This window comes from Lissotriton helveticus, chromosome 6, assembly GCF_964261635.1.
Source record: "Lissotriton helveticus chromosome 6, aLisHel1.1, whole genome shotgun sequence".
Classification (NCBI taxonomy): Eukaryota; Metazoa; Chordata; class Amphibia; order Caudata; family Salamandridae; genus Lissotriton; species Lissotriton helveticus.
Genome location: NC_136067.1, coordinates 2,121,396,506 through 2,121,684,863, shown reverse-complemented (window position 1 = coordinate 2,121,684,863; position 288,358 = coordinate 2,121,396,506). Strand labels below are relative to the sequence as shown.

General features: G+C 46.4%; 1 protein-coding gene across 1 annotated transcript; it reads left to right on the top strand.

Moving 5' to 3' along the window:
• Window positions 1–98,572: 98,572 nt before the first annotated feature.
• Window positions 98,573–252,912, top strand: LOC144763082 (NACHT, LRR and PYD domains-containing protein 3-like). The gene is made up of 6 exons (XM_078648383.1): window positions 98,573–98,656; window positions 129,833–130,134; window positions 151,097–151,141; window positions 198,698–200,387; window positions 245,713–245,841; window positions 252,825–252,912. Exons 2-6 carry the CDS (start codon window positions 129,852–129,854, stop codon window positions 252,910–252,912), a joined length of 2,235 nt encoding a protein of 744 aa, XP_078504509.1. The 5' UTR covers window positions 98,573–98,656; window positions 129,833–129,851.
• The last annotated feature ends 35,446 nt before the right edge of the window (window positions 252,913–288,358 follow it).

Genomic DNA, 288,358 nt, shown 5'->3' with positions numbered 1-288,358 from the left:
AAGGCGAGAACCAAGCAGATGTCTTGAACACAAAGAGCACATCATGCTGAAATGATTCGGGGGTGGTCCCATCCTCCTAGGACCACCCCAAGCAAAGTTATGAGCAAAAATACAATCCCAACCAAAGGCCCTGCAAAGCATTGTGGGACGATATTCTAGAGTGCAGTGAATATTATAGTATCCAATATAAAAACATTCCTCAAGGGGCAGGCTCTCCAGCTCAGCTGAGAGTGAATACTATAATATTCGCGAAACTTCCTGAATCTCGCCCCATAATGCTTTGCTGGGCCTTTGGTTGGCATTGTAATTTTTCCCATAACTTTGCTTGGGGTGGTCCTAGGAGGATGGGACCACCACCGGATCGTTCACCATGATATGCTCTTTGTGTTCAAGGCATCGCCTTGCCCTCCCCTAGGTTAGGGGAGACCCCAATATCATCACCTCTCTCATTGCCTGGTATTTTTCAAAGTTCACTTTTGTGAATTGGTTATATGCTTTTTAGTATGTAAAGGTAATGTTGTTTAATCAAAGGGTTGTGGGTGCAGTAACTAACTCCACTACATAGAGGAGTCGGAATTATTGCATGAATTCTGTGTTTTCAATGAAAGGCGTAGTTACCAAAACTCTGCAACCTCCGCTAGCGGAGCGGAGTTCATTGCCCATGGTTACACATGAGGATATTTCCTTGGCCGAGTGGGCTCGAGTAATATGCCTCATTCATCGAAAGTGGAGGCCTCTTTAAGAATTGTGTCTCTAATGGCTGTTGAGTCCCAGTTTGCGGATTCGGGAGCCCTTGCCCCAGGTATATGGGCAAATTCCACTGAGTGCAGTTCCTCTGAGGTTAGATGCTTGAGGGATGATATGTGTTGAAATACTTTTAATAGGTTCCCTCTATTCAAAATGTCCACCGGTCCACTAGAGACGTAGTGAGGCGTGAATATTAAGCCGACTGTGGGGGTTTCTGCCTTTGTTTGCCGGACCCCTTTGATACTGAAATGTGAGGGTTCTCCTGGGTGCCCAGCTTCCTTAAGTTCCCATAACACTGGGGTCCTGGGCAGTTGATTTTGGCCGGTCCTCCCTTGTGTTTAAAGTGGGGTGCTGCGGCTGTGCCCCCATGTAACCTTTTTTTCCACAGTTGCTTTCATGTGCTGGGATATGCTAGAATTTCTTGTGAGGTCACAATTGTTACAAGTCCCCCTCAGCACGTTTTCTTATGCCTGATCATTGTCTCTCATGGATTCTTTACAGTCTAGCCTCGGCGTGGCTAAACTGGCATCTATCACATTGTTGTCCAGACTGATGTGATGCTCTGCAGCGTTAGATATACCAGTAGTGTTAGAAGCTTGTCCTTCTTGAATATCGATGAGAGATGTAACTTGTATCATGTGATGCTCTGCAGCGTTAGATATACCAGTAGTGTTAGAAGCTTGTCCTTGCATATCGATGAGAGATGTAACTTGTAACATGTGATGCTCTGCAGTGTTAGATAGACCAGTAGTGTTAGAAGCCTGTCCTTGCATATCGATGAGAGATGTAACTTGTAACATGTGATGCTCTGCAGCGTTAGATATACCAGTAGTGTTAGAAGCCTGTCCTTGCATATCGATGAGAGATGTAACTTGTAACGTGATGCTCTGCAATGTTAGATATACCAGTAGTGTTAGAAGCCTGTCCTTGCATCTCGATGAGAGATGTAACTTGTAACGTGATGCTCTGCAATGTTAGATATACCAGTAGTGTTAGAAGCCTGTCCTTGCATATCGATGAGAGATGTAACTTGTAACATGTGATGCTCTGCAGTGTTAGATATACCAGTAGTGTCAGAAGCCTGTCCTTCTTGCATATCGATGAGAGATGTAACTTGTAACATGTGATGCTCTCCAGCGTTAGATATACCAGTAGTGTTAGAAGCCTGTCCTTGCATATCGATGAGAGATGTAACTTGTAACATGTGATGCTCTCCAGCGTTAGATATACCAGTAGTGTCAGAAGCCTGTCCTTCTTGCATATCGATGAGAGATGTAACTTGTAACATGTGATGCTCTGCAGTGTTAGATATACCAGTAGTGTTAGAAGCCTGTCCTTCTTGCATATCGATGAGAGATGTAACTTGTAACATGTGATGCTCTGCAGTGTTAGATATACCAGTAGTGTTAGAAGCCTGTCCTTCTTGCATATCGATGAGAGATGTAACTTGTAACATGTGATGCTCTGCAGTGTTAGATATACCAGTAGTGTTAGAAGCCTCTCCTTCTTGCATATCGATGAGAGATGTAACTTGTAACATGTGATGCTCTCCAGCGTTAGATATACCAGTAGTGTTAGAAGCCTGTCCTTGCATATCGATGAGAGATGTAACTTGTAACGTGTGATGCTCTCCAGCGTTAGATATACCAGTAGTGTTAGAAGCCTGTCCTTCTTGCATATCGATGAGAGATGTAACTTGTAACATGTGATGCTCTGCAGTGTTAGATATACCAGTAGTGTTCGAAGCCTGTCCTTGCATATCGATGAGAGATGTAACTTGTAACATGTGATGCTCTGCAGCGTTAGATATACCAGTAGTGTCAGAAGCCTGTCCTTGCATATCGATGAGAGATGTAACTTGTAACATGTGATGCTCTGCAGTGTTACATATACCAGTAGTGTTAGAAGCCTGTCCTTCTTGCATATCGATGAGAGATGTAACTTGTAACATGTGATGCTCTGCAGCGTTAGATATACCAGTAGTGTTAGAAGCCTGTCCTTCTTGCATATCGATGAGAGATGTAACTTGTAACATGTGATGCTCTGCAGTGTTAGATATACCAGTAGTGTTAGAAGCCTGTCCTTCTTGCATATCGATGAGAGATGTAACTTGTAACATGTGATGCTCTGCAGCATTAGATATACCAGTAGTGTTAGAAGCCTGTCCTTCTTGCATATCGATGAGAGATGTAACTTGTAACATGTGATGCTCTGCAGTGTTAGATATACCAGTAGTGTTAGAAGCCTGTCCTTCTTGCATATCGATGAGAGATGTAACTTGTAACATGTGATGCTCTGCAGTGTTAGATATACCAGTAGTGTTAGAAGCCTCTCCTTCTTGCATATCGATGAGAGATGTAACTTGTAACATGTGATGCTCTCCAGCGTTAGATATACCAGTAGTGTTAGAAGCCTGTCCTTGCATATCGATGAGAGATGTAACTTGTAACATGTGATGCTCTCCAGCGTTAGATATACCAGTAGTGTCAGAAGCCTGTCCTTCTTGCATATCGATGAGAGATGTAACTTGTAACATGTGATGCTCTGCAGTGTTAGATATACCAGTAGTGTTAGAAGCCTGTCCTTCTTGCATATCGATGAGAGATGTAACTTGTAACATGTGATGCTCTCCAGCGTTAGATATACCAGTAGTGTTAGAAGCCTGTCCTTCTTGCAAATCGATGAGAGATGTAACTTGTAACATGTGATGCTCTGCTGTGTTAGATATACCAGTAGTGTTAGAAGCCTGTCCTTCTTGTATATCGATGAGAGATGTAACTTGTAACATGTGATGCTCTGCAGCGTTAGATATACCAGTAGTGTTAGAAGCCTGTCCTTCTTGCATATCGATGAGAGATGTAACTTGTAACATGTGATGCTCTGCAGCGTTAGATATACCAGTAGTGTTAGAAGCCTGTCCTTCTTGCATATCGATGAGAGATGTAACTTGTAACATGTGATGCTCTGCAGTGTTAGATATACCAGTAGTGTTAGAAGCCTGTCCTTCTTGCATATCGATGAGAGATGTAACTTGTAACATGTGATGCTCTGCAGTGTTAGATATACCAGTAGTGTTAGAAGCCTGTCCTTCTTGCATATCGATGAGAGATGTAACTTGTAACATGGGATGCTCTGCAGCGTTAGATATACCAGTAGTGTTGGAAGCCTGTCCTTGCATATCGATGAGAGATGTAACTTGTAACATGTGATGCTCTGCAGCGTTAGATATACCAGTAGTGTCAGAAGCCTGTCCTTCTTGCATATCGATGAGAGATGTAACTTGTAACATGTGATGCTCTGCAGTGTTAGATATACCAGTAGTGTTAGAAGCCTGTCCTTCTTGCATATCGATGAGAGATGTAACTTGTAACATGTGATGCTCTGCCGTGTTAGATATACCAGTAGTGTTAGAAGCCTGTCCTTGCATATCGATGAGAGATGTAACTTGTATCATGTGATGCTCTGCAGTGTTAGATATACCAGTAGTGTTAGAAGCCTGTCCTTCTTGCATATCGATGAGAGATGTAACTTGTAACATGTGATGCTCTGCAGCGTTAGATATACCAGTAGTGTTAGAAGCCTGTCCTTGCATATCGATGAGAGATGTAACTTGTAACATGTGATGCTCTCCAGCGTTAGATATACCAGTAGTGTTAGAAGCCTGTCCTTCTTGCATATCGATGAGAGATGTAACTTGTAACATGTGATGCTCTGCAGCGTTAGATATACCAGTAGTGTTAGAAGCCTGTCCTTGCATATCGATGAGAGATGTAACTTGTAACATGTGATGCTCTGCAGTGTTAGATATACCAGTAGTGTTAGAAGCCTGTCCTTGCAAATCGATGAGAGATGTAACTTGTAACATGTGATGCTCTGCAGTGTTAGATATACCAGTAGTGTTAGAAGCCTGTCCTTCTTGCATATCGATGAGAGATGTAACTTGTAACATGTGATGCTCTGCAGTGTTAGATATACCAGTAGTGTCAGAAGCCTGTCCTTCTTGCATATCGATGAGAGATGTAACTTGTAACATGTGATGCTCTTCAGCGTTAGATATACCAGTAGTGTTAGAAGCCTGTCCTTCTTGCACATCGATGAGAGATGTAACTTGTAACATGTGATGCTCCGCAGTGTTAGATATACCAGTAGTGTTAGAAGCCTGTCCTTCTTGCATATCGATGAGAGATGTAACTTGTAACATGTGATGCTCTGCAGTGTTAGATATACCAGTAGTGTTAGAAGCCTGTCCTTCTTGCATATCGATGAGAGATGTAACTTGTAACATGTGATGCTCTGCAGTGTTAGATATACCAGTAGTGTTGGAAGCCTGTCCTTGCATATCGATGAGAGATGTAACTTGTAACATGTGATGCTCTGCAGCGTTAGATATACCAGTAGTGTTAGAAGCCTGTCCTTCTTGCATATCGATGAGAGATGTAACTTGTAACATGTGATGCTCTGCAGTGTTAGATATACCAGTAGTGTTAGAAGCCTGTCCTTGCATATCGATGAGAGATGTAACTTGTGATGCTCTGCAGCGTTAGATAGACCAGTAGTGTTATAAGCCTGTCCTTCTTACATATCGATGAGAGATGTAACTTGTAACATGTGATGCTCTGCAGTGTTAGATATACCAGTAGTGTTAGAAGCCTGTCCTTCTTGCATATCGATGAGAGATGTAACTTGTAACATGTGATGCTCTGCAGTGTTAGATATACCAGTAGTGTTAGAAGCCTGTCCTTCTTGCATATCGATGAGAGATGTAACTTGTAACATGTGATGCTCTGCCGTGTTAGATATACCAGTAGTGTTAGAAGCCTGTCCTTCTTGCATATCGATGAGAGATGTAACTTGTAACATGTGATGCTCTGCAGTGTTAGATATACCAGTAGTGTTAGAAGCCTGTCCTTCTTGCATATCGATGAGAGATGTAACTTGTAACATGTGATGCTCTGCAGTGTTAGATATACCAGTAGTGTTAGAAGCCTGTCCTTCTTGCATATCGATGAGAGATGTAACTTGTAACATGTGATGCTCTGCAGCGTTAGATATACCAGTAGTGTCAGAAGCCTGTCCTTGCATATCGATGAGAGATGTAACTTGTAACATGTGATGCTCTGCAGCGTTAGATATACCAGTAGTGTTAGAAGCCTGTCCTTCTTGCATATCGATGAGAGATGTAACTTGTAACATGTGATGCTCTGCAGCGTTAGATATACCAGTAGTGTTAGAAGCCTGTCCTTCTTGCATATCGATGAGAGATGTAACTTGTAACATGCGACGCTCTGCAATGTTACATATACCAGTAGTGTTAGAAGCCTGTCCTTGCATATCGATGAGAGATGTAACTTGTAACATGTGATACTCTGCAGTGTTAGATATACCAGTAGTGTTAGAAGCCTGTTCTCCTTGCATATCGATGAGAGATGTAACTTGTAACATGTGATGCTCTGCAGTGTTAGATATACCAGTAGTGTTCGAAGCCTGTCCTTCTTGCATATCGATGAGAGATGTAACTTGTAACATGTGATGCTCTGCAGCGTTAGATATACCAGTAGTGTTCGAAGCCTGTCCTTCTTGCATATCGATGAGAGATGTAACTTGTAACATGTGATGCTCTGCAGTGTTAGATATACCAGTATTGTCAGAAGCCTGTCCTTCTTGCATATCGATGAGAGATGTAACTTGTAACATGTGATGCTCTGCAGCGTTAGATATACCAGTAGTGTTAGAAGCCTGTCCTTCTTGCATATCGATGAGAGATGTAACTTGTAACATGTGATGCTCTGCAGCGTTAGATATACCAGTAGTGTTAGAAGCCTGTCCTTCTTGCATATCGATGAGAGATGTAACTTGTAACATGTGATGCTCTGCAGCGTTAGATATACCAGTAGTGTTAGAAGCCTGTCCTTCTTGCATATCGATGAGAGATGTAACTTGTAACATGTGATGCTCTCCAGCGTTAGATATACCAGTAGTGTTAGAAGCCTGTCCTTCTTGCATATCGATGAGAGATGTAACTTGTAACATGTGATGCTCTGCAGCGTTAGATATACCAGTAGTGTTAGAAGCCTGTCCTTCTTGCATATCGATGAGAGATGTAACTTGTAACATGTGATGCTCTGCAGCGTTAGATATACCAGTAGTGTTAGAAGCCTGGCCTTCTTGCATATCGATGAGAGATGTAACTTGTAACATGTGATGCTCTGCAGTGTTAGATATACCAGTAGTGTTAGAAGCCTGGCCTTCTTGCATATCGATGAGAGATGTAACTTGTAACATGTGATGCTCTGCAGCGTTAGATATACCAGTAGTGTCAGAAGCCTGGCCTTGCATATCGATGAGAGATGTAACTTGTAACATGTGATGCTCTGCAGCGTTAGATATACCAGTAGTGTTAGAAGCCTGTCCTTCTTGCATATCGATGAGAGATGTAACTTGTAACATGTGATGCTCTGCAGTGTTAGATATACCAGTAGTGTTAGAAGCCTGTCCTTGCATATCGATGAGAGATGTAACTTGTAACATGTGATGCTCTGCAGCGTTAGATATACCAGTAGTGTTAGAAGCCTGTCCTTCTTGCATATCGATGAGAGATGTAACTTGTAACATGTGATGCTCTGCAGCGTTAGATATACCAGTAGTGTTAGAAGCCTGTCCTTCTTGCATATCGATGAGAGATGTAACTTGTAACATGTGATGCTCTGCAGCGTTAGATATACCAGTAGTGTTAGAAGCCTGTCCTTCTTGCATATCGATGAGAGATGTAACTTGTAACATGTGATGCTCTCCAGCGTTAGATATACCAGTAGTGTTAGAAGCCTGTCCTTCTTGCATATCGATGAGAGATGTAACTTGTAACATGTGATGCTCTGCAGCGTTAGATATACCAGTAGTGTTAGAAGCCTGTCCTTCTTGCATATCGATGAGAGATGTAACTTGTAACATGTGATGCTCTGCAGCGTTAGATATACCAGTAGTGTTAGAAGCCTGGCCTTCTTGCATATCGATGAGAGATGTAACTTGTAACATGTGATGCTCTGCAGTGTTAGATATACCAGTAGTGTTAGAAGCCTGGCCTTCTTGCATATCGATGAGAGATGTAACTTGTAACATGTGATGCTCTGCAGCGTTAGATATACCAGTAGTGTCAGAAGCCTGGCCTTGCATATCGATGAGAGATGTAACTTGTAACATGTGATGCTCTGCAGCGTTAGATATACCAGTAGTGTTAGAAGCCTGTCCTTCTTGCATATCGATGAGAGATGTAACTTGTAACATGTGATGCTCTGCAGCGTTAGATATACCAGTAGTGTTAGAAGCCTGTCCTTGCATATCGATGAGAGATGTAACTTGTAACATGTGATGCTCTGCAGTGTTAGATATACCAGTAGTGTTAGAAGCCTGTCCTTCTTGCATATCGATGAGAGATGTAACTTGTAACATGTGATGCTCTGCAGTGTTAGATATACCAGTAGTGTCAGAAGCCTGTCCTTCTTGCATATCGATGAGAGATGTAACTTGTAACATGTGATGCTCTGCAGTGTTAGATATACCAGTAGTGTTAGAAGCCTGTCCTTGCATATCGATGAGAGATGTAACTTGTAACATGTGATGCTCTGCAGCGTTAGATATACCAGTAGTGTTCGAAGCCTGTCCTTCTTGCATATCGATGAGAGATGTAACTTGTAACATGTGATGCTCTGCAGTGTTAGATATACCAGTAGTGTTAGAAGCCTGTCCTTGCATATCGATGAGAGATGTAACTTGTAACATGTGATGCTCTGCAGCGTTAGATATACCAGTAGTGTTCGAAGCCTGTCCTTCTTGCATATCGATGAGAGATGTAAATTGTAACATGTGATGCTCTGCAGTGTTAGATATACCAGTAGTGTTAGAAGCCTGTCCTTGCATATCGATGAGAGATGTAACTTGTAACATGTGATGCTCTGCAGCGTTAGATATACCAGTAGTGTTAGAAGCCTGTCCTTGCATATCGATGAGAGATGTAACTTGTAACATGTGATGCTCTGCATCGTTAGATATACCAGTAGTGTTCGAAGCCTGTCCTTCTTGCATATCGATGAGAGATGTAACTTGTAACATGTGATGCTCTGCAGCGTTAGATATACCAGTAGTGTTAGAAGCCTGTCCTTCTTGTATATCGATGAGAGATGTAACTTGTAACATGTGATGCTCTGCAGCGTTAGATATACCAGTAGTCTCGGAAGCCTGTCCTTCTTACATATCGATGAGAGATGTAACTTGTAACATGTGATGCTCTGCCGTGTTAGATATACCAGTAGTGTCAGAAGCCTGTCCTTCTTGCATATCGATGAGAGATGTAACTTGTAACATGTGATGCTCTGCAGCGTTAGATATACCAGTAGTCTCGGAAGCCTGTCCTTCTTACATATCGATGAGAGATGTAACTTGTAACATATGATGCTCCGTAGTGTTAGATATACCAGTAATGTTAGAAGCCTGTCCTACTTGCATATCGATGAGAGGTGTAACTTCTAACATGTGATGCTTTGCAGCGTTAGATATACCAGTAGTGTTAGAAGCCTGGCCTTCTTGCATATCGATGAGAGATGTAACTTGTAACATGTGATACTCTGCAGTGTTAGATATACCAGTAGTGTTAGAAGCCTGTCCTTCTTGCATATCGATGAGAGATGTAACTTGTAACATGTGATGCTCTGCAGTGTTAGATATACCAGTAGTGTTAGAAGCCTGTCCTTGCATATCGATGAGAGATGTAACTTGTAACATGTGATGCTCTGCAGTGTTAGATATACCAGTAGTGTTAGAAGCCTGTCCTTCTTGCATATCGATGAGAGATGTAACTTGTAACTTGTGACGCTCTGCAGTGTTACATATACCAGTAGTGTCAGAAGCCTGTCCTTCTTGCATATCGATGAGAGATGTAACTTGTAACATGTGATGCTCTGCAGTGTTAGATATACCAGTAGTGTTCGAAGCCTGTCCTTGCATATCGATGAGAGATGTAACTTGTAACATGTGATGCTCTGCAGCGTTAGATATACCAGTAGTGTTGGAAGCCTGTCCTTCTTGCATATCGATGAGAGATGTAACTTGTAACATGTGATGCTCTGCAGTGTTAGATATACCAGTAGTGTTAGAAGCCTGTCCTGCTTGCATATCGATGAGAGGTGTAACTTGTAACATGTGATGCTCTGCAGTGTTAGATATACCAGTAGTGTTAGAAGCCTGGCCTTCTTGCATATCGATGAGAGATGTAACTTGTAACATGTGATGCTCTGCAGCGTTAGATATACCAGTAGTGTTAGAAGCCTGTCCTTCCTGCATATAGATATGAGATATGTAACTTGTAACATGTGATGCTCTGCAGCGTTAGATATACCAGTAGTGTTAGAAGCCTGTCCTTGCATATCGATGAGAGATGTAACTTGTAACATGTGATGCTCTGCAGCGTTAGATATACCAGTAGTGTCAGAAGCCTGTCCTTCTTGCATATCGATGAGAGATGTAACTTGTAACATGTGATGCTCTGCAGCGTTAGATATACCAGTAGTGTCAGAAGCCTGTCCTTCTTGCATATCGATGAGAGATGTAACTTGTAACATGTGATGCTCTGCAGTGTTAGATATACCAGTAGTGTTAGAAGCCTGGCCTTCTTGCATATCGATGAGAGATGTAACTTGTAACATGTGATGCTCTGCAGCGTTAGATATACCAGTAGTGTCAGAAGCCTGTCCTTCTTGCATATCGATGAGAGATGTAACTTGTAACATGTGATGCTCTGCAGTGTTAGATATACCAGTAGTGTTAGAAGCCTGTCCTTCTTGCATATCGATGAGAGATGTAACTTGTAACATGTGATGCTCTGCAGCGTTAGATATACCAGTAGTGTTAGAAGCCTGTCCTTCTTGCATATCGATGAGAGATGTAACTTGTAACATGTGATGCTCTGCAGCGTTAGATATACCAGTAGTGTTAGAAGCCTGTCCTTCCTGCATATAGATATGAGATATGTAACTTGTAACATGTGATGCTCTGCAGCGTTAGATATACCAGTAGTGTTAGAAGCCTGTCCTTGCATATCGATGAGAGATGTAACTTGTAACATGTGATGCTCTGCAGTGTTAGATATACCAGTAGTGTTAGAAGCCTGTCCTTCTTGCATATCGATGAGAGATGTAACTTGTAACATGTGATGCTCTGCAGTGTTAGATATACCAGTAGTGTCAGAAGCCTGTCCTTCTTGTATATCGATGAGAGATGTAACTTGTAACATGTGATGCTCTGCAGCATTAGATATACCAGTAGTGTTGGAAGCCTGTCCTTCTTGCATATCGATGAGAGATGTAACTTGTAACATGTGATGCTCTGCAGTGTTAGATATACCAGTAGTGTCAGAAGCCTGTCCTTCTTGTATATCGATGAGAGATGTAACTTGTAACATGTGATGCTCTGCAGCGTTAGATATACCAGTAGTGTCAGAAGCCTGTCCTTCTTGTATATCGATGAGAGATGTAACTTGTAACATGTGATGCTCTGCAGCGTTAGATATACCAGTAGTGTCAGAAGCTAGTGTCAGAAGCCTGTCCTTGTTGTATATCGATGAGAGATGTAACTTGTAACATGTGATGCTCTGCAGTGTTAGATATACCAGTAGTGTTAGAAGCCTGTCCTTGCATATCGATGAGAGATGTAACTTGTAACATGTGATGCTCTGCAGCGTTAGATATACCAGTAGTGTCAGAAGCCTGTCCTTCTTGTATATCGATGAGAGACGTAACTTGTAACATGTGATGCTCTGCAGCGTTAGATATACCAGTAGTGTTAGAAGCCTGTCCTTGCATATCGATGAGAGATGTAACTTGTAACATGTGATGCTCTGCAGCGTTAGATATACCAGTAGTGTTCGAAGCCTGTCCTTCTTGCATATCGATTGGAGATTTAACTTGTAACATGTGATGCTCCACAGTGTTAGATATACCAGTAGTGTTAGAAGCCTGTCCTTGCATATCGATGAGAGATGTAACTTGTAACATGTGATGCTCTGCAGCGTTATATATACCAGTAGTGTTAGAAGCCTGTCCTTGCATATCGATGAGAGATGTAACTTGTAACATGTGATGCTCTGCAGCGTTAGATATACCAGTAGTGTCAGAAGCCTGTCCTTGCATATCGATGAGAGATGTAACTTGTAACATGTGATGCTCTGCAGTGTTAGATATAACAGTAGTGTTAGAAGCCTGTCCTTGCATATCGATGAGAGATGTAACTTGTAACATGTGATGCTCTGCAGTGTTAGATATACCAGTAGTGTTAGAAGCCTGTCCTTCTTGCATATCGATGAGAGATGTAACTTGTAACATGTGATGCTCTGCAGCGTTAGATATACCAGTAGTGTTAAAAGCCTGTCCTTCTTGCATATCGATGAGAGATGTAACTTGTAACATGTGATGCTCTGCAGCGTTAGATATACCAGTAGTGTTAGAAGCCTGTCCTTGCATATCGATGAGAGATGTAACTTGTAACATGTGATGCTCTGCAGTGTTAGATATACCAGTAGTGTTAGAAGCCTGTCCTTGCATATCGATGAGAGATGTAACTTGTAACATGTGATGCTCTGCAGTGTTAGATATACCAGTAGTGTTAGAAGCCTGTCCTTCTTGCATATCGATGAGAGATGTAACTTGTAACGTGTGATGCTCTGCAGCCTTAGATATACCAGTAGTGTCAGAAGCCTGTCCTTGCATATCGATGAGAGATGTAACTTGTAACATGTGATGCTCTGCAGTGTTAGATATACCAGTAGTGTTAGAAGCCTGTCCTTCTTGCATATCGATGAGAGGTGTAACTTGTAACATGTGATGCTCTGCAGCGTTAGATATACCAGTAGTGTTAGAAGCCTGTCCTTGCATATCGATGAGAGATGTAACTTGTAACATGTGATGCTCTGCAGCGTTAGATATACCAGTAGTGTTAGAAGCCTGTCCTTGCATATCGATGGGATATTTAACTTGTAACATGTGATGCTCTGCAGCGTTAGATATACCAGTAGTGTTAGAAGCCTGTCCTTGCATATCGATGGGATATTTAACTTGTAACGTGATGCTCTGCAATGTTAGATATACCAGTAGTGTCAGAAGCCTGTCCTTCTTGTATATCGATGAGAGATGTAACTTGTAACATGTGATGCTCTGCAGCGTTAGATATACCAGTAGTGTTAGAAGCCTGTCCTTCTTGCATATCGATGAGAGATGTAACTTGTAACATGCGACGCTCTGCAATGTTACATATACCAGTAGTGTTAGAAGCCTGTCCTTGCATATCGATGAGAGATGTAACTTGTAACATGTGATGCTCTGCAGCGTTAGATATACCAGTAGTGTCAGAAGCCTGTCCTTCTTGTATATCGATGAGAGACGTAACTTGTAACATGTGATGCTCTGCAGCGTTAGATATACCAGTAGTGTTAGAAGCCTGTCCTTGCATATCGATAAGAGATGTAACTTGTAACATGTGATGCTCTGCAGCGTTAGATATACCAGTAGTGTTCGAAGCCTGTCCTTCTTGCATATCGATTGGAGATTTAACTTGTAACATGTGATGCTCCACAGTGTTAGATATACCAGTAGTGTTAGAAGCCTGTCCTTGCATATCGATGAGAGATGTAACTTGTAACATGTGATGCTCTGCAGCGTTATATATACCAGTAGTGTTAGAAGCCTGTCCTTGCATATCGATGAGAGATGTAACTTGTAACATGTGATGCTCTGCAGCGTTAGATATACCAGTAGTGTCAGAAGCCTGTCCTTGCATATCGATGAGAGATGTAACTTGTAACATGTGATGCTCTGCAGTGTTAGATATAACAGTAGTGTTAGAAGCCTGTCCTTGCATATCGATGAGAGATGTAACTTGTAACATGTGATGCTCTGCAGTGTTAGATATACCAGTAGTGTTAGAAGCCTGTCCTTCTTGCATATCGATGAGAGATGTAACTTGTAACATGTGATGCTCTGCAGCGTTAGATATACCAGTAGAGTTAGAAGCCTGTCCTTCTTGCATATCGATGAGAGATGTAACTTGTAACATGTGATGCTCTGCAGTGTTAGATATACCAGTAGTGTCAGAAGCCTGTCCTTCTTGCATATCGATGAGAGATGTAACTTGTAACATGTGATGCTCTGCAGCGTTAGATATACCAGTAGTGTTAAAAGCCTGTCCTTCTTGCATATCGATGAGAGATGTAACTTGTAACATGTGATGCTCTGCAGCGTTAGATATACCAGTAGTGTTAGAAGCCTGTCCTTGCATATCGATGAGAGATGTAACTTGTAACATGTGATGCTCTGCAGTGTTAGATATACCAGTAGTGTTAGAAGCCTGTCCTTGCATATCGATGAGAGATGTAACTTGTAACATGTGATGCTCTGCAGTGTTAGATATACCAGTAGTGTTAGAAGCCTGTCCTTCTTGCATATCGATGAGAGATGTAACTTGTAACGTGTGATGCTCTGCAGCCTTAGATATACCAGTAGTGTCAGAAGCCTGTCCTTGCATATCGATGAGAGATGTAACTTGTAACATGTGATGCTCTGCAGTGTTAGATATACCAGTAGTGTTAGAAGCCTGTCCTTCTTGCATATCGATGAGAGGTGTAACTTGTAACATGTGATGCTCTGCAGCGTTAGATATACCAGTAGTGTTAGAAGCCTGTCCTTGCATATCGATGAGAGATGTAACTTGTAACATGTGATGCTCTGCAGCGTTAGATATACCAGTAGTGTTAGAAGCCTGTCCTTGCATATCGATGGGATATTTAACTTGTAACATGTGATGCTCTGCAGCGTTAGATATACCAGTAGTGTTAGAAGCCTGTCCTTGCATATCGATGGGATATTTAACTTGTAACGTGATGCTCTGCAATGTTAGATATACCAGTAGTGTCAGAAGCCTGTCCTTCTTGTATATCGATGAGAGATGTAACTTGTAACATGTGATGCTCTGCAGCGTTAGATATACCAGTAGTGTTAGAAGCCTGTCCTTCTTGCATATCGATGAGAGATGTAACTTGTAACATGCGACGCTCTGCAATGTTACATATACCAGTAGTGTTAGAAGCCTGTCCTTGCATATCGATGAGAGATGTAACTTGTAACATGTGATACTCTGCAGTGTTAGATATACCAGTAGTGTTAGAAGCCTGTCCTTCTTGCATATCGATGAGAGATGTAACTTGTAACATGTGATGCTCTGCAGTGTTAGATATACCAGTAGTGTCAGAAGCCTGTCCTTCTTGCATATCGATGAGAGATGTAACTTGTAACATGTGATGCTCTGCAGTGTTAGATATACCATTAGTGTTAGAAGCCTGTCCTTGCATATCGATGAGAGATGTAACTTGTAACATGTGATGCTCTGCAGTGTTAGAGAGACCAGTAGTGTTAGAAGCCTGTCCTTCTTGCATATCGATGAGAGATGTAACTTGTAACATGTGATGCTCTGCAGTGTTAGCTATACCAGTAGTGTTGGAAGCCTGTCCTTGCATATCGATGAGAGATGTAACTTGTAACATGTGATGCTCTGCAGCGTTAGATATACCAGTAGTGTTAGAAGCCTGTCCTTCTTGCATATCGATGAGAGATGTAACTTGTAACATGTGATGCTCTGCAGTGTTAGATATACCAGTAGTGTCAGAAGCCTGTCCTTCTTGCATATCGATGAGAGGTGTAACTTGTAACATGTGATGCTCTGCAGTGTTAGATATACCAGTAGTGTTAGAAGCCTGTCCTTCTTGCATATCGATGAGAGATGTAACTTGTAACATGTGATGCTCTGCAGTGTTAGATATACCAGTAGTGTCAGAAGCCTGTCCTTCTTGCATATCGATGAGAGATGTAACTTGTAACATGTGATGCTCTGCAGCGTTAGATATACCGGTAGTGTCAGAAGCCTGTCCTTCTTGCATATCGATGAGAGACATAACTTGTAACATGTGATGCTCTGCAGTGTTAGATATACCAGTAGTGTTAGAAGCCTGTCCTTGCATATCGATGAGAGATGTAACTTGTAACATGTGATGCTCTGCAGTGTTAGATATACCAGTAGTGTTAGAAGCCTGTCCTTGCATATCGATGAGAGATGTAACTTGTAACATGTGATGCTCTGCAGTGTTAGATATACCAGTAGTGTTAGAAGCCTGTCCTTCTTGTATATCGATGAGAGATGTAACTTGTAACATGTGATGCTCTGCAGCGTTAGATATACCAGTAGTGTCAGAAGCCTGTCCTTGCATATCGATGAGAGATGTAACTTGTAACATGTGATGCTCTGCAGCGTTAGATATACCAGTAGTGTTAGAAGCCTGTCCTTCTTGCATATCGATGAGAGATGTAGCTTGTACCATGTGATGCTCTGCAGCTTTAGATATACCAGTAGTGTTCGAAGCCTGTCCTTCTTGCATATCGATGAGAGATGTAACTTGTAACATGTGATGCTCTGCAGCGTTAGATATACCAGTAGTGTTAGAAGCCTGTCCTTGCATATCGATGAGAGATGTAACTTGTAACATGTGATGCTCTGCAGCGTTAGATATACCAGTAGTGTTAGAAGCCTGTCCTTCTTGCATATCGATGAGAGATGTAACTTGTAACATGTGATGCTCTGCAGCGTTAGATATACCAGTAGTGTTGGAAGCCTGTCCTTCTTGCATATCGATGAGAGATGTAACTTGTAACATGTGATGCTCTGCAGTGTTAGATATACCAGTAGTGTTAGAAGCCTGTCCTTGCATCTCGATGAGAGATGTAACTTGTAACATGTGATGCTCTGCAGCGTTAGATATACCAGTAGTGTTAGAAGCCTGTCCTTCTTGCATATCGATGAGAGATGTAACTTGTAACATGTGATGCTCTGCAGCGTTAGATATACCAGTAGTGTTGGAAGCCTGTCCTTCTTGCATATCGATGAGAGATGTAACTTGTAACATGTGATGCTCTGCAGTGTTAGATATACCAGTAGTGTTAGAAGCCTGTCCTTGCATCTCGATGAGAGATGTAACTTGTAACATGTGATGCTCTGCAGCGTTAGATATACCAGTAGTGTTAGAAGCCTCTCCTTCTTGTATATCGATGAGAGATGTAACTTGTAACATGTGATGCTCTGCAGTGTTAGATATACCAGTCGTGTTGGAAGCCTGTCCTTCTTGTATATCGATGAGAGATGTAACTTGTAACATGTGATGCTCTGCAGTGTTAGATATACCAGTGGTGTTGGAAGCCTGTCCTTCTTGCATATCGATGAGAGATGTAACTTGTAACATGTGATGCTCTGCAGTGTTACATATACCAGTAGTGTTAGAAGCCTGTCCTTCTTGCATATCGATGAGAGATGTAACTTGTAACATGTGATGCTCTGCAGCGTTAGATATACCAGTAGTGTTGGAAGCCTGTCCTTCTTGCATATCGATGAGAGATGTAACTTGTAACATGTGATGCTCTGCAGTGTTAGATATACCAGAAGTGTTGGAAGCCTGTCCTTCTTGCATATCGATGAGAGATGTAACTTGTAACATGTGATACTCTGCAGTGTTAGATATACCAGTAGTGTTAGAAGCCTGTCCTTCTTGCATATCGATGAGATGTAACTTGTAACATGTGATGCTCTGCAGCGTTAGATATACCAGTAGTGTTGGAAGCCTGTCCTTGCATATCGATGAGAGATGTAACTTGTAACATGTGATGCTCTGCAGTGTTAGATATACCAGTAGTGTTAGAAGCCTGTCCTTCTTGCATATCGATGAGAGATGTAACTTGTAACATGTGATGCTCTGCAGTGTTAGATATACCAGTAGTGTTAGAAGCCTGTCCTTCTTGCATATCGATGAGAGATGTAACTTGTAACATGTGATGCTCTGCAGTGTTAGATATACCAGTAGTGTCAGAAGCCTGTCCTTCTTGCATATCGATGAGAGATGTAACTTGTAACATGTGATGCTCTGCAGTGTTAGATATACCAGTAGTGTTAGAAGCCTGTCCTTCTTGCATATCGATGAGAGATGTAACTTGTAACATGTGATGCTCTGCAGTGTTAGATATACCAGTAGTGTTAGAAGCCTGTCCTTCTTGTATATCGATGAGAGATGTAACTTGTAACATGTGATGCTCTGCAGTGTTAGATATACCAGTAGTGTTAGAAGCCTGTCCTTCTTGCATATCGATGAGAGATGTAACTTGTAACATGTGATGCTCTGCAGTGTTAGATATACCAGTAGTGTCAGAAGCCTGTCCTTCTTGCATATCGATGAGAGATGTAACTTGTAACATGTGATGCTCTGCAGTGTTAGATATACCAGTAGTGTTGGAAGCCTGTCCTTCTTGCATATCGATGAGAGATGTAACTTGTAACATGTGATACTCTGCAGTGTTAGATATACCGGTAGTGTCAGAAGCCTGTCCTTCTTGCATATCGATGAGAGATGTAACTTGTAACATGTGATGCTCTGCAGCGTTAGATATACCAGTAGTGTTAGAAGCCTGTCCTTCTTGCATATCGATGAGAGATGTAACTTGTAACATGTGATGCTCTGCAGTGTTAGATATACCAGTAGTGTTAGAAGCCTGTCCTTCTTGCATATCGATGAGAGATGTAACTTGTAACATGTGATGCTCTGCAGTGTTAGATATACCAGTAGTGTCAGAAGCCTGTCCTTGCATATCGATGAGAGATGTAACTTGTAACATGTGATGCTCTGCAGCGTTAGATATACCAGTAGTGTCAGAAGCCTGTCCTTCTTGTATATCGATGAGAGATGTAACTTGTAACATGTGATGCTCTGCAGCGTTAGATATACCAGTAGTGTTAGAAGCCTGTCCTTCTTGCATATCGATGAGAGATGTAACTTGTAACATGTGACGCTCTGCAATGTTACATATACCAGTAGTGTTAGAAGCCTGTCCTTGCATATCGATGAGAGATGTAACTTGTAACATGTGATGCTCTGCAGTGTTAGATATACCAGTAGTGTCAGAAGCCTGTCCTTGCATATCGATGAGAGATGTAACTTGTAACATGTGATGCTCTGCAGCGTTAGATATACCAGTAGTGTTAGAAGCCTGTCCTTCTTGCATATCGATGAGAGATGTAACTTGTAACATGCGACGCTCTGCAATGTTACATATACCAGTAGTGTTAGAAGCCTGTCCTTGCATATCGATGAGAGATGTAACTTGTAACATGTGATGCTCTGCAGTGTTAGATATACCAGTAGTGTTAGAAGCCTGTCCTTCTTGCATATCGATGAGAGATGTAACTTGTAACATGTGATGCTCTGCAGTGTTAGATATACCAGTAGTGTTAGAAGCCTGTCCTTCTTGCATATCGATGAGAGATGTAACTTGTAACATGTGATGCTCTGCAGCGTTAGATATACCAGTAGTGTTAGAAGCCTGTCCTTGCATATCGATGGGATATTTAACTTGTAACATGTGATGCTCTGCAGCGTTAGATATACCAGTAGTGTTGGAAGCCTGTCCTTCTTGAATCTCGATGAGATGTAACTTGTAACATGTGATGCTCCGCAGCGTTAGATATACCAGTAGTGTCAGAAGCCTGTCCTTCTTGCATATCGATGAGAGACGTAACTTGTAACATGTGATGCTCCGCAGCGTTAGATATACCAGTAGTGTTAGAAGCCTGTCCTTCTTGTATATCGATGAGAGACGTAACTTGTAACATGTGATGCTCTGCAGCGTTAGATATACCAGTAGTGTTAGAAGCCTGTCCTTCTTGTATATCGATGAGAGATGTAACTTGTAACATGTGATGCTCTGCAGTGTTAGATATACCAGTAGTGTTAGAAGCCTGTCCTTCTTGTATATCGATGAGAGATGTAACTTGTAACATGTGATGCTCTGCAGCGTTAGATATACCAGTAGTGTTAGAAGCCTGTCCTTCTTGTATATCGATGAGAGATGTAACTTGTAACATGTGATGCTCTGCAGCGTTAGATATACCAGTAGTGTCAGAAGCCTGTCCTTCTTGCATATCGATGAGAGACGTAACTTGTAACATGTGATGCTCTGCAGCGTTAGATATACCAGTAGTGTTAGAAGCCTGTCCTTCTTGCATATCGATGAGAGATGTAACTTGTAACATGTGATGCTCTGCAGTGTTAGATATACCAGTAGTGTTAGAAGCCTGTCCTTCTTGCATATCGATGAGAGATGTAACTTGTAACATGTGATGCTCTGCCGTGTTAGATATACCAGTAGAGTTAGAAGCCTGTCCTTGCATATCGATGAGAGATGTAACTTGTAACATGTGATGCTCTGCAGCGTTAGATATACCAGTAGTGTTCGAAGCCTGTCCTTCTTGCATATCCGTGAGAGATGTAACTTGTAACATGTGATGCTCTGCAGCGTTAGATATACCAGTAGTGTTCGAAGCCTGTCCTTCTTGCATATCGATGAGAGATGTAACTTGTAACATGTGATGCTCTGCAGTGTTAGATATACCAGTAGTGTTCGAAGCCTGTCCTTGCATATCGATGAGAGATGTAACTTGTAACATGTGATGCTCTGCAGTGTTAGATATACCAGTAGTGTTAGCAGCCTGTCCTTGCATATCGATGAGAGATGTAACTTGTAACATGTGATGCTCTGCAGCGTTAGATATACCAGTAGTGTTAGAAGCCTGTCCTTCTTGCATATCGATGAGAGATGTAACTTGTAACATGTGATGCTCTGCAGTGTTAGATATACCAGTAGTGTTCGAAGCCTGTCCTTCTTGCATATCGATGGGAGATTTAACTTGTAACATGTGATGCTCTGCAGCGTTAGATATACCAGTAGTGTTCGAAGCCTGTCCTTCTTGCATATCGATGGGAGATTTAACTTGTAACATGTGATGCTCTGCAGTGTTAGATATACCAGTAGTGTTAGAAGCCTGTCCTTCTTGCATATCGATGAGAGATGTAACTTGTAACATGTGATGCTCTGCAGCGTTAGATATACCAGTAGTGTCAGAAGCCTGTCCTTCTTGCATATCGATGAGAGATGTAACTTGTAACATGTGATGCTCTGCTGTGTTAGATATACCAGTAGTGTCAGAAGCCTGTCCTTGCATATCGATCAGAGATGTAACTTGTAACATGTGATGCTCCGTTGTGTTAGATATACCAGTAGTGTTAGAAGCCTGTCCTTCTTGCATATCGATGAGAGATGTAACTTGTAACATGTGATGCTCTGCTGTGTTAGATATACCAGTAGTGTCAGAAGCCTGTCCTTGCATATCGATGAGAGATGTAACTTGTAACATGTGATGCTCTGCAGCGTTAGATATACCAGTAGTGTTAGAAGCCTGTCCTTCTTGCATATCGATGAGAGATGTAACTTGTAACATGTGATGCTCTGCAGTGTTAGATATACCAGTAGTGTTAGAAGCCTGTCCTTCTTGCATATCGATGAGAGATGTAACTTGTAACATGTGATGCTCTGCAGTGTTAGATATACCAGTAGTGTTGGAAGCCTGTCCTTCTTGCATATCGATGAGAGATGTAACTTGTAACATGTGATGCTCCGTTGTGTTAGAGAGACCAGTAGTGTTAGAAGCCTGTCCTTCTTGCATATCGATGAGAAATGTAACTTGTAACATGTGATGCTCTGCAGTGTTAGATATACCAGTAGTGTTGGAAGCCTGTCCTTCTTGCATATCGATGAGAGATGTAACTTGTAACATGTGATGCTCTGCTGTGTTAGATATACCAGTAGTGTCAGAAGCCTGTCCTTCTTGCATATCGATGAGAGATGTAACTTGTAACATGTGATGCTCTTCAGTGTTAGATATACCAGTAGTGTTAGAAGCCTGTCCTTCTTGCATATCGATGAGAGATGTAACTTGTAACATGTGATGCTCTGCAGTGTTAGATATACCAGTAGTGTTGGAAGCCTGTCCTTCTTGCATATCGATGAGAGATGTAACTTGTAACATGTGATGCTCTGCAGTGTTAGATATACCAGTAGTGTCAGAAGCCTGTCCTTCTTGCATATCGATGAGAGATGTAACTTGTAACATGTGATGCTCTGCAGTGTTAGATATACCAGTAGTGTTGGAAGCCTGTCCTTCTTGCATATCGATGAGAGATGTAACTTGTAACATGTGATACTCTGCAGTGTTAGATATACCGGTAGTGTCAGAAGCCTGTCCTTCTTGCATATCGATGAGAGATGTAACTTGTAACATGTGATGCTCTGCAGCGTTAGATATACCAGTAGTGTTAGAAGCCAGTCCTTCTTGCATATCGATGAGAGATGTAACTTGTAACATGTGATGCTCTGCAGTGTTAGATATACCAGTAGTGTTAGAAGCCTGTCCTTCTTGCATATCGATGAGAGATGTAACTTGTAACATGTGATGCTCTGCAGTGTTAGATATACCAGTAGTGTCAGAAGCCTGTCCTTGCATATCGATGAGAGATGTAACTTGTAACATGTGATGCTCTGCAGCGTTAGATATACCAGTAGTGTTCGAAGCCTGTCCTTCTTGCATATCGATGAGAGATGTAACTTGTAACATGTGATGCTCTGCAGCGTTAGATATACCAGTAGTGTCAGAAGCCTGTCCTTCTTGTATATCGATGAGAGATGTAACTTGTAACATGTGATGCTCTGCAGCGTTAGATATACCAGTAGTGTTAGAAGCCTGTCCTTCTTGCATATCGATGAGAGATGTAACTTGTAACATGTGACGCTCTGCAATGTTACATATACCAGTAGTGTTAGAAGCCTGTCCTTGCATATCGATGAGAGATGTAACTTGTAACATGTGATGCTCTGCAGTGTTAGATATACCAGTAGTGTCAGAAGCCTGTCCTTGCATATCGATGAGAGATGTAACTTGTAACATGTGATGCTCTGCAGCGTTAGATATACCAGTAGTGTTAGAAGCCTGTCCTTCTTGCATATCGATGAGAGATGTAACTTGTAACATGCGACGCTCTGCAATGTTACATATACCAGTAGTGTTAGAAGCCTGTCCTTGCATATCGATGAGAGATGTAACTTGTAACATGTGATGCTCTGCAGTGTTAGATATACCAGTAGTGTTAGAAGCCTGTCCTTCTTGCATATCGATGAGAGATGTAACTTGTAACATGTGATGCTCTGCAGCGTTAGATATACCAGTAGTGTTAGAAGCCTGTCCTTGCATATCGATGGGATATTTAACTTGTAACATGTGATGCTCTGCAGCGTTAGATATACCAGTAGTGTTGGAAGCCTGTCCTTCTTGAATCTCGATGAGATGTAACTTGTAACATGTGATGCTCCGCAGCGTTAGATATACCAGTAGTGTCAGAAGCCTGTCCTTCTTGCATATCGATGAGAGACGTAACTTGTAACATGTGATGCTCCGCAGCGTTAGATATACCAGTAGTGTTAGAAGCCTGTCCTTCTTGTATATCGATGAGAGATGTAACTTGTAACATGTGATGCTCTGCAGTGTTAGATATACCAGTAGTGTTAGAAGCCTGTCCTTCTTGTATATCGATGAGAGATGTAACTTGTAACATGTGATGCTCTGCAGCGTTAGATATACCAGTAGTGTTAGAAGCCTGTCCTTCTTGTATATCGATGAGAGATGTAACTTGTAACATGTGATGCTCTGCAGCGTTAGATATACCAGTAGTGTCAGAAGCCTGTCCTTCTTGCATATCGATGAGAGACGTAACTTGTAACATGTGATGCTCTGCAGCGTTAGATATACCAGTAGTGTTAGAAGCCTGTCCTTCTTGCATATCGATGAGAGATGTAACTTGTAACATGTGATGCTCTGCAGTGTTAGATATACCAGTAGTGTTAGAAGCCTGTCCTTCTTGCATATCGATGAGAGATGTAACTTGTAACATGTGATGCTCTGCCGTGTTAGATATACCAGTAGAGTTAGAAGCCTGTCCTTGCATATCGATGAGAGATGTAACTTGTAACATGTGATGCTCTGCAGCGTTAGATATACCAGTAGTGTTCGAAGCCTGTCCTTCTTGCATATCCGTGAGAGATGTAACTTGTAACATGTGATGCTCTGCAGCGTTAGATATACCAGTAGTGTTCGAAGCCTGTCCTTCTTGCATATCGATGAGAGATGTAACTTGTAACATGTGATGCTCTGCAGTGTTAGATATACCAGTAGTGTTCGAAGCCTGTCCTTGCATATCGATGAGAGATGTAACTTGTAACATGTGATGCTCTGCAGTGTTAGATATACCAGTAGTGTTAGCAGCCTGTCCTTGCATATCGATGAGAGATGTAACTTGTAACATGTGATGCTCTGCAGCGTTAGATATACCAGTAGTGTTAGAAGCCTGTCCTTCTTGCATATCGATGAGAGATGTAACTTGTAACATGTGATGCTCTGCAGTGTTAGATATACCAGTAGTGTTCGAAGCCTGTCCTTCTTGCATATCGATGGGAGATTTAACTTGTAACATGTGATGCTCTGCAGCGTTAGATATACCAGTAGTGTTCGAAGCCTGTCCTTCTTGCATATCGATGGGAGATTTAACTTGTAACATGTGATGCTCTGCAGTGTTAGATATACCAGTAGTGTTAGAAGCCTGTCCTTCTTGCATATCGATGAGAGATGTAACTTGTAACATGTGATGCTCTGCAGCGTTAGATATACCAGTAGTGTCAGAAGCCTGTCCTTCTTGCATATCGATGAGAGATGTAACTTGTAACATGTGATGCTCTGCTGTGTTAGATATACCAGTAGTGTCAGAAGCCTGTCCTTGCATATCGATCAGAGATGTAACTTGTAACATGTGATGCTCCGTTGTGTTAGATATACCAGTAGTGTTAGAAGCCTGTCCTTCTTGCATATCGATGAGAGATGTAACTTGTAACATGTGATGCTCTGCTGTGTTAGATATACCAGTAGTGTCAGAAGCCTGTCCTTGCATATCGATGAGAGATGTAACTTGTAACATGTGATGCTCTGCAGCGTTAGATATACCAGTAGTGTTAGAAGCCTGTCCTTCTTGCATATCGATGAGAGATGTAACTTGTAACATGTGATGCTCTGCAGTGTTAGATATACCAGTAGTGTTAGAAGCCTGTCCTTCTTGCATATCGATGAGAGATGTAACTTGTAACATGTGATGCTCTGCAGTGTTAGATATACCAGTAGTGTTGGAAGCCTGTCCTTCTTGCATATCGATGAGAGATGTAACTTGTAACATGTGATGCTCCGTTGTGTTAGAGAGACCAGTAGTGTTAGAAGCCTGTCCTTCTTGCATATCGATGAGAAATGTAACTTGTAACATGTGATGCTCTGCAGTGTTAGATATACCAGTAGTGTTGGAAGCCTGTCCTTCTTGCATATCGATGAGAGATGTAACTTGTAACATGTGATGCTCTGCTGTGTTAGATATACCAGTAGTGTCAGAAGCCTGTCCTTCTTGCATATCGATGAGAGATGTAACTTGTAACATGTGATGCTCTTCAGTGTTAGATATACCAGTAGTGTTAGAAGCCTGTCCTTCTTGCATATCGATGAGAGATGTAACTTGTAACATGTGATGCTCTGCAGTGTTAGATATACCAGTAGTGTTCGAAGCCTGTCCTTCTTGCATATCGATGAGAGATGTAACTTGTAACATGTGATGCTCTGCAGTGTTGGATATACCAGTAGTGTCAGAAGCCTGTCCTTGCATATCGATGAGAGATGTAACTTGTAACATGTGATGCTCTGCAGTGTTAGATATACCAGTAGTGTTAGAAGCCTGTTCTTCTTGCATATCGATGAGAGATGTAACTTGTAACATGTGATGCTCTGCAGCGTTAGATATACCAGTAGTGTTCGAAGCCTGTCCTTCTTGCATATCGATGAGAGATGTAACTTGTAACATGTGATGCTCTGCAGTGTTAGATATACCAGTAGTGTTAGAAGCCTGTCCTTCTTGCATATCGATGAGAGATGTAACTTGTAACATGTGATGCTCTGCAGTGTTAGATATACCAGTAGTGTTAGAAGCCTGTCCTTGCATATCGATGAGAGATGTAACTTGTATCATGTGATGCTCTGCAGCGTTAGATATACCAGTAGTGTTAGAAGCCTGTCCTTCTTGCATATCGATGAGAGATGTAACTTGTAACATGTGATGCTCTGCAGTGTTAGATATACCAGTAGTGTTAGAAGCCTGTCCTTGCATATCGATGAGAGATGTAACTTGTAACATGTGATGCTCTGCAGTGTTAGATATACCAGTAGTGTTAGAAGCCTGTCCTTGCATATCGATGAGAGATGTAACTTGTAACATGTGATGCTCTGCAGTGTTAGATATACCAGTAGTGTTAGAAGCCTGTCCTTCTTGCATATCGATGAGAGATGTAACTTGTAACATGTGATGCTCTGCAGTGTTAGATATACCAGTAGTGTTAGAAGCCTGTCCTTGCATATCGATGAGAGATGTAACTTGTAACATGTGATGCTCTGCAGTGTTAGATATACCAGTAGTGTCAGAAACCTGTCCTTGCATATCGATGAGAGATGTAACTTGTAACATGTGATGCTCTGCAGCGTTAGATATACCAGTAGTGTTAGAAGCCTGTCCTTCTTGCATATCGATGAGAGATGTAACTTGTAACATGTGATGCTCTGCAGTGTTAGATATACCAGTAGAGTTAGAAGCCTGTCCTTCTTGCATATCGATGAGAGATGTAACTTGTAACATGTGATGCTCTGCAGTGTTAGATATACCAGTAGTGTTCGAAGCCTGTCCTTCTTGCATATCGATGAGAGATGTAACTTGTAACATGTGATGCTCTGCAGTGTTGGATATACCAGTAGTGTCAGAAGCCTGTCCTTGCATATCGATGAGAGATGTAACTTGTAACATGTGATGCTCTGCTGTGTTAGATATACCAGTAGTGTCAGAAGCCTGTCCTTCTTGCATATCGATGAGAGATGTAACTTGTAACATGTGATGCTCTGCAGTGTTAGATATACCAGTAGTGTTAGAAGCCTGTCCTTCTTGCATATCGATGAGAGATGTAACTTGTAACATGTGATGCTCTGCAGTGTTAGATATACCAGTAGTGTTAGAAGCCTGTCCTTGCATATCGATGAGAGATGTAACTTGTATCATGTGATGCTCTGCAGCGTTAGATATACCAGTAGTGTTAGAAGCCTGTCCTTCTTGCATATCGATGAGAGATGTAACTTGTAACATGTGATGCTCTGCAGTGTTAGATATACCAGTAGTGTTAGAAGCCTGTCCTTGCATATCGATGAGAGATGTAACTTGTAACATGTGATGCTCTGCAGTGTTAGATATACCAGTAGTGTTAGAAGCCTGTCCTTCTTGCATATCGATGAGAGATGTAACTTGTAACATGTGATGCTCTGCAGTGTTAGATATACCAGTAGTGTTAGAAGCCTGTCCTTGCATATCGATGAGAGATGTAACTTGTAACATGTGATGCTCTGCAGTGTTAGATATACCAGTAGTGTTAGAAGCCTGTTCTCCTTGCATATCGATGAGAGATGTAACTTGTAACATGTGATGCTCTGCAGCGTTAGATATACCAGTAGTGTTAGAAGCCTGTCCTTCTTGCATATCGATGAGAGACGTAACTTGTAACATGTGATGCTCTGCAGTGTTAGATATACCAGTAGAGTTAGAAGCCTGTCCTTGCATATCGATGAGAGATGTACCTTGTAACATGTGATGTTCTGCAGCGTTAGATATACCAGTAGTGTTAGAAGCCTGTCCTTCTTGCATATCGATGAGAGATGTAACTTGTAACATGTGATGCTCTGCAGCGTTAGATATACCAGTAGTGTTAGAAGCCTGTTCTCCTTGCATATCGATGAGAGATGTAACTTGTAACATGTGATGCTCTGCAGTGTTAGATATACCAGTAGTGTTAGAAGCCTGTCCTTGCATATCGATGAGAGATGTAACTTGTAACATGTGATGCTCTGCAGTGTTAGATATACCAGTAGAGTTAGAAGCCTGTCCTTCTTGCATATCGATCAGAGATGTAACTTGTAACATGTGATGCTCCGCAGTGTTAGATATACCAGTAGTGTTAGAAGTCTGTCCTTCTTGCATATCGATGAGAGATGTAACTTGTAACATGTGATGCTCTGCAGTGTTAGATATACCAGTAGTGTTAGAAGCCTGTCCTTCTTGCATATGGATGAGAGATGTAACTTGTAACATGTGATGCTCTGCAGTGTTAGATATACCAGTAGTGTTAGAAGCCTGTCCTTGCATATCGATGAGAGATGTAACTTTTAACATGTGATGCTCTGCAGCGTTAGATATACCAGTAGTGTTAGAAGCCTGTCCTTCTTGCATATCGATGAGAGATGTAACTTGTAACATGTGATGCTCTGCAGTGTTAGATATACCAGTAGTGTTCGAAGCCTGTCCTTCTTGCATATCGATGGGAGATTTAACTTGTAACATGTGATGCTCTGCAGCGTTAGATATACCAGTAGTGTTCGAAGCCTGTCCTTCTTGCATATCGATCAGAGATGTAACTTGTAACATGTGATGCTCTGCAGTGTTAGATATACCAGTAGTGTTGGAAGCCTGTCCTTGCATATCGATGAGAGATGTAACTTGTATCATGTGATGCTCTCCAGCGTTAGATATACCAGTAGTGTTAGAAGCCTGTCCTTCTTGCATATCGATGAGAGATGTAACTTGTAACATGTGATGCTCTGCAGTGTTAGATATACCAGTAGTGTTAGAAGCCTGTCCTTCTTGCATATCGATGAGAGATGTAACTTGTAACATGTGATGCTCTGCAGCGTTAGATATACCAGTAGTGTTGGAAGCCTGTCCTTGCATATCGATGAGAGATGTAACTTGTAACATGTGATGCTCTGCAGCGTTAGATATACCAGTAGTGTTAGAAGCCTGTCCTTCTTGCATATCGATGAGAGATGTAACTTGTAACATGTGATGCTCTGCAGTGTTAGATATACCAGTAGTGTCAGAAGCCTGTCCTTCTTGCATATCGATGAGAGATGTAACTTGTATCATGTGATGCTCTGCAGCGTTAGATATACCAGTAGTGTTGGAAGCCTGTCCTTCTTGCATATCGATGAGAGATGTAACTTGTAACATGTGATGCTCTGCAGCGTTAGATATACCAGTAGTGTTAGAAGCCTGTCCTTGCATATCGATGAGAGATGTAACTTGTAACATGTGATGCTCTGCAGCGTTAGATATACCAGTAGTGTTAGAAGCCTGTCCTTGCATATCGATGAGAGATGTAACTTGTAACATGTGATGCTCTGCAGCGTTAGATATACCAGTAGTGTTAGAAGCCTGTCCTTGCATATCGATGAGAGATGTAACTTGTAACATGTGATGCTCTGCAGCGTTAGATATACCAGTAGTGTTAGAAGCCTGTCCTTCTTGCATATCGATGAGAGATGTAACTTGTAACATGTGATGCTCTGCAGTGTTAGATATACCAGTAGTGTCAGAAGCCTGTCCTTGCATATCGATGAGAGATGTAACTTGTAACATGTGATGCTCTGCAGCGTTAGATATACCAGTAGTGTTAGAAGCCTGTCCTTCTTGCATATCGATGAGAGATGTAACTTGTAACATGTGATGCTCTGCAGTGTTAGATATACCAGTAGTGTTAGAAGCCTGTCCTTCTTGCATATCGATGAGAGATGTAACTTGTAACATGTGATGCTCTGCAGCGTTAGATATACCAGTAGTGTCAGAAGCCTGTCCTTCTTGCATATCGATGAGAGATTTAACTTGTAACATGTGATGCTCTGCAGTGTTAGATATACCAGTAGTGTTAGAAGCCTGTCCTTCTTGCATATCGATGAGAGATGTAACTTGTAACATGTGATGCTCTGCAGTGTTAGATATACCAGTAGTGTTAGAAGCCTGTCCTTGCATATCGATGAGAGATGTAACTTGTAACATGTGATGCTCTGCAGTGTTAGATATACCAGTAGTGTTAGAAGCCTGTCCTTGCATATCGATGAGAGATGTAACTTGTAACATGTGATGCTCTGCAGCGTTAGATATACCAGTAGTGTTAGAAGCCTGTCCTTCTTGCATATCGATGAGAGATGTAACTTGTCTTGAGACTGTGGGTGGTTATTCGAGGATTAGTAGCTGGTGAATTGAGGGGGAACTTTTCTAACTCAGACACTGTTTGAGTGCCTCCCTCTTTTGGAATCTTTACAGCACGAGAGCAAACCTTGTTCACCGTGGAATTAACAACAGGTAGACTTTCATAAACAAGGAGACGATTTAATTGTTTTTAATAGTCTCTATCAAGTATCAATGTCTTCAGGATGGGGAAACAATGACCTATTAATTGCCCACTTCAGGCTATTCAAGGACTGAAGATTTATCTCTGTATTCTCCCAACTGTGGCTCTTCGGTCACCAAATGGGCCCATGCACTTCAGTAATATCATGTTTATCATTTTTATTGTGTGGGAGCCCAGTCGGACATCTGGTCGGATATGGGCGTGGTACAGCGCTTTTGCATGGTCAGTCAGTCAGTCAAAACACTTTATTTCGATTAATTAAAATCATAAAAAGACATAAACATAAATACATATATACAACCCTTTCAAAGATTCACTGAATATATGTACAATAAATATGCGAGAGTAAAAACAATCATTATACAATTTCATAAAAAATATATCATATATATAGTGACCAATATCCATCATGAATATATATACAACCATTTCATAAGTTCACTAGATATGTATACTTAGAATAATAAGATAAAAACAGTCAATGTACAATTTCATTGCGTGATATACTATAACCAGCGACAAATATTCACGTAGGGCATTATAACTCAAGACATAATTCATTTTGTTTAGTTATCCCTATCTTAGATTTCCTCCGCACTGCAGCCACCAGAAAGGTAGCAACACAGAACATGTCACGACTATTACTTAGTTTCTGTAAGTACGCCAGGGCTGGTCTCACTTGTGTGAAGCCTGCCTCTTTCAAAATTGATAGCAAAGATTTGCCTCGCATTTCACGGTAAAACTCACAGAACATAATAAAATGGATTGTGTCCTGCGTGGAAAAATTGTCACATTTACAGGGTAGAACATTCTCTGGTTTCCCCCAAGTCGGATAATCACCCAAAGTAAAATGGATTAAATTAAAATGAAATTTTGTCCGGAGCAGTCGATGAAAAGGACGAGTAACTATTTTCAGGTAAGGCTCAAGTGAGGGGCAAGTTAATAACAGAAAGTTGGCTCTGACAGTTACCTTCTTAAGTTCCAACTCCTCACGTTCCACACCTAGGATATTCAAGAAATGTAGCTTTGTCCACTCTACATCTTCCTTTCTGATACATTCTGGGGTAATGTAGATCTCAGGTCTCCCTAATTTTGTAAACATGGCTTTCACATATGAGAGCCATGGAATCCTATTTACCCCAACCAAAGATATACAATCCAGTAGGATCCGGTGGTTCAGGGTGATTTCCTGATTCAGCCAGGTCTTAACCCAACACATCAGGGGGGGCCATTCTTAACAAATCTGTCACATACCCCAGTCCTAACTCAGTGTGCACTGAGTAGGTAGGGGTAGATTGGGGCATCCCTAAAAGAGACCTCAGAAACCTATTTTCACCCATTTGAATCTTTTCCTGTGAGGTATAACCCCAAATGGATGACCCATATGTCGCTATAGCAAGACATTTAGATTGATATATTTGCAAAAGATCCTCTATAGGTTTTGCCCCCAATCTTTTAGCAAAACCCAGGAGTGCAGAGGTAGATCGAACTAAGGCATTACTCTTAAGGTTTTGTTGTGGCCCCCAAGTCTCCCTTTGATCAAAAAGTACCCCTAAATATGTGAAAACCAGTACCCTGGATAAGACTGCTTCCCCACAATAAAAAGTTTTTATCTTTTGATTCCTACAATTTTTCCCCACCACCATAACATGTGACTTTTTAGTGTTCACTTTCAAATCCAGTGACTCCATAAAATCTCCAAAGGAGTCTAATAATCTTTGTAGCCCAAGCCCAGTCCCTGCTAAAAGAACCGCATCGTCCGCATATAGGAGAACCGGGATCACCGTTTTCCCTATATGCGGCACATCCAATGTGGCCCCTTCTAAAGACCCCTCCAGAGCATTTATATACAGAGTAAACAGGAGGGGAGCCAGAATACAACCTTGTCTGACTCCCCTCCTAGAACTAAAGTGGCTCATGCGTCTTCCTTCTTGAGTAACCCTAACTGTCGCTAATAAATCATTATGTAAAACCGCTAAAAAATTGACCAAGGGTGGGTCAACACCAATATTCAATATAATCGTCCACAGTTTAGCTCGATTGACTAAATCCAATGCCGAGGAAAGGTCCATAAACCCCGGATAGAGGGACCCTTCCTTTGCCACAGTATATTTGCTTATCAAGAGCTGTAGGTTTAAACATTGGTCTACGGTACTTCTTTTTTCCCTAAACCCATTTTGGAGATTGGAGAGGACCCCCCTGCCGTCTAACCATTCCCTGAGCCTATCCATAATGACTCTCCCCAAGATCTTAACGGATGAGTCTATCAGGGAAATAGCATGAGGGGTCCCCTCTTGCCCCTTTTTTAAAAACTGGGATGACAACTGATGTTGACCAGGAATCAGGAACCCTATTTTGGCTCGAGGCATTGAACACATTTGTTTAGATCTTTGCCTGAAATTGCGGGAAGTGGCCATAAAAGTCAGCCGGGACCCCGTCAGGTCCTTGGGCTTTATTTTTAGACATATCACGTATTGCCTTTTCTAACTCAACTTCATTAAAGGGAATTAGGACATCAGGTATGTTAGAGGTAAATTCAGACTCTAGTAGGTTATGCTCCTCCAGCTCATAGATCCCCCTGAAATGCACAAGCCATTTTTGGTAAGGAATAACACAGTCGGGATATGAGGCAAGATGGCATCTGACTAGCGGCACTCGAGACCGCTCCTAATGCCTTAACCCAGAAAGATAGGTGAAAATGGTGTACTAAAGATCACATACCCCATGGAAGAGGCTCTCGAGGACGGTGATTTCTGGATTGCAGCAGAGGGCTTGGTTTTTGGACTCCTCGCGACTGCAGCGGCGGTGCTCGCAGAGATTCGAGACAGGCGAGTCGGAAGGAACTTGGGCGAAGCCAGCGTAGTAAGCGGAGCCGGCAGAGTGCTTCGCGGAGCCGACAGTGATCGCAGGGTGAAGTCTGCAACCGCAGCGGCGGTGCTCACAGAGACCTGGGACCGGCGTGTCAGAAGGAACTTGGGCGGAGCCAGCATAGTGAGCGGAGCCAGCGGAGTACCTCGCGAAGCCGGCAGCGACTACAGGGCGAGGTCTGCCGAAGCTGTGGTCGGGGTGACCGAGGATCTTGCCGAGGGTCGACAGAAGGGCGCCTTGGGAAGAGAAACCGCTCGCGGATCGCACGGAGACAGAGACGGGCCAGTGAGCAGCCGGTGCAGCTCTAGATCACCTAGTTGCTTGCGAACAGGCAGCATGGCGCCAAAAAATACGCGAGGAGGAAAAGGAAAAGCTCCGGATGCGGAGCAAGGCGCTTCAAAACAGACAGTGCCCCAGAAGGATACTGCCAAAGGTAAAGATAAGAATAAAGATTCTGAAGATACCCCAGGTGAGAGCGGGGGTGTCGTAAATGATACTGGGACACGAAGTAACATTAGAAAGAGAGGAGGGGCAGTAAATCCTGGGACCCCAGCAAGCTCTATCACTGAGAATAATGCAGCTAATACTGTTAATGCGGGGGCGAGCTCAAAAACTATAACAGGTTACTTCTCTCCGGTGGCTCAGAATAATGCGATCACTACTTCTGACATAATTAATGTGGCTCATATAACTGAGAAAACTGCACAAGCCGTGGAGAAAAAAAAGGAGAAAATTGTGGCTATACATAAGGCAAACACGCAGGAAAACCCTTTGATAGCAAGCAATGCACAGGAAGTCAATCTTGAAACTCAGTGGGGGGAGATGATGGAAACCCACGAGCTTAACAAAGAAAATAGTGAGCCAGAACCGATAGCACCTGTAGTACCTGCAGATCTAACGCAATGTCAAGAGAACTTGTTAGAAGCAGGAGCTGTGGCAAATGAGGGAGAGAATCTAACGGGAGTCAGTCTCGGCTCTAGTCCAGGAGGAAATAGCAGAGCCTCTCCCAATGAGAGGGACACAGTCATCAGGAGAAAAAGACTGTCGAGACGGCAAAGAGACACACAATCTCAGGAGAAAACTTCCAGTGGTCAGCGACGTATTAGTGGTGGCAACGCGACCACCTTAAAATGGGATTACTCCGCTACCCAGGGTACCTATCCGGAACATATGCCGCAAGGCGCCACGCCGGGGTCTGAAGTCGAAACCCCCCCTTGGCAGCAGATATTAGACTCAATAAAGCAACTGCAAGAAGCAACAAAGATTGAGGGAAAGAAAAATCGACTGGCAACCAAGAACCTGCAATGCTCAGTTAAAAAAATTGCTAAGATCTGTGCAGACACCAAAACAAGGGTATCTCACCTTGAAGACCGCACTAGTACCCTAGAAGACCAGCAAGTAAAAGACGTGACTAAAGTAAAGGGCCACGAGCAGCAATTAACTGACATCCAATGGAAATTGGAAGATTTAGAAAATCGCCAGCGGCGGAATAATCTCAGGATCTTGGGCATAGAGGAAGGGAAAGAAGGAGACGACGTGAGAGCTTATGTATTGAAGCTGCTGAAGGGTGCTTTTCCGGAGCTGAGTCATTGGGATTGGGACAAGGAAGTTCAACAAGTGCATAGATTCCCAATGTCTATGAAGAAAAACTTTGTCCCAGCTCAGGGTGGAAATCAGAAACAACAGAGACCCCGAGCTATCCTGATATTCGTTGGGAATTTTCTATTGAGAGAGGAAATCTACGCCAAAGCTAGACCAAATGCAAAACGTTCATTTGACAATCAGTCCTTTTTTACAACTCCGGACTATTGTCACACGACAGTTGAGAGGCGGTGGAGATTGAGAGAACTATTGGAACCATGTCATCAAATGGGACTACAAGCATATCTTATGAATCCGGCTAGGCTGAAGATTATATATAAGACCACGGTCAGAGTTTTCACCTCCGAAATACAAGCAAAGGCGTATATAGATACTCTAAAAGCAGGGGGCCTAGCAACCACTATAACATGACCCTTTCTAGGGCAGGTAGAATAAAAAAAAGGGGGATAAAAAAGACATATATAGATAGGGTCACTTATGTGTGTAGCAGAGAGATATGGGTACAGTGGGGGATTATAACTTGAAGAAAAAAAATAAACAATAGATAGCACATTAGAATGGTACACCAGAAATGTATGCAGAAGGGTGTAGGGCAGAAGGGGACAGGTAGTCAGACACCATCATAGAGACTTTAGGTCTGCTTGCCTCAGTAGGAGGGGGAGGGAGGGACAGTGGGGGGTACAGGAGGGTGGCGGGAACGGGGGGATCCGAAGGAAGAAATACGGGGTTAAAAAATCATCATCAAGAAGACATATAGAAGAAGGAGGAAGAGGGAAGGGAAAAAAAGAAAATGGGGTAAAAAAATTATTTTTTTATGCGGATAGTTACAATTAACATTTGTGGACTGAATGATGCCAAAAAGCGAAGAGAACTGAAGGAATATTTAAGGTCAATATATGCAGATATTGTATGCATACAAGAGACCCATGTTGAGATATCCCGCAAAATTTTGTTAGAACAGCTTGGGTACCAGCTATTGGTGCACAGACATAATATCGACTACATAATATCGTTTGGACATAATATCGACTCCAAAATATCGTTTGGAGAAAATATCGACAGGACAGAATATAGACAGCCAAAATATCGTTTTTAAGGTAAGTGAAGTAATATCGTTTTTAAGGTAAGTGAAGTAATATCGTTTTTATTTTTAGGGTTCAGGGTCAGTTTTGGGTTTTTGGGTAAAGGGGTATTTTTAGGGTTCAGGGTCAGTTTTGGGTTTTTGGGTGAAGGGGTATTTTTAGGGTTCAGGGTCAGTTTTCAGTTTTTGGGCAAAGGGGTATTTTTAGGGTTCAGGGTCAGTTTTCAGTTTTTGGGTAAAGGGGTATTTTTAGGGTTCAGGGTCAGTTTTCAGTTTTTGGGTAAAGGGGTATTTTTAGGGTTCAGGGTCAGTTTTAAGTTTTTGGGTAAAGGGGTATTTTTAGGGTTCAGGGTCAGTTTTCAGTTTTTGGGTATTATTTTATTATATTTTATTACTATATATATATGTTTAATAAATATGAAATAAAAAAATATTTATTTAACTTTTATTAATTATTTAATTATTATAAGTTAATTTAAGTAATTTTAAGTATATTTTAGTAATTAATTATTAATATTAATTTAATTTAACACTGTTTTTAGTAAATACGATATTTTTAACAACTATATTTTTGTAAACGATATTTTTAACTCGATATTTTTGAACTTACCTGTTTGTAGATAGAAACTCGATATTTTGACTGTCGATATTTTCTCAACGATATTTTTGATGGTCGATATTCTGTCGGTCGATATTCTTTCAGTGATCCCCAGCTATTATCATGTACATCGCAAGGGAGTAGGACACGCGGGGTGGCAATATTGGCACGGGGCAGGATGGCGATAGTAAAAAAACAAAAGGCAGACCCATATGGATGATGGGTTATGATTGAATGTAATGTATACGGACTTAGTTTTGCCCTTTGTTCTATTTATGCACCCACAGTAGACGACCCAGAGACCCTAGACCACGTCAATGTAGAATTGTCAAACTGGCCCATACCCATCATAGTTTGTGGTGACTTGAATATCAATGGGCTTAATGGACTGTGGAAAAATGACCCGGCCAGGTTTCTGGGCCGAAAAAAGAGAAGCCATAGGGCTTTAATACAAATGATGCAGAACAACGGGCTTATTGACGTATGGGAGCAGCAAAACACTGGTGGAGGGGGGAGTACATATTATTCAATGCCACATAAATCTCTAGCTAGACTGGACTATTTTCTGACCTCACCTGCATTGATACCTATTATTAAAATTAGAAGGCTACCGCGGGTGATGTCAGATCATAATCCTTTGGTCCTAGATATTTCTATTGCAAATCTTCAAAAAGAAAAATGTAATTGGACCTTTGAGAGAGCTCTGCTACACGATCCTAAGTATGTGGCTCAGATGGGCTCCTGGCTAAAAGAATTTTTTAGAATAAATAGAGGCTCTGCCTCTCCTGCAATAATTTGGGACACTATGAAGGCTGGTATAGGAGGGGAAACCATCAGCTTTTCGATAAGGAGAAATAGGACAGAGAAAGAGGAAATAGAGAGAAAGTTAAGAACAATAGCTGTCACTGAAGAGGAACTAACGGAAGCAATCAGGGTTAAGCATGATGTAACAGGGATACTACAAAAATTGAGCACAGCAAAAGCAGCAGTAGGTGAGGTACTCGCAGTCAAAGCTGCTGGAAAGTATACGGCATGGAAGCAGGACCAATACGAGTTCAGTGAGCAGATCGGCCATATATTAGCTATCGGAATGCTCCAGGATGCTACTAAAGAGGAAATCTCACAAATTGTCTCCGAGGCAGGGCTCTCAGCTACAACACCAAGGGGGATCTGTTCAATCTTTCAAGATTTTTATCAGAATCTATATAATTCTGACAATAACGCCGATATTGGGGAGATAGAAAGATACTTAGAAAGCGCACAAGTTGAGAAGTTTACAGCAGCAGATAAAGCAGGGTTGGAAACGGATTTCACGATGGAGGAAATACAAACAGCAATCAAAGATCTACCTGCTGGAAAAGGTGTGGGCCCTGATCTCATCCCGTTGGAATTTTACAAAATTTTCCTACCAAATCTTGCAGAGGATATTTATCAGCTTATGGTGTTAACACAGAAAGGAGCAGCACCTCCAGAGTCTTGGGGTGAGGCCACTATGGTGGTATTCTTGAAAAAGAACAAACCTCCAACAGATCCCGGGTCCTCTAGGCCCATAAGCTTGATGAATAGCGATACGAAGATTTTCTCCAAGATTCTAGCCAATAGAGTAAGTTTAATCATCGGCAAAATTATATCCCCTAGACAACATGGGTTCATCCTGGGCAGGGGTACGGCAGATCACATCAGAAGAGTGTGTACCATGTTTGATGGGACGGCTGCCTCACGAGACCCTATGGCCCTAATATTGCTAGATGCTGAGAAAGCATTTGATAGGGTCTTGTGGGGCTTCCTTTGGGCGGCATTAGCAAAAGTAAATATCGGCGATGTTTGCATCAAGGCTCTAAGTGTCTTATATGTGAACCCGACGATAAGACTCAGGATAATGGGAGAACAGAGTGGGACTATAAATATCGGACGAGGAACTAGGCAAGGATGCCCCTGCTCTCCGTTGCACTTCGCTTTTTATATAGATGCCTTTATCAGAAAGATAGAGCTAAATAAGAACATCATACCAATTGTGCTGAATGGATTCGAAACTAAAATTTTAGGCTATGCCGACGATCTAGCTATAACATCTGCGGATCCGGTTAGGGCGCTTTTGGAAATAGAAAGAGAAGCTAATTTATACGGGGCACTGTCGGGCTATAAATTAAATCAGAGTAAAACTCAAATTGTAATTAATAAAAAGATAACGATGGTAGATCAAAGAGTAACGGATTCTACAGTGTAATTAGGTGTAACAATAACTTCAGATCTTTCTAAGATAGTTGAAAGGAGCCTGGGACCGCTGATTAAAAAGACTAAGAAGGATCTAGACAGATTAAATAATCTGCACTTAACAATAATTGGACGGTGCAATTTAATAAAAATGACATTTTTGCCTAAGGTATTATACTTGTTTCGAACTATCCCATTGAAATTTAATAATAAATGGCTTGGGGAAATAGAGGGAGTTACAAATCGCTTTATCTGGGTCAAGGGCAGAACACGGCGAGCACTGAAATTCCTGTCTCTGCCAAGGGAAAGAGGAGGCCTTGCGGCTCCCGATTTCAAGGCCTACTATTGGGCAACTGTTCTACAATGTATTAGAGGGCTAGTTGGCGGGAGTATGGAGGACCAGTGGAGAAGGGGGGGAAGTGTCCCCGACACATATTAGTTATTAATCAAGGGCTCCAGCAAGTGGCTTCTTACATTTAATGAAGCCAGTTACTACAAAAAAGTTAAGTTCAAGACCCTTGGACCAGTAGTATCAATCTGGTCCGCCCTCAGGAAGAAAATAAAAATGGGGAGAATGAACTATTATACACTTCTGTATAAGAATCAACTTCTACCGGTGATATTCCACGACCAAGTAATGAAAAGATGGGATACATTGGGAGTGAAAATTATTGGGGACCTCATAGACATGACAGGCCTAATGACATTCGAGCACTTACAGCAGCTACATAATATAGACCGTAGAGACTTCTTTAAGTATCTACAAATAAGATCAGTGTTGGCAAAAAAACAGGGAGGGGAAATCAACTATAAGAGGGAGGAAATTATGGAATTTTTAAGAGATCAGAAGGGCTGTTCGATATCCCATATCTATGGGGGAATTAATCCAGCTTAAGGAGGATGATTGTGGAAGGGCCGTACAAAAATGGAATACTAAGTTAAATCTATCTGGTAATGAGGTCGAAAAATCGTTCCAGTTGTTAAACTCAGTGCTAAGAGTAACCAATCTACAAGCTCAGCAATACAAGACCCTATTTGAGCTCTATTATACACCACACAGAATTGCTCAATGGGGCGGAACAATGGGGGTTGTCTGCCCTAGATGCCAAGCAACACAGGCAGACACCATACACATGTTTGCGGCCTGCCCAGCCCTGGACCCATTTAAAAGCTCAATAGAGAAGTTCCTTGATAGAGAACTAGGGATCAACATTAGTATAACGAATTAAGTTATGGTTCTAGGGCTTACCAGGGACGACGTAGAATTTATATACCTAGCAATGACTCTAAGTCGGTTATGTATCGCAACAATGTGGAAAGATCCAAACCCGCCAACATTCCAACAATGGCTATCACGGTTGCTAGCTATATATGTATTGGAAAAAGCAATGTATGATAAAAATGGTCGGATGGCAAAACAACTGGGGAAAAGAATATGGGCCCGTGTAACCGAATGGAAACAAAGGCTAGAAAATGGCTAGAAATCTATAATTATTACCTGCTCTTCTCTCCTCTTGTCTCTCTCTGACTCTTCTCTCTTCCTCTTCTCTTTATTGTAGCTCAATGTAAATGGATAATATATTCAGTTTGTTGTTTTAGCATGAGGAGATATACTGTATAATTTTCTCATATGTATTCTTTTTCCCATTTATATAAGATTGTGATATATGAATTGGCGGTAATAATTGAATAATGAAATGTCCTATGTCTGATGATGATGAATAAAAAAAAAAAAAAAAGGAATAACACAGTCTACTGCTGTGTTATTGTCCCCCGAGAAAAAAGGATGATTAATGATCGCCAAAAATGTTCTACTATTACGTAGCACCTCTACTGAAAGGAGGTTATTCCATGCCTCTTCCTTTATATCTTTTTTGCGCTTAACAGTTGCGATTTTATACTCTTTCCTCAGGGCAGTTATTAATCCCCTGTTTCTAGGCTTATGTTTCAGCACCTTATGGAGGGCACTATGGGCTTTAGAACAGTTTTTATCAAACCACCCTTCATTCTTGGAGGTTGTTTTACCATTTTTAGTTCTCAGATCATTTGCGAACTGGTTGCAAATAGAAGCATAGGCGTCAATAACCGTCGAGCTTCCAGCAGTCTTGTCCAAACATATCGCTAGGTTTACATCTGCTTTACTAAAAAATTCCTCATAAAACATTTCAGGGACCACCTTCGACCATTTGAGCCTCCTACCCTGGTCTTTAACGGCCAGATGCCTTACGTCCTTCATGATCCCATCCCTATCTCCCGCTCCTTCCTCAAATTGTGCCTCTAAGGTAACAGGGTTATGATCACTAAAGGCAGAAAATACTGCCTTATATGATATAGTCCTTGATAACACCGATGGGGACACAAAAATAAAGTCAATCACAGTGCCTGACTCTGTGCCCTTAAAGGTAACAATCCTTGCCCCCATCTCAGTCACCTCTGGCTCTAAAAGACTCATGGAAGCTAAGAGCTCCTCCATGGCATTTCCATGACAATTATGCTCAAAATGGGGTACCACCACCCCCGGTGGGCCGAGATCACCCTCAATTTGACAGTTCTGACCACATAGATGAATATTAAAATCTCCCATTAAGACAATATCAAAAACCGAATTGTGTTTTGATCTATATTTTGACAGAAACCTATCTAAGGAGATTAAGTGCTGATTAGGTAACACACTCTCCTTAGCATTATAGAAGTTAATCAGTAGGGTTTTAGCCAAATTTGGCATCACCCATTCAACAATTAAGAAGTTTTTCGAGCCTGTCTCCACCAAGGTAATTAAGCCTTTTAATCTTAAAGAAAAAAGGAGGATTAACCCTCCTTTTGCTCTGCCCATCAACCCCGGGGTGGCAGGAGCGACAAAACTGGTAAAACCATTAAAATAAAAAATTTCTGAAGAATCCCATGTTTCCTGGAAGGCAATAATATCAAAATCGTTTAAGTAGTCCACCCATATAGAATCATTCCTTTTACCCCTGAGACCCGCAATATTCCAACTCAACATTCTAGTTATTTTTGCTTGTTTTGCTGGAGGTGGACAGGCTTGAGACTGCAACCTACTGTCCATTAGTCAATCAATTTCCTCCAGATCTGATAATGGGGAAAAATGATTACACAAGGGTATTTCTATACTACATTGGTCTCTGGGGTAAGACATGACAGAAGATAATGTAGTTGTTGATTCTGCAGTGAGTGTCAATGCCCCTCCTGTTTTAGATCTTAAATTAGGAGTCGGGCCACTAGAGAGGACCTCGTATGTCGATAGGTACCTGTCTTTTTTAACCCTGGGGCGCCCAATTCCGGGGTGATAGAAAAACCCAAGTGGTACTGGTCTAATTCCAGGGGAAACTATCTCAGAGGCATCCCAGAACAATCTATCTGCTATGTTAGGTCTATTAAAATTGACAACCACACAGTCTCCGGCGATATTTTTAGGTCGATGCCCTACCCAGCTCACTCTTCTGGCCATGATAACATTTGATTCTATATCACGGCCACCACTGCTATATTGTACACAACATTTTTAGACAGCGTTAAAAGATCCTGAGTAGATTCAACCATATTTTTATCTAGGGTGGGAACCCCTGTAAATACAGCAACTAAGGGGGCAGCATCAGGGGGCAGTTCTAAATGCACAGTAGTGGGTGACCCCTGATTACTGGCATGTCCCATAGGTTTGCCATCTACTTTTTCCCTTGTAATATCTCGAGGACCTACCCCCCTCGATTCATCTGTAATGGGACCAGCACCTGGGTTGGGAACCGAATTATTACTCATACCCCGACCCCAATTTCTCGCCACAATGCCCGATTGATCCTGGCCCATGGGTGGTCTTGGGTTATCCCCTTGCCCTTTAGGTTCCCCTTTCATAGTTCTACCCAGTATCTGGGCCTGGGTATCACGAGCCTGCAACCCCCTGTACTCAGTGATAAAAATATCAATTTGGTCACATTTCTTTTGCATTCCTTCCACACAAATATTTAGAGTATCAATAATGTCTTTGGCCAGGCCCACTAATACGGGCTCCAGCCGAGATGTAAACATTTTTTCAACTAGGTCTTCCAGGTTTTTTGTGGAATTTGAATCACTCCATTGTGGCATGGATACGGGTTTTGGGGGCTTCATACATTTCTTAATGTTCCTGCGTTTCCCCCTTTTTTGATCGTTCACGGATCCCTGGGGATCACCTTCAACCACAGGCAGTTCAGCTACAGATTCATTCTCCATTTGCCCATCGCCGGGTTTAGTCACTTCCTTAGGGGTTATTATGACCACCTCAGGTTCTAACGGTATATGAGGCATGGGTATGATGCTGGTATTAACAACTTCCTGATCAGTGACAGGAGTGTACAAGCCAAGTGCTTTCTCTGCGAATGCAATTTCTTTGCTCAAGACGCCCACCGCAGATGTTAAGTACGATATGATGGATTCTGACTGTATTGAAACTTTAGCTTTCTTGCCTTCCTGTTCACCATTACTTGGTTGTTTTCGCGTACCCATATTGCACTGTAAAGGGAGTGGCCCGACCCGGCATCTCTGGGACCTGATGGCAACAGATGGTCCCGCCCTTGTCCCAGGCTTCTCCCGGCGCCGCCCGCGCGCGCCCGCGACGCGGGAGGAGCTGCTCGCTTTTAGGCGCCTCCGGGCGAGGAAGTGTGTGGTGGCAGGCGGCGTCCCCGTCAGGCAGGGGACGCTGGGAGTTGTAGTCCCTGCTTTCTCCCCTCTTGGCGGCCGTGAAAACCAACTGCGGCAGCGGGGGAGATCAACGATGTCTGCGGGACCCCTGGGCAGCAGCTTCAGCGGTAGGTGTTAAAAATTGCCCCCAAACGAGCTAGAGCCCCCGCTCCACCACAGGAGCTACTCGCTTTTAGATGCCTCTGGGCGCGGAAGTGGGTGGTGGTAGGTGGCGTCCCCGTCAGGCAGGGGACGTTGGGAGTTGTAGTCCCTGCTTTCTCCCCTCTCGGCGGCCGTGAAAATCAACTGCAGCAGCGGGGGATATCAACGAGGTCTGCGGGACCCCTGGGCAGCTGCTTCAGCAGTAGGTGTTAAAGATTGCCCCCAAACGAGCTAGAGACCCCGCTCCACCGCAGGAGCTGCTCGCTTTTAGACGCCTCCGGGCACGGAAGTGGGTGGTGGTAGGCGGCGTCCCCGTCAGGCAGGGGACGCTGGGAGTTGTGGTCCCTGCTTTCTCCCCTCTCGGCGGCCGTGAAAACCAACTGCAGCAGCGGGGGATATCAAAGATGTCTGCGGGACCCCTGAGCAGCAGCTTCAGCGGTAGGTGTTAAAGATTGCCCCCAAACGAGCTAGAGACCCCGCTCCACCGCAGGAGCTGCTCGCTTTTAGGCAGCTCCGGGCGCGGAAGTGGGTGGTGGCAGGCGGCGTCCCCGTCAGGCAGGGGACACTGGGAGTTGTAGTCCCTGCATTCTCCCCTCTCGGCGCGCGTGAAAACCAACTGCGGCAGCGGGGGAGATCAACGATGTCTGCGGGACCCCTGAGCAGCAGCTTCAGCGGTAGGTGTTAAAGATTGCCCCCAAACGAGCTGGAAACGATATGAAAGTTTATCATAACTAAGCCTCCCAGTTTTCAGTTTTTACAGATTTTTACCGATAAATACAGACAGAAAATAATGTGAGTCATCTGTATATATTTTTAAAAGCTAAAAATACAGAAAATTGTTCTTTAAATGAGTGACGTTCCATGCGGTCTGTTGAGAATTCCAAGATAAGCAGATAGACAGCATAGGAGTTTAGAAAAAAGGTTAACATAGCATTATATACAGGCATATGTTAAAATATATTTGTAGTAAATTGCTAATATTTACTTGTGGGTGTAGTATTTTAGTATTAAATCTGTTTTATTGACAGAACACAATCAGTGGAACATGAGCAGAACGCCTAAAACCCACTGGGATGGCTAGCTGCAATTTGGGTATACCAGCAGGGCAACGAACAAAGCGAAACTTCTTAGAGATTAAACACAGCAAGCCGCCAATAACCCATCTGGGCCGGCCGCGTCCACAAAGGTAGAAATAGTAACAGTTAGGCGGTGCCAAGGACAAGCAGGCAGATCAGTGAAAAAGCAATGAGTCCATGGTATCGGGAATGCGACCTGCTGAAGTCCGTAGGCTCTAATAAGTGTTTCATATTTGAACAATAAACATAACCTAGAAATAGAACACAGTAAAAAAAAAAATGTAAACCCATCCCAGCCCCACCCCTCTGGTCACTGAGCATAAAAGAAAATCAAGACACGCGCGTCATTCCGTGGGCCCTATGTGCTACAGAGAGTCATCATCTCCGGAGAGGGAAAAATCTGACACTTATGGGGTGGTTGCAGTGGCATCTGGAACTAAGTTCAGGATACAGAGGTATTGCGGGCAGGTAAATTCTCAAAATTCAGTGGAGAGAATAGTTAGAAAAGAGGCCCAAGTTTTGGCATAATCTTTACCCTTCCCTCCTGCCACCATGGAATGTCTCTCCATCGCTAGAAGATTCCATAGTAGGTGTAGCTAGTTTGTGTGATCGGGTACTTTGTCTGATTTCCACCTTGTCAGTATTACCCTATGAGCAGAGTTCAGTGCAAGTGCCATCTGTCGAGCGCAAGGGAAAGGTTATCGCAATGGGGAGGCCTAAGTGTGTAAGCATGAAGCCGGGGCATGGAAGTGTTGAAGGCCAGGTCTGTGTCATCTAGGATCTGTTTCCAGTAGCGGGTTAGTTTGGGGCAATGGCAAAGTAAGTGAAGAAGAGTCCCGGGAATACCGCACCCCCTCCACAGAGGCCGTTACATTGGGATTGACATTTGGCTAGCTTTTTGAGGTGTAGTACCATAGGTAGCGATTTTAAAAGCTGTCTCAGTGTGGCTCACGGAGTACGTAGTGTGGCGTGACCGGTAGAAAATGTCTTCCCACTCCTTATCTGACAATTCACGCCCTAGCTCAGTTTCCCAGCGTTTCTGACTGGCAGTGCGGGACCGTGAGAGGGCTGAGGTAAGGAAGGAGTAGATTTCGGAGATATGGCTTTTATCATCTTTTTTTTGTAAGTATCCATTTCTCAAATGGCTTAATTGGCCGGAAAGCTAGGTGACGCGTCCCAGGTTCTGAAATCCAATGTATCATCTGGGAGTGTAAATAATATCAGTGGCCGGTAATTTTTAGCCCGATTGTAGGTTCTTAAAGGGGATAAGGCCCTGAAGGTAAAATAAGTGCCCCAATCGTTTATTCCCCGCCTCCACCCACCTCGCTACAGCCTTGGCGGACATTCCCGATGGGAAGGCGGGATTTGAGAAAAGCAGGGTCAGGGGAGAAGGGAATGAGGTCAGGTTGGCTCTCTGAGAGACTCTGTCCCAAGCTAGCATTGTAGATTGTGTGACTGGTGAGGAGTAGAGTCCCCAAGCGCGGGCCGACCTTAGTAACCAGGCATGATGTGGTTGCCCGTGACCGTCTGATCCATGAATACCCAATATTTTTCTGTCATGGGACAGTTCCATTCCACTAAAAACCCTAAGAGTGAAGCATGGAAATATCGAGTGATATTAGGGAAGGCTAGTCTCCCATACTTTTTGGGTTGTTGGAGTTGGGTTTTGTGTAATCGTGGTGGGATCAGGACCCAAATTAAGCCCTCGATTGCCGCCTGTATTTGTCGTAGGGTGTGTGGCGGGGGTTCCAGTGGCAGAGTTTGGAACAAGTATATGGCGCCTGGTAGGGCAATCATTTTAATCGCGGATAATCTCCCAAACCACCTCAGGGGTAGGCGACGCCAGAGGTAGATGTCCGCGCGGATTCGGGATAGCGCAGAGTAGTTCACCTCTGCTGTTTTCGCTAGACTCTTGTGGAGAGTCAAGCCAAGGTACGTGAGCCCTCCGGATACTCAGACACAGGGAAACTGAAGCCGGAGAGCCTCTTCCATGTGTTGGCTAGTGGAAATATTGAGTACTTTGGATTTCTGTGTGTTTTCAAGCCAGAAAACTGATTGAATGTCTGAAGGTCCTGCATGATGGCCGGTAGAGCGGATAGGGGGTGTGCAATTGAAAAGATAATGTTGTCTGTGTATAAGCTAATGAGGTGATGGTCTAAACCAAAGGGGATGCCCTGTGCTTGGGGGTTAGCTCAAATTCGCTGAGCCAAGGGCTCCATATATAGAGCAAAAAGTAGGGGGGAAAGGGGGCACCCCTGTCGCGTTCCACGTGTCACTCCAAATTGCTCAGAGAGTAAGCCAATGACTCGAACAGCCGCCTGGAGGGCGCTGTAGATGCTCGCAATCCAGCATCGGAATCAGGGTCCCATCCCAGAGCGTTCTAGAGTGACGAATAGATACGGCCAGTGCACATGGTAGAAAGCCTTTTCGGCATCGATCGCCAGGAGAAAGGCCTCCCTTGGACCGCTGTACCTTATCGATTAGATGGCAAAGGCGTTTAGTATTGTCTCCACATTGCCGTCCTGGAATGAAACCAGACTGAACTGGGTCGACTAGGCCCGGCATGTGGGGGTTCAACCTATGTGCTAAAATACTGGAAAACAGCTTTGCCTCTATGTTCAACAAGGAGATCGGCTGGTAGGAATTACAAAGTTCAGGGTCCTTACCCAGCTTGAGGATAACCGATATAGATGCCTGTAGCATAGAGGGGGTGAGGGATCCCGAGTCCGCGAATGAGTTAAACAGGCGGGTGAGTAGAGGAGTGAGTTCAGCACAGTAGGTTTTGTAAAAAAAGGCACTGAAGCCATCCGGCCTGGGGGCCTTCTGGAGCTTCAGCCGGGTGACCGCAGAGATAACTTCCTCAATGCGAATAGGAGCATCCAGGACGGCAGCTTTGCTCTCGGGCAGAGGTGTCACTGCAGCATCTCTCAGGTATTCGGTAGGATCGGGCAGCAGGGAGGGATCAGCCACATAGCGGGAGTGGTAAAAGGAACGGAAGGATGAAACTATTTGGGCGTCACCAGTTAGGAGAAGAGCGGACCCATCACGCAGCGATTTAACCGAGTGTGCTTCTTGATGGCTCTGGGAACAATGCGCTAATATCCAGCCCCCTTTATTGGAGCCAACAACATATTTATGTTTCAGGTGGATCACAGCATGTTCAGCCTGGTCGAGGTCCAAACGGCAGAGCTGAAGGCGCTCCTTTTCTAGCTGCCGCCAAATGCGGGGAGCACCCGTGCGTATATGTATGGTCTCTAATTCTTTAACGGTGGCCTCCAGTTCCACGCGTTTCTCCCGTCTGGTCTTATTCTCATAGGCGGCTTTAGCAATGAGGGCACCTCGCGCTACTAGCTTAAGTGCCTCCCATACCTAAGAGAGTGGTGTGTCAGCCCTGTCATTAGTTGCTATACAATCAGTAATGCATCGCCTGACTCGGTAACCACATCTGGGGACCTGAGCAAGGAATCTCGCAGGCGACAGCGTGGTTTGAAAGCAGGACGCGCAGTGGGGATCCGCAAAGCTAGGGTAATGTGTGCGTGGTTAGAGAGGACCTGAGCTTCAATATTAGAGTCCGTAACCAGGGCCCAAGCAGCTGGAGTAACTAGGAAGTGGTCGAGACGAGCATAAGTTTTGTGAGCGGCCAAGTAATATGAAAAATTAATCTCGTTAGGGTATACAGCATCAAGCATCTCTAATCCCCACCTCTCACAACCACTCCCTTCCCTTCACTGATAGGACGCCGACGCCGCCAATGCATGAGCCAGAACGATCCTGTTTGCCGTTCATCACGAGATTAAGGTCACCCCCTACTACTACCGAAGGGTCTGGAGAATGCAACACCTCAGCACAGGCCTCCAACAAAAACTTCTCTGGTCGATCATGAGGGTAATACATGGAAGCAATAGTGCAGGAGGAGGAACCGACATGGAGTCGCAGCGCTAAAAGGGGTCCCTTGATTTCTGTGACTGGCCCTATCATTGAGACTGACTATTTTAAGATCCAGAAGGGAAGGAAGGGGCCAGCAGAGCTATGTGGGAGGATGCGCAGGCCAGCGATAAAAGAAAAGAAGGGCAAAAGAGGGCCACGTACGCGCAGCCGCCATGCATGGTACTGATAAAAGGACTGATAAAAGCACTCACTGAGTAGAGAACCCACCCACACCCACGAAAAAAAGGCAAAAAATATCAAAATTGAAACATGACGAGAGTCTGGAAAATCCAGGGGGTCAGGACCCTGATGAAGAGTCTTCAAGCTCAGTACCAGGAAGCCTATGAGTTGCAGGGAAGAGTCTAGGGAGTCTGAAGGGATGGACCACTCCGGGCTCCTCCGGCTCCTCAACTCATCCACCATTCCCTTGGTGTAAGTGGAGGTGACTCACAGGTGCACAGGCTATCTTGGGACTGCGTAAGGTGTGAGAGGACCGTGTTGCGCTCTTTCGCCATCTCTTCCGGGCCTGGTTTGCCATCGGGGAAGTTTACTCCTGACATGCTTGAAGGGACTGTCTTTTGGCACCTTATTCGGCTCAGCAGCAATTCCCAGGAGGTCCGAACCTTCTGTGAGGGAACGTATCTGCCTTAACTTCCATTGATGCTTGAAGATGAGGCGAAAGGGATGGCCCCAAGAGTACGGAATCCCTTTGTCCTGGAGATGGGATATGACGAAGCGGAAATCCCTCCACTTAGCAAGAGTCAGTGCGGCCAGGTCTTGTGCCCCTGGAACTGAATCAGCTGGGCGGCTCTCACCATCCGTAGGATCTGCTCCTTCAGCTGAAAGTCATGCACACAGACTAGCACATTGGGCAGGGGGGCTTTCCCACCTCTGGGGAGGCCCACACGGTGGATGCGGTCCACCTGGATTTTTTGCAGACAATCTTCACCTAGTATTTGCTGGAAGAGGGACATGACATAGTCTCGCAAGTCCTCGCCCTCCAGGGCACCGCACGCATGGGGATGTTATTCCTCCTGGACCGGTTTTCAAGATCCTCCGTGTGGGCCCGACTGTCTCGATTTTGGTCCCACAGTCGAAGAACATACTGTTGTTGGTGAAGATCATCCTCCCTCGCCAGCTAAGCTCCTCCAGTGCAGCTACCCTCTCTCCCACCTCATCAACATCCCGTCGTCCCTCTTTGAGAACGGATGTGAGCTCCCTTTTCAGCTCCAAGAAGTCTTCCTTAATGGCAGAGAACAGTTCCAGCATGAAGGTCTTTGTGACCAGGCTATCAGCCTTTTAAACGGGGTCAGCGTGTCTTTGGTCTTTAAATGTTCTTTGGGAAGTGTGGCAGGGTGGATGGAACAGCACGGAGACCAGGTCTTGGGACATATGGTTTTATTTTGCCAAAGGTCTTTTTCTTTCTCACAGTAATTCTTTCTCGGGCCAAGAACGCGGGATCCGTTGTTGTTAACTCTTCAGGCGACCTTCTAGCGTATCTGTTTAGAGGTGAGAGGTCTCTGGATGAATACCCTCCGTGCGGCTCTCCTCCGCGGGACATACGAGAGAGGAAAGAAAGACCACTGTCAGTTTCGGTACTAGTAGTATTGTTATCCCACTAAAGGAACCGGGGTAGTGAGGAAACACCAGTGCTCGAGTGTATATACAAAAACTTATATACACAACAATCGGGTGGTGTAAGTGAGGGAAGTGCGGGTAACGTGGGGAGGGGGAATTGACGCCAGTGACACTATTTACAAAGTTTACAAAACGCTACCAGCGCTTAACTCTGGAGCGTCGGCTACAGTCTCTCCCCGCCTCCCCAACCAGCCTGACACACGGCGACGGACCTGGCTGGCCACACTCCTCCTCGTAGAGTGTGGCTGGGCGATGCACAGAAACGTTGGCCTCCAGGCACAGGAACACCCTTCTTCGGTCCTCCGATACCTCCCGTTCTCGTCTCGGTCTCGTTCGCTCCTTCTTCTCGATTCACCAGCTCTCCCTTGCAAACCAGCCGCTCGTCAGTGACGTCACACCCTGGCGTGTTCTCTTCCGTCTTTTTCACCAATCCTGTGAGTCCTACATCATCCTCAGGCATGTCCATGTAGTCCAGGTTCTCATAGTTAAAGGAGCCACCCTCGTTTTCCTTGCTGTGCAGATTCCATAACTCCTCTCCGTCTGTTGTCCAATCATTCTGAAGGAAAGGTAAAGAGGGATGCGCACTTGAGTTAGCGTCCCACCAATCGCTCTTACTAACATTCCCCTCGACTGGCCTAGACTCTCCGCTACATTCCTCCATCCCCGGTTTCTCCCGATCGGGGAGAGGTATGTTCCTAGACAAGAAATCTGCATTGCTGTTCTCTCTACCTTTCTTATGTCTGATGACAAAGGAGTCGGGCTGCAAATATAGGACCTACCTCAGGATTCTCGCATTTTGTGCCTTATTCCTGTACATCCACTGAAGTGGGGCGTGATCGGTGTATAGTACAAAAGGTTTCTCTTCCAGATAGTACTTCAACTTCTCTATGGCCCACCGTATGGCCAAACATTCCCTCTCTATCGTAGGGTACTTCGCCTCTCTAGGATGTAGCTTCCGGCTTATGAAAAGGATGAGATGTTCCTGGTTATCTTTTCCCTTTTGTGAGAGTACCGCCCCTATGCCCGCGTCTGATGCATCTGTGGCCAGGACAAAAGTCTCGCTAAAATTCGGAGCCACTAGAACGGGGCTGGTTGTTATGGCAGATTTTAGTTTATCGAAAGCCTGTCTGGCTTCTACCGGGGGTTGCTGAAGACGTGTAGGATGTACCTCTTTCTTAAGTAGGTCAGTAAGAGGACTGGCCAATTCGGCGAAATTGGGCAAAAAGCGTCTGTAGTACCCTACTAACCCCAAAAAGGCTCTTAGGTTTCTTTTTGTGGAGGGGAAAAGGGTGCCTACAATGGCTTTTATTTTCTCCTCTTGTGGTGCGATGACTCCATCCCCAAGCATAAAGCCCAGGTATTTTACCTTGGAGAAAGCGGCTCTTGATTTTTTTGCGTTGACGTGTACGCCGGCTTTTCTTAGAGCCGAGAGGACAGTTTGAAGGTGTACCAAGTGCTCCGGCAATGAGTTACTAAAAATCACTATATCGTCCAGATAGACTGAACAGAATGACGTACAAGAGTGTAAAACCTCATTCATCAATCTCTGAAATGTTGCTGGAGCACCATGAAGTCCGAATGGCAGGACATTAAATTCGAAGAGGCCATCATCGGTAGAAAAAGCTGTTTTACACCGATGCTCTTCCCTGAGCGGTACCTGCCAATATCCTTTTGTTAGGTCTAACGTGGTGATAAAACTAGCTTCCCCTATTCTCTCAATCAGTTCATCCACTCTTGGAATGGGAAAGGCATGGCCGTCCGCTGGGTGTCTCCTGGAGTTCTGGACTTTTTTGGTTCTGTCCAGAGGTGTCAGGGATAACACCCGAAGACCCCGGAGTTCTACCTGTCTCGGTGCAAAAATAAACAGAAACACGGGCTTCTCGATGGTGGCGTCAAAGACCAAAGGTTTATTACTGCAGGGACACAGAAGTCACAGAAACTGCACACGGGCAGTATCCAGGAGCCTGTTCAATCTGTACAAAGAGGGTTGCTCCTTATATACTGAATATTGGGCTTCAGGCAAATTCTTTACATGTTAGCACATTCCAAAACCTTTGTATCTTAAACAATAAATATTTGGCGTTGCACAGGAATCGTCAACAATATCTGATGTCAAAACATTACGAACGAGGGGTTCCCACTATTCCATCATAATCCCATGTCAACTTTTCATTCAAGACCCGGACCGCCTCATCGTAAATTTCGTTACCTCCCCCTAATAAAGGCCCAGAAGGAAAGGAGCAGAGCCAGGTGCAGAAGATAGAAAAACAGGATAAGAGATGTTTGTGGGTCGTAAATGGGCACGGTTACCAGCTTCGGCCGCCTAATCATGATCAGGTTAACGGACACGAGAACCAGTATAGCAGGACTGGCCTCAGGCTGGGGAGGCAGCTCTTGCCGAGTCATGCTGCCACAGCGTTGCTGGCCTAAGGTGCACGTGTCACTAGCAAGGTGAATCGCCGGCTAAAGCCTACGTGTCCTTAAATGAAAGAGGTCATTGCGTGTCCATTGACTATGTGAGGGCAAGGAATACAAAATGGCTTCCTTGTTCTAAGATGGATGCCACAGGTAGATCAGAAATGTGTTTGTAACAGGAGTGCTCTTGCTCGTAGCATAGCGAAAACATCAGGATATACTAAATGGATCATTTGCGGTTCACTGATACCAAAATTATGTATTTGCGACAATGTTACTAACACGGGTTCAAATCGTCACGGAACCTCAGACCCTCCTTTTGCCCTTACATAGGCAATTACTCAGTCTATGTCAGAATCTAACTCTATGCTCATTAGGTCAGTGACATGTTGTTGCATCATCATCCTGTCTCGTGCCTTTTCTCCAAATACAGGTGGTTTTCTGAAACAGGTTGCAGCACAGAGACTACACAAAGCGGGACCACATTGGATAATAAGGCAGCACGAGAACAGAAATACTAGGATGACACCAATGACCATCAGAACCTTCCATCCCCATGCTGTTACCAGAGTCCAAAACCACTCCATGAAGGACCAGTTTCCCTTGTCTACGTGTATAGAGTCGGAAATCTTGTGTAGCTTAGAGATCGCTTCATAGACAGTTGGAGCATTATTGGGAATAAAAACACAGCAGCTCGATTGGATCATTCTGCATACCCCACCTCGATCTGCAAGTATTACGTCTAGAACCATACGGTTCTGCAACGTCATGAGACGATCCGCCTGAAGCTCAGCTGTTAAGTTACTAAGGGCACCAGCAGTTTCTCTAATAGTAGATTCAACTACCCGTGTTAGTTGACGTAGATTTCTACTATTGGCCATAGGCCCCCAAAACGGAAGGAAACCTTTGAAGAAGTCTCCAGCTTCCTGACCAGCGGTATCTTCCTTGCTGAAGACACCTCTTGCTACTCTGGTCTTGTGATAATCTGAGGAAGCAGTGTACGTCGGAGGTAACAATCGAGCAATATAACATGAACCTGAGAAGTCAGCAGGCAGCCATGTATACGCTCTGTCTTGACAGATGAAGTAAGTACCCCTAGCAGTAAGGAAGGCAGGGGAGGAGTTAGACGGAAATACGTAAGTCTCAACGCACTCACTCCTCCCTAGCTGAGCTCTCAGATTTCTTCCATTTCCTTGTAAACAGACCTGACCTCGGTGAGGCACGACCCAGACTGAAGTGGAGCTTTTACGCTTGCTTTCTCCCAAACTAAGGCGATACTCTGTAGAGTTCCAACTCAAATACACCCGTAATTCATCTCTAGGGTATGATGGAGTATTATTGACGTCTTTAATCATGTCAATAATTCCCTGGACTAAAGCTTTGTTGGCTGAGTTGTATTTAGTGGACCGTGGTGGACGCGGAGGATAGGTCTCAAGGGCATAGGAAAAAATGGTCTGAAAGGCCTGAAATGATCCATTATAGCTAAAAGGCAAGACTAGATAGGGAATGCCTTTATCCATAGTGTGAGGTATCAAGCCACACACCCAGCAGTCTGTAGTATTAACTACCAGTTGGTGTTGATGCAAGAGCTGTACAAATGTATTGTTAATAAATTCTGAGCGTCGAGCTTGTTCGTGTTCAGGAAATGAGTGAAAAGAATGCATAGAAGAAACCGTAGAAGTAGTAGGATCAAGGGGAGGTACTGTAGTTACCGGCATAAAAATCAAATGTACACCAAAGATGATTCCACCCACCAACGTTATCAAAACAATTAAAAATGTAACTGCACATTGCATTAGAAAGCATTTGCTGTGAAGTATTCTGTACAGTCTATTTCTGCGCACATAAATTACGTTCTTTCGTTGCAGCTCAGGAAGCTCCATCTTCTACAATCCGCTCGTGACCACTGATGATGTGTGCGTAGATGAAAATGCCTCTATCAGCCCTGGGAGTTCCCAGAACTAACAGAAAGATCGACCTTGTGTCTGACCCCCGCAGATTCAACTAGGCACACAGCCACGACCCTACGGCTACCCAGACGGCAAGGCAAAATTTAAAACAACAAAATAATAGTAAACTTCCTGGCTGGAGGCAATGTATCAGAAAATTCAAATGTGAAAATAGGCAGTTTCCTGCTTTATTTGTCCATATTGCGAGGTCGCAAATTGTATCTCAGTTTTGCAGGAGCTGTCTGATCTGGAAACAATGTATTTTCAGCCGACGTTGCAATGTTCACGTTTGCAGATGGCAAATGTTCTTTTGGTGCAGATGGCAAATGTTCAGGGTTCAAAAGAGCAGTTTCAGGAGAAGATCCAGAGTTTGATGTATCAGTGATCAGTTCTGCATCACTGAAAGGGATGAAACTGGGGACTTGTTCTGTTTCAGAGGTACCGATTCCTTTTTTCACCCAGTTATCATAAGGAAGCGGCAGCGGCACCCGTTTGGCGTGTGTTGCATGAATCCAATTTTTCCGGCCAGCCACACGAATAGCAGTCCTCGTTGCCAACAAGACCTGGAATGGTCCGACAAATCTGGGTTGGAGATTCCTTGTCCGACCAAAATTCCTAATGACCACCTGGTCACCTGGTTTCAGCTGATGACCTGGACTCTCCGGTGGCTTTGGCAATGCATCGAAAACCTGTTGGTGAATAAGGCTCAATTTAGCAGTCAAGTCGAAAAGGTAATCAATTAACATTGGGTATTCCAGCTGCTTAAATTCTTTCGGTCTAGGTACCCCCCAAACATTTGCAGGACGACCAAAAATTATTTCATATGGACTAAGCCCTACTCTAGAATGTACAGTTGCTCTTGTTGATAACAAAGCCAAAGGCAATGCATCCGGCCAGGACAAACCCGTGGACGCTTGTATCTTAGCAAGTTTCAGTTTAAGGGTGCCATTGTAACCCTCAACTAAACCCGCGGACTGGGGATGATTCGCACTGTGAAACTTTTGTCTAATCCCTAGGCCGGCACACACACTCTGCATAACTTTCCCTACGAACTCACTTCCGTTATCTGACCATACAATCCGAGGCATTCCGAATCTGGGGAAGTATTCTTTAAGAAGGATCTTGGCAGTAGACAAAGCAGTATTGTCCTTCAGTGGGTATGCTTCGATCCATCTGGAGAACGCACAAACTACCACTAGGACGTACTTTAGATTATTACAACGATCCATGTGAATGAAGTCTAGCTGGATCACTTCGAAGGGGCAGGAAGGAGGAGCGAAATGACCAGCAGGTGTGGGGATTCCCTTGCCAGGATTATGCATCAGGCATACCATGCAATTTCTCACCACTCTCTCTGCACACTTACTAATCCCATCATTCTTCCAAACTGTAGCCAACATCTTACAAATCCCTTTAGAGCTGATGTGTGCTGCTCCATGTGCCATCGTTACTACTGCAAGCACATACGCATCAGGCAACATCCAACGCTGTTGTTCCGACAAGTCAATCCAACACCCACTCGAGTCCAATTTACCCGTGCTCTCTTTCCATGCAAGCTTTTCCTCCTCAGTCGCCTCTTTCTGAATTTCTTTCACGCTTTCCACTGTGTCCTCACACATTCCAGACTCAGAAATCCATCTTGCAGACGTTGCAACATACATTCTACTCATCATATTTCTAGCTGTCTGTTTTGCAGTCTCATCAGCAAAAGCATTCCCACGACCAACATCATCCGTGATTGCTTTATGAGCACTGCATTTCACAATCGCAACTTCAGTCGGCAAGGTTAGAGATTCCAACAAGTCATTAACTAGCTGACCATGTTGGATCTTAGTCCCATGGGACGTAATGAAACCTCTCTCTTTCCACAAACGGCCAAAACTATGGGCCACGCCGAACGCGTACTGACTATCTGTGAACACATTCACTCTCTTTCCCTTAGCTAAAACGCACGCTCTTGTTAGCGCGATCAATTCTGCAGCCTGGGCAGAATTCTGACTCACTCTCGCAGTCTCCACAATCGTACTCAAGGTCGTTACTGCATAAGCAGCAGTCACGTCACCATTCTCCAATTTGAAGCAAGACCCATCAACATACAACGTGCCATCTGGATCTGATAACGGAGTGTCTTTTAAATCGATTCGTCCTTTTGTTTCTTCCTCAGTTCTGAAACAACAGTCGTGTGGTTCGGAATCACTCGTCTCTTGACTAGTCGGCAACAATGTTGCTGGATTCAATACATTGCATCTTTTGATCTGAATATGACTCGCTAGCAATGTCAGTTCGTAACCTGATAATCTAGCACTGGTAAGGTGCTGCGTCTTGGTTCGGTTCATGAGTGTATCCACAGCATGAGGAACCATAACCACTAGCATGTTGTTCATTACTAAACCAGCAGATTGTCGAATGGAGGCTGCAGCTGCGGCTGTAGCTCTCAAGCAACTAGGCAACGCTCTAGCTACTGGATCTAATGTTGATGAAAAATACGCACAAGGGCGTTGTTTATCACCAAATTTCTGAGTCAAAAAACTCAACGCACAACCTTCTCTCTCATGGACATAGAGCGTGAATGGCTTACTGTAATCGGGTGTACCCAATACAGGAGCTGAACACAGTGCGTTTCGTAACTCAGAAAAACTCTCCTGACATTCGGCAGACCATGGCACTGGACTCGAAACATTTTTCCCAGTCAAAGCTACCAATGGTTTTGCCAAAAGAGAAAAATTTGGGATCCATTGCCTACAATATGAGGTAATACCTAAAAAGGCACGTACTTCTCTCTGCGTGCTAGGAACATTCATCTGTGTAATTGCTTTTATTCTCTCTGGGGTCAACTTCCTTCTCTCCTTTGACAAGAGATGACCTAAGTAGGTCACTTCTTGGCAACAGTATTGCATTTTTGAAGGTGACACCTTGTGATTCAAGTTTGATAAGTGATGCAATAAGGAAATTGTAGCTGTTTTGCAAGTTTCCTTGTCATCGGCAGCCACTAGAAGATCATCAACATATTGTACTAAAGCAGAACCAGGAGGAAGTACAAAGGAATCTAACTGGCTTTTTAATGCTTGACTGTAAATGGATGGGCTTTCACAATAACCTTGTGGAGCGCGTTTAAACCTGAAGCTTCGTCCTCCTAGAGAGAAACCGAAGATATCTCTGCTTTCCTCGGCTATCGGAATGCTGAAAAAGGCATTCTTCAAGTCGATAACCGAAAACCATGCTGCTGTAGCAGGAATCAACGTTAACAATGCAGTAATGTCTGGAACCACAGGAAACTGTGGAATCACAATTTCATTAACCTCTCTAAGATCAATTACAAACCTATATACTGGAGGTTTTGTTGGGTCAGTTCGTTTCAGAATGGGCAGTACAGGACTATTACAGACATTACCTCTAGTCTCTTCTACAACGTCTTTCTTGATCAGATCTTGTACTATCAGTAGGAGCGCACGCTCACCTTCACTAGAGATTCTGTATTGTGGAATTCGTGGAAATTTTACATTCGCTTTCAAAGTTACTACATATGGTGGGATTTCTAAAAGACCTACATCATTAGGACCAGTCGCCCAAAGAGTATCAGGGAGTGAACGCAGCTCTGGTGGGAGTGCATCCATCGACAAGTACATTGGAGAGATGATTCTTTTACCCAACGTAAGCTGTACTCCTTCTGGAGAACAGTACAATGTCGCATATAGGCGTTTTAACAAGTCTAAACCAAGCAGATTTTCATTACAGCCTGTCGTCAAAATCAGGGGTGCTTTCAATTGTCGGGGTCCAACAGAAATAGACAAAGGACCAGAAACAGGGTTGTGAACAGGGGCGCCTGAGAAACCTACTGAAACGTTTGTTGAGCCAGACAAAGGTGCGCCAGGGAGTTTCGCATGTATGATAGAACTTTTTGCTGCACCAGTATCCAACAGAAACGGTTCGACTATACCTGATGTTGCTACTGCGACATAAGGCCCACTCTGGTCTACTGGAACTGATACTACTCCCTCTCTTTGTCCATGGCTGTCCTAGTACTCCCTTGGCTGAACTTCCTCACTAGCTTCATAGTAATCTTCAACATGATATTGTTGAGACCTATTTTGTTGGGCAGATTGTCCATTTCGTTGGTCGAAATAATTAGAAGGGCGATCACTCGTCTGTGGAGGCATAGCACCTCGTCCTCGACCTCTAGAGTTTTGCATAGAACTACCACGACCTCTCTGAGCTGCCGCAGCATTATTTTGTGCCCGTACCGGACACTCAGTCTTATAATGGCCTTCCATTTTGCAATAAGCACACTGATTCCATTGGTATTGTGGCCTCTGAGAATTATACTCCGTTCTTTGATATGACCCTTGCTGTGTATTGGTCTGATTGGTGCGAGGCGGATATGCTTGCTGTAAAAGAACTTTAGTTTTTAAATCTTTCGTCTTTTTATCTGATTTTTCTTTTTCCTCTTTGTCCCTATTTTCATAGTACTGGGCAGTCGCAAGTATTTGCGCAGTCGTAGAGACAGCCCACGCACTTTCAGAATTTTTTAATTTACCACTAAGTTCTGGCAACAGATTGTGCACAAATTTATCAACAAATAATCTCTGGCCTCCTTCTGTGCTCATATCCTGACCACTATGATCCACGAAAGTCTCCTCGAATCTTGTGAAAAAGTCGGAGACGCTTTCGTCTTTCTTCTGTTTGCACGCGGACAATTTGTCCCAGTTAACGCGTAATGCTGGCATTAGGGTTTTCATTAAATCGATTATTCTACCGGGCAAATTAGCAATTAAGGGTTCAGGTTTAGAACCACCTATTTGTTGACCATCCGCTGCAATTATAGCTGCCCAATCACCACCTAGGGCAACTGGATGATTCTCTTTACGAATTTTAGCCCAAATTGGTTGCGGTACTACATTACCAAATAGCAGATCTATGTCAGCTAGATTTAATACACAAGCGTCAACTGTCTGAGCCAATTCTTTGTAGTACCCTGCAGGATTTTTACGCGGATCTGGCAAGGCCTGTTTCACTGCTAATACTTCAGCTCGTTTCCATGGAATATGTATCCATACTCTCTGGAATTGGGCTGGAGCGGCTGCAATACCAAGGTTTACATTAGCTTGCACAGCTTCACGCCAAATTGGTGGAACCTCCCTCATTGGATATTGACGACTTTGTTTCGTACTACGTTTCTCTAACTCCCTCGGTGAACGAAGGGATGGGTCATTCCTATAACTTAAAATCAGTTCCATCGCTTCTTTTATATTTTGACCAACTATCATACCTGCAGCAAACTCTTTCTGAACATTAATTAATTCTCCTAGATTTGATTCAGGGTCATCCTCTTCCAATTCCTCACGTAGAAGGAAGCACATTTCATCGAACACATATCGTTGTGTCGGTTCATTCCATTGCATAAATGTATCTAATACATTTTGTACATTATATCTTCCAACTTTCGAAACCCATCTAAGAGCAGTGGAATCTAGTATTCCTCTTTCTTCAGTACTGGGAAGCTGACTACGTCTCTGCACAGAGTCAGAGGTAGGAGTCTTAATCAGAGTTTTATAGAAGGGAGATAGAATATTGGAGACAGAATCAGTGATTCTCCGACGAACAGAAAGTGGAGTCATAATATTAGCAGAAGCAGTAAATAGAGTAGCAGTTGGAACAGATAGATCAGGAACAGTAGGAGTAGCGGGCAAAACAGCCTGTGAACTAGCAGGTGTGAGCGATACAGGTATAGGTAAAGAAGCCGGCAACCCTGGAAGAGGGGGTGCCGAAGGAACATTAATATTGACCACAGGAGGTACAGGAACTTGATTCAGAGGAGCAGGAACACCAGGTTGTCCAGCAACCGGTAATTGAATATTCGGTATAGGTGGAGCCGTAGCACCCTGTGCATACGGTGGGGGTGATCGTAACAAGTAAGACAACAGGGGATCCTTTTCAGGGTCCTCTACTATCTTAGCTGTGCTCGATGGCAAAGCAGGATAGCACTTGTCTATCGCTAAATTACACTCTCTATTGGCCACCTCCATTGCCTTCTCAGACTCGTTGAGTTGCAGCTGCTTAGCAGACTGTTCTAAAGTCAACTCTTGCTCTTTCTGTTCTTTCTTCAACTTTTTAATTTCTCTCTGTTTAGATTCTTTTCGCCAATAACGGAAAGAATCAAACATTGCCGGCCGGGCTTTCTTCTTGAATAATTTCGTTTCTAAATTATCAAGAACTTGAGGTTCGAAACTACCATGCAGTGGCCAACTAAGGACACCATCTTTCTCTGTGTAGTGGATCCATACCTCGTTATAAGAGATAGGGCCCACACCAAATTTGCAATATAGATCATAAAGGGGAGTTCCAATCGGAGGAACCGAACACGAGTCCTCCAACTGGGAATCACTGTTGCAACTAAAACAAGACAACATACAATTTTTCCGACTTACCATTTTATAATCCGGAACACAAAACAGAAAAAACACAAACCAAAAGAAAGGTGCGCACTCGAACCAAGAACTTAGGCCTACCAGAACAGACAAACGTATCGATACCCGAACTGAACTGAATGATTATCGTAACCAGAATAACAAGTGATAATCTTATGAAACCGAACCGAAACTGAAAACTAAAAGGATTATCCAAACAGGAGCAACCCTTACGAAGTAACCAACTATCAACCACTTAATACTTAACTGAGGCACTGAAGACGTCACCAAGGAGAAACCCGTCACGTCTCGCCGTACTAAGGACTGCACCTCGGGTCCAAGACAGGGCGACGGTCAAGGCAACGGACCACTGTAGCCATCCGAACGGGAACCCTCGTGGAAGAGAACGTCGGGCCACTTTTGTGATATGCCGGGATCGATGAAGTGGGGCGCCTCCCTCTGAAATCTTCACACGAAGCTTCTCGAACTCTTCAGGCTTTTGGACCGGTACCGAATGACGTCGCCCCACTGTGGGCGCCAATTGGAGTTCTGGACTTTTTTGGTTCTGTCCAGAGGTGTCAGGGATAACACCCGAAGACCCCGGAGTTCTACCTGTCTCGGTGCAAAAATAAACAGAAACACGGGCTTCTCGATGGTGGCGTCAAAGACCAAAGGTTTATTACTGCAGGGACACAGAAGTCACAGAAACTGCACACGGGCAGTATCCAGGAGCCTGTTCAATCTGTACAAAGAGGGTTGCTCCTTATATACTGAATATTGGGCTTCAGGCAGATTCTTTACATGTTAGCACATTCCAAAACCTTTGTATCTTAAACAATAAATATTTGGCGTTGCACAGGAATCGTCAACAATATCTGATGTCAAAACATTACGAACGAGGGGTTCCCACTATTCCATCATAATCCCATGTCAACTTTTCATTCAAGACCCGGACCGCCTCATCGTAAATTTCGTTACCTCCCCTAATAAAGGCCCAGAAGGAAAGGAGCAGAGCCAGGTGCAGAAGATAGAAAAACAGGATAAGAGATGTTTGTGGGTCGTAAATGGGCACGGTTACCAGCTTCGGCCGCCTAATCATGATCAGGCTAACGGACACGAGAACCAGTATAGCAGGACTAGCCTCAGGCTGGGGAGGCAGCTCTTGCCGAGTCATGCTGCCACAGCGTTGCTGGCCTAAGGTGCACGTGTCACTAGCAAGGTGAATCGCCGGCTAAAGCCTACATGTCCTTAAATGAAAGAGGTCATTGCGTGTCCATTGACTATGTGAGGGCAAGGAATACAAAATGGCTTCCTTGTTCTAAGATGGATGCCACAGGTAGATCAGAAATGTGTTTGTAACAGGAGTGCTCTTGCTCGTAGCATAGCGAAAACATCAGGATATACTAAATGGATCATTTGCGGTTCACTGATACCAAAATTATGTATTTGCGACAATGTTACTAACACGGGTTCAAATCGTCACGGAACCTCACTCCCCAGGAGGGAGTCGGTAGCTGCAAAGTAGATGTGGACAGCCGATGCAAGCCCTGGCGAGGAAAGTGACAAGATAGTGGCCGCCCGATAGGTCGTGTCCGGGGCCCGGCCCGCCACCTCAGGTGGTGGACGACACCCGGTTCACAGGACCTACAGATAGTGGTAGGGGCGACAGTCAATGCCTATAAGGTGTTCTGTTGCTCTCAGGGGCCACGTTGCTTCACCGGTGCTGGGGCTCTCGCCAGAGTTGGACTTGCGGCTTCTGCCTCGGCCGCAGGACCTTCAGGGCGCTTCGCCGAGGAATCAGGCAGGCGGGCTCAGGCGATCCAAATACTGCCTCACCAAGGTACCAGGATAAGCAGGAGTCGATGCCCTTCAATGTCAGGAAAGTTCTATGTCGGCGAATGGGGCGAATACAAAGTGGATGATTTGGCAGGGCCGGAGGAGAAGAGTCTGGCGTCCTACCGTGCCGCCATCTTGGACAAGCCCCTTGTGTGTAGTATTTTGCTATATTTGACTGCTGGATTTGCTAAAATGTGACAGGTATCAAATAACGTGTGCATGTTTATCAGTTAACTAAATGTGGAAATGTACCAATTTTAACTACATTTACTTGCAAACCAATAAATTTGGATGAATACTAATAGGAAGGCCAAAAAATAAATATGGATAAATACAGGCAGAAATGTTTTTTAAAAAAACCATAAAACTAGGAGCCCTAATTATAACAGAGTTGGAAATAGGAAAAGGGCTTTGTCATGATGCGCGGCGACCAGGAGTTAACTTTGTAAACAGCACACATCACTGGATGTGTTATCCAATCACCTGCCTCAATCCAAGTATGCAGGTACAGGGTTGCTAAAATTGATGCAATGTCTCTCTCACGTTGTGTTGCTGGTTTAAAAGTTGTACTGCGCTTAAATATGAAACCAAAACAATCTTTTCGTATGCACTGGTTTCTGATTCTTTTGGATCATGTACAAGCTTTATAAAACCTCTTAATAAAATAAACAATTTATTTTTTAGAAAAGATCAGGAAGGAAGGAATTTTTGTCACATTCACATCATTGCAAGACACCGAGGGTAGTACTAGACCATTTATTCACATTGGAAGAAACTAAGGGGGTCTATCAACCAGGGGCTAACATTTTATGAGACTGAAAGGTGGGGTACACATTGCTGACATTTCTGATCCCTCTCCATGGCTTCTAAATATAAATCATCTGTTTGATTCTCCTCACTAACCCCCTCCCTCCCCTCCAAGGGTGGCCAGAGAGTGTATCCTTTTGGAACAAGGCTCGAGGAGAGATGAGACCAGCTTTGTCTTTCCCTATTCAGGCAAACAGTTTTATTTATTTGTTTTTTTCTATTAAGCGGACATAGTCTGAAAGGACATTGGAGCGCTTTAGAAAGGTGATTAACTCTATACACTGTATAGTATAAGATAGTTTACAGTGTTCAACCATCTAGGATTGCAGTTGGTACTTTCAGCAAATATTTATTTTATTACAGATCAGTATGCTAAAAAAAATACATGGTGCAAAAGGAGAAAGAATACAATTGTTGCCTACATGTGATATAGTAGATTATAATCACTGCTCTAAGCAGAGGCCTTTTATTCGCAGGTTGTTCAGCAAACTGTCCTGCAATGTCTGTACAAATGGTGGCACCTCCTGTCCCACATGAAACCATAAACCGGATACACACACACTTCAGGCTGCAAATACCTAAGGCCAGTAGCATCTGACTTCCATCTGACCCCAAACCTCCACTTGCCTCTCTTGGGTAGTATTGTTTAATGATATAAACAAAATGCCAACGATATACAGCAAGAACATAACATCCTAGATAACAAACTGCACCAATGAGCCCAAAACTGTGGATATGAGCCCTAGACGTCCTTGCAGAGCAAATCTCATAACTGAGTAAATAGGCAGCACCAGGTCCTATCACGAGGTAGCCAGAATAGCCCTTAAACCTACAGCAGACTGGGTGTAGGTAAAGAAATGTAGCTGTTGCTTTCTGTCCATTTGCTGCTTTCTGGAGATTGCATATTGTCACCTCTGTAGGAAAGGGGCAAATTGTCCTGGAACCTTTTGTTGACTAATCCTTTGGCACCTTTGATGACTGCCACTGTTTATGTTCCTTTGTTCCACATTGTGCTCAGTTACTTCATCCCCCTATAGCTGTTGTCCTGTAGTTCCTATAAACATATATCGGATCTGCACGTTCAGACAACATACACTGTGGGATTGGTGTCCAGCATATTCCAGACACCCCCACCGGGTATGTTAACCTGCATACCAGCTAGCTCACAGTGTCACTATAAACCCTTCTTACCAAAGAAAGAATAGTTTTTAGCAACTATTGAACATAACAACTCTGTCCCATCAGGGATCGTGAAAACAGTGCAGTACTTTTCGCTCAGTTAGACGCGCTCACTTTTGTTTCAGAGTAATGCACAGAATAAACAGTGGGGACCTTTTTCAATAAGCATTTATTGAACCAGCGTCATTCTGCTGTAAAATAGGTGTGCTGAAACAACCATAAGACAAACAGATCTAAATGATTATAAGCACCAATAGAGTAAAAGGATGGTAGATTCCTACCATTGTGCTAGAACAATGAATACAGACCAAAATATAAAATACATGACAGTAATAAATTCCTACTCCTACAATGCAACACTATCTTGATCTACCTACGTGTACCTAACATTTATGTAGGTGTAGAGCCAAGAATCCCCCTAGGATAAAGCCAACCCCATTACCTGAAATGAGAGACTGTGTGACCCTGTCTTGGTCTGAAGATGAACACACTGCGAGGGATGTCACACCACTGCGATCTGGAGTGTCTGCCTGCAGGAACCTCAGTGACTCGCGTCAATGTGTCAGTATGAAAGTCCTTCTTCGCCTCCCCCTGCCTCAGGAAAGATATGGTGTTTATATGCCCAAAGTGATACCCTCAGGGGATCTACCTTGCTGTGTCATGTCGGACTAGGATGACAGAAGGAATAACCCTTATACATAGTTATTATGCAGGAGATGGTAGTCTTGCTGAGATTCCATGAACCCTCATGCATAATGGATAAGGCTAGTTTTTCCGAAAAAAAAACCACGTCCTGTAAGCAGTACCGTAACTAGGTATAATGTCACTACCAAGAACCGTTATGTCGTGTAATGGCCGGGAAGATATAAGTAAAAGGTTCGGTAATTACCTGAGCCTATATTGGGGTATCTGTATGAAACATAACACTGTGAGCAGGTGTGGGTTTTTTAAACAATGCCTTGTCTCAGTAAGTGGTAAGTGCATGCATATGGTTTTACCTCTATGTGGAACTTCTGATGTTATATTGGCCGTGTCCTTCTAATAAATGCCTTGTCACTTTCTTTACATTCATACGGTTACTTCCTTAAGAACACTGTTGCATTCTGCACATTCATACAGATTTTCCCAAAGGAGACTTTTTAATGTCGTTTTAACTCTCCCTTGCTAATAAATGCCTTGTCAATTCAGTGTAGTCTTAAGTGGGGACGTTTCATATTGTGTTGGCTCTCCATTTCTTATGAATGCACTCTCACGATCAATACATTTATATAGTTTCTCTTCAATGTGATAGTGAAAGTCATATTACATTTTGTTTTGTAGCAAATCCCTTGTTGCATTCCGCGCATTAACATGGTTACTCCCTAGTGTAAATCTGTTGATGCTGTATTAGCTTATTCTTCCTATTTAAGACTCTATCACATTCTGTATGTACATAGCATTTCTCTCCATGTGGATTTTCTAATGTCATTTTAGATCGCCATTTGTCATGAATGTTTTGTGAAAGTCAATACATTGATATGGTTTCTCGCCTGTGTGAACTTTCCGATGTTAAATTACATTTTTCTTTCTAAAAAATCCCATGTCACATTCTGTACATTGATATGGTTTCTCTTCAGTGTGGAATTTCGGATCTTGTTTTTAGCTCTCTATTTGTTAAAAATGCTTTGTCACACTCCGTACATTCATTCGGTTTTTCCCAAATAGATTTTCTGATGTCGCTTCAGATCTCCATTTATTAACAATGCTTTGCCTCACTCTGTACATTGATATTGTTTCTCCCCAATGTCGCTTTTATGTTGTTTTAACACTCCATTTGTACTTAATGCTTTGCCACACTCTGCATATTGATATGATTTCTCCTCAGTATGGATTTTCTGATGTCGTTTTAGCTTTCCATTTGTACTTAATGTTTGCCACACTCTGTACATTGATATGGTTTCTCCCCAGTGGGGATTTTCTGATGTCGCTTTAGCTCTAGATGTCTTATAAATGCTTTGTTGCATTCTGTACATTCATTCGGTTTTTCCCCAGTGTGGATTTTCTGTTGTTGTGTTAGCTCTCCATTTGTTATAAATGCTTTGTCGCACTCTGTACACTGATATGGTTTCTCCCCTGTGTGGCATTACCTCCTCGTCAGTTATTCCTCGCCACATGACTAACGAAGTGAGCTTCAGCTCCACACCAGAACCCTCCAAAGCAAAGGTTAGCCTCCCATCCCTTCCCAATATGGCCGACACACACACCACATGACCACTATAAGAGGCGGGCCGGCCCAACCCCAAAGCATGTTTTTTATGTTCTGCGCAAGTCCCTCCGGATGCGTTAGGTAAGTGGTGCCTGCTTTAGCAGATATGTGGGTTTCGGGTGGCGGTCCTGCTCTAGCGGACCCTAGGGCCTTGAAATCTGTTTTACCCCCTTTTTTTCTCCAGGATGTTCTTGTTGAGCCGGTTAGGCTCTGCTCTAGCGGGCCATGGGTTTACTGTGGGGCGAGGGGGGCCGGGCTTGCATCGCTATTGCTCAATGTGCCCAGCTTTCGCCGCCCGCCTTCATTCAAGTGACTTTGCAGTGGGCAGCGGCTTTACATGCCCGCCTGCCCTTCGTGGCGTTGTGGGCGGCGGCTTAGTCTCCTTTCTCCCTTTTTGTGTGGGGGGTGCGACCGTCTGCTGGTTACGGGTCCCTCTTCTCCGAAGCGTCCTCGCTTGGACCCCGCTCTGATTTCTGACACTGAGGGGGAAGAGGAGGATCTCCGGGGGCGCTATATCCAGGGTCAAGAATTGCGGGATGTGCTCCTGCACATTAAACAGAACTTGGCTTTTCCAGCTGCGGCTGCGGAGAAACTCTCGGAGGCTGCACGTCCAGAGGGTCTGCAAGGTCCTTTCTGCCCACGGTTTCCTGATCAACTTGCGGAAGTCTCACTTGGATCCCACCCAGGACTTGGTTTTCATTGGGGGCCCTTTGGACATGCTCTTGAGGAAGTGGTTCTTAACTCTGCAACGTCTTGTGGCGGGATCTGAGAGCTCTTCTGGGGAGGGACTCTGCTCCTGTGAGTCTGTGGTTGAGAGTTCAGGGGTTAATGTCTGCCACCATCAATGTACTCCCCTGGGCTCGCCTGCACCTGTACCCCTTGGTGAATCACCTGCTGTCTCTGTGGGACCCCTGCTCCGAGAACTACGAGATTCCGGTTCTGGTGTTTCTCCAGATCCGGTCCGACCTGGGCTGGTGGCTTGTGGCTTCCCATCTATCAGAGGGTCTCCCCTTTCTGGTCTCCCCGTCCCGGGTGGTCACGACCCATGACAGTCACCTCGGCTGGGGGCGACTTTGGGTTCGCTCTCGTGAGGTGTCCTTACCTTCCTTCTCCCCGGCGGTGGATGTCTCCCTGTCCTTACTGTATGTCTGTCGTACGGTGGAGATTTACTTGTCCCGCGCGTCCCCTGTCTGTCAGTGTGACAGTTTGTTTATGACCTTTGGTCCGGTGCGTTCTGGTCACAAGCCTTCTGTTTCTACTCTGAGTCGCTGGGTGAAGCAGGCTATCCTGCTGGCTTACAATTCACAGGGTTCTGATCTACCTGTGGTGGTCCAGGGTCGTTCCACCAAGAGCGTCTCTGAGTCTTCGGCCTCTTTTAAGGGTGTGTCCATTGAGGAAATATGCCAGGCTGCAACGTGGTCATCTCCCCACATGTTTATGGAACACTATTGGGTGGTCCTGGGGGGCTCCCTTGCTGAGGATTTTGCGGGAGCTGTTCCGAGTGCTGGTTCTGCCTCCTCTTGATTCGTCCCTTGTTTGGACTATCTTGTGATTCTGTTGTTTCTTTTCACAATGGATTAAACGTTGTTTTGGTTACCTGTTTCCGCCTTTGTGGTGGTTTCTTGTGTACCCTGATGCCTTCCTGGCTTGGGTATGTGCTCACTTAATTAGTCATGTGGCGAGGAAGACTGACGAGGAGGTAATGCCCAGATTACTTACCGGTAATCTTCATTACTCCGAGTTAGTCTTCCTCGCCACATGAGTTCCCGTCCCTCCCTCCCTGTCTGCTTCATGGTGAGGCTTGGTAGTTTCAGGCTTTGGGGTTGGGTCGGCCCGCCTCTTAAAGTCGTCATGAGGTGTGTTAGTCAGCCATATTGGGAAGTGATGGGAGGCATGGGAGGCTAACTTTTGCTTTGGAGGGTTCTGGTGTGGAGCTGAAGCTCACTTTGTTAGTCATGTGGCGAGGAAGACTAACTCGGAGTAATGAAGATTATCGGTAAGTAATTGGGGCATTTCTAATGTCGCATTAACCTTCGCTTAGTAATAAATCCCGTGTCACATTCTGTACATCCATATGGTTTCTCCCCTGTGTGGATTTTCTGATGTAGTTTTAGCTCTCCATTTGTTCTAAATGTTTTGCAATACTCTGTACATTGATACGGTTTCTCCCCAGTGTGGATTTTCTGATGTAGTTTTAGCTCTCTATTAGTCATAAATGCCTTGCCACACTGTGAACATGGATACGGTTTCTCCCTAGTGTGGATTTTCTGATGTTGTGTAAGCTGTACATTTGCTATAAATGCCATGTCACAATCAGTACAGCCATATGGTTTCTCCCCAGAGTGGATTTGTTGATGCTTCCTTAGATACCTCTTCCTTCCGAACACTTTATTACATTCTGTACATTTATATGGTTTCTCCTCTGTGGGGATACTCTGATTCTGCATTAGGTCTTTCATTGTAAAAAATCTTTTCCGCAGTCAGTCCATCAAATAGGGTTTTTCTCCAGTATGAAGGTTTTGATGCCGTCCTTGCTCTTTCTCCCCCTAATAAATGTGTTGTCATCTTCTACATATTCACACGGTTTCTCTTATTTGTTTTCTTTCCTATACTAGGTTAGTTCTTCCTTCATAATAAGCATCTCATCAGACTTGCTCAGTTTGTTCAGTGTGTTATGTCTTCTATGTACATCAGCTGATCCCTAAGTGCCAAGTGCAGACCTCATTGGACAGTACGGGTTTTCAGCTGTAGAAAAATACTTTGGCACGGCATTAGCCTTCATGGGAAGTGATCTCGAGGCATACGGTTTTTACATCACTTCCTAAACAAGTGATGTTTACTGCCTTCACCTTTTCCGATCATTTTTGCATTTGTTTCACCTGTAAAAGCAAAAGATTTAAAAATAAAAACACACTGGAGTCCATAACAAACATCTATTGGCATGTAATTGTTCATAAAGACAAATGTGCTGAAGAAATTCTAGATTACACTTTCAATGTGAAGATGTAGTAGGCAGAGCAAGGACATACGATCCTTCAATGATCTCCTTCTATCGAGGAGTGCGGTCTAAAATAGCAACCAAGACACCAGAGAAGGTTCCTTGTTCATTGAGTGAGACCCTCCCTATGACACGCTACAATGTTAAATACATAGCAACACTATTTTTCACTATTTCAAAACACTTTATTCGGTTTTAAATTTAAAACCATAAAAGATACATAATTAAAAACATATAAAAATAGATCGACAGGAGTATACCAAGCATGTAAAACCTCCCAGCAAGACACAGATTAAAATGTACAAATTAATATAATGTACAAGATTCTTCAGGGCACACACAGCAAATACGTTTTCTTGTTTTTAAAAGGCAAATGCGTCATACATGATCAATTTAATCGGGCCAACTGTTTCTAATCCTAACAACGGCTTTTAAAAATCCAACCACAAATAAAATACATTCTGGGTGAAGCAGCTGTAGATAAAGGAGAGCAGGCGGACTTGGGAAAAATTCAGTTTTTTAAAAAGAGGAAGTAAAAAATATATCGACGAGGTCCCACAGAAAAATTACAGAAAAACACAAAGTGAAGCAAATCCTGCGGAGACTTAAAGTCGCAGCCGCAGGGTGCTAACACTTGGCCCCTGTGACTACCTTTAGGAACTGCTAATAACAAATGTAAATAGTCTAACCGGAATCTTGTCAATAGAAAATGTTCATGAGTAGAAATGGGGTACGTAAGGACGGTTTTTAACAGTAAATGACTACGGACACTCTGTTTACCTAGTTCTTGGTCTTCTCTACTTGTAGACCTTAGTAGGAAAAAAGAATTCTTTATACAGGCAACATCTTGTTTAGTAATCCGGTCAGGTTTATAAAAGAGATCCTGCCGCCCCAGCTCGCAGCAATTTTTTATGTACCTTACCCAAGGGATGCATAATCTATGATCTAGATTCATTGTTTCAGAAAACATCTGATGGGTAAGAACCAACTCCTTGTTTAACCAGCAATTTATGTTATGTTATGTTATGTTATGTTTTTTTTTGTATAGCGCGCGGCGACTCAAAAAGAGTATCCCGGCTCTTTCACAGCGAGACCTACATGAGAATAACATAACACGACAATAAAAACAGAGAGGGAATAAAATAAAAAGGGGAAAGAAAGGCCTATAGAGTAAACAACCAAGTCTTGAGACCTTTCCTAAAAGCCAGCAGGCTAGTGGCGCCCCGAAGTGTCAGCGACAAGGAGTTCCACAGCTGGGGGGCACGCAACCCAAAGGAGCGACCCCCAATGCGGGCTCTTTGAACGCGCGGCACCACAGCCAAAAACTGTGACTCCGATCTAAGCGCCCGGGCCGGATGGTAAAAGGACAGTCTCCTTTGGAGGTACTTTGCGCCTCCAGAGTGCAGGGCCTTATAGGCCAAAGTCAGCGTCTTGAAAATAATACGCTTGCGGATAGGCAGCCAGAGTAGGGCCTGCAAGAGGCCCGCCACCCTTGCTCGCCTATTTAAGCCATAAATGGCTCTTGCCGCCGCGTTCTGCGTCACCTGGAGGCGCTGTAGCAGATACTCCGGCAGGCCCAGGTAGAGGACGTTGGCATAGTCCAGCCTGGACCCGATCAGAGCCTGCACAGTCAGTTTCCGATGCTCTTCCGACAACAGGGGTAGAAACTTTCTTAGTACCTTCAGGAGACCGAAGCTGGTGCCCGTCACTCCCAGAATCTGGGCTCTCATCGACAAGCCCTTGTCCATCTTAACCCCCAGATTCTTGGCAACTAAAGATGGGGAGGAAGGTGGAAACATATTGATAGGCCACCAGCCATGCCAGTCAGGGTCAGACGCACACCCAAAGAAGAGCACCTCAGACTTCTCGGGATTGCACTTGAGGCCACTCAAATGAAACCATCTGAAAACAGCCCCAAGGCAATCCCGGATGCTCTCCCCGTTTAGCCATAAAAGTATGGGATTTAGGGCCAATACATCACTTACAACTTGCACTCCCAGTTCCTCATGTACCACCGCATTTGAAGTACTGTTAGGCACCCCTAGCAAACATTTTTTTTAAAAAAGCATTCTCCACTGTTTGCAGTGCACCCAAGGCAACATGACCCCAAATTTCACTGCCATAGCTAGCTATTGCTACACTTTTGGCCTGGTACAATTTCAGCAATGCCGCCACTGGTCTTTTACCCATTTTAGAGGCAAAATCAAATATGGCAGTATCTGCCCTGGTAACCTCCCCCCTTTTTCTCTGGAGGAGAGGGCCCCATTTATGGGTGTCATCAAACAACACCCCCAAGTAACAGAAGGATCGAGTTATTGGGACTTTTGCATTACCCACTCTAAAAGGATACTGGATCTTGGGACGGGTGCCGACCTGCATGATAAAAGATTTTTCATTATTGATGTTCAGGTCCCCCTCTGACATAAAACACTGGAAAGCCTCTAGTAGGATCTGTAAACCCCTAGCTGTTCTTGCAATAAGAACAGCATCGTCAGCAAATCCCGTTTCCCTACGCAAGGGAAATCGGTCCCAGTGTTAACAAGATAATTCTCCAGGTCATTGATATACAAATTAAAGAGAAAGGGGGCCAGAATACATCCCTGGCGCACCCCTCTCTTGATGTTAAATTTGCTGGATACCTGGAGATCCTGGGCATATCTAATATTCGCCATAGTATTACAGTGTAGATCTTCCAGAAAATTAACCAAGTTATCCTCAACCCCCATGGCCCTCCACAGCTTCCCCCGATTAACACAATCGAAGGCTGAGGAGAGGTCTATGAAGGGCATGTAGATTGTACCCTGACGCGCCATCGTGTACTTTCCTATGATTAGATAGAGGTTTAAACACTGGGCTAGTGTGGAGCGGCCAGGGCGGAAGCCATATTGTATGTCTGCCATGATCTTGTCACCCTGAAAGTCTTTCCAAGATTACCCCACCTACCACTTTCACCAATGAATCCAGAAGGGAGATCGGTCTGTAGCATGAAGTGCTATTACGATCTCCCTTCTTGAAAACTGGGACAATCGAAGATACTCCCCAGGATTCTGGGCACCCAGTCCTGGCCGCAGTGTTGATTACAGATTGCAGAACGGGGCACCACAGGCTGGGATTAGATTTGTATAAGTCCGGGGGAATACCATCCGGCCCAGGCGCTTTATTACATGTAAGACCTGCAATACCCTTTTCCACCTCGGCTAGCTCAAATATTAAAGACACATTACCGATAATTGTGGGGTGTGACAGGTCCGTGGCCTGTGAGATACTGAAAATATCCATAAAATGGGAAACCCATTGATTTTCCGTTATGTTGGTTGTTACTTCGGCACCTGGAGAATTCTCAAACAATGGTTGGTTAATTATACCCCAAAATTTAGCGCTATTCCCCAAGGTGCTTGCCTCCAGCAGGTCCCTCCACACCCCTTCTTTAATTACCCTTTTACGGGCAGCCAGGGCTTTTTTATACTCGTGGCGGCAAACACTAATTAAGGGGCCGATTAGGATCGCGGTTTTCTAGCATCCTCCGGACCGCCAGCCATATTAGGACGGGGTGAACAGATGCCTTTCCGCGGCGGATTCTCCGCCGTGGAAAGGCATACTGTGATTTCTTCGGGGGCCCGTTGCGGGACCCCAGGGTGAGTGGGTGGGTAGGGGGTGCACATGGGGGGTACCCATGGTACCCCCCTGCATTTGCGTGCACGAAGCGGCAGGCACCACGCGGTGCCTGCCGCTTTGTGCATGCAAATGCACTGTTGTCATTTTTTACATTGCGGCGGGTACTGCTTCAAGCAGCACCCGCCGCAATGTAAAAAATACAAAATACAGGATGTGACCGCCATGGTGGCGGTCACATCCTAATTGACATGGAGGGACCGCCGCTGCCCATGCGGACGGCCCATCATACTCAGTGGTGGCGGACGGACGCAAGTCCGTCCGCCATCATATTCGACCCCTAAGTCTTTATTTAGCTAGACCATTTTTAATGCTTCCTTTAGATTCCTCCCTGCCCAAAGAACAGTTTGAATCAAACCATCTTGGGGCTGTGAGTTTAGGATTCGTAACTGGGACACTCAAGATGTCTCCTATCTTAGAGATAATGGAGGCAAACGAATTAAGAATAACATTTGGTTCAGTACCTGGTGTCACACAAGAAATTAGCTCTACAGAGCATGACTCCTGCACCTTGCTTTCGAATAAATCTGGAGCAACCTGGCGCCATCTCAGGCGACGGCGCCCATCCATCACACTTACTTGAGCTGGCACAGGCACCCTAGCTTGTGTGGCCAACGGCCTACCACCAATTGACACACACACCGGATTGTGGTAGCTGAATGCGCTCTCCATTATTTCATACCCCTGAAATAGATCAATGATACCAGAGGAGAACAAAATATAATCCACAAAGGAGCCACTCCTTCCGCCTTTAAAAGAGGGAATATTTTGCGTGCTCAGGGGGGACACGAGAGAAATAGATGGAACCAAATCAAAATCGTCTAAAAGATTATTTAACTCAGCCCCCTGGTAAGTATGTTCAAAATGAAAACCCCTCATTCTTGCACAACCCAATTCTGATGTAACAGTTGTTAAAGGGTTACCACAAGGGTGGACATTAAAATCTCCCATAACCATTAATTTCTGTAATGGCAAGCCTCTAGCTTCCCTCAAAGTAAAACCCAACAGGGCAATCAGTCTTCTATATCGGGTTGTATCTGGGGAGTTATAAACGTTAACAATTCCAAGGCTTTCAGTTCCCTTCCCCAAGACAATTACTAGGGAATTTGGCCTGGATGATGGTATGAGATGAATCCTGCTAGGTACTGCTAAAGAGATGAAATTAGCCAATCTGCCCTTGGCTCTACCACTCAAGGGTGGGGATGCAGGAACATAAAAGACCTTATAGCCCTCCAAATATAAATCATTGGCCACCAGCCAAGTTTCTTGAAGACAAATCTGGGATGACTCCGGGTGGCCCCCAGCCCTGGGCACCGCTCCCAAGCCAACAGACCACGCACGCAACCTGGGCTTCATCCTTGACTCCTCCCTCTCGATGACCAGACAAGTCAACGCCATCTCCTCATCATGCTTTCACACCCTCCGCATGCTTCGCAAGATCTTCCGATGGATCCCGACAGAAACCAGGAAGACGGTCACCCAGGCCCTCGTCACCAGCCGACTGGACTACGGAAACACCCTCTACGCCAGAACCACAGCCAAGCTACAGAAAAGACTCCAACGCATCCAGAACGCCTCCGCCCGAATCATCCTGGACATCCCCCGACGCAGCCACATCTCCGGCAACCTGAGGGACCTGCACTGGCTTCCCGTCAACAAGAGGATCACGTTCAGGCTCCTCACCCACGCACACAAGTCTCTCCACAACCTGGGCCCCAAGTACCTCAACGACCGCCTGACCTTCTACACGCCCACCCGCCAGCTACGGTCTACCAGCCTCGCCCTCACCGCCGTACCACGCATCCGAAGAGCCACCGCCGGAGGCAGATCCTTCTCCTACCTGGCGGCCAAGACATGGAACTCCCTCCCCATCTACCTTCGGCTGACCCAGGACCACCTCGCCTTCAGGAGACAACTCAAGACCTGGCTGTTCGAGCAGTAGCGAACCCCTTCCCCCAAGCGCCTTGAGACCCTTCCGGGTGAGTAGTGCGCTATACAAATATTATGATTGATTGATTGAGAGAATTGTATAACAAATTGTAGGAACAGGGGGTCCCTAACTTTACTGGATAAACCAGCAACATTCCACGATAGGATGTTGTAAATACCATTATGTGGGAGTGAAATGTTACATAGCAACACAATGCCTCTTTCTTTTTTTTTTCTTTCTTTAGCTTTTATTTTAACAATCAGTCGAACAGTGAGCAAGATACATAACAGAGTTGCAAAAAGAAAAAAGAAAGAAAGATCAAAGTAACAGAAAAACATCACATGATATATAATGCTTCCTAGAGAGCAAATGACTGCACCTAAAATAAACGAGTCATATTAAACCCATTTAGATATCGGATCCCATATTTTTTGTCCTTGTTTCCTTTTTTTTGTCCCTTTAAGTTTTTACATTGCCATTTCTAATTGTTATATAGAGAGCAATTTAGATTGCCATTGATGAAAGACTGGGGGCTCAGTATCAATCCACCGAGAAGTAATACAAAAGCGAAAGACTGACATGCAAATAAACAAGAAGGCTTCTGCGGCTGTTGATCTAATTCCGATGTGGTCCGTTTGAATGCCTAAAATAACTAATTCAGGAGTTAAATTTACAACAATCCCTAAACTATTATTTATAAAAGATACTATGTCAGCAATAAAGCGGGAACGTTTCATACATTTGAAAAACATGTGAGTAGAATCAGCACCAATCTCATCACAACGGTTACATCTGTCTCCATTGCCTGCTTTCCATTTCGCTATTTTGATAGGGTAATAATAAAGGTCAAAAATTGACATATAGTGTTGACTTTGAAGTGAGCTATTAAAAAGAATCTTGATTGATAATTCGATAGATCTTCCCATGTTCGAGTTTCCTTTGCCATTTGCTCTCTACTAGCAAAAGATCATCTTCAATTTGATTAATAGCAGTAACATAAACCAGGCCTATTTTTTAAACTTTCCTGCTGATTTCTAGAATAGAATTTGTACTCATACAGCTATGATCTAGAAGGCCTTTAGATTCTAAAAAGCTCCGAATCTGAAGATATTTAAAAAAGTCATTTTTAGATAAACCATATCTAATTTGGAGATCCAAGAATGAGGCAAATTGAGTATCTTGGTATAAGTCTCCTAGTACTTAAATTCCAGAATGATACCATCTTTTAATAGTTTGATCATAGAAAACATATGATTATTTAGAACGGGAGAATAATAATGGATTTCATTTAAACATACAATTTTATTCTTTATTTGCCACCGGACGGCAAATGCCACTATGACAATTTTAAATTTACGTTTTTTATAATAACTAGGTTCTTTGATTTTTACCAAACATTGGGTTACTTCTTCACCTAACAGTAATTCGTAGACTGACGGATATACTGATTCTTCAATGATGGCATCCCTAAAAAGTAATGTACCCATATGTCTTAAAAAGATAGGCCAGTAGTACAACCGGAAATTAGGGACTCCCCAACCGCCTTTTATTCTTGGCAAAATACACAATTTTAAGGCGCGCCTGGAACGATGATAGCCCCAGAGGAACCTAGATACCATTCTATCGATTTTAGAAAAATAAAATGAAGAAAATAAAAGAGGTATTGTTCGAAATAAATATAAAAACATTGGAAAGATTAGCATTTTGATAATATTGACACGGCCATAAAGAGAGAAGTGTAGATTATTTAACCTTTCTAGAACCTTATTAGAAGATTTTAAGACGAGCTCAACGTTCAGACGTATGATATCATCAATCCTAGAGGATATAGTTATCCCGAGATATTGGGCTCCTGGAACAATAGCTATTTCATTAGGTCGTCCCCATTCAGAGTGAATCAGTTGAGTTTTGGTTATATTTAATTTATAGCCGGATAGTGCTCCAAATTCTTCGGCTAAACAGATTATTTTTGGAAGTGCCCACCTTATATCTGTGGTCGTAATAGCGACATCGTCTGCATAGGCGAATACTTTAAAATGATTCTTACCGATTATCACAGGAGTAATGTCAGCTGCAACAGATAATTTACGAAGATAAGGTTCTAGATATAGGGCAAACAATAGGGGGGAGCAAGGACAGCCTTGCCTTGTCCCCCTCGTTATCGGAAATCCTTCAGAGTGAGAATCTGTTATCCTAATAACAGCTTTTGGATGAAAGTAAAGAGCTTTTACTGCGTTAATATATGAATGTGGGAATCCCATCCAAACCAGTACCGACCATAAGAACCCCCAGGTGACCCTGTTGAATGCTTTTTCTGCGTCCAACAGGGCCACTGCAACAGGAGATTCCGAGGCCTGTGCCCAATCCAACAGAGCTAATATTTTTTTAACGTGGTCAGTAGTGTCTCTTTTAAAAATGAAACCATGTTGTCTGATAGAAACAAGTGATGGCATTAATGTATTTACGGCCAAATTCATCAACGTAAAATCAGCTCGCAAAGGGCCAGATTCTGAGAATCTGGCCCTTTGCGAGCGCAATTTTTGCATTTGGGATTTATCATCCCAAATGCAAAAATCGCTATTATAGAATTTACAATTTTGCGAGGAATTGCATTTAAGGAATCTCTATTTCAGATTCCTTAAATGCAATTCATAAAACATTAAAAAATTGCGAATTCGCAATTTTGGGCCGCTATTTACCGCGAAGTCAAACCTCGTGGTAAATAGCGGAAACTTAGAAAAATGCACTTAAGTGCATTTTTCTAAGTTGTATGTTACACACACACATGTCCTTGGGACATGTGTGTGCGTAACACCAGCGTCCAATATCATAAAAATGCGAATCGCTAATAGCGATTCGCACATTGATATGTCTTCCCATTCATTCCTATGGGCCTCTAGGCCCATAGGAATGAATGGGGAGTTATTCCTTATTTGCGATTAGTAATTAGCTAATCGCAAATAATGAAGCTGTAGGAATCGCAAAATAAATTGCGATTTGTACATGAATCCCGTTTTGCGAGTCTGTAATAGCGATTCCTTAATAATCGCTATTACAGACTCGCAAAACGGGACTTTGATGAATCTAGGGGTTAATCTGTTAGCCAGAATCTTAGAAAAGATTTTGCTGTCAGCCGTTATGAGAGAAATAGGTCTGTATGAACCTAACTCTTCACTGTTTTTGCCTTTCTTTTTAAAGATGACTATTGTGGCAAGTGACCATGAGGCTGGTGGGTGGCCCGCAAATACAAATTGAAAGATCTTAATCAGCTCTGGCTTCAAGACTTTCATAAAGACACGATAAAACTCTAAAGGAACTTGATCCGGTCCCATTGCTTTACCGGCAGCTAAACCAACAATAGCTGTTTCAATTTCTTCCCAAGTAATTGGGGCACTGAGTAGCTCTTTCTGTTCTATCGACAATTCAGTTTTATGAATCTCTTCAAAATATTGTTTTATATCTGAATCTAGTGGTTGATCAGCTTGATAGTATAATGTTTTGTAGAATTCATTAAATGCTACCAGTATATCCTCCTTGGAGGTTTTCACTTCTCCAGCGAGATCAAGAATTTTAAAGATCTCATTAGTCATTGCACGCTGACGAAGTCTTTGGGCCAGGACTTTCCGTGTTTGTTCATTCAGCTCGTAGCTTTCTGTCTGATATTGAAAGAACCGTAAAGCTACCTGGTCAGCAATATGAGAGTAAACTAAACTACGTTTAATAGATAAATCAATTTGAGATTCTTCTATATGTTTATTTATTTTAATATTTTCAGCTAATCGTATTTCCGCTTTTAAGACCATATCGCAATCTTTTTTGAATTTATCACGATTATTTTTCTGTTGAAAATTTGAATACTTTAGCGTTTCTCCTCTTATAATAGATTTAAATGTATCCCAGACTATTGGGACTGATGCAGTCTCATTATTAATCTGGAAAAATTCTTGGATGATACTAGTCATGAAAAGTATATAATCTTGTTGTGATAACAGGTTCCTCTGAAACGACCAAGTTGATTGCGGACATGACCCAATAAATGGCATGTTGAGATTTAAAAGAACAGGATTATGATCTGATAGCAGTTTAGGAAGAACTTCTATTTTTATTTTTTCAGAGAAGAACTGAGATAGAAAAAATAATCAAGGCGGACAAATTTACTGTGTGGGGCAGAGAAAAAACTATAACCAGGAACCGCGGAATATAAAATATGCCAAGCATCCAAAAGGCCATTATCTATTACCAGGGACCTCAAAGCCTTAAACGTCTGTGGTTTGAGACCTATATATCTTTCGTTCTGTCTAATATTAAAGCTAGCTTCCATATGAATATTTAAATCACCACTAAAGATAATAGGAATATTACATAATGCAAGCTCCTGATTTAAAGAATTAAACAGCTCAGAATCGTCCAGATTAGGGCCATAGACAGAATAAATCATAATCTTGTTCTGAGATACTAGAATTTCGGCCGAGGCCCACCTGCCCCACTTATCAGCTGATGTCTTAAGGGCGATACCTAAATTCCGCTGCATAAGTATAGCAACTCCTTGTTTAATTCCTGTCTGTTTAGAACAAATTAATAACTCTAGTCCTAGATTCTTTAAAAGATCTCTTTTTTCCCAAGAAACATGCGTTTCTTGAAGACAAAGAATGTCAATTTGTAACAAATATATCATTTTGGCCAAAATTCCTCTTTTTTTACCATCATTAAGACCGTTAACATTAAAGGTACAAATTCTAATTTCCCTACCCATCAGAAAAAATAAAGGTTAAACATCGGCCAATTATCACAAAGGTCCTGCCACTTCTTATTCCTGCCATGTGTTAGTTTATTCAATAAGGATCTCCTTGCTTTACTATAATCAAAGCCTTTGATAAAATTAGACTATCTAGAGAGAAAAAAGCGTACCAAGTTGGTGCCATAATGTACAAATCTTGCTCAGTTCCGACTGCTGTTGATTTACACCCCCACCACGATCCCCACACACCATCCCCACCCCCCCTGCTTCCCCACCCACACCCCCAACCCACCTTATGAGGCACAGGGACAGACAGTCCCTGGGAACACCGAGTGCCTTCCCCCCACCTCCCAGACAACTTGAAGAAAGAAAAAGAAGAAAGAAAAAGAAAAAAAAAAGGGAACATTATACAACCTAAACCAGCCAACTAACAGTTTAAATATCAGCATACTAAATTACACTGAAAAATAGAGTTATAGATTCCTTGCATATGATCATAAAGATGCTAGATATTCTTTAGCAACAATTTCCGAAACAAAAAATCTCGTTTGACCTTTCACTGTAACTTTAAGTTTGGCTGGATTCTGAAGATAGACAATAGCACCCTTTTCTTGAAATCCAGCGATCAGTTGCCTAAGATGCCATCGTTTGGACACAGTTGCCTGACAAAAATCGGGTCTAACAAAAAAACTGCATCCTTTAGCGGAACGTTTTTTAAAAGGTGTAGCTAAATCAAAGACAGCTTCTCTAGCCAAAAAGTTGTTAAATCTGACCAAAATCGCTCGCGGGCAATCTCCTTCTTTTGATTTTGATTTAATAGAAAAAGGAAAACGATGAGCCCGTTCGATTATCACGGGCCAGTCCCAGGAAGTAAGTTCAGGAAATGCTGTAGAAAAGAGTTCACAAACAAATTTCCGAAAATCTGATCCACCTAGATTTTCTGGTACCCCTAAAACTCGCAAATTATTCCTCCGCGATTGATTTTCAAGCTCAGTGAGTTTAAAGCTGATGTCATCTCGTTGTGCTTTGACTTGCGAAAGTTTGTTTTTTTGAGCAGCAACTTCATCTTCTAGGGTGGATATTCTAGTTTCAGCCTCTAAGACCCTTGCCGACATATCAGTGCATATTTTGATGACACGTCGAACAGCATTTTTTACTTTTTGACAAGTAGATTGGGCACGTGCAATCTCAGTTTTAGTATCAGACCGATGTGCGAGCATAGTTTGGTATATCATAGACAGAGTCACCTCCGGACCAGAATTAGAATCAGTTCTTTCGGAAAATGCTTGTTCATTTGTGGAGCAAGATTGTCCCGGTTGATGGTCCTACAAACTGCTAGATTTATTCCTAGAAGCCGGTGATTTTCTCAACCGGTTTTTCTTGACCGTAATAGTTGAAGCAAGCGAGATCTCATAGGTCCCTTCATCTTCTTCTTCCAAACTGCTGTCTTCTACCGGATAATCAGCCCAGTCCTTCTCCAAGCTCTCATCAGATGTTAAATCAGACATGGAGAAGAATTTCTCGTTAGCCTCCTGTATGATATCTTGGTTAGAGATTTCATTAAGTTCACTAGGTTCGCTAGGCTCTAGCGTTGGATTAGTTAAATTCCCCTCAGATATAGTAAAGTTTTTGGAGGGAATTTCAGTTCCAACAGCTCCATTAAGCTAGACAGGCACTACATGTCCCAGAATGCTATTTGTTAATGAATCAGATTCTGGCCTGGACTCTGGTTCCAAAATTTGAACTGGGGCTGATTAAGGTTCTAGCATAGTTTCAGTTCCAAATTCATTACCCCCGGTCACCACAATGTCTTGAAGAGGCCCAACTGGACCTTCTGAGCCCTCTGGAACTGACAGTGATACGCTATTCACGCAGCCGATCTGAGAAGGGCATTCCAGATCCGGATGAGAATGAACCCACGAGATTACTGGTGAGCGCTGCACCAAAGCATTTCTAGCTGCTTGTTTTTCACATAAAACAGGCAAAGTTTGTGCTAAATTCTTGCTGGAATGCTCTGTTCCCTTTTTTGTTGATAAAGCGGCTGCCAACTCACCGGTTTTTGAAACACCCCGCGCTGAGCCAGCAACTGCCATTTCTTCGGCTCCATCTCCGTCGGTTGTTGCAGATTTCAATTTGCCGCTTCTAGTGTTAGGGAGCCTCACCTGAGCGTTGGCCTTGGCATTCTTAGGCGGCATTGCAGCTGAACAGCAAAAAACGCCCAGAATGAATGTCCAAGCCACCAAGGTAGAAAATGCCAGGATCGATATACGTGCCGGGGGAACTGCCGGGAGCAATACAGGAGGAACAGCTGCATCGGCTGTTAATCAGTCACAGAGACCAATGCTGGAGACGCGGAGAAAATGTTAATCGGCAGCCGGCAGAGATGAAGTGCCATGAATCATGCAGTCGGTAAGAGTAACGGTGAAATAATCCAGCGAAGAAGAATTGTTTGCATTAGGCATACAGCAGCCTGTTTTTAAAATAGACGTGAAAGTCGCGATTACCGATGGTTAAATGTTTACGGCCATTCCTTTCTTTTCTTTTCTGCACCACTGCCATTCCTTTCCTTTCTCCAAGTCGGGAGTAGAGGAGAGAGCAACTCACACCACTAACCTAGCGGACGCCATCTTGCCTCCACAATGCCTCTTTCTTACCCAGGGAATGCTTCCTATTCTCACACAGGTTTAACAAAAATACAAAATGGAGCCTTTTCCAGTCAACGGACCATACAAGACAAAGCATCACAATAACGGCAGGAAACATAAGCAACTGCTGCAAGTCTGGCATAGGCTGGACAGGTAATATGAGTATCTTCAACATAGTGTAACTCCAGAGATCCGAGACTCTGACCATACCTAGTCAAGGAACAGGCGGTTTAGAACCATTTTACGTCAATGTAATAGAAAGAGGCCCTGTTACTCCAAGAGACGGGGTTCCATGTAAGACTTAATCGTCCCAAATAAATTCTCATGGAAAACTAGATTCTATCACCTCTATTGTTCATCACTTCTTACACCATCACACACTCATGTACACCAGTCATCAAATGTACCACCAAAACAATCCTTGATTATCAAGATTAATATCGAACAATATATATATATATTTTTTTTTTCTCACAAAGTTCAAGTATAATCAATCTAAAACCAGATAAAAAAAATAATTTGGCGATATGTCAAAAAACACACAGTAGCAAGTGAGACCACATATAAGACACACACATTTGTCATAAAAAATGTTAATTTGCAGGAATCAATTAGATTAATCACACTGTCTGAGGTTTTTCTTAACGGGAAACTTTGATCCTCAAATTTAACAAAAGTAGGTGTTGATGGGTTTCGGTGGATAAAACAGGATAAGACCATCTTCTTCAGGACAACAAGAATATCCCTCCTAACGAATAATACAGTATTTGCTGCATAAAGAACATAGGACATATATCAGATAAAACTACATTAGCATAAATCTTAAACAATCTGTGTAAAAAGAAAATACACTTTTCAGTTGACTTAAAAGAGGGGTCTGGTAGACAATTTTATTCTACCAAACAAAAAAAAGTTCAAAGCCGGAAGGTCCTAGGGAAATTTTTAAGACCACACAGGATTTAATCCCCAACACTTAATCACTAAACAGTACGAAATCCTTGAGTCTATTACAAAAATCAGAAAGTGTGGCAAACCACTACTAGATAGTTTGTAAACAAAAACATAAATAATACAGAACCAATGACTTTGCGCCACAGAACTAACTGTGGGCACTTCCCTTTTCAGGACGAAATCCCTCACTCACCAGAGGTGACATGCTTCATCATATGGGATTCTCCTCCCAGAGGAAAAACCTAGTTCCGCTGGGGGCTACAACCCCCTCTCTGAGAGGGAGGAGCTCAGGGATGTTTTGAATAGCCGGTAGGATAGTCTAAATCCACATATGAAGAGACAGCTGTGTGAATGAGGGTGCAGCGCAAAGAAACAAAAAATGTGGGGATAGTGAAGTTAAATCTAGCTAAGGAGCGTAAAAATTATACTTTATTTAGATACGTCCCCTGCCAGGATAAAAAAACAGTGCACCAGCGGTATGGATTTAAACCACGACGGTGAGATAGAAAGTAATGGTCAACATGTTTCAGCCATAAACCTATACGCAGGCGAGGCTTTCGTCAGGACCTATGATACTGGTGCTTAATAAGTGTGAGTGATACAACAAAAAAGGATACAAGGACCAAAACTCTTCTTAATCTGTCTGTTGCATAGGGAAGAGTTACCCACCACTGCTGGGTAAGCAACCGCACCTCTACCTGGCGACAGCTCAGGAAAGGAGCACCGTTCTCTCCGTCTGTACGCCGGCACGAATTGAGCCTGTGACCGGAGGTTACCATCTTATTCTTCTGTTTCATAAATTGGGACCAGACAATGCATTCTTTTAGAAAGAGTTTTATGAAAAAAACGTATCTTGTATGATAAATTATCATAGTGGTCCCATCAAGACTACGTTATAGAGGCCAACACCAAACATCACTTCACTGCACTTTTACCCCTTCATTCTATTATCCCAATAGGATCAACTCGCCTATTATCCTCTAAGGTGAGGCACGCTCAAATCTGTCAGAACTGTTCTTAAACATTTTGAGATGAACTCCCCTTCCTGATTAAAACAAAGATAAAAAGAGGAATAGAGTTACTCACGATGGGAACTAAAACCCATCAGGGCTATACTCGTGATTCTGATTAGATACAACCTATATGTACTACCTAGACATATCTATTATCCACAGAGATCTGTTTCTTGTCAAATATATTCACAACATGTAGCGGTAGATAAAATCACTATTGAGGTACTCTCTACACTTCCTAAATAGCTCTTACATAGAGTAGATTCCTTTGTAACACCAAGATCGGAGTAACAGAACAAAGAAGGTTTAAAATATTGCTTTTTTTAAAAGAAAAAATAGCTGCGTTGATTTTTCCGATCTTTGTTTTATGTAGGAATCTACCCGATGAAAGAGCCATTTATGAAGGGTAGAGAACACATCAATATATTTAACAAGAAACAGATCACTGTTTATGTGACTGCTTCTATATCAGATTATACCAGATGATGTCCATTTGAATCTATTCTTTATGAAGTGATTCACTTTTTAGAATGCACGCAATAAAATGCATTTATAACTGCAATCCTGTATGTAATTAAATTGAGGACTACAGCTATGTTTGTGAACCCATTTAGTCTGTGTGTCTTGGTAGTATGTCTTTCTAGTTTGCTTTCAGTGCTGGTTTGTCATGCTTAAATACATATTTACGTATTATATTACTAATTGAATCTGCGCCTTGCAGTCTATTTTTCCAATACTATCTACCTACCCCTGCGTGTGTTGATATACCGGTGTACTTGCTCATCCATATATGTATCTACTGGTCTATCAATCTATTTATCTACTGTCCCTCTATCTTTGAAACTATACCAATTTTTTGACTTCTATCAATCTTTGCAAATCTATCATTCTATCTATCAATGTACCTATCTTTTCAAGTGTATCTATCTCTATCTACACCCGCTCCGTCACCAGACATGCCCCTCCAGGCATTGCTTCACCCGCTCCTTCTCCAGACATGCCCCTGCAGGCATGGCTTCACCCGCTCCGTCACCAGACATGCCCCAGCAGGCAGGGCTTCACCCGCACCTTCTCCAGACGTGCCCCAGCAGGCACAGCTTCACCTGCTGCTTCTCGAGACATGCCCCTGCAGGCAGGGCTTCACCCGCTCCTTCTCCAGACATGCCCCAGCAGGCACGGCTTCACCCGCTCCTTCTCCAGACATGCCCCAGCAGGCACGGCTTCACCCGCTCCTTCTCCAGACATGCCCCAGCGGGCAGGGCTTCACCCGCTCCTTCTCCAGACATGCTCCAGCAGGCAGGGCTTCACCCGCTCCTTCTCCAGACATGCCCCTGCAGGCAGGGCTTCACCCGCTCCTTCTCCAGACATGCCCCTGCAGGCAGGGCTTCACCCGCTCCTTCTCCAGACATGCCCCAGCAGGCACGGCTTCACCCGCTCCTTCTCCAGACATGCCCCAGCAGGCACGGCTTCACCCGCTCCTTCTCCAGACATGCCCCAGCAGGCAGGGCTTCACCCGCTCCTTCTCCAGACATGCCCCAGCAGGCACGGCTTCACCCGCTCCTTCTCCAGACATGCCCCAGCAGGCATGGCTTCACCCGCACCTTCTCCAGACGTGCCCCAGCAGGCATGGTTCCATGATGAAATATCGATTACTAAAACATCGACCTACAAAAATATCGCCACAAATTCATCGTCTACAAAAATATCGTCACCATATACTTAAACAAGGATTTACACAAATATCGATATTTTTTTATCGACTACATAAATATCGACTACTACATTATCGACAATCTTTAAAATAACATTACCTTCTACACTAATATCAACAACACTAATATCGACTACCTTTCTACTTGTATTAATATACAAAAAATATTGTCATTTCCTTTATAACCTGAAAACTGAAAACTGACCCTGAAACCTAAAAATAACCCCTTTACCCAAAAACTGAAAACTGACCCTGAACCCTAAAAATACCCCTTTACCCAAAAACTGAAAACTGACCCTGAACCCTAAAAATACCCCTTTACCCAAAAACTGACCCGAACCCTAAAAATACCCCTTTACCCAAAAACTGAAAACTGACCCTGAACCGAAAAAATACCCCTTTAAAAAAACTGAAAACTGACCCTGAACCCTAAAAATACCCCTTTTCCCAAAAACACAAAACTGACCCTGAACCCTAAAAATACCCCTTTACCCAAAAACCCAAAACTGACCCTGAACCCTAAAAATACCCCTTAAAAAAACCAAACATATTACATTTTTACCATTCTATACATATTATTTACACTACTTTTTTATCATTTTCTCGATATTATATTGAACGATATTTCTCTAAACGATGTTCTATACAACGATATTTTATTTTGACGATATTTTTGTCATTATACAAAATCGATATTTACAACAACGATATTTCCTTCTACGATATTTTTTAAAGTCGATATTCTTACCTCGATATTTATGCTAGTCGATATTATCCCGTCGATATTCCTGCTTTATACCGCAGGCATGGCTTCACCCGCTCCTTCTCGAGGCATGCCCCAGCAGGCAGGGCTTCACCCCCACCTTCTCCAGGAATGAACCAGCAGGCAGGGCTACACCCGCTCCTTCTCCAGACATGCCCCTGCCGGCATGGCTTCACCCGCTCCTTCTCCAGACATGCCCCAGCAGGCAGGGCTTCACCCGCTCATTCTCCAGGCATGCCCCAGCAGGCAGGGCTTCACCGGCTCCTTCTCCAGACATGCCCCTGCAGGCATGGCTTCACCCGCTCCTTCTCCAGACATGCCCCATCAGGCACGGCTTCACCTGCTCCTTCACCAGACATGCCCCAGCAGACATTGGTTCCCCCGCTCCTTCTCCAGACATGCCCCTGCAGGCAGGGCTTCACCCACTCCTTCTCCAGGCATGCCCCTGCAGGCATGGCCTCAGACGCTCCTTCTCCAGGCATGCCCGAGCAGGCAGGGCTTCACCCGCTCCTTCTCCAGGCATGCCCCTGCAGGCACGGCTTCGCCCACTCCTTCTCTAGGCATGCCCGAGCAGGCAGGGCTTCTCTCGCTCCTTCTCCAGGCATGCCCCACCAGGCAGGGCTTCACCCGCTCCTTCTCCAGGCATGCCCCAGCAGGCAGGGCTTCACCCGGTCCTTCTCCAGACATGCCCCAGCAGGCATGGCTTCAGCCGCTCCTTCTCCAGGCATGCCCGAGCAGGCAGGGCTTCTCTCGCTCCTTCTCCAGGCATGACCCAGCAGGCAGGGCTTCACCCGCTCCTTCTCCAGACATGCCCCAGCAGGCAGGGCTTCACCCGCTCCTTCTCCAGACATGCCCCCTGCAGGCAGGGCTTCACGCACTCCTTCGCCAGACATGCCCCATGCAGGCAGGGTTTCACCCCCACCTTCTCCAGGCATGTCCCAGCAGGCAGGGCTTCACCCGCTCCTTCTCCAGACATGCCCCTGCAGGCAGGGCTTCACCCACTCCTTCGCCAGACATGCCCCTGCAGGCAGGGCTTCACCTGCTCCTTCTCCAGACATGCCCCTGCAGGCACGGCTTCACCCGCTCCTTCTCCAGACATGCCCCTGCAGGCACGTCTTCACCCGCTCCTTCTCCAGACATGCCCCAGCAGGCATGGCTTCACCCGCTCCTTCTCCAGACATGCCCCAGCAGGCATGGCTTCACCCGCTCCTTCTCCAGACATGCCCCTACAGGCATGGCTTCACCCGCTCCTTTTCCAGACATGCGCCTGCAGGCATGGCTTCACCCGCTCCTTCTCCAGGCATGCCCCAGCAGGCCCAGCTTCACCCGCTCCTTCTGCAGACATGCCCCAGCAGGCATGGCTTCACCTGCTCCTTTTCCAGACATGCCCCTGCAGGCATGGCTTCACCCGCTCTTTCTCCAGACATGCCCCAGCAGGCACGGCTTCACCCACTCCTTCGCAGACATGCCCCAGCAGGCACGGCTTCACCCGCTCCTTCTCCAGACATGCCCCTGCAGACAGGGCTTCACCCGCTCCTTCTCCAGACATGCACCAGCAGGCAGGGCTTCACCCGCTCCTTCTCCAGACATGCCCCAGCAGCCACGGCTTCACCCGCTCCTTCTCCAGACATGCCCCAGCAGGCATGGCTTCACCCGCTCCTTCGCCAGACGTGCCCCAGCAGGCAGGGCTTTACCCACTCCTTCTCCAGACATGCCCCAGCAGGCACTGCTTCACCCGCTCCTTCTCCAGACATGCCCCAGCAGGCACAGCTTCACCCGCTCCTTCTCCAGACATGCCCCAGCAGGCAGGGCTTCACCTGCTCCTACTCCAGACATGCCCCTGCAGGCATGGCTTCACCCGTTCCTTCTCCAGACATGCCCCTGCAGGCATGGCTTCACCCGCTCCTTCTCCAGGCATGACCGAGCAGCCACGGCTTCACCCGCTCCTTTACCAGACATGACCCTGCAGGCAGGGCTTCACCCGCTCCTTCTCCAGACATGCCCCAGCAGGCAGGGCTTCACCTGCTCCTTCTCCAGGCATGCCCCTGCAGGCAGGGCTTCTCTCGCTCCTTCTCCAGGAATGCCCCTGCAGGCATGGCTTCACCCGCTCCTTCTCCAGGCATGCCCCAGCAGGCCCAGCTTCACCCGCTCCTTCTCCAGACATGCCCCAGCAGGCATGGCTTCACCCGCTCCTTCTCCAGACATGCCCCAGCAGGCCCAGCTTCACCCGATCCTTCTCCAGACATGCCCCAGCAGGCAGGGCTTCACCCATTCCTTCTCCAGACATGCCCCAGCAGGCACGACTTCACCCGCTTCTTCTCCAGACATGCCCCAGCAGGCACGACTTCACCCGCTCCTTCTCCAGACATGCCCCAGCAGGCACGACTTCACCCGCTCCTTCTCCAGACATGCCCCAGCAGGCACGACTTCACCCGCTCCTTCTCCAGACATGCCCCTGCAGGCAGGGCTTCTCTCGCTCCCTCTCCAGGCATGCCCCTGCAGGCAGGGCTTCACCCTGTCCTTCTTCAGACATGCCCCAGCAGGCATGGCTTCAGCCGCTTCTTCTCCAGGCATGCCCGAGCAGGCAGGGCTTCTCTCGCTCCTTCTCCAGGCATGCCCCAGCAGGCAGGGCTTCACCCGCTCCTTCTCAAGACATGCCCCAGCAGGCAGGGCTTCACCAGCTCCTTCTCCAGACATGCCCCTGCAGGCAGGGCTTCACGCACTCCTTCACCAGACATGCCCCTGCAGGCAAGGCTTCACCCCCACCTTCTCCAGGCATGCCCCAGCAGGCAGGACTTCACCCGCTCCTTCTCCAGACATGCCCCTGCAGGCAGGGCTTCAACAGCTCCTTCTCCAGACATGCCCCTGCAGGCAGGGCTTCACCCGCTCCTTCTCAAGACATGCCCCAGCAGGCATGGCTTCACCCACTCCTTCGCCAGACATGCCCCTGAAGGCAGGGCTTCACCGGCTCCTTCTCCAGACATGCCCCTGCAGGCCCAGCTTCACCCGCTCCTTCTCCAGACATGCCCCTGCAGGCACGACTTCGCCCACTCCTTCTCTAGGCATGCCCGAGCAGGCAGGGCTTCTCTCGCTCCTTCTCCAGGCATGCCCCAGCAGGCATGGCTTCACCCGCTCCTTCTCCAGACATGCCCCTGCAGGCAGGGCTTCACCCGCTCCTTCTCCAGACATGCCTCAGCAGGCACGGCTTCACCCGCTCCTTCTCCAGACATGCCCCAGCAGGCATGGCTTCACCCGCTCCTTCTCCAGACATGCCCCAGCAGGCACGGCTTCACCCGCTCCTTCTCCAGACATGCCCCAGCAGGCACGGCTTCACCCGCTCCTTCACCAGACATGCCCCAGCAGGCAGGGCTTCACCCACTCCTTCTCTAGACATGCCCCAGCAGGCGAGGCTTCACCTGCTCCTTCTCCAGACATGCCCCTGCAGGCATGGCTTCACCCGCTCCTTCTCCAGACATGCGCCTGCAGGCATGGCTTCACCCGCTCCTTCTCCAGGCATGCCCCAGCAAGCCCAGCTTCACCCGCTCCTTCTCCAGACATGCCCCAGCAGGCATGGCTTCACCTGATCCTTCTCCAGACATGCCCCTGCAGGCATGGCTTCTCCCGCTCTTTCTCCAGACATGCCCCAGCAGGCACGGCTTCACCCGCTCCTTCTCCAGACATGCCCCAGCAGGCATGGCTTGACCGGCTCCTTCTCCAGACATGCCCCTGCAGACAGGGCTTCACCTGCTCCTTCTCCAGACATGCCCCAGCAGGCAGGGCTTCACCCGCTTCTTCTCCAGACATGCCCCAGCAGCCACGGCTTCATCCGCTCCTTCTCCAGACATGCCCCAGCAGGCATGGCTTCACCCGCTCCTTCTCCAGACGTGCCCCTGCAGACAGGGCTTCACCTGCTCCTTCTCCAGACGTGCCCCTGCAGGCAGGGCTTTACCCACTCCTTCTCCAGACATGCCCCATCAGGCAGGGCTTCACCAGCTCCTTCTCCAGACATGCCCCAGCAGGCAGGGCTTCACCCGCTTCTTCTCCAGACATGCCCCAGCAGGCACGGCTTCACCCGCTCCTTTACCAGACATGCCCCTGCAGGCACGGCTTCACCCGCTCCTTCTTCAGACATGCCCCAGCAGGCACGGCTTCACCCGCTCCTTCTCCAGACATGCCCCAGCAGGCAAGGCTTCACCCGCTCCTTCTCCAGACATGCCCCAGCAGGCAGGGCTTCACCCGCTTCTTCTCCAGACATGCCCCAGCAGCCACGGCTTCACCCGCTCCTTCTCCAGACATGCCCCAGCAGGCATGGCTTCACCCGCACCTTCTCCAGACATGCCCCAGCAGGCACGGCTTCACCCGCTCCTTCTTCAGGCATGGCCCAGCAGGCAGGGCTCTCTTCAGCATTCGTACAATGGACGTCTGAACAGCTGCACACACTCCTTCTCTCCGACATGCCACATGTTATAAAATATACTTTTTGTAATGATCTTTGCCAACTGCTGCAATTGTAATCTCTCCAGAGGCTCCCGTCAGCACCAAGGACTACAGAAGAACCTCTCCACCCGTACTCCCTGTGCAAGGTAACATAATACCGACTGTTGAATCTTGGTCGAGGGACCCGCAGAGCTTTAACCACAAGAGGGTTCTTTGATCTCCCCTTACAACTATCGTTTTGCTAAATGTGATTTCTCCCATTGACTTCAATGGTGAACATTTGACAGCTTTCATTGCATTTATTGGGAATTCTTTGAAAATCTATAACTCTGGTTATATGTAACGTATCAAGTTAGTTTTGGCGCCTATATGTTTATATAAAAATGCAATATGTATTTATATGTTGGTTCCAAGGTTTCTCTTAAGTCGTGCCACATACTTATTGTCAATATTGGTACAGTGAAATGCTAATCACGTGTTCCTCTGAGTTCAACTGACTGCTCAAGCTACACTATCAAGAACGAGTTAAATCTGCTAAGGGTGAACCCGAGGTCCACTTTTGTCTATTGTTTTATTATTACAAAAGAAGTCCCACCAGCCATATCATATAATACTTCCACCTTGTAGCAGCCCAGCAGGAAGGGCTTTCTGTGTAATTCGTACACTACATGAAGTCAGACCAGCTGCACACGCTCCTTCTCCAGACATGCCCTACCAGGCATGGCGTTCTTTGGTGTTATGTTTTTGAAAGCATCACACTCAGAAGCAGAAAGACAAGTCTGTTGTCACAACATAGCTGAACCATTAACACACCAGAATTGTGTCTGCCACATTCAGCAGTCTAGGTCTCATGCCCATGACACTATTTAAGTACACCCTGCCGCGAGCGCGTACAGAGAAGTCCTCCTGAAGCTCAGCCGGGAGAGACCCACGTTGCATGACTTGTTGCTGATTTAATTTTTTTTAAATGTTTTAGAGGTACTCATTTTTTTGTTTTAGTCTTGTTTTAAAAACGTACTTGCTCACTTTGCACATTCACCGCTTTCGGTTAGAAGTTTTACCTCAAGGTCTTGGCGGGACTTCCAACACTGAGGCGGCCATCTTGGGGGTAAGCAGGTCAGCGGGCTAGGTCTCATGCCCCTGACACTATTTAAGAACACCCTGCCTCGAACGCGCACCGTTGGCAGTTCGGGCTGGACTGTTCCCACGAGGCACAGGGTCAGACTGATTTGCATATAGCCATGTCTGAACTGGGGTGGCTGAGTGGGCTAAAGAACGGTGATGGATTAAATCCAGATCAGTTGACTGGGGGTGAGTGTTTGATTTGTTCAAACGCTCCGTCCATCATCCCGTTTCGTATCGCGAAGGTGCGCCAAAGGCAAGCCTGTCGGCGCCCATCCGCACTCGAAACGCACTCAGCGCCAGCCCCCCTGGGCCAAATTCTATAGATATGACCCAAAGTATAAGATACTCAGGGGAAGATATGAAAAAACGTAACCTTTCCTCCAGTAATCATAACTATACCATCTTTCACCCTGAAGCCATATGCCCCAGGGGCCGCTTCAATTGTTTGGGTTGTAATGTCAACATACCTAATTTCATCGTCCAGCCCATTTTTGACAGAAGTCTTAATCAACCCCTAACCAAGCAGGACGCCTCCAATTGCTCTTGGAAATTTGCTCTGTTTAATGCCAGGTCTCTAGTGAAACATAATATAGCAATCGCCTCACTCATTACGGAGGAGAGAATACACACGGCATTCATCACTGAGACCTGGACAGACATGGCATCTGGACCCGATCTCGTTAAAGCCACCCCCCTGACTATTTCTGAAACGCGGAGGGGGCCTTGCTATCATTTACCATCATTCTATCACTGCTTCTTTTAATCCTTTAGCTACAGAAGATTGCGAAGCACTCGAGTTTTGTCTAAACCTCTCTGATTGCTATACATTTAGAGGCACCCTCCTATACAGAGCACCAGGCCCGAGGGGCCCTGTTCCAACACAACTCAGCAGCATACTAGAAAGGGGTATTTGCTCTAACTCTTATACCATTCTAGGTGATTTTAATTACCATCTGGAATTGCCCCTGGATCCTGATACCTCTTATTTACTTGATCTCATGAGAGGTGGTAACTTGGAGCAATTGGTTAGGGTGCCACACATCTAGCTGATCATACCTTAGACCGCATTTTATCAAATAATCTGCAGCTTTCAGTAACTAAAACTCTGCCGCTAGTTTGGTCTGACCCTTCGGCAATTTTCTTTGAGCTCTTAATACCGGACCGCAAAACGCAGAATTTATCTCTAAGTCACTCTAAGAATAGAGCCTGGAGCAAGATAAAAGCAGAGGATCTATTTCAAACACTAACCAACACCATCACTCCCATTCCTAGCAATTTAGATGACGCAACCAGAGCATACACTAAATGGTTGGAAACTGTAGGGAACAAGTTAGCCCCTTTAAAAAGCTTTAGCCATACCAGACAGATTCCCTTCGCACCATGGTATTTGAAGGAGTTGAAGGACCAAAATCTGGCCTGCAAACACCTGGAGAGAATATGGAGGGGGGGTATTAGGAAAATGATAAAAAGGAATACAAAGCAGGTCTGGCACTATACAACCAACTACTTAAAAACACAAAACAAGATTTTTTTAACAACAAAATAACATCAGCTAAAAATTCCCCTAAAGGACTTTTCAAAAATGAAAAATCTTTGGCTCATTCTCAGACCCCTCCGACAGTGGTTAGTCAGGAGCTCTGTAACAAAATTGCTCAAAGTTTCTTTGACAAAGTTAACAGTATTTATTTTAACATTTTAGAATCCTCGTCTGGCCACAGTATCAGTCTAACTGAAGATCAGCAGGCTACTAATCCTGATATGCCAACTCCTAACCTTTTTACTGGTTTAAAGGTAGCAGATACTCACAAACTATTGGAAAAAGTTAAATCAGGCTCTCCAACCGATCCTTGTCCGTGCTCAATTGTAAAAATGGCAGCTGGGCCTGTTGCAACACAATTGACCTACATTATTAACAGCATTTATCAAGAGGGATATTTCCCCAAGGAATGGAAACATGCCTCCATCCTGCCTCTCCTTAAAAAGACTAATTTGGATGCTGGTGATCCCAACAACTTTAGACCTATTTCTGGGCTACCCCTTCCCGCTAAACTCATAGAAAGTAATTTGAATTCCCAGCTCAATAAGTTTCTGCAGGACTCACAGGCCCTTGACCCAACCCCGTATGGGTTCAGAGAGGCCCATAGTACAGAAACGGCGCTCCTGAAGTCCACAGAAGAAATCAGAACTATTCTGGATCATGGGGGGAAAGCCATATTGATCATGCTAGATCTGTCTGCGGCTTTCGACGCGGTCCATCACACGCTGTTGATGGACAAGCTAGGGATCAAAAACAACGCGTGGAAGCTTCTTAAATCATTCCTCACTGACAGAACCCAGACCCCCGTAACAGGCCATTTCCCGTGTGGAGGATGCAGCGTTTGCCATTTGACCACAACTGTAAAAACCTTGAATTTGGAAGAGGGTAAAGTATGGCACATCAGGGGCCATACGAATTGTAATTCAAGTAATGTTATCTACTTGATAACCTGTCCCTGCAACCTTAGGTATGTAGGAATGACCACAAGGAAAATAAAAACACGTATTGGGGAACATCGTAGCAATGTGAGGTGTGGCAGGAGTACAACTAAACTCACGGCCCACTACCTTGAATGTGGTCATTGTCCAAATGATATAAGATGGACTGTAATAGAACAGTTATCCCAGACCAATGAGAATAAAATCTTTGAAAAGGAGCAAAGATGGATTTATCGCCTTTCCACACATATACTTGGCCTCAACGATGATATTCCTTGGGGGTCAGTGATGCGGAGGTGAACCTATCTTTGACACTAACCTTGTACCTCGATTTTCTGCTTTAAACATCCTCAAAATGAATTACTACCCACATAAGGAATAGGCAGTAATATCTTGGTCTCTGGAAATTTCCATAGTAAAATTTCACCGTAGAATTGAAGATAATATGTATTGACCCCTTCAAATCTGTGTTATGGATATAATCCTGGGACTTGCCCTGTTTGTATTTATAATACAACTATAATGATGGGGATACTGGATTTAACCTTCTTCCCTATTAGTCAGACAGGCCATGACATAACCTAGCTGTATTGCTACCTCAAACTGTCCATTTCTGACAGTATTGCCTGTTAGTAACGTCATCTATACACTAACAACTCAATGATCCATATATCCCTATCCGAATAAACTCTGATGCAAGATAAACAACACTGTTACTTTAAGAACGTAGCCCAAAAGGATGGCCACGTGACCGCGAGTGACGCTGTCACGTGATCGTTAGTCACGTCTTTTACATTTTTCATTTAAGCTCCACGTCCGGACCGGTTGCTTGTTGTTCCGGGCTGTGGATGTGGATACTTTAGGTTACGAGGCGGGCAGGCGCCCGGCAGCAAGTAAGTGAACGGAGGGGCTTGTCCGTTCTTTCTGTAGATCGGCTGGGCGTGAAGGTTCTCCCCCTGCCACAAGCCTAAGGGGCGCCTCTAATAGCCATCGACTGTGAGTACCATGGCTATAATTAATTTATCGTTTTTTCTGAAGATGTTTTTATTTCCCTTAATTCCATTTTAATGAACTATGCACTTCCTTGAAATGTATCCATATGACATGCATTATGATCCGCCCGATATGTAGTGCGGTATTTTTAAGCATAGTCTTCCTTGACAAAATATGAGGTCAGGAGCGCTGTTGATTTATGAGCAGTGCTCTGTTTTGCAAAGTAGAATTCTTTTTTCCGTGTAATCACGATGCGAGAAAATGTCTTGTGCAACAGTTCCTAATAATATTTTGGTCTGATTGGGGAGTTAATAAGTCGAGCAATGATATTTGTAAAGAAATAACACTGTTTTTTCTCCCTCTGAAGGGATATTGCTTATCAATCTGTTGTCGCGATTGTGTTTATATATTGCAGATCCGCTTGTCTCTCACTTTCTGGAGAGGCTGCAGGAGACAACATCAGTGCAACTTACACAATAAAGGTTGTATAACGCTCCCGCCCACCCCACATGGTCCTGACACCTTAGCGTGTGTCAACTATGGAGTGAGGACGGCGTCTTATTGGTCCTGACGAATGCTGAGCTGACTATTAGCTCACTAGCAGAAACATGTTGACCTTTACTTTCACTTTTTTGATAGGACTTGAAGGTTCAAATTAACACAACCACGTATAAGTCCATTATATTTTTTTCACTGGTTTTAATGGAGTTAGAGCTACCCTCTTATTAAATAAGTATTTCATTTTGGGGAGTAGTCCACACTCCTTTTATCTCACTTGTTCACTATACTATGGATACTATCCTTTCAATAAGAACCCAATGAAGACAACTGGCTACCAACTATACGTTGGTGCCTGAGGGTTCTTTTTCTTTTCACATTGCATGTTCACTTAACCTCCCTATATTCTGTACCATTTTCATACCTATCCTGGTGGTATTGACAATAACTACTCCATGATTGGTTCCTTCTTTCTTTTTTCTTCTATTGATGCGGTCACTCTTTTGTTGTTTATTATTGATATTATTGAGGGGTACAAGAGTGTTCCTTTCTGACCCTTTCTCTCTGGTTGATTACATAGAACCCAAACAGTGACATTAGATGGCTTTGAAGCTAAATCTTTCTCCCTGCCGTGTGGTGTACCGCAGGGTTCATCATTGAGCCCAACGTTGTTCAATGTTTGTTTGTCATCTTTAGCTCCCCTAATTCCGAGCTTTGGGTTTGCATTAACCTCCTACGCTGATGACACCCAAATTGTCGTGACACTACTACCAGAGAACTTACAGGAAACCGCGACAAGACTGCAGGGATGTATGACAGCTGTGGGAGACTCGATGTTCCAGTACTGTCTGAAGCTTAATTCCGGTAAAACGGAAGTTGTTCTCTTTGGAAATGACCCCACCTTTTGGACCCCTAGTTGTTGGCCAGATGAGATGGGACCATTACCTGTGCCAATGAAAAAGGTCAACAACCTAGGAATCTTGATCGATGATAAACTGAGTTTTAGAGATCAAATCAACCATGTTGCCTCCACTAACTGTGCAAGATTTCTTATCATTAGTTCCAGATTAACAGCAAAGTACAGTAATAAGCGACTGGCAGGTGATCAGTCAAGCTTTGCGGAAGGCCACACGGGAAAGCAAGACCTCGCGTTTTAGTAACTCTAGCCATGCTTACTATCTAATGTTCTATTTATAGATCAGTGGATTTTGAAAGAAAATGTATGGATAACAAAAAAAAAGATAATAAAACATGCTAAAGAAAAATGTATTGACTCAGAATTATCAGACAAAGCAAGAACTACAAAGGCTATAGGCACTTCATTTTCTATTCTATTTCTACACCTAGCAATAAAGAATTAACTCTGTCTTACATTTCCATACACGTCAATATACCTACATATTATGCAATCAAAATGAGTGTAAGTCACTCTATATCACTCTACTCTATGACAGTATAGTCTATGCCAGTAAACTCTGCTGCACTCTAGCAGATTTTCATTCTAAACTTACATTCACTCATGCCTTAAAATAACATGAAAGCCATATCCCAGCAGTTTATAAAGAGTTGATATTTTTTTTATCAAGTCCAACTACATTGCAAAACAACAGAGCTAACAAAAACTCTAGTAGAAGCGTGGCCTATTGGGTTTGTCAGTGCTTGTTTTCTATGTTGTGTGAGCGGGAGAGTAAAGAATCTGCCTTACCGAAAAGGAGAAAAAAGACCTTGCAAACACAAATGCTTGCACAGCTTCCGAGGTTTCAAATTCCAGCTGTTTTTCTTGCGCGCCTTTAGACTTGCTCGTTCTTCCCGCCTCATGCCTTTCAGTTTCAGTTTCATTTTTACTGAATCCCGCCTCGCCCTCCCAGTCCCTCTCCGGGCCCCTGGCATCGGGAGGGGCTGCCGCCGCTCCAGGCCTTCGTCCTTCAGGGACAGTGGACGTCGGGGGTCGTTGAGCCCGAAGCCCACAGGTGAGTGTCCCTCTTTCGTCCCCTCTGTACATCTGGTGCTTCTTCGTCGCCACTGATGTGTCCGAGCAGCGCTTGTGATCCCCCCAGGGGCTCCGGCTGTCGGTGCTCCGAGGCCGGGGGGGATGGGGGTGGGGGGTCGGGGGGGCTCCTTTTTCATTTAGAGTCTTACAAGTAAAGGCCCCACAGGTGGGACGGGCTTTCCGTGGCCCGGTTGCATTTCTGCAGATAGATCGAGGGGTTAAGCGTGGCTTGCGTTCGCGCCGGGCCCGTCGGGTGCGGCAGTCTTTCTTGGCGTCTCTACCACAAATTCTCTCACCACCACCATTCTCCAGCAGTGCCCCTTACCCCCCCAGAGTCCCTCTCTGACGAACATTTCATATTTTGGAGCTCCTCATAGTTCACTCAGTTGTGTGATCTTCATTCTCGTTCTTCGCAGCAGGCACATTATCCCACTGCGCTACTTTATGAGCCGTCAAAACTGACACTACACAGAAGTCCGATCTCTTACCAGCTGTAACACTAATCAGCAGAGTTGTTTTGACATTTTTGTACACATCGCCCCCACCAAAGCCATCAGCAGGTGCAGCTGCACCAGTCGCACCTCCCTAGCACCGGCCCTGGGTTGAAGCACACACTGTACACTCAGCACACAGCGACTCTCGCAGCATCAGGCACTGAACCTGTGCCTGTTCCCATGCAAAGGGGTGTCACTAACAGTCGTTTCTCGCAGAGGGGGGCGAGCCTCTGACGCCCGAGCCTGAAGCCCGGCTCGGGCTCAGCGCGAGAGCCTCTTGGGACCCCGAGCCCATGACGAGCCGAGCTTTATTGTGGCTTCTCCTCCCTCCCTCTGGTGATGCAGCCCGGTCTGGAGTTTTAGGAACCTGGAAACCCGGTTCCAATCTCAGCTTTGGCTCAAACTCTTGTGATTCTGGGGAAATCCCCTAATGTCCCGATGCCTTGAACACTGCGTGTGACCTTGTGCAATGTAACTGGCGCTGATGCAAAGCGCCCTGATCCCTTCCGGTGGAATTCACGCTATAATCTACAAACTGCAGAAGAATGCACTGAGGGGTAACAACAAAGCCTCAACATATGAAACGGCGAATAGATACTGGTGACCGGCTGATTTGTACACAGTGAAAGCAGGAGAAATCACAGCTTCTCTGCTTAAATTGTATGATCTTAGGCAGATATTTGTGTCTGGAACTCCTCTTTTTCACGAGGTGGAGCCTGTAGCGGCATCCCTGCCCCCCCTCCTCATGTCCCTGCCCCCCCCCCCTCCTCATGTCCCTGCCCCCCTCCTCATGTCCCTGCCCCCCTCCTCATGTCCCTCCCCCTCCTCATGTCCCTGCCCCCTCCTCATGTCCCAGCCCCCCTCCCCATGTCCCTGCCCCCTCCTCATGTCCCTGCCCCCCCTCCCCATGTCCCTGCCCCCCTCTTCATGTCCCTGCCCCCCCTCCCCATGTCCCTGCCCCCCTCCTCATGTCCCTGCCCCCCCTCCTCATGTCCCTGCCCCACTCTTCATGTCCCTGCCCCCCCTCCCCATGTCCCTGCCCCCCTCCTCATGTCCCTGCCCCCCTCCTCATGTCCCTGCCCCCCTCCTCATGTCCCTGCCCCCCCTCCTCATGTCCCTGCCCCCCTCCTCATGTCCCTGCCCCCTCCTCATGTCCCTGCCCCCTCCTCATGTCCCAGCCCCCCCTCCCCATGTCCCTGCCCCCCTCCTCATGTCCCTGCCCCCCTCCTCATGTCCCTGCCCCCTCCTCATGTCCCTGCCCCCTCCTCATGTCCCAGCCCCCCCCTCCTCATGTCCCTGCCCCCCTCCTCATGTCCCTGCCCCCCTCCTCATGTCCCTGCCCCCCTCATCATGTCACTGCCCCCTCCTCATGTCCCTGCCCCCCTCCTCATGTCCCTGCCCCCCTCCTCATGTCCCTGCCCCCCCTCCTCATGTCCCTGCCCCCCTCCTCATGTCCCTGCCCCCCTCCTCATGTCCCTGCCCCCCTCCTCATGTCCCTGCCCCCCTCCTCATGTCCCTGTCCCCCCTCCTCATGTCCCTGCCCCCCCTCCTCATGTCCCTGCCCCCCTCCTCATGTCCCAGCCCCCCCTCCTCATGTCCCTGCCCCCCCTCCTCATGTCCCTGCCCCCCCTCCTCATGTCCCTGCCCCCCTCCTTATTTCCCAGCCCCCTCCTCATGTCCATGCCCCCTCCTCATGTCCCTGCCCCCCCTCCCCATGTCCCTGCCCCCTCCTCATGTCCCTGCCCCCTCCTCATGTCCCTGTCCCCCCTCCTCATGTCCCTGCCCCCCCTCCTCATGTCCCTGCCCCCCTCCTCATGTCCCTGCCCCCCTCCTCATGTCCCCCTCCTCATGTCCCTGCCCCCCCCTCCTCATGTCCCCCCCCTCCTCATGTCCCTGCCCCCCTCCTCATGTCCCTGCCCCCTCCTCATGTCCCTGCCCCCCTCCTCATGTCCCTGCCCCCCTCCTCATGTCCCTGCCCCCCCTCATGTCCCTGCCCCCCTCCTCATGTCCCAGCCCCCCTCCTCATGTCCCTGCCCCCCCTCCTCATGTCCCTGCCCCCCTCCTCATGTCCCTGCCCCCCTCCTCATGTCCCCCTCCTCATGTTCCTGCCCCCCCTCCTCATGTCCCCCCCCTCCTCATGTCCCTGCCCCCCCTCATGTCCCAGCCCCCCTCCTCATGTCCCTGCCCCCCCTCCTCATGTCCCTGCCCCCCTCCTCATGTCCCTGCCCCCTCCTCATGTCCCTGCCCCCCTCCTCATGTCCCTGCCCCCCTCCTCATGTCCCTGCCCCCCCTCATGTCCCTGCCCCCCTCCTCATGTCCCAGCCCCCCTCCTCATGTCCCTGCCCCCTCCTCATGTCCCTGCCCCCCCTCCTCATGTCCCTGCCCCCCCTCATGTCCCTGCCCCCCTCCTCATGTCCCTGCCCCCCTCCTCATGTCCCTGCCCCCCTCCTCATGTCCCTGCCCCCCCTCATGTCCCTGCCCCCCTCCTCATGTCCCTGCCCCCCTCCTCATGTCCCTGCCCCCCCTCATGTCCCTGCCCCCCTCCTCATGTCCCAGCCCCCCTCCTCATGTCCCTGCCCCCTCCTCATGTCCCAGCCCCCCTCCTCATGTCCCTGCCCCCCCCCCTCCTCATGTCCCTGCCCCCCTCCTCATGTCCCTGCCCCCCTCCTCATGTCCCTGCCCCCCCTCATGTCCCTGCCCCCCTCCTCATGTCCCAGCCCCCCTCCTCATGTCCCTGCCCCCCTCCTCATGTCCCTGCCCCCCTCCTCATGTCCCTGCCCCCCTCATCATGTCACTGCCCCCTCCTCATGTCCCTGCCCCCCTCCTCATGTCCCTGCCCCCCTCCTCATGTCCCTGCCCCCCTCCTCATGTCCCTGTCCCCCCTCCTCATGTCCCTGCCCCCCCTCATGTCCCTGCCCCCTCCTCATGTCCCAGCCCCCCTCCCCATGTCCCTGCCCCCTCCTCATGTCCCTGTCCCCCCTCCTCATGTCCCTGCCCCCCCTCCTCATGTCCCTGCCCCCCTCCTCATGTCCCTGCCCCCCTCCTCATGTCCCCCTCCTCATGTCCCTGCCCCCCCTCCTCATGTCCCCCCCCTCCTCATGTCCCTGCCCCCCTCCTCATGTCCCTGCCCCCTCCTCATGTCCCTGCCCCCCCTCATGTCCCTGCCCCCTCCTCATGTCCCTGCCCCCTCCTCATGTCCCTGCCCCCCCTCCTCATGTGGTATGACTGTGATATGATTGATTTTGGAATGTATGGTTGATTTTATTGCCCCGTTCTGTGTGCTATTTTTCACTTTTCATTTTGTACATAAAATGTTCTGTTTCTCGTCAGTATATGCTGAAAGTTAAAATAAATGTACTTTCAAAAATGTATTTTGTAAAATAAAATAGCTATTGAATAGCATTTCCCATCTTTGATCAGGCGACTTTTGTTGGTTGATAGAATAAGATATCAAATAGAGGATCAGTATTGGCACTTCTGTTCTGTTGTTTAGTCTGTCATAAGCACAGCGCACCCGAGGCTCGTGACGGAGCTGTTCCGTCATGTTAGAATTGGGGGTCTCTGGTTGGCGCAGGTTTGTACTTGCGACAAGCAGGGACCCTCTCCTCTAAGTCAGGGCAAAGGATTACTCCCAGAAATAACCCCTACTCGCCCTTTAGGTAGTGTGGCGCAAGCAGTCTAGGCTAAACTCTGGAGTACATAGGGTTAAACATTTGCAACATCACACACAATGACCATCAGCCCACCACACAATGACACTAGACTGTATTTCTGTAAAAATATCTTCTTTATATATATCTTTAGATCAGGCTTGTAAATACAGTCTTTGCGTAGTTTAAGAAAATGGTTCCAGTTACTCTCTGATTATGCCACAGGTCTTTGTATCAGCGTTAAAAGAATTGTTCTGGTGCTTAAAAAGGGTTGCGGACTCTTCCCTAGTCCTGGTACGTTCCTCCAGCAAGGATTTCAATCAGCCAGGGCCTCTCTGTGCCAACGATCGGACCCGGTCTGCCCAATCTCCCGCCTCTAGCGGGATCGGCGGCCGGGGAGTCACTGTCAGCGTGACGAGCGCGCTGCACGGCTGTCAGGGGAGAGAGCGGGGGCCCGGGGAGGGCTCACTGCGCGGCTCCGGGGACTCGGCTGAGGCAGATGGCGGTGCGAGCGAGGTGGGACAGCGGCTCGCACCGCGGGACGGGAAATAGTACCTTTGTCTTTTTGAAGGGGTCGGGTGCAGGCCGGCTCGGTGGTCCACGTCGCGGTGTCTTCCTCCCGAGGTTGGAGCGAGCGGCGGCTCGGCTCTGGCTCGGAGGTTGGCGTTGCGGCGCGGGTCGGGTAGACGGCGACACACCTCAGGTCCTGGAAAAGGGGGGCAGAGCCCCGGGTAGCAGCGTGAGGCGCACACAAGCCTCTCAGGTCACAGCAGATACTTGGCCAAGTCCGTTCTTGCGGTGCTCCGCAGTTAGGCAGGCGGTAGGGACGGTGATTAGGCCAGCGGGGCTGGGCCTTTCGGTGTCACCTGGTGCCGGCCAGTTAGCGGATGCGGTGCTCGGCGGGACGGGATGCCAAGGGCCTCTTAGGAGGGGCGCAGGGATTCTTTCACAGCGCGCTCCTCTTTCCTTCAGCAGCTGTGTCGATCAGGCTGCTGGCTCACAGCAGCTCCTTCTTCCAGGGGGACAGGGTAGCGCCCACTGTTCCTGGGGCGCTGGTCAGGGGGCAAGTTCACAGCAAGCCCTTGGAGATCTTGGTAAAAGTTTTAGCACAAGGTGGATAAAAGCAAAGTCTTTCAGTCTTTCTTCTCCTGCTCTCCTTCAGCAGCAAGGCACCCACCACAGGCCAGTCTCTTGGGGTCAGAGTCAGTACTTCTCCTTGCAGCTTCCAGGGTCCTTCTCTTCAGGCAGAGCTTCTTCTTTGCGCAAACTGGATCTAATTTACAAGGAGCAGGGCTCCTACTTTTATACACAGTTTCTTTTGTTCTCACTGGCCAGGGGGGCCTCTGCATAACTGCTCTCAGCTCCTGAGCACTTGCGGTGGGTACTTCTGCTTCTGCATTCAGTGTGAGGGCAGGCACATCAGCCGCTCCCCAGGGGGGCGGAGCCGGCATTGAGAGGGCAGGAGTGGCCTGAGTACTTTGTTGACAAGCTTCGGTCCTTCCTGGGCCAGGTGCAGGCTGAGTCATCAGTCGCTCCCCAGGAGGGCGGAGCCAGCATTGTGGAGGCAGAGCACAGCCTGATGCATCATTCAGGGGAAACTCCCACCACCCACTAAGGTGTCATCTGGCTATTCACTACCTGTCAACTCCCAGCCCTGTCACTCACACACACCAGACAGTCAGATCCACATCCAAGCAGAGGCGGGCTGAAATGGTTAGGCAAGCAAATGCTAACTTTCTAAAAGTAGCATTTGCAAACACAGGATATTAAAATAAACTTTACTAAAAGAAGTATTTTATTATTCTGAGTTCAGGCATACTAAACATGAATTTCTACCATGTTCCCTGAGCCTGCTGGGATTATAGAGTGTAATAATTCCAGCAGCCCATCTGGCCTAGAAGGGAACAGGTAGCCTTACAATAGTGAAAAACGAATTTGGCAGTAATTCACTATTAGAACATGCCACACACATCAGGGCATGTTCTACCTTATCCTTACAATGCACCCTGCCCTCAGGCCTACCATAGGGGTGACTAATATGAAGTTTAAGGGAAGGTTCAGGGGCTGGCAAGTGTGTGCACTTGCCCAGCCAGGGTGACAGTACCAGACTGCACGCAGGTTCTGCAATGGCAGACCCTAGACACATTTTGAGGCTGCTTTTGTGGGTGGCGCAACCAGCGCTGCAGGCCCACTAGCAGTATTGGCATTCACAAGCCCTGGCACTCCTGGTGCACTTTACTAGGGACTAACAGTAAATCCAATGAACCAATCATGGACATCAATCATATGTACACTTTACAGTAGGGAGCACTTGCACTGCGGCACGGGTTGGCCGTGGCGCAGTGCCCTGAGTAGCAGACACCATCAAAACATTTGAGGCACAACAGCAAAAAGTGGAAGGGAAACCCACGCCAAGGTGCCAGGTCTAACACGTGTCCCCTCCAGCTGAAATGTGGGGAGAACTACCCTTCCCCAGGGAGTTCCTCATCACTAAGGCGGAAAAATCTGGACAGACCATCAGCGTTGGCGTGATCTGTGCCAGGGCGGTGTTCCACCGTGAAGTCCATACCCTGTAGGGAGATGGACCACCTCAACAGTTTTGGGTTCTCACCCCTCATTTGCATCAACCATCTGAGGGGCCTGTGGTCCGTCTGAACCCGGAAGTGAGACCCAAACAAGTAGGGTCTTAGCTTCTTCAGCGCCCAGACCACAGCAAATGCTTCTCGCTCTATTGCACTCCACCTACTTTCCCGTGGAAGTAACCTCCTACTGATGAAGGCTACGGGTTGGTCCCAGCCCTCCTCAGTCATCTGTGAGAGAACAGCCCCTACACCATGCTCTGAAGCGTCTGTTTGCACTATGAATTCCTTGGAGAAATCAGGAGCCAGGAGCACGGGCGCCGTGCACATGGCAGTCTTCAGGGTGTCAAAAGCCTTCTGACAGGTGTCAGTCCAAATCACATTCCTGGGCTGCTTCTTAGAAGTCAGTTCTGTCAAGGGGGTCACAATAGTGCCATAGCCCTTGACAAACCTCCTGTAATACCCAGTGAGCCCCAGGAAGGCTCTCACTGCAGTCTGGGTCTTGGGGGGTTCCCAAGCCAGGATGGTCTCAATTTTGGGTTGCAAGGGTGCCACCTTGCCACTCCCCACTTGGTGTCCCAAGTACACCACGGAGCCCTGCCCAATCTGACACTTGCTTGCCTTGATTGTGAGGCCTGCCTTGCGCAGCGCCATCAACACTTCCCAGAGGTGCTGCAGGTGTTCTGGCCAGGTGCCACTGAACACTGCGATGTCATCCAGGTAGGCGGCACTGAACTCATCCAGCCCAACCAACACCTGGTTGACCAACCTCTGAAAGGTGGCAGGGGCATTCTTCATCCCAAATGGCATCACCCGGAACTGGAAATGCCCATCTGGTGTGGAGAATGCTGACCTCTCCTTTGCCCCATCGGTCAAGGCGATCTGCCAGTACCCAGACGTTAAATCAAACGTGCTGAGGAACCGGGCAGCCCCTAGCCGATCAATGAGCTCATCAGCTCTGGGGATAGGGTGCGCGTCAGTCTTGGTGACTGAATTGAGTCCTCTGTAGTCCACACAGAACCGGAGTTCAGGTGTGGCTCCCGGCGCAGCAGCCTTTGGGACCAAGACCACGGGGCTGGACCAAGGACTGCTGGAAGACTCAACCACCCTAAGAGCAAGCATCTTGGAGACCTCCTCCTTGATGCAGGCCCGGACCCTGTCAGTTACCCTGTAAGCCTTATGCTTCACAGGTAAGCTGTCCCCTGTGTCCACATCATGGACGCACCAATCTGTGACACTAGGAACCAGGGAGAACAGGTCTGGAAACTGCCCCAGCAACTGGCGGCAGTCTTCCTGTTGCTCAGGGGTCAGGGTGGGTGAGAGGTTAACTCCATCCACTGACCCATCCTTCTCACAGGCCACTAAGAGGTCAGGAAGAGGCTCAGACTCCTCCTCCATTCCATCATCAGTGGCCAACAGCATGCCCACTTCGGACCTTTTCAAGTGGGGCTTGAGGCGGTTGACATGCAAGACCCTTAAAGGATTCCTGGGCGTCTTCATGTCCACCAAGTATGTCACTGAGCTCTTGCGCTCCACAACCTCAAATGGGCCTGTCCACTTATCCTGAAGTGCACAGGGTTCCACTGGGGCCAAGACATACACCTCTTGACCAGGCTGAAGCTCTACCAGAGTGGCATTCTGGTCGTACCACCGCTTCATCTCCTCCTGGCTAGCTTCCAGATTTGCCTCAGCAAGTTGTCTGAAGCGCCTGGTTTGGTTTCTGAAGGCCAGCATGTAGCTATATACATTCTGGGGAGGTTTCCTGGGAGATTGCTCCCAGCCTTCCTTTACCAAACTCAGTGGTCCTCTCACGGGGTGACCATACAGCAGCTCAAAGGGGCTGAACCCTAGAGACTTCTGTGGCACCTCGCGGTATGCAAAGAGCAGGCATGGTAAGAGGACGTCCCACTTACGCCTCATTGGACCTTCCAGGCCCATGATCATGCCCTTCAGGGTTCGGTTGAATCTTTCAACCAACCCATTTCCTTGGGGATGGTAAGGTGTGGTGAACTTGTAGGTTACACCACACTCTTGCCAAAGGGACTTCATATACTTGGATATGAAGTTGGTCCCTCTGTCGCTCACCACCTCTAGAGGGAACCCCACTCTGGAGAAAATTCCCATTAGTGCACGCCCCACCACGGGGGCCGTCACTGTCCTCAGAGGGATGGCTTCAGGGTACCGGGTGGCATGATCCACCAAGACCAGGATGAACCTGTTGCCCATGGCTGTCTTGGGGTCCAGAGGCCCAACAATATCAATACCCACTCGTTGGAATGGCGTACTGACCACAGGGAAGGGTTGGAGGGGAGCCTTGTTCTTCCCTCCGCACTTCCCACTTGCCTGGCAAGTTGGACAGGTCCTACAATGAGCATCTGAGCTCTTGTGCATTTGGGGCCAGTAGAAGTGGGTGACAAGCCTGTCATAGGTCTTGTCCATCCCCAAATGTCCTGCTAAAGGCACCTCATGAGCCAGTCCCAGTAGGAAGGCTCTGAACTTCTGGGGTACCACCAGCACACGGGCTGACCCAGGTTCAGCAGCCTTAGGCTCTGAGTACAGGAGGTCATTCTCCCAGTACACATAATGTGTTTTGGCCTGAACACCATTGGCCTGGTCTGCAGCCTGCTGCCGCATACCCACGAGAGAAGGGCATTCTTTCTGCTCCCTGCAGAATTCCTCCCTGGAGGGGCCTCCTTCTTGCTGCCAATGGGTCAGCTCAGGCAGGTCCCCCAGTTCGGCAATCTGTTCCCCAGTAGGCTCCAGGGCATCCCCCTCAAGGTCTGCTTCCTCCTGGACCGTGGGAACTTCAGGGGCCGGTTTCCCGCGCACCCTGCGCCTTCTCCCTAAGGCCGGTTCCTGGGCCTCTCCGTCAGGCCCCAGGACCTCTTGATCACCCCTACTGGCTGCCATTGACCGGGTGGTCACGCACGCCCAGTCAGGTAGACCCACCATCTTCAGGTGAGTCGTTTTCTCCACCTTTTCCCAAGGGGAGTCCTCCAAGTCATTCCCTAGCAAACAGTCAACAGGCATGGCTTTCCTCACACAGACCTGCAGAGTACCAGAGACCCCCCCCCACTCGAAGGGAACTTGAGCCATCGGACACTGACTCTCTGAATTGTCAGCGTTGACAACCCTACAGTAGGCATGGGGTACAACCTGCTCTTGAGACACCAGGTGATGCCTCACTGCAGTCACACTGGCTCCTGTGTCTCTAAGAGCCTCAGCTTTCTTACCGTTGATGGTAACCACCTGCCCATATTTTTTAGTGTTAGAGGGCAGGTAGCTTGTAGGGACCATCTCACTGTCTCCTAGTGAGACTAGGGTCATCTGAACAGGATCTCCACCCCCCGGGACCATCACTTCTTCTCCTAAGTGAACACTGGTCACTTGTCGGGGCGGAGCACCAGTGGGTGCTGGTTTCCCAAACAGGCGACACTTGGGGTCACTGGCTATGTGCCCCGGGTCACCACATTTGTAACAATTGAAGGGCCCCTTTGGAACAGGTCGACCTGTCGGGGCCCCATTCTGCTTAGGGGGTGGGGGAGGCTGAGAACCTTTCTGCTGGTCCCCTTGGGGATTACTTTGGGGGCCTTTTTGGAACCCTTTCTGTTTTCCCTTGTCCCCCCCACTCTTCTGCTGGGGACCCTGCCCACCCTTGGCGGAGTCTCCCACTGGACCCTTGTGGACCCTGGTGCTGAGCCAGCGGTCCGCCTCCTCAGCAAGTTTCCTCGGGTTGGACAACTTGCTATCAATCAGGTGCTGGCGTAACTCAGGAAAACATTGATCAGACAAGTGCTCCCATGCAATTAAATCAAAGAGACCTTGAAAATCATTCACTTTGTTACCCTTCACCCAACCATCCAGTGCTCTGCAAAAAAAAGTCACAAACTCCACATACGTATTCCCAGGCCGCTTATTACACCCCCTAAACTTCTGTCTATACATTTCAGGGGTAAGCCCATACCTGGTCATTAAAGCTTCTTTCATAGGGGGATAGGATCTCTGGTCTTCAGTGGGCAAATCTAGCAGGGTGTCCCGCCCTTCGCTAAGGAACCTTCCCCATAACCCCGCTCCCCAATCCCTCTCAGGGACCCGGTGGGAAAGCATGGCTACCTCATATGCCCTAAACCACTGTCCTATGTCATCCCCCTTAAAGAACTCTTTAACTACATCTTTGGGGATGTGCACTCTTGACTCTACCTGCACCGGCGTTGTGCTGCCACCAGAGGGAGGATGATCCAAGGCTTTCTCTTTTAGACTCATCTCCCTCATTTTCACATCAAACTCCAACTGGAGTTTTCGCTCTTCCAGAGCCATCCTTTTGCTCTCCAGCTCCAGTTGGCCCTTCAAGTTTAATTCTGCCAGCTTCATTTCATGATTCCTGGTTTCTTTTCTGTCTGCCAGCTCCTCTGGCGACAGGCCTCTGCCAAAGCTATGGATGCTGCCTTCCTTGTCAGGTACACCAGTATCATCAGGTAACTCCTGATCCTCAGGTGCATTCCTAGATTCAATCCAGGCTTTCAGGGCTTTGTAGTAATCCGTCTTGTTCTTGCACCCTGCACGTGGAACCTTGAATCTCTTGGCAAAGAAGATTAGCTCATCTTTCTTGTATTCGTCCAGTTTTGACACATCCCATTCTATCTCCAACACCTCAGAGGTCACAGACGCGGTTTTCTCTACGCTGTTGGTGCCAGGCATGGTTTTAGACAAAAAGGGATCTTCTTCTAGCAGAGCAAAGTCACTTAAAAAGAAATCTGTGGCTCAGTTACTGGATTGAAATCACTGTGCAATGGTCACTAGTCAATGTATGGACACTGCAAATGTAAATTCGAGATCCTCACCGCTGCGTCCAATGTTAGAATTGGGGGTCTCTGGTTGGCGCAGGTTTGTACTTGCGACAAGCAGGGACCCTCTCCTCTAAGTCAGGGCAAAGGATTACTCCCAGAAATAACCCCTACTCGCCCTTTAGGTAGTGTGGCGCAAGCAGTCTAGGCTAAACTCTGGAGTACATAGGGTTAAACATTTGCAACATCACACACAATGACCATCAGCCCACCACACAATGACACTAGACTGTATTTCTGTAAAAATATCTTCTTTATATATATCTTTAGATCAGGCTTGTAAATACAGTCTTTGCGTAGTTTAAGAAAATGGTTCCAGTTACTCTCTGATTATGCCACAGGTCTTTGTATCAGCGTTAAAAGAATTGTTCTGGTGCTTAAAAAGGGTTGCGGACTCTTCCCTAGTCCTGGTACGTTCCTCCAGCAAGGATTTCAATCAGCCAGGGCCTCTCTGTGCCAACGATCGGACCCGGTCTGCCCAATCTCCCGCCTCTAGCGGGATCGGCGGCCGGGGAGTCACTGTCAGCCTGACGAGCGCGCTGCACGGCTGTCAGGGGAGAGAGCGGGGGCCCGGGGAGGGCTCACTGCGCGGCTCCGGGGACTCGGCTGAGGCAGATGGCGGTGCGAGCGAGGTGGGACAGCGGCTCGCACCGCGGGACGGGAAACAGTACCTTTGTCTTTTTGAAGGGGTCGGGTGCAGGCCGGCTCGGTGGTCCACGTCGCGGTGTCTTCCTCCCGAGGTTGGAGCGAGCGGCGGCTCGGCTCTGGCTCGGAGGTTGGCGTTGCGGCGCGGGTCGGGTAGACGGCGACACACCTCAGGTCCTGGAAAAGGGGGGCAGAGCCCCGGGTAGCAGCGTGAGGCGCACACAAGCCTCTCAGGTCACAGCAGATACTTGGCCAAGTCCGTTCTTGCGGTGCTCCGCAGTTAGGCAGGCGGTAGGGACGGTGATTAGGCCAGCGGGGCTGGGCCTTTCGGTGTCACCTGGTGCCGGCCAGTTAGCGGATGCGGTGCTCGGCGGGACGGGATGCCAAGGGCCTCTTAGGAGGGGCGCAGGGATTCTTTCACAGCGCGCTCCTCTTTCCTTCAGCAGCTGTGTCGATCAGGCTGCTGGCTCACAGCAGCTCCTTCTTCCAGGGGGACAGGGTAGCGCCCACTGTTCCTGGGGCGCTGGTCAGGGGGCAAGTTCACAGCAAGCCCTTGGAGATCTTGGTAAAAGTTTTAGCACAAGGTGGATAAAAGCAAAGTCTTTCAGTCTTTCTTCTCCTGCTCTCCTTCAGCAGCAAGGCACCCACCACAGGCCAGTCTCTTGGGGTCAGAGTCAGTACTTCTCCTTGCAGCTTCCAGGGTCCTTCTCTTCAGGCAGAGCTTCTTCTTTGCGCAAACTGGATCTAATTTACAAGGAGCAGGGCTCCTACTTTTATACACAGTTTCTTTTGTTCTCACTGGCCAGGGGGGCCTCTGCATAACTGCTCTCAGCTCCTGAGCACTTGCGGTGGGTACTTCTGCTTCTGCATTCAGTGTGAGGGCAGGCACATCAGCCGCTCCCCAGGGGGGCGGAGCCGGCATTGAGAGGGCAGGAGTGGCCTGAGTACTTTGTTGACAAGCTTCGGTCCTTCCTGGGCCAGGTGCAGGCTGAGTCATCAGTCGCTCCCCAGGAGGGCGGAGCCAGCATTGTGGAGGCAGAGCACAGCCTGATGCATCATTCAGGGGAAACTCCCACCACCCACTAAGGTGTCATCTGGCTATTCACTACCTGTCAACTCCCAGCCCTGTCACTCACACACACCAGACAGTCAGATCCACATCCAAGCAGAGGCGGGCTGAAATGGTTAGGCAAGCAAATGCTAACTTTCTAAAAGTAGCATTTGCAAACACAGGATATTAAAATAAACTTTACTAAAAGAAGTATTTTATTATTCTGAGTTCAGGCATACTAAACATGAATTTCTACCATGTTCCCTGAGCCTGCTGGGATTATAGAGTGTAATAATTCCAGCAGCCCATCTGGCCTAGAAGGGAACAGGTAGCCTTACAATAGTGAAAAACGAATTTGGCAGTAATTCACTATTAGAACATGCCACACACATCAGGGCATGTTCTACCTTATCCTTACAATGCACCCTGCCCTCAGGCCTACCATAGGGGTGACTAATATGAAGTGTAAGGGAAGGTTCAGGGGCTGGCAAGTGTGTGCACTTGCCCAGCCAGGGTGACAGTACCAGACTGCACGCAGGTTCTGCAATGGCAGACCCTAGACACATTTTGAGGCTGCTTTTGTGGGTGGCGCAACCAGCGCTGCAGGCCCACTAGCAGTATTGGCATTCACAAGCCCTGGCACTCCTGGTGCACTTTACTAGGGACTAACAGTAAATCCAATGAACCAATCATGGACATCAATCATATGTACACTTTACAGTAGGGAGCACTTGCACTGCGGCACGGGTTGGCCGTGGCGCAGTGCCCTGAGTAGCAGACACCATCAAAACATTTGAGGCACAACAGCAAAAAGTGGAAGGGAAACCCACGCCAAGGTGCCAGGTCTAACACGTCACGAGCATGGGAGCGCCACGCGGCCGCCCCACCCCCTATCGCTGCGGCGGAATTGCCGCCGCAGCGAAGGGGTTAAGTCGTGCCACATACTTATTGTCAATATTGGTACAGTGAAATGCTAATCACGTGTTCCTCTGAGTACAACTGACTGCTCAAGCTACACTATCAAGAACGAGTTAAATCTGCTAAGGGTGAACCCGAGGTCCACTTTTGTCTATTGTTTTATTATTACAAAAGAAGTCCCACCAGCCATATCATATAATACTTCCACCTTGTAGCAGCCCAGCAGGAAGGGCTTTCTGTGTAATTCGTACACTACAGGAAGTCAGACCAGCTGCACACGCTCCTTCTCCAGACATGCCCTACCAGGCATGGCGTTCTTTGGTGTTATGTTTTTGAAAGCATCACACTCAGAAGCAGAAAGACAAGTCTGTTGTCACAACATAGCTGAACCATTAACACACCAGAATTGTGTCTGCCACATTCAGCAGTCTAGGTCTCATGCCCATGACACTATTTAAGTACACCCTGCCGCGAGCGCCACACAGAGAAGTCCTCCTGAAGCTCAGCCGGGAGAGACCCACGTTGCATGACTTGTTGCTGATTTAATTTTTTTAAAATGTTTTAGAGGTACTCATTTTTTTGTTTTAATCTTGTTTTAAAAACGTACTTGCTCACTTTGCACCTTCACCGCTTTCGGTTAGAAGTTTTACCGCAAGGTCTTGGCGGGACTTCCGACACTGAGGCGGCCATCTTGGGGGTAGCAGGTCAGCGGGCTAGGTCTCATGCCCCACACACTATTTAAGAACACCCTGCCTCGAACGCGCACCGCCGGCGCGCCAAAGGTGCGCCAAAGGCAAGCCTGGACCAAATTCTATAGATATGGCCCAATGTATAAGATACTCAGGGGAAGATATGAAAAAACGTAACCTTTCCTCCAGTAATCATAACTATACCATATTTCACCCTGAAGCCATATGCCCCAGGGGCCGCTTCAATTGTTTGGGTTGTAATGTCAACATACCTAATTTCATCGTCCAGCCCATTTTTGATAGAAGTCTTTTTCAACCCCCAACCAAGCAGGACGCCTCCAATTGCTCTTGGAAATTTGCTCTGTTTAATGCCAGGTCTCTAGTGAAACATAATATAGAAATCGCCTCACTCATTACGGAGGAGAGAATACACACGGCATTCATCACTGAGACCTGGACAGACATGGTAGCTGGACCCGATCTCGTTAAAGCCACCCCCCTGACTATTTCTGAAACGCGGAGGGGGCCTTGCTATCATTTACCATCATTCTATCACTGCTTCTTTTAATCCTTTAGCTACAGAAGATTGCGAAGCACTCGAGTTTTGTCTAAACCTCTCTGATTGCTATACATTTAGAGGCACCCTCCTATACAGAGCACCAGGCCCGAGGGGCCCTGTTCCAACACAACTCAGCAGCATACTAGAAAGGGGTATTTGCTCTAACTCTTATACCATTCTAGGTGATTTTAATTACCATCTGGAATTGCCCCTGGATCCTGATACCTCTTATTTACTTGATCTCATGAGAGGTGGTAACTTGGAGCAATTGGTTAGGGTGCCACACATCTAGCTGATCATACCTTAGACCGCATTTTATCAAATAATCTGCAGCTTTCAGTAACTAAAACTCTGCCGCTAGTTTGGTCTGACCCTTCGGCAATTTTCTTTGAGCTCTTAATACCGGACCGCAAAACGCAGAATTTATCTCTAAGTCACTCTAAGAATAGAGCCTGGAGCAAGATAAAAGCAGAGGATCTATTTCAAACACTAACCAACACCATCACTCCCATTCCTAGCAATTTAGATGACGCAACCAGAGCATACACTAAATGGTTGGAAACTGTAGGGAACAAGTTAGCCCCTTTAAAAAGCTTTAGCCATACCAGACAGATTCCCTTCGCACCATGGTATTTGAAGGAGTTGAAGGACCAAAATCTGGCCTGCAAACACCTGGAGAGAATATGGAGGGGGGGTATTAGGAAAATGATAAAAAGGAATACAAAGCAGGTCTGGCACTATACAACCAACTACTTAAAAACACAAAACAAGATTTTTTTAACAACAAAATAACATCAGCTAAAAATTCCCCTAAAGGACTTTTCAAAAATGAAAAATCTTTGGCTCATTCTCAGACCCCTCCGACAGTGGTTAGTCAGGAGCTCTGTAACAAAATTGCTCAAAGTTTCTTTGACAAAGTTAACAGTATTTATTTTAACATTTTAGAATCCTCGTCTGGCCACAGTATCAGTCTAACTGAAGATCAGCAGGCTACTAATCCTGATATGCCAACTCCTAACCTTTTTACTGGTTTAAAGGTAGCAGATACTCACAAACTATTGGAAAAAGTTAAATCAGGCTCTCCAACCGATCCTTGTCCGTGCTCAATTGTAAAAATGGCAGCTGGGCCTGTTGCAACACAATTGACCTACATTATTAACAGCATTTATCAAGAGGGATATTTCCCCAAGGAATGGAAACATGCCTCCATCCTGCCTCTCCTTAAAAAGACTAATTTGGATGCTGGTGATCCCAACAACTTTAGACCTATTTCTGGGCTACCCCTTCCCGCTAAACTCATAGAAAGTAATTTGAATTCCCAGCTCAATAAGTTTCTGCAGGACTCACAGGCCCTTGACCCAACCCCGTATGGGTTCAGAGAGGCCCATAGTACAGAAACGGCGCTCCTGAAGTCCACAGAAGAAATCAGAACTATTCTGGATCATGGGGGGAAAGCCATATTGATCATGCTAGATCTGTCTGCGGCTTTCGACGCGGTCCATCACACGCTGTTGATGGACAAGCTAGGGATCAAAAACAACGCGTGGAAGCTTCTTAAATCATTCCTCACTGACAGAACCCAGACCCCCGTAACAGGCCATTTCCCGTGTGGAGGATGCAGCGTTTGCCATTTGACCACAACTGTAAAAACCTTGAATTTGGAAGAGGGTAAAGTATGGCACATCAGGGGCCATACGAATTGTAATTCAAGTAATGTTATCTACTTGATAACCTGTCCCTGCAACCTTAGGTATGTAGGAATGACCACAAGGAAAATAAAAACACGTATTGGGGAACATCGTAGCAATGTGAGGTGTGGCAGGAGTACAACTAAACTCACGGCCCACTACCTTGAATGTGGTCATTGTCCAAATGATATAAGATGGACTGTAATAGAACAGTTATCCCAGACCAATGAGAATAAAATCTTTGAAAAGGAGCAAAGATGGATTTATCGCCTTTCCACACATATACTTGGCCTCAACGATGATATTCCTTGGGGGTCAGTGATGCGGAGGTGAACCTATCTTTGACACTAACCTTGTACCTCGATTTTCTGCTTTAAACATCCTCAAAATGAATTACTACCCACATAAGGAATAGGCAGTAATATCTTGGTCTCTGGAAATTTCCATAGTAAAATTTCACCGTAGAATTGAAGATAATATGTATTGACCCCTTCAAATCTGTGTTATGGATATAATCCTGGGACTTGCCCTGTTTGTATTTATAATACAACTATAATGATGGGGATACTGGATTTAACCTTCTTCCCTATTAGTCAGACAGGCCATGACATAACCTAGCTGTATTGCTACCTCAAACTGTCCATTTCTGACAGTATTGCCTGTTAGTAACGTCATCTATACACTAACAACTCAATGATCCATATATCCCTATCCGAATAAACTCTGATGCAAGATAAACAACACTGTTACTTTAAGAACGTAGCCCAAAAGGATGGCCACGTGACCGCGAGTGACGCTGTCACGTGATCGTTAGTCACGTCTTTTACATTTTTCATTTAAGCTCCACGTCCGGACCGGTTGCTTGTTGTTCCGGGCTGTGGATGTGGATACTTTAGGTTACGAGGCGGGCAGGCGCCCGGCAGCAAGTAAGTGAACGGAGGGGCTTGTCCGTTCTTTCTGTAGATCGGCTGGGCGTGAAGGTTCTCCCCCTGCCACAAGCCTAAGGGGCGCCTCTAATAGCCATCGACTGTGAGTACCATGGCTATAATTAATTTTTCGTTTTTTCTGAAGATGTTTTTATTTCCCTTAATTCCATTTTAATGAACTATGCACTTCCTTGAAATGTATCCATATGACATGCATTATGATCCGCCCGATATGTAGTGCGGTATTTTTAAGCATAGTCTTCCTTGACAAAATATGAGGTCAGGAGCGCTGTTGATTTATGAGCAGTGCTCTGTTTTGCAAAGTAGAATTCTTTTTTCCGTGTAATCACGATGCGAGAAAATGTCTTGTGCAACAGTTCCTAATAATATTTTGGTCTGATTGGGGAGTTAATAAGTCGAGCAATGATATTTGTAAAGAAATAACACTGTTTTTTCTCCCTCTGAAGGGATATTGCTTATCAATCTGTTGTCGCGATTGTGTTTATATATTGCAGATCCGCTTGTCTCTCACTTTCTGGAGAGGCTGCAGGAGACAACATCAGTGCAACTTACACAATAAAGGTTGTATAACGCTCCCGCCCACCCCACATGATCCTGACACCTTAGCGTGTGTCAACTATGGAGTGAGGACGGCGTCTTATTGGTCCTGACGAATGCTGAGCTGACTATTAGCTCACTAGCAGAAACATGTTGACCTTTACTTTCACTTTTTTGATAGGACTTGAAGGTTCAAATTAACACAACCACGTATAAGTCCATTATATTTTTTTCACTGGTTTTAATGGAGTTAGAGCTACCCTCTTATTAAATAAGTATTTCATTTTGGGGAGTAGTCCACACTCCTTTTATCTCACTTGTTCACTATACTATGGATACTATCCTTTCAATAAGAACCCAATGAAGACAACTGGCTACCAACTATACGTTGGTGCCTGAGGGTTCTTTTTCTTTTCACATTGCATGTTCACTTAACCTCCCTATATTCTGTACCATTTTCATACCTATCCTGGTGGTATTGACAATAACTACTCCATGATTGGTTCCTTCTTTCTTTTTTCTTCTATTGATGCGGTCACTCTTTTGTTGTTTATTATTGATATTATTGAGGGGTACAAGAGTGTTCCTTTCTGACCCTTTCTCTCTGGTTGATTACATAGAACCCAAACAGTGACATTAGATGGCTTTGAAGCTAAATCTTTCTCCCTGCCGTGTGGTGTACCGCAGGGTTCATCATTGAGCCCAACGTTGTTCAATGTTTGTTTGTCATCTTTAGCTCCCCTAATTCCGAGCTTTGGGTTTGCATTAACCTCCTACGCTGATGACACCCAAATTGTCGTGACACTACTACCAGAGAACTTACAGGAAACCGCGACAAGACTGCAGGGATGTATGACAGCTGTGGGAGACTCGATGTTCCAGTACTGTCTGAAGCTTAATTCCGGTAAAACGGAAGTTGTTCTCTTTGGAAATGACCCCACCTTTTGGACCCCTAGTTGTTGGCCAGATGAGATGGGACCATTACCTGTGCCAATGAAAAAGGTCAACAACCTAGGAATCTTGATCGATGATAAACTGAGTTTTAGGGATCAAATCAACCATGTTGCCTCCACTAACTGTGCAAGATTTCTTATCATTAGTTCCAGATTAACAGCAAAGTACAGTAATAAGCGACTGGCAGGTGATCAGTCAAGCTTTGCGGAAGGCCACACGGGAAAGCAAGACCTCGCGTTTTAGTAACTCTAGCCATGCTTACTATCTAATGTTCTATTTATAGATCAGTGGATTTTGAAAGAAAATGTATGGATAACAAAAAAAAAGATAATAAAACATGCTAAAGAAAAATGTATTGACTCAGAATTATCAGACAAAGCAAGAACTACAAAGGCTATAGGCACTTCATTTTCTATTCTATTTCTACACCTAGCAATAAAGAATTAACTCTGTCTTACATTTCCATACACGTCAATATACCTACATATTATGCAATCAAAATGAGTGTAAGTCACTCTATATCACTCTACTCTGTGACAGTGTAGTCTATGCCAGTAAACTCTGCTGCTCTCTATCAGATTCTCATTCTAAACTTACATTATCACTCATGCCTTAAAATAACATGAAAGCCATATCCCAGCAGTTTATAAAGAGTTGATATCTTTTTATCAAGTCCAACTACATTGCAAAACAACACAGCTAACAAAAACTCTAGTTTGTAGAGGCGAGGCCTATTGGGTTTGTCAGTGCTTGTTTTCTATGTGGTGTGAGCCGAGATGGAAAGTAGAGGATCTGCCTTATGAAAAGGAGAAAACAGACCTTGCAAACAGAAGTGCTGCACAGCTGCTGAGGTTTCAAATTCCAGCTGTGTTTCTTGCTTTCATGCGCGCCTTTAGACCTGCTTGTTCTTCCCGCCTCATGCCTTTCAGTTTCACTTTCATTTTTACTGAATCCCGCCTCGCCCTCCCAGTCCCTCTCCGGGCCCCTCGCATCGGGAGGGGCTGCCGCCGCTCCAGGCCTCCGCCCTGCAGGGACAGTGCACGTTGGGGGTCGTTGAGCCCGAAGCCCACAGGTGAGCGCCCCTCTCTTGTGTCATCGCCTCTGTCCCTCTCGTGTTTCTTCGTCGCCACTGATGTGTCTGAGCGGCGCTTGTGACCCCCCCGCCCCCCCCCCCAGGGGCTCCGGCTGTCGGTGCACCAAGACCGGGGGGGGGGGGGGGGGGGGGGGTTCCTCTTTCATTTAGAGTCTTAGAAGTAAAGGCCCCACAGGTGGGACGGGCTTTCTGTACATGGCCCGGTTGCATTTCTGCAGAGAGATCGAGGGGTTAAGCGTGGCTTGCGTTCGCGCCGGGGCCGTCGGGTGCGACAGTCTTTCTTGGCGTCTCTACCACACATTCTCTCACCACCACTCTCCAGCAGTGCCCCTCATCTCCCCATAGCCCCTCTCTGACGAACATTTCATATTTTGGAGCTCCCCATAGTTCACTCAGTTGTGTGATCTGCATTCTCGTTCTTCGCAGCAGGCACATTATCCCTTGGCGCTACTTTATGAGCAGTCAAAACTGACACTACACATAAGTCTGATCTCTTGCCAGCAGTAACATAAATCAGCAGAGTTGTTTTGACATTTTTGTACACATCGCCCCCACCAAAGCCATCAGCAGGTGCAGCTGCACCGGTCGCACCTCCCTAGCACCGGCCCTGGGTTGAAGCACACACTGTACACTCAGCGCACAGCGACTCGCGCAGCATCAGGCACTGAACCCCCTGCTGTGCCTGTTCCCATGCAAAGGGGTGTCACTAACAGTCGTTTCTCGCAGAGGGGGGCGAGCCTCTGACGCCCGAGCCTGAAGCCCGGCTCGGGCTCAGCGCGAGAGCCTCTTGGGACCCCGAGCCCATGACGAGCCGAGCTTTATTGTGGCTTCTCCTCCCTCCCTCTGGTGATGCAGCCCGGTCTGGAGTTTTAGGAACCTGGAAACCCGGTTCCAATCTCAGCTTTGGCTCAAACTCTTGTGATTCTGGGGAAATCCCCTAATGTCCCGATGCCTTGAACACTGCGTGTGACCTTGTGCAATGTAACTGGCGCTGATGCAAAGCGCCCTGATCCCTTCCGGTGGAATTCACGCTATAATCTACAAACTGCAGAAGAATGCACTGAGGGGTAACAACAAAGCCTCAACATATGAAACGGCGAATAGATACTGGTGACCGGCTGATTTGTACACAGTGAAAGCAGGAGAAATCACAGCTTCTCTGCTTAAATTGTATGATCTTAGGCAGATATTTGTGTCTGGAACTCCTCTTTTTCACGAGGTGGAGCCTGTAGCGGCATCCCTGCCCCCCCTCCTCATGTCCCTGCCCCCCCCCCTCCTCATGTCCCTGCCCCCCTCCTCATGTCCCTGCCCCCATCCTCATGTCCCTGCCCCCTCTTTATTTCCCAGCCCCCCTCCTCATGTCCCTGCCCCCTCCTCATGTCCCAGCCCCCCCTCCTCATGTCCCTGCCCCCCTCCTCATGTCCCTGCCCCCATCCTCATGTCCCTGCCCCCCTCCTTATTTCCCAGCCCCCCTCCTCATGTCCCTGCCCCCTCCTCATGTCCCTGCCCCCCTCCTCATGTCCCACCCCCCCTCCTCATGTCCCTGCCCCCCTCCTCATGTCCCTGCCCCCCTCCTCATGTCCCTGCCCCCCCCCTCATGTCCCTGCCCCCCTCCTCATGTCCCTGACTCCCCCCTCCTCATGTCCCAGCCCCCCTCCCCATGTCCCTGCCCCCCCTCCTCATTTCCCTTCCCCCCCTCCTCATGTCCCTGCCCCCCCTCCTCATGTCCCTGCCCCCTCCTCATGTCCCTGCCCCCCCTCATGTCCCTGCCCCCCCTCATGTCCCTGCCCCCCTCCTCATGTCCCTGACTCCCCCTCCTCATGTCCCAGCCCCCCTCCCCATGTCCCTGCCCCCCTCCTCATGTCCCTACCCCCCTCCTCATGTCCCTGCCCCCCCTCCTCATGTCCCAGCCCCCCATCTCATGTCCCTGCCCCCCTCCTCATGTCCCTGCCCCCCCTCCTCATGTCCCTGCCCCCCTCCTCATGTCCCTGCCCCCTCCTCATGTCCCCCCTCCTCATGTCCCTGCCCCCCCTCCTCATGTCCCTGCCCCCCCCCCCTCATGTCCCTGCCCCCCCTCCTCATGTCCCTGACTCCCCCCTCCTCATGTCCCAGCCCCCCTCCCCATGTCCCTGCCCCCCTCCTCATGTCCCTTCCCCCCCTCCTCATGTCCCTACCCCCTCCTCATGTCCCTGCCCCCCTCCTCATGTCCCTGCCCCCTCCTCATGTCCCTGCCCCCCCTCATGTCCCTGCCCCCCTCCTCATGTCCCTGACTCCCCCCTCCTCATGTCCCAGCCCCCCTCCCCATGTCCCTGCCCCCCTCCTCATGTCCCTTCCCCCCTCCTCATGTCCCTACCCCCTCCTCATGTCCCTGCCCCCCCTCCTCATGTCCCTGCCCCCCTCCTCATGTCCCTGCCCCCCCCTCCTCATGTCCCAGCCCCCCCTCCTCATGTCCCTTCCCCCCTCCTCATGTCCCTACCCCCCTCCTCATGTCCCAGCCCCCCCTCCTCATGTCCCTGCCCCCCTCCTCATGTCCCTGCCCCCCCCTCCTCATGTCCCAGCCCCCCTCCTCATGTCCCTGCCCCCCTCCTCATGTCCCTTCCCGCCCCTCCTCATGTCCGTGCCCCCCCTCCTCATGTCCCTGCCCCCCTCCTCATGTCCCTTCCCCCCCTCCTCATGTCCCTGCCCCCCTCCCCATGTCCCTGCCCCCCCTCCTCATGTCCCTGCCCCCCTCCTCATGTCCCCGCCCCCCTCCTCATGTCCCTGCCCCCCTCCTCATGTCCCTGCCCCCCCTCCTCATGTCCCTGCCCCCCTCCTTATTTCCCAGCCCCCTCCTCATGTCCCTGCCCCCTCCTCATGTCCCTGCCCCCTCCTCATGTCCCTCCCCCTCCTCATGTCCCTGCCCCCTCCTCATGTCCCTGCCCCCCCTCCTCATGTCCCTGCCCCCTCCTCATGTCCCTGCCCCCCCTCCTCATGTCCCTGCCCCCCCTCCTCATGTCCCTGACCCCCTCCTCATGTCCCTGCCCCCCTCCTCATGTCCCTGCCCCCCTCCTCATGTCCCTGCCCCCCCTCCTCATGTCCCTGCCCCCCTCCTTATTTCCCAGCCCCCTCCTCATGTCCCTGCCCCCTCCTCATGTCCCTGCCCCCCCTCCTCATGTCCCTGACCCCCTCCTCATGTCCCTGCCCCCCTCCCCATGTCCCTGCCCCCCCTCCTCATGTCCCTGCCCCCTCCTCATGTCCCTGCCCCTCCTCATGTCCCTGCCCCCCTCCTCATGTCCCTGCCCCCCCTCCTCATGTCCCTGCCCCCTCCTCATGTCCCTGCCCCCTCCTCATGTCCCTGCCCCCCTCCTCATGCCCCTGCCCCCCTCCTCATGTCCCAGCCCCCCCTCATGTCCCTGCCCCCCTCCTCATGTCCCTGCCCCCCTCCTCATGTCCCTGCCCCCCTCCCCATGTCCCTGCCCCCCCTCATGTCCCAGCCCCCCTCCTCATGTCCCTGCCCCCCCTCCTCATGTCCCTGCCCCCCTCCTCATGTCCCTGCCCCCCTCCTCATGTCCCTGCCCCCCTCCTCATGTCCCTGCCCCCCTCCTCATGTCCCTGCCCCCCTCCTCATGTCCCTGCCCCCCCTCCTCATGTCCCTGCCCCCCTCCTCATGTCCCAGCCCCCCTGCTCATGTCCCTGCCCCCCCTCCTCATGTCCCTGCCCCCCCTCCTCACGGCCCTGCCCCCCCTCCTCATGTCCCTGCCCCCCTCCTCATGTCCCAGCCCCCCCTCATGTCCCTGCCCCCCCCCTCATGTCCCTGCCCCCTCCTCATGTCCCTGCCCCCCTCCTCATGTCCCTGCCCCCCTCCTCATGTCCCTGCCCCCCTCCTCATGTCCCTGCCCCCTCCTCATGTCCCTGCCCCCCCTCCTCATGTCTCTGCCCCCTCCTCATGTCCCTGCCCCCCCTCCTCATGTCTCTGCCCCCTCCTCATGTCCCAGCCCCCCCCCTCCTCATGTCCCTGCCCCCCTCCTCATGTCCCTGACCCCCTCCTCATGTCCCAGCCCCCCCCTCATGTCCCTGGCCCCCTCCTCATGTCCCTGCCCCCCTCCTCATGTCCCTGCCCCCCTCCTCATGTCCCTGCCCCCCCTCCTCAAGTCCCTGCCCCCCTCCTCATGTCCCTGCCCCCTCCTCATGTCCCTGCCCCCTCCTCATGTCCCAGCCCCCCCTCCCCATGTCCCTGCCCCCCCTCCTCATGTCCCTGCCCCCCTCCTCATGTCCCTGCCCCCCTCCTCATGTCCCTGCCCCCCTCATCATGTCACTGCCCCCTCCTCATGTCCCTGCCCCCTCCTCATGTCCCTGCCCCCCTCCTCATGTCCCTGCCCCCCTCCTCATGTCCCTGCCCCCCTCCTTATTTCCCAGCCCCCCTCCTCATGTCCCAGCCCCCTCTTTATTTCCCAGCCCCCCTCCTCATGTCCCTGCCCCCTCCTCATGTCCCAGCCCCCCCTCCTCATGTCCCTGCCCCCATCCTCATGTCCCTGCCCCCCTCCTTATTTCCCAGCCCCCCTCCTCATGTCCCTGCCCCCTCCTCATGTCCCTGCCCCCCTCCTCATGTCCCACCCCCCCTCCTCATGTCCCTGCCCCCCTCCTCATGTCCCTGCCCCCCTCCTCATGTCCCTGCCCCCCCCTCATGTCCCTGCCCCCCTCCTCATGTCCCTGACTCCCCCCTCCTCATGTCCCAGCCCCCCTCCCCATGTCCCTGCCCCCCCTCCTCATTTCCCTTCCCCCCCTCCTCATGTCCCTGCCCCCCCTCCTCATGTCCCTGCCCCCCCTCATGTCCCTGCCCCCCCTCATGTCCCTGCCCCCCCTCATGTCCCTGCCCCCCCTCATGTCCCTGACTCCCCCTCCTCATGTCCCAGCCCCCCTCCCCATGTCCCTGCCCCCCCTCCTCATGTCCCTACCCCCCTCCTCATGTCCCTGCCCCCCCTCCTCATGTCCCAGCCCCCCATCTCATGTCCCTGCCCCCCTCCTCATGTCCCTGCCCCCCCTCCTCATGTCCCTGCCCCCCTCCTCATGTCCCTGCCCCCTCCTCATGTCCCCCCTCCTCATGTCCCTGCCCCCCCTCCTCATGTCCCTGCCCCCCCCTCATGTCCCTGCCCCCCCTCCTCATGTCCCTGACTCCCCCCTCCTCATGTCCCAGCCCCCCTCCCCATGTCCCTGCCCCCCTCCTCATGTCCCTTCCCCCCCTCCTCATGTCCCTACCCCCTCCTCATGTCCCTGCCCCCCCTCCTCATGTCCCTGCCCCCTCCTCATGTCCCTGCCCCCCCTCATGTCCCTGCCCCCCTCCTCATGTCCCTGACTCCCCCCTCCTCATGTCCCAGCCCCCCTCCCCATGTCCCTGCCCCCCTCCTCATGTCCCTTCCCCCCTCCTCATGTCCCTACCCCCTCCTCATGTCCCTGCCCCCCCTCCCCATGTCCCTGCCCCCCCTCCTCATGTCCCTGCCCCCTCCTCATGTCCCTGCCCCCCTCCTCATGTCCCTGCCCCCCCTCCTCATGTCCCTGCCCCCTCCTCATGTCCCTGCCCCCCTCCTCATGTCCCTGCCCCCCTCCTCATGCCCCTGCCCCCCTCCTCATGTCCCAGCCCCCCCTCATGTCCCTGCCCCCCTCCTCATGTCCCTGCCCCCTCCTCATGTCCCTGCCCCCCTCCCCATGTCCCTGCCCCCCCTCATGTCCCAGCCCCCCTCCTCATGTCCCTGCCCCCCCTCCTCATGTCCCTGCCCCCCTCCTCATGTCCCTGCCCCCCTCCTCATGTCCCTGCCCCCCTCCTCATGTCCCTGCCCCCCCTCCTCATGTCCCTGCCCCCTCCTCATGTCCCTGCCCCCCTCCTCATGTCCCTGCCCCCCCTCCTCATGTCCCTGCCCCCCTCCTCATGTCCCTGCCCCCCCTCCTTATGTCCCTGCCCCCCTCCTCATGTCCCTTCCCCCCCTCCTCATGTCCCTGCCCCCCCTCCTCATGTCCCTGCCCCCCCTCCTCATGTCCCTACCCCCCTCCTCATGTCCCTGCCCCCCTCCTCATGTCCCAGCCCCCCTGCTCATGTCCCTGCCCCCCCTCCTCATGTCCCTGCCCCCCCTCCTCACGGCCCTGCCCCCCTCCTCATGTCCCTGCCCCCCTCCTCATGTCCCAGCCCCCCCTCATGTCCCTGCCCCCCCCCCTCATGTCCCTGCCCCCTCCTCATGTCCCTGCCCCCCTCATGTCCCTGCCCCCCTCCTCATGTCCCTGCCCCCCTCCTCATGTCCCTGCCCCCTCCTCATGTCCCTGCCCCCCTCCTCATGTCTCTGCCCCCTCCTCATGTCCCTGCCCCCCCTCCTCATGTCTCTGCCCCCTCCTCATGTCCCAGCCCCCCCCCTCCTCATGTCCCTGCCCCCCTCCTCATGTCCCTGACCCCCTCCTCATGTCCCAGCCCCCCCCTCATGTCCCTGGCCCCCTCCTCATGTCCCTGCCCCCCCTCCTCATGTCCCTGCCCCCCTCCTCATGTCCCAGCCCCCCTCCTCCTTGCAGGACTGCTTTAAGAGCAGACCATAACGTCGCGTGTCCGAGTTGGCGTTGAGGGCGAGATCATTTGTGATGGCCGTTTTGATTTGTGCGATCGTGGACTCACGGTGTAATAGTGTGTCGTGCAGGCGCCAGTGTCGGAGCGGATTGATGTACGTGCGGAAACTGCAAGGATGCCATAACCGGGGAATAGTCGGATAGGGATGCAGTGAGGATCTCAATGTCGTGCGCGGATGCCTGCAGTGGGGTAGAGATGAGGAAATAATCCAGTCTGGCATATGTTTTATGTGCCCCTGAGTAATAGGTGCAGGCTCGGCTGTAGGGATGAAAGAGGCGCCACATGTCAGTGAGACCCAGGTCCCGGATACGAGCCTTATCGGCCTGTGAGAGAGCCCCAACCTGTGTTGTGCGCTGGCAGAAGCGATCAGCTAGGCTATCGAACACCATGTTTAGATCCCCTGCGAGCAGCAGTCGCCTCAGTGAGTGCTGCGTGAAGAAATTAGTCTTGTCCCTCGTTAGGGGCATAGACTGAGCCTACTATGAAGGAAACCCCTGCCATGATAAACCTGTATGTAAGTAAGCAGCCCTTGATCTCTGCTTCCTTCTGTACTGCCCTGCCCTGAAAGGAGCGGGAGATTTGGATAGCAACCCCTGCAGACTTAGTGGAGTTGGAGAAGAACATTTGCTTGGGAAAGGCAAGCGACTTCATTCTATGGTGATCTTTGGGGATGAGGTGTGTCTCCTGTAGGAGGCAGATGTCTGCCGCTGATTGCTCCAGGTAATGGAGAACCGCCCTGCGTTTAAAAGGATTGTTAAGACCACGGACATTGAGTGTTAGGATTTTAAGTGGTATGTGAGCATCTAAGGTATGAGGAGAGAAATGGCTAGGTAATGCTCTGCAGGGGCCTCCCATGTGTGCATAGCAAGGGGAAAGGGCTCGTGTTTCGCTGTTGTTGGAACAAGGCACCTGCGGGAAAGGGGATGGTGGACGAGGGGAGCACTACCAAAACAACCCACAAAAAAAAACCACTAAAGGAAAAACCCCCAACCCTTCCTAACCCAAAAACAGTTCGAACATTAACAGTCCACAAGAATAGTCCCTCGTCCCAGGACGACTGGGAAAAATAACAGTTGGGGTCCATAGTGAGGCCAATGGTAGGGGCACCCTCCTCCCGCCGCCCATCCAGAATCAACTAGGATGCATTAAGAAGGTTTAGAAAAGAGGGGGAAACAACTCTGAGTCGGTCACTTATCAGTGGAGCCCTCTCCCGCGAGGGCCTTCGTTGCTGCGGTCACTGCCTCCTTCTGCCCTGTTGGCGCCAGCCCAAAGGAGAGACCTCCTGCCCCGAAGCGGTACTACAGGTGTCGTCTTCCTCCCCCGGCAGCGCCAGACCCAGCAAGCGGCAAGTATCCGCAAAGTAACGAAGTTGGTGCAGTTTGTCACGGTAGCAGAAAATAAGACGAAATGGATGCCCCCAAGAGTAGGAGATCCATTGTTGCCGGAGGTGATCGGTCATGGGGCTAAACTGCCAGCGTCTTTGTAGTGTAATCAAGGCCAGATCTTGATACAATACTGGGGAATGTCCCTGGTAGGAGATGGGGTGGAGAGCCCTGGCCTTGGTGAGGATGGATTCCTTGGTTTTGAAGTCATGGACACACACCAGGATGTCTTCTGGTGGAGCGTTGGGACCTCGAGGTGGACCCACTCTATGTGCCCTGTCGAGGACGATGCCCGCCTCGTGGGAGTCTCCTAGTATGTGCCAGAAGAGGCCGGTTACGAAGGCGAACAGGTCCCGGGTGTCATCGGTGGGCCTCACTCCACGGATCCGAATATTGTGTCTACGGGACCGATTTTCAATGTCTTCCAGGTGCATCTGCATATCCACGTTCTGTCCTTGAAGTCGAATTACTTCCTGCTGGAGTGTTGTCCGGTCGGTGACAGTGGTATTGCTTTCCTCTTCTAATGTCGCCACTCGTTCCCCCACACTGTCAACATACATTGCAATTTAAAGGAGAAGCAGAGAGACTGGGGTCCTGATTAGCAGGATCCCAGTCAGACTAAGTCAAAAACAGTGAAACATCAGTAAAAAGTGGGGGTAACCATAAGAAGCAGATCCTACTTTCCTACGAGTACCTCCCTAGTTGACTTAATTACTAGACCGTTATTGGCTGCTAGTCCCCGCTTCTCTTTCTTTTGAGTGAACCTGGAACTGTCACTCCATCTGCGAGTCCCAAACCCAAGACACAATATTTCATGGCAAACTGTCCATTGTCTGAAGAAGGAAGGCAGAGTTTGTGAGCGTTCCAGGGTTTTATTAGAGATAGTTCCCTGGAACGCAAGGGAATCCCAATCAGTAGCCGCCATTGATAGGTCCAGAGCCACTTGTTCAAACATGTGTGCCTGATGTCATTACAATGCACAGTGACACACCAGTCTTGTGTAACCTGCTTTTTGCCTTAACATCTCCGCTCACCCTCTCCGCTGACCATCTTCTTAGTCAGATCTTCTTAAATTACAGAGCAGCAGAAGGGAATGAGAGTGTGAAGATGGAGTGCTGAATCTTGTGTCTATAGAGTTTTGCATATTTTTCTTGCTGCGGAAGCTTCTAAAAGCAAGTATAAGCTTTGCATGTCAGCGATATTTATCGCTAATGACATGCAAAGTGGGCGTACCCAACCTGTTAGCGAGGCAGGCTCTGCGATTAAAAAAAGTCACGCTAAGCGCGATTATCGCCAGAACCTAACGCCTGCTCAGACCACTTCTTAGCCTGTATATCCAATGGGAGGTTGATAGACAGGTTAAGTCCCCATTAGCGTTAATGCCTGAATATCTCTGGATTTCCAGCGATATTCACGCATTGAGCCGCTAACGGCGGATATTTTATTGCATTGGAGATAAACGTTGCTTATAGCACGTTATCGCTGCGATAATATCCGGCGATAGGCTTAGCGCATTTAGCGATAAATATCGCTATTTGTTGCTAATATGCCCCTAAGTTCACTGACAGAGGAAGGAGTGGTCAGTCTGCACCTGTTGTATTCAGTGTTTGGCTGGACTTTTAAAGAAAGAAGGAGTAATCTGAGCCTTCAGCCTCGCCACAGAATCTCGACAAAAAGCCAAAATGCCGCTGTCGTGACGGATCAGCCTCTTCCATGTGTATTTTGGATTAAATAAACCACTGACGTCACTGCGAGGAGCTGCTGGTTCTGGCCTGGCCCTTGACAACTAACTCTTGCTCCGCACACGCCGCACACGCTGGCTGATGATTGCTCAAACCAGGCTCAAACATTCTTTGTTTTTGCCATCAAGTCATCTCAGGGAGGGGCCTGTTTGTCTTTTTCCTTCCTCCCTGCTCCAGACTTGAACAATCTTCCCTCCTCTCATCAAACAGAAAACAGTCAAGCCTTAATCTATAAATAGATGTGTCTTCTGTCGCGGTGTCGGCAGCTGACCTGATTTCAGGCGGGGCTTCGAGACACCTTATTAAGAGAAGAGTCACACTTTATGCCCCTGCCTCCCTTTACATGGAAGTTTCAGTCTATACATGTAATGTTTCTGGGTTTTCTGCAGAGTTTTAAAGTTACTGTAATGGAATCTAAGGGTGTTCAACGCAGGTCAAAGGGTGCGGATCAAGACATTTTTTTAGAACAACTACGTAAATAATTTCCATGTAATTATATTATTTCTCTTAGCTGTATATCCTAAAACTCTAGCACAGATCCAGTCCTTCTGCAGTTACATTGTCCTCCCCTGCTCTAGACTGCACTGTACATTAGAATGGACATCATTACATTTAAAAGAGGGAAACCACTACAGCTCCCAGATGCCCTACTGGGCTAATAGTAGCGCTGTATTAACTGGATTCCATCCATTAAGTGAAACACATTGTGCAGGTGCGAGGAGTTTGTCATCATGTATCTGACTTGTGTGTCTCTTGAGTTTGTGACCAGACCTCTTTGTAATGACCCATTTTTTCTTTCAGGCGGAGCCTCACATGAGCCATGGAGGGCGGAGGGAGCACATCTGGGGACGTCCTGCTCTACGCCCTACAGGATCTCATCGAAGTTGACTTCAAAAGGTTTAAAAATAAATTATCAGAAATCAACTTCAAAGAACAGCGAAACATCCCCCGAGGAAATCTGGAGAAAGCAGACTGGATCGACACCACAAACCTTCTGATCGATTTCTACGGCTCAGACTCGGCCATTGATGTGACCATCGAGGCCTTCACCAGGGTCAGCCTGAGGGAGGCGGCAGCCAGACTCAGAGGGGAGCGACAGCGAGGTAAGAGGGGGCGATCCTTCAAGATCACACTCCAAGGTCCACCTTGTTGGCCAAATTGAATCGTTTTCATAAGTTGTCTTACTTAGAGGATGATACAGAGGATTTTTCTAAGCATCACTTTTGGAAGATCCCACATTGGACCTCCTTCAAAGTACATTTGGTCCGATTTCAGCTTTCAGCACCTCTTGGAGCTGCATTTTGTTGTTTTTTGAATGTGGTGCAGTTGCCCCTCTCATATCTACATCCATTGGTGCATGGTCATACTTCTTATAGTATCATGAGACAAGTGGGGCAACCTCATGTCATCCTATATGAAGAGTTGGTCTCAATAGTCTCTCTGACTCTCTGGAGTGTCTTGGACGAGCTTTAAAGGCTTGACTCGTAGGAGGTGATGTCAAGACCGAGGCAAAGATTTACAATGCAAACCAGTAAAGCAATGCAGAAACTTTTTGGAAATTTTCAAACCAACGCACACTGGTATTTGCATTGGTTTGTAAGGGAAAGTAATGCAGACCAGGGTGAAGAGCAGCTTTGTGTTACTTAGAGGCAAAGGGCCGTTCCATTGGTAGAACATGGGCACTTCCATGCAACCACCCCACCCACGCTTTTTGATGCAAACCCCTTTCTACTACCATTAAAAGACAGGGTTTTGCACCAAAAAATAAGGCTGCTTGAAAGCAGGCTTCAAAGGAGAAATATTTTGATTTCTCCTTTCTTTCCTAACTTTGCATTTGTGTTTCCCTAAACAGCACACATACAAGGTAGGAAAAGTTTATAAACTTGTCTAATCATAGTATTTTGTACTTGAAGGGTAGCCTTCCAGTATGAACCCCATGTAAGACTCATGCACACACCCTTGCACTATGCACAAAGCTGGGTGTGTGGTGCTCGGCGACAAATTTCTGCATCAGCACTTGGGAGATGGGAGGAGAGAGCCATATATTTGTAGGTATGGCCCTGTCCTGCTCTCTCACTGTCACAAGAACATAACTTTAATTAGGCGCTCCTCTTTTCTGTCTCCTACCTCCGTGAGCCCTGAAGCCTAGTAACATTCACGGCTCATACCTCACACCCGAATCCTAACCTTTGACCATGAGGTGGAGGGGCGTTAATACAGCAGAACTGCCTATTCACACTCAAGGTTAATTTCTTGAAATATAGACAGGATCGACTAAATTCTGTAGTAAATGCTCATCAGGTACTCACAGACACAGGTGAGAGAAGTGATACATGTATTTATGTACATGATATTTCTAAAGCAGAAATCTAGACAAAAGGCAGCGGAGCGCTGTACAGGGTCAAAGACAGCGAGTGACAGGAGAGGCAGCCGGCTTGGTGATGGGTTAATGCTTTGTAATTCAGTGTTCTTTAAAGAGCCCCATCTTCAACTCTTCTCTAAATTGGAGTATCTTTGCCGCGATCCTCATAGAGATGGGGATGTGTAGTGTCTTAGGCTTATTGTAGAATGTTTGCTTATGAAAACACTATTGTTGGAGTGTTCTGACTAGTGGTTCTATGTGGGTCAGTTGACAGTCCTACACAGAGACTGCAGCCGCTCTGCTCTAATGGTCCAGCTAATGGATGAATAAATACTTAAAATGACCTCCCTGACGGTGTGTCTTCTCGTCATTACAACATCCTTTATGGCGACGGGTGCTGGACCATCTTCAAGAACCCACGATTCCTCAACTTAAAGAGAGGCCACAGAAGAGCGTGAGGAATTTTGTTAAGTAAGCGGATCTCTCTCCACGACGATCCAAGTAAGAACAAGCTTTCCGGTTCATGCGGGATGTATTTCGCGATGTGGGAGCAGGGCGGAAACCAAAGAAATTGACAACAGTACTGTGAAACGCAAGGGAAACATTTGAGTTCCAGCAACTGCCAAGGTCGCACGCTTGACGTTAGAAGCGTGTCGACGGAGAGACGTGTGAAACGTACTTGCGTTCCAACAGTGAAACGCATATTTTTTTCCTGTTGTCGACATAATCTATGCGAGCCGAAACGTTCTTAAGGGCTCAGCGAACGTATGTCAACCGGTAGCTCCACGTCATAATCCTATAAAGGGAGCGACAGACAAAGGGAGCGGCCAAGGACATTTTACCTTGCTTCGTGTTATCCAAGAACGTGCACTTTATATCCAGCGCTGATGTGCACAGCATATTAAACATTTATTAAAAATTATTAGATGTGCACACAACTTTAAAGTGCTCGCATACATATGCTTATTTTCAACGCTGATGTGCACATCATAGTGCATAAATCGAAATCGGTGTATCAGTTTAAACACAGATAATAACTAGCGCTTATACACCCAGCATATTTTACCTTTTTTGGGTATTTTCGTTGCACTTGTCCTGCATTGTTTTTTTTTGCTCAGTACGACACTGCCTTCTTGTGGATCTTTTAACTATTGCATTAAGAAATGTATATTCTAACCTCATAGCTGCATCGAACGTTCAGCACTCAGTGCTGAACGTTCGAATAACAAGCGCTGGCCCGTCGTCCAACGGTCGTGCGCAGCACTGGGGAGGTAGCATCGGCCACGGCAGCGCTTAAGGGGCTAGCAGTAAATTTGTATTTTACATTTCATTTGTAATTATTTTTACTTTCATCAAAGTAAATATGCATGTTTTGCTGTGATATTGTCCGCGCCTCTCAGGAAGGTCATCCAGTTTATCCATCTCTTAAAGGTTGCTTTGCTAGTACATTTCCAGTTCGCTAGGATTGTTTTAACAGCCGCTGTGAGTAGGAGATCTACTAGCTCTCTATCTTCCCTGGATTGTACTGTATCTGTATTATATCTGTAAAATGCTTTAATAATAAATAAATCTTGAAATAAAAAGTAAATATGCAAAGTGTTGCAGCTCCTCCACCATTCTTAGAAACACCTGGTGATCCACCCATCAAATGGAAGCAGTGGTATGATGTATTTGAAACTTATCTTGGGGCAATTGGTGCGACAAGATTTAGGCCCGAAAGAAGAAAATACCTTCTCTTGTACTCTTTAGGCTATGAAGGAAGGGAAATTTTGAAACATCTTCCCGCCATTCCTGTTGATGAGGAAAATCCTCTTGATGAGTACCAAGAAACATTGAAAAATTTACAAACCAGATTTGATGTTCAGCCAAGTCTAGTTATGCTCCGTCACAAATTTTTGAAGCGTAAACAACAGTCAGGGGAAGATGTGGATACTTATATCACTGCACTTAGAAGGCTGATAGCTGAATGCCAGTTTGAAAACTTTGCTGAACAGCTGGTTTGTGACCAGTTTATTTGCAATTGTACTGATAAAAATATAAAACAGAAACTCTTGTCTCTAGGTGATCCAACTTTGGAAGAGTCTATCAAGATGGCTAAAAGTATTGAGACATCACAAATATCAGCTAGGGAACTAGAAGAAAAGAAGAATTAACCTATTTCTGCAATTAAAATAAAAGATGCTAAGACTGTTGAAAACAAAGGTTATGATAGACAAAATTCGTGGAGCAATCCAAATCCATTTTTCTCAAGCAGTAACATTTGTTTTAGGTGTGGCTTTAGGCACATTTTGGGGGAGCTAAGTGCCCAGCAAAGTTTGTAACATGTAAAAATTGTAATAAAATAGGACACTTTGCAAAGGTATGTCAAACTGCTAGAAATAATACTCTTTCCAAGCCTGTACAGGTAAAATATGTCACAGAACAAAATGGCCAGAGTGAAGAGGAAGACTGTATTGCAAAAGACCTGAGCAACATGGTAGTCGTAGTAAGAGACGATGGTGTTATTGTGGGAAATCCAGAATTGTGTGTTGATCCTTATGTTGATATCTTAGTCGGAGATCGGTCATTACGTCTTCTTGTTGATTCAGGTGCTCGTATCTCCATGATCACTTTAGAGTTATATCAAGCAACTTGGCCTGACAGATCCTTGTTACCCCCCGTTCGCAAGGTTGTATCGTATGAAGGGTGTGAAATCGATCTGTCGGGTTACATTGAGGATATCTTCGAGTACAAGGGGAGGAGAATTGCTGGAAAAATGTATGTGGCACACAAAGGTTTAAACATTTTGGGGTGGTTCCACCAAAGCTTATTTGGGATGGTATTTAGGCCAGGAACTAAAAATCAAGTGTTAGCTATAAGATATCATCTTGATCTTGAAGGTCTTGTGAGCGAATTTACCCATGTGTTCTCTGGAGATCTAGGGAAGATAAAGGGATTCCAACATAAAATTATTGTAAAGGAAGGAGCTTCTCCAGTCAAACATAAATTGAGAAATGTTCCTTTTAGCATCAGACAGGATCTTGAGAAGGAGTTGGACTCTTTGTGTGCTAAAGGGATAATTGAACCGTTGTGGTCTTCTTTGTGGTTATCTCCTTTAGTGGTAGCATGCAAACAAAATGGTGAATTGAGAGTCTGTGTTGACCTTCGTTGCCTGAACAAAGAAATATGGATAGACTCGCATCCCCTCCCCAACATCAATGAATTGTTAGCCACACTTAAAGATGCAAACATTTTTACAAAATTAGACTTAGCATCAGCCTATCATCAGGTTGAACTTGCTCCTCAATCAAGAAGCCTCACTGCTTTTGTCTCACCAAGGAGGGGTTCCTCAGGGCTCCTCCCTGAGTCCCACCCTATTTAATATATATGTCACTTCCCTCGCCCCGGTGATTCGCTCATTTGGCTTTGAATTGACATCTTACGCAGATGATACACAAATTGTGGTATCTCTGCTCCCGGGGCGAGAAGAAGGAACAGCAGCAAGATTCCAAGACTGCATGACTGCAGTAAGTTCATGGATGGCTAGGAATTGCCTCAAATTGAATTCCTCGAAAACAGAGGTTCTTCTTTTTGGCAATGAGGCTAATCTTTGGACCCCCAACTGGTGGCCCCAAGAAATGGGAGCACCACCCATTCCAGCCACGACAGTAAAAAACCTGGGGGTGCTCATCGATAAACAACTATCTTTTAAATCACAAGTTAATGCCCTATCATCCTCCATTCATTGGATAATAAAAAGTATTAGGAAAATTCTCCCTTTTCTTTCTATCAGTAGCAGGAAAACGGTGGTGACAGCACTTGTGCTGTCCCGCCTTGACTACTGTAATAGTCTGTTTCTGCAAGCCCAGCAAGGGACTTTGAACAAAATGCAGATGCTGCAAAATGCTGCTGCTCGATTAATCACCGGCCTACCCAAATTTGCATCGGTCACTCAGGAACTGAGAAAATTGCATTGGCTCCCAGTACGGAAACGTATTATGTTCAAAGCACTATGTATGGTGTTCAAGGCAGTGAATGGACTAGGTCCGTCCTTCCTTCAACAACACTTTCAATTGTACAAACCAGGTCGACAACTAAGATCAGCTAACAAATGGCTTGTTAAGACTGATCGCATTAGGAAAGCTCGATGGGGAGGACGTAGTTTTATTTCCGGAGCATCCGCTATCTGGAATAAAATGCCCCTCCCCCTGAAACAACGTACTGACCTGATGACATTTAGGAAAAACATCAAAACATGGCTCTTTGACCTATAGGGATAAACATGTCTCATGGAGAAAGCATATCGTTTCAGCGCCAGGACACCGCCCGGTAACAGCGCGCTTAATAAATGGTAAAAATAAATAAATAAATAAATTTGGCACATTCCAATATGTGCACATGCCCTTTGGGCTTGCATCAGCGGCATCAGTGTTTCAACGCTTGATGTCTGAGATTCTGAAAGGGATTAAAGGATTGTCTGTGTTCCAAGATGACGTACTTATCTTCGCTCCTGACAATGTTACTCATGACAATATTTTAAAAGAAGTTTTGTCTAGGTTTCAAAATAATGGGGTTGTTTTACGTAGAGACAAGTGTGTTTGCAGAGCAAAAGAAGTTGAATACTTGGGACATTTGGTAAATGAAAATGGATTTTTTTCTTAAGCGAGTCTTGTGGATTCCATTGTTAAATCAAAGGTTCCTTCTGATAAAGCAGCCCTGAAGTCCTTTCTTGGGATATGCGAATTGTATTCCCGCTTTATTCCAGATTTTGTGAGCAAGTTAAGGCCACTGTCACAAATGTTGATGAAAGGAATTGTGTTCAAATGGGATAAGGTTTGTCAGGAAGTATTTGACTGGGTAAAACAACAATTGGTCTTTCCAACGGTCCTTGAACATTATGATCCGTCTCTCTCCTGCACTCTTACAGTAGATGCAAGTAACATGGGGTTAGGAGCGGTTCTTACAAAAAAAAAAAAATTGAGAAGTCAGGACCATAGGCTATGCATCTAGAGTGTTATTTGTCTCAGAGGTAAAGTACTCTGTAATTGAAAAAGAATTATTGGCATGTTGGTGGGCTGTTATGAAATTTAGAAATTTCATTTGGGGGCGGAAGTTCTGTCTCCAAACTGATCACAAACCTTTAGTCTTTATCCTTAGTGGTAAGAATGTCAGACCTTCTACTCCCAGAATTTCACGCTTATCCTTCAAACTTCTTCAGTTTCATTTTTCAGCAGAATATATTCCTGGTTTAAAAAATGGTTGTGCAGATTTTTTATCTCGTTCTTCAGACATTGTGGAGGTTGAGCCAGATATCAGACAAGAGGACAATGAAGATTTTATTGTAGCGGCTGTGGATGTTCCTCATTTATGTGCAGTGTCAGATGAGAAATGGCGTAAAGCTCTTAAAGATGATGTCTCCTTAGTTCAGATAATGAGTTTTGTTGAAAAAGGTTGGCATAAAGAGAGAAATTTGTCCTTTGATTTCAAAATCTTCTTATAAGTTGCAGATGTATTGACAATTGAAGATGGACTTTTGCTTAGAGGGGACAAACTCATACCTCCTATCATTTTAAGAGCAGGTTTAGTCAAGAATGCTCATGAGGGGCATCTTGGTGCAACTTTGACGAAAAAAGTGTACGTTTGTCATTCTGGTGGCCTTCCATGGATAGCCGTGTGGATGATTTTGTAAAATCCTGTGCAATTTTTTCGAGGTGTGGCAAAGCTGTTAAGTTGCGTACTCCTCCACATATCCCCATAGAAATGCCTTCAGCACCATGGGTTAAGTTGGGGTTAGATGTGGTAGGTCCTTTCCATGCTCTGGATTCATCTTCAAGATTTGGTTTAGTTCTCATGGAGTATTATTCTAAATGGCCTGAATTAAAGTTTGTAAAAGAAGTAACTACCAGGACAGTAATAGAGTTTGTTAATCATGTTTTCTTGAAGGAGGGATCTCCAGAGTTTTTAATAACAGATAATGGCACACAATTTGTCAGTTCAGAATTTTTTATTTTTTTTTCAAAATTGTTGAATTAAACATTGAAGAGTTCACTTCATCACCCCCAAACTAACAGATTAGTTGAACGCATGAATAAGGTGTTAGGTGAATGCATCCAATGGGCCCTTTCCAACAAGTGTATGGTTGCTAATGCCGTGTGGAGTATGTTGTGGTTTTACCGCACTACACCTCACTCAACAACAGGTGTTTCACCCTTTGAGTTGTTGCGTGGGCGTAGGGCTGCTACTATCTCTTATCCTGCATGGATGAGCAAATGGGTCAAAGGTACCCAATGGTCTGATGAAAGTGTTAGGAAACACGTTGAATCTCTCCAGAACCAACAAAAATCCTACTTTGATTTGAAAATGAGTGTTAAAGACGTTGATTTAAAATCAGGTGATTATGTTTGTGTTAAAAAACCTGTTCATGTACAGAAAGGGTCTTCTAGATTAGTTTTCCGATCAAGGTATTGGATGTGAGTGGAAGTTCGGTCAAGCTCTGCATTGGGCAGTGGTGGAATAAGTCTCTTTTAGTAAAGAGAATTGTTTATTCTTCTCTGTCGAATGACAACACTGCTGATGCAAAGACCCTTAAGTACTTCCAAATCAGATTGTACGGGGAATACTACCCTGAGGAGAAGTATACGTGTTAAACAAATTCCTTTTAGATATAGGAAGTAACATTCATTGAGGAGAAGTATATGTGTTAAACAAATTCCTTTTAGATATAGGAAGTAACATTCATTCTTTTAATCTTGTTTTTTTTCCTTCCTTCTATAGTGATTTCTCTTCTGGTCTTTTTCTCCCTCTTCTTCTTTCTTCTCTTACTGCTGCTTCTGGTTACACTTTGTCACCGTTTAGTATTCTTTTGTTTTGTTTTTATATTAAGGGAAGACCCACGTAGTGTCTTAGGCTTATTGTAGAATGTTTGCATATGAAAACACTATTGTTGGAGTGTTCTGACTAGTGGTTCTATGTGGGTCAGTTGACAGTCCTACACAGAGACTGCAGCCGCTCTGCTCTAATGGTCCAGCTAATGGATGAATAAATACTTAAAATGACCTCCCTGAAGGTGTGTCTTCTCGTCATTACAACAGGATGTTATTCCAGATGCTGGGGGCCGGATTTATGAACGGATTGCACTGCCCTTGTGTCACACAACACAATCCCTAAGTCAGATGCACCAAGCAAAGAAAGGCAACCTCGCGTGTCCCTGCGTGGCTTGGTAAATCCGGAATGCTTTGCGTTGCTTGGTTCGACAAAGGTGATAAATGTGTGGAGTGTGGATGTTCCCACGTATGTTATGTTAAAATGCTTCTAAAGTGCTTGAATACTCTTGGCACTGGTTGGATAGCAGTAAGGTGAGAGCATTGGGAGACTAGAAATTAAAAAGCCAGACTTTTGTTAGTTTCCTAGAAATCAATAGTGAGGGAGCTGCTTTAATGTTCATAGGTAGGCTATTCCGTAGAACCGGGGCTTCAGAGGAGAAACAGCTGCCTCTCCATTTAAATCTCTTAACTCTGGGGGGCAACATCGTCAGGGAGTTTTTAAAATGTAGATCTCTGTTAGGTATGCACCAGGAGAGGGATTTTTTGAGGTATTTAGGACCTAGGTCATGTAAGGCTTTATAGGTCAGGCACAATGCCTGGAATTTAATGCAGTTATTTACCGTAAGCCAGTGGAGTTCCTTAATGGAGGCTGAAACTGGGTGGAACTTGGGCAGGTCAAAAATAAGCCTGGCTGCTGTGTTCTGTTAGCTTTGAAGATTATTCAAATGTTGTTTTTGAAGTTTAATAAAGAGTCCTTTACAGTTATCTAGCTTTGCTAGAATTAATAAGGAGACAACTGTTTTTCTGGTGGTGAGAGGAATAAAAGGAAGAATCTTCCTGTTGATTCTCAAGTATTAAAGCTGGCAGAGGCAACTGAGCTAATATGCTTATGGAAGTTCAATTCGTCATCTATTGTTATGCCCAAATCTTTTGCTTTTTGAACTGGACTTGGGAGGATTCCCGACTCTGCTGGTCAGCATGCTGGGCTCCAAATTAAGGTTTGTTACCAAAAAGTATCATCTCGGTTTTCTCTGAGTTCCGTTTGAGACAATACCGTCCCATCCAGTCACTAACAGCTCTCATACAGGTGTAAAACTGAGAGATGGTTACATCGGTATTGTTAGAGGCTGACACCACAATTTGGGTATCGTTTACATAAGATATAGGGGAAAATCCAAAAGATCTAATCAACTGGGCCAATTCTGATAGTTAGACATTGAAGAGCAGAGGGCTTAGAGAGGATCCCTGGGGGACCCCACAAGGAAGTGAGAAGGAGTTAGATGAAAATTTCTCCAACATAACTGAGTGCCTTCTGTCGGCTAGAAATGATTGAAGTAGGGCCAGGGATTTATCGGCAAGCCCAATACTTTAAGACAGTTGACACGAGTGAAATGATCAACCGTATCAAAGGCGGCCGACAAGTCCAGGAGAATAAGTGCTGCGGAGCCTCCTTTGTCCAGGATGGTTCTTAATTCTTCTGTGGTTTTTATTAGAGCTGTCTTGGTACTATGGTCAACCCTAAAGCCGAACTGAGAAGGATCCAACAGATGATTATCCTTAATAAACTGTGTCAATTGTGTGTTGATCAGTTTTTCCACGAGTTTGGCTGAAAGAGGTAGCCTAGAAATAGGGCGGTAGTTGGCTGGGTTGTCAGGGTCTGAGTTGGGTTTCTTTAGGAGTGGCAAATTAGAGGCCTTTTTCCAAAGATTAGGAACGTTACCTATGCTAAACATTCCATTGAAGATGCTGGCTAAAAGTGTAGCAATTGGAGCCAAAATCTGCTTTAGTATGGAGGGGAGGCACATGTCATCCGGTGATCCTGACTCTGTGGCATTGAGTAAGGGAAGGACATCTTCAGAGGTAGTAGATATGAATTGGTTAAAGTTGGATGGAGGACTTGAACTGGCTGCAGTTTGGACATTAATGGTACTAGCGCTAATGTTGCTGTCAGAGGAGGCAGAGCATTGATTGTAGATTTGTTCTACTTTACTACGCAAATGAGAAGCTAGTTCCTCACAAAAAGATTGACTAGTGTTATTAGTTTTAGTCTCTGGGAGTTTGGTTAGTTTGTTTATGAACTGAAAGAGTTCTTGGACGCTTTAATTTTCTGTGTAAAAAAGGATGACTTTTCCCTGATAATGGTTGCTTTATAGTCGGCCAGGGAGTGTGTATATATTAGTTTGTCAGAGGGATTGTAATTTGATCTCCGATTCCTTTCCAATTTTATACATTTCTGTTTTTGAAGCCGAAGAGCATCACTAAACCAAGGTGTGGATTTTTTACGTTTGTGTTTGTTACTGCATTTTTTTGGGGCCACTTTCGAGATGGCCGATTTGAGCCACTTGGTGTAGGCAGCTGCGGCCTGATTAGGGTCGAGCAACTGGGGAGCGTTGCCTGAGATAGGTGCTGTTCTAAAATGTCACAATTAGTCTTGGATTAGTTATGATGGGTTTTGGTACCCACCTAATCGCGCACTGTTCACCTGGTGCTCCGCACCTTGTTTATTTATGTTTTTATCTCCACACTGTAAACCAACTATTTTTCCTTGTTATCAGTTTTGCTTTTAATCATATTTTTTCTTTTTAGCATTTCATCTTGTTATTCACAGTATTCATAACAACATGCATTTATATTCTTTGCTTTGCAAACATCATATTTTCTTTAGTACATTTCAACATTATACATGACTCTTTGTATCACGAGTGGCGGGAATACAGAAGCAAGCAAAGGGCTGCGTTTTTTTTGTCGAAGGAGATATTCAAGGAGTAACAGACGCAAGTGATATAGCGAAGATAAGAGTTTGTGGCGAAGAGCATAAGAATACTTGCGGTTGAGGTGGATACTCGTATAGATATATCACCATATAGCAGGTGCTACCAGAGCTTCCCCTGATGAAGGCGCCAAATAGGTGCCGAAATGCATTGGGCTCATCAAGAGAAAATTGATTATATGTGTCATGTATAATGTTGAAATGTACTAAAGAAAATATGATGTTTACAAAGCAAAGAATATAAATGCATGTTGTTATGAATACTCTGAATAACAAGATGAAATGCTAAAAAGAAAAAATATGATTAAAAGCAAAACTGATAACAAGGAAAAATAGTTGGTTTACAGTGTGGAGATAAAAACATAAATAAACAAGGTGCGGAGCACCAGGTGAACAGTGCACGATTAGGTGGGTAACAAAAACCCATCATAACTAATCATTGACTCAAGGAGTGACAATCCTAAATAATCGCAGCACCAATAGATTACTAAATAAATACGAGCTTAACACGGAGTGCTCCTTACGAACCCAATTCATTAAACAATTAGTCTTGGAGCAGAGATAGACTGGTAAGTGATTGGGATCCGTATCCCTGCTTTGAGTAGGGAGGGCGAGGCACTGCTTCACCCATGGACTGTGGAGCTTTCCCAGATTTACCAAGACTGGTGAAGCAGGGCCTGCATCAGCATACTACGCCTCGCCTCTTTGCTTCCTTTTTCTATTTGTAATGCATTCTGCAGCACACTTAGAAAGAGGAAAATGTCTCTGGGAATAGTTTTTGTGCAGGAAGGTGCACCTTCATGCACACAAACAATACTGCCTGCAATGCAGGCACCCATGCGCCATGGTGTAAGGGTGCCTGCGTTGGTGTTAGGCAGAAAATTGTGCGTCAGCGCAGGCAGAGAGCAGGAATGTGCCATATTTTGGTAAACGAGGTGCATTCCTGCTCTCCCCCTATCACGCAAGGCAGGGCAGCCAGTTGTCTTGCTGTGTTGCATGAATAGTCCTTTCCTGCCCTCTCTCGTTCACGGCAGCTCAGCCAGTTGTCTTGCTGTGTTGCATGAATAGTTCATTCCTGCCTTCTGTTCATCCACAGCAGCGCAGCCAGTTGTCTTGCTGTGTTGCATGGATAGTTCATTCCTGCCCTCTCCCGTTCACGCACGGCAGCGCAGCCAGTTGTCTTGCTGTGTTGCATGAATAGTTCATTCCTGCCCTCTCCCGTTCACGCACGGCAGCGCAGCCAGTTGTCTTGATGGGTTGCATGAAAGTTCGATAAATCTGGCCCTGGGTATAAAGATGGATGAGGCCTGCTGCCTTGTTTTCCTTCTTTACACTCCTTGGTCTTTGTAGACAAACATAGTAAAGGCTGTTGAACTAGAGCAGAACAAGGAAAGAGGTATACAAGACTTATGATCATTGCTGCTCCCTCAGAATGTTCGAGTCCCTCAGTGGCCCCCGCAGCACCAACATAAGCAGAGGCAGTAATACCAACAACAGAGGCATCTGCCAAGAGGTGAAGAAGGTCATCAGCAAAGGGAAACCACCCACCCACCAACAGGAGGCAAACCAACTTCAAGTAGAGGGCAGCATCTCCCATCACCCAGAAGAGTGGCTAAAGACCTCAAAAGAGAGATGAGAACTGGCTATTATGTAAATTGCCTCTTTCCCTCCCACGGTGATACAGCAGAAGAAGTGAGCGAAGCATAAACAGGACTGTCTGCACCAAGAGGTCAACACCTTTTTTCAGAGGCAGGCCATAGAGAGGGTCCCTCAGTTCCAAAAAGAAAAGGGATCGTATTCCTGCTACTTTCTGGTGGAAAAGGAAGGACCAAGTTGCAAACTGAAATACATTCTTGATCTCAAGGCTGCAAACCAACCCAGAAAGAAAAATTCAAGATGCTGCCTCTTCATTATATCTACTCTCAGCGTCATCAAGAAGATTGGTTTGTCAACATAGATCAGCAAAACTCCCACTTCCTTATCCTGATTGAGGAGGAGTGTCAAAGATTCTTGACGCTCTTAGTAGGGAACAACCACTAACAATACAAGGTGCTGAGGTTCAGTCCCACCTAGAACTTCTACAGAGGTCATGGCAGTGGTTGCAATGTATCTGAGAAGGCCAATGACTTTTTTGATTTACCCTCATCTTGATGAGTGGCTCTATAACATTTTTTGCTGTCAGGGGCACATCAGCACTTCCTAATAGCTGTCTCCACCCTTCACTTCCAGATCCAGACCAACCAAACACCACCATCCATGGCACCCTCGTCTACAGACTTCCAAACTCCACCTCCCCCCTTTAGCAAAGCCATAGCCGAATTCATTGCTTACCATGCTCTCCCCTCAACGGGCTACATCCTCCTCGACGATGTCAATTTCCACCTGGACAACCTAGTCGACCACAACACCTCTTCCCTACTGGAGAACCTCACCACCATTGGACTCAAGCAACTGGACACCTTTCCAACCCACTCAGCAGGACACACGCTCGACCCCCATCTTCTCCACAAGCAACACAACTCTGTCAGCCACACCTCCGAGCTACATTGGACCGACCACCACTGCGTCCACGTCTCCCTTGCCAAACATACCGTACAGCACCATGCCAACCGCCATACTCACAGAAGCTGGAACAAAGTCACAGAAGACCAGCTCGCCACATCCCACAGCAAAACCCCACCACAAACATCCACGGATGTCAACGCCTCAACACACAACCTCCACCGTCGGATCTCCAACTGCCCGACATGTTGTCTCCCTGCAGGACACCCTCAGGCATGCAGTCCTCCAAGAAAACCAGCTGATTTTCTCCCACCCTCCAAGAATCCAGGCGTGCCTGCAGACAGCTCGTAAAATATGGAGGAGCAGCAAGATCTTGGCAGACCACGCAGCCTTCAAAACTGCAGTCACTGCATAACATCACCTCATCACCAAAGAAAACAGCTATGCAGAAACACATTAATGTCAATGCACACAACAGCGAATAACTCTTTGCCGTGGTCAAAGAATTAGTCAAACCTAGCACAGAGGCAGGGGACATTCTCCCCTCTCAAGACCTCAGTGACAACCTCACCACCTTCTTCCACCGCAAGATCAGGAAGATCTACAACAGGTTGTAACCCAAGACCCAAGCATAAGCATTGCACCCAATAGCTCCAAACCCCAGCAGACCCTGCCCACTGGCCCATTTTCACCTCTGACGATACCCTCAGGATCATGAGGAGCATCCACTCTGGAGCCTCCTCAGATCACTGCCCTCATCACATCTTCAACAGAGCCAGCACCTCCATCGCCCCCGAACGCTGCTGCACCATCAACTGATCCATGGAGCCTGCCATCTTTACCGAAGACTGGAACCACGCATACGTCAACCCCCTGCTGAAGAAACGCTCTGCCGACCCGATGGACCTCAAGAACTACAGACCTATCTCTCTGCTCCCCTTCCCAGCCAAAGTCATCAAGAAGGTCATCAACACCCAACTCACCGAGTTTATCAAAATTAACCATATCCTGGATTTCTCCATGTTGGCCACAGAAGCAACCACAGCACTGAGACCACACTCCTTGCCGCTAAAGATACCAACCACACCGTCCTCCACAGAGGCGGCACTGCAGCCCTCATCCTACTGGACCTCTCTGCAGCCTTCGATACCATCTCCCATCACACCCTCTGCACCAGACTCCACGATGCCGGCATCCGCGACAAGACCCTAGAATGGTATACAAACGATAGGTAGTGGTGTTCCCAAAGAATTTGGAATAAACCGCACATACACTACTTAAGGTATATATGAAAACAATACTGGATTAAACAGTCAAAGGAATCTCTCCAAATATTGGAGACGGAGTGCTGCAGAGACTCTCAGAATAGTAATAATACCACCGGCGTGCGTATTGAAGACACAGGCACCACTTAGTAATGCTTATTTAGTGCCATTACTAAGTGGTGCCTGTGTCTTCAATACGCACGCCGGTGGTATTATTACTATTCTGAGAGTCACGACCACCCCGGTCCTGGGCAACTATTATCAGCTGTGGTTTTTGTGTTTAATGACCTATTCAGACCGTGTTTGGCAGCCCAGTTCATGCTACTCTCTTTTCTTTTGACGAGTTGTGACTTTATTTGACTGGTCAGGGAGGTTTGCTTAGTGGTTTCCATCAACATTTACTGTGATACTTTATGATTGTATTATATGGACTCATTCACGTTACTATACATTAGGAACCTTTAATATATTGTATTCTTCAGATGGACTGACATTATATACGTCAAATCATTTTATCCTATTTTGCCTTGAAAAAGTCCCTGTACTTACTCTTAGTACGGACGAAACACGTGTTGGCTGTTGTTTTATGAACTTGAAAATCACGTTGAGAATCAATAAAGAAAAAGATGATCTGAAATTTGAACTTTATTCTTCATTGCGTCCTATAACACCTGAGGAGTCTTTGACCTCATTTACAGCTACATGTTACTCTGACTGTATATTATAGCAGTTTGTACACAGTTACTCTATAGGATTGTGCTCTCCTGACCTATTTGTTTGCTCAAAACCCTAGAATGGATCCACTCTTTCCTCACTGGCAAGACACAGACTCAGACTTTCACTGCTCTACTTAGAACCCACAGAGATTATTATTATTATTATTATGCGTTCTTATATAGCGCTCGATTACCCGTAGGCATCTCGGCGCTTGCCTTGGGAACCCGTCCTGACTGTTTTCCCTGTGAGATACCCGTACTGGGCATCCCCAAGGTGGAAGCCAGGCATCCCGCCGCGGGGGGGCCGTAGTGGAGATTAAACAAGCTGATGCCCAGAGCTACAGAGTGTGAACCCGTGATTCGAGTAGGTACCGAAACGAGAATTATCGAGTCCGTGGATATTTGGGCTCAAGACCCTGCCGCGTCGGGAATTGAACCCTGGTCCCGGGTCTGACCTCTGCTTCAGGATCTACCTCCTCTAACCAGTGAGCCACACTTCTCTTGATCAGCTGAGGAGTGCCCCAGGGATCCTCCCTGAACCCCAACCTCTTAAACATCTATATGGCCCTGCTTGCAGCCATCATCAGAAGTCACAGATTCAGTTTCATCTCCTCCACAGATGAAAACCTGATGATTCGCTCCCTCAGACAAATCCAAAGCCACGTAGAGCAACTCCCAAAACGGGCTGAAGGCAGTTGCCACCTGGATAAAGGACAGCTGCCTCAAGCTCAACTCAAACAATTATGAAGTCCTGATCCTGAGCTCTACCCCATCTTCTTGGAACGACTTGTGGTGGCCAACGACACTCGGAACCCACACATCACCCACAGACAATGCACATAACCTTGGAATCATCCTGGACTCCTCATTCTCTATGAATCAGTGCTGTCTCATCCTCCTGCTTCCACATGCTCAGGTGGATCCCACCGTGCCCGGGAAAACGGTCACCCATGTACTTGTAAGCAGCAGACGACAGGAGTACAGCAACGCCCTCTATACAAGTACCACCAAAAAGCTCCTACAGAAACTACAGAACATCCAGAACGCCTCCGCCAGACTTATCCTGAACATACCACATTGCAGTCACATGACCAGTCACCTGAGAGACCCACACTGGCTCCCGATCAAAAAAGATTTACCTTCAAGCTCCTCACGCACACCTGCAAAGCCCTCCACAACGCTAGACCTACATACCTCTACCACCGCCTCTCCCTCCTCACACCCACCAGACATCTCTGCTCCACCCAACTGGCCCTGGCCACCATCCCACGGATCCACAAGACCACGCCTGGAGGAAGATCCTTCTCCTATCTCGATGCAAAGACCTGGAACTCCCTGCCTCTACATATCAGGCAATCACGTCTCTGCCTCAATTCAGGAAGGACCTTAAGACCTGACTCTTCGACTGAACTGCAGATCTACCCCCCACCCCCAGCATCTTGAGACCCTAACAGGTGAGTTGTTATGTTATGTTATGTTAAATTGTGTTTATATAGCGCTCGGCTACTCTAAAAGAGTGTCCCGGCGCTTTCCACAGGCAGCTCAAGTGTAGAACAACATAACAAGAAAAAGCAAACTCAAAAGAAAAAGACACCCACTAAACAGAAAGATTAAAAAGCCAGGTCTTCAGATTTTTCCTGAATTGGAGCAGATTGGGGGTACTGCGTAGTGCCAACGGGAGCGAATTCCACAACTGGGGGGCCTTGAGGCTAAAAGAGCGCCCCCCGATGCGGGCCTTCCTCACACGCGGAACCACAGCAGTGAAGAGGGATTCAGAACGCAGTGAGCGGGCAGGGCGATAGAAAGCCAGTCTCTTCTGCAAATATCCCGCACCTGAGCCAAACAATGCTTTATGCATCAGCGTCAGGGATTTAAACATAATCCGCTTCCGGATCGGCAGCCAGTGGAGCGTCTGCAACAACCCAGAGGCTCGTGCTCGCCCATGCAGACCAAAAATCGCACGGGCTGCAGAGTTTTGTACCACCTGCAGGCGCTGGACCAAGTAATCCGGGAGGCCTAAGAAAAGGGCATTGGCATAGTCTAACCTGGATCCGATGAGCGCCTGCACCGTAATCCGCCTGTGCTCCGCAGATAATAAAGGAAGAAACTTGCGGAGCATCTTCATAATGCCGAAACAGGTGCCGGACAGGCCAAGAACGTGCGCTCTCAATGAGAGCTTGTTATCCAGCTTAATGCCAAGGTTCTTGGCAACCAAAGAGGATTGTGCCGGGGGACACATAGTGGCCGGCCACCATTGCCGCCACTCGGGGTCGGTGGCACAGCCAAAGAATAAAACCTCCGACTTGCTGGAGTTGGCCTTCAGACTGTTCCGCTGGAACCATCCAAAAACCATACCCAGGCAGTCCCGAATTCTCTCCCCATCAAATGACTGATCTTTACCACATGTGAAGAGGAGTTGCGTGTCGTCGGCGTAGGACACGATCTGGGCTCCGTAAGCCTCCACCGCAGCCGCCAGAGGGGACATAAAGATGTTAAACAACGACGGGCTCAACACAGAACCCTTTGGAACCCCGACTCCCAATGGCGGCATCTCGGCGGAGCTCTGGGAAACCCAGATCGTCTGGCGGCAGCCATCCAAAAAAGATGTAATCCATTTGAGCACCGTCCCCCATAGGCCGATGTCATAAAGCCTGGCCAAGAGCGCCTCATGGGGGACGGTGTCGAAGGCCGCCGACAGGTCCAGCATGACTAACATGGCCTTGCCACCCGCATCCAAGGTCTCCCTGATGATCTCTGAGACCTCCACCAACGCCGTTTCCGTGCTAAAATTGGAACGGAAACCGGATTGGGATGGATGGAGCAAATTGTTGGACTCAAGGAAGCTCGACAAGACGCCATGAACATGCTTCTCAGTGATCTTCGCCAAAGCCGGGAGAAGTGAAATTGGCCTGTAATTGGCCAAAACCTCGGCATCAAGACCAGGCTTTTTCAGAAGGGGGATCACCATCGCCCTTTTCCAGGTGCGTGGGACACTCCCCTCCCTCAAGGAGGCATTGAGGATCGGGTTGACCAGAGGGTTCACCACCGCCGCCATCCCAGCCAAAAATTTTGCAGGGCAAGGGTCAAGTGGCGAGCCAGATTTAAGACTGGCCAACAGCACCCGGGACGCATCACTGGAGACCGGTGGAAAGTCTACCAGCACTGCCGTCGACGTGGACGATGTTCCATGTCCTGCCCCGGGGCCGCAACAACCCTCCTCCGAGCTCTCCAAGAAGGAGGCCTGAATCGCCTTAATCTTGTCGGTGAAAAAAGTGGCAAGGTCACACGCCCACGCATCTGATGGTACTGGCGGGGGTGAGTAGGAGCTCGGGGTCGTGAACTCCTTCACGATCGTGAAGATCTCCTTACAGGAGTTCGCCGACGCCTCAATCCTCCTGGCAAGGTATTCCCTCTTGGCACCAAGAATGTCACGGTGATAGGCCTTCACAGCCGACCTGTAGGCAAGTTTAGCCTCCCCGTCATATTGAAGGCGCCAGGCCCGCTCAGCAACCTTGCATTGGCTGCGAGCCACACGCAGCGCCTCCGTAAACCACGGCGCAGATTGCCGTATTGCCGTGGACCGACAAGAACACTGATTGATTGATGATGGTAGAGCCATCTCAGACTCAGCCGTCGGAAGCCCAGTGGTTCCCATTGCTAAACCAGACAGGGAACTGCAAGTTCAGTGAATGGCACCCCCACCATTAGAACGTTCTAGAAATCAGAGACCTCTTATGATCATTTTGCAGCTGCTCCTCGCCTGCAGGTTTGTTTTCAACTGATAAGTTGTTAACAATATTGGTATATCCCGTTGTAACTCTAGCATCTGTTCCACAGTGGTCAAGAATTCCGTTCTCTTCCATTTCCTACATCCTGGCATTGATGTGGTATCTATCTGATGGCTGATGTCCGTTCACATCGGAGGCTAGATCTTGATTAGTCAATGGGGTTGTAGTGTAGTTCCTATATTCCCAATAGGCTCTGCGCATTGGAATAATATATACTGTAGTTTAGACTTAGGACGGGGGTCAACTAGGTCTCTACCGAATATATTAAACTTAATTGTGAGTGCCAGCTAGCTCAGAGGTCACTAGAAACTTTCTCGAATTCACAAGAAGGGATTCGTTTCTGACAACCGCATAAACATGACAACTTTGTTTCCCAAGAATAAGAAATCAAATCTCTAGAGTCGCGGAAACAATAGATAACTATTTTACTCAGTCAATCGTGCATGCTTCGTTTCACCAGAGGTGCTGAAAAAATAGAGAGACAGGCGTTTTCAATAAAAATATTTATTGAACAGTCTTCTTTCTCAAGCATAAGAAATGTCCTGCTACAATAGTAATACTGGTTATAAAGTACAAGGCATATAATACGAACAGTATTATAAAGTAGTACTGTAAAAGCATGATATGGTTTCTAAGCCATAAATTGCCTTAAAACATGTAAAATACATACAGTTATAAATAATGACTAAAAGTACCCAACTGGTGCTTCTAAAATACGCCTACCCCGTGTGTACCTAACCTAAGTCTAGAACAAGGGAGAAAGTAAGTGAGGAGTAGGTTAAGTTTAGTAGTTCTCTGTCAAGAATCTATTCCAAGAATTATCTAAGGGTCTAATCAGCTCCGTACCTTTGTTTTAGAAAGAAGGAGGTCTTGTATCTCTCTCTCAGGACTCGATTTCCCAGATACCTGCAAGGGTAAGCCGGAACCACTGGAGCTGGATTTCTCGGCAGGAGAAAAGACAGTGTCTCTCAGTGCATCAGCTGGACGGTCGGTTTCCTTCGGCTCTTGCTGCTGCAGGGCGTCGGGCAAGTAGTTAGTCGATCTGCTCCAAACCACTGTATGTTTGTCTGGGCAAATGTAGGCATATTTATACCTTGAAGGTGCCGAGTTTGACGTATGATTGGACTTAATAACGTCACTCAAAGACTCAATTCTTTGAAAATTCCAGGAGTTCTTGGATAAATCAATATTCAAGCAGGGGGAAATCCCTAGCTGCTGAAGGCGGTTTTTCCAAGAAATCGTTGTTGATTCTCGGAACTTAGTGGAAGTAGCCATGCCGTATTTGGGCTGCAAGGCTCAGGCCAAATATGGTAATGATTTATATGCCTATATAAGGATTGGAAAATGTATGCCTATATAAAGGCATGAATCGGGAAAATTTACACTAGGGTCCTAGATTAGTTTACAACAGGGTTTAACAAAGCCCTGAACCCATCATAATCAATATCTCTGTAATAAACCCTGCCATGTAAATAAACCTTCCCTGCACATTCTGACTACGATTTTGATGGCTACTTAACATCCCACATTACGGAGACCTAAGAATTATTTATAAAATCACATTAAAGTGGAAACTGTTTTTGGATTACCCTACTTGTCTGTGATAGCCTAGATAATAATAAGTGTTGTTTCATTTTCAGTGTTAGATCCTCATGAAGCCCGAGAGGTTCCAGGAGAGTCTTCAGGTATGTGATGCTTCCGTTCTCATTGAGATGGGACTTGAACTTCACTGTGAGGCTACTGTGGATGTGGAGGCTACATTTTTGCATGCTGATGATACTGAAGGATGTGGAGGCTGGGTTTGTCAATGTTGATGATGCTTAAGGATGTGGAAGCTGGGTTTGATCTGATGGAGTCTATTCAAAGACTGAATACCGCTGTAGCCTTAACATTCCACTTCTAGCACTCTGCTTGTATAGTTATTAACAAAACTGTAAACATGAATTCAAAATACTAAAAAAAAATACCAACAACCCCTAAAAACTAATAACACACCAAAAAAATAATAAAACCTACAACCTACTCTTATCCCCTATAACCCTAACATCACAATCCTAACAATGTGCATGCACAGATAAAGCGCTTATAAATGCATACCCTGATAATAAATGCTCAGTCCTAAAAAGAAGTATATACCACCAACCCCCCAAAATAATATCCTAAAATTAATACACTTCCTACCCTTATTTCCTAGAACCCTATCATCCTGTAACTAACATTGCGTGTTAACAGTTAACTCCCCATTGTCCTCTTGTAACACCTCTATCAGATATTTCTGACAAAAAATCCCATACTACCCCATATCTCTACCCAGCCCTGATATCTAAAAACCCATATTACTCCCTACCCCAGCTATCAATTAACCATAAAAACCTCTCACTACCCTTTACCCTACCCAATCCTAACCCCTAAAAACCCATATAACCCCTTATAAATACATACCTTACTTTGCTTTGCTACAACAGAACGTGTTGTAACTACTTGCGTTACTTCTGGATTTGCTTTGTAAAAACTGTGATTCTTGTTGAAAAAACTGTGTGGTAAAGGCCTTTTCATTGATATTGTTTTTTTTACTTCTCGACACTTGATTTTACTACATTTAATTTGTGTTTACGCATATTTTGCATTAGCTGTATTCTGAATTCATTATGTATCAAACCCCTGTACCATTCTATGAAGTCCATGAGCTTGGAGCAATGCCTCAGATATCGGCTTCTCTGAAACTGCCTCGGGATCCAGAAGAAGCAGTGTTTCATCCTTCCTCCAGTGTGAACTTCATTCTGCTGCATCCAGATGTCCTTCTAAGAGCCTTAAACATCAGCAATTTGAGGCTTTAATTCTTTCAGGCTCTGCAGCTTTAAACCCCTGTCGGCCTTTCAGTCTGCAACACAGAACAAAATACCCAGCTAAACTGTAGAAACTGACTCTACCTTTGGAAAAACAAAGTTTTTCATAAAAACCCTCACCCACCAGGGTTACCCCTTGGTGGCACACTTCATCATTGGGTCCAGCCCATTCTGCTGTGGAATGGGGTGTGCTGCGACCTACGGATTACGTGGAAGCACATTGAGTGACTATACAATGACAGAGAAGAAGGTGAATTTTCAGAGGGAGAAGTGGGGGGATAGATGGTGAAGTCGTTTTAAAAATACCTGGCTAGTAGGTCTGTGTCTTTATTTTGACCCCTAGTCGGTATGATTAAAAGCAGGTGGATTCTTTATCTATCTCCTGAAAGGTCGACATGTTTCTAGTCAGACCTATAAGGTCATACATTAAACACTTATTTTAATGCATGCTTAGTAGAAGGTGTATATACTTATACCACCTGCCTTGCGATCATTTTATCGTTATCTGTGGAGACAAATATGGGAGAGTCAAATACATTACTGTATCAGGGCTATATAGGCTTCACTGTCTTATTTCATCTGTTTCCAATGGTGTGCACCTGAAAGTGATAGAGATTTGACCTACATAAAAAACTAGTAATTACTGGTGGCACATCTAGTCTAAACCCAATGGTATTGTCTCCAAACTTTTCGGAACTAATCTATACAAATATGAATATAAATAGACACACAAAAGACATTAGTCCTACATGCTGTTCTACAAATCGAACTTCTGATGTTGGGGCCCGATTTAGAGTTTGGTGGAAAACGTACAGGTATCCCGCCCACCAGATCACAGGTGCATTACAGCCTATTGGATGGGATATCAACAACATTTGAGTCTAAGTATCCCATCCACTGTATCACACGTGCATTACAGCCTATGGGAAGGGATATCTGCCAAATTTGAGACCAAGTATCCCTACCGCCATATTACAAGTGCATTACAGCTATGGGGCGGGATATCCGCCACATTTGAAAACAAGTATCCCATCCACCGAATCATAAGTGCATTACAACTTTTCGTACTGAATATCCGCCACATTTGAGACCAAGTATGCAATCCACTGTATGACCAGTGCATTACAGTCTATGGGACGGGATATCCTCCACATTTGAGACCAAGTATCCTATCCACTGTATCACAAGTGCATTACAGTCTATGGGACGGGATATCCTCCACATTGGAGACTAAGTATCCCATCCACAGTATCACATGTGCATTACAGTCTATGGAACAGCATATCTGCCACATTTGAGACCAAGTATCCCATCCACCGTATCACAAGTGCATTACAGCCTATCGTACGGTAAATCCGCCACATTTGAGGCCAAGTATCCCATTCGCCATATCACAAGTGCATTACAGCCTATAAGGTAAGATATCCGCCACATTTGAGACCAAGTATACCACCCCTGTATCACAAGTGATTTACAGCCTACGGGACGGGAAATCCGCCACATTATAAACCAAGTATGCCATCCACCGTATCATAAGTGCATTACAGCCTATGGGACTGGATATCTGCCACATTTCAGGCCAAGTATCCAATCCGCCATATCACAAGTGCATTACAGCCTATAAGATGGGATATTTGCCACATTTGAGACCAAGTATTACATTCACCGTATCATGGGCTGGGATATCCACCACATTTGAAACCAAGTATCCCATCCACTGTATGACAAGTGCATTACAACCAATGGGACGGGATATCCGTCACATTTGAGACTAAGTATCCCATCCACCATATCAGAAGTGCATTACAACTTGTGGAAAGGGATATCCACCCCATTTGGGACCTTGTATGCCATCCGCCGTATCACAAGTTCATTACAACCTATGGGACGGGATATCTGCCACATTTGAGACCAAGTATCCCATCCACCGTTTCACAAGTGCATTACAGCCTATCGTACGGTAAATCCGCCACATTTGAGGCCAAGTATCCCATTCGCCATATCACAAGTGCATTACAGCCTATAAGGTGGGATATCCGCCACATTTGAGACCAAGTATACCACCCCTGTATCACAAGTGATTTACAGCCTACGGGACGGGAAATCCGCCACATTATAAACCAAGTATGCCATCCACCGTATCATAAGTGCATTACAGCCTATGGGACTGGATATCTGCCACATTTCAGGCCAAGTATCCAATCCGCCATATCACAAGTGCATTACAGCCTATAAGATGGGATATTTGCCACATTTGAGACCAAGTATTACATTCGCCGTATCATGGGCTGGGATATCCACCACATTTGAAACCAAGTATCCCATCCACTGTATGACAAGTGCATTACAACCAATGGGACGGGATATCCGTCGCATTTGAGACTAAGTATCCCATCCACCATATCAGAAGTGCATTACAACTTGTGGAAAGGGATATCCACCCCATTTGGGACCTAGTATGCCATCCGCCGTATCACAAGTTCATTACAACCTATGGGACGGGATATCTGCCACATTTGAGACCAAGTATCCCATCCACCATATCACAAGTGCATTACAGCCTATGGGATGGGCTATCCGCCACATTTAAGACAGTATCCAATCCACTGTATCACAAGTGCATTACAGCCTATGAGACGGGATATCCGCCACATTTGAGACCAAGTATCCCATCCACTATATGACAGGTGCGTTACAGCCTATCGTACAGTAAATCTGCCACATTTGAGGCCAAGTATTCCATCTGCCATATCACAGGTGCATTACAGCCTATAAGATGGGATATCCGCCACATTTGAGACCAAGTATTCCATCCCCGTATCACAAGTGCTTTACAGCATACGGGATAGGATATCCTCCACATTTGGGACTAAGTATCCTATCCGCAGTATCACAAGTGCATTACAGCCTATGGAACAGGATATCCGCCACATTTGAGGTCCAATTTCCAATCCGACATATCACAAGTGCATTACAGCCTATAAGGTGGGATATTCGCCACATTTGAGACCAAGTATACCACCCCTGTATCACAAGTGATTTACAGCCTACGGGATGGGAAATCCGCCACATTATAGACCAAGTACGCCATCCACCGGATCATAAGTGCATTACAGCCTATGGGACAGGATATCTGCCATATTTGAGAATAAGTATCCCATCCACAGTATCACAAGTGCATTACAGCCTATAGGACGGGATATCCTCCACATTTGAGACTAAGTATCCCATCCACAGTGTCACAAGTGCATTACAGCCTATAAGATGGGATATCCACCACATTTGAGATCAAGTATCCTTTCCACTATATCACAGGTGCGTTACAGCCTATCGTACGGGAAATCTGCCACATTTGAGGCCAAGTATCCCATCCGCCATATCACAGGTGCATTACAGCCTATAAGATGGGATATCCGCCACATTTGAGACCATGTATTTCATCCCTGTATCACAAGTTCTTTACAGCATACAGGATAGGATATCCTCCACATTTGGGACTAAGTATCCTATCCGCAGTATCACAAGTGCATTACAACCTATGGAACAGGATATGTTAATGTTAATGTTAGCCGATTTGTAGAGCGCATAGCTGCCCGTGAGCGTCCCAGCGCTGAACGGTACTGATGAAAAGAGAGGGGGAGAAGCTCACGGGAACAGCCATGTCTTTAAGGATTTGCGAAATGCCAGAAGATTGGGTTGGGCATGAAGGTCAGGAGGGAGGGAATTCTACATTTTGGACGCATTGTAAGAAAAGCGCCGGCCTCCTGATCGTGCTCGAGAGATCTTGGGTATTTTAGTAAGGTTGGCATTGGAAGATCGAAGGGGTCTGGAGGTAGTATAGGGAGTAATCAGATCTCTAAGTATGGGAGGGGGGGCTTTCCCGTTCAGAATTTTGTGTGTGAGGCAGAGTGACTTGAACTGCACTCTTTCCATGATGGGCAGCCAGTGCAGTGCTCGCAGGGCTGGTTTGGCTGAGCAGCGGTTCCTAGTGTTGGTCAGGATCCTGGCGGCTGCATTTTGAACCACCTGAAGTTTGGTTGTGACTTTTAAGGGTGCAGCAAGGTAGAGTGCATTGCCGTAATCCAACCTTGACAGGATGAGACCCTGTATCAAAAGTTTCCTTGATTGGAAGGGGAGTAGAGGAAGGATTTTTCGGGTGGATCGCAGGAGACCAAAGCAGACTCCGGCAGTTTTTCTTGCTTGGGTTTGCATGGTGAGGTTTTTGTCCAGCCATAGACCGAGGCTTTTAATCTCGGGCTTAGGGGTTGGAGGTTTACCCATGCAAGGGGGCCAAAGGGAGTCTGTAAGGAGGTGGACTTGATTACCCATCACCATGATCTCCGTCTTGTCGCCGTTGAGCTTTAAGTGAGATCTGTCCATCCAGCTGACAATGTCAGGCAGGCAGGAATAGAGATCTTTGTTGGGATTTTTTTGCTGGGTGAGGGAGCCCACCAGTTGTGTATCGTCCACATATGTTAGGAGTTTATCCCGTGTGGGGCAACTATCTGTTCCAGGGGGGACATATACACGTTGAAGAGTGTGGGGCTCAAAGAAGAGCCCTGGGGCACTCCACAACGTACAGAGGTCTCCCTGGAAGAATAGCTGCCCTCTATGACCTGGAATGATCGGTCTTGCAGAAATGATTTCAGCCAGGATAAAGCGAGGCCTGAAATCCCAAGATCGCTAAGTCGCTGGGCCAGGATCTGATGGTTGACCGTGTCGAATGCCGCGCTTAGGTCCAGGAGGATCACTGCCACTGATCCTCCTGTATCCATGATCTTCCTGGCCTCCTCGACCACTGTTAGCATCGTGGTTTCGGTGCCCTGGCCAGGGCAAAATCCTGTCTGAGAGGACTTGAGTAGTTCGTTCGTCTCAAGATAGTTGGATAATTGAGAGTTTATGAATTTTTCTACTATCTTGCTGGTGGATGGGAGAAGGGAAATTGGCCTGAAGTTGGAAAGATTAAGGGGGTCAAGGTTCGTTTTTTTTAATAAAGCCCTAACCTTCGCCTTCTTCCAGCTGGGGGGAACCGTTCCGTTGGTCAAAGAGACATTGATTACGTTGACCAGTGGTTCTAGAATAGTTGGTGTTACCAGTTTTAAGATTTTTGCTGGGTCTGAAGGTGAGCCACTTTTTAGTGACTGGAGAATAGGCGCCAGAGTATCGGGGCTTATGAGGTTGAAGGAGTGAAGTCCCGTGTTAAGCGCATTGGTCTGTTCTACCGCTCCCGGAGGGTGATCCGTATTAAGAAGGGGGGGCAGTTTTTGTAGGATATTTTGGATTTTTTGGTCAAAGAATGTGGCCAGTTTGTCACATTGGTTATCTGAGGGTTCGACAGATCCAGACGGTTCTGGTGTTTTTAGGAGTTGTTTAACAATTTGGAACGTCTCCCTTGATGAGCAGGAAGCCGCGCCACATTTGAGGTCAAATTTCCAATCCGCCATATCACAAGTGCATTACAGCCTATAAGATGGGATATCAGCCACATTTGAGAACAAGTATTCCATCCACCGTATGACAAGTGCATTACAGCCTATCGTACGTTAAATCCGCCACATTTGAGGCCAAGTATCCCATCCGACATATCACAAGTGCATTACAGCCTATAAGGTGGGATATCCGCCACATTTGAGACCAAGTATACCACCCCTGTATCACAAGTGAATTACAGCTTACGGGAAGGGAAATCCGCCACATTATAGACCAAGTATGCCATCCACCGTATCATAAGTGCATAACAGCCTATGGGACGGGATATCTGCCATATTTGAGAATAAGTATCCCATCCACCGTATCACAAGTGCATTACAGCCTATAAGATGGGATATCCACCACATTTGAGACCAAGTATCCCATCCACTATATCACAGGTGCGTTACAGCCTATCGTACGGGAAATCTGCCACATTTGAGGCCAAGTATCCCATCCGCCATATCACAGGTGCATTACAGCCTATAAGATGGGATATCCACCACATTTGAGACCAAGTATTCCATCCCCGTATCACAAGTGCTTTACAGCATACAGGATAGGATATCCTCCACATTTGGGACTAAGTATCCTATCCGCAGTATCACAAGTGCATTACAACCTATGGAACAGGATATCCGCCACATTTGAGGTCAAATTTCCAATCCGCCATATCACAAGTGCATTACAGCCTATAAGATGGGATACCAGCCACATTTGAGACCAAGTATCCCATCCGCCATATCACAAGTGCATTACAGCCTATAAGGTGGGATATCCGCCACATTTGAGACCAAGTATACCACCCCTGTATCACAAGTGATTTACAGCCTACGGGAAGGGAAATCCGCCACATTATAGACCATGTATGCCATCCACCATATCATAAGTGCATAACAGCCTATGGGACGGGATATCTGCCATATTTGAGAATAAGTATCCCATCCACCGTATCACAAGTGCATTACAGCCTATGGGACGGGATATCCTCCACATTTGAGACTAGGTATCCCATCCACAGTGTCACACGTGCATTACAACCTACGGAACAGTATATCTGCAACATTTGAGGCCAAGTATCCCTTCCGCCATATCACAAGTGCATTACAGCCTATAAGACGGGATACCAGCCACATTTGAGACCAAGTATCCCATCCACCTTATCACAAGTGCGTTACAGCCTATCGTACGGTAAATCCACCATATTTGAGGCCAAGTATCCCATCCGCCATATCACAAGTGCATTACAGCCTATTAGGTGGGATATCCGCCACATTTGAGACCAAGATACCAACCCTGTATCAGAAGTGATTTACAGCCTACGGGATGGGAAATCCGCCACATTATAGACCAAGTATGCCATCCACCGTGTCATAAGTGCATTACAGCCTATGGGACGGGATATCCACCATATTTGAGACCAAGTATCCCATCCACCGTATCACAAGTGCATTACAGCCTATGGGACGGGATATCCTCCACATTTGAGACTAAGTATCCCATCCACAGTATCACACGTGCATTACAACCTATGGAACAGCATATCTTCCACATTTGAGGCCAAGTATCCCATCCACTGTATCACAAGTGTGTTACAGCCTATCGTACAGGAAATCCGTCACATTATAGACCAAGTGGGCCATACACCGTATCATAAGTGCATTACAGCCTATGGGACGGGATATTTGCCACATTTGAGACCAAGTATCCCATACACCGTATGACAAGTGCATTACAACATATGGAACAGGATATCCATCACATTTGAGAACAAGTATCCCATCCACCATATCACAAGTGCATTACAGCTTATAAGAAGGGATATCCGCCACATTTGAGACCAAGTATCCCATTCACCATATCACTAGGGCACTACAGCCTACGCGACGGGACATCCGCCACATTTGAGACTATGTATCCCATCCACCGTATCACAAGAGCATTAAAGCCTATGAGACGGGATATCCGCCACATTTGAGACTAAGTATCCTACCACTGTATCACAAGTGCATTACAGCTAATAGTAAAGAATATCCTCCACATTTGAGACTAAGTATTCCATCCGCAGTTTCACTAGTGCATTACAACGTATGGAACAGGATATCCACCACATTTGAGAACAAGTATCCCCTCCACCATATCACAAGTGCATTACAGCTTATAGGATGGGATATCCGCCACATTTGAGACCAAGTATCGCATTCACCATATCACAAGTGCACTACAGCCTACGCGACGGGACATCCACCACTTTGAGACCAAGTATCCCATACGCACTATGACAAGTGCATTACAACCTATGGGACGGGATATCCACCACATTTGCGACTAAGTTTCCCATCCACTGTATCAGAAGTGCATTAAAACCTGCAAAACGGGATATCCACCACATTTAGGACCAAGTATCCCATCCGACGTATTACAAGTGCATTGCAACCTATGGGACTGGATATCCGGCACATTTGAGACCAAGTATCCTGTCTACCATATCATAAGTGCATTACAGGCTATGAGACAGGATAGCTGCCACATTTGAGACTAAGTATTCCATCTGCGTATCATAAGTGCATTACAGCCTATGGGATGGGATATCCGCCACATTTGAGACCAAGTATTACATCTGCCGTATCATGGGCTGGGATATCTGCCACATTTTAAACCAAGTATCCCATCCGCCATATGAGAAAGTGTATTATAACCTATGGGACAGGATATCCACCACATTTGAGACTAAGTATCCCATCCACCATATCAGAAGTGCATTACAACCTGTGGAACGGGATATCCACCACATTTGAGACCAAGTATCCCATCCACTATATCACAAGTGCATTACAACCTATAGAACAGGATATCCACCACATTTGAGAACAAGTATCCCATCCACTATATCACAAGTGCATTACAGCTTATCAGATGGGATATCCGCCACATTTTAGACCATGTATCCCATCCACCATATCACAAGTGCGTTACAGCCTATCATACGGGAAATCCGCCAAATTTTAGACCAAATATGCCATCCACCGTATCACAAGTGCATTAGAGCCTATGGGACAGGATAATCGCCACATTTGAGACCAAGTATCCCATCCACAGAATCACAAGTGCATTACAACCTGTGGAACGGGATATCCACCACATTTAGGACCAAGTATCCCATCCGATGTATCACAAGTACATTGCAACCTATGGGACTGGATATCCGCCACATTTGAGACCAAGTATCCCATCCACCATATCACAAGTACATTACAGGCTATGAGACAGGATATCCGCCACATTTAAGACCAAGTATCCCGTCCACCTTATCACAAGTGCATTACAGCCTGTAGAACGGGATATCCACCACATTTAGGACCAAGTATCCCATCCGACGTATCACAAGTGCATTGCAACCTATGGGACTGGATATCCGGCACATTTGAGACCAAGTATCCCGTCCACCATATCACAAGTGCATTACAGGCTACGAGACAGGATATCCGCCACATGTAAGACCAAGTATCCCGTCCACCGTTTCACAAGTGCATTACAGCCTGTGAGACGGGTTATCCGCCACATTTGAGACCAAGTATCCCACCCACCATATCACAAGTGCATTACAGTCTATGAGACGGGATAGCTGCCACATTTGAGACTAAATATTCCATCCACTGTATCAAAAGTGCATTACAGCCAATGAGACAGGTTATCCACCACATTTGAGACCAAGTATCCCATCCACCATATCCCAGGTGCATTACAGCCTATGGGATGGGATATCCGCCACATTTGAGACCAAGTATTACATCTACTGTATCATGGGCTGGGATATCCACCACATTTGAGACCAAGTATCCCATCCACCATATCACAAGTGCATTACAGCCTATCATATGGCATATCCACCACATTTGAGACCAAGTATGTCATCCTTCGTATCACAAGTGCATTACAGCCTATGAGACGGGTATCCCATCCACTGTATCACAAGTGCATTACAACATATGAGATGGGATATCTGCCACATTTGAGACCAAATATCCCATCCACCATATCACAAGTACGTTACAGCCTATCATACGTGAAATCCGCCAAATTTTAGCCCAAGTATGCCATCCACCGTATCACAAGTGCATTAGAGCCTATGGGACGGGATATTCGCCACATTTGAGACCAAGTATCCAATCCACCGTATCACAAGTGCATTACAGCCTATGGGACGGGATATCCTCCACATTTGAGACCAAGTATTACAACCGTTGTATTATGGGCTGCAATATCCACCACATTTGAGACCAAGTATCCCATACGCCATATGACAAGTGCATTACAACCTGTGGAACGGGATATCCACCACATTTAGGACCAAGTATCCCATCCGACGAATCACAAGTGCATTGCAACCTATGGGACTGGATATCCGCCACATTTGAGAACAAGTATCCCATCCACCATATCACAAGTGCATTACAGGCTATGAGACAGGATATCCACCACATTTATGATCAAGTAGAACTGGTAAGCTCCTGAGGCGGAAAGCCGGGAGAAATACGCTAAGACTGCTTGTTGTTTTAAGACTTTTTAACTCTTGTGTGATACTGTGTTTTTAACAAACCACAAAATCCTACCTGCCACTCGCCCACTGTTTCCCCAGCACAGCCGATCTGAACGCTGTAAAGGAAACTTTCCACGGCTGACGACATTCAGTCGAATCACTGCGGCCACGCCCACCACCCTTAGGCCACGGCCCCCTCACGCAGTACTTAGGCGCGCTTAAACGATAGCGCGACCAGAGAACTGGTAAGCTCCTGAGGCGGAAAGCCGGGAGAAATACGCTAAGACTGCTTGTTGTTTTAAGACTTTTTAACTCTTGTGTGATACTGTCTTTTTAACAAACCACAAAATCCTACCTGCCACTCGCCTACTGTTTCCCCAGCACAGCCGATCTGAACGCTGTCAGGGAAACTTTCCACGGCTGACGACATTCAGTCGAATCACTGCGGCCACGCCCACCACCCTTAGGCCACGCCCCCCTCACGCAGTACTTAGGCACGCTGAAACGATAGCGCGACCAGAGAACTGGTAAGCTCCTGAGGCGGAAAGCCGGGAGAAATACGCTAAGACTGCTTGTTGTTTTAAGACTTTTTATCTCTTGTGTGATACTGTCTTTTTAGCAAACCACAAAATCCTACCTGCCACTCGCCCACTGTTTCCCCAGCACAGCCGATCTGAACGCTGTCAGGGAAACTTTCCACGGCTGACGACATTCAGTCGAATCACTGCGGCCACGCCCACCACCCTTAGGCCACGCCCCCCTCACGCAGTACTTAGGCACGCTGAAACGATAGCGCGACCAGAGAACTGGTAAGCTCCTGAGGCGGAAAGCCGGGAGAAATACGCTAAGACTGCTTGTTGTTTTAAGACTTTTTAACTCTTGTGTGATACTGTGTTTTTAACAAACCACAAAATCCTACCTGCCACTCGCCCACTGTTTCCCCAGCACAGCCGATCTGAACGCTGTCAGGGAAACTTTCCACGGCTGACGACATTCAGTCGAATCACTGCGGCCACTCCCACCACCCTTAGGCCACGCCCCCCTCATAGCACATAAATGTGCTTCCCCCGGAAGCGCAGCGGACGAGCGCCGTTTGCGCGCCAAAGGCGCGCCTAAGGCAAGCCCGTCTGCGCCCGTCCGCGATCGTACGCGGTCCAGGGCCATACCTTATGCTCCGCAGGAGACTCACATCCGTTGGAGCAAACAGGAACTGACAAAATTCCGCTACAATACGGCCATATCCTGCACACATACCTTACGAGTGGAGGACAACATAGGTTGCGAAAACTGTCACTTCTCCTATGACCCTGATCCTGACGCGCACATAGCCACTACCGACCATATCTTGCAATGCGGATTACTTAACGTGCGCTCGTTACGTAAACATAAGTTAGATCTACATGATCTACTCACAGAGAAACGGTGGGACCTTATGTTTTTAACTGAGACCTGGCTTGACGAAGGTTCCACTCCGGATGCCCTTGAGGCACTCCCAGAGGGATATACTATGTAGAGACAGGATAGACCCAAAGGAAGAGGAGGCGGAATTGCAATCATAGCCCAAGAAAATCTACGCTGCCAACTAGATCACTCCCTCATCCTAGATAGTGAAGCAGGGAGCTTCACCATCAAAGTGAATAATGGTTGCACACTAAAGGGCGTGCTAATTTACAGACCCCCGGGACCTTTGGCCAGGTTCGAAGAGAGCCTGGTCGAGGGTATCATAGAGACGGTACTATGCAAAGAAAAAATTCTGGTACTCGGAGACCTCAACCTACATCTCAATGATCCCTCTAATAGCGTCAGCAAGAACTTCTGTCAGGCATTAGGAGCCCTTCAACTGAGCCAAATTGTTAAGGGTCCTACTCACCAACTAGGACATCTGCTCGACCCTATATTCGTGAATTGGAATGATATAGAAGCTTCAACCCCTATCCCGATCCCCTGGTCCGACCACCATTTAGTACCTTTCTCCATACGTATTCCTGGAAGGAAAACTCCGCCACCAGTGGCACTTTACCACCTTAGGAGGAGATGGGCCACCTTCTCCCAATCCAAATTTTGCGAGGTACTAACTAAAGGGGGAAACCCCGGAGGGAATGATGCTAACACGGCTAACACCAATCTTTGCAAGCGCATTAATGAGGCTCTTGACTCCACCGCTCCCCTCTCAAAAGCCAAAACAGGCAGCCGTGTTCAAAAAACAGCCCCCTGGTTCAATGACGAACTGCGAGTCAGGAAAGCCGCACTGAAAAGAGCAGAAAGACACTGGCGGGGGGCACCCTCTAAATAAACCAGGGACACCTACCTGAGTGTGAGGCGCCTCTACCATGGACTAATCAGAAAGTCCAAGTCAACCTACTATACAGCGAGAATCAGCGAAGCTGGTAACTCTATGAAGGAGCTTTTTCTGATCTACAAAACTCTCTCAAGAGGAAAATCTGCAATTACCCCATCTGACTGCTCGCCTGAATCCTGCGATCAGATCGCAGATTTCTTCTCTGAAAAAATAACAAAAATTTATTCGGCTTTCCCAACTCAACCCATTAACGGGCTAGAATTTGTTGAAAGCCCCAGGACATGGGGGGATAGACAAAGACTGACCAACTTTATCACCCCGCCCTCAGATGAATTCGAAAAATCTGCAGATCTGTGAAGTCGGGTTCTCCACGCGACCCCACTACACCCAAATGCCTAACAGATAGTTTAGTGGTACTGGAACCCTACATAAGACACCTACTAGACATATCTTTCAGCACCAAGACCGTGCCCGACGACTGGAAAAAGGCGGTGGTCTTACCCCTTAGAAAGAAACCGAACGTCAGTTTTGACAAACTAGATAATCTTAGACCTATTTCCCTTCTACCCTACCTGGCCAAAGTGGCAGAAAAAATGGTCAATCGGCAACTAATGGATTTCGTGGATAAGGCTGCCTTACTTCATGATACCCAATTTGGCTTCCGTCCCCGCCACTCCACAGAATCTGCGCTCCTGACAGCGGTGGAGTCCCTACGCCAGGGGGCGGATGAGGGTCATACTATGGCCCTCATCCTATTGTATCTGAGTGCAGCATTCGACACTGTAGCCCACACCACCCTGCTACAGTGTCTGAATAATGGAGGAATATCAGGAGCTGCACTCCAATGGATCCAATCCTACCTGACTGGGAGGAGCTTTCAGGTCCGCCAGGGCGACCACTATTCTAGGGACATAGATTTGGGCCAGGGAGTTCCCCAGGGATCGTCCCTGAGCCCTACTCTTTTTAATCTCTATGTCTCCCCAGTGGCCTCCATTGCTGTAGGGCATGGGCTGCAAATTGTGTACTACGCCGACGACACGCAGTTGGTGATCTCCCTCTCGCGTGCACCCGCCCTTGCTATGGACAGCTTCAGAATCTGAATGCAAGAACTAGCAACCTGGATGTCCACCAATTGCCTCAAACTTAACGGCAGCAAGACCGAGGTGCTCATGGTAGGGAAGAATCCGTCTGCTTGGTCATCGGCGTGGTGGCCACCATGCCTAGGAGAAGCCCCAACGCCCCGACAGGAAGTCAAAAACCTAGGCATCTGGCTTGACGCGGACCTTTCCTTTGGACCCCAGATAGACCGGGTGGCGGGTGTCTGCTTCAGTGTTTTGAAAAGACTGCAGAAGGTCCTTGTTCTCCTGCCTACGTCCGCCCGTAGAACGCTGGTGCATGCACTCGTCACATCACGGTTGGACTACGGAAACCTACTGTATCTGGGAGCAACCTGTAAGGCAACAAACCGCCTTCAGGTGTTACAGAATGCGGCAGCCCGCCTTATCCTTAATCTCCCCAAAAGATCCAACTCCAAAGCTGCCCTTCAGTCCCTCCACTGGCTGCCAGTAAAAAGCAGAATTGCATTCAAGGCCCTATGCACTTACCATCGCATTCTTGCTGGAAAGGCGCCAGCCCCACTGCATAACCTTATCACCAGGTATGCACCATCATGGGCCTTGCGCTCCTCTCACGGAGGCCTGTTAAAAGTCTTCAGGGTTAGCAGGACTCGCATGGGAGGGAGGTCCTTCCGCTACTTGGTGGCAAAAAGTTGGAATGACCTACCTCGCAACCTTCGCTTGGACCCCTCAGAATCAAGTTTCCGCAAGAAACTCAAAACGCACCTCTTTCAAAGTTAACTAGGCTTCCCCCCCTTCTGTCTCTAAGCCCCAGTTCCAGCGCGGGGACACGCTTTCTGCGTAACGATGCGCTTTACAAATATCCCTAATAATAATAATAATAAGTATCCCGTCCACCTTATCACAAGTGCATTACAGCCTATGAGATGGGTTATCCCCCACATTTGAGACCAAGTATCTAATCCACCATATCACAAGTGCATTACAGCCTATGAGACGGGATAGCTGCCACATTTGAGACTAAGTATTCAATCCACCGTATCACAAGTGAATTACAGCCAATGGGATGGGTTATCCATGAAATTTGAGAGGGAGTATCCCATCCACCATATCACAAGTGCATTACAGCCTATTGGATATGATATCCGCCACATTTGAAACCAAGTATCCCATCCGCCATATCAGAACTGCATTACAACCTGTGGAATGGGATGTACACCACATTTGAGACCAAGTATCCCATCCATCGAATCACAAGTGCTTTACAGCCTATCATACGGCATATCCACCACATTTGAGACCAAGTATGCCATCCTCCGTATAACAAGTGCATTACAGCCCATCGTATGGTATATCTGCCACATTCAAGACCAAATATCCTGTCCACCGTATCACAAGTGCATTACAGCCTATGAGACAGGATATCCGCCACATTTGAGACCAAGTATCCCGTCCACTGTGTCACAAGTGCATTACAACCCATCGTATGGTATATCTGCCACATTTGAGACCAAATATCCTGCCCACCGTATCACAAGTGCATTACAGCCTATGAGACGGGATATCCGCCACATTTGAGACCAAGTATCCCGTCCACCGTATCTCAAGTGCATAACAGCCTTTGAGACGGGTATCCCATCCACCGTATCACAAGTGCACTACAGCCTATGAGATGGAATATCTGCCACATTTGAGATTAAGTATCCCACCCACTGTGTCACAAGTGCATTACAGCCTTTGGGAGGGGATATCCTCCACATTTGAGACTTAGTATCCCATCCGCAGTTTCACAAGTGCATTACAACCTATGGAACAGGATATCTGCCACATTTGAGACCAAGTATCCCATCCACTGTATCACAAGTGTGTTACAGCCTATTGTACGGGAAATCCGCCACATTTTAGACCAAGTTTGCCATCCACTGTATCACAAGTGCATTACAGCCTATGGGACTGGATATCCGCCACATTTGAGACCAAGTATCAATCAATCAATCAGAGTACTTGTAGAGCGCGCTACTTACCCGTGAGGGTCTCAAGGCGCTGAGGGGAGGGGGTGCTGCTACTGCTCGAAGAGCCAGGTCATGAGGAGTCTTCTGAAGGCGAGTAGGTCTTGGGTCTGCCGTATGTGGGTAGGGAGGGTGTTCCAGGTCTTGGCGACGAGGTAGGAGAAGGATCTGCCACTGGAGGTCGTTCATTGGATGCGGGGGACAGCGGCGAGGGCGAGGCTGGCGGAGCGGAACTGGCGTGTGGGGTGTAGAATCTGAGTCTGCTGTCAAGGTAGGCTGGTCCGGCATTGTGGAGTGCTTTGTGTGCTTGGGTGAGGAGCTTGAAGGTAATCCTCTTGTTGATGGGGAGCCAGTGTAGGTCTCTCAGGTGGGGGGGTGAGGTGGCTGCGGCGGGGGACGTTGACGATTAGTCGGGCAGAGGCGTTTTGGATGCATTGAAGTCATTGCGGGTGTTTTACTTGGATTCCTGCCTAGAGTGCGTTGCCATAGTCCAGTCTGCTGCTAACGAATGCCTGTGTCACTGTTCTTCTTGTTTCGGTCGGGATCCACTTGTATTTTCTGCGGAGCATGCGGAGGGTGTTGTAGCAGGAGGAGGAGACGGCGTTGACCTGCTTGGCCATGGAGAGGGAGGAGTCGAGGATGAATCCTAGGTAGCGTGCATGGTCGGTGGGTGTTGGTGCAGTTCCCAGTGTGGTCGGCCACCAGGAGTCGTCCCAGGCTGAGGGGGTGGGTCCAAGGATGAGTACCTCCGTCTTGTCCGAGTTCAGCTTCAGACGGTTGCTCCTCATCCAGTCGGCGACAGCCTTCATTCCCTCGTGGCGGTTGGTTTTGACCATGTGTGGGTCCTTGATGAGGGAGAGGATGAGCTGGGTGTCGTCGGTGTAGGAGATGATGTTGAGGTCGTGCTGGCGGGCCACTTGTGCGAGGGAGGCCATGTAGATGTTGAACAGCCTTGGGCTGAGGGACGAGCCCTGGGGAACGCAGCAGATGATGTCGGTGGCTTCGGATCAGAAGGGTGGGAGGCGGATGCTCTGGGTTCGGCCAGAGAGGAAGGACATGGTCCAGTCAAGGGCCTTCTCTGGGATTCCGGCTTCTAGGAGGCGTGTCTTTAGAGTGCGATGGCAGACCGTGTCGAAGGCGGCCGACAGGTCCAGGAGGATGAGGGCTGATGTTTCGCCGTTGTCTAGTTGGCGCCTGATGTCGTCTGTGGCGGCATTGAGGGCTGTCTCGGTGCTGTGGTTTCGCCTGAATCCAGACTGGGACGGGTCCAAGATGTTGTTGTCTTCCCATCCATCGTATCACAAGTGCATTACAGCCTATGGGACGGGATATCTGCCACATTTGAGACCAAGTATCCCATATGCCATATGACAAGCACATTACAACCTGTGGAAAGGGATATCCACCACATTTAGGACCAAGTATCCTATCCGCCGTATCACAAGTGCATTACATTCTATGGGACGAGATATCCGCCACATTTGAGACCAAGTATCCCATCCACCATATCACAAGTGCAATACAGCCTATGAGACAAGATATCCGCCACATTTGAAACCAAGTATCCCGTCCACCGTGTCACATGTGCTTTACAACCCATCGTATGGTATATCTGCCACATTTTAGACCAAGTATCCCACCCACCATATCACATGTGCATTACAGCCTATGAGACAGGATATTCGCCACATTTGAGACCAAGTATCCAATCCACCATATCACAAGTGCATTACAACTTATGATACGGGATATCTGCCACATTTGAGCCTAAGTATCTCGCCCACCATATCACAAGTGCATTACAGCCTATGGGACGGGATATCCGCCATATTTGAGACTAGGTTCCCATTCACCGTATCACATGTGCATTACAGCCTATGGGACGGGATATCCGCCACATTTGAGATAACTAGCTCATCCGCCAAACTCTAAATCCAACCTTTAGTCCTAGAACGCATTGAGTTCCTTTTATAGGACAGAATAATGATGTGTCTCCAATGCTGATGTGTCCTCCTTCATAGGTCTTCCTTGTAGACTTCCTACGGGCTCTCCATTAGCCTACCCTTCTTAACATACATTTTGTTTACTTGGCCAGTGGGGCTTCTCCTCCTCTTTTTCACCCTAAATCTTTGTCTGACTATGACACCAGCTCATCTTCAGGTCTGACATTGATTGGGACTGTTGTCAGTCGCTTTAGGGATTGCATGATCTTTAGGAGCATTTATTAGATGTGTAGACTGTCAATCAATGCCCCCTGTCTTACAAGCTAGATTTTCCATTCAATGTCCAGCTCAATCTGGCCATCAGTTACGCAGGGCTGCAATGGACTTTTTTCTTACTGTAGGAACTCTCTAGGAAAATGGGGGCCTTTTAAATAAAAAGCAGACTGAACTTTTAGGCTCCTCATAAAGCTACAGGCATCTATCACCCTCAATAACTATAAGTCACTTTAAATAAAACCAAAATAACAAAAATAGACAAGACCTTGGCTCCTGAACAACAGCCCGGTTGAGAGGGTTGTGGGGTATAAACATCTGGGGGTGACCATTGACCCCGTGGCTCATTGCTGAAGATCTACAGCAGATACTGCAAAGGCAACGTCTTGACTCCAGCTCTTATGTCGCCATGTAAAACCGTGAAGGGCGATATTATAGACCCGATAGTGAAGGGTCCAGGGGTGAAGCTGTTCCTACCAAGCAACTCTAGCTGAGACTCTCTCCTAGAGGGAGCGGAGCAAACATGCCTGTTACTTCCTTCTCCAAGATTAGCGTCACTGAATGAAGACTGCTTGAAGTTTGGAATCACTAAGCAAGATATACCAAGGCAAGGAGCTTTCTTACAATTTTGTGTTAAGCTTAGCTACTTCGCGCCACACAAGAATAGTCTGCAAATGAACTATAAGCACCTGTGACACACATTTTTCCCTCATAATTTCTCATTTGCTCAGACGTGTATGTAAAGCAATCCTCCCCAGCTCCAATTTTGTGTTAGCAAGTGAGTGAAACCAGACCCCCGCTTCTCCCCTAGCAACAGGGACATTTCTGCATCAGAGAGTGAACATACGGTGCTCTGAGAGAGTAATAATCTGCTGTGAGCCGCTTAAGCTGTTTTATAGGGACTGTGCACTTGATTTTTGGCTAGGAGAGTAAGTAAAGTTTTATACAAACAGGTTTGTTAGAGGACAAAGTGTGATAGGCCCTTACCTGCAGAAGTCCAAAGTGTGGATTGAGCCTGTCTGTTTTGTACACATTCTGAATAGAGGAGCAGCTTCCCTTCCCAGCCCAGGCCCCAGGGCCAGCAAACCTAAGCCTTCTGATTGGCTCCCCAGCTCCCTGGCAACCCAGAGCCCTCCTCTCACACCTGCCCGGGACCCTTAAGGGTTCGCTGGGTGAACCCTAAATTTTCACCTCCCTTTTGTGAGTTGCAGCTTCCCTGTGCCCCAGATTGCAGTGAACTCAAGACCAGGAGGTGATAAGGAAGCAGACTGGTGCTGTCTCTTTCCTAAAATTAAAATAAAGCAATTTTCCCTACCCGTGATTGTATAATTAGGTCTCGCCTAAGCAGCGAGCATACGCTGCCTAGGAGGAGACCTTTAGAAATCGATTCAGGTTTTTAGGTAAAAACGTGCACGCATTGCATTGCTTTGAATGGCAACAAGTGCACGTTTGGCGATTCCCTTGTGGAAGCGAGCTTTTAAACCATCTGTTTGTAATTAGCAGATGGTTCCTGCTCGCTCCCACAAGGGAAAGAGGCGAAGGCCCCCTCCTCTTTCCCGTCTCCCTGCTACCTCCTCCTCTTCTGCCAAACTTGTTTTTTTTTGGCTTTCAGTGCGAGGCGCGCATGCTTGTTTTGCTTTGCAGTCTGCAAACGGGTGCAGATCCGTGCATGGACGTGGAGGGAGCGCGCTCCGGGCCGGTTGCTGCCAAGCACACACTGTTTCCTACAGGGTCCGTGCACGCCGAGCCCAGCTCTCCTGCTGCACAATGAAGCCTGCAAACGACCATGTGACCATCTACCGGCCTGGGATCTCGGCGGGCTCTGCTTTGCTGCGCTTGCATACCCGTGGAGCTGTACCCTACTTCAAACATCACTTAAGCCTGAACTCACCAAACCGCTGCACTGAGTTTCGAGTACTCGAAGCATGTGGCCTGTACTCTCTATGAAGATGGACCCATAAAGCTCTTTTTTGGTACTCCGACTTCACTTCACCATTACATAGAAAGTGACGTTTTTGACAGCTGAAGTCCAGTTTTTGACAGCTGAAGTTCAGCACCTGTTTATTGATCAACATTTCAGGCACATTCCTCTAGGGGAAAGATTTGATAGGATGCTACTGCTCCGAGTGCAAACTTGATTTTGCTGCTGCACTGTCTTCATTGAAGATAGTTTGTATTGCAGAACTAGCAGGCGATATGCATATAAAGTTCATGGCTCTTCTTTTCGTTTACTTGTTTATTTCTATAATTCGGCTGACAAGTGTATGTTGTTGCTGTAGCAAAATCAGACTGTAATTGTTTAGATTGAAGTTTTGTGCGTTTTGTTTTCCTCAATTTAGAGTGCGCTGTGAAACTATAGGCTTTTTATAATGTATGTGCCATTAAACTTTTTAGTGCATCTCATGGTGAGGAAATAAAGTAGTTTGAGGGCTCACAGCCACATTGCTCTTGTTTCTAGAAAGCAAGGGATTGTATTTTTATTGTGACCTTAAGTTGGTTCTCATAAAAGCATTTGTGCTCACCTTTAAGTTAATCTTTTCTAGATGTCTGTTATTGGTCTTCCTAATGCAATTAATGTCAGCAGAAAATATCCACTCTTGTATCAGTAGTACATTTTATCAAGTTAGTGACAGTAATGCTAGATGGAAAAGAAAATGTGTCTCAGGCGGAACGTTAGGCTCTTGGCAGTTAACTTTGAATTGTTGTGCAACTAAAATATATTTTGTTTTCTCTAAACAATCTTGGGAGTTACTCGTTGTTAGTAGTATTTGTTTTTGTCTGGGCACTATAACCTGGGACTGAACTCTTTAGTGTTAATGCACAGAATTGTCAATGTCTGGGTCAACATGGCGCAAAGACATTGCAAGGGCTGTAAACGCAACTTGGAGTTCATTTAGGATTCACAGTTTCACAGAGCATTCAGAAAGAATTCGTTTCACTATGCTGTTATGTTCGAATAAACTTGAGGCTGGAATGTCTTCGTTTTTACCACTCATGTGTGGAGGATCTTCTAAAAGCCCATATCCTGAAATGCTACTTTTTTATACCCTGTACGGTTTAATTTACAGAGTTCCTTACGTTTTTAGGTCTCGGCGAAGCGCGTTCTCGCTGAGAACCTTTTGTCGCCGTGTCTGCTTTCCAGGAGACAATCCTGGCTGTGCGCATCTCCTTGGAGGCGATTTCAAACTGGCACGCGCACAAGTACGAGCGCTTAATTGACTTTGTTGCAACACCACACACGCATGCGCATGCACACAGACACACACACGAGCGCCCATGCACGCACGCACATACATACAGAGACACACCTCCCCCGCACACATACACACACGCGCGCACACACACACGAGTGCACCGAGGCCCCTCCGCCGCCGCCACCGTCGCACACATACATACACACACGAGCATACACACACACATGAGTGCACCAAGACCTTCCCCCAGCCCTTTTCAACTTACCGGGTCAATCTCGTGGGACACCGCTCTCAGCACGCAGCAAGGGCAGGCACCGGGCATGTGCCTCGTGCCCCCTCCGCGGAGTTCACGCTGCGGCTCTTGCCAGCTCCTTTCCCGGGGCTCACCTCCTGCTGGCGTCCCCGGGGCTCTCCACCGCTCACAGGAGCCCCGGGCGGCGAGATGCATTGACTCCGCCTGCCTCCTCTTCCGGTCCGGACGCGGCCCCGCCCCCGTCACAGGCGACATTGCCTGACTTCCGGTGCGGCCGCGGCGGGATTCCAGGGGCATTTTCTGCACAAACCTTGTATTCTAACTGGTCTGATCTGCCGAAATGTAATGAAGGGATGTAATCCGTATCACACTTGGTAGTTACGTATGCGATAAAGACAGCACCATTAATAATTGCAGTCCCGGGTAAACAGGTGTTTGTGCAGGCATGGCAGTTTAATGGGCCACTTGTAAACGGGCTCAAAGAAGTACATATTTCCTGATATACTTGTCTTTAATGACAACCTCTATCGCTGCTATGAAAAGGTCAATGTGGCAGTTGTTCCTAAATCAGCTGAAGAATGTCCTCATGAGCAGGCTCAGTAAAAGTTTCACGTACGCCTTCCTATGGAAGGTGTGTCCCTCCTATCCCAGGAATAGATAGTATGAGTTTGCCATTGGGATCCAAGGTATATTTCTCTGGGTATGCTTGGTGGTCTTTGTAATGTGAATGCTGCTTGTTTTGCTAGGCACATCTCAAGATCCACCTTTGTTTAGGATCTATCACAGCTGCTACCTTACAGGTTATTATTGCCACCTCAGGCCTCAAAATTCTTCTATGGCAGGAGATTACTAAGTTTGCAGTACGAGTGGCGTACATGCAGTTGTGATAATCAGATGTTGAAAACCTGATGGTATTGACACCTTAGGATTTCCCCTATTTTTTAAATTCATTTCGTGTAAATACCCACTAAAAAGTCAGTTTATACTGACTTTTTTTTTTGCTGCACAAAAGTACCCGAAAATGCCTGCGCACTCTCGCAGAAGATCTGAACAGCGTCTTTCAGCACACGAGTGACTTTTTTGCCGGATGGACAGATGTCAAGGAGGCAGGCCTTAGCCACAAAAGTGGTTCCCATTGCCCAATGTCAGAAATATGTTAAGAAAGCAGAAGGGGTCGTTGTTTTTTATTTTTTTATTTACATGCTTAATAATTGCTGCCGCGCTTAATGAGACACGCAGCTCACCCAACTCGAAACAAGCATTTCCAATGCAATAGATCTCGCATTTATGCAAGTTTGAGCTGTTGCCATTGTAAATGACAATGCCTTTTATTTATGTATTGTTTTTTAAATTTTAAATAAAAAGCATGGACAATTACAATGCCAATAGCTTAAACTTGTCATTCCTTTCCTCCATGTCTTGTTGTCACTTAGCGCCCCAAGGCGGATTTAGGACTTATGCACGCTATATTAGGACACCACGTAACATCATATTGTCCCTTCTCGCCATGCTATGCACCACCAAGCCCAGGTGTTCATTTATATACCAATTCAAAGTTTGAAAAAAAATTAATGCAACGCATTGTCATACACAATGCCAATAACTCAAACTTTAATGCTGCGAGACCTATTGCATTCTAAATGCTTGTTAATAATTTAAGTTGCTACCACTAGAGGTATTGGAGACAGCATCTTGTAATTGGTGCAGCATCAAGCTGTTTGAGCAAAAATGTTAGCTCGAGCATAGTTGGAAACTGTAACTGTTCTTCCTCCTCTGGTTGCAACTTGGAGTTGTGAGCGAATTCCCCCTGATACTCCTTGCATTTGGCATCGTCCACACCTCTTGTGTGTTGCATGATTGTTTTTTCAGTCTTTTAGATCAGAAAGCTACAACTATATTGACCGTCCATGTGCAGGGTTAGAATAGAAGTCTGAAGTGCTGTGCGGCAGCACCCATGTGTTTTACATCCTGTGTTCATTTGAAGCCGTTTGAAACGCACAAAAACTCGCCCTCATGAGATCTCCCTCTAATGAAGCAGCCCTTGTTTCTGTAGTGGCTGTACTTTCTCAGAGTTAGCTTGGTTCTTGGAGGCCAGTCTATCCACATTTCATGTCTGCCTCTGCCAGCTATTGCGGAATATCTTGTCAGTTGTTCAATGTGACAAGTTACCCATAAAACGGCCCCACTAGGCACCTCCACGTGCACACCCCTTTGTTATTGTTATTTTGATTTTGTAAGGCGCACAGCTACCCTAGGGTTTCTGCCATGGCCTTATGCTCCTCTTCATGGTCTTCTACTTGGACCCAACTCTCTTGCCTTTTTAGAATTCGTGAAGACTAGGTTCCCAGTTCTTAATGACCCACACCCGCTTTTTTCTCAGAGCAAGCAAATCATTGTTGCCTTAAAAGGGCTGACTTCTGCTTTGTACCCGTGAACATAGGATCCACTCTGGCACCTTGACTGTGTGCACCCGTCATTTTCATCCCACACAGCTATGTCATACCCTTTTTCCATGTATTTGTGACTGGCTAATTATTTTAACGCTTGTTTTTAGCCTGTGTTCCCCTTTTCTCTTTCTATGTAGAGATATTTGGAGAACCCATCTAGTAATTAAATCAATGTATGATCTGTCTCCTAGGAATGGCCATGCTAAAATAAGCACTGGCAATTTTAATGCGAGTCCCAAACATTCTTTCGGGAGGTAGCCACTGCATTTTTAAATATCACAGTTTCTTCAGTGAGCAGCTTTGCTTTTTCTCCTTCCAGATATTTTAAATTTTCTGAATATTCCATTGTGGAAGTTTCTTTACCACTAGCCATTTTAATTTCTGCTGCCTTCCTCTCTTTATAGATCCTGTATAAAAACAAGCATTGGCATAGCCAATAGGTCTCGCCCTTGGGACCTTACAAGTGTTTAGCCATGTAGCAGTAGATGTTGTTGCACCGAGGATATTGTGCTGCATAACTAAATATTTATAAGGTCCCAAAAGCGAGACCTATTGGCTATGCCAATGCTTTTTTTTTTCTTCTCACTGTTTTACTTGTGGTTGTTACAGTATGAAAATTATAGTCTTTAACATGCCTGTGATTGCATAATTTCTTCACCTGTTTTGTGTTTAAACTTGTGGTTTTTACTTGCCTGTGTCTGTTTTCATTTACACTGTTGAATTGTGGGATTTCAGTCCAAAATCTGTAGCTGTTTCCCTGTCATTCCTTGTGACTATCTGTTTTTCCCTCCTAATTTCTCCCTTCCTCTGTGCTAAGACCTGTATGTTAAGCAGTCCTCCCTCAGCTCCCATTTTGCGTTAGCAAGTGAGTGCAACCATACCACCTCCCTTTCCACCCTAGCAACAGGGACATTTCTACACCCGAGAGTGAACAGAGAATTCTCTCAGAGAGCAGTAATTTGCTGTGAGTTGTTTAAACTGTGTTTTATAGGGATGGTACACTCGGTTTTTGGCTAGGAGAGTGAGTAAAGTTTCATATAAACAGTATTGTTAGAGGACAAAGTGTGATAGGCCCTTACCTGCAGAAGTCCAAAGTGTGTATTGAGCCTGTCTGTCTTGTACACATTCTGAATAGAGGAGCAGCTTCCCTTCCCAGCCCAGGCCCCAGGGCCAGCAAACCTAAGCCTGCGGATTGGCTCCCCAGCTACCAGGCAACCCTGAGCCCTCCTCTCACACCTACTCAGGCCCCCTAAGTGTTTGTGGGTTGATCCCCAAAACATTCACCTCCATTTTGTGAGTTGCAGATTCCCTGTGCCCATTTTGCAGTGAACCAAAGACCAGAAGGTGGTAACGAGGCAGACTAGTGATGTCTCTTTCATAAAATTAAAACAAAAACGATTTTCCCTACCCGTGATTGCATAATTTTTTTTCTTATTGTCACTGTTTTGCTTGTGGTTGTTACAGTTTGAAAATTGTAGTCTTTAACCTGCCTGTGATTGCATAATTTCTTCACCTGTTTTGTGTTTAATCGTGTGGTTTTTACTTGGCCGTGACTGTTATCATTTAACCTGTTGAATTGTGGCATTATTCCCCGTGACTATCTGTTTTTCCCTCCTAATTTCTCCCTTGCTCAGACCTGTGCTCAGATCTGTATGTTATTTTGTGTTAGTGAGTGAGTGAAACCTGACCCCCCACCTCTACCTCCCTAGCAACAGGGACATTTCTACACCCGAGAGTGAACAGAGAATTCTCTCAGAGAGCAGTAATCTGCTGTGAGTTGTTTAAACTGTGTTTTATAGGGATTGTACACTTGGTTTTTGGCTAGGAGAGTGAGTAAAGTTTTATACAAAAAGTATTGTTAGAGAAAAAAGTTTGTTAGGCCCTTACCTGCAGAAGTCCAAAGTGTGGATTGAGCCTGTCTGTCTCCTAAGAGATTCTGAATAGAAGAGCAGCTTTCCTTCCCAGCCCAGCCCCCAGGGCCAGCAAACCTAAGCCTGCGGATTGGCTCCCCAGCTACCAGGCAACCCTGAGCCCTCCTCTCACACCTGCCCATGCCCCTTAAGGGTTTGCTGGGTGAACCTCCAACACATTCACCTCCATTTTGTGAGTTGCATCTTCCCTGTGCCCAGATTGCAGTGAACCAAAGACCAGGAAGTGGTTTGGAGGCCGACCAGTGATGTCTCTTTCCTAAAATTTAGAAAAATGCAGTTTTTCCCTACCCATGATTGCATCATTTTTTTTCTTCTCACTGTTTTGCTTGTGATTGTTACAATTTGAAAATTGTAGTCTTTAACCTGCCTGTGATTCCATAATGTCTTCACCTGTTCTGTGTTTAAACTTGTGGTTTCTACTTGCCCATGACTGTTTTCATTTAACGTGTTGAATTTTAGGATTTGCAGTCCAAAATCTGTATTTTTTTCCCCTCTTATTCCCTGTGACAATCTCTTTTGCCTCCAAATTTCTCCCTTGCTCTGTGCTCAGACCTATATGTTAAGTAATCCTCCCCAAGCTCCCATTTTGTGTTAGCAAGTGAGTGAAACCAAACCCCCTCTTCTCCCCTAGCAACAGGGACATTTCTACATCAGAGTGAAAATAGGGTGCTCTGAGAGAGCAGTAATCTGCTGTGAGCTGCTTAAGCTGTTTTATATAAGGATTGTGCACCCAGTTCTTGGTTAGGAGAGTGAGTAAAGTTTTGTACAAACAGTATTGTTAAAGGACAAAGTTTGTTAGGCCCTTACCTTCAGAAATCCAAAGTGTGGCTTGAGCCTGTCTGTCTCCTAGGAGATTAATCTGAATAGAGGTGCAGCTTCCAACTCTCTGGCCAGCAAACCTTGCCTGTGGTCTCTGGGACCTGATATAGTCTGCTATTGTTTGGTACATGTGTGCTCTGATTGGTGGTTGTATCCGGTGTTTCTTTTGGATTAGGGTTAGTGTTCTCATTGGTTGGGTATTTGAGGGTTCTGATTGGATTCCTGGGTCAGTGATTCAATTAACGTACGGTTAGGCATAGGGCTAGGGTTAAGCTTTATTTTAGAAGTAGGAATTAGGGTTTCCTGCGTGATTGGTTGCTGGACTAGGTGTGGGGCTAGGACTAGGGTTAAGCTTTCTATTGGAAGTAGGGGTTAGGTTTTCCTGTGTCATTGGTTGCTGGGATTGGGGTTGGGACTATTGCTAGGGTTAGGCTTTCTATTGGAAGTAGGGATTAAGGTTTCCTCTCTGATTGGTTGCTGGACTAGGGCTTTGATTGGCTGTAAGGTCTTGGTCCCCTATTGGTTCTAGAGTTTAGGGCTAGTGTTGTGATTGGTGAGGGTTAGGCCTAGGTTTCCATTGGCTAAAGGGATCACCTGACTACTTTGCCTATAAAAGGCCAGGGCTTAGGGTGTCTTAGCCTCAGTGTCGAGGTTAAGGGCAGAGAGGACAAGGGTAGGTGCCTGTTTGAGCCTGTTCAAGACTGGTCGGGACCAGGGCCAGAAATGCTACCCATTCTCTCATTCAGTAATACCCACCCTACATCAACCACATCCACAGAGTTACACACTCATACCAATGTACTCCACTTATTTACTACAAACCAACCATATGCACAAATCAATGTACCAGCACACACTACAAAACCACACTAACCACACCTGTATACCCTTTATTCTATACCACTTACCAATCCACTGATCACTAACATAACCAAAATCCATACCATAGTTAACTACAACCTATCCAGACACACACTTCACACTCTAATTACTCCTAACAGACACCCTTGCATCACTAATACACCTATACTCAGCCTTCTATCATTTGTGCAACCAACACCATCCTCTTCTTTCTACCACAATAACACAACAACACAATACTTACACTCCACAGCATCACACATTTTAACTCTTGCAGAAAACATGTGTGAGACAAACAAACTTAACTCTACTTCGTCGCCCCCTACACACAACATACACTCTACTCACAAACACATCACCTGCACCTTTACCTTACAACTTCCACTCACAAACAAAAGTATACAAACATATCCATCTCATAAAATAAATACGTCAGCACCTCTGTTCAGTACTCCTCAAAAACAAAACAAATCATGCACACCAGCATGACAAAATCTCTCAAGGGCAACACCTCATAATACTCACAGTCACAAAATGCAATCATACACCCAACTTTCAAACTATACAAATGAGCAAAATACAACGCCAAGCTTTCTCTCTTTCACCACACCTAACACACATATATCAACACAGCAACTCTCTTCTAACCGCCTCTCATCCATTGGACAATTTAGAACCTTACTACATGACCCACATGCTGCACCAACACCCCTAACTCATACACCTCCAGCCCTAAACATACGCAACTTGCCACACATCACAACTTTGCTTCACAATGTCTACTGCACAACAAGGTTACACCACAAAAACAACACAGCCCACCAAGTCACTCTCAAACACCGTCTCCACCACTTACGCACACAGTCCCATCAAAATGCCTTCTTAGTCTGCTGGACGAGGAACACGACCCAGAACAGCTACACGATTGCTATCCTAACACAGCTGATACCAGCACTAAAAACACACCTGCTACAAACCCACACAGTACTGATCACTGTCCTAGAAAAAAAGTCTCAATGTCGCTAGAACACATTCTCTAAACTGTTTACTAATAAATGCTTGATCGCTCTCTAAATAAAACATCATATCTACGACCTTCTCACTGACACAAAAACAGACATACTGTTAATAACGGAATCATGGTTGGGAGATAATATGGCTCCAGACAGGCAAGAAGCTGTTCCTCTAGGCTATCAAACGATCACCCAAAGGTGTACATGCAAAAAAGGAGGTAGCCTAGCTGATGTGTTCAGGCAAACATTACATATCACTAAAGTTGACGACATCTCCATAAAGAATTGTGAGGCTCTTCTCCACCACCTTCCTCTTGTAACTTCCTGCTCCTTTATAGAGCTACACCTAGCAAGGCGACATTCCCAAAAACACCTCTAGACACAGTTTCAAACCTGATAACAATATACTCCAACCTATGCGTTCTGGATGACCTCAACATTTGGTTTGACAAACCCCATATACCCTATCCGAAAACAAGAATCACTAGCCTAAACACACTGAACCTGCATCAGATCATCCACAAACCCACACACATCTTTGGACACATCCTAGATGCCATTTTTGGTACTACAGAACTAGTTACCTTTCAAATTATAACTCCAGTCACACGGTCAGACCACCATTTGCTTGCTTTCCAACAAACTCTATTTGGAACTCTTAGAAACACAACTGACATCCAGTACTGTTCTGGAAACAATAAATTCAGTTAAAAAACTATATGAGTGGCTACAGGCATATTTGGATATTCTAATACCAGTCAAAACCACACAACAGAACAAAAGAAAACAAGCTCCTTGCAGAAATACAGAGATAAAAGACATAGAACAACAAATTGGAAAGCTGCAACATGCCTGGCTCAAAACAAACGCCACACAAGACAAACTTCGCCTACAGAAAATTAACAGATTATACAAGTCAGCTATCAAAAAAGAAAAGAAAAGGTACTATTCAGACAGAATTCAAAATGCTAAATGTGCAAATAAAGAACTCTATAAAATACTCAATGCATTTCAGAAACCAAATTGCCTAGAAAGAACTCATCCCGTTACTCAAGACTTCACAAACAAACTGGCAAACCAGTGCACAAACAAAGTAGACACGTTGGACTCTTTTTTCTGGTGTTTCACTGTTTTTCGCCTTTAGTCTGGCTGGGACCCTGCTATTCAGGGCCCCAGCCTAGCTGCTTCCTCTCTAAATTGATTACATGTACTTTAGGCACATCACAGATTGGATCCTGTGAATCCCTAGTATATGGTATACTATGTACCCAGTGCATAGGTATCCCAGAGGCCTACCAGGGACTGAAGCATGTATTATGCTACCCCTTGGACAGCCACCCAAAATTACACCACAGGTCAGCTACTGCAGCCTGGGTGAGGTATAGGTTCAGCATACCTCACCTATCACTGCTCATACAAACCTATCAGTCACTCCTATGGCAGGCCTTAACAATCCTGAAGGCAGAGTGATTGGTTATATGTGAGAGTGTGCCCAGGCATGAGCTGAGCCTCTCTGCAGCCTTCAGTATCTCTTCTTTGATTGTCAGTGGTGCCGCCTGACCATATACTCTTAAGCTCATTATAACCAAACTGTAAATGCTAACTTTGGACTGTCTGCACGGAAACATGTTGTGTTTGGTGTCAAACACCTTGGAATCATAACACCACACCAGTAACTGGTGTGGGAGTATGATCCCACCCTTCTAGAGGGAGAGACATGGCAGTACTGGTATACCCGATAGAAACTTAACAGATCCCTGGCATCACAAAATGGATGATGCAGACACAGACACAGGTCTGGCCTCCTGCTGTTGACTGAAACTCACAGTCGGGGAGGCCTGGACAATAGGTTTCCTGTCACAGGGAGGTGTAACTACCTACCAGACAGGATGTTGTGTATTGGGGATGGGTGGGAGCACTCTCAGAGTGCTTTGAAGTCCTGCACTGGGGGCACATTTGGTGTCCCTGTGCATAGTCCAGCTCGAACCGGTTCAGGGGCTTCCAGACCCTGCTCTGGCACGAAACTGGACAAAGGAAATGGGTGTAGCCACCCCTCTTTCCAAACCCTCCCATAGGTGGGTCCTCAGAGTTAGTCCAACCCCTTCCTTGGGTATAAGTAAGGAACCTCTGTAACCAGAACTTTAGATATCCCTGGATGAAACTCTGAAGCTGAATCCTGGAATTTCGACGCTCTACTAAAGACTAGAGGACTGAAGAAATCTCCCTTGGGGTCAAGGAGTGACCCCCCTGCTTGACAGGCACCAACAAAGCATTTTGCCGGTCTGCATTTCTGAAGCTCCCGCCGGACTCCAAAGTATTTGTAGCCCAGGAGGAGGATTTCCAGACATTTCAGAGGCTGACCCAAGTCTCAAGCAAAGCTGAGACCCGCAGCCCTCGTGAGTACCGTGGAACCAGAACTCCTGGTCACCGGGTACTTTTGCAAGTGCGTTGACTTCTCAACGTCTCTTGAAGTTGTGCTTGGGGTTACTTGTAGCCCACACCTCGAGCAGGGAATCCACCGAAGATCGTTGGCATAGTCACACCAAGTGACCTGTGGCCCACCATTTTGTGTTTCCTCTTGAGGTCCCTTCACGATCCCTGGTCTGTCAACTGGTGGGTCCCTGTGAAGGTAACTTTGATTTTCCTTGGGCTTCCCTGGTTGCTCCAGACGTGACCTGACTCCCAACCAAGTGGTGAGTCCCTCAGACCTTGCTGGTCTGCACCGAAGCATCTTTCTCCTTTCTGCGTGGGTTTCTGTTGCTAAGGCTTGTTGTGTCCAATACGGGTACCGATACCGCAGCACTCGACATCCTTCATGGGATAGCTCAAATCCAGCTCCTGGTCTTCCTCTACGCCTCCTGGACCTCGTGGCTGAAGAGTCAAGCTTCACCTTCTTCACCTGAAGCACCCGACATCGGGGGGCATCCGCCTATCGTCCTCCTGGTCACTGGCAAGTGACCCAGACTCTGTACCCTCTGCTTTCAGGTTCTTCTCATCTTCGATCCAGACTTGGATCTCTTCGGACACTTCTCATCTTCCTGGCAGCAGCACTTCTTTGCCAGCTCCCATTGAAATCGACGATGCAACCCGACACCTTTTGACACCTATGCACCCGGCTTCCCTGGGTGAGGTAACACAAGTACTCCAGTCCTCGTGTGGGTGTTGGCCCTGGAACTTCCTAAGTCCCAAAGGGTTTGGTCCTAGTTCGATTCTAAATGGTCCTAATCTTTAAAAATCTAACCGGGAATTTCCCCATAGACGCTAACGGGAGCTCGCAGCTGTGTTCTCACACTGCACACGGCCCCTGTGGGTCCCCTGTGTCACTACCTTAGGTGGTTCCTTGGGGTCCCAGCAATTCTACAGGCTCTAGGTCTTGTGTCTAGTTAAGTAGTGGGTCTTATACCACTATTTTAGTATATGGTTTGGCTCGCCCCAGGGCCTAACGTGGATTTGTGCTTATTACTGTCATATTTGAAGTGTAACTTTTGTGTTTTGACCTCTAGACTCATAAAGAGACTAGGAGGGTGTGTTTAGAAATAAATACCTATATTTTATACATATATACCTGGTGTGATTGTCTTTCATTTAGCCATTCAAGAGATTATAGACTGGTAAAACAAGATGCTTTACATTCCTTCAAGACTTAGCCTAAAGGCTGCTCTCCATAGCTACCACTAGGATAGCTTTCAATAAAGGTTGTCTTTAACCTATAACCAATAAGGGGTTGCTTGGACTGGTACAAGGTGCCCACTATAACTAGTGGTCAGCATATACCAGGCCAACATCTCACACAAAGCACCAACCGTAACCCTTTAACAAAACAACAACCCAAGAATACTCTGACCCAGCCTCTCCGTTCCTTCCAACACAGTTCACACAATGAATTTATGGATCTGGTCAAAGCAAGCAGGCCTGACGGCAGCCCTTCTAGCCCGTGTCCACCTCAAACTTTCAAGACAATTCTTCTAACAACCTCTGCTGCCACTCCGGTAAGAAGACTCATCAACGATTCCTTAACTACTGGAATATTTCCAGAAGAACTCAAAAAGTCATTCATACGCTCTCTACTGAAGAAAACAAACTTTGACCCGCTGAACTCTGACAACTATAGACCCATTACAAATGGACCTTTCCTGTACAAACTGATAGAAAGAGCAACGTTCGCCCTGATGTCACAAGTCATTGAAAAGAATGTCATACTTTCAGACTTCCAAACAGGATTCAGTCCAGGAAGAGGCACATAATCTGCCTTCCTTGCCATCTGAGATAACCTGAAGAACGCAGTTGACCACAACGGGGTTGTTGCGCTACTCCTCTTGGGCCTCTCGGCTGCATTTTACATGGTTGACCATGACACTCTGATACAAAGACTCTACGAAGCCGGCATAGAGGGGACTGCTCTATACTGGATTTTGTCCTAACTTCAAAACAGAACTAATGTCATCCATACCCCACCTTTCGCGTCCAAACCGTACTCCATAAAATCAGGGATCCCACAAGGCTCTATCATCTCGCCCATGCTTTTCAACATCTACATTAAGTCATTACCAGAACTGATCAATCAATTTCACCTCATGTGTTATAAATATGCAGATGACACGCAAATACTCCTTCAACTGGAATTCCGCAAAGACATTGGAAACTCGCCAATTTTCAGTTGTCTCAGAGCCGTGGATCAATGGGTGGCTTGGAGCCATCTCAAATTGAATGCTTCCAGAGCAGAAATACTCATGTGTGGCGATTGGAAACAGTATGACCCCCTTGCCGCCTGGCCTATGAACTGGGATCACCACCTAAAATATCGAAGGAAGTAAGAAACCTCGGAATAACCAAGGACTCCAAGCTATCAATGAATGCCCAAGTGGACAAACTAGCTATATCAAGCTTTGTTACTATAAAAACTCTGCCCTTGTTCTGTCCAAACTCGATTACACCAATAGCCTCTACCACGGATCACCGTTATCGACCATGAAAAGACTCCAACGGATTCAGAACTCTGCTGCCAGACTACTCTTGCATATCAAAAAGCGGGACCACATCTGCCCTGCCTTGAAAGACCTGCAGTGGTTACTGGTTGCCAGAAGATCCATGTTCAAGCTGCTCGGTATCACCCACAAAGTGATACATGGAATGGGCCCGCTATTAATCGGCAATAAAATCACCAAACACATTCAACTAAGGAACCCCCGCGCTAGAGTGCCACCTTGCCTCAAGATACAGGAAAAAAACACGAGTGACACATCCTTCTCTGTTCAGGTAGCCAAACTATGGAACTCTTTACCATCCAACATAAGATCACCACTCTATCTTCAGAAAATTACTCAAAAATTGTCTCTTCCCCACATAATCACCATACGCATATCCCTCTGTATATAAGCATTTATTTGTACTATAGATATGTACCTATGTATGTGTATTGCTATGTATAAACATGTAAAATAATTATGTTTTTAAAAAGTAAATAAAATAAAATATTTTAAGTACAACAATTGAGTTTATCTAATGCATCTTTAATCTGCATATACTTACTTCCTTAATGCATCTATAAACATTCCATGTACTTGGATCTATATATTTATTACTTGTTAGACCTGGCACCATTGGCGTAGGTCTCTCTTCTAATTTTTGTCACTTTTTGTCTCCTTCGTTGTTGCTGATGTTAGACGCTCTGGGCGCTGTGCCACTGCCATTCAGTGTCACAGCGCGAATGCTCCTTATAATAAAATAACTGTATAAACTAGTATAGTCTTAGCAGTGCCAAGGAACATGTTAGGAAAGTCGAATTTGGTATGCTTGACCTTCAAATATTAACATGCATCTAGTAGTGGTGATTGTCTTTATATTCTGAGTGTGCAACTACCACTTTTGTAAAGCAGGTATCTTTTTGTCTAAACCTTCCTGTGTGTTTTCTTGATATGCGTATTGGCCGTCTGGTTTAGAGGGCCAGGGCAGGCTGAGGCCAACATGGGTCGATTGGAGGAACCTGCCGTTGAAGTATGGGGAGGGGTAACCCCTTTGATCTGAGCAGGGCTGTGCCTGGCAAGGTGAATGATGGCTCCACCTCCCACTGGGCGTCTGATGGTGAGCCCCCTCCCCCTGAAAGGGAGGATGCTGGCTCATAAATAAAATGGCCCAAGTTGACACCAAACGGGTTCTGAGTGGGTCAAGTGATTTGTGACTTTCTCAAGAACAAAGATTTTTGGGGTATAAAGATCTGAGCCGAAACCCCTCTGAGGTGTGTAACTTTGGGATGCGAAGACAAACCTCTGTTTGCGTAACAAGAGGAAAAGGACTTTGAAACTTTATCCATCTACTAAAGCAACTACCCAAGGGCCTTTTTTGAGCTTGTCTCCTGCCTAAGTCTCAGGGACATTAGACTTCATTCGTCAGCATATCGGATTCCTCTTGAGGGGAATCCAACTTGCAGGTGAGGCCTCTGTCGAGAAATCCAGGGTCTCTAGACCTACCGTGGGGAACGCCGCATTTGACTTGCTACAAAAACTATTGCTATCACCATTGTGGGCCGCTGCAGCTGAGGAGCTGTGCCGCTGAGTGCCCGCCTTTGCCTTGCTACGAAATCCATTGTTGTCGCCTTTGTGGGCCGCTGCAGCTGAGAAGCTGTGCCGCTGAGTGCCCGCATCTGACTTGCTACGAAAACCACTGCTATCGCCATTGTGGGCTGCTGCAGTTGAGAAGCTGTACCGCTGGGTGCATGCCTTGGCCTTGCCATAAAAACGATTGCTGTTGCTAGTGTGGGCCGCTGCCGCCGAGGAGCCGTGCCGTCGAGTGCCCGCATTGATCCTACCACGAGGATCCTACGAGAATCAGTACTCTCGCTATTTTTGGGCCACCACTGCTGAGGAGCTGTGCCGCTGAGTGCCCACCCTTGTTTTACTACAGAAACCATCGCTATTGCTATCGTGGGCTGCTGCAGCTGAAGAGCTGTGCCGCCGAGCGCCCACGCTAGCCCCTAAGTCACAAACCTTGCCATCTTCTGTGTATGCCGCTGGGCCCCGCCTTCTAACCCCGTCCTAGGATTGGCGCGAGGGCACGCCACGGACTGCTACTGTCGAGGAGTTGTGGCCGCTGAGAGTCTGCCTATCATCCTGCACCTTCCACGTGAAGCTGTGCTCTGTGCCCCCCTTTATATCCCAGGTACATTGTGCATAACCGGGCCGCCTAGGCCCCGATCTCGAACTAAGCCCGTTCCAACGGCATGCACGAGTGCTTCCATCACCCTGAATGAATCTGTAATCATGTGCATTGTGGTTCTTTGAGCATTTCTCCATTTCGTGCTTAACCTATATAAAGATAACAATTTTTCTATACTTACTTGTTGTGTCCGTTTTGTAGCGTCTTTCCAGCGTCATTGTCTATGGTCATAAATGCTTCACATACTGTCTCTGAGATCGGCCTGTCTGCTCGTGGTACGTTATGACAGGGTTGAGCAGGGGTTATCCAAGGGTGTAGCTCCTTACTCTGACTCAGGAAGAAGGGTCACTATTTGACACCGGGGCCAGCCGCTGCCAACTGGAGGCTCCTATTTCTAACATTGGTGGTCAGCGATGAGGATCAGGACTTCCATTTGTGATCCACACACAATAACCTGTGTGCGCTTCTGGCAAGAGTTAACCGCGTGTGGTTTGATTATGTTCTATTGATGACTGTGATTGCCAGCCAGGTGTTTTTCTGTTCTATTAGATTGTTGACTGTGATTGCCAGCCAGGTGTGCTACTGTAAATGTAAATGTAAATGTAAATGTAGTATACTTGTAAAGCGCACAGCTGCCCCAGCAACGGGGCGTCCCGGCGCTGTATAACTCTGGAGAACCCGTCCTGGCTTTCCCTGTGGGATGGTCCCTTGCCTGGAGTCCCCAAGGTGGAGCCAGGCATCCCCGGAATTGGTGGGGCCGTTGTGGAGATTAGGCAAGCTAATGCCCAGAGTTGCCGAGTGGAACCCCTGATTAGAGTAAGCACCGAAGCGAGAATTATCGAGTCCGCTGACCAAGGTCCACGACCCTGCCGCGTTGGGAATTGAACCCTGGTCCCGGGCTGACTTCTGCTCTCAGGCCTGCTGCCTCTAACCAGTGAGCCACACTACTCCACCACTCCACTACTGGCAAGAGTAAACCACGTACGGTTTGATTTTGTTCTATTGCTGACTGTGATTGCCAGCCAGGTGTTTTTCGGTTCTATTAGATTGTTGACTGTGATTGCCATCTCAAAAAAAATGAGAGTAGCTCCTTAGTTAACCCAAAGGGAATGGAGCATCAGTATACGTTCAGTAAACACAAATTTATCCCTTAAGGTAAAAGAGTTTGTATTATGAGGTCCTATCCACACACTAAACCATGGGTCATTCAGTTGCAGTCATACGTTCTGATGATCTATAGTGAAAACTTCACAAACCAGTGGGTTGTCGACAAAAATTAAAATAAAATATATATATATGTAACCATATGTATATATGAAGTAGTTTATTAAAACAACGGGTTTAAAAACACATATTTCAATACACAATAATTTATACAACAAATCAATAAACAAACATAATAAAAATGATGATCTGACGAAAACATACAATAGTGCAGGAGAAATCACAACTAAAAAGACAATAAAATCTGTCTTATGTACAGTTAATTTATACACAGTTGGTTCAACAAAGGTTTGGTGACATTTCCTGATTCCCTCATGGGTGTTGACCACTTATAAATTTAACTTCCAATACAGCGTCGACGCGTTTCGGCGGTCTATGAATGATTTTAACCACCTTCCTCAGGACAATTTTATGTTACTTCTCCTTTAGATCAGCATTACCCTTATATTTGCACCTATATATCTAAACTTTTTTTAGTCATAGGTGTCCTCTTCTTTCAATACCGAGGGACTTGTCTTTTAATTAATACGTTTTATTCTTTCTTTTCAGGGGTTGTTTTCTTATTTGACCATCAATCCCCGATTTCTGAAACGAATATTCCTTATATTATTGCTGTAGGAGTGGTATTGTTGTAATATCCACTGGGATTCAGGGCCTCTTCTTAATTTGAGGGTCCTCCCTTTTCGGTTAAATCCCTTTACCGTTCACTTGGGTTCTGGCAGCGGGTAACGACGATTCATCACTTTAATGTCGTGTACTGTGTTTCCCCGTCATCCTCGTCTTTTTCGTTTGGTTAGCTAACCAATACCACTCCTACAGCAATAATATAAGGAATATTCGTTTCAGAAATCGGGGATTGATGGTCAAATAAGAAAACAACCCCTGAAAAGAAAGAATAAAACTTATTAATTAAAAGACAAGTCCCTCGGTATTGAAAGAAGAGGACACCTATGACTAAAAAAAGTTTAGATATATAGGTGCAAATATAAGGGTAATGCTGATCTAAAGGAGAAGTAACATAAAATTGTCCTGAGGAAGGTGGTTAAAATCATTCATAGACCGCCGAAACGCATCGACGCTGTATTGGAAGTTAAATTTATAAGTGGTCAACACCCATGAGGGAATCAGGAAATGTCACCAAACCTTTGTTGAACCAACTGTGTATAAATTAACTGTACATAAGACAGATTTGATTGTCTTTTTAGTTGTGATTTCTCCTGCACTATTGTATGTTTTCGTCAGATCATCATTTTTATTATGTTTGTTTATTGATTTGTTGTATAAATTATTGTGTATTGAAATATGTGTTTTTAAACCCGTTGTTTTAATAAACTACTTCATATATACATATGGTTACATATATATATATTTTATTTTAAAGACTGTGATTGCCAGCCAGGTGTGCTACTGGCAAGAGTAAACTATGTACGGTTTGATTTTGTTCTATTGCTGACTGTGATTGCCAGCCAGGTGTTTTTCGGTTCTATTACATTGTTGACTGTGATTGCCAGCCAGGTGTGCTACTGGCGAGAGTAAACCGCGTACGGTTTGATTTTGTTCTATTTCTGACTGTGATTGCCAGCCAGGTATTTTGTGTTCTCTTGATTGACTGTAGTTGCCAGTCATGTCTATACGAGGTAGGCCGACATCCAATGCTTCGTAGGATCTCCTCTTTGAGATAGACAGGTTAGAAACCTACACTACCAAACAGTTAAAGTCTTTTTGCAAGCGGTTCACCATCCCCGTTGCGGGTCTCTCTATGTAGGAGGAATATCGGAAGGCCCTTAAGGCCTGGATGGAGGCGAGGGAGTCCGTCGGGAATGAGGAAGAGGATGCAGGAGTGCAGCAAGATGAGGAAGTGGGTTTAGTGGGAGGAAAAACACTTTCCAACCCAGGTACTAGTATGTCCTCAAAGGGTCTGTCTCCCGAAGAGATGGAGGACAAAGAGAGAGATACGAGGCATAGTTTCGAGATGGCCAAATTGGAAGGTCAGAAGGACCTAGAGAATAAAAAGTTGGATATTGAGAATAACAGGTTGGCATTTGAACTTGAATAAATGAAACTTGAGCATAGGAGAGTATTGATGGAATTGGAGATCAAGGCTCAGAGTTTGGAGATCTCCCCCTCTGGTGGCATCATACCTTTAGTACCTACAGAGAGTAGAATGTACATACCCAAAGATGTCATCAAGGATTTCCATAAGAGTGAGGATCTCAGGCAATGGTTTGCCGCATATGAGATAGCCATGGTGTCCTACTGGGTCCCTGAGAAGGATTGGGGAGCGGGGTTGTGGGGACGCTTTGTGAGTGATGGGAGTGATACCCTGTTGCATCTGCCTGAACAGAGCAGGATGGTTTATGCCCATATGAAAGAGGCCTTGATGACGCATTATGGTTTGAACCCAGAAATGTACAGGCAGAGATTTAGAACCTGTAAGAAGTTAGAGAGTACCACTCGGGTTGAATATGTGTCTTTTTTTTGCAGAGCAATGGATCGCTGGGTAAAGGGTAGCAAAGTGGAAACGTTTGAGCAACTGTATGATTTGTTCGCATGGGTGCATTTATCTAGTAACAGTTTTCAAGCTGCACCAGCACCTTGTTAATAGCAAGCTGACTAACCCTAGGAAGCTTGCGAGGAGGCCGACCGCTGGGTGACCACCCAGGTTCGCAAGGGTCCTGTGGGAGATTTCGCCAAAGGTGGGCAGGGTCCCCAGCAGAGAAGTGACGAGGATAGGGGTAAATAAAGAGAGTTCCAGAGAGGACCCCAAAGTAATTCCGCCGGGAACCAAGGAGTGGTGTCCCAGCCTTCCCCTGAGAGAAATCTGGTGCCCCCGACAGGTAGGCCTGTTCAGAGGGGGCCTCTTACTTGCTTTAAATGTGGTGAAGTGGCCCACTTGTATTATGATCCCCAGTGTCCCCTGAGGGATACCAATGCACCACCCCATGCACTCCCGCCAGATTGCCAGTGTAGGCCTGGGAGGGGAGGAGGTGGGTGTCCAAAGTGGGTGGGAGCCCTTAGAATTGACAGTTGTCTCGCTAGGGGACTTCGAGAAGGACCCTAACCCTGCACTGCCTGCTAACACTAAGAAGTACAAGCAGTGGGTGACCATAAATGTCCATAAGGTGGAGGCTCTAAGGGACAAAGGAGCTAGTGTAACTGCTGTCAGCTCCGGGCTGGTGTCCAAAGAGCAGATTGTCCCCCATGCCTTCTGCCCAGTAGTGTCAGCAGACAACTCAGAGAGCCAGTGTTTGGTGGCTCAAGTTCCCATCCGAGTCGGGGGGTCTTAGGAACTCTTTAAGTAGCTGTGAGGCACGCCATGTTTGTACACTGTCTGTTGGCCAACGATTTAGAGAACTCCCCGTGGGCTGCGGTGGAGAGAAAGCCTAATTTGGAAATGTTGGGCCTGCATGAGTGGGCGTGTGCGACCACTTGGTCCATGGCAGCCAGTAAGGATGTTCAGAAGGACTTGGAGCCTGAAAGTATGGCCCAGGCCCCTGCCTTGAAGAGAAGGGGTAGGGGGCGCAGGAAACTGGCCCCCATGGTTCCCACGGTCCAGGAAGGAGCAGACCTCGAGAGGGATGCCCTGGAACCTACCGGGGGACAAGTAGCTGAACTGGGGGACCTGACTGAGCTGACCAAATGGCAGCAAGAAGCAGGGCCCACCAGGGAGGAATTTTGTGAACAGCAGAGAACGTGCCCTTCTCTTGAGGGACTGCGGCGACAGGCCACAGGCAAGGTAGCAGGTAATACGTCAGGGTCACATCAGATCTACTGGAAAAATAAAACTTCTTTATAGCGAGCCTAAGGTTGCTGAGCCTGGGTCCGCCCGTGTGCTGGTGGTACCCCATCGCTTCAGAGCCTTCCTACTGGGGCTGGCTCACGATGTGCCATTAGCCGGACATCTGCGGCAGACCAAGACCTTTGAGAGGCTGGTCGCCCACTTTTATTGGCCCGAGATGCGCAGGAGCTCAGATGCTCACGACAGGACATGTGTGACTTGCCAGGCAAGTGGAAAGAGCGGGGAGAAGATCAAGGCCCCACTCCAGTCCTTCCTGGTTGTCAGTACCCCATTCGAGCAAGTGGGAAGGACATTGTGGGGCCTCTGAACCCCAAGACAGCCATGGGCAACAGGTTCATCCTGGTCTTGGTGGACCATGCCAACCGGTACCCTGAAGCCATCCCCCTCAGGACAGTGATGGCCCCCATGGCGGGATATGTAATGATGGGGATTTTCTCCCGTGTGGGATTCCCCAGCGCGGTGGTGTCCGATAGGGGTACTAACTTAATTTCCAAATATATGAAGTCTCTGTGGGAGGAGTGCGGGGTAACTTACAAGTTCACGACTCCTTTCCACCCTCAAGATAATGGGCTGGTTGAGAGATTCAACCGGACCCTTAAGGGCATGATTATGGGCCTAGAGAAACCTATGAGGCGTAAGTGGGACGTCCTCTTGCCAAGCTTGCTGTTTGCTTACCATGAGGTGCCACAGAAGTCCTTAGGGTTCAGTTCTTTGAACTGCTCTATGGTCACCCGGTAAGAGGGCCTCTGAGTCTGGTCAAGGAAGGCTGGGAGCAATCTCCCAGGAAACCTCCCCAGGATGTATTTAGTTACATGCTGGCCTTCAGGAACCAGACTCGGCGTTTCAGAAATCTTGCTGGAGCAAATCTGGAAACCATCCAGGAAGAGATGAAACGTTGGCAAGATCAGAATGCCACTCTGATTGAATTTCGGCCTGGTCAAAAGGTTTGGGTCATGGCCCCAGTGAAGCCCTGCGCGCTACAGGTTAAGTGGACCGCCCCCTCCAAGGTAGTGGAGCGCAAGAGTCCTGTTACCTACATGGTGGACTTGCAGTCTCCCAGGTACCCCCTGCGGGTCCTGCATGTCACCAGCCTGAAGCCCCACTTTGAGAGGTCTGAAGTGGGCATGATTCTGGCTACAGGTGCTGGAACGGAAGAGGAGAGTGAGCCTCTTCCTGACCTCCTGGGGGCAGAGGAGAAAGATGGGTCAGTGGAGGGTGTGGTCCTCTCCACCACACTGACCCACTGGTGTCTAGTGTCACTGACTAGTGCGTCCACGACGTAGACACTGAGGACAGTCCTCCTGTGAAGCACAAGGCTTACCGAGTGACTGACCGGGTCAGAGTGTACATCAAGGAGGAGGTCTCCAAAATGTTTGCTTTAGGGGTGGTTGAGTCCTCTAGCAGCCCTTGGTCCAGCCCCGTGGTCCTGGTACCAAAGGCTGCGGCGCCTGGTGCCACCCCAGAACATCGGTTATATGTGGACTACCAAGGTCTCAATTCGGTCCCAAAGACTGACGGCACCCCATCCCCAGAGCTGGTGAGCTCATAGTTCGGCTAGGAGCTGCACGGTACCTAAGCACGTTTGATTTGACGTCTGGGTTCTGGCAGATCGCCTTTACCGATGGGGCAAAGGAGAGGTCAGCATTCTCTACACCTACGGGCACTATCAGTTCCGGGTGATGCCCTTTGGGATGAAGAATGCTACTGCCACCTTTCAGAGGTTGGTCAACAGAGTGTTGGTTGGACTGGAAGGTTTCAGTGCTGCTTAACTGGATGACATTGCAGTGTTTAGTTCCTCATGGTAGGACCACCTGTGCCACCTCTGGGGGTTGTATGACATTACAACGCGTGGTATTACCACGCGTGCCATTACACCGCTGTTTTTACAACGCAAGTCGTTACCACGACTTGTTCTGTAGGGTGCTGGACTTAGGAATAGTAAGATTTACTATTCCAACACTAGCCTACGTACAGTAGGGAAGGTGTTGGAATAGTAAATCTACTATTCCATAGCCTAGAGCACCCTCCAGCGCAAGTCGCGGTAACGACTTGCGTTGTAAAAGCAGCGTAGTAATGGCAGCGCTTGGTAATACCCGCGTTGTAAAGGCTGTTCCCCCCTCTGGGAAGCGTTGATGGCACAGCGAAAGGCAGGCCTCACAATCAAGGCAAGCAAGTGCCAGATTGGGCAGGGTTCTGTGGTGTACTTAGGACAGCAGGTGGGAAGCGGCCAGGTGGCGCCCCTACAACCCAAGATTGAAACCATCCTGGCTTGGGAGCCCCCAAGGCCCCAGACACAGGTGAGAGCCTTTTTAGGACTCACAGGTTATTACAGAAGGCTTATTAAGGGGTATGGCATCATTGATGCACCCTTGACAGAGCTGACTTCTAAAAAGCAGCCAAAGATTGTGAACTAGACTGACACCGGTCAGAAAGCTTTTGATGCCCTGAAGACTGCCAAGTGCACCGCACCCGTACTTCGGGCACCCAACTTTTCAAGGGAATTTGTTGTCCAGACAGACGCTTCCGAGCATGGTGTGGGGGCCGTTCATTCACAGGTCATTGAGGAAGGCCTAGACCAACCTGTGCAAAACAACAGTTGATGGACAGAATGCAGAACAATGTCATACATTCACCCCAGTCCAGAGATCTGGGCCTAAATCCATCGTTGTTTTGCACTCCACACCACCCCAGTTCAGACATGGCCATATGCAAATCAGCCTTGACCCTGTGCCTCATGGGAACAGTCCAGCCTGGACTGCCAAGTCATGTCTTCATTGGACCGGAATCAAGCATCCTAGGACCGGTTTCTGGCTATCAGCCGTCTTCAGCCAGGATAGCTTGACTCCAGTGGTGTGGAGAACATGGGACTCAAGTCTGAGCATACCCATCCCACTCGGGGTGACAAATGCAAAACAACAGTTGATGGACAGAATGCAGAACAATGTCATACATTCACCCCAGTCCAGAGATCTGGGCCTAAATCCATCGTTTTTTGCACTCCACACCACCCCAGTTCAGACATGGCCATATGCAAATCAGCCTTGACCCTGTGCCTCATGGGAACAGTCCAGCCCGAGCTGCCAAGCCATGTCTTTCCTGGACCGGAATCAAGCATCCTAGGACCAGTTTCTGGCTATCAGCCGTCTTCAGCCAGGATAGCTTGACTCCAGTGGTGTGGAGAGCATGGGACTCACGTCTGAGCATACCCTGCCAACTTATGGCGAACAAAGTGGTACAAAAGGGGGTGGTGATGGACGGAGCATCTGAACCAATCAAACACTCACACCCAGTCAAAAGATCTGGGTTTAATCCATCACCGTTCTTTAGCCCACTCTGCCACCCCAGTTCAGACATGGCCATATGCAAATCAGTCTGACCCTGTGCCTCATGGGAACAGTCCAGCCCGAACTGCCAAGCCATGCCTTCCCATATGGCTATTGTTGGGCCGCCGCAGCTGAAGAGTTGTGCCGCTGAGGGCCCACGCTAGCCCCTACGTCACGAACCTTGCCATCTTCTGTGTGTGCCGATGGGCGCCGCCTTCTAACCCCGTCCTAGGATTGGCGTGAGTGCACGCCGCGGACTGCTACAGCCGAGGAGTTGTGGCCGCTGAGAGTATGCCTGTCAACCCGCACCTTCCCCGTGAAGTTGTGCGCTGTGTCCCTCTTTATATTCCAGGTACATTGTGCATAACCGGGCCACCTAGGCCCCGATCTCGAACTAAGCCCGTTCCAACGGCATGCACGAGTGCTTCCATCGCCCTGAATGGATCTGTAATCATGTGCATTGTGGTTCTTTGAGCATTCCTCAGTTTCGTGCTTAACCTATATAAAGATAACTATTTTTCTATACTTACTTGTTGTGTCCGTTTTGTAGCGTCTTTCCAGCGTTATTGTGTATGGTCATAAATGCTTCACACACTGCCTCTGAGATCGGCCTGTCTGCTCGTGCTACATTACCACATGGTTGAGCAGGGGTTATCCAAGGGTGTAGCCCCCTTACTCTGACTTAGGAAGAAGGGTCACTATTTGACACCGGTGCAAGCCGCTGCCAACTGGAGGCTCCCATTTCTAACATTACTTTTCTCCTAAAAAAGGATATTTAATGCACTACCCTATTTCTCACCCTATGCCTCTATCAATATCTTTCATCTACATAAACTTCCTTCCTTTATGCATCTATATACTTTCCATGTGCTTATGGATCTATATATTTATTACTTTCTTCTACAGCTGCATATCCAATGCACTACCCTATTTCTCACCCTATACTTCTATCAATATATTCATTACCTCCACTCTCTTTCATCCCAAACCCCATACCACTAATGTGATCCCCAAAATAACCCTTTCTAGACTCTCCCCTACTCTACCCCTCCTTGCATCATCTGACACCTCTTTTACTATACTGATCCCCTAATCAAGCCTTTCTAAACCCTTCCATTTGAATCTTTCCCTCCACATCCTTTTTTACCTATCCCAAGCCTCCTCCTACTGCTGTGACCTCCCAAAAAAAAGTCTAAATCCTTCACGTATCTTTCCCTCAACTATCCTTTTCAATCAAAATAACAGACTAACATGGCCACTTCTCAAATTTCATATTTCACCAATAATCCTGTATATGTTACAGAGTAGCGCGCTACTCACCGAAAAAGCGCTTCAACACCTCATCAGGGGTAGCAAGCGCTATGTAAATGCAAATCTTTTACCCTCTTGTATCCCTCCACTACCCGTCTCTATCCAAATAACTGAATAACGTGTCCACCACTCAAATTACTTTCATATTTCACTCTACTAATTCAACACTAATCCTTTATGGGTTCCGCAGTAGCATTCTACTTGCCGAAAAAGTGCTTCAACTCCACATCAGGGGTAACAAGCACTATAAATGCAAAAAATGTTCCCTCTTCTATCTCTCCGCTATCCTCTCAATTCAAATAACTGACTAATATCCACCACTCGAATTACTTTCATATTTCACTATACTAATTCTCCACTAATCACATATGGATTCTCGAGTAGCGTGCTACTCACCAAAAAAGTGCTTCAACACCTCATCAGGGGTAACAAGCGCTATATAAATGCAAACCTTTTTCCCTCTTCTATCCCTCCGCTATCCTTCTGAATCCAAATATCTAACCAACCTACCCATCACTCAAATGACTTTTCATAATTCACGCTACTAATTCAACACTAATACTTTATGGGTTCCAGAGTAGTGTGCTACTTGCCAAAAAAATCGCTTCAACACCCCATCAGGTGTAACAAGCGCTGTAGAAATGGGAAGCTTTTTCCCTCTTCTATCCCCCCGCTATCCTCTCAATCCAAATTACTGAATACATATCCACCACTCAAATTACTTTTCATATTTCACTCTACTAATTCAACACTAATCCTTTATGGGTTCGGAGTAGTGTGCTACTTGCCAAAAAAGTGTTTCAACACCCCAACGGGGGAACAGGCGCTATATAAATGCAAAGCTTTTTCCCTCTGCTATCCTCTCAATCCAAATAACTGACTAATATACACCACTCAAATTACTTTTCATATTTCACTATAATAATTTGATAATAATCCTTGAAGGATTCTGGAGTAGCGTGCTACTCGCCAAAAAAGCGCTTCAACGCTTCGTCTGGGGTAGTAAGCGCTATGTAAATGCTCCAATAGATGTTGAGTGAGTGAATCATTTTTAGAGCGCTCTTATGCCGATATATGTTGAAGTGATGCTCCTGTTCTAGTTTACTGTTCCCATCACTTCCTGAGCTGCTGATGTTCCCAGAAGCCTCCTCCTGAGTGCCGCCCTTGGAGCTCTGTCTCATTGGGCACCAAAGATTGAGGATGCGCCTCCTCCTTTATCGAACAGGCTCAATAGAGTGAATATGATTGTTAAACTCCCAACTAGGATGATGATGATTCTGGCTGTTATTTTATGTCTGTTCTGTCTTTACTAGTGCCCAGAGTTCCTTTGGGGCAGCAGTTTGTGCTTTTCAAATCTAGAAACACAAAGCAGCTGAAATATCCTTCTGCAAGGTGCTGTATTGTTGTTTATGATTCTGAATTTGTGTCCATGAGATATTTACCATGTTCTTATTCTCAGATTTCAGGAGGAGATACATGGAGCATATTACTGAGCGGTACAGGCTGATAGAAGACAGGAACGCCCGGGTGGGTGAGATGGTCCCACTGCAGAAAAGGTACACAAAGCTGCTGATTGTCCAGAATTATCGATGCGAGAAGGAGCGTGAGCACGAGATCATGTCAAGAGGCAGAGAGCACACTGAGATAATGGAAGGCTTGGCCCACAAGCATTATATTGGTTTAGACGCTCTCTTCGACTCCATGAAGGATGGGCACAGACCCAGGACCATAGTGCTGCAGGGACCAGCGGGCATCGGGAAGACCATGACAGCCCAAAAGATCATGCTGGACTGGGCTCTAGGAGAGATCTACCAGGGACTGTTTGATTACGTGTTCTACCTCAGCTGCAGAGAAATCAACCAAGTCACAGACAACAAAAGTGTCATTGATCTGATTTCAGCCCGCTGCCCCAACAGAACGATACCAAGGAGCGCGCTGATGGCTGAACCAAACAAGATACTGTTCATTCTTGATGGCTTTGATGAGCTGAAGTTCTCTCTTGACTTGAAGGAGGGCCAGCTCTGCAGTGATCTGTGCCAGAAGAATCCTGTGGAAGACACTCTGAGTAACCTGTTGAGAAGAAATACCCTGTCACCATGCTCCATCATCGTCACCACACGTCCATCAGCTCTGGCACAGCTCAGGCAGTGCATAAAGGTCAAGGTTCACCTTTGTGCTGAGATAATAGGATTTAAGAAAGAGGACAGGGAGTTGTACTTCAGTGGTTTCTTTGGCAATGATGAACTGGCATCCCGAGCCGTTGCCGTGGTGAAAGACAATGACACCCTTTATACCATGTGCTTTCTTCCCATCATATGCTGGATCGTGTGCACCGTCATGAAGCAGCAGATGGAGAGAGGCCAGGACATTACGAATTTTTCAAAGACCACAACATCGGTCTATTTGTTCTTCTTGTCCACTTTGTTCAGGGATCACAGTGCTGCATCTGCAGAGACCATGCAAAGGAGCCTGAAGAAGCTCTGCTCCCTGGCACTCAACGGTATCTTTGAGCAGAAAATCCTCTTCGATGAGGAGGATCTTCAGCAGTTCGGCCTCGAAATGTCAGACATTCAGTCCCTGTTTCTCAATCAGACCATCTTTCAGCAAGATATTGATGTCTACACAACCTACAGCTTCATCCACCTCAGCTTTCAGGAGTTATTTGCAGCCCTGTTCTACATCCTTGACTTGTATGAGGGCTCACCAAACCCTCAGAGAGAGTTAAAGCATTTATTGAAGGAATATAGTGAGGATACAAGAGGCCATTTAAAGCTAACAGTGCGATTCTTATTTGGTCTGATCAACAAGGACCAATTGTGCCATATGGAGAAAGTCCTAGGGTTTAAAATATCTCTCAGCGCCAGATCTGACCTGGTAGCGTGGCTTCAGGAACCTAAAGGGAAAAGCCTGCTACTGGATGTTTTCCACTGCTTGCATGAGACTCAAGATGAAGAGATTATTTCCAGGGCCATGAACAATATTCAGAACATTAATATAGATTCTGAATATAGTCTGATCAATTTCAAAGCACTTTCATTCTGTTTGAAGCATTGCCAAGGAGACAAGACTCTCAACATGTCGAAGGTAAACTTCGGACCAAACTATCAGGAAATCATGCGGCCTGGGATGATAAATTGCTCTGCTCTCAGGTATGTGCCTCTGTATGTTATCCATAAATGTTTTATATGTAGGTATATTGCTTTGTGTGGTAAATGTAAATGTTCCATCTATGTAGCATTTGTGTAACACACTCCTAGCCAAAGAGAGTGGGGGGCGGTACAGAGTCAAAGACAGAGATACAATCAACATGTGATTGTAATGGTAGCTGGTTTCTTGTTATGACATCATGATGTAATGTGCTTTAAAGAGGTTTAAATGGTCGATCATGATATATGAGTGTATGTGCTCTTCATTGAGGTGTGTACCTCTTTGTGTTAAACCCACAGACTCTACATTCAGTGTGAGCCTCTTTGTGTTAAACCTACAGACTCTACATTCAGGTTTGTGCCTCTTTGTGTTAAACCCTCAGACTCTACATTCAGGTTTGTGCCTCTCTGTGTTAAACCTACAGACTCTACGTTCAGGTTTGTGTCTCTTTGTGTTAAACCTACAGACACTACATTCAGGTTTGGGCCTCTTTGTGTTAAACCTCAGACTCTACATTCAGGTTTGTGCCTCTTTGTGTTAAACTTACAGACCCTACATTCAGGTTTGTGTCTCTTTGTGTTAAACCTTCAGACTCTACATTCAGGTTTGTGTCTCTTTGTGTTAAACCTACAGACTCTTCATTCAGGTTTGTGCCTCTTTGTGTTAAACCTCAGACTCTACATTCAGGTTTGTGCCTCTTCGTGTTAAACCTACAGACTCTACATTCAGGTTTGTGTCTCTTTGTGTTAAACCTTCAGACTCTACATTCAGGTTTGTGCCTCTTTGTGTTAAACCTCAGACTCTACATTCAGGTTTATGCCTCTTTGTGTTAAACCTACAGACTCTACATTCAGGTTTGTGTCTCTTTGTGTCAAACCTCAGACTCTACACTCAGGTTTGTGCCTCTTTGTGTTAAACCTACAGACTCTACATTCAGGTTTGTGCCTCTTTGTGTTAAACCTACAGACTCTACATTCAGGTTTGTGCCTCTTTGTGTTAAACCTACAGACTCTACATTCAGGTTTGTGTCTCTTTGTGTTAAACCTACAGACTCTACATTCAGGTTTGTGTCTCTTTGTGATAAACCTACAGACTCTACATTCAGGTTTGTGTCTCTTTGTGATAAACCTACAGACTTTACATTCAGGTTTGTGCCTCTTTGTGTTAAACCTCAGACTTTACATTCAGGTTTGTGCCTCTTTGTGTTAAACCTCAGACTCTTCATTCAGGTTTGTGCCTCTTCGTGTTAAACCTACAGACTCTACATTCAGGTTTGTGTCTCTTTGTGTTAAACCTCAGACTCTACATTCAGGTTTATGTCTCTTTGTGTTAAACCCACAGACTCTACATTCAGGTTTGTGCCTCTTTGTGTTAAACCTCAAGACTCTACATTCAGGTTTGTGCCTCTTTGTGTTAAACCTACAGACTCTACATTCAGGTTTGTGGCTCTTTGTGTTAAACCTCAGACTCTACATTCAGGTTTGCGTCTCTTTGTGTTAAACCTCAGACTCTACATTCAGGTTTGAGCCTCTTTGTGTTAAACCTTCAGACTCTACATTCAGGTTTGTGTCTCTTTGTGTTAAACCTCAGACTCTACATTCAGGTTTGTGTCTCTTTGTGTTAAACCTTCAGACTCTACATTCAGGTTTGTGCCTCTTTGTGTTAAACCTCAGACTCTTCATTCAGGTTTGTGCCTCTTCGTGTTAAACCTACAGACTCTACATTCAGGTTTGTGTCTCTTTGTGATAAACCTACAGACTCTACATTCAGGTTTGTGCCTCTTTGTGTTAAACCTACAGACTCTACATTCAGGTTTGTGTCTCTTTGTGATAAACCTACAGACTCTACATTCAGGTTTGTGCCTCTTTGTGTTAAACCTCAGACTTTACATTCAGGTTTGTGCCTCTTTGTGTTAAACCTCAGACTCTTCATTCAGGTTTGTGCCTCTTCGTGTTAAACCTACAGACTCTACATTCAGGTTTGTGTCTCTTTGTGATAAACCTACAGACTCTACATTCAGGTTTGTGCCTCTTTGTGTTAAACCTACAGACTCTACATTCAGGTTTGTGTCTCTTTGTGATAAACCTCAGACTCTACATTCAGGTTTATGTCTCTTTGTGTTAAACCCACAGACTCTACATTCAGGTTTGTGCCTCTTTGTGTTAAACCTTCAGACTCTACATTCAGGTTTGTGTCTCTTTGTGTTAAGCCTACAGACTCTACATTCAGGTTTGTGCCTCTTTGTGTTAAACCTCAGACTCTACATTCAGGTTTGTGCCTCTTTGTGTTAAACCTCAGACTCTACATTCAGGTTTGTGCCTCTTTGTGTTAAACCTACAGACTCTACATTCAGGTTTGTGCCTCTTTGTGTTAAACCTACAGACTCTACATTCAGGTTTGTGCCTCTTTGTGTTAAACCTACAGACTCTACATTCAGGTTTGTGCCTCTTTGTGATAAACCTCAGACTTTACATTCAGGTTTGTGCCTCTTTGTGTTAAACCTACAGACTCTACATTCAGGTTTGTGTCTCTTTGTGATAAACCTCAGACTTTACATTCAGGTTTGTGCCTCTTTGTGTTAAACCTCAGACTCTACATTCAGGTTTGTGCCTCTTTGTGATAAACCTCAGACTTTACATTCAGGTTTGTGCCTCTTTGTGTTAAACCTACAAACTCTACGTTCAAGTTTGTGCCTCTTTGTGTTAAACCTCAGACTCTACATTCAGGTTTGTGCCTCTTTGTGTTAAACCTCAGACTCTACATTCAGGTTTGCGCCTCTGTGTGTTAAACCTCAGACTCTACATTCAGGTTTGTGTCTCTTTGTGTTAAACCTTCAGACTCTACATTCAGGTTTGTGCCTCTTTGTGTTAAACCTACAGACTCTACATTCAGGTTTGTGTCTCTTTGTGTTAAACCTCAGACTCTACATTCAGATTTGTGCCTCTTTGTGTTAAACCTCAGACTTTACATTCAGGTTTGTGCCTCTTTGTGTTAAACCTACAAACTCTACGTTCAAGTTTGTGCCTCTTTGTGTTAAACCTCAGACTCTACATTCAGGTTTGTGCTTCTTTGTGTTAAACCTACAAACTCTACGTTCAAGTTTGTGCCTCTTTGTGTTAAACCTCAGACTCTACATTCAGGTTTGTGTCTCTTTGTGTTAAACCTACAGACTCTACATTCAGGTTTGCGTCTCTTTGTGTTAAACCTCAGACTCTACATTCAGGTTTGTACCTCTTTGTGTTAAACCTCAGACTCTACATTCAGGTTTGTGTCTCTTTGTGTTAAACCTACAGACCCTACATTCAGGTTTGTGTCTCTTTGTGTTAAACCTACAAACTCTACGTTCAAGTTTGTGCCTCTTTGTGTTAAACCTCAGACTTTACATTCAGGTTTGTGCCTCTTTGTGTTAAACCTCAGACTCTACATTCAGGTTTGTGTCTCTTTGTGTTAAACCTACAGACCCTACATTCAGGTTTGCGCCTCTTTGTGTTAAACCTCAGACTTTACATTCAGGTTTGTGCCTCTTTGTGTTAAACCTACAGACTCTACATTCAGGTTTGTGTCTCTTTGTACTAAACCCACAGACTCTACATTCAGGTTTGTGTCTCTTTGTGATAAACCTCAGACTCTACATTCAGGTTTGTGCCTCTTTGTGTTAAACCTCAGACTCTACATTCAGGTTTGTGCTTCTTTGTGTTAAACCTACAAACTCTACGTTCAAGTTTGTGCCTCTTTGTGTTAAACCTACAAACTCTACATTCAGGTTTGTGTCTCTTTGTGTTAAACCTACAGACCCTACATTCAGGTTTGTGTCTCTTTGTGTTAAACCTACAGACCCTACATTCAGGTTTGCGCCTCTTTGTGTTAAACCTCAGACTTTACATTCAGGTTTGTGCCTCTTTGTGTTAAACCTACAGACTCTACATTCAGGTTTGTGTCTCTTTGTACTAAACCCACAGACTCTACATTCAGGTTTGTGTCTCTTTGTGATAAACCTCAGACTCTACATTCAGGTTTGTGCCTCTTTGTGATAAACCTCAGACTTTACATTCAGGTTTGTGCCTCTTTGTGTTAAACCTCAGACTCTACATTCAGGTTTGTGCTTCTTTGTGTTAAACCTACAAACTCTACGTTCAAGTTTGTGCCTCTTTGTGTTAAACCTACAAACTCTACATTCAGGTTTGCGCCTTTTTGTGTTAAACCTACAAACTCTACACCCAGGTTTGTGCCTCTTTGTTAAACCTACAGACTCTACATTCAGGTTTGCGCCTCTTTGTGTTAAACCTACTGATTCTACATTCAGGTTTGTGTCTCTTTGTGTTAAACCTACAAACTCTACACCCAGGTTTGTGCCTCTTTGTTAAACCCTCAGACTCTACATTCAGGTTTGTGCTTCTTTGTGTTAAACCTCAGACTCTACATTCAGGTTTGTGCCTCTTTGTGTTAAACCTTAAGACTCTACAGCAGCACCTGGTAGGGTCTGAAGGCTTAGAGTGACAAAACCTCCTGCACGGTGCTGGGAGAGAGAGCTGGAGTGAGACTTCCTTCTTCCACCCGCAGTCATGACGCAGCAAGCCGAAGCCTCGCTGTGGAGGTGCCCACGGCGCCGAGATGCCGGGGAGGGCCCTGAGGTCCGATCCCATGGCTGGTGGCTGTCTAGGGAAGAGAGGTGAGGAGACAAAAGTGTCAGCACGACACAGCGGGTGAAGTGCTTGGCTCCCACTGGGCTGCATTCATCCAGTAGTAGTGACAGGTGCATGTAAAGGTGCATGAGAGAGTGCAGCAGAAGCCTCCCTAGGGGACGCTGCAACTCTGTAGAGCAGAGACATTTTCCCTCCCCTGGGACTGGTATTCCAAGAGGTACCCCATCTGTTGAAGCACTAGTCTGAGGCACAGTTAACCCGTGTGGTAAGATGGAGCCGTGCACACCATGGTCCGACTAGTGATAGGACTGGTATTCCAATGGGTGCACCATCTGTTGAAGCACTAGTCTGAGGCACAGTTCACCCCATGTGGTAAGATGGAGCCGTGCACACCATGGTCCGACGAGTGATACTGGAACAATGCACAAGGGAACTTGCTCTGGGGCTACCGAATACCAGCCCAGGCATTAGTGTGAATTGAGCGAGCAAGCATGCCGGTCACTAGGATGAAGGTGGTGTTGGGTGGTCTCTCCCTTACTCCTAGATATTAAAGTAGTTCCCTACCCATCCTGAACAGAGTGAGTGTGGAAACCCATACATTGGACGTAGGGAACAAGACTGAAGTTAGGACCCCCCTGGGGCATCTGGGGAAAGCGATACTGAGATGGGAGAGCCCTCTGACTGCAGAAGAGGCTGAGCCTTTAGGACTCGACTGTGCTGTGGCCTGCCCTCCACCCTGGTGTGGGCCCACTAGGGGCATTGGAAGGTGCTGACATCTTATCACCTGAAAGAAGGCCAGAGATAAGGAAACAAAGCCTCCCTGACAAGGCAAAATGTACAGATATGTCAAGGTAGTGGCAGCCACTGTGGAGTTGGCTTCACCGCCGGAGCCCAATAATGCTGCTCTTCTCCTGGCTATCCAGTCTTCAAGGGAGGCCCTGGAGAGGAATGGGAGAGTTGTGCTCCGAGGTGTCTTGCTTGTGCTAGGCCATCCAAAATGTGGCAAAGTGTGTCACCTCAACGGAGATTAGGATAGCTGAACTGGAGGGCCTGGTGTAGACTCTGAAAAAGGATATGGCAGAGGCTTGGGCCATGAACAGGTAGGAGGTGTGGCGGCTCAAAGATGCTAAAAATCAAGCTCGACGTAACAATCTAAGATTCGTTGGATTTCCTGAAGGGGTTGAAGGCACAGACATGCAGCGATTCCTGGATGCTTGGTTACAAAGTATTCTGCCAAAAGAGAAACTCTATCCCTGCTTTGTAATTGCAAGGGCCCACAGTGCAGGAGGGAGTAGGCCACTGCCGGATCCCCATCGAGGCAAGTAATAGCCCAATTCTTGAATTCTCAGGACAGAGATATGATTCTTACGGAGGTGCATAAACTAGGGGAGGTATGCCATGATAACACCAAAATTATGATTTTTCCAGATGACACAAGGGAGGTTCAGCGCTAAAACGCCATTTGACTCAGTGAAAGTTAAACTGCGATCCCTGCAAATACAATGCTTGTTACTCTTCCCAGCCAAGATGACATTTCTCTACCAAGGACAATCTCTCTTTTCCAGTGTCCTGAGGAAGCATGGGAGTGGCTGGAGGAGAGGCCCAGGCTGAAGCGGAATGAGCAACAGAATCCTGACCGGGGGCCAGGCAGGGCGGTACTGCCAGCCCACGTGCTGCACAAAGGATCTGGTGGAGAGGACGCCGCTCCTGACAGTAAATTGACACCATCCCCTGGAGGCAGAGGGACCCACAGTGAGACCAGGGGGCTCAATGGGCTAAGACAATGTGAAGCTGTAGCGGCCTTCAAAAAAGAAGGTCGGCCGACCAAGAGGAGGACTCCTCATGTGGGTTTACAGGGGATGAACACGAAACTGAATTCGAGACCCCCCCACTCCTTGATGATCGCCATGACACATGTGGCAAAGGAACATGTGTTCTGATCTGACAGCGGTTGTTTAGTCAAGGGTGTAATGGGAGAATCCGGGGCCCAGGTGCACGACGGAGCCATGCCCTGCCAAGGAAAGCATAGCAGCAACAGACTGATTGATTGTTATGTTTTTTTGCTTCTCTGGGCTCATTGTTTCAAGGATTCGGGAAAAGTTAGGTCGAGACACTATAGCACAGACACAGCAGTTCACTAAATACCTCAACAGAGGTAGTATGTGCCACCATGCCCACCAATTCATTGGGAAGGGCACTATTCCATTATGTTGCCTTGCTCCCAATGGGTACATCATAAGCGGAAATTAGGGCCCTCTCTGTTCTATCATGGAACGTGAATGGACTAGGTGATAAGATTAAACGGGGTCTGTAACCCAATATATCAAGCGTCAGAATCCAGACATGATACTTTTACAGGAAACCCATCTCAATGGCCCTCAGTGTGAATTATTGGGGAAAGAGGCTTACACCACACTCTCCCATGCCGGGACAAGAGGAGTAGCCACCTGTTTAGAAAAAATCCACCTTTCTGTATATTAAAACAATGGACAGACCTGGTGCAGAGATCCGTGGGAGTGCAGGGCTTCTGGGTCAGGACTGAGGTTACCCTGATTACTGCCTATGCACCCCCGTCTACATCCTCCCACTCTGGAAAAGTTAGCCGAGGTATTACTGGAAGCAGACTCTCCACTCCAAATTTTGGGAAGTGATTTTAATACTGTAATGAAGACCGAGAGTGATTGGTTTGGTCCCTGTGAAGCTGTCACACCCCACTCTGCTTGATTTTTTCGCGGCCACACTGGGCTTCTCGGACCTATGGCGGCGTGCCCATCCTTCTGATCAAAAATATTCATTCTTTTTGGGGGCTCATAAAGTTTCATCTCGCATACATTATATTTTTACTTCCGCAGGAGAACTGGATATGGGCCAACCGGCTGAATACCTGGCCAACAGGTTGTCGGAGCACTCCCCTCTGTTGGTGAAGTTAGGCCGTACCCCAAACAGGGGGATGGGCTGAAAGCTAAACGTATGGGATTTGAGGGATCGAGACGTGGCATTCAGGTTAAGAGTGGACTCTCAACTATATTTTCGTGAAAACGAGCACTCTGTCTCATCCAAAACAACACTTTAGGAGGCATATAAAGTGGTCCTCCCTAATAACGCCTAAAACCTCTTAGCACATAAGAGAAGGAAACAAGTGAAAGCCTTGGAAGAGGTGGAACGCAAGCTGTTGAATGGCAAGGATAAGCTTGGACCAGACCCTGATCCCTCCACCCTTAGACAGATACCACTACTATGGGAGGAATACAAGTCCTTAGCGCAGGAGGGAGCCAAGACTCAAATGATGATCAGACAAAGAGAAGGGGGTAATGGGTCCGGATCCTCAGCAATCCTGCATTAATGGAGCGTATCTGTTGAATGGTACTTGTTCTTGACAATGGGAAACCCCTTCCCCATTACCAGTACAGGACTTTTAGAATGTGCCAGAACAAGTTAATAAAATTACTCTTTTGTGGAAACAATTTCCACACAAAAGAGTGATTTTAGTTGTTCTGTCACATCCTAAAAGACTTAAATGATGGTCCCCCTGCACCGCTTCTACAACATCAGATATAAAGCGGGTAAACTTCTTGTCTGGCTGGGTAGACGGGAGGCAGAAGCCATATGGGTACACCAGAATAGACTTCCCGGGGTGCCTCTGTTGAATCCAATGAAGCGATTGCAGAAACCTTCATGCAAACTACGAGAAGAGTCTCGGCCGCTCCAGACCCAGAACTATATTGACCAATATTTGCAGTTGAAACCAATGCCGTCCCTCGATGCTGAGCAAAACACACAAGATGATGGACGGAATGTTGCACAATGGCAAAACATTCACCCCCAGTCACAGATATGGGTTTAATCCATCGTTATTTTGCTCACCAAGCCACCCCAGTGCAGACATGGCCATATGCAAATCAGTCTTGACCCTGTGCCTCATGGGAACAGTCCAGCCCGAACTGCCAAGCCATGTCTTCCCTGGACCGGAATCAAGCATCCTAGGACCGGTTTCTGGCTATCAGCCGTCTTCAGCCAGGATAGCTTGACTCAAGTAGCTTAGTGAGCACGGGACCCATGTCTGGGCATACCCTTCCCACATAGGGTGAACAGCAAAACACACAAGATGATAGACGGAATGTTGCACAATGGCAAAACATTCACCCCCAGTCACAGATCTGGGTTAAATCCATCGTTATTTTGCTCGTCAAGCCACCCCAGTACAGACATGGCCATATGCAAATCAGTCTTGACCCTGTGCCTCATGGGAACAGTCCAGCCCAACTGCCAAGCCATGTCTTCCCTGGACCGGAATCAAGCATCCTAGGACCGGATTCTGGCTATCAGCCGTCTTCAGCCAGGATAGTTTGACTCCAGTGGCTTAGTGAGCACGGGACCCACGTCTGGGCATACTCTTCCCACATAGGGTGAACAGCAAAACACACAGAAACAATAGCAGGTGGATCTCCCGGGCATAAATCCTGACTGGTCTCTATGAATCTCGCTGCCTAGATTGTGGGTAGAATTTTAACCCAGATGTTAAGTAGTGAAAAATGGGTGGTAAGAGTCTGTGTGTTTTGCTGTTCACCCTATGTGGGAAGGGTATGCCCAGACGTAGGTCCCGTGCTCACTAAGCCACTGCAGTCAAGCTATCCTGGCTGAAGACGGCTGATAGCCAGGAACCGTTCCTAGGATGCTTGATTCCGGTCCAGGGAAGACATGGCTTGGCAGTTCGGGCTGGACTGTTCCCATGAGGCACAGGGTCAAGACTGATTTGCATATGGCCATGTCTGAACTAGGGTGGCTTGGTGAGCAAAATAACGATGGATTAAACCCAGATCTGTGAATGGGGGTGAATGTTTTGCCATTGTGCAACATTCCGTCCATCATCTTGTGTGTTTTGCTGTTCACCCTATGTGGAAGGGTATGCCCAGACGTAGGTCCCTTGCTCACTACGCCATTGGAGTCAAGCTATCCTGGCTGAAGACGGCTGATAGCCAGAAACCGGTTCTAGGATGCTTGATTCCGGTCCAGGAAAGACATGGCTTGGTAGTTCGGGCTGGACTGTTCCCATGAGACACAGGTTCAAGACTGATTTGCATATGGCCATGTCCGAACTGGGGTGGCTTGTTGAGCAAAATAATGATGGATTAAACCCAGATCTGTGACTGGGGGTGAATGTTTTGCCATTGTGCAACATTCCGTCCATCATCTTGTTTGTTTTGCTGTCCCTCGATGCTGAGGCACATGAAGTGGAGATCACCCTGGCAGAAATACAATCTGCTATTACTAAGCTTAATGCAAATAAGACCCTGGGACCTAATGGGATTCTTTCTGAATTTTATAAACTATTTTCAAGCCTTCTGTGACCCCATCTCTTAAACATGTTTCTTGAAGCAGGTAATCGGGGCACTCCTCCTCCGGATCTGTGAAGGGCGGTCCTAGCGGTTATACCTAAGGACGGCAAGCCTAGGGACTGCTGCAGCTCTTACCACCCATTTTTCACTACTTAACATATAGGTTAAAATCCTACCCACAATCTAGGCAGCGAGATTCCTAGAGACCACTCAGGATTTATGCCCGGAAGGTCCACCTGCTACAATATCTGTACTACCCACAACTAGCTAAATGAAGTCCAGAAGCACCCGACCCCCCATATATTCCTTGCATTGGGTGCTGAGAAGGCGCTCAATGCAGTACTTTGGCCCTTCTTAGATAGTAGTCTGGTTAAATTCGGTTTTGGTCCCAGTTATAGGAGGTGGGTACAGTTCTTATACCAGGCCCCAGTGGTGGCAGTCTGGGAAAATTGTGTGGTATCTAAAGAATTTCCCATTGGTAGAGGCACTCAGCAGGGCAGCCCATAGCCCCTCTCCTTTTCGCCCTGACGATAGAGTCTTTAACCCATGCAGTTCTGAACCACCCTGACATTTGTGGCTTCCAGCTCTCGGATGAGAAAGAGGCAGAGGAAAACATTTTGTTCAATACGGACAATATACTATTGTATTTGACTGGGCCTTCCCTGCTCTACCTGTGACGTTCCAAGTGTTTGAGGAGTATGGGACGCATTAGTAACTGTGATAAATTGGTGCTCTTTCTCCCACAAGAGGCTTGGAGATTCCCTCCCCCCCACCCCGACAGTTAACCTACACTTCCCTGGGATTCTCGCAAATTCCAATATCTGGGTATATTTATGACATTTATAACATTAGACCGAGGTACCTGCTATCCTCACAACCTAAGAAAGGTGATCCGATCCTATTGAGGAAAGATAGAGAGATAGAGCAGGCTGCCCCTCACACTTATGGGGAGAGAAGCTTTGTTCAGGATGACCTCTTTGCCCAAATTGCTCTATGTCCTGCAAGATACTTATTATGAGATCCCCTTGAGGTTTTCAAATTCATAGAAAGCGACATGAGGAAACTGTTGTGGGAGTGGGGTCACCCTAGACTCGCTCTACAATCCCTGCAATGCAGCCAATACAACGGCGGGCTTGCCTTGCCAGACATGCAAGCTTATTATTGAGCTGTGCACCTCATCATTATACTCGCCCCAGACAACCCCTCAACATTTAGGTTGAAACGGACAAAATGAAGGGGTGGGTCACAGCTCTCATATCTATATGGAGGTGGCGGGACAGGCCGTCTCCTAGCAGCGACACAGGTCACTTTGGGGACTTGGGAAAAGACATTGAAATTGATTGGGTGGCATGGGAGGCCTAACAGAGAAACAACGTTGTGGGAGAGGAAACGGCTCCCCAAAATGCAGAAGTTGTAGGTTTTTGGCCCTAGGACTTGCTTGGAATATCTAAAGGGGGGACCTGCTGGAGGGCAGTGACATCATGCCTCTCGTATCATTTCAGAGGGATTATGGAATAAACGCCAACCAATTTTTAAAATACGCCAAATACAACACGTTTGGTATGCCGAGGGACTTACAGGGGAGGAATCTTCGAGGAGTCCCTGCTTGAAGGCCGGCTCCTGATTGAGGACCTAGTTAAGGGTTCCTTGACTTATAAGACCCTTTACAACAATGTGCCTGATGCTCTCTGCAAGCTGCGGGAAGCATGGGAAAGAGACCCCGGGTAACTGGAAGACATAGATTGGGAGTCCACATTGATAAAACTGAGGGAGGTAGCAATCGGAACTAGCCTGCACCTGGTACAATTTAAACACAGTGTTTATTATGATAGACGTCATCTACAGATCATGGGAAGGGGTCAGACATCGCAGTACTTGCAATGTTGGGAAAAAGAGGGTTCCTTCTTTCATACAATGTGGATCTGTCCCTTGATGTGCAATTATTGGATGGGCATCACGTGAGAACTTGGTAAGGTGTTTTCAATTCACCTCCCCTTCGCCCCAAAATTCCTTATTCTTGGGATCGTCAAAGATGTAGACCTCCCTCAAATGCAGCTACTACTCTGTGGCCTTGGTCTAGTGGTAGCCAAAAGAGACATTGCTAGGCATTGGGGGTCGCAGGTTTGCTCTACCAGAGCTAAGTGGAAGCGAGATATGAACATCCATATTATCACTGAAAAAACTACGTATGCCAGCATGGGATGCCCCAGAACCTTACGTAAGGTTTGGGGCAAATAGCTTCACTATTACTCCATGAGGTATCAGATGATGCTGCGTGAACCCGAAGGAGCTCTCATTGAAGAAACGAGGACATATTTTTTACCAGCTGTTTTGTGAACTGTCTCAGGGTAGAATACTAATGAAGCAACAAGTGCTGTGTTTATTTTGTCTGGGGAACGGGTGGGGGAGGACATAAAGGTAGCTGCATCGAAAAACGCATTGTAATATGCAAACACAGCCCTTTGATGATTGTATTTTCCTCATATTGTCCTGTATTGCATTGTTTTCAAAATATTTGAAAAAGAAAACCTACAGACTCTACGTTGATATTTTTTGTATCTTTGTGTTAAGCTTACAGACTACATTCAGACTTGTACTTCTTTGTGTTAATTCTACTGACTCTACATTCAGACTTGTACTACTTTGTGTTAATTCTACAGATTCTACATTCAGACTTGTACTTCTTTGTGTTAATTCTACACTCTGCATTCAGACTTGTACTTCTTTGTGTTAATTCTACAGACTCTGCATTCAGACTTGTACTTCTTTGTGTTAATTCTACAGACTCTGCATTCAGACTTGTACTTCTTTGTGTTAATTCTACAGACTCTACATTCAGACTGGTACTTCTTTGTGTTAATTCTACAGACTCTACATTCAGACGTGTACTTCTTTGTGTTAATTCAACAGACTATGCATTCAGACTTGTACTTCTTTGTGTTAAGCTTACAGACTACATTCAGACTTGTACTTCTTTGTGTTAATTCTACAGACTCTACATTCAGACTTGTACTTCTTTGTGTTAATTCTACAGACTCTACATTCAGACTGGTACTTCTTTGTGTTAATTCTACAGACTCTACATTCAGACTTGTACTTCTTTGTGTTAAGCTTACAGACTACATTCAGACTTGTACTTCTTTGTGTTGATTCTACAGACTCTACATTCAAACTTGTACTTCTTTGTGTTAATTCTACAGACTCTGCAATCCGACTTGTACTTCTTTGTGTTAATTCTACAGACTCTACATTCAGACTTGTACTTCTTTGTGTTAAGCTTACAGACTACATTCAGACTTGTACTTCTTTGTGTTAATTCTACAGACTCTACATTCAGACTTGTACTTCTTTGTCTTAATTCTACAGACTCTGCATTCAGACTTGTACTTCATTGTGTTAATTCTACAGACTCTGCATTCAGACTTGTACTTCTTTGTGTTAAGCTTACAGACTACATTCAGACTGGTACTTCTTTGTGTTAATTCTACATTCTCTACATTCAGACTTGTACTTCTTTGTGTTAATTCTACAGACTCTGAATTCAGACTTGTACTTCTTTGTGTTAAGCTTACAGACTACATTCAGACGTGTACTTCTTTGTGTTAATTCTACAGACTCTACATTCAGACTTGTACTTCTTTGTGTTAATTCTACAGACTCTACATTCAGACTGGTACTTCTTTGTGTTAATTCTACAGACTCTACATTCAGACTTGTACTTCTTTGTGTTAATTCAACAGACTATGCATTCAGACTTGTACTTCTTTGTGTTAAGCTTACAGACTACATTCAGACTTGTACTTCTTTGTGTTAATTCTACAGACTCTACTTTCAGACTTGTACTTCTTTGTGTTAATTCTACAGACTCTACATTCAGACTGGTACTTCTTTGTGTTAATTCTACAGACTCTGCATTCAGACTTGTACTTCTTTGTGTTAAGCTTACAGACTACATTCAGACTTGTACTTCTTTGTGTTGATTCTACAGACTCTACATTCAAACTTGTACTTATTTGTGTTAATTCTACAGACTCTACATTCAGACTTGTACTTCTTTGTGTTAATTCTACAGACTCTGCATTCAGACTTGTACTTCTTTGTGTTAATTCTACAGACTCTGCATTCAGACTTGTACTTCTTTGTGTTAATTCTACAGACTCTACATTCAGACTTGTACTTCTTTGTGTTAATTCTACAGACTCTACATTCAGACTTGTACTTCTTTGTGTTAATTCTACAGACTCTGCATTCAGACTTGTACTTCTTTGTGTTAATTCTACAGACTCTACATTCAGACTTGTACTTCTTTGTGTTAATTCTACAGACTCTACATTCAGACTGGTACTTCTTTGTGTTAATTCTACAGACTCTGCATTCAGACTTGTACTTCTTTGTGTTAAGCTTACAGACTACATTCAAACTTGTACTTCTTTGTGTTGATTCTACAGACTCTACATTCAAACTTGTACTTATTTGTGTTAATTCTACAGACTCTACAAGCAGACTTGTACTTCTTTGTGTTAATTCTACAGACTCTGCATTCAGACTTGTACTTCTTTTTGTTAATTCTACAGACTCTGCATTCAGACTTGTACTTCTTTGTGTTAATTCTACAGACTCTGCATTCAGACTTGTACTTCTTTGTGTTAATTCTACAGACTCTGCATTCAGACTTGTACTTCTTTGTGTTAATTCTACAGACTCTACATTCAGACTTGTACGTCTTTGTGTTAATTCTACAGACTCTACATTCAGGTTTCTGTTTGTGTTTGTTAAATATTCTTTGCTGTGGAGCAGGGATCTTATGGATACGTCCCTCTGTCAAACCCTGTTAGAGGAGCCACAGGAGAAGCCGGGGCTACCTGGCTTCAGCTGTGGGGGGTGGGATTATTTATCTATGATGTCCATTCAAAGGTGGTTCTGCAAACTGAGTCAAGTGCAACCCCGTCAGCACTTGACTCTCCATGGTAGTAGTGTAGTGTGGGGGAGCAGTCTCAGGCTCCCCGTTTCAGTAGGGTGTGGGTGCTTGAAGCTCAGAACTAAAAAATGTGCCATCAGCACAATACCTTACTGTCCAACCCAGTGCTTTACTTTGATGAAGAAAAGAAAGGTACTCTAAGACAGATATAAAAGCTAATATTACACACAGCAGACTACCGGCACAATTACTGTATTTGCCCATGGCCTACTGTTCTTGTTGGGCCCTGGGCTTCCTTCCCCTTGACCCCTTCTCCAGGGTGTCCCTCCTTGGTTGTACTAAACAGGTCCCCCTCTCAGGTTTGTGTTCCAAGGCAGGTATCACGGTCTAGATGCAGATTACCCCTTGCAAACATTCGTGCACTCAGTTATTCCAAACACTCCCCGTTTCTCAGTTCTCACCCCTGCAGTCTTACTTCAGTCCTTTCTTAGCAGTCAGCGGGGGCGGCAGCATGCGGCCCTCTTGCCCCCTCTTCTGGTAGGAGACAGTGGGGTAACATACACCCCCACATGACCCTGTGGTGTGGGGACCCTGAGCTCCGGTGGCCTCCTCCTGCATGTTCTTTGCAGAGGGCCCCTGGTAGGAGACACACCAGCTAGAGATGCCTCCTGATTGTGCATGGCTGCAGCCGAGGTAGAGGAGTTGCCTCCCAGGCTGCTCACAGGCGTGCGGGCGCTGGTGGCGATGCAGGCCTCTTGTGCGCGACAAACCACGCTCAGGGCTTCAGTATGCCGGGGGTCGGGCTGTGGAGTCGCACTCAGTGTAGCTCAGACTCACTCCTACTTACACCGCTTAGACTCAATAAACAAGCATTAGAAATGCAAAGGTCTCTGATCTATTTGAGTTAGAGGAAATGGCATTGTAAATGGCAATGTCTTTTCGCCATGTGTTATGGAGTGTATGTATGTAGTGTGTAATGGAATTATGTGGTTTGGATTGGAATTGGAGCAATGGTAGCATGCTGAGCTTTAGATGATTATGTTTAAAAGTAAAGTTTACTGCTATTGGTACAATAGTTAATTGTGGATTCGTTAACAATTGATATGTGTAGTGATGGCTGTTGGTGTGCACTGACGGGTGGTGTGTGTGCCTGGTGAAAGCGTGCACTGACGGCTGGTTGTGTGTGTATGCCTGGTGAAAGTGTGCACTGATGGTTGGTGGTGTGTGTGTGCGCCTAGTGAAAGCGTGCAGTGACGGCTGGTGGTGTGTGTGAGCTTGTTGAAAAGCTGATTACCCTGCATACTCACATACTGATTACCCTGCATAGTGAAATACTGCTCACCCTGCACACTCACACACTGCTGGCCCTGGACACCTACGTACTGCTCACCCTGCATACTCACACACTGCTCACCCTGCACACTCACACACTGCTGGCCCTGGACACCCACATACTGCTCATCCTGCATACTCACATACTGATCACCCTGCATACTCAAACACTGCTCACCCTGCATACGCACACTCTGCTCACCCTGCACACTCACACACTGCTGGCCCTGGACATCCACATACTGCTCACCCTGCACACTCACACACTGCTTAGCCTGCACACTCACATACTGCTGGCCCTGGACACCCACATACTGATCACCCTGCATACTCACATACTGATCACCCTGCATACTCAAACACTGCTCACCCTGCATACGCACACTCTGCTCACCCTGCATACTCACACACTGATCACCCTGCACACTCACACACTGCATGCTTCTGTACTGCTGGAACCAGTGTTCCTGCACTCTCTCTGCACTCACTCTGCACTCACTCTCACTCTGCACTCACTCTCACTCTGCACTCACTCTCACTCTATACTCACTTTCACTCTGCACTCACTCTCACTCACTCTGCACTCACTCTCACTCTGCACTCACTCTGCACTCTGCACTCACTCCGCACTCACTCTGCACTCACACTCACTCTGCACTCACACTCACTCTGCACTCACACTCACTCTGCACTCACTCTGCACTCACTCTGCACTCACTCTGCACTCACTCTGCACTCACTCTGCACACACTCTGCACTCACACTCTGCACACACTGCACTCACACTCTGCACTCACACTCTGTACTCACACTCTGCACTCACACTCTGCACGCACTCACACTCTGCATTCACACTCTGCACTCACACTCTGCACACACTCTGCACTCACACTCTGCACTCACACTCTGCACTCACACTCTGCACTCACTTTCACTCTGCACTCACTTTGCACTCCCACTCACTCTGCACTCACACTCACTCTGCACTCACTCTCACTCTGCACTCACTTGCACTCATTCTGCACTCACTCTGCACTCTCTCACTCTGCACTCATTCTGCACTCACTCTGCACTCACTCACACTATGCACTCATTCTGCACTCACTCACACTCTGCACTCATTCTGCACCCACTCTGCACTTACTCACACTCTGCACTCATTCTGCACTCACTCACACTCTGCACTCATTCTGCACTCACTCTGCACTTACTCACACTCTGCACTAATTTTTTTTGTTTGAATATGTTTATTGCATTTTTTTTGACATATCACAACATTACACATATGCGAAAGAAAATGATTAATCTTGCCGTATCACAGTATACGTGTCAAGGGTCTCGCATACATTCATGCACATGAAGGAGATCGACTAAAAAGATCAACTTAAAAGCAGCTGAGGTAAGATAGCTTGTCTACATCATTAGCGACAGGCAGATTCGGGAGAGATTAATGATCAAAATAGGTGGTGATAAAGCGAATGTTGCTTCCCAATGTCACATCAGATATTTGCTCAGTACGGAGCACAAGCTATGCCAAGGCAATGAATCAAAATAGGTTGAGCACGTCATCAATACTACATATATCCAAAGCGTTAATACAAAACTAACAATTGTAAAGAACAATCTGAAAGGGTGCAGAAACGAAAGACTGGGCGGTGTCCAATAGTGAGTATGTGTGTATGTGTGTCGCGCTCGGGGCAGGCGGGCAGTAGAAGGCATGTACCATGTCATAATAACAGTAAGGATCTAGTCACATGTTCTACCAAGTGCGCAGCAGGGGGGGAGGGGAAGTCGAGACCATGGAATGAGAGGCACTAGCGTTCAAACAATACCACTCTGTTGGCACACCTGGTGGTAGGTCGTCAAGGTGCTATCCCATTTTATCTCTATAGGATACTTGCGAAGTCCCGCTGTCTCTTCTCTATGCAGCGTTACACTTTCCGCCCTTGCCCAGTTGTCAAACGAATTACGCCAGTGTATCGCCTGGGGGGGGCGCGTTGCACTTCCAGTGCTTAGTAATGAGGCGCTTCGCAGTTACCAGCCCCAGGTCCCAGAACCTCACCCGGACTTTTGTCTGTTTCGTTCTTTTGAACAAGCCTAGCAGGCAGGCTTCCCATGTAAGTGGCAAGCTGCCTCCCGTCGATTTTGCCACGGTGTCCGACACTGCAAACCAGTAGGTATGCAGAGAGGGGCATGCCCAGAGTGCATGTAGGAGTTGGGCATCTACAAGTCCGCATCTGGGGCACGCTGATGTAGTAAGTCTGAAGTATCTATTGATCTTGTCAGGGGACAGATAGGCACGGTGCATGATGTAGTATTGTATAATCTTAAATGGTGCATTGCGCGGTATGTGTAGTGTCCCGGCAAGTATCTGTGCCTACTCCCTGTCAGTCCAGTCCCGGCCTCTATCGGCTGTCCATTTGTCTCGCAGCCGCTGTGACGAGAACTGCGTGTGTGTATGTAGCGCCTGGGCAAGCCAGTGTACCACGTGAGAGCCGTTCCCCATCACACGCAGATACTAAATTAGCAGATGCGTGGGGGGCTCTTCCAGTAGCGGTCCCCATGCTTGCGTCAATATACGCAGAAGTGTCGCGTGTGTCAGGAATTGCCCAGCCGGTAGGCCTGTGTTGTCCGCTAGTGTCGCAAAAGGAAGTAGGGCGCCATCTTCAAACAAGTCGCCCAGGCTCTCCAAATCCACTGTCACCCAGCTGCTCAACGTAGGCCCCATGAGTGTCCCCCCTTCCCAGGGTGTACCCAGTAGTGGCAGGTTAGGTGCGTATGGCTTGCTAGCGCTCGTGAGTTTCAAACTCCTTACATAGCACCGTCTCGCCACCGCAAGGTTCAGTTGATCAGGGCTTCGGGTCTTGGTTAAGGGGTGAAATAACGCATGTATTTGCGGTACTGTCATAACCGCGTCGTACGAGGCAGTATCTCCCAAGTTCTTCCCACTCAGCCAGTAAGTGACCCACTGCAACTGCGCTGCTAGATAATAAAGCTTGTGGTTAGGTATCGCCAACCCTCCGCATTCCGTCGCAGCATATAGAGTCTTCAACGCAACCCTAGGGCGCCCCTTGTTCCATATCAGGCGTCTGGTTAGAGTTTCCAGTTCGCAGAAAGTGCGAGCAGGGACATATACTGGTAGGTTTGCGTAAAAGTACAGCAACCGGGGTAGGGCAATCATCTTTGCCAGTGTAATACGACAGGGGACGTTTAATGGGAGAGCGGCCCAAAAGGACACCTGAGCTGTAAGTGACGACTCACACTCTGCACTCACACTCTGCACTCACTCACACTCTGCACTAAAAAGTGCATTTCTTTAACATGTAGAAGCTGTGACATTAATATGTCACATTATATCAATGCACTGGGAAGTACTTATTTATCGGACTGTTTTTAAAAATGAACCATTAGTGAAATCAGAAACAAGACAGTTGTCGTATAAACCTGAATGTTGCCCAGAGTATCACAGAGCAGCATTGCAGCGTATTCACCTCAGGACGGATTCTGAACACTTGCTCCAGACATCGGAACTCCTTCTATCCCTCTCAACTCAACATCAGGAGCAGGAACACCGGAGGGGAGGGGCTGTGGCGTCTTGAGGAAGAAGCAAAACCGAAGTGTGTCAGGAGGCAGCGCGGTCTGTCTGTCTGTCAGCATCACCCGAGGAGACAAACACATAAAATAGCGAGAACCAGACAAGGGGCAGGAAACCACAGCAGCCCGAGGTGCCTGGAAGGGGCGGGTCTGCAGTGCACTCCAAGCGCATGATGACGTGTCATGCCCAAACTGTCTTTAAGGGGTATGGCGTAACTGCCAGAGCAGCCGACTTTGGAGCTGGGGGGTCCAGGTTCGAGTTTCGGCATCGGCTGAACTCCTGTAATTCTGGCAAATCATTTCATCTCACAGCGCCTGGAGACCCGCACGAGTCTTTAGCACTATACAAATCCGAGTATTATGATTCTATTGCACACCGCGATTTCTGAATAAAGAGTCAGCAATAAATGTCAAGTTTCTGAGTGGTCGCCAGTGACTGCTGTGGGTATTTCGGTGTTGTAGCGTGCATGTGGTCACGTGAGCTTGAGAGTGGCATGTGCGTGGTCATTTATGCTTGGCAGTGGCATGCACTTTTTGAAGTTAGCTAGGCAGTTAGCTAGTCAGTTAGCAGGCAGCTAGCATTGGTGGCAGAATAGGTGATGAGACAACAGGGAGGGGAGGTGCGAAGTTGTTGGATTTATTTATGCTATTTTATATAGCGCGGACTTTACCCGAAGGTGACAGAGCGCTCGACAAAAGCAACAGAGCTGATATAAGAGAACATTACAAGTGAACAAATTACAGAAGCAAAAGTTACAATACCTGAGGCAATAGTGACAATTGTGAGTGTACAACGTACAAGAAGTAGCAAAGACAGTGGGGAGGTTCATTCTATGAGGGTCAGAATGTCAGACTGAAGTCAAGCTTTCACTGGGAGGCAGCATGCGCACAACACACACAGCAGAGAAAACGAGGCTTCGTAGAGCAGACAGCAAACAAGGGTGCACGCGCGCCCAGCATCTGTCTTCAATTACCGCGAGCCATGACAGCTGGTAATTGAAGAAATATGGCCTTCTGCTGCTCGTGTCCGCACGGAATATGCACGAGGCGGAGCAACTCTACCACCTGTGGCCTATTGTGTGCTGTCTTCTAAAAAGACAGGCATGCGAGGACCAATTGCCATGCAGCTGCCATAAATAACGAGCAAAAATCACGAGCTTTTCTGGAATTCGTAGGTTAGATTTTTGAAGCCCTCAGAAAAGGACTCTTAAGCCACGCCCACTTCGTGGGATGTAGGCCGAGCCCTAAAAAGACTGCTTCACTGGAAATGTTCCCAGAATCCAGTATTCTGTTCCTTCAGAGATGCGCACAAACCCTTCCACGGTTGTGCGACAGAGAAGCGTGCAATCACGCCTACTCCAAAGACACTTATTGCCCCCCCCTGGTGATGACGCTGCTGCCCTCCTCCCCTGCCCTTCCTGCTTGAAGAATGCAGAATGTGCTGGTCTGCCTTGTTTTCTTCTTTAAGGGCAGCGGGTTAAACAAATAGATCAAGGCGGCGAATCAGCTGTCCTCCTCCCTGGTCCTATCTTTATGTAACTTGAAGCCCTGGATAATGCACCGCTTTCAATGTTCGTGCCGTTTATGGAATGTCATATTCTCCTCTTTCCTTTTGGAACCATCCTTTATCATAACCTTATGCAAGTTGGCCCTTTATTTAATCACAATTTTTAATGGTGGTCGATGTTTATATCCTGCACAGCGCTCTGATACCCTGACGTACGCAGTTAATACAACTCTCAATAAATAAATAAAGTAGATAAATACATACAAGTAATGCTCTTTACCGGCAAAGTCTTTACAGTGGCATAGTCCACCTCGGGTAGCCTTCCGGATGGAGTGGCACTGCTCGCTTGGACTCTCTTCTCTCTTGGAGGGCCACAGTCTACTTTGGGACACGTCTTGCCATAGCTCCAGTCTGGAACCATGCGGACCGTGAGGCTGTGCACCATGCTTCTCTGGACCCACAGAGCACAACCTCCCAACACTGTGAGGAGTCACCACCCTGAGTGCACATAACACTGATCCTAAAGCCCTCGGTTTTACCCAGGAACCGTGCTCGACATCCGTTAGTAACTAACGGCCACACTAACCATTCCTTCCAATCAGTGTCTGATACATTGTACATCTTTGAACAAAGAAGGGTTTGGCTTTAGCGCAGTAAGGCTACGCCACGATCAGAAGTAACAACACAATTGCCAATACTGCTCAATTATTTTTACAAAGAGAAATCAAGATGAGCTCTGCGTTCTCACCTGAATAGACCACACGTTCAGTCTAGAAATCTATCTCAAAATCTTTTATTTTATTTTTATTCAAATTCTTAGTTTTTGAATTTTTCTTTTTGAAAACGTCCACAATTAGTATACAAAAATTGTACTTGAATCTACCTATTTACACTAATAACGATTGTATGAAAAAACTAGAAATTGAAATTGTGAATATGTACACAGGGGTGTCAGGGAAGATGTGCACGCAATGCAGGGACATAATATTCATTCAGCATGTGTTCAGCCGATTCATTTCACGAATATACAAGCATACAACCAAAACTTTCATACCAGTGAGTAATGGGAAGGGAGGGGGGTGTGTTGTGAAAAAACAAAGAATTTTAAAGAGTAAGATATTTATTCTTCTAGTCACCACTCAGGTGATTAGGCCATCTTCTACTTATTTTCTTTTGGATTATTTATAACAATGATTGGCCTAATGGATTTGGAGAAGGAACTCTTAGGAGACAAAAAAACGATATTTACACCACATAACAAACAAAAGGCTCAGACAATGGGGTCGACGCGTTTCGAATCCCTTTGGTTCGTGGGATTCTCTTCAGGACCGTAACAGATACAATCTGGAAGACATGAAAATCAGAATAGCATTCAGTCAGTGATATCTCACAAACGAGGACCCTTCACTTCATCTTACGCAACACACACCATGCATGCAGTACCTGTAGAGCTTTTCGGGTCTTTTTTGTAAAGATGAGCTGTGGGCAGAAAATGCATCTCAGTCAAAATTTGAACTGTCGGGTTATTTCGAGACGAGTGTGGAGATTGTTGTCATATACTTACATGTAAGGGGTTGTGAAGAATCTTAAACATCGACGTAGTGTCTCGGTTAATGTCACACCGGCATCATTTTTGACGAAAATTTTTGTTCTGTTTCTTGTTATCTATTGGAGAAAGGATTGTGCAGTTGTTAATTTGAACTCTTATCAAGTGCTTGCTGTTCACCAACTGCATAAGGCGGAACGTTTTAACGTGGTTTGGGTGTACCATTCTACATCGACTCCATTGAAGAAAAGATTGTGCGGTAGTTATTTTTCAATACTTGTTGTGTAAACACGGCAGAAAGGCGGGAGCATAAATTCAAGAACCCAAATACTGCTAGTAACCTTACCGTTTTCTTTACGATCTTGGACACCCCGTTTGGCGTGTCTGTCTCTGTCGCCGATGAATCGTGTCATCAGATCGGCGCTTAAAAACACTGTGTTCGGATTTGTGCTTGGCCCGATGGGAATTGTAGTTTTGAATCCAATTTTCGCTGTTTAGTGGCGTCAGGCGAAAGGTCGTCTGGTTAAAACGTAATCAAATGGAATTGTGCTTGGCCCGATGGGAATTGTAGTTTTGAATCCAATTTTCGCTGTTTGGTGGCGTCAGGCGAAAGATCGTCTGGTTAAAACGTGATTAAATGGGAGTAGTGGTTCTTGTGTGGTTTGGAAAAATACTATACCATAAATGATGTATGTTGGTATGTGCAGAAACCGCAATTGCTTTTCAATAATAATCGCCGGAAGTGTGATGTATTCGGGGACACTTTTTGGATTCCGATATGTTGATAGTCAGATTGTTTGTTGGTGTATGCAAAAATCCACAATTGCTTTTTAATAATAATCGCCGGAAAGGTGATGTTTTTAGGGGGTTACTTTTTGGATTCCCATATGTTAATAGTCAGATATGAGTTTCCTTTTTGAGTATATAAACCCTGTATGTAAAAACTGGAGTATATGTTCGCAGCTAGGCACAGCTAGATTTACAAATTATAGAGTTCCGTCATTTCATTTAACCCGTTTACAACAGTATTAAATTTAAGGATTAACATGGCTTCTCTTTGTCGTAATTTGGCTTGGAGGTCGCCACCTCTCGTGCCCAGTTCTATTTCAGATATGACTGTCCATCTAAAATCATTGTCGTCATGTCCACTTTCCACCCAATGTTGTACCAGGGGTGCTGTGAGTACTTTCCTTTTTAGTCTGGATCTGTGTTGAGACATTCTTTGCCTTACTTCTTGATTGGTCTTCCCAATGTACAATTTTTTGCATGGGCATAAAACTCCGTAAATTACATTGCGAGTTTTACAATTTGTGAAGGACTCATGCTTCCAAAATATGTTTTCATGTTCAAACAATGTTCCCTCGATCGTTGATGTACAGCTGATGCACGTACCACATTTATGGTGTCCTTTGATGGGGGGTAGTCCCACATACTCTCTCAATGTGGGATTGTGTGTTGTTGGTAATGCTGCACGGACTATCTGATTTGCAATGCTTTTGTCTTTCTTGAAGGCGAAGAGAGGTTGTTCATTTAATTGAAGATCTAGTTCTTTTATTAGGTGCCAGTTTTGGTGAATTGTCTTCTTCAACCAATTGGATGAAGGGCAGTATGTCGAAACGCAGACGATTCTGGTCTGTTTTTTTGGGGGGTTCCTCTTTAGCAATTCCTCTCTCGGTGTCCACCAGGCTCTTTTTTGTGCTTGTTTCAGGAGTTTTGAGGGGTAACCTCGTTGAAGTAGTCTTTCTTTTAAAAGGTTCGCATGTTCCATATATTCATCTTTAAATGTGCAGTTCCGTCTTATACGGAGGAATTGGCCCATGGGTAGGTTCTGTTTTAGACTTCTCGGGTGGTTACTTGTAAATTCAAGTGCTTTGTTTCTGTCTGTTTTCTTCCTAAAAAGGGTTGTCACCAACTCTCCATTTGAACAGTATACTTCCACGTCCAGAAAGGTTAGTCTGGTTTTTGAAGACTGAATGCTGAATTTTATATCCCTTGTCCGATTGTTCAGCCAGTCATGAAAACTTAGAAGATCATTTTCATTTCCAGTCCATGTGAAGAAAATATCATCAATGAACCGGATCCAACCCCCAATCCATTGTTTATAGGGGTCGTTCTCATAAATGAAGGTTTCTTCGTACTGGCTCATGAATAGCACAGCAAGCTCAGGAGCAAAAGGGCAGCCCATTGCGACTCCCTTGATCTGGAAGAAAAAGTCGTCTTTAAACTTGAAATAGTTTTTTGTAAGGGCCATCTTGGCTAGCTCTAGAATAAATTCAGTCGGTATCCTCATTGGGCGTTCTCTACGATCTAGGTAGAGTTCCAAAACTTCAAGTGCCTGATCCTGTGGAATTTGGGTGTATAGAGAAACTATATCCATGCTTACTAATAGATCTTTATTTTCAGTAAACGGCAATTCTTTGAGTTTATTTATGAAGTCTGTTGTATCTTGGAGGTATGATTGAACTTGTGACATGAATGGTTTGAGGAAGAAATCTATAAATTTAGATATAGGCTCAAAAAGTGATTCACATCCAGAGATGATGGGTCTCCCTGGTGGTAAGTGTTCACTTTTGTGTACCTTTGGGAGGACATAAAACAGTGGTATTCGTGGATGTTTGTTTTGGAGGTATTCAAATTCATTCTTCCCCAAAAAACCTTCTGCGAAGCCTTTGGTCAATATAGAGAATAATTCTTTTTGAAGTTCTTGAGTTGGATCATGGTTAATTTGGCGGTAACATTCTTGATCCCTTTGTTGGCGGTTAGCTTCTGTGATATATTCGTTAGTTCCCCAGATGACGATTGACCCGCCTTTGTCTGCTTGTTTGATTACGATATTTTCGTCATTTTTTAGACTGCATAGTGCTTCCTTTTGAGTTTTGGATAGATTTGGTTTAGTGTATCCCCTATTCCGCTTTTCTTGGGAGGAGATGGCAGATAAGATCGTTTTTTCAAAAACAATTACTTCCTTAGGGACTTTAAATGCAGGAGGGCATAAAGTTGATTTTTTCTTGAATCCTGTTGTTTCAGTATTTGGCGTCATTTCTTTCCCAGTGAAAAAGGTAGTTAGCCTGATTTTCCTACAGAATTCTATGAACTCAGTTTTTAGTCTTACAAAATCCGTGATTTTTGTGGGCACAAATGTCAACCCTTTTTCCAGGACGCTCATTTCACTTTCCGTGAGGGACTTATTTGAGAGATTGAAAATTGATGATTTATCTAATTTTTGTAATTGTGTCGCCTCGTGGACATTTCCCAAGGCTGTTGATATCTCGTTTTGCCTCTGGCTTTTGTTTGGCCCCGTGATAAAAAAGATTGTTGTTGTTGTTGTTGTTCGGAGGTATTTTGTTGGAAATTCTGCTGGTAATTTGGTTGATAGCCTCCGCATCTTGAAAAGGGTGGTCTGTAGTTGCCACTGTCTGAGTCGCTGCCACCTGAGGACGATGTGTCTGAAAATGTTATATATTTATTTCGTGATCTGCCTTGGTTGTCCGGAAGAAATCTCCTTGCTTCTGGTCTTGAATAAAAATCTAATTGGAGATAGGGATATGCTTTATCGATGGAAATTTTTTTCTTATCTCTCTTTGATCACGAAATAAATATATAACATTTTCAGACACATCGTCCTCAGGTGGCAGCAACTCAGACAGTGGCAACTACAGACCACCCTTTTCAAGACGCGGAGGCTATCAACCAAATTACCAGCAGAATTTCCAACAAAATACCTCCGAACAACAACAACAACAACAATCTTTTTTATCACGGGGCCAAACAAAAGCCAGAGGCAAAACGAGATATCAACAGTCTTGGAAAAAGTCCACGAGGCGACACAATTACAAAAATTAGATAAATCATCAATTTTCAATCTCTCAAATAAGTCCCTCACGGAAAGTGAAATGAGCGTCCTGGAAAAAGGGTTGACATTTGTGCCCACAAAAATCACGGATTTTGTAAGACTAAAAACTGAGTTCATAGAATTCTGTAGGAAAATCAGGCTAACTACCTTTTTCACTGGGAAAGAAATGACGCCAAATACTGAAACAACAGGATTCAAGAAAAAAATCAACTTTTTGCCCTCCTGCATTTAAAGTCCCTAAGGAAGTAATTGTTTTTGAAAAAACGATCTTATCGGCCATCTCCTCCCAAGAAAAGCGGAATAGGGGATACACTAAACCAAATCTATCCAAAACTCAAAAGGAAGCACTATGCAGTCTAAAAAATGACGAAAATATCGTAATCAAACAAGCAGACAAAGGCGGGTCAATCGTCATCTGGGGAACTAACGAATATATCACAGAAGCTAACCGCCAACTAATGGATCAAGAATGTTACCGCCAAATTAACCATGATCCAACTCAAGAACTTCAAAAAGAATTATTCTCTATATTGACCAAAGGCTTCGCAGAAGGTTTTTTGGGGAAGAATGAATTTGAATACCTCCAAAACAAACATCCACGAATACCACTGTTTTATGTCCTCCCAAAGGTACACAAAAGTGAACACTTACCACCAGGGAGACCCATCATCTCTGGATGTGAATCACTTTTTGAGCCTATATCTAAATTTATAGATTTCTTCCTCAAACCATTCATGTCACAAGTTCAATCATACCTCCAAGATACAACAGACTTCATAAATAAACTCAAAGAATTGCCGTTTACTGAAAATAAAGATCTATTAGTAAGCATGGATATAGTTTCTCTATACACCCAAATTCCACAGGATCAGGCACTTGAAGTTTTGGAACTCTACCTAGATCGTAGAGAACGCCCAATGAGGATACCGACTGAATTTATTCTAGAGCTAGCCAAGATGGCCCTTACAAAAAACTATTTCAAGTTTAAAGACGACTTTTTCTTCCAGATCAAGGGAGTCGCAATGGGCTGCCCTTTTGCTCCTGAGCTTGCTGTGCTATTCATGGGCCAGTACGAATAAACCTTCATTTATGAGAACAACCCCTATAAACAATGGATTGGGGGTTGGATCCGGTTCATTGATGATATTTTCTTCACATGGACTGGAAATGAAAATGATCTTCTAAGTTTTCATGACTGGCTGAACAATCGGACAAGGGATATAAAATTCAGCATTCAGTCTTCAAAAACCAGACTAACCTTTCTGGACGTGGAAGTATACTGTTCAAATGGAGAGTTGGTGACAACCCTTTTTAGGAAGAAAACAGACAGAACCAAAGCACTTGAATTTACAAGTAACCACCCGAGAAGTCTAAAACAGAACCTACCCATGGGCCAATTCCTCCGTATAAGACGGAACTGCACATTTAAAGATGAATATATGGAACATGCGAACCTTTTAAAAGAAAGACTACTTCAACGAGGTTACCCCTCAAAACTCCTGAAACAAGCACAAAAAAGAGCCTGGTGGACACCGAGAGAGGAATTGCTAAAGAGGAACCCCCCAAAAAAACAGACCAGAATCGTCTGCGTTTCGACATACTGCCCTTCATCCAATTGGTTGAAGAAGACAATTCACCAAAACTGGCACCTAATAAAAGAACTAGATCTTCAATTAAATGAACAACCTCTCTTCGCCTTCAAGAAAGACAAAAGCATTGCAAATCAGATAGTCCGTGCAGCATTACCAACAACACACAATCCCACATTGAGAGAGTATGTGGGACTACCCCCCATCAAAGGACACCATAAATGTGGTACGTGCATCAGCTCTACATCAACGATCGAGGGAACATTGTTTGAACATGAAAACATATTTTGGAAGCATGAGTCCTTCACAAATTGTAAAACTCGCAATGTAATTTACGGAGTTTTATGCCCATGCAAAAAATTGTACATTGGGAAGACCAATCAAGAAGTAAGGCAAAGAATGTCTCAACACAGATCCAGACTAAAAAGGAAAGTACTCACAGCACCCCTGGTACAACATTGGGTGGAAAGTGGCCATGACGACAATGATTTTAGATGGACAGTCATATCTGAAATAGAACTGGGCACGAGAGGAGGCGACCTCGAAGCCAAATTACGACAAAGAGAAGCCATGTTAATCCTTAAATTTAATACTGTTGTAAACGGGTTAAATGAAATGACGGAACTCTATAATTTGTAAATCTAGCTGTGCCTAGCTGCGAACATATACTCCAGTTTTTACATACGGGGTTTATATACTCAAAAAGGAAACTCATATCTGACTATTAACATATGGGAATCCAAAAAGTAACCCCCTAAAAACATCACCTTTCCGGCGATTATTATTAAAAAGCAATTGTGGATTTTTGCATACACCAACAAACAATCTGACTATCAACATATCGGAATCCAAAAAGTGTCCCCGAATACATCACACTTCCGGCGATTATTATTGAAAAGCAATTGCGGTTTCTGCACATACCAACATACATCATTTATGGTATAGTATTTTTCCAAACCACACAAGAACCACTACTCCCATTTAATCACGTTTTAACCAGACGTTCTTTCGCCTGACGCCAATAAACAGCGAAAATTGGATTCAAAACTACAATTCCCATCGGGCCAAGCACAATTCCATTTGATTACGTTTTAACCAGACGACCTTTCGCCTGACGCCACTAAACAGCGAAAATTGGATTCAAAACTACAATTCCCATCGGGCCAAGCACAAATCCGAACACAGTGTTTTTAAGCGCCGATCTGATGACACGATTCATCGGCGACAGAGACAGACACGCCGAACGGGGAGTCCAAGATCGTAAAGAAAACGGTAAGGTTACTAGCAGTATTTGGGTTCTTGAATTTATGCTCCCGCCTTTCTGCCGTGTTTACACAACAAGTATTGAAAAATAACTACCGCACAATCTTTTCTTCAATGGAGTCGATGTAGAATGGTACACCCAAACCACGTTAAAACGTTCCGCCTTATGCAGTTGGTGAACAGCAAGCACTTGATAAGAGTTCAAATTAACAACTGCACAATCCTTTCTCCAATAGATAACAAGAAACAGAACAACAATTTTCGTCAAAAATGATGCCGGTGTGACATTAACCGAGACACTACGTCGATGTTTAAGATTCTTCACAACCCCTTACATGTAAGTATATGACAACAATCTCCACACTCGTCTCGAAATAACCCGACAGTTCAAATTTTGACTGAGATGCATTTTCTGCCCACAGCTCAACTTTACAAAAAAGACCCGAAAAGCTCTACAGGTACTGCATGCATGGTGTGTGTTGCGTAAGATGAAGTGAAGGGTCCTCGTTTGTGAGATATCACTGACTGAATGCTATTCTGATTTTCATGTCTTCCAGATTGTATCTGTTACGGTCCTGAAGAGAATCCCACGAACCAAAGGGATTCGAAACGCGTCGACCCCATTGTCTGAGCCTTTTGTTTGTTATGTGGTGTAAATATCGTTTTTTTGTCTCCTAAGAGTTCCTTCTCCAAATCCATTAGGCCAATCATTGTTGTAAATAATCCAAAAGAAAATAAGTGGAAGATGGCCTAATCACCTGAGTGGTGACTAGAAGAATAAATATCTTACTCTTTAAAATTCTTTGTTTTTTCACAACACACCCCCCTCCCTTCCCATTACTCACTGGTATGAAAGTTTTGGTTGTATGCTTGTATATTCGTGAAATGAATCGGCTGAACACATGCTGAATGAATATTATGTCCCTGCATTGCGTGCACATCTTCCCTGACACCCCTGTGTACATATTCACAATTTCAATTTCTAGTTTTTTCATACAATCGTTATTAGTGTAAATAGGTAGATTCAAGTACAATTTTTGTATACTAATTGTGGACGTTTTCAAAAAGAAAAATTCAAAAATTAAGAATTTGAATAAAAATAAAATAAAAGATTTTGAGATAGATTTCTAGACTGAACGTGTGGTCTATTCAGGTGAGAACGCAGAGCTCATCTTGATTTCTCTTTGTAAAAATAATTGAGCAGTATTGGCAATTGTGTTGTTACTTCTGATACATTGTACATGCCATTGCAGAGCATGGTGTCTAATGTTTCCTGCTTGTGCTTACTAAACTGTTGCCAGTTTACAAAATGTGCAAATGTGAGAATATGTGGTGTGTTCAGATTTAAGATCTAAGCTAAGCCAAGACATTAAGTTTGTAGTATAGTCAGGAAACTCATTTGTTGTGGTATTATTCAAGCTGGAAACAAAGCAGACACAAGACTGGGGGTGAGTGTCTGAAAAGTTTCAGCTCTCCGTCCATCATCTCCTTGTGTTTGCTTTGTTCGCCGTAGGTTGGCAGGGTATGCCCAGACGTGGGTCCCTTGCTCACTTTGCCACTGAATTCAAGATACCCTGGCTGATGAGGGTTATGAACCCAAAACCTGTCCCAGGATGCTTGTTTCTGGTCCCGGGAAGACGTGGCTTGGCAGTTCGAGCTGGACTGTTCCCATGAGGCACAGGGTCAACACTGATTTGCATATAGCTGGGTCTGAACTGAGATTGCGCAGTGAGCTAAAGAACGATGATGAATTCAACCCAGATCTGTCACTGGGGGTGAGTGTCTGAAAAGTTTCAGCGCTCCGTCCATCATCTCCTTGTGTTTGTTAAGCTCAAAACAAAGATTTGTTCCCTTGAACATGCCAAGCTTGTGTCCCCCAAATCGATTTTTCATCAGTAATGTCTTTCCAAAAGTCAAACCATTGTGTGGACAGCTGGGAAAGAAACACAATAGCATATATTAGCCTGGTGCTTGTCAGCATGCTTTCTGTACAGATGACGGCGCAAGCTTATAATAATAAGAGGCTGGGTCTGATTTATCATAACCAGAAAAATAAGCAAGCTTCTGCGCAAATGTCTTGAAACTATCCCGCGGTGGTGTAGGGCAATGTTCCCATTGTGTATAATTAAATACAGCACATGGAGTATTTGCTTTGTGCAGGAAATGACGATCATAATGTTGAAAACCATACATTTCATCAAAATTAGATGTACCTGCGTACAGTTCATTAGATGTAGAAACAGTAGAATGCCCTCGATCTTCTAGCATTTCATATACTGTATATACATCCCAACCATGAGAGACAGTGCTGGGGGTGACAATGTCATTGAGAGATATTTTAAACAAATAACGAATTTGCGAAAGGTCAGTGTGGCCATACACATCATATGATACCCGAGCCTAAACAATCCCATCAGCATCTGGAACAGCTGAAATGTTCGCCAGAGAAAGGTATCTTTGTTCGCAGTGTGATAACAAATGTGGTTTAAGAACCAAGTTCACCAGTTGTACAGCAGGGCACTCTGGGAGATAGTGTCCATTTAGAAGTAGAAAAAAGACCATCACAAACCAATCCAAAGGACCAGGAAAAGTAATGTAATTTTAATCCAAAGTTTTAACCATTGATAAAAAAGTATGTCTTTTTCAGCCAAGGATAGAAAGTACGCAGTCTCAGCTGAAAGGGTAAAGGTGATGTCTGTTCAGATGAATCTGATGAGAAGTCATCAAAGTCGATAAAGTAAACAGAAGCAGTCCGATCAATTTTTGGCAGCTCCACTAGTTTTGTAGAACTGGGAGATGACTCAATCTGAGGTACATTGACGTAGAGAGGAGTCATGTCTGGAGTCCGAATCGAAATCTTTGTTTCTGTACTAGTCTATAGTACAGTTGTTAATGCAGTAACAGGCAGAATGGATACTTCGTTGTTGTGTACTGTAAATTCACGTTGTGTAAAGGCTGCTTTACTTAAAGCTCTCATCCATACTTCCGGTACAGTAGCGAGGGGAGGTAGGAAGCTACCCAGGAGCCCATGTGACCTACTTTTGAGAATCGGCCACATGATGTGGTTTGATCCGATCAATGGAGACAAATCTTTTGTCTTTGCGGCTAGCAAAAGGCAAAAGAAGTACAGTTCTGGTACATTCAACAGTCAGGACAGGTACAGGTAAGATGGCCCAAATTCATTATTATCCATATTATTCTTTCTGACCAGATCCCCAACCTTTCGTATTCAGCCAGGTCTTGCCGGAACCTTCTTCATTTTTCCAATGGTGATGCTTTTTACTTGGACATTGCTTTGAGTGTCCCAGAACTCGTTTAGGTCCTGTAAAACAGACAGATGTTCGTTTAGATCAAATGGTGTTTCCGCCGCCACTATGCTGGGAGTGTCGATGTCAGAAACCCACATCTTTACCCCATCCAGTATTTCATAGGCAGTCCGACCACCCAGGGATTTTCTATGCAGGTTGTGTAATACCATTGGGACCCCATGTAGATTATGGACCGAACTGTAACCTGAGTCTAATATCCTTGCTGTTAAAGACTGCTTTAAGTCACAATTTTTCCTCTTCACTACCGTGTTTCCCTCGGGTGATAGGGTGAGGAGTAACGCAGTGTCACACCCAAACTTCCCATGGCCTCTATGTAAACCCTAGAGCTAAATGCCGGACCCTAATCTGAGTGTAGTGTGCCTACTGCGTATGACCTGATAAAAACTTGCAGATCCTATATAACAGTTCAGGCATCAGCCGCTCCCTGTGGCCATGCCTACAGAAATCGAGAGCAGGAATCCACTGCTACCAAGACGTACTTGTAAGCCCCGTCTGATTTAAGAGGGCTGCAGTGGTTCACATAAACACCAGTGAGAGGCTTGTTAGAAATCAGTAGAGGTGTCTGGGGTGGACACGCGACAGTAGAACCCTTGCGCTCCAGTCAGCCCAAGTAAAGGCATATAAATCTGTGCTACACATTCCGAGGTCATCAATGCAAGGTTAAGACTGGAGCTAGGCGAAGCAAGGCCAGACTTGGTTTGCCAGGGGGAGATTATAATGTTATACTTAAGGTTATTAAGGGCACCGCCCACTCTCTGAAACCCCACCTGAGAACCATCTTTGAGGGGTCAAGTATGGCCTGGTATATCAGTTTAGCAAAAACGCTTAAAACATTGAAGATCAATGAAGAAAGCATACCATGGCTGGCTATCCCCCTGAACGCTTGGAAAAGATCCATAAACCAACAAGTACCTGAAACTTCATTAGATTTGGATCTCAACTCTCTCCATTCAAGCGCCCATTTAGATACAAAGCAGGCAAAGCACAACCTTACATAAATGAGTCTCTCACTCCACTAGCCTGAAGCAAAATCCTCTATAAGAGACTAACCATATTAGGAATTGCTGCTTTTAATCCTGCATGGGCCTGTACGGGGGAATCTACAAACTGCAGACTATGCCCACACACGCGAGAATCCTGGTTGCATCTTCTATGCTGCTGCCCCAACATTAATAACGACCGTTGCCACTCTTGCGCCCAATCTGTATTACCAATGGAATAAAGTCCCGCAGTGATGCGTTAGCCTTGTGTCTACCCACCACCGATACAACTCTAGCAAGACTTGCAAAATACATCCATCAAATCAGGATTGCCCTAAAAGCTGTTAATGAAAACAATAAAACTCTGGTGAAGGGTACCTGAAACTTGGCGAAGTAAACTGATCTATATTCCAAAAAGCTCTGCTGCCTTAAACACCTTTAGCCCGCCACTTTAAGATAGCGCTAATACCAGAGAGGGCTAATTGGAATGTTAGAGGCTCAGTCTACTATTCTGTATTGCTGTTTACCGCCCGAGGCTCAAAGGGGACTACACGAAGGCGTGCAAAGGCACATGGCACTGACCATAAACTCTGGCGAGGGATTATTGTGTTGGTACTGGGGCGGGCGCCAAATTTTATCTAATATAAACTGAAGTTTTTAATATCACTTTTTTGGTTTCCACCTGCTGACTGTTTTTACTATAATGATTTTAATGAATTGAACAGTTAATAAATAAACATAAAATACAAATGCTGGGAGATGTTGCATTTGCGGACAAAGTCCTCGTTCTGTTAGTAAAGACTTGGCCACTAGTAGCTTTCCTGCAGTAATGAAATTGTATCAGCCACCACTGCGTGTGCAGATTTAAGACCCTTGTGTGCAGCTTGAATCAACCCTAACCTGCGCTCGAAATTTGGTATTACTCTATCCCCACTCCTAGAATTTGATCATACGGTTATGTTTTTTGCATCTAACTTGTGTGAGTACTTGAGTGGAAAGCCTTTCGCAAGGTGGGTGCCATCGCGTGCAGCATTCACAGCCATCTTGATGTCTCTCTCTATTCTTGTACTTGAACAAGTTATCGCAGCAACTGCAGCAGTTCGTCCTGTTATTTTTATGGCTTCATCAGCCATGGAATTCCCTGAAACGTGTACGCTAGTATGTTGATAACTCAATGTGTTTATTACATGAGTCCGAGGCAAGCAGTCTTTCAGCTTTGCCACCTGTTCCCAAAGCATCATGCTCTTAATTGTGCAACCCTTTGAATCTCTGGCTTCAATAATGCAAATATTAATTATAGGACTGGAGACACTAGTACAAATCACACACTAGAAGATCTGTACTCTCTAGTGCTAGAATTAGAGCCTTTAGTGCTGCCAACTGCACTGTGCAGCCACCAAGCGCCTGCGTGTCGGTCTTTTCTGGTTGGAATTCTCCATCCTTCATGCGCCCTTTTATAGCTGCACACTCTGCTAAGTATTGGTGCTTTGTCCCTACGGCAGGTTGAGCAGAACCATCAGTATATAAGATGTAGTTATTTCTCTCCAGAGGCAATATTTCAATTGGAAGAGGGCATTCCTATTCATATTGCAGAAAAGCTTGTGTTTGCAATGTCTAATCTGTAATCTACATCTGTTGCAGTGAGTGAATTAGCCTATTGTATTTAACATGGTTGCCATGCTTTAGCGCTTGAGACGCTGGCTTGTTTGACGGCCTCTAGGGTCGGCACGGGAGGTCACAACAATAATGCGTTTATCATGAGCCAGGGATTGTTCCCTCACCACAGAAGTCTGTACTGCTTCCAGTATTTTTGCTGTTAGTGCAAAACGCATTTTAGCATTGGTGTATAAATGCGATTTATATGCAATTAGTGCTGTGTCACTGTTAGAAATGGGGCTCTCTAGTTGGCAATGGATTGCACCTATTTCCAAATAGAGACCCTTGCTTCTAATCTGGGTAAGGGAGTTACACCCTTAGACAACCCCTGCTCACCCCCTTGGTAGCTTAGCACGAGCAGGCAGGCTTATCTCAGAGGCAAAATGGAAAGCATTTGAGCACACATACAGTAACTCAGTGAAAACACTACAAATGGACACTACACCAGTTTAGAAGAATGGGAAATCTTTATCCAAACCAAATAAACCAAAATGACAAAAATCCACCATACGTTTATCAAAATATGACTTTTAAAAGGTAAAAACAGTTCTGTCCATAGCAAATTATGGATGCGTTTCTTTCAACACAAAGTGCCAGGGATGTGTTAAAAAAATCACAAGCAAATACAGCCACAGGGAAGGTAATGCTTTGGTTAATTACATGCAGGAGAGGTGAGGCGTCGATTTCTTCCTACCACGCAGGGGAGGCGATGCTTCGGTTCCTTGCTGGAGAAGAGTTGATGCATCAGTTTCTTAGTGTGTGTGGAGGTGATGTGTCGGTTTCTTACTGATAGATTTGGCGCACAGGTGCAATGCGTTGCGCACCGGAGGTGAGGTATCGCTTAGCAAGGATTGAAACAGCCAGCGTCGGTTCCGACAAGGGCACAGCTGTGCGGCCAGTCTTGGGGAGGCTTTGCATCGTTCAGCGTCGGTTATGATGAGTGTGTAGCTGTGAGGCGGGACTTGGCATGGCTGTGCACCATCTAGCGTCAGTTCTAAGGAGTGCAGAGCTGTGTGGCGGGGCTTTGCGAGGCTTCATGTTGCTTCACTCTAGTTCTTACAGAGATCAGCTGCAAAACCCACTTCTGAAGCTCTTTGACTGGAGGGAGGAACCTTAGGCAAGGGTAGGACTCACAGATGGCAGAGTCCTGCAGCACCAGCAGAGTTGCAGGAAGTCTTTTGTGTCCCTGAGACATCTTTACAGGAGGCGAGCACACACAATCCCTTGGAGAAACTTCACTAGCAGGATACATAGCAAAGCCCAGTCCTTTGTCCTCACCTTGGCAGAAGCAGCTACTATAGGACAACCCAGAAAAGCATCCACACAGCAATGGGGCAGTACTTGACCATCAGCTTCTCCAGCTCTTCTCTTTGGCAGAGGTTCCTCTTGAGTCCAGAAGTATTCTAAAGTTCTGGGCCCCAATATTTACACTGCATTTCCCTTTGTTCTCTTGTGGCAAAAAGTCTTTCAGCTCAGTCCAAACCAGTTCGGTCCTCTCTGGTCCAGCTTTTTGGCAGGAGGTGGAGATAGTATTGTGCACAGGAGACAGGGTCTATTCAGTTGCAAGGAAAACTCCTCCCACTACTTTAATTGCAGCTCGGTCTCTTCAGCTCAGCTCTGAGTCATCCAGGGAATCCAGAAAACAGCATAACCCCACCCCTGGTGGCTCTCTACAATGTATGCACATCCTCGGCTCCTATCACTCCAAAACCAGACAGCCAATACACAAACCAGCAGAGGCACACAGAATGGTTAAATAAGAAAATGCCTACTTTCTAAGGGTTGGTTGTCACTTCACTCCAGAAATGGTGATACTCTACATGGCCAGGTTCGAAAACAGATTTGTCTTCAATGGGAACCCGTTCAAGGAGCATTTGCTCCAGTGGTACAGATATTTTGACGATATCTGGTTCCTTTGGAATGGGTCAGAGGAAGATTTCGGAAACTTTCATGGATGGTTGAACTCGACACATGAGGACATCACATTTACCATCACCAAGAGCAAGACAGACCACCCCTTCTTGGATGTTGAAGTAATTCCTCTGAGCGAGATGACCCCTTACCAGCCACCACCAGGCTATTTCTCCTATGCCACCGCCAGCAATCTCCACCTCCGACCTCTGGGAGCACTGAGACCCCGGTTTTTGTTGGAAGCAAGGAGGCTCAAAAGGCAGCTGGCCTCTGTCCAAGCAGCTTCATCGCTATTTGACCCTTGACCTGGGGGCGCGCAGGAGGCTGAAGCGGGAGCTTCCCAGAAACACTGTGACCGGTGCTCTCTATGGGACTTTGAAGATGCCCCCTGGGCTGAAACCTAACTGTCTGTGCTTACCGTGATGCCCGAGCAACCTTGACAGATGCCCAGCGGAGCTGTCCTATGCAGCTATAGAGGAGTTAGGCTCTGGTTCATCCCTCGGCCGTCACTCACCCAGCTGGACATGGGACATTTTTTTCCTCACCTCCCCATTGTGTTTCCTACCTGCTTCCCTTACCCCTGTTCACCATTCCCCCCTACCTTTTCCCTCCACATAAGACATGTGTAAGCGCTAATAACTCACATTATTGGGTAATCTTATGTTTTTTTTTCTCCTATGTGTATACTTGGCTATGTAACTATGTAACCTGTAACTCACGGATCCTCATGTAAAAGCGCTCTGATACCTCTGGGTCTGGCCAGCGCTTTATAAAACTATGCAAATAAATAAATGAAAATGCCCCAAGGAAATGTACTAACGACCACTCTATACAGAAAAGCTACCAATAAGAATACAAACCTTCATTACAAGAGCGCCTACCCAAGGAGGAGAAGTGTGGCTCAATGGTTAGAGCGGCAGACCCTGATGCAGAGGTACTAGCCCGGAACCAGGGTTCAATTCCCCGCCTCGGCGGGTCTTGGGCTCAAAAATTCCACGGACCTGATAATTCTCGCCTCGGTGCCTATTCCAATCATGGAGTCCCACTCTGCAACTCTGGGCAATAGCTTGCTTAATCTCCACAACGGCCCCCACAACGCTAAGGATGCCTGGCCTCCACCTTGGGGGTGCCCAGGAGTGGACACTTCACAGGGAAAGCCAGGATGGGTTCCACAGCGGTATTCGTACAAACGCCTTGAGACCCTTGCGGGTGAGTAGTGCGCTATACAAGTATCAATGTACATTTACAATGAACATGAGGGATAATTTACCATACGTCAGCTATTGAGGATCAGGAGAAATTGCTCCCCTAAAGAAGATTTTGAAATTCATGCTACAGCCTTTTGCAAACAACTGAAAAGTAGGGGTTATCCAAAGAAATTACTTAAACATGCCATCAAAAGAGCTTGGAACACTCCATGTGAAGATCTATTGATGAATAAAACAAAACAGCCCTTAGAAAAACTGGTTTATGTCTCGACCTATAGCCCACATACCAAAAAATGTCATCAAATTGTCTTGAAGAATTGGCACCTTCTCCAGAATTCGAAATGTCAGTTTGAGCGCCCAATATTCTCAATGAGGAACAATGCCAGCATTGGCCAACATATTGTAAGAGCGGAGGTGGCTATACCTAGTCAAGGAAGGACATACGGGCCCAATTGAATTTAAAACCAACAGAGGGGCACCATAAATGTGGCAATTGTTTGGCCTGTGAATCTACAGTTGAAGGAAGCGTATTCAGACTCAACACCCAGAAGTGGTATATTCAAACTGCAAAACAAAGAACGTCATCTATGCACTCATTTGCCCATGACCCAAAATATACATTGGTAAAACAAACCAACAAGTGAATCAACGCATAGTCCAGCACCGCTCCAGAATCACAAAAAAGGTGTTGAGAGCACCCAAAAGAATCCTGGTGAGAAAGAACTCAAATGGATAGTGCTTACAGTTATCAAACAAAATCCTCGAGGTGGCCATTACCAAAATGTGTAACAGTTGTAGGAATGTTAAAAATATCAAACAATATTCAGCACTTGTTAAAAATATATAATAATGTATAAAATGTGCATAAAAAATATTCAGAGACTGGAGGAGCGCAGGTGTCTTGCGGGGTATAAAAGGAGAACCATTTCTAAGATAGCCTGGTCCTGAGGCATACAGTGCACGGTGAGCGGTGACCAAGGCCTTGAACCTGACTCTCTTTGTCATAGGAAGCCAGTGTAGACTGCGAAGATGTTGTCTCACACTACATCTGGCAGAGATGTTCAAAAGAAGCCTGGCAGCTGCGTTCTGCACCACTTGTAGTTTAATTAGTAGGTAACTCGGTACGCCAATATACAGAGTATTGGCGTAATCAAACCTAGAAAGGATTAGGGCTCTGGTAACTGTCTCCTTGGCTGCCCGAGGAAGAAGAGCAAAATTATGTCCTAAGAATTTTTAGAAAACCAAAGCAGGTCTGTGCTAACTTCTTGATCTGAGTTGAGAACAGAAGGTTCTCCTCGAACCAGACCCCCAAGTTCTGGACAGGATTCCCTGAGGAGGCAGGAAGCACTGAATTGGAAGGCCAGAATGTTTCTCTAAACCGAGAGGGAAACTTTCCAAATAAAGAGGATTTCTGATTTCTCCTCATTACATTTCATTTCTGCCGCCGCCAGCCATCTGAAAACTGCGGTCAAGCAGTGTTTGGCGGCAGAGATGGAGCCCTCGTTTTTTCCCCATGTGAACAGGAGCTGGTTATCATCGGCGTAAGATGTACAACCCTTTTTTGCAGCTGCAAACGGGAGAACCTCCCTTTTGTGGCTGCAAAAAAAGGTAATAGCATGTACAAATGCTAGTCACGGACTCGCAAAATAGCATTTGCGACTCTCACTATTAGGAAAGTGGTATCTGACTGCATTGTTACCCACACTTTTTTACTGGTGTTTTGCTGTTTTTGGACTAGTCTGGCTCGGATCCTGCTTATCAGGACCCCAGTCTATTTGCTTTCTCCCTTAAATTGGTATGTCTGTACTTTAGGTACACTCCAGATTGGATTCTGGGGTACCCTTATAAGTCCCTTGTATATGGTATAGAGGTATCAAGGGCATAGGTACCCCAAAGGCCTCTCATGGGCTGCAGCATGTATTATGCCACCCACGAGAGGCCACTCAAACTGACACCACATGTTTGCTCCCGCAACCTGTGTAAGCTGGTGCTTGCACCACTTACTCAGATATAGTATCCCTCTATCTGTACATATATCACTCCACTTAAAACCTATCAGTCACCCCTATGGCAGGGCATATCGATCCTGAAGGCAGGGTGCTGGGTTTTACGTGAGAGGGTGCTCCTGCATGAGTAGGGCCTCTATGAAGCATTCAGAGTCCATTCTCCTTGGCTATCTGTGATGCCGCCAGACATATATGTTTAAGTGCATTATAACCTCGCGGTAAATGTTAACTTTAAAACGGCTGCTCAGAAACATGTCGTGTTTGGTGTCAAACACCTTGGAATGAGTCCACCCTTTCACAAAGACATGCGTGGGTTCCCTGTCTACCCGGTACCAGCGTTCCTCGTCCGGGCAGCACAAAATGGACCCTGCAAGCCACAGACACATTTCTGCTCTCCTGCTGCTGAGCCAAGCTCAAACAGGGGAAGGCATGACAATAGGTATCCTGTCACAGGTAGGTGTGACCACCTCCCAGACAGGATTTAGTGTATTGGGGATGGGTGGGTGCACTCTGAGAGTGCCAGAAAGTTTGCACTGGGGGCACATTCGGTGTCCCCATGCATAGTCCAGTTCAAACCAGTTCTGGGAGCCAGTGGCTCCCGCTCTGGCGTGAAACAGGACAAAGGACATGGATGTAGACACCCCTCTGTCCTGCCCCTCCCATAGGAGGGACCCCTGAATCTGTCCTACCCCTTCCCGTGGGTATAAAATGGGTTACCTGGCTACAGGACATTGGATTGTACCTGGGCAAGATTCTGCTACAGAAGAAACTAAGTACTTCGACTGTCTGCATGACGCTGGATGGCTGAAGAATCTCCCTTGGAGTAAACAAGTTACTCCCCTGCTGAAGCAGGCACCTAAAGTGCATCTGACTGGCTTGCATCTCCCGAGCTCCTGAGGACTCTGAAGATTTCTGCAACACAGGAGGTGGGTCCCTGAAGGTCTTCCAGGTCGATCTGCTCTCTCAGCTATTCTGAGACCAGTATCCCCTGTGGGGACCGCGTGACCCGAATCCCTGTGCACCACTTCTATTTGCAACTGCAAATACTAATCAGCATTTCCTGAGTTTGTGCATTTGACTCCGAGTAATCCTGACCCCGAGCAGTATTTCCACCGAAGATCTCCGGCCTCCTCGCACCATGTGCTCCGTGGGTCTGTACTTTGTAACCCTGCTTTAGGTCTCCTCGCGATCCCTGGTCCGTTGGCCTGTGGGTCCTAGCAAGGGTCACCTTGTTTGTTCTTGGTCTTTCCTGATTGCTCCAGATTTGCCCTGACTCTCCATTGCTTGGGGAGTCCCCTGGACCTTGCTGGTCCACACCGTAACCTGTTTCTTCTCCCTGTGTGGGTTGCAGTTGCCAAGGCTTGTTGGTGCTCCAGCCGGAGCCCCACCCCTCAGCACTCAAAATTCTTCGTGGGACAGCTCACCTCCTGGTCATCCTCGACATCTCCAGATCCTCGTGGCTGAAGAGTCAAGTATCCCCTCATCACACCTGAAGCATCAGACATCCGTGGGAATTCGACTACCGAGCCCCTGGTCACCTGACGTGACCTAGACTCTGTCTCCTTGCTTTCAGGTTCCTCTCACCTCGAATCCAGGCTTGAGTTCCACTGGACACTTTCCACTTCCACGGCAGCAGTACTTCTTCTCAGCACGCCATTGAAAACGGCAGAGGTTTCTGACACCACTTGACCCCTTTGCACCCGGCTCCTCTGGGATAGGTAACTCGGGTACCTTGGTATCCACGGGTCGGTTGGCCTTAGAACCTTTTACATTCCGAAGGGTTTGCTTGAAGTCCTCTTTGAAGTGTCCATAAACTGTAAAACTGTAACCAGGACTTTCCATAGAGTTGTACAGACCCCGCATCTGTGTTTCCACACTACACCCATCCTCCGTGGTGTCCCAATCTACTCACCAGGGGTCCCAGCGATCCTACGTGCTCTAGGCACTTTGTCTATTGAAGTTGTGACTGTTATACCATTTTTAGGTCTCGCTAGGCAGCGTGCATGCGCTGTCTCTCCGAGACTTCAAGTAGTCTATATCAGGGGTGAAACTCCGCCTATTGCGGGGGAATTTCTCCTGCCGCCTGCCATTTGTAAACACTGGCATTGGTTTACTTAGAGGGCTTATTACTGGCTGTAGATCTGATGCCTCACTTCCGTTTATTCCAGAAGCAGCACAGCCTAAGTATAGTTTTCATCCCCTCTTTTAGGTAATGTGTGTCCGGGGGGAACTTTCGTTTTAAGGCCCCACGTGCATACATAAGCAGCATGGAGCTCGTCACCAGCGATGTGCTGTTAATTATACATAATGAGTGCAGTGCTCCTCATGAGCGCCAATGTTTTCAACAACCATCCGCCCCTCGCTTTCCACTGTCACTCCCCCCTCCCTGCAGAGTAGCACAGGTTTCGCTCTGCCCTCCCCACATTAAAAACCAACAGTAACCACAGGATTAACAAGTAAACTTGGGTTCCGGAGAAATGTACTATTCTCTATTCTGTGTTAACAATGTGTCACTGTATAAATCTTACCCGAGCCGCAAATTAATAATTTCTTGTGTTCATAACATCCCGTCTGGGTCACGGACGCAAAGCAATTGACAAGCTTAAATCTAGAAAAAAATACACCTACGAAAAATGCCATTGATCTATAAAACCACATTTCCACTTCCAGTAACGCAACAAGCTTTCCTTGTGTCACAGTTTTATTTTTAAATGTAGGGAGAAGGTTTACGCTGCAAGCGCTCCGAGCATGATTGCATGTTTTTGTTGGGGCTAGATCAACAAGTTTATGTACACAAAGTACACAGGCTGTAAAACGCCTGTTAAAAAGACTATAGGGTTGTCGATCCTCAAAGGTTTTTATAAACATACCTTGAATACATTACCGTGCAATGGGTGTTTTTTAATTAAAAGCTGAGTCAGCATTTTTCAACCGCCAGCTCGTGACTCGGATGCTGACACAGCTTTTGTCATACCCTCTTCCATGTAGTTGCATATGCTAGCATGGCCTAGTAAGCGTATTTGCACCCTTTTTTAAAAAACCTCGTTGGATAGGTCATTTTTTATCGGACTCCTTGAATGTAGTAATTGTGAGTGTAATTGTTTGCGCGCCCTTGTTTTCATCTGACTTCATGAAATATTTTTTGAGCACTGATTTAGGTAAGGTTTTTTTGTGACATTGCGACACTCATAGGATTTTTCCTTTTAATTTTTCTCCCTTTACTTTTCGGGCGGGATTGTTTCCCTTTGTTTGGTCAAGTCTGATTATATTGCTCAAGAACCATTGTTTGGAGTATATTGGTAGTTACAGATGTGGCATATTCATTCATTCATTCATTATGCAGTTCTCTGCTGGCAGTTACAGATGTGGCATATTCACTCATTCATTCATTATGCAGCTCTCTTCTGGTAGTTACAGATGTGGCCTATTCATTTGTTCTGTGGTTACCTGATGTGAGTTGTGATTGCGCCATATTCATTCATTCATTCATTCATTCATTCATTCATTCATTCATTCATTCTGTAGCTCCCTGCTGGCAGTTACAGATGTGGCTTCATTCATTCATTCTTTTCTTCCCTACTGGGAGCTTCTTCGGTGCTGAATAATTAGTAAATAATCAGTCAATATTTATTTCTTGTGGGGTTTGTTACAAACTATTTCAATGTGAAAATATACTATTATTAAAAAACAAAAATATTTTGAAAAGCAGAGCTTTAGATTCAAGATTATAGTACAGACTGAAGATAAATCTGTTTAAAGGTCTCACAGTGACTACAGATACAGACTATTGTGTACTGGGCTACTCTAGCTGAAGCTGCTTGTAAGAACTAGTGTTACTACTTCAGGAATCTTCATAGTTCCTCGACCAAACAAATAATTAAAAGCATGTCCCCAGTCTGGAGTCTTCCAGGCGCTATTTCCGCTTCCGCTGTGGGGCTCGAGGGGTCAGAGGTCGGGGTGCTCATCTCCCTGATGCCTTCTGGGACAGGAGCAGTTCAGGCCTTTCAGTGCTAGTTACACTCTGTCCTCATTAACAGTAAATATCTTCTTAACTCTGAAGAAGAAAGATACCTGTGAAGAGAGCTTTGTACTGGATGGCCCTGCACTGACCCCTGCACTGACCCCTGCCCTGTGGGGAAGCGTGGCTCAATGGTTAGAGCGGCAGACCCTGATGCAGAGGTCTGGCCCGGGACCAGGGTTCAATTCCCGCTTTGGCGGCTCTTGGAGTCAATCTCCCCGGACCTGATAATTCTCGCCTCGGTGCCTCTTCTAATCATGGGCCCCACTCTGTGACTCTGGGCAATAGCTTGCTTAATCTCCACAACGGCCCCAACAGCGCTAGGATGCCTGGCTTCACCTTGAGGGTGCCCAGGAGTGGACATCTCACAGGGAAAAGCCAGGAAGGGTTCCACAGCAAAATGAATACAGCACTACGAGACGTCAGGGTAGAAGCGCGCTATATAAATACAAACACATTTACATTTACATTTACATTTGCCCTGATCCCAGCACTGACCCCAGCACTGACCCCTGCACTGACCTTGCACTGACCCCTACCCTGACCCCAGCACTGACCCCTGCACTGACCTTGCACTGACCCCTGCACTGACCCCTGCCCTGACCCCGTGATGCTCATGGCTGCTCTTTCTTCCGCAGACTCCAAGAATGTTACATGGAGGATGAGAGGTCACGTGAGCCCTGGTCCTCCGATGCGGAGCCGGAGGCAGACATATCCGTGCTGTGTGCGGCGCTGGGGGATCCGCGGAGCCGCGTGCGGGAGCTGAGGTAAGTCTAGTCTTTCTTCCTCATGTCCTTGGGAAGGCGGGGGGAGGAGGGGGGGTTACATCATTCCCACCGAGACCATGTTAGAGTCAGACATGGGGGATCCTCTGACGGGTATGAACCTCTCTTCTGCTTCCAGCAGCAGTTATATGATACAGTGAGGTTCACCTGTCTGCTCCTGTTCTGATGAGATGGCTCAGCGAGCTAGTCCTCAGATGCAACCCCTCCTTCTCCTGTTTCAAAAGGGCCCTGAAACTCCATCTCCTCAACAAATACTTTCATGACCAACGTCAACTAACCAAGTCTTCTTTATCCGAGTTGTTGCCTCTCTCTCTTGACATTCAAGGATATTGGGGACCGGTCCATGTCACTCTCGCCTTTTCTTTTATTGTTCTCTCCCCCTCCGATGCACTGCATATTTATTTCCCGTGCTGTATTTTTTCTCTGCAGTTTGCTTCCTTACTGCCGGCCTACTATGTAATGTAATATCCTTCTGCTGTTTACTATGTGTATGTAAAGCGTTCTGATACTTACGGGTCAAGCTAGCGCTATATAAAACTTTACATAAAATAAAATAATGGACCTATCCCAGGGGTCTGTGCTCAACCTTCCAGGGGGGTCTTCCTGTGCTGCCCCTTGGTCCTTGAGCTTAGGGGGTGACTTTGGCATCCCGGGGCGAAGTACAGTTGAAGTTTAGCACAAAACCAGTTGCCACTGGTCTACTGTTCTCCAGATTCAGCAAAAGCAATATTTTTTTTTACTTGCAGTAACGTGTGTGCTTCACAACAAACTGCACTCTGACTACTCTTGGGTCCAACAGACTCAGGTACAACTTTTGAGCAAAACACACATGATCCCTCTGGTCTATCAAGAGAGAGAAAGAAGGCTGACTAGAAAGAAGGCCACCCTTTAAAGGATGGGTTCTCTCACCCACCAGAGGAGGCATGCTTCATAATTGGGAATCCTTCTCGCACCATGAAGCCTAGTCATGGTGCCGGCTACAACCCTCTCGCTGCGAGGGAGGAGCTCAGGGATGTATTTTTGTGTAACATGCGTTCTTTCTAAAACCCAATGTGAACTAGCAGAGTGTTATGAGGGGTGCAGTGCTGGTAGTGAAGTGGACTAAAACTAGCTACAGGGTTTACCACATACTTTTTATTCTAGCTACCTTGTGCTGGGATTAAAAACAGAAAGTACGTGAGAAACCATTAGAGCCAATCGTACTGAGCTCAGATCAACATGTTTCAGCCAATTACCTAAAGAGTGTTGTGGCTTTCTTCAGGATCTTAAGTAGGCTACTGCTGTGAAAGTTATTTCTACAAAAGTGTGTAAAAATTGAACATCAAGGGAAGATGGTGTATTCACTGGTGGTACATGTAAGGGGACATAAACAACATATTGAACACTTTATGGATTGGTAACAACTCAAAACAAGTCAGCCAATCTGACAAATTTAGAAGTCACACCATCTGCCAAGAAGAATTCTTACATAAACATGTGTTGAAAAAGGAAGAGAATCCCATCTAACACCCACAAAGTGCCCTATCATAAAGGGTGTTGCGCAGTTATGTTTTGGTTTTGTATTTACGCTACTTTGAGCTATTGGTATTGTAAATGACAATGCCTTTTATTTATGTTTTTAAAACCAAAACATAAATAAAAGGCATTCTCATTTAAAATGCCAATAGCTCAAACTTGCATAAATGCGAGACCTATTGCATTACAGATGCTTGTGATCTGGTGGTTTCCAGACAGACTATCGGTACCTGCCACAAAATGCCTCTGTGAACTGGCACTGCTAAGCGATATATTGTTCCCTCAAGTGATGTGCTCTTGCTAACCTTTAGGAAGAGGGGTGAGGATCAGAAGCACACAGCCAGGAGCAGTCAAAAGAACAAGGGCCCTGGCGCTTACTATTTTCCAAATAAAGTTGGATGTGATTTGCTAGGGGATGAAGAGTGTAGCGGTCGGCGGTGTAAGGAATGGGACAGACATACTTGGACCTGGAGGGTGAAAGGCCACGCAGGTATGGGTCTGATGAGGGAGCTGTAGCAAATGTTGGCTTTTAGCCCAAACGTGCCTAGCTAGAATGTAAGGTTGGCGGCCACCAATTGTGTGTTAACGGGGAAAGGTGTGTCATAATTTACACTGTCACACTAAAAAGTAAATAACAAGAGGTACACATCTCTAGGAGCATGTGCTGTGTCCAAGTCGTCCTGGAGGCTGTAGCAGATGCATCCTTCATCCTAACTATCCGAAGAGCAGCAGACAATGTACTATGGTCCTTATAGACTCGTATCATAAAAATACAGTGTTCTAAGAAACAAAATCAATGGGAGTTCAGGTAGGTGATGCATTAGGTGCACGTATCAGGGTGATGAATATTATTATCTTGTAACAGACACGCAAAAACACCAGTGCACATATAAGCACACACATCGAAACACACGCACATAAAAGCACAGACATGCAAATACACCAGGGCACTTATAAGCACGCACACACATGCACACACCTACACAATAACGCAGTTCTACATTGCCATGCAAGTACACAAGCGAACACAGATGTAAGCCCACACATGCATACACACACATATAGGCACTCACACGCAGCCCACAAATTTGCACATGGTTCCATTCGACCACATAAAAATGCACTCAATGCCACACAGAAACACGTAAACGTTTATTAGATATGACACGTGGATCCATGCACACACGAGGCATACACACTCTCAAGCCAACACACACACACATCCACATGCGCACACATGGATCCGTGCACAATGTGGCGCACACACACACGGGCAAACACGGCCACCGGTTCACACCTTCATCAGTGCTCTTGTGCTGCATGGAATATTGTTTATTTCCCACAATGCACTGCAAGAAGAGGGTTTTCTCCAGGGTGATATTTCCTAAGAGGATAGACCTTAAATGAGAGCATCCAACTTAACCGTTAAATTACATCATGGGTTGGCCTGGTAAGGTACTCTCTAAGGGGGTAAAGATGCAGCCTTGCGGCCTGCTGCACTGTTTGCGATGAACGCCACTTGGTATCTGCGCCCTGTTCCCTGATACCGCTTGTACCAGACTTACTCTTTGTCCTCTCCATCTCTGGGTTAATGCCCCCTTATCAGAGTAGCACGTGCGTCTACCACTTGTTTCTCTTGGCCCATACCTATTCAGGAGGCTCTCTGTCCCGAGTGGCCACCGCCACCCGATACCATCACTGACAGTTTGCAGTCCTGGTCTTTCATAACAATTTTTTGGGGGGTTTGTTTAGGAAGCATCGCGACTCTTCCCTGCCGCACTGTATTTAACAAGTTGGTGTGCATCTATGCTAATAAGCAATTAAACTGCATTTTAAAATGCACTATATTATTGGCAACATGACTTCACCCATTCTCCAGTGAGTTCTCAACGCGCATTAGCTGCCGGGCTGGTCTACCCCCCTCTGCAGTGCAGTAGTAGTGACCCTGGCATCCCTTAATGCAGAACCGACGCGCCTTTAACTTCTCGAATCAAGGCCCCGCAGCCCTTCGAGAATAAACCCGGTAGACCTAATATGACCAATCTATCTACAGATGTTACGAACGTAGCAGGTGGACAAGTGCAAGTAAACTACATAATTTAAGTCAAACCGTCTCTTGTGACGAAAATAAAGAAGAAATAAAAGGGTGCGCGGAATTCAAAACACCTCTTTCAGAACCTGAGGTGGTGGCTCAGTCCGACACAATGCCTGTGACGCCAGACGCGCGCACACTGCGATATGTATTCCCTCCATAGCTATCGTTGACGAACTCGGTCATTGACTGGGTGTGGCTGCGCCTTCAGGAATGTTGCACTCACCACACAACTACTGCTAAAATATCTACTATTTAACCAGAGAACTACATTTTTTTTTTAAATCACACAACGTCCGCATCAGTCAAGCTCCATCAAATGGCCACTCGCGCCAGGTGTATGCTAGAAGGGGGTGGGGCTATGCTAGTCGGACCGTTAGGATAACGGTACTTTGCTCCCAACAATAATTAAACGTCAAAAACTGCTATTCCCGAAGTGCCAAAAGATCAGAAGGAGCGTAACCGTCTTTCCGACCAGCAGCCAGTTAACTCTGCAACACAAAACCTCAGGCGGGAGGAGGGGGGACCTTAACACACTGGTTTGTGGAGGGTGGGTGGCTTCTTAATCAACTGCCACAGGTGGAATATGCGCGAGCCGCTGCAGTGTCCACTTACCGTGGCTGGATGCAGAGGTAGACGTTCCCCGCTTCGCTCCGACGGTGAGTAAAGACAGTAAAGGTGAGACTCCCTTCATCTTTCTCAGAATGTGAGGAGGGGCTGGCGTGATGCACGCTGGGAGCTGCTTCATCATTGGGGGTGACTAGCATCCAGAGATCCGCTGCATCATTCCAGGGAAGGCTGGCCTTTGTGGCAGAACATAATGGCAAAGGGCATCGCCAGATCTCAGGATCCAGCCATAAAGGGCTTATGCTATTTTTGCTGAAATGCAGGATATTTGTTAGTCTTAATTAGATTTTGGAGCAATTGTTTTCCCATGTTTTACAAACATTTGATTAATTTATTCATTTACTCGAGATATTATTCTGTCACATACATCTCATGTTATTGTATTGACAAAAAAATATTGCGAGAACTATGACAAGTATGCAAGTGGTTCATATAAATATTTTTGCAGGAAGGTAAACAAGCGCTCGCCCTTTGTCTGTAAGCCCCATCCTTTTCAGATTGGGGGGCGTGTTTTCTAGGATGTAAACAACAATCAAAAACACGCCCACAGTCTGAAAGGGACGGGCTTAAAAAGTAGAACAAACCTAACAAAAGCGCCCCTCAATCCGAAAAAAAACAGGGCTTAGCTGAAGACAATGATGTCACTGAGACCTCTTCTCCAATGGCTGGCCGCCGTTTGGGAGGCCAGCCAATGGAGAAGAGGGGCGGGGTTTACCCTCCCTACTCAGAGTCATTAATTCTCACTGGTGAGACTGCGCATGTGCGCAGCCTATGCCAGTCTCGACCTAAAAAGGGCCTCGAATGGCGTGTCGGGAATTTGAGTAAAAAATGCAAACAATTTTTGATGTCAATTACACATTCAACAAAAGTGAATACTGAGAGGCAAATAAACATGTCATGGCAGTTTTAGCGATCACAATTGCAGTATAAAGATAGTAAGAAAAGGGTAGGAAGGGAAATGAAGCAGAGGGTGGTATTCTCATTCACACTTTTCCTATGCACCATATAGAAATTAAGGTCAATCTCCTTCGTAGTCTCTCAGTGGACGGTTCCATCTCATTAATGTGGTGTATGCCCTGGAGAGGGAAGGATCTATAGATGTATTATGCAAGAGACAGCTAAGGTATATCATCATTAAGCCCTCTTTCGATTGTGCCCAACCTAAACAGCCATCTTTGCTCAATCCGTAATAAAGTTTTATTCAAGCTGGGTGTTGTGGATGACAGATTGGGCTTGTTCAGGACTGTCAAACTCAAGTCCTCTGCATTGTTTTGTCTCAAAGAAGTGTTTCGTGAGTTTGTTTGCTTGTTTTACGCATCTGGTGGTGCTTTTTTGTTCCAGTATTCAAACTCATACCCGCATACCTTAGGCCGTAAGGGCACGTAATCACGTATATGAGTCTATCGTTGTTAAAATGAGTGTGCGGTCTTACACCCAAGGCTTGCCTGTTCCAATGTTGATGGTCTTAGTGACAGAAGTCTGTCTGCATGCCCCGCATGAGCCACACAGATAATGTCCTTGTACAGGGCGAGACCCCAAAGAGTGTTTTGCCTGGCAATCTGAGTAGGACTGGGTCAAGTATAGATAAACTGACTTTAAGGTTGCAACTCCTTCTGAACACAAACAGGGGTTTCTGTAAGAATTGTTTGCCCTTGTTCAGGAGGTGCCAGTTCTTATGTATCACTTTTTTAACCTGGTTTGACAAAGAGAACAAAGTGTTTATGCAGACCAGTCTGTCCTTGGGTTCTCTGTCCTGTGGGTTATCCAGTAGGGTATCCCGGTTATTGTTCATGCTCTTTTGGCGGATTTATTGTCCAGGGATAGTGGATAATGTCTATCCAAAAGGTGCAGCTGCAAATTGATAGAATGTTCAACCAACCCTTCCAATCGGGACTTGTTGAATTCTATGTGTTATTTCTCAAGATCTCTCCCAAGTGCGCCCATCTACAGATGTAATGTTTTCCACTTCCACCCTTTCTGACGGTGTTGGAATTGAAGGTGTGTTCAAATCCTTGGTCTTGGCTAGTCGAAGACAGAATGTTTGCTGCACAGTTCCATTCAGGAAAATGATTTTATGTGGTATGAGGCAAGCTCTAAATAATGCCTCTGTTCCCTGAACCTGCCAGTCCCTAGTTCCCCAGACTGATTTTGTGTCTACTGCGTCTTTCCAGAATTTTAGTTTAGACAATTGGGAAAGAAAGGAAGCAGAGCATATTAGCTTAGAGTCAATTCACATATTTTTCCGTGCAGATGATGGTGTTTTATAATAATAGGAATGTGTTAAATCCTGAAAAATATGCAAACTTCTGTGCAATGTATTAGAACTACCTTTTGGTGGTGTCGGACAGTGTTCCCATTGGTGGTATATGAAAACATTTTGTGGGACACTTGGTCTGTGCGAAGAAATGATGACCATATTGCTGGGAACAGAACATATTGGCAAAATTAGATGCATCATCGTACAATTCATCTTGCGAAATGTAGCTGATTTCTCTAAATAAGACATCATTATACGTACTGTCTCAATGTCCCAATCGTCAGAGATTGTGCTAGAGGTGATAAAATCATTTAAGGAAATTACAAACATGTGTGAAATGGTTAAAAGTTCAGTGAGTCCATACAAATCATAAGCTACCTTATCCCATACTATTCCTTCTGTAACAGGAACTGCTGTAATGTTCACTAAGGACAAGTCTGTTTGCGCATGATGAGATGATGTATGTGGTTTCAGAATCAAGTTCGCCTTTTTAACTGAAGAGCGTTCAGGGAACAAATTTCCATCTAAAACAATAAGAAAGACAACTGCTATACCAATGTAAATTAGCAAAAACAGTACCCCAATAGCAAGCCAAATTTGTAGCCACGGATAAATAGTTTTCTCTATCAAAAAATAGAAGTCTCAAATTTTCTGCGTGCAGGGAACAGGCGCTTGCGGTGTCTCTCGTTCACTCCGATCCTAAGAGAAGTCATCAAAGTCGATGAAATAGCCAGATGCAGTTCGATCTATTTTTGGTATCTCCACAGGGTTTGGAACAGTCAATTGTTCATTTACGGATGTATTGACAAACATTTTGCTGTTTGGTCTAATTGAAATCTGTGTTTCAGTTGTGACTTGATTCCGTTCATTTGTAAGAGGAACTAGTTGCATTTCATTACTGGTCACTCCTTCACTGGTCGGTGTAGAAGAGTTATTAAAAGTTATCAGCTGCTCCATTTGAACCTCCTGAATTGTAGTGAGAGGAGAACAATAGTTTTGCAGAAGCCCCCGTGGTCTACTTTTGAGAATCGGCCACATAGTGTGGTTTGATCAGATCAATGGAGATGAACCTTTTTCTTTTTTAACCGGCAAGGGGTGGGAGAAGTACAGTTTTTTTTCCTTCAACGGCAAGGACAGGTACAGGTGCACTGTATGATGGTCCACAGTCTTTTTTGTCCATAATTGTTTCTCCGAAAAGATCCCCGATCTGTGGGATACAAGATGGCTGTGCTGGTGCAGCTTCCTCAGTGGCAGCGGTCTTTACTTGGATGTTGCTTATTTAAGCCTGGAATTCATTCAGTTCCTGTAAGACATCCAAACGATTACTGACGTCAAACTTCTTCTCGTCCGCCCCTGTGCTGACCTTGTTGAGGTCATGTACCCTCATCCTGATCCCGAACAGGAGTTCGTAAGGGGTCCGACCTCCTAGGGATTTTATTGGCATGTTATTAAGTGCCCTCTGGACCCCATATAGGTGACTGACCCAACTCCCACACAAACCTAATACTCTAGCCGTCAAACACTGCTTTAAGTCCTAGTTCTTCCTCTCCACTAACGAATTTCCCTCAGGATGATAAGGTGAGGAGTACGGAAGCTGCACCCCCAAACTTTCCATAGCTTCCTTGTAAGCCCTAGAGCTAAATGCAGGGCCACGGTCAGAATGAAGAATGCCAACTGCGTATGTCCCGATAAAGACTCGCAAATCTTTAACGATGGTTCAAGCATCAGCCGAATGCTGAGGCCAGACCCACAGGAACCTAGAGCCTGAATCCACTGCCACCAAGATGTACTTGTAAGCCCCGTCTGATTGTAGGGGACCGCAGTGGTCCAAATATACACATGAGAGAAGTGTGTCAGATTTTAGTAGTGGTGTATGTGGTGGGTGTGCAATGGGTTGAACCCATCATCTGTTGACAGATGTCGCACTTAAGGACAAAGTCCTTGGTCTGTTTTGACAAACCAGGCCACCAATAACGCTGCTTCGGCAAAGAAATGGTTCCAGCGACCCCTTCATGAGCAGAAATGAGCAGAACTCAGACACTCGTGTGCTGCTAAAATCATTCCCATCTGTCTGTCATAGTTTGGTATGACTCTGTCCCCTACTCCTGGAATATGAGCATAGGGGATGTTTTGCACAACTAACTTGTATGCATACTTTGATGGAAAACCTTTTGGCATAGCTAAGCTGTTGCGAGTAGCGTTGACAGCTATCATGATAACTGGATCTATTCGTGTAGCTGACCTTGTGACTGTAGTAACTTCAGCAGTTTGCACTGTTGGTTTGGCGGCGTCATCAGCCAGTGAATTCCCTTCAACATGAACGCCAACATGTTGGTGACTCAATGTGTGAATCACATGAGCCCGGGCACGCTCGTTTTTAGCTTCACCATCTGTTCCCATAACAACTTGTGTTTGATTGTACAACCCTTTGAATCCCTGAACCCATTTTGGCACCAGTTATAGAGATATTCATTCTATTACTGGACACAGTAAAATGAATTGCACACAATTAGTGAGGGGAGTTCCTGATCAGTGTACTGTAATGCCAGTAGTAGATCTTTCTGTTCTGCCAGCTGTGCCGTGCAATCCCCTAAGGACTGCATCTGTGTAAATCTAGGATGGAATTTGCCATCCAGCATACGTTCTTTAACAACTACGCACACCGCACTGTATTGTTGTTAACTTTCTATGGCCGGTTGGGCAGATCCATCAGTATAGATGATGTGTACATACTGCTGTAGAGGCAAGACTTCATTTGGAAGAGGGTATTCTTGTTCATATTGCAGAAAAGCCTGAGCTTTTAGTGTAGGGTTGAATCTGTATTCTACATCTGTTGCAATGAGAGAATTTGCCCATTGTATCCAACGTGGATGTAATGCCTTTGCATTCGGGACACTTGCTTTGATGACATCTTCTAAAGCTGGTACCGGAGTCACAACATTTATTTGTTTGCCCTGTTTTCTTTCTCTCACTACAACAGTCGGTACTGCTGTCAGAATTTTCTCTGTAGATGCAAAATGTGTTTCAGCGCTTGGGTACAAATGCGATCCGTAAGCAATTGGGACTGTTTCACCTTCAATGAAAGTTATGTAGGTATATCCTGATTGACCCCCAATGACTCGGATCACAAGGTTTTTTGCATTAACACAGGTCTGTAAGTGTTTTGAAGGTATCATGTCAGCTTGTAATGTTCGCAAAATGTCAGTGTGCTTCACAGTCTATTGATGGACTGAAAAATCTGGTCTGATTAAGACGTAGACTGGCTTGACTCTTTCTGCATAATCACAAATGTCTGTTCTGCTTAAATTTAGGAATACTAAAATGGATTGCAAATTTCTCAGAGTCTTTGGTAGGCTGAAGAAGCGCACAATTTTCTAAAAAATTGGCTGCAAGACTTTTACCTTCACTTGAGAACTTGTATCCCAGAAACAGGACACTGAGATGGGCAATTTTTGATTTTTTGAATTTAAATCTGTAGCCCAGTGCGGCGAACTCCAAAATTATGTTGGTCACTCTGCTCAAATGTTCCAATAATTAATTGTAAGTGATATAAATGTCATCCACATACGACAATGCCTCTTAGTCGCATTGCTGTATTAACTCTGATACTCTTGATGAGAAAAGCCCAGGGCTGTTCTTATACCCTTGGGGCAATCTACAAAATTGGCTTGTGTGCCAAGCGCTAAGAGTGCTGTATCTGCATTAAGACGCTATATTTTGGCAGAAGAATGCATTTGAGATATCAAGTGTTGTTTTGTATTTCTTCTGCACAATGTTATTCATTAATGCGGCACTATGTGCGTTTTGTACTGCAAATGTCCTGGTGCATATGATCAGATGTCTGTAATCGGAAAGTAGACGGTATGAATTGTCAGGTTTCATTACGGGAAACAAAGGGTTATTCATGGAGGATGTGCAGTTTTCAATGATACCCTGTTATTGAAGTTGTTCTAGTATTTCCCTAACTTGTATTTTGGCTTCACTTTTGACTAGGTATTGTCTTTGTGGACTTGGAGCTGATTTTAACAGAATTATGTGGTGAGGTGACTCAGCTCCCATCCTATGCGATTTTGGTACAGTGCCAGAGCTAGCGCAAGGGCCTACTCCTGTGTGTAGGAATGTTTGAAGTATTTGTGGTACTAGGTCAGAAAAGGCTGCTAGAATTGCCTCTTCACCTCTGGGGCAATCTATGATGAAGTCAGGTGGCCAGTCCCTCCAGGCTAAAAGGATGACATATCCATAAGTAGGTTCTTCCCAAAGGAGTCCCTTAATTTTCCTAGGCACATCTAGGCCTGGGTGGTGAACTTTGCTCCGTTCACTGAGTTTTCTGCACTACGCAGTGCTCGCGGAGTGAAGAAAACTCAGCTTCGCAATGTGCAGCAGAGTTTTTTCCCCGCTTGCGATCATGTATGGTAAGTTTGCGAGCGCGCTTCCGTTCTGGTAGAATTTCTTCCTGAGTGGCAGAAATACCAGCACAAACTGCAGTTTGCACTGCACTCTGCCACTTGTGGAACTTTGCTGAGTTTTTTTGTAACTTCATGGAGTTCCTCGTAGCAAAACTCTGCAAACTACTCCCAGGCCTGGGCACATCACCCTCCATTTGGAGAGTAATTTCATGCAACCGATGTGGGACACCGACCCTGGTATCCGGTATTTCCACTGTGAAATACTCACTCAGCACTGCTGTCATCAGAAATTCCCTCAGGTTCTTGCGAGCTATGGTTACTTCTGCGGCGCTGTCTAACATCATCAGAGCCCATTCCCGGTTCAGAAGCAGAGTCCTCAGTGTTATGGGCAAGTCTTATTTTGAACCCTGCCACTTTCTTCTTTTGGAATTGGGTCTTTTTAGGTTCTTCTACTTCTTTATTATTGTAGTCTGAAGTGCGATGTGTATCCTTTTTCAGCTTGACTCGCTCTTCTGACCGGCCTTCCCTCTCTTTCTGTTTGGAAGAACCCTGAAAGGAACTAGAGGAACGAGTATCAGTGTCTTGATATCTATCTGGTTTCCTGACGTCTCTGTTCCTGAGGTTGTAACTTTTCTCTGAGTACTCCTGTTGAGGAGACCCACCCCTTGGTCTTGGTGAATTCTGTTTATTAATCTTATTATTTTGTTTATTATCCTATTTCGTTTTAGAGGAATCTTGTGTCTGTTTTGAGTTTTCTTTCTCACTGTTGCCCACCACTTGTGGTTTTACAGGTCTAGCCCCCAAATTATCTCTACCCAGGGAAGCATAGGTATCTTCGATAATTTTTGATGAATTCACGTTCCTGCTGAGCAGGAGTGCATTCCCTTAGGCACTGGCGTATAGCCACCACAGCTGCCTCCGCTCTTATGTTGCTCAACATAATTGTTGATACGTGGGCAAAGTTGCCTATCAGCTTCATCCCCAAGTCCAGGGCTGGTTCGGCCCGTACTCATTTTGTATCTGTTTCAAAACCTCTGGGATCACCGCCATTGACGGTGTGCCATGAATTCTCACGTAAACGGCAGCAAAGATCGTACCCCAACTTGTACAATCCTCTGTTGAGTGAGCTATCCCCATTGGCAAACAGATAGTTAACATTCTGTGTTTTTCCTGTGGGCCCGTATGGGGAAACACTGCTTCCAATTGCCTTATTTTCTGTGCAAGCCAAAATGGAATCTGTTCCCTCTTTGCTGGCATTTTGCCCATAATCGCATTTAGTGTTTGCGGACTAATTGTAGGTGTTGTTAACAGGGCTTGGCAAATTGGTACAGGCCGCACAGGTTGTAATGTGAGTGTACGCATGATGAATTGTGTCATGTTTCTAAAGAGTTTAATTATTTCTCTCATGTGTTCGCGCAGCTCTGCAGCTTTCAATAATCCTCATGCATAACAGATGAAGGGATTTCAGAACCACCCGGCTTTCGTTCTGGTATGAAAGTATGCAAAAAATCATCACAAACCACGTTATATGCAGAGAATAAGACAGATGTAGGTGAAAGGTTACCCTTCCTATATGGTCCTAACTCATAAAGTATAACACTCTGAAGGACACTGGCGCCAGTAACGCCATGGTGGCTGAGACACTTGTGTTCCTAGACCAGGGGTCTCCAACCTTTTCTGTAGTGAGAGCTAATTCTGCTTAAGGAAAGTCCTACCGAGCTACTAGCATATTTTATCACTGTAAAATGCTGATGGTACGTATTAACATTACACTATGACCACCCTAAGAACGATTTATCAGTAGTAAGAACCCAAACATTCCAGATGAAGTTAATGCTAGGAAAATGTTTATCAATATTAAATGGTTGTAATCAAGTTAAATTCAAATCATCACATGCTGTGTGCCACAAAGGGTACTACCACAGCAGTAAGTCTCCCCAACTCAAATTAAATTATCATTCAGCTAACAACTTTAAATGTGTTTTAGAATTGTAATATTTTGTCTTAATTAGCATATTAGTTTGAAAAAATATACATATTTTGCTATCAAAACCACTTTCCACTTTGAGCAATAAAACTCAATTTCCCAAAAGAAAAACCTTTTCAGAAAAAGCATCATTTTTTCTTTAAAAATCAAATCAGTTTTCATTGTTAGAAAATACACAGTCCCTAAACATCGGCTTTTCATTTTTATTGAGTACCGCCATGTAAAAATACCTCTAATGGACAAATTCTGCTTCAAATACCCAGGAATTGGAATCATAGGCCATGCTTGCTCACCATAACACTATTTTTTATTTTTTTTTAAATACTTTATTTTGAGCGTGATGGAAAAACATATATTTGAGCAAACCAGCACATGTCTCATCCGTGACGCAAGGAGTCGGAGAGTTCTCAGCAGAGACAGCCAATCAGCCCACATCCCGGAGGCAGGGCGGCAGTTAGGTACCAGAAACATGGGATCCATAGTCATGACAAGCAATAAACACGCCGTAATTACAGCCAGATAAAAATACATCATCACTGTACTCTTTTCTGTTTACTAGATCAAATGGAAAAACTTTACCCCCCCTCCCCCCACAAACTCGGCATCAGCGAAAACACAGGCATATACATTCCGTTCAGGTCGACAGGGCCCATCCGGGCGCAGGTATCATATCAAATTCAAGCACAGATCCATTAGGGATAACAAGTAAATCACTTATTTACAGAGGGTATGCGTGCGGTATTAGGACGACATCAGCTCGGAGCCATCGCCTCATCACCACTCCCGTCCACCTCCTCCCCGGAGAACGACCCCTGTGGAGTGAACAGTTCAGCACTGGTGGCATCCGAATCACTATCTACAGAACCCACCGCACACATCATGCGCCATGCCAACAGGTCCTCCTGCAGTTTCTCATCTCTACGTGTATGTTGCATGTGTGTTTCCTCCGCCAGGGACCATTCCTTGAAGTCTCTAAGCCAAGATGTCAGCTCCGGGGCTCGACTTCCTATCCAGGTGATGGCCACCCTGCGTCTTGCGAGCACCAATAGCAGCTGCAATAGCTTATAGGACAATTTACTCTTTTTAGGCTTGGGCACCAGGGCCAACAGACACTGCAGTGGATCCAAGGCGATCCGGAGTCCTGTAATCCGCCTGATGCGCCCAACCACCTGCTCCCAGAAGGTCGCTAACGGCGGGCACTCCCAGGCTAGATGGAAAAAACCCGCCCTACTCTGTCCACATCTAGGGCAGTCGTCTCGTCTGTCGTTGGAGATGCGGTGTAAGGACACCGGGGTCATATAGGTGCGGTGCATAAAATTGAAGTGGATGAGCTTGAACCGTGCATTACACGAAACCATACGGGTTAATGTGCCGATTCGTTTGCGCCGGTCAGGTTCCAGGGGGATCCCGAGATCCGCCTCCCACGCAACCCAAGCCAGGGAGACCGGAGGATCTGAGTCCCTCCGCATCGCGGCATACAACAACGCAGTGAGCCGTCGGCCCCTGCCACAGGAAAGGAGGATGTTAAGGGTGTGCGACATCAGAGGGGCCTCCGGGAACTGCGGCCAGGTCACTCGCGCCATGTCCTGCAGTCCCCTATAATGTAGGTAATGTCCCTCCGTCAGGCCAAAGGCTGCCGTGGCCCCCTCGAAGGTTACAAAGGAGTCATCCGGGTACAGGTCCGCCAACGTGTCACATCCCCCCTCCTTCCAGGATCGGAAGAACATGTGTTCTGCCATCCGCACTACAGGCGCCAGAATCCACACTGGAAATTCCCTATGGAAAGGGGCTCGCCTCAGGATTTTCTCTACGAACCTTTGCCAGATCGTTGCAGCGTGCCTCACCACATAGGGTAAGGACACATCCGCTCCCCGGCCTTGCATCAGTGCTACCTGAAGGGTCTCCTCATCAGCCCGTCCTGCCAAGAGGGCCAATTCCCAGTTAGCCGTGCCGGGGAACCAGCGCGCAGCTGGGTGGAGCTGTGCCGCGAAATAGTATAGGTCGAATCTTGGAGCCTCCAGACCCCCCTCCTCCCGACTCCGGACGATAGTGCGCAAAGCAATTCTACTGCGCTTACCCGCCCAGAGTAATGACGTAAGCAGTGAGTCAAGTGTGCGAAACAGGCTTGTCGGGATCGGACACAGCGAATTCTGTAGGACGTATAGCAGTTGCGGGAGCATCACCATCTTTGCCACCGCCAGTCATCCCATGAGGGAAAGCGGAAGCGTGTTCCAGAACGAGACGGACTGCTGAAGGGATCGCACCTCGCGCCCGGCATTGCGGGCCAGCAACTGGTCATCTGTCGGTGCCACCTGGACGCCCAGATATCGGAAGGCTTCCAGTTCCCATCGCAGCCCCAGATGTGGGAGGTGCGCCCGCTGGTTGGGGCCATATCCCACCAGGGGGAAAATGAGGGATTTATCAGGATTAATCCGGAGACCCGATGCGGCACCGAGGCGATCCAACAGCTGCAGCAAAAGTGGCAGCGACTCAGTCGGGGAAGTTAGGTAAAATAGAGCATCATCTGCGTACAGGGAGACCACATTGACGGTGTCCCCCACCCTGACCCCCCACTGTGCCATTTCCATCTGCACTAGGACCGCCAAGGGTTCAATTGCCAAGGCAAAGAGCAGGGGCGAGAGGGGGTACCCTTGCCGCATGCCCCTGCCCAGGGGCCAGTCCTCCGATCGGGCTGCGCCGAGGCGAATCCGAGCTCGAGGTGACCCATAAAGGATCCGGATCCAGTTACAGTAAATGGGGCCCAGGCCCACCATTCGAAGCACTTCCAGTAGATACCCCCAATCCACCGTGTCGAATGCCTTGGCCAGATCTTTGGACACCAGGACCTGGGGGTCCTGTCTATCGCGCACCTCATGTATTATATGGTTCAACTGGCAGAGGTTCATCGCAGTGTTGCGACCGGGAATGAAGCTGCATTGATCCTGATACACAAGATGCGCCATGTGCGGTGCGAGACGATTAGCCAACATTTTCGTGAGAAGTTTTGCATCCGTGTTGATGAGAGTAATGGGCCGATACGCAGCAGGGTCGCAGTTATCGCCTCCGGGTTTGAGAATCATGCACACCTCCCCCTGAGTCATAGTGGGTGGGAGGGCGGTACTCCCCAGCACCTCACCATAGACCTGCAGGAGCCGGGGGGCTAGGGCCTCCTCAAATGTCTGATAAAATTCCGGGGGAAACCCCCTCCAGGGGTCTTGACCCGCGGCAGACTGGCCAGCGCGACCTTGAGCTCATGTAGGGATAAAGGCATCTCTAATTCCTTCGCCGCCTCCTCCGATAAAGTCTGGAGGGGCAATCCCCGAAGGTAAGCCTGAGAACCGGACTCCGTAACCGAGGGGTCTGCAGCATATACTGCCTGTAAATGGGCCCGTAGAACCCCCAGGATACCCGCCTCCGAATGTACGAGATCCCCCGCCGGGTTGGGCATAGCAGCTATTCGTTCCGGGGCGAATTCCCTCCTAAGAATCCAGGCCAGTAGTCTCCCAGCCTTATCCCCCTCGCAATGGAGTCGCTGACGATACTGGCCCAGAGTGTACTTATCTAGCCTGGTCAGTATGTCCTGGACCTCCTCCTTGGCCGACCTCTCCGACTCCAAATCCGGGTCGCCTGGGTCCGAAAGAGCCTGACAGTTCCGTAGGCGGTCCTCCGCTTTACCCAGGTCACGGAGTAACTGCTTCCGGACACCATAGGTCAGGCCCATGCACGCACCACTGCTTTCATGGCATCCCATTTGACCGCATAGGACAAGTCAGCTCCACCCCAGTTCAAATCCAAATAATCATTAAGAGCTGTCTCCACATGGGCTTTACCCACTGGGTCTTGTAATAGATCCCCCGGCACCCTCCAGGTCCGAGGACGAGATGGCCGGAGAAGCCACTGGGCCACGCACGTCACCGGGGAATGGTCTGACAAGAAGCGGGCCTGGTGGGTGACCGTCAGGGAGAGGGACACGTCCCTATTCGCAGCGAGGACCCTGTCCAGTCTGCTATGCGTATTATGTGTCAGAGTGTAGCAGGTATACAGTTTTTGTGAGGGATGGTGCTGTCGCCATACGTCTACAAGCCCCAGATTAGCCATCACTTCCCTAAGGTTCGCCGTCATACGAGGTTTCGTGCCGGCCCTGGGGGGATGCCTGTCCAACTCCGAGTCTAACACACAATTAAAGTCCCCAAACCAAAGGAGGGGGGCATCAAGCTCCAAAACCAGGACATCCTGGAGCCGGGAGAAGAAGTCAGGGTCATCAACATTGGGCGCATATGAATTTAAGATCGAGAAATCCCTTCCATCTAGCTTCACCCGCAGTAGCAGGTACCTACCCTCTATATCAGCCTCTACATAGTGTACTGCAAAGGGTACCCCGGGGGCCACCCAGACCAATACCCCCTAGCATAGGTAGAGAAGGAGGAGTGGAACACCTGACCTCTCCATTTTTTAGCCAGTTTTTGAGCACCCTATTCTGTTAGATGCGTTTCCTGCAGACATGTAATGGCGACTCCGTGGCGGCGGAGGAAGGACAGGACCCTATGTCTCTTGGTGCAGGTGCCTAGCCCCCGCACGTTCCATGTCATCAACTTATAGCCCATGGCCTGTGTTGGCGCCCTTCCGGGGTACTAATCGCATTCCAGTGGGTTTCCCCGCTTGTGACCCTGAACGGTGCCTCGATGCCAACAACAATCATCCCCCAATACCCCACCCAACCTTTGAAAGCCCCAAACCCCTCAACTCCCCCAGAACACACCTCAACACCCCCACCCACGAGCAAACAGGCAGTGAAAACAAAAAAACATGCTACCTTGCCCTCCCCCTGCCAGTGCCAGGACGTGCACAGCCACCCCATCTGTTCCATACAACCCCCACACACACACCAACCCAACCGGTACTTCCCACCCACCCCCCTCCCAGCTCCCCTGCTAGACCCAAACTAACATAGCAAATCTCAGGCAAGACACTAGAACAGAGCATACAGTTACCCCGCCCTAGATACCCCTCAACTGGATGCAAGTCCTCCGCTCCATCCCATCATCCTGAGAAAACCGCCGAGCCCACCCGCCTCACAAAACATCAGCCAGGGCATCAAAGTTCCTCCCATACCAAGGACAGCATTGCAGAGTTTACAAGTACCTCAGGGTGGGACCGACTGCGTCATTGTCTCGGGTAGTCCGGTCTCAGGAATCACCGGTGCCTCGGTGTCCGTGGTGGGCACCGTATCTTGCAGGGTGTCCGGAACCAAAGTGTCCCCAGGGAGAGACCTGATCAGAGGCTCCGTGCCCGCCTCCCCCCGGGTGGTCCCAGAAGGAGAACGCCATCCTCACCGACCATGATTCTAGGCTCTGCAAGATCCATTGAGGCAGATCGGCGCCGTCGTCTCCCTCGGGTGCCCCACGTCTCCCGGGGACCTCCTCGTTCTCCCGGTGGTAGATCATCGCCGCGTATCTCGAGCCACTCCCAGACCTCCGCCGGGGATTCGAAAAAATGAGCTCGACCTTGTGAGAGTACTTTGAGCTTAGCTGGGTACAAGAGCATATACTGCAGCTTCATCTCCCGGAGCTTCTGTTTCACGGCCAGGTAAGATTTCCGCTGCTCCTGCACCTGCTGGGTGTAGTCCGGATATATGGAGATGCGGCTGTTTTCAATAGTGAGGTTGTCCGTTTGTCCGTTTCCCTCGCCCCCTCAGTATACAGTCCCGGTCCTTGTAGTTCAATATCTTGGCGATAAGGGCTCTCGGGGGTTCCCTCGGGCGCGGAGGCGGCACCAGATCCCTGTGTGCCCGTTCGATAACAAAGACACTGGATAGTCCCTGTGGGCACAGGTGGGTCCGAATCCAAGTTTCCTGATAGCGTTCGGCGTTGCCCGCCTCCAATCGTTCCGGCACACCTAGGACCCTGATGTTACTACGGCGCGCCCTACCCTCCGCGTCCTCAGCTCTCCGCTCCAGGGCATGTGTCGCAGCCGTGAGGGTCGTTACCGTTTTCTTGAGGGAGGCCACCTCACCCTGCAGTTGAGTGATATTGCCCTCAGCGTCGGAGACCTTATCCGCCACCTTACGGAGATCCGTGCGCAAGAGGTTGACATCAATAGAAACTGTCTCGATCTGCCGCTCAAGCGCAGTGTGGGAGCCCTGTATAGCTTTCAGCAGTTCAGCTCTGGATGGCTCCGCCGGCCCCTCCGCACTCTCCTCTTGGCCAGTCTGACGGGTAATTCTTTGTGAGGGCAGCCTCTGGGTAGTGTATTGCGTGATTGTGTTGGGCTGGGTGGACTTCGACATCCTGTCTTTACGCATCGCCGGTGGCAGTAGGACTCACCAATCCCTCTCCGGGCGACTCCGAGACCTCTCGTTCCCCCTGTCTCCTCGCCTCAGGGCTCCAGGCAGTTCCTCGAGGATCAAGAGGACCCCAGGCCACATCAAGGCAGGCCCATACACCTGCGCCAAAGGCTATGAGGACCACCCTCGCCCTCTCAGAGCAGCGGCTCCCGCGGTGGGCAGTTGAAATCGACCACCCACTCAGCCTTGGAGCAGTCAGGAATTGGACGGATCCAGGGGTCCCAGGAGAGCGAATACAGGATGCACCCCTCCTCCTCCATCCAGCAAGCGGCGAGGTTCAGACCCGGCAGGCCAATGCAGGGATCAAGGGTGTCGCAATGGGCTAACACACCACTAGTCCTCCACTCCCATGTTCGTCCGGCTCTTCAGGCACCCGGAGATCCGGGAGGCTTGCCCACAATGCTGAGCCCACGCGGGGAGACCGGGCCTCTAGTCAATCACCCAATGGCCACCAGCCAAGGAAACAGTCTCTCAGGAGCAGCCGGAGCGCGACCTAGCAGCCCCCTCCCTCACCAGGCTGCCGGAGGGGCCCAGGGGAACCAGCACACTCCAGGGGGGCCGGGGCCCAGCAGCAGCAGATAGAAACTGCTCCACCAGGTGACGAGTCAGGGACACCGGAGATCGGCTCCCTTCTACCCTTTTCCGCGGCCCAACACGTAGGCGCCCAGGCACACGATCCCCGTAGGCGGGGGGGGGGGGAAGCAGCACAACGCTTCCGCTGGGGTCCGTAAACCCCCGGCGCACACAGGCTCCTAGGCAGCCCGAGTCTCCGCTCTGCCGTGGACAAGATGGCGGCCCAGCCCCGCAGGGCCTCAGCTCCAGAGTTCAGAGCCACCGGGTGGGACACAGGGCCACTCCGCCCGGGCTCCACGTAAGCCTCCAAGTCCCGGCTCCAGGGGCATCAATCCGGGCAGGGGAGCACCCCGCAGATTACTCGGCAGCCTCCGGGCGAGAGGGCGGGTGCCGCGCCTCACCTCTGATCCCGCGACAGGTCCCGGATCGAGCCGAGGACTCTCGGAGAGCCCTCCGGGGCTTCACAGGTGCTGAAACGGTGGAGCCCCAGATGGCAGCAGACTCCGCCGATGAAACGAGAACACGGCCGGCACCAGGGAGCCCAGAGAGGCCACTCCCACTGCACCCCTCCGCACCAGGCCGCGATCCCCGGCCTTGCGTAGATGTTCAGCTGGGCACCTCCGTAACAGCTCTCCCTTCCACAGGATTCACGGGCGCCGTCGCAACCAGTCGCCAGCCAGGGGGTCTCCAGGACAAGGGGATCTCCGGCAGTCGAATTAGTCTGCTAAAGATGCCTGGACAGGATTAATTTCAGGATTTTCGGGTCCGTCGGACGGGAGCTGGCGGAGTTCACGTCCTGCCAGCCATGCTGCCTGGCCACGCCCCACCATAACACTATTAATGCATCTGTTATGCTAATAATGCCCACCATTAAACCGGGGCTATCACTGTGCCACAGCTGGATGCCCAACATATATCAGTTATGAACATTATTATGGGAGAAGTGGTTGCCACTCTGTCAGGAATAGCTAAAAGCAAGCCAGTCATGCTCTCAATATGTCAGTGATGCAGCAAGTATGCAATTACTAGACTTGAATGCCCAAAATAGTCAAAGATGAAAATATTATGGCAATGGCACATTACTTCAGTCTCCGTGCCATCCCCTGCACTAGATCCCTCGACATTGATCCCAACGCTATAGACGTTAGAGGATGTTGTGCAGCCCATCGTGCTGTTCGAATCTGAACTGAATCTTCTACGACCAAGATGGTGTCCGGCTCCAGATGACATGCAACCAATGTGTAATCCTTCAGATTCCAACACTTTGCCTTTACCACATACTAGGACCCAAACTTTACACTCTTTTTTTTACACTAACTTGGATAGTGGCAATTACAATGAAGGAGATAAATATGTTCCACAATGCGATGAGGAAACTGATATGAAGAACTCCAAGATGCCAGTGGTCTGGTTACTTCTTGAGATAGTGATTTTGGGTCTCTCCCACCTCCTGCTATGGAGGAAGGCACCTCCTTCGCAGTTGTTATGCAAAGGGCAGCAGAAGGTCTAGACTTACAGCATCCCACAATGCAGGTGAACTATAATGTTTTCACTGAGGTTCTTCAATCAGGTCACACCACTACAGAGCTTCTATTACCATTTAATGAGGCCATCATGGGCACCCTTTTGGGGACTAGGTTTCCTGTTAATAGGTAAGTCGCTCGTCACCATCATTGTGCACCAAATGCCCCAACCATCCAACACCTGATGTCAGAGAGCTTGGTGGTACAATCGTCCACCAGTTAAATAAATCTCAATACTTTTTCTTCCACTCCGCCTGATCATGAACCCAAAGGAGCACATGTTTGGAAAACAGATGTTCTCCATTACTCTCATGCCCTTTATGACACTGTAGCACAGGGTTTACTAGCTGTGCCCAATGAGCTTCGGGAGAGTAGTGCCACAGTATGTTCCGTGGGTATTTCTGCACCGACCAGACAAATTCACCAACATTTTCTCCCTCTCCTTGGCTGCGGTTGAGGTTTCTAGTTTCACCTTCACCAGCCCTGCAGACCCTTCAGTCTTTATGTGTCAGAGGCCACGTTTCTCAGAGACAATGCCAAGGACAGGGGGTACCATGTAAAAGTCAGTGTCCTCCCCTTCAGCATTGGCATCTGCCAAATAGTTTTAGTGTGTCCTTGCCGGCGCACAGCCACCCTTTCAGTGGCAGGGTATGTGTTAGAAATGGGGTTTCTTGTTGGCTATGACATATGCCTGAGCCAGGCAGAAACCACCACTCTAATCAGGGCAAGGGAGATACACACTGAAGATAACCCCTGCTCACCCACTTGGTAGCTTGGAACGAGCAGTCAGGCTTATCCCAGAGGCAATGTGTAAACACACTAGGCACACTACAAAAGAAACTCCACACAAGGTTATATCAAAAATAGCCTTTGTATTATCCAAAACACATTTGAATCAAAATCACATATATATACACTGTGCCAACTGGCCCCAGGTAATAATTTACAGGGGATTATATACATGACAGGGCCAATCAGGCCACTGTGCACAAGTAGCAAGTATAAAACAACCAGTAAAGACTGACAAAATACTGTACTCCGCATTATCACTAGCAACATAAATGCATTATGTCTGCATCATATGAGGCATAAAGGCATTATGCATAAATCACATTTAGGAGTGCACCATAGTAACGCTCCTCAGGTGCATACATCACCTTTAGCATAACCTCATTATGCATTCCCTTAGGGCCTTGCGCCCTACCAGTACACACAGGTACTCCAAATGACCCCAGGCCAACTGGCCATCTCTGGGGCTCAAATGCCCTCTGTCCCAAATGTCAGTGCTCCTACCTGCCACAGCAGCGGTGTGCAGGTCCAACAGGCCAGCATCAGAAATCTGGGCGACGGTGTGATCTACCCGGGTCTCTCCAGAGACCAAAAACAACGCCCCTTCCCGTGGCAGCTGCCCGCGCTCTTGCTGTGCAGTTGGAGGAATCACCCTTGGCACTGTAGTGCCTCCTGAGCCCCACTCCGGAACTCTAAAACTAAATTACCCCCACGTTGCAGCTGCCCTCCAACAGGAAAGTCAGATGTGAAGACCAAACCAGCACTGGCACTAACTGTGCCCTGAGAGCTTCATTCACTGGACTCCGTCTGGTGCACTCACTCGGCACCAATATTGAGTCACGACACCAGCCCCACTCACAGCAGCAGAGTGGCGCCGTTTCCAGGCACTGACAATGTGCCTCGGTGGGTCCCCACTCACCGGGACCCTGCTCCTCTGATCGCGGAGTTAGCCAGCACAGCCAGAGTGCCCAACGACCCTCACTCATCGCTTGTTTTGCATCGGAGGGAACTGGAAACAGTTGGCGGTCAGCAGCAAGGAGCCCACGAGGCTCCGATCCTTCTTCTGGGACCCGGCGAGGCTCAAACTTCCCTCTGGCTGCCGCAAGTACCTTCACCCCACGCTGGGCTCCTCTCTCGGTCGTGTGAGTTCCCGCCTCCAACCAGGCCCGGTTCTGGCCTGACTTCTGGCCGGCAACTTCCCCACCAGGCTTCCTTGGGCTGGGCTCCGCCCTTGGTCAGGCTGACCGCCTGGCTTCCGGTTCTTCAGCTAAACGGGGCAAGGTCTTCGCAACTTCTCGGTTTGGGGACGGCTGCCCCACGCCCACAGCACAGCCTCGTAGCCCGGGGCTACGTAACAGAGCCCCAGCTGCCGGCCCTTATCTCATACAAAAGGTAGACAATGCGGGTGGGCTCCTGCTCCAAATGTCAATGCCCGGGAATCCCCATGTTGGGATTCCCTCTGGTCAAGTTGCCGCCTAGTGCTGCAGAGCACGCACGTTCCTCTTCTCCTGGCATGACTGGAGTCCATTTCTGGGGCTCCAGCTGTAGAGATGTAACGCTTCATGAAGCGCTGGGACGCAAGAGCTTCAGAGGGGCAAGGCTGGGCCCAGGCAAACCCGCACATAGGGCACTCCAGCACTGAGGCAGTCCCTCATGGCGGTTCCTCCTGCGTCCCAGCAAGCAGCACCCAAAACAGCACAAGGAAGCACACCTTACATGGGGTCACAGCCCAGTATATTTACTGCATTTTCCTTTGTTCTGCCCTGGTACAGGGCTTGGAGAACCAGCCTCAACTGGTTCTTGGGGATGTTGAAGCACTCTCTTTACCTGGCTTCAACCCTCCTTTGTCAGATGGGGGCTCGGTCCTCAAACACACCACAGAGGGTGGAGCCAGCATTCACCTAGGCAGGCTCAGACCTATTCAGGGTCAGGGGATTACTCCTCCCACTACGCTGAATGCAGATCCCCCTATTCAGCCTCGCGCTGACTCACCCTGCCCTCCCTGGAGCCACACACTTCACCAGCCCCTGTCACTCCAGAGCCAGACATGCAATACACATCAGGCAGGCAGACACACAACTTCTAAAAGTAGCCATTACAAAAAATGGGGTCACCCTAAATGGTCTTGGACCTGGGTACAATCTGATACAAAAGACAAAGGTCCTTGACCTTACTTGTAGAAAGTAGATTAATCAGTTAACCTTTAGTATATTCAATAAATCATTTCTGAGCATGCTAAAGAACAACACGTCTGCTCATAATACTTAATAAATTATTCAAACAAAAACAGAGGAGTGCAACAAACCAGACTCTACTTCACCATGCATTTTATTTACATATCAATTGGTGAGGCAATTGAATTACTGAACACTCTACGTTTGATATTTCCAGGCTGTAAATATCAAACGTAGAGTGTTCAGTAATTCAATTGCCTCACCAATCAACTTCTAAAAGTGGCATGTCTAAAATAGTGGTTATAAATCTGTGCACACCATTGCGCAGCATTTATTATCACTATTCAAAACATACCAAACTTGACCCGCTGCTCCTCTCATATCAGAAATTACCACTGAAACACTTATCAGGGAATCCCCAATGCATTCCTATGAGAGGGCAGCCTCAAAGCAGTGAGACACCAAAATGGCTGTTTGTCACTGCCAGGACATGTCACACACTTAAGGTACATGTCCTACCTTTTACCTACAATGCACCCTGCCCATAGGGCTAGCTAGGGCCTACCTTAGGGGTGATTGACATGCAGAAAAAGGGGGTTTACAGACGTGGCACATACTTTAGGTGCCACGACACAGTGGCAGTAGCACTGCATGCACATGCCTTGCAATGGCAGAGGCTTGAGACAGAAGTGAAAGGCTACTTTGGTGGGTGGCGCAATTAACGTTGCAAGCCCACCGGTAGCATTTAATTTACTAGCCCTACGTATCTGAGATACCACTTTACAAGGGACTGACAGGTAAATTAAATACGCCAAACAGGTGTAGACCAATCTTATCATGTTTACCACTGAGAGCACAGGCACTTTACACTGGACAGCAGTGCTAAGTACCCAGAGTCCTAAAACCACCAACACCATGTTAGAAAAAAGGCAAGGAGGAAGGCAAACAGTTCAGGGATAACCCTGCAAAAAGGGCCAAGTCCAACACAACCCCTTCTAGCCAAAAGCCAGGGTAGACCAATCATTACCTTGATGGGATTCCCTGCTTGGGGCGATAGAACACAGGCGCTGGTCCGCAACTGCAGGGACACCTTCCAGTTTTACGCCACTCTGAACCCATGTTGTTCCCTCTGTCAAAGCCCCCAAGACCAACTAAGCTACCCCACTGGTAATCCCTAGCTGTCCACGGCCAGGACCAGACCCTAGGCCATCCAGATGTCTCTAGTCCTTGCCATTCCACAGAGTGGGGGCAGTAACCCCTGGTACATAGTACCCATGCTCCACTCTTCCCCTCATCCGTGCAGTTCTAAACTCCCACAGATCCCCCAACCTAGGATCCGCACCCTCAGGCAGACCAGAGGTCTTGGGCGAGGCTCTTCTCCCCTTACCTCTCCTTCTAGATGTAGGAGCGTAGGATCTGCATCACATGGGTACCCCCACTTTATGCGGATGTTTCAATGTTTTTCGAATTTGGTCTGGTTGGGTCCCTGCTAATCAGAACCCCAGCCTAGCTGCTTCCTCTCTAAAATGGTTTCCATGTACCTTAGGTATTCAGGAGTGCCCTTATAAGTCCCTAGTATATGGTATACTATGTACCAAGGGCATAGGTACCCCAGAGGCCTACCAGGGGCTGAAGCATGTATTATGCCACCCCTGGGAAGCCCTTCAAAATGACACCACAGGTCTGCTACTGCAGCCTGGGTAAGGTGGTGCCTGCACACCTTACTGTGGTATAGGCTACCTATATCACTACCAATGCACACACATATAAACCTATAAGTCACTCCTATGGCAGGCCTTAACAATCCTGAAGGCAGAGTGCTTGGTGTTAATGTGAGAGGGTGCCCCTGCATGAGCAGAGCCCCTCTGCAGCGTTTGTAGTCAATCCTCTGATGCTGTTTGTGGTGCAGCCTGAACATATACTCTTAAGTGCATTATAACCTCGTGGTAAATGCTAACTGTGGGATGGCTGCACGCAAACATGTGGTGTTTAGTGTCAAACACTTTGGAATACTACCCTTCCCCCCCTCCCAGTTCTGGCGGCGGGGGTAGCAGTCCACCCTTCTAGAGGGAGAGACATGTACCCACCGGTATACCCAATATTAACTTTACAGAGCCCTGGTATCACAAAATGGATGGTGCTGCCACAGACACGGGTCTGGCCTCCTGCTGCTGACCGAAGCTCCAGCTGGGGAGGCCTGGACAATATGTTTCCTGTCACAGGGAGGTGTAACCACCTCCCCAGACATGATAGTGTGTATTGGGGCTGGGCGGGAGCACTCTCTGGTGCTATAAAGTCCTGCACTGGGGTCCTATTTGGTGTCCCTGTGCATAGTCCAGTTCAACCCGGTTGCAGGGGCTACTTGCCCCTGTTCTGGCGCAAAACTGGACAAAGGAAATGGGTGTAGTCACCTCTCTTTCCAAACCCTCCCATAGGTGGGTCCCCAGAGTAGGTCCAACCCCCTAACTTAGTATAAGTATGGGACCCAAGAGTAGTGTACTTCACTTCAGGAGGAGGTGAGTAGTGTACTTTTCTTTCTGTGGAGAGTCCTCCAGGACACATTCAGGCTCTTCACTTCAGGAGGAGGTGGTTAGTGTGCTTTTCTTTGGAGAGTCCTCCAGGACACATTTAGGCCCTTCACTTCAGGAGGAGGTGAGTAGTGTACTTTTCTTTGGAGAGTCCTAAGGACACATTCAGGCTCTTCACTTTGGGAGGAGGTGAGTAGTGCACTTTTCTTTCTGTGGAGAGTCCTCCAGGACAAATCCAGACTCTTCACTTCAGGAGGAGGTGAGTAGTGTACTTTTCTTTCTGTGGAGAGTCCTCCAGGACACATTCAGGCTCTTCACTTCAGGAGGAGGTGAGTAGTGCACTTTTCTTTGTTTGGATTGTCCTACAGGACACATCCAGGCTCTTCACTTCAGGAAGAGGTGAGTAGTGTACTTTTCTTTCTTTGGAGAGTCCTCCAGGACACATTCAGGCTCTTCACTTCAGGAGGAGGCGAGTAGTGTACTTTTCTTTCTGTGGAGAGTTCTCCAGGACACATCCAGGCTCTTCACTTTGGGAGGAGGTGAGTAGTGCACTTTTCTTTCTTTGGAGAGTCCTCCAGGACACATCCAGGCTCTTCACTTCAGGAGGAGGTGAGTAGTGTATTTTTCTTTCTTTGGAGAGTCCTCCAGGACACATTCAGACTCTTCATTTCAGGAGGAGGTGAGTAGTTTACTTTTCTTTGGAGAGTCCTCCAGGACACATTCAGACTCTTTACTTTGGGAGGAGGTGAGTAGTGCACTTTTCTCTCTGTGGAGAATCCTCAGGACACATTCAGGCTCTTCACTTCAGGAGGAGGTGAGTAGTGTACTTTTCTTTCTGTGGAGAGTCCTCCAGGACACATTCAGACTCTTCACTTCAGGAGGAGGTGAGTAGTGTACTTTTCTTTCTGTGTAGAGTCCTCCAGGACACATTCAGGCTCTTCACTTTGGGAGGAGATGAGTAGTGCACTTTTCCTTCTGTGGAGAGTCCTCCAGGACACATCCAGGCTCTTCACTTCAGGAGGAGGTGAGTAGTGCACTTTTCTTTCTGTAGATATTCCTCCAGGACACATTCAGGCTCTTCACTTTGGGAGGAGGTGAGTAGTGCACTTTTCCTTCTGTGGAGAGTCCTCCAGGACACATTTAGGCTCTTCACTTTGGGAGGAGGTAAGTAGTGTACTTTTCTTACTTTTAGAGAGTTCTCCAGGACACATTCAGACTCTTCACTTCAGGAGGAGGCGAGTAGTGTACTTTTATTTCTGTGGAGAGTCCTCCAGGACACATTCAGGCTCTTCACTTTGGGAGGAGGTGAGTAGTGCACTTTTCTTTCTTTGGAGAGTCCTCCAGGACACATTCAGGCTCTTCACTTTGGGAGGAGGTGAGTAGTGTACTTTTCTTTCTGTGGAGAGTCCTCCAGGACACATTAAGGCTCTTCACTTTGGGAGGAGGTGAGTAGTGTACTTTTCTTTCTGTGGAGAGTCCTCCAGGACACATTCAGACTCTTCACTTTGGGAGGAGGTGAGTAGTGCACTTTTCTTTGGAGAGTCCTCCAGGACACATTCAGGCTCTTCACTTTGGGAGGAGGTGGGTAGTGTACCTTTCTTTCTGTGGAGAGTTCTCCAGGACACATTCAGGCTCTTCACTTTGGGAGGAGGTGAGTAGTGCACTTTTCTTTCTTTGGAGAGTCCTCCAGGACACATCCAGGCTCTTCACTTCAGGAGGAGGTGAGTAGTGTACGTTTCTTTCTTTGGAGAGTCCTCCAGGACACATTCAGACTCTTCATTTCAGGAGGAGGTGAGTAGTTTACTTTTCTTTGGAGAGTCCTCCAGGACACATTCAGGCTCTTTACTTTTGGAGGAGGTGAGTAGTGCACTTTTCTCTCTGTGGAGAGTCCTCCAGGACACATTCAGGCTCTTCACTTCAGGAGGAGGTGAGTAGTGTACTTTTCTTTCTGTGGAGAGTCCTCCAGGACACATTCAGACTCTTCACTTCAGGAGGAGGTGAGTAGTGTACTTTTCTTTCTGTGTAGAGTTCTCCAGGACACATTCAGGCTCTTCACTTTGGGAGGAGGTGAGTAGTGCACTTTTCCTTCTGCGGAGAGTCCTCCAGGACACATCCAGGCTCTTCACTTCAGGAGGAGGTGAGTAGTGCACTTTTCTTTCTGTAGATATTCCTCCAGGACACATTCAGGCTCTTCACTTTGGGAGGAGGTGAGTAGTGCACTTTTCCTTCTGTGGAGAGTCCTCCAGGACACATCCAGGCTCTTCACTTCAGGAGGAGGTGAGTAGTGCACTTTTCTTTCTGTAGATATTCCTCCAGGACACATTCAGGCTCTTCACTTTGGGAGGAGGTGAGTAGTGCACTTTTCCTTCTGTGGAGAGTCCTCCAGGACACATTTAGGCTCTTCACTTTGGGAGGAGGTAAGTAGTGTACTTTTCTTACTTTTAGAGAGTCCTCCAGGACACATTCAGACTCTTCGCTTCAGGAGGAGGCGAGTAGTGTACTTTTATTTCTGTGGAGAGTCCTCCAGGACACATTCAGGCTCTTCACTTTGGGAGGAGGTGAGTAGTGCACTTTTCTTTCTTTGGCGAGTCCTCCAGGACACATTCAGGCTCTTCCCTTTGGGAGGAGGTGAGTAGTGTACTTTTCTTTCTGTGGAGAGTCCTCCAGGACACATTCAGGCTCTTCACTTTGGGAGGAGGTGAGTAGTGTACTTTTCTTTCTGTGGAGAGTCCTCCAGGACACATTCAGACTCTTCACTTTGGGAGGAGGTGAGTAGTGCACTTTTCTTTGGAGAGTCCTCCAGGACACATTCAGACTCTTCACTTCGGGAGGAGGTGGGTAGTGTACCTTTCTTTCTGTGGAGAGTCCTCAGGACACATTCAGGCTCTTGACTTCGGGAGGAGGTGGGTAGTGTACTTTTCTTTCTGTGGAGAGTTCTCCAGGACACATTCAGACTCTTCACTTCAGGAGGAGGTGAGTAGTGCACTTTTCTTTGGAGAGTCCTCCAGGACACATTCAGGCTCTTCACTTCAGGAGGAGGTGAGTAGAGCACTTTTCTTTCAGTGGAGAGTCCTCCAGGACACATTTAGACTCTTCACTTCGGGAGGAGGTGGGTAGTGTACCTTTCTTTCTGTGGAGAGTCCTCCAGGACACATTCAGTCACTTCACTTTGGGAGGAGGTGAGTAGTGCACTTTTCTTTCTGTGAAGAGTCCTCCAGGACACATTATTTATTTATTTATTTAGTGTATTTTGGTATAGCGCACAGCTACCCCAACGGGGTGTCCCGGCGCTCCTGTGCGTACATATGCTGGATCAGATTTTAGATGGAACTATGTGGAAAAGTAAATTTTGCCATGTTCTGTGTCCCTACATGTCATCCATCATATGTTATATGTGCATGATTAATATGCATATGTTATTCCCCATGTTTGATTAAAGACGCAATTACAGTTGTGTCCACCTCTAGTATGGCAGTTTCCAGTTCTCGTGAATACTACGAATATCAGGCCTATGTAAAGCTACGTTGCCACGTTTCTCAGTGTGCACGTTATTCCATTGTAAAGTCCCCGTTTCTAGGCCTCAAAAGGGCCCGGACACCAGATTCAGCTCCTGTCCCCTGAAGCCTCGCTGAGGAGTGATACAGCCCCCACCTGTATCCTCGACCCTTCACTTATTTCCTGCCTCGCAGTGCCCGGCTCAGCTTGGCTCTGCCTCTGAGTCTGCCAAGAGTATGTTATGATTCCAGATTATCAGTTCAGTCCTCTTCCTCTGCATTCCTAAGCTACTGAATCGCATCAATAGTTACCGTCATTGTCTAGCCTCTACGTCTCCATGTTAGAGAAATACTGTATTAATGGTCATTTAATATTCTTCATCACGCACTACATGTAGAATAATGCATGCTCCAGTCTTAGAGTCTGTTAGCCTTTCCCCTCCTGACTTCTAGTTTATATCAACATGTTCTCTAAACATCAGATACTAGATACTGTTTAGGTACATGTCGCCCTGACTCTCCAGACTTTAGTCTCTGCTCCTAGCACAGAGTTCGAAGCCCCCAGCTTCTCCTAGTGATACGTCATTGCCAGTTTGCGCTCACCATCAGGTTAGAGGTCCCGGCTCCTTAGGTAGCCCCCTCCATGGTTTCCGCCCCATTCATGACATATTCTGTTACGTTTGCATCACATGTGTATGTATACGCCCTGTTACACCTCTTTTCACCCTTATCTTTCGCGACTGCTACGCGTCACGCCTATTGCTCCACCCACTGCTACGCCCATTGCAATGTAATGCTATGTGTTTGCGATATGTATATATGCCCATGTACTGTTATTAAAAAGTTATCCGTTCCGTTCCCTTGCCCCGATCCTGACCCCGGCAGCTGCCATCCTATTCCCGTGCAGGTCGTCCTGTTCCTGTCCTTATGCTGTATTAAACCTGCAAAACTCCTACTACCTCGAATCTTGACTCTTATTTATTGAGCTATCTGTTATTCATTTATGCATTCAAAAATAGGGTATTATTTATTTATTTACCACATAATGGCGCCCGAATAGGGACTTTCCCTTTCCCCACGCGTCGGTGAAGCCACGCCGACCCCCTGACCCTCTGCAGTCGTGACGGAACTCTTCTGCGCACCGGCAGATATTTCTGCTTCAAGTATCCCTCAGGCCCACGGAGGAGACGGAGGAGGCGGTCCAGCATCCAGACGAGACGGTGGAGGAACGCGGCGAGTCCCGACCAGAGCCCAAGCCGAGAGTCCAAGGTCCGAGGTATCCGGAGGTCCACCCGTAACTGAAGTCCGAAGTTCGTCGTCCGTCGTCGTAGCAGTCCAGTCCGATCCGAGGCCTTCCGTTCTTGCTGCCCGGTGAGTACCGTCGCTGGGGTAGTATCTAGACAGGGTCAATCTAAATTGACTCTGGTCCGTGGGTTGGTGGTACACAGACCCACAAACGAAGTGTTCACCTAGGTGGATACGGGTCTTGATGCGTCCCTTTATGGGACCGGTATGTTCCGTACTGTTTCAGCAGTGCATCCAGTAACTCTAGTCTGTTCGGTTCTCGAGAAATTCTTGTGTTTCTGTTCTCAGTATTCCAGGTAATATTCTGTCCGAACTGTTATGTTATGATGTTCTTCATGTATTTTAATGTCGTGGTATGAATGGGGAATAAGTATCGTGTTCATTGTGTATTGTATTGTGTCTAGATTACAGTCCAGTCATGCCCTTGTTTTCTAAGTTACGTCAGTTAAAAACTAGAAAGGGTCTGCTGGAAGCAGCAGTTCCAGTTCCGCCTAGGGACAGTCCAGGTCATTTTATGTATCAGAAGCATGGCATAAGTGCCATATTATATCTAGATTTATGGGTAGAGTATACCAAACAGTTAGAAGAAAAGTATAGATGGCCCGTATCGGGTACGTGGGATGCCGAGTGCATCATGAGAGTAGAAGAAGCATTATGGAAAAAGAAAGCCAGACAGTCACAGAAAGATGCCATCGAGTTATGGCGCAAAGAAGCTCATAAAAGAACCGAAAAAGAAATCAGAAAGTCAGAATTAAGTAGAGAATCCTTAGAACGAGCCCAAGAAAAAGAATTAATCGAGATAGGTGAACAAGTTAAAACCGAACAGTCAGACAGACAGAGGCATGCCCTTATTAAGGGTATGTATCCTCTCCTTGCCGAGGGCTTGCCAAAAGCGACCCCGGAGGCATCCAGTAACTTTCCGCCACCATTAGTTCCGACCAAGCTACGTCACAAACCGACCGCAGCTGATATTTTTATTTCGTCCTATTTGGACGACACAGTCCCAGAATATGCAAATCCTGTTCGCGCTCCGCCAGTCCCTGTAAATCAGGCACTTCCCGTTCCTCCAGACACCGGGGTACCCCTTGCAGTACCTGTTACGGTCCCCCCGGTCCAGCCCGCTATACCAGTTCAGCCCGCATTTCAATTTCCTGCCACACTAGTACGAAGAGGATCAGTCGACGACTCTAGTTTAGGGGCCGCAGAAGGAGGTCCTCCTCAGACCCCGCCGCCACATAAGCGTTTAACAACAGCCGAATTACATATGCAAGCGTCACAGCGTACGCCCAGACATCAGTCTGTAGCAGAAATAAGAAAAGCCCTTGATGAATGCGGCTATGATCCAGTCCCAGGAGAGGATAATATGGTTTTATATTCATTACGTGTAAGAAGGGTGGCCGAGTATCTAGTCACCCTACCGAATATGAAAGAAGACCTAGACAGAATATATCGTTTCATCCGTACGGGGGATGATCCAGAAAGCATTGGCGAAGCCATGTCTCAAAGGAAAGCTGAGACCCAGCTCATGATATTAAAGTTTCTGATCAATTGTCTAATAAGAGAACAAGATTACCCGTCCAAAGATCAAGTCGAAATGAGAACCCTGACAAAGTGGAGTGATAATATAGCCGAGGGTAAGCACAGAACCATCAGTGCTATGGAAAGTATGTACAAGAAAATTCGTAAAGAAATAATAAGGTTACACGATCAACGTAAAGCAGCACAAGTAAGCGAGAAAGAAAGTAACTCTGATACTGAAGAGGTAGAGGACGAGAATCCCGACAGAATAGCGTATGTAGGAAAATCTAGATTTCCAGATCGCCATTTACGCCTAGAACACAAGTCTACTTTCCATCATCCAGCACCAGAACAAGGTTCTCTAGAACAAGTGTTTCAAGCTACCGACCACATTCTGAAATCACGAATCGGTTACAGTGAGTTGAGTACCATGCATGAACAAGAACTAGTCCGATCAGCAGTCCGATGGATTACTGATTCTACCACTTTTCCAGACGAAATAGTGGCACAAATGTTTCTGAAAATGCCCCCAGCCGAGCAACGACTGGCGGGTATGTATATGATTCAGCACCTCATTACATTGTATGAGGGTCAGCACTCTGATCCAGGCCCGTTACATGATATCCTGAACGAGTTACTCCAGTATAGATGGAAAGGTTTAGGTACCGATTTAATTAGTGTCGTTCTAGAACAGCGTCACAAATATAGAACGTTTTTGAACCCGCATTTTGTTCATGTCTCACCCCCAGAAAGTAAACCATTTTACATGGAGAGACAGAATCCGTTACGAGAAGTCCACCCAGTTAGAGGAACGGGTGGCGAACTAGAACGAGTGTTTGTTTACACTCCGATTACAAAGATGGAACTCTTAGAGATGAAAAAATTAATTCCCTGTCATGATAAAGATCCAGCAGGGTTCCACCGAGAATTAAAAGACATGCTCCGTATGGGAGAATACACGTATCCAGATATAATTAAAATGTTAAAGGTTCTGCTGCCCGCAGGGGTGTATGAAAAGCTCAAGGAAAAAGAATGGGAGGTGGGAGAGAAAAAGATCGATTGGGCAGTTCTAGAAGCTGAAGATAAGGCACGAGTACCAGGTACCGGTCTTGGAGCGAAATGCAAAGAATTACCTGAATTATTGATTCAAGTTTTACCCAGATTGTTAACAACGAAAAAGGAAGACTGGGATGCAATCTCAGCCTGTAAACAGAAACAAGATGAAGACATTAGTGATTTTTATTCTAGATTTGAGAAATGTTTTAGCATCAACAGTGGCCTCAAGACAAGTAGTGAGTCATACCCTCATCTTTTTGTTACTAAATTAGTCGAGAATTCAAGTCCACCAATTAAAAATCGAGTTTTGAAAGTCGAAAGTACCTGGCAAGCTAATACCCCGTCCCAGATGTTACAGATGCTCCAATACCACCAGAATAGAATCAGGGAAGAGCAAGAACACGAGAGAAAACGTATGAAAGACACGAAAATGAAAGTACTAGTTGCACAATCTGTTCCTCAAGACAGTCAGAAGAGGGGTCCAAATCAAGCCAGTCATCCCACAGCTCCCGTTAAAGGGAACTGCAATTATTGTAAACAGCCAGGTCATTTTTATAAATGAGTGTGCAGTTCTGAAACATAACATAGCTACTGGTAAGACTAAAGAAAGACCACGTCCACCTAGACAAGAACAAGTTTTACAGATTCCTCAGCCACAGAATGCACCACAGACAGTTACAGCACCGCAGCCCATCGCTGCAACACAGCACGTTACACAGCAGATGTACCAGTATGCACAGTCTGAGTATCCAGAGTATCAACCGTATTCATGAAACAGCCTAGAGAGGGAGGTAGGCTTGCCTCTCATCGAGATACCTGTAGATCAAGAAGGTCCCTATGTTCACAGTCAAGTACTAGGGAAAGATAGAAAGTTTTTGATTGATACAGGGGCAAGTAGGACCACAATTAGCCATGCCGAAGTTCCAGGGGCTCCGCTCTCAGGCTCAAGAAATGTTTCCCTTGGATTTTCAGGAAAACCTATCGTAAATGAAATATCAAAGCCAGTTACTCTAGAAGTAGGTCCATTGTCCCGTACTACTGATCTGTTACTTACTAAGTCATGTCCAGAGAATTTATTAGGCATTAAAACACTGAAAGAGTTAGGTGCAGTTATATGCTGTTCCCCAGAGGGAATACGTCTGTTCCTACGTGACTTCAAGGGTCACTATGTATTACGAGATTTTGATCCCAGATTGTCTAATGTTCCGCAGCATTTATGGGCGCAAGGTCCAACTGATGTAGGTTACATGCAAATCACACCCCATCGTGTGACTCTCAAGCCAGGTGTAGTGTTACCACGAATCAGACAGTACAGATTGCCACCTGAGGCTGTAGCAGCCTTATCCAAAATTATTGACGAGCTCATCGCTCAAGGAGTAGTTGTAGAAACTGACTCCAATGTATGCAATTCTCCGATCATTCCAGTCATGAAACGTACTGATCCAAATGCACCCCCAGTATATCGATTAGTGATTGACCTACGAGAACTTAATAAATGTATTATTCCTCAGTATCCAGTTGTCCCAGATATCTCTTCCCTGTTGACAGCCATTGATTCCGAAGCCTCATTTTTCACTGTCATAGATCTCAAGAACGCATTTTTCAGTGTTCCCATTCATCCAGACAGCCAGTTTCTTTTCGGATTCTGTTTAAATGGAAGAAGCTATATGTTCACACGAGCTCCTCAAGGTTTCACAGAAAGTCCTAGTATTTACAGTCAAGCACTCAAGAGACAACTAGACAACATTCACATGCCAACTGACACTGCCCTGCTCCAGTATGTCGATGATCTACTGATCACAGCCCGTTCTGAACGTGCTTGCGAGCGAGCATCCCTTACAGTCTTGTATTTCCTAGCCGAGATGGGGCACAAGGTGTCCCCTTCTAAGCTTCAATTCTGTGTCCAGCAAGTGGTCTACTTGGGACACTTACTGTCCAAGAGGGGTAGGCAGTTGACACCAGACCGTATCCAGTTAATAGCGAGTCTTCCTCAGCCCAAGACCCAGAAGGAGGTACGTGCTTTTATCGGCCTCACTTCTTATTGCCGACAATGGATTCCTCAGTATGCATTCCTAGCCAAGCCACTGATACAGTTAACGACACAGGAGGCAGCCGTATCGACTGTCCTCCCTTGGACATCTGAACATACACTCAGTTTCAATGAGTTAAAGAAAGCTTTATGCCAAGCTCCAGTTCTAGCTACACCAAACTACAGTAAGCCTTTTACACTTTTCGTCACAGAACGCGAAGGTACAGCATTATCTGTTCTCACACAAGATCAAGCAGGACAATACAAGCCATGTGCTTATTTTTCGAGCACATTAGATCCTGTAGCCCAGGCTCTGCCTGCGTGCCTCAAGTCAGTTGCAGCCACAGCACTAGCTATCAGACAAAGTGATTCCATATTCTTAGGACACTCTCTGACAGTACAAGTTCCACACTCCGTGGAAGTTCTTTTAAACCGAACACAGACTCAGCACTTGACAATTGCACGTTTAACAGGTTATGAATTGACACTGTTCCAGCCACACATAGAAATCAGACGCTGCAACGTTTTAAATCCTGCTACATTGTTACCATCAGTTACTTTAAGTCCGGACACACATGACTGTGTGGAAGTAGTTAACATTACGACAAAGCCAAGACAAGATCTGACAGATATTCCGTTACCAGATCCCGACCTGACACTTTATGTGGATGGTTCATGTATGAGAACAAGTACAGGAGAACTAGTCGCCGCGTATGCAGTGACTACCGACACCGAAGTTATTGAGACACACCGTATTGACACCCTGTCCGCTCAAGCAGCAGAGCTAGTTGCTCTGACACAAGCCTGTATACACGCTAAGAACCGGAAAGTTAATGTTTACACAGATTCACGCTACGCATTCGGAGTCGTACACGACTTTGGAGTGCTCTGGCAGGAGAGAGGTTTCATGACTTCTCATGGAACCAAGATTCAGCATGGTCTCCTTATTCAAGCTCTGTTAGATGCCATACATTTACCGACATCCATTGCTATCATGAAGTGCAAAGCACATACGAAAGTTACTGACATTATTTCCCAGGGTAACGATCTAGCAGATCGCACAGCCAAGCTTACAGCACAGACTCCAGACATTCCAGTTAACATGACACACACTCCAGATCCGACTCCATGTATGACAGTTAAGGACCCTACTCAAGATGTCATAGATATCCAGTTACATGCTACTCCCGATGAAATCAAGAAATGGTCCGAACAAGGAGGGGTCCAGACAGATCAAGGATGGGTAACGAAGGGTAAAACCACATGGTTTCTCCCCGACTCTATGGTTCAAGTCATTATCAATACCGCACATAGTCCAGCACATTTAGGAGAAAAAGCTATGCTAGACAGTATCCAGAACATTTGGTTCAACAAGCATTTACGAGCTGCAGCCAAGCAGAAAGTCCGTACCTGTATGATATGTTGTCAGTTTAATCCAGGTAAAAGTGTCCCGGTGGAACAAGGGGGATTCCAGCCTCCTGACCACCCTTTTGAAGTCCTCCAGATGGATTATATTCAGATGGAGCGATGTCGAGGTTTCAAGTATGTCCTTGTAGTTGTATGCGCCTTGTCCAGGTGGACAGAAGCATATCCAGTCCCAGATTACACAGCCGCGACCACTGCCAAGCAGTTGGTTCGTGAGTTCTTCCCCCGTTATGGACTCCCTAGGGTCGTATATTCTGATAACGGCCAGCCATTCTCCTCAGAGTTAATGAAGCATGTTTCCCTTTTGTTAGGATACCAGTGGAGGTTCCATTGTGTACGCCATCCTGAAGCAGCCGGTCTCGTAGAGAGACATAACCAGACCCTGAAAATCCGCATCGCTAAAATTTGTAAAGAGAAAGGTGTGGACTGGCTAGTAGCTCTGCCAGTCGCTTTGTTTTATATGCGCATGGTCGCACATTCCAGATCAGGTCTGTCCCCGTATGAGGTCGTTTTCGGCCGCCCCCCTAACATGTGGGGTACTCCTAGACCCCGAAGTATTACCGATGTTTCAAGTAATATGCTGACAGATTACCTAGCTTCCTTGATGTCTGCCCTCAACTCTTGTCGTTCACAGGTTGCCGCCGCATTTCCAGACAACACCGAGGTGGCACCGCATGAAATCGTTCCAGGATCCATGGTCCTTGTCTGGAATTTTGACCGCTCAAGTCCGCTGGAGCCTCGCTGGAAGGAGCCCCGACAGGTCCTCCTCGCCACCCGTACAGCCGTGAAGTTGGAGGGTCGCAAAGGCTGGGTGCACCTTTCACATATAAAGAAGTTTTATGGACTGAAACCCGTCTCAAAGAACATTTCCCAGGATTTGAAGGATTGCCAAAATATTGTTCTCAAGGACTGTCCCGCAAAAGACATTGCTACAAACCCTCCCCTGTTAGAGAAAACTCCGCAGCAGGAGTATAAGTTGAAACTCCGGTCTAGTAAAATAAGTCAGCCAGTTTGATTGTCTAAGTCCTCCCCTAGGTGAAACGGTTAGACTGTTTCTGACATGTATAAAATAGACCCCCATAGTGAGAGAGTTAGTCAAAACTCAATCCGATGTATCATTTTTCTATGTTTCATATTATTTCTCAGCATTATGATTTCCTGCACCAGTTATGCATTTTACCTGTGTTTCCCAGTTTCTCATGTAAATACGTCTTCTAATGCTACAGTAGAGCACACGTTTAGTGATCTACCTCCTCATGAACTCTCTTACCGCCTCGCTATGCGAAATAATACTTTCATCCGCATGTTACATTATTCACACCAAACCAGCAATGCCACTAATTGTTGGGTGTGTGGTCGACTTCCCCCTTTCCAGACGCCGAAGGGAGTTCTGCCACTCTTTCCTTATCCGTTTTCACATAATGGTTCGTGTGGAGCATGGTCCACGTTAACGTCATCCTCAACAGATATGTTTTTTCTTAACAGTACGTGTTTTCCAGACAAGCAAGGTCTCCCCCATAGAACCGGGTTAGATCTAGAAAATGAAGTGTACAATTTAGGTAATTATTCTTCGAATTTCATGGTCCTGAATGTTCAGTCTGATACTACTCCAGACTTACCTGCTATTTCAGTACTACCAGTCAAAGGCGAATTATGTGTCCGAAATAATGGTTCCGTACACGTAGGACATAGTGATTGTACTACTATTGTCAAGTATAGTGACAGTAGGAAATCTATTTTCAAAGCTTCACGTCATTCTTATTTTATTTGTGGTCAAACCGCATATGTTCGTCTGCCCCTCGATTGGGAGGGAACCTGTTACATTGCCTTCCTACTGCCACCGGTTTTTCTAGCCCCACCCGATTACCATAGGAATTCCCACCTAGTACATACTAGACACAAGAGAAACCTCCCGATTGTCGATTATACTGAAACTGTTCTAGAACAATATATAGATATCAATAAAGGTGTCTTTCCTTATTTAGGTACAGTTGTGAATAGTAAACTGATACGTAGATTAACCAGAACCCTCGAAGCAGTAGTAATTGAGACTACTTCTGCTCTAAGTAATTTAACCGAAGAACAATCCTTTATGAGAATTGTCGTGCTCCAGAATCGTCTCGTCCTTGACGTCATATTGGCCGATAGGGGCGGGGCCTGTAGAGTCATCGGATCTAGTTGCTGCATTTTCATTCCAAATAACGCGCCGTCTGTCTATTCAGCTATAACCAGACTCCATAAAATTGCTCATCTGTTACACCAAAATCCAGGCACCTGGACATGGTCCGGTTGGTTCTGGAATATAATTTCCGCCTGGGGATGGAAAGTCTTGTCCTTTCTAGGTATTGCAGTAGCGATCATATTTAGCTGCTGCCTCTGTATACAATGTGGCCCTGCGATTTGCGGCATTTGTGCTACCTCTTGTATTCCTAGTCCCAAGCCCCGTTCTAAATCCCGTTCCAAGACAATTCGAGACGAGCAAATGATACTGTATGAAATGATAGATGGTATCATGAATATTGATGTTTCCTGATGAAACGTAGTGACAAGGAGGGAATGTGGAAAAGTAAATTTTGCCATGTTCTGTGTCCCTACATGTCATCCATCATATGTTATATGTGCATGATTAATATGCATATGTTATTCCCCATGTTTGATTAAAGACGCAATTACAGTTGTGTCCACCTCTAGTATGGCAGTTTCCAGTTCTCGTGAATACTACGAATATCAGGCCTATGTAAAGCTACGTTGCCACGTTTCTCAGTGTGCACGTTATTCCATTGTAAAGTCCCCGTTTCTAGGCCTCAAAAGGGCCCGGACACCAGATTCAGCTCCTGTCCCCTGAAGCCTCGCTGAGGAGCGATACAGCCCCCACCTGTATCCTCGACCCTTCACTTATTTCCTGCCTCGCAGTGCCCGCCTCAGCTTGGCTCTGCCTCTGAGTCTGCCAAGAGTATGTTATGATTCCAGATTATCAGTTCAGTCCTCTTCCTCTGCATTCCTAAGCTACTGAATCGCATCAATAGTTACCGTCATTGTCTAGCCTCTACGTCTCCATGTTAGAGAAATACTGTATTAATGGTCATTTAATATTCTTCATCACGCACTACATGTAGAATAATGCATGCTCCAGTCTTAGAGTCTGTTAGCCTTTCCCCTCCTGACTTCTAGTTTATATCAACATGTTCTCTAAACATCAGATACTAGATACTGTTTAGGTACATGTCGCCCTGACTCTCCAGACTTTAGTCTCTGCTCCTAGCACAGAGTTCGAAGCCCCCAGCTTCTCCTAGTGATACGTCATTGCCAGTTTGCGCGCACCATCAGGTTAGAGGTCCCGGCTCCTTAGGTAGCCCCCTCCATGGTTTCCGCCCCATTCATGACATATTCTGTTACGTTTGCATCACATGTCTATGTATACGCCCTGTTATACCTCTTTTCACCCTTATCTTTCGCGACTGCTACGCGTCACGCCTATTGCTCCACCCACTGCTACGCCCATTGCAATGTAATGCTATGTGTTTGCGATATGTATATATGCCCATGTACTGTTATTAAAAAGTTATCCGTTCCGTTCCCTTGCCCCGATCCTGACCCCGGCAGCTGCCATCCTATTCCCGTGCAGGTCGTCCTGTTCCTGTCCTTATGCTGTATTAAACCTGCAAAACTCCTACTACCTCGAATCTTGACTCTTATTTATTGAGCTATCTGTTATTCATTTATGCATTCAAAAATAGGGTATTATTTATTTATTTACCACAACTAGCAGAAGAGAAATGTTTTTAGAGGTTTTCGGAAGGGGAGCTCTTCCTGTATTATACGGATGGAAATGGATAGCTTGTTCCAGAGGGAAGAAGCGCACACTTGGAAGGTTTTGCCTCCGGAGCGTGCTTTTTTGAATCTGGGGATAGTGAGGAGGTTTTGTGAGGTAGAGCGAGGAGCCTGGCGTTACTGTAGGGGCGGAGGCAGGCGAAGAGGTAGGCGGAACCCTTTCCCTTAACTGCACGGTGGGCCAGAATGAGCGCTTTAAATTCTGCCCTTCTTTGTATTGGCAGCCAGTGTAGTTTGCGGCGGTGTGGCGAGATGTGCTCGCGAAGGGAAATGCCACCGACCAGCCGTACTATAGCATTCTGGACTGTCTGAAGTCGGTGGTAGAGGCCAGAAGTCAGTCCAATGTACAAGCCATTGGTATAATCCAGGTGGGAGGTAATCATGCCTGAACAATGGTCTTCCTGGTGTTACAAGGGAGGAAGTAGATGAATTTTTTCACCATCCTGATTTTAGAGAAACAGGCAGCTGATACCATCTGGACTTGTTGATGAAATGAGAGATTAGAATCTCATCTAGCCCCTAGATTTCTTACTGATTCTTTTGGCAGGGGGGGGGGCACTCAGATCAAGGGGCCACCAGAGATTGGAGTCCAGTGGGGAGGGTTGGTGAAAAAAGAGGACCTCAGTTTTCCCGGCATTAGCCGGAGAAAGTTGTCCATCCATTGGGCTATATTGCGGAGGCAGTTTTTTAATGGGTCAAAGGTGGATTGGGTGGGGCTGTCATAAGAAAACAGGAGCTGAATATCATCCGCATAGGATGTTGCCTTTATTCCTGATTGGGCAATGATTTCTGTGGAGAGTCCTCCAGGACACATTCAGACTCTTCACTTCAAGAGGAGGTGAGTAGTGCACTTTTCTTTCTGTGGAGAGTCCTCCAGGACACATTCAGACTCTTCACTTCAGGAGGAGGTGAGTAGTGTACTTTTCTTTCTTTGGAGAGTCCTCCAGGACACATTCATGATCTTCACTTCAGGAGGAGGTGAGTAGTGCACTTTTCTGTGGAGAGTCCTCCAGGACACATTCAGGCT

Excerpts from the sequence above, each read along its gene's own strand:
- LOC144763082 (XM_078648383.1), top strand. The coding sequence starts at position 129,852 with ATGGAGGGCGGAGGGAGCACATCTGGGGACGTCCTGCTCTACGCCCTA. Across the intron at positions 151,142-198,697 it reads GGTTCCAGGAGAGTCTTCAG|ATTTCAGGAGGAGATACATG; the intron begins GTATGTGATGCT and ends TCTTATTCTCAG. Across the intron at positions 245,842-252,824 it reads AGCCGCGTGCGGGAGCTGAG|AATCAAGTTCGCCTTTTTAA; the intron begins GTAAGTCTAGTC and ends ATGTGGTTTCAG.